Source organism: Haemorhous mexicanus, chromosome 1, assembly GCF_027477595.1.
Source record: "Haemorhous mexicanus isolate bHaeMex1 chromosome 1, bHaeMex1.pri, whole genome shotgun sequence".
Lineage (NCBI taxonomy): Eukaryota > Metazoa > Chordata > Aves > Passeriformes > Fringillidae > Haemorhous > Haemorhous mexicanus.
In genome coordinates this window covers 71,154,390-71,442,747 of record NC_082341.1, presented here as the reverse complement: position 1 = coordinate 71,442,747, position 288,358 = coordinate 71,154,390, and the positions used below count along the sequence as shown (strand labels likewise).

Genomic DNA, 288,358 nt, shown 5'->3' with positions numbered 1-288,358 from the left:
ATAGCTGTTTCCTTTTTTTCATGTTTCACCTCTTCAACCCCCCAAAAAAGAAAACAAACCCACAAAACCCAAAACCCCAATGGCCTGACTGCCAGCTTCTACCTCTCTTTAATGAATTACTTTGTTCAGTGATAAATTTAAAAAAAAATCACTCAATACCCAATCAAGATGAGCAGGTAAGAGAAGATTTCAGAGCTATAAAGGAGAATTATCATAAACTAAACCAATGTATGAAAATGGTAAATACTGGATGGCAGAGAAATCAACTGTCTGGAGCTACTGTCTGAATGATATTGACGATATTGATTAGCCAAAGTGATGTATGGATAACTTCTGTGAGATTTGTACACAAGAAGCATTGAGACCTTTATGTTGGGCTGTACTTTTCCCCTGTGCCAAATCAGTGTTAAATAAATGAGCCCAGCTCAATTGACATCATATGTGTTTGTGGAAGTATTATCTTACTGTTTCTGTATGTTTTACATCGTCACAATCTAAAAGCCCAGTTTTTTTGGAAAAGCATCTAAGAAACGGGATCCAGATACTTTTGTTATGAGGCTTGTAAAAAACATGTGAGTTCCCATTTCTGAGGAGGATGCTTCAGGGTGATGGAAGAGATTACTGCTGGCTTCCATCTTGTTGTTTGCACATGCTAGTTAGAGTGAAAAAACAAAAGAAACAACATTGAAATTTCTGTCATCTTAACCCCATTCAAAACTTCTCCCTTGTGTGTGCTTTTCCTGTGATGGGATCTGCAATACAGACACAGAGAAGAAGGAGGTCATGTACAGCTTTAGCTGCATTATTTTGTGGCAGCTAGGGTAGCACTTCCCAAAAACATGGATGAAAAGGAGGAGTCCATGAGGCCCTGATGAAAAGCTGGGTGACCCTTCTTTTTTCCAGAGGAATAGAAAATAAAACCCCTGCAGTGTTCATAAGCAGTAAATACAGGTTTTCAGGGAATGGGATTGGCTCTTCGATTATCCTGGTGCTCATACAAAGTTACTCTATCATGCTCGGTGGGTTTGTCTCAGAGTGAAGGAAGCAAGGAGGGCAGCCCAGCTTGGGCCCATGTCAGTGTATCACTGGTGCTTTCACGAATCACTTTCAAACTTGGTGTTACATTTGGATCCACTCAGATAACTTACAAAGCAGCCCTCTACTTGACCATGGACTTTGAGCTGGTAATAAAAATACATATTTAGTAATTTCTAGTTTATCACACTATTTTCCTTTCTAAATTTAAAGCAGTTAGTGTAAAAAACCAAACAAACAAATGAAAAGCTAGTCCAAACACCCCTTCGCCCTGTACAGCTACAGAACTTGTGTGGTTTTGGTAAGGATGTGTTTTGCTAGAAGCATAATCCAAAGGTACTTTCCAGAAATGTCGGCAGCTGTTTGACGCATTGCTTTAATTTGTTGTGGCCATTATGGTTGCTGTGATTTTCTTGAAGCTCCCAAGGGATGACCCTGACCTCTGTTTGAGCATGGCCAGTTCAGGCATCTTTTTGGTAGGTCTGGCAGAATTAAACTTTCTGGCCCAAGGGAAAAGAGCTAATGCCTGTCTGCTCCTGCCACCAAGCTGGGGAAGTGCCCTGAAGAAAATTCAGGCTGGCTGCCTCTCCTTCTTTTGTATGATGAGAATCTGGGGAAAGTAACAAAGGTCTCTGGGAGGCTGCTCTTTCCTCCATCACCCCTTCATGGTGATAATTCTGCACCCCCACATCCTGCCCACAGCAGCAACCTTGGCTTTCCCAGACTGCAGCATAGGCAGGAGCTGCCTTAAGCATCTTCCTTTATTACCTGGGCTGAGACAAAATGCTCACCAATCCTCACCACACCACAGATGTCTTGAAATTATTTAGACAGGTTGTTTTGCTTAACGTGATTGTATCCTGCCCCAGAAGCTTTGGTACCCCCATGTCTTCTCTCTCACCTTGCTAGGGGAGCAAAAAGAATACTCGTGTAGTGACTTTACTGTGGAAGGAGATAAATACAGGTATTTGTATTCAATTTTCCAACTCTTGAGTTGCCCCAAAACATCATTGCACCTTGGATGTCTGGGGAAGAGGGGAAGAAAACTAAGACACAGGTTTCCTGCCAGTAATTATTTTACATAGTCTAAGCAGAGAAAAACTGAAAGGAGGGGAAGGCAGTACAGAGAATGATCTCACTGAAGCAAAAACAAAATGCAGAAGCTAGAGCTTTGCTTGGAGCCAGCTGGCCCCTTAGTTGGCCTGATGTAGGGTTGTCTCCAGATGAAAAGCAGTCTGTTGCTCTTCTCATATTTTATTTGAGAAAAAGCAAGTGGCTGAATATTGGCTGGCATGGCAAGGGACTCATTTCCACTTTACAGATTAAAGAGTCCTGCCTGAGTCAATCCAAGAACAGAAAATGTATACCTTCTTCATCTCACATTGGCTGTGAAGGTTTGATTCTCTGGGGGCCTGTCTTCCAGGGAATTTCCAGCAAAAAATAAAATTATGAAACAGAGCTGAACTTATTGGTTCTAAATTGAGCAGATCTCCCCTGGAATGAGTGGGTTGTTTACTGCTTTGTAGCCTGCAGAATTTGATCCAGCATTTGGACTCAGTTTGAAGAAAAAACGGAAAGAGAATAAAAACAAACATGAATTGTAGAACCAATTTGAGCTGAATTCTGCTCCCTAATGTTTTTTTTGCTTCAAGTGGATTGCAAACAAACAAGGAAATTTTCCTCACGCAAGAAGTTCTCACCCAGCATAGCATCTGCCTACCTGACTCCTCTCTTCTTCTGTCTCTGCAGCATCTCTTGTGTAGGATAGGAAAGAAGAAGTGGAACTGATGCATGGTGTGCTGAATACCAACGGAGCTTGACTGCCAGGAAGATCTTTCAGAGGCAGTTCCACCCATCATCAGCTCCTAGATGGACAGATGATCTTGGGACACATGGAGATCACGATTTCATAGTTTGGAAGTGGGATTGGATCTTTATTGCACCTACGTATTTGAATTTGTTGAGGATGATAAAGAAATGGCAAGTGAATAGAACAGAACTGGGGAAAACAAAATTTGCATGATCAAGCTGACACTAAGATTTGCACAGAAAAGCTCTTTGCACTGAAAATACAGATGAATGTGAGTCTGCCTGAAGCAGCTTGGTTTTGCGCTCATGACCACGAGAGTTAAAGCTCCCCGTTAAGCCAAGCAATCAAGAAAGTAGGAAGCAGATAATGGAACATTTCTGTCACCACTAAGGAGGGCTCCCATTAAATTGCTTGTAGGTCTTTGAAAAGGTCAGTCAAAGCTTAAGCAACCCCCTGTTGTTTGACAACATCAGAGCTCAAACGCTGTGATTCTGGAGAACTCTGCTCTTTGAAAGAGGGGGATGTTTAATTACCTTTTGAAAGCTGGCAGCAAGACAGGATGCAAGGATGTTTTCTTTCCTTTGTGTCAGTTGAACAACTTGCTATTTTGGGACATGAGAGCAACTAACCTACTGCACTAGAGGAGACTGTCCCTTCCTCTGGCCTGCTGTTGGGAGAAAAGCAAAGGCAAGAGGATATTAGTGAAGGTGAGCCTGCTGCAGGAAGGAAGCCTTGACACAAGAATGTTTGTGGAAGGGGCGGCAAAAGGTCCTGATGCCTTTCTTAATGTTGTATCAACGTGTCAATTCTGTTTGCCTTTAAATATATACTTATTTATTGGTCTTGTCTTGTAGGATGACATTGGTGCAGTTGCAGGAAATCAACTGCTGTCACTTTAATAAAATTTGCTTTCATCATCAAAGGCACTGGCAAACTGTTTGCAGGAGTTTTAATTTTCAAAATTGCATTGCATCTGCTCCCTCCCAGGGGCACTCTTTCACAGTGCTGGTTTTATGTTCTTCTACTATATGTATAGTTTTTTTCTTTCCAATGGTTTGGATTTGTGGCGTCTAAACAAGCTAAACAGAAACTGTGCCTCAGGGAGAAACATCCTCTTAAGTAACTGAAAATAAACTTGGATGGCATGCCTTGTGTAATATACAAATTCAGCTGTGCACATGGTGGGAACAGAGCATTAGACATGGTACCTGCCACTGTAAAAAGAACACAAAAGTATGTGTAACATATGCTTGTGGTAAGCATAAAAGGGATGTAAGAGGAAAAGGGCATTTGGTTTGTGTATCTCCAGCTAAACCTGCCCAAGAGGCCAAGTATCCATAATTTTAATTTTATGTACAGTACATGGAGTAAAAACAAGAGCTTACTGTGTTAATTCTTCCTTCCAACAGCGTTCACAGGGATTTGATGTTGTTTGGTGGAAAGGACTCGTTCACCAGTGCTAAGGGGTTACGGCTAAATACAAATTCCAAACCAGATTTGTCTCACCCAGGACATGCTGCCTGCTCAGCAGGCACACCAGCTCAGTGAACAGGCAAGAATTTGTGCCCTTGCCCTACTGCCCCTTGGTAGCTGCTCAAATGCAGCCTTGTGCAGACTCCATGTTCTTAGGGAATGAAGGCCTGCCTGGGAATAAATGTTGATGCTGGAGATGTACGAGATCTTTATCCTTGGTGGGATATAAACAACACCAGTATGGAAGAGTCACATCTAGGTTTAATGGAGGCATGGGTTTATCTCTTTATAATGGGCAAAATATATGGTTTTCCTTTACTCTCTTCTTCAGCTATGTACTGGTTTTGTCAGGGAAAGAGTTCCTTTTGTTCATAGTAGCTTGTGCAGGGTTCTGTTTTGGATTTGAGGTGAAAGGGGTTGAAAACACAGGGGTGTTTTAGTTATTGCTGAACCACGCTTGCCCAGCATCAGGGATTTTTCTGCCCTGCCATCTGCCCCAGCAATGAGGAAGCTGGGAAAAGACACAGCCAGGACTGCTGACCCCACCTGGCCAAAGGGAGATCCCAGTACCACACAGCACCATGCCCAACAAGAAGGACTTGCAGAAAAGGAAGATGGTGGGGGAAACATTCTGAGCTACAGCATTTGCTTTCCTGTGTAATTGTTATGTGTGACAGAGCCCTGCTCTTCTGGAGATGGCCGATGGGAAGTAGCGAATTAACTTCTTATTTAGCTTGGCTTGTAGACACAGCTTTTGCTTTCCCTAGTAAACTGTTTTTATCTCAGCCTGTGAGGTTTTGCCCTTTTACCCTTCCACTGCACTTCCCCATTCCACAGTGGCTGTGTGGGGCTGAGCTGGGTTTAAACCACAAGATGCTGGTAGACCACAATGGTCACTGGCCTTTGCTAACCTTCTGGAGATCTATTTACACAGGTAGCCCAGAGCTCTTGTGCCTTCAGTAGCCATTGTCTCTGGTGCTAATGGTTAGCTTTGCTGTGGGCAGGCAAAGCAAGTGATTAAGGATTTAAGCAATAACAGGAGAGGTCAGCCATGCATCAGCTGTTCGTCATCCTTCGCTGTACTGTACGCGTGCAATGACCAGTCTCAGGAGCCCCAGGCATGATAGGTCTTGGCAGGCTGGACACAGCCACACCTGAGCTTGCTCAGCTGAGCTCCAAGGGCAGCCTGGAAACCCCTGCCCAAACAGCTGCTCATTAGGCTTGGAGGCGCTGGGTGTTCTTACTGAAAGCTGTTCTGCTGACGGTCATGTTGGCTGGTATGAAGGGCTGGGTGGCTGGGCACTGCGTGTCCCTGAACTGGAAATGTGGCATTTGCAATACTCGGGTGATTAGTTTTAATGCCACATATTAGGCAGAGGAATATTGGCTAAGACAGGTGAGCAGTGCTAATTACATGCTGAAAGAATGCTGCAATCCTAATAGGCGGAAGCAGGCATGTGTTATATCTCAAATCTGTTGTTGCTGCTCAGTGCTAGTGCACACTGATCCTTTCTGGTACTGTGCAACTTTGGCTTCACTCACCTGTGACAATGCAGCTCTCTTCATGTCCTCTGCAAATGTCACTGACAACAAAAAGAAAAATCTCAGCATCTGACTGTATGTATTGGAATCCGTATCAGGAGGTGGTGTAATTATGTAAGAGGTGTTGTCCTGTAGTATTTAAAACATTCTGGGTGTTACACACGAGTCTTCTATAAATCCTCACCCATTTTCCTCATCAGCTCAAGCCTAGCTGAACAGGAAGATTTTCATGTTGATTACCCTGTGAACAAGGATATAACCCTCACTCCATCCTTGCTGGGAATCCTTGCATTATAACTTGTTTCTGACAAAGTGAACGTGTAACAAAAGTTTTTTTTTGCTTTGCCATGCACACCAGCAATTTTGTGATGACCATGTTTGACAACTAATTGGCTCCTTACCAAAAGTGAAAACAATAGGCACCTATTTTCAGCTGGGAAAGCCACACTCAGTATGTTCCCTGGCCAAGATAAAGCACTGAAGCAGCGTGACACAAAGTGCTCCAAGCTCCCTCCAAGGCTTTTCTTTTTTTAACAGATCTGCTGATGAACTTGCTTTTTTTCTCCCAGGTCTCCTCTGTTCTAGGGTACTGACTATTGATTGAAAGTTTGTTTTCCTACAGTTAGGTTTTTCTTTTGCACTAGAACAAGTATCTAAGTGCATGTTGCTTCTTGTAACGTGTTACTAAAGGAGGTGTGCTCGCAGACTTGGTGAGAGGTTGGAGAGTCTTGGCATGATGAAAAAATGTTGTTAGCTAGACTGAAAATGAAACCTTAGAAAGAAAAATGTTTGACATGGCTCTAGTTATTGTTTCCTTGGTGCATACTATTGCTGTGTTTAATATGTGGAAACTGGTGAGAATAAATCAGATTGCTAGACAGATTACTGATACTTGAAGTGCTAGCTGCTCTAACTGACAGAGGAATGGTAACATATCTTCACATATGCCAGTGGCTAAAAGAGAACAGTCACTCAACCTTTGAACATTTGCAGAGATGTTTTCAAAATATACTTCTCAGACATGACTAAAGTTGGAAAAGATTTTTCAAAATCTCCATTTGTAGAATAAAAATGTGTATTTTTTTCTAAGGTAGAATACTTTACAGTCTTCCATTTTACCTATTCTTTGTAAATGTGGCAATTTCTATTAAACTCAGTCCAGGTAGGATGTTTAAGTACAGAAACCAAAAATAAAATCAAAGCAGTTCCTGCTATAAAGCATCTTTTGCAACACCTGTATGTTCTTGAAGTTGAGTTTCTTTCTCAGTACAACAGTCCTGATAGGTCATTTTTTCCCCTTTGCCCTTTCTTTTGCTTCGTCTGCCCCAGTGGTAACAGCACATGAAGCAGATACTTCAAAATCTTCAAGCTCACAAGGTTCTAAGGGTATTCATAGCCGTGAGCCTCTTGGGGATACACCAGCATCTTTATTAGGAAGGAGGCATAGCAGAGGAGAAGGAGCTGTGTAAGGAGCTGGATGGATCCCACTGCTGCTGGCTCCCTGGCAGGTGGGGAGAGCATGCACTGTCCCTGCATCCAGCTGTTTAGGATTGTTTATCTTGTGCTCCTGGTGTTTTGTTTAGTCAGTGATGATGCATAAGATACAGATGGTTTTGACTTCCAGGTAGACAAAGTCCATGAAGCAACCAGGAGTCCCAAACATTTGTTGCTGGCAGAATGCTAAGTAAACAGTAGCAACACCTACCTGTGTAGGTGGCAATTAATCACATCAATCAACCAGATCAGCTAGCAGAGCTTTTTTTTACCTTTTCTTTCCTTTTGTTCCTTGTCTCCTCCCACCTTCTTGTTTCCTGGTTGTTGCTCCTGCTGGCAGTAGAGCTGGGTTACGTAAACACCATGTCACCTCTTCTCTGCTGGCCTGACCATTGAATGCTCTTAGCCCAGCTTATCAGGGGACTCTCAGCTTACCTTTGAGCATGGATTTCTTTTCTTCCTGTATTTCTTAAAGAACTGAGACAAAACTACTGCCTGTGGGCCTGTAGACTTATATGTGCTGTGCCCATTTGAACAACCCTCCTGGAAATTTTTGAACTCATTGTTTTAGCTGAATTTGATGGAACCAATAGAATTTTCAAAGTTTCTATGACTTTTCTAAAATAAATGTGCAGAGAAAAAAGTAAGTTAGTCATAGGGAAAAGTACCATAGCAAACTCTTTTTATTAGGCATCTGTAATGAACATGGAAGAAAGACTTTCTGAGACATGGGAAAACCATCCTTCAAAGCCTGGATAAGCACAGTGGTAACTGCTTGACACAAGCAAGTCTTCAGTTTTGTTAGTTTTGTTTTGCAGGCTTTTTTTCCTTTTTTTTTTTTTTTTTAATAGAAATGAAATGGCAATTTTTTACCAAAGCTAAAAACCATTTTTTTCTTAAAATTGGATGACTATTTTCCTAGTCCTCCAACTTTCCTTTTCTTTTTCAGACTAGGTTTTAGGGAAAGACTTACCACTGTGAAGTGTTAGAGACTGCAGGGACTGGTGCTTGAAGAATCCAAACCAGTAGGTGAAGTGACTGTGGCAGCTGATAGAGAAGAAAAGATGACCCACTGGAGAAACTTTAAATGTCTTTAAACTCCATACTATGGTTTTCCCAGAAGGTGAAAATATTGAATAAAAAGAATCCTTATTTCTTGGGGTATTGTTATTATAAAATGCCTGAAAATTTTATGTGGAGGGAATAATTAAATATAAAAAAAAAAAAATCTCAAGACCAGGACAGTGCCCAGTTTTCCTTTCCACACATGCATTTCAGGTTCCTTCATTTTTTACCTCATAGTGGAATCCTAGGGCTCTTTTTTTTTTTGTCATGATATCTATGCTGCCATTTTTCCTGGAGCTGAATTCAACCCATTACTGGAATCAAGAATTTGGCTGTGTATGATCTGGTGGGACCAACCTTTCCTCTAGCCCTGAATCCACTTGCATGTTTTACACCTCATTGAAGAGCAATGTAACAGGACTGACCTCTGAAGAAAAGAAACTAAATAGTGTAAAAATGTCCTCCTGAAATTGTGCTCTCTTACACCAAGGAATGGCTGTGCCATGCCAGACTAAGTTTTCTTCTATCCCTGAACCCTGTCTCCAAAGGTTTTAAATGTGGATGTCTAAGGAAATAGGGTATGGAGAGGGCAAGTAGCAGTGATGCCCTTCCAGCCTCCTGTGATTTGTGGTTGTGAGATTTCTGAACCAAAGATTGTCATTGTACAATTATATGATGCTATGAAAAATTCCAGCTGTAAAGGAATATCTATTTGCCTAATAAAACATTAATTAATTATCCCTGCAATTCTCCTGTACTTGCCAGGGAAGAGCTGTTTTATCTCCCTGGTGGTGGTAATCAATGACCACATAATAGGCCAAGACTTATGAGAACAAGAAAATAAAAAAAAACATGCAGGAAATGTGCAGGTGGAAAATTTTTGCCACTGTCTGTAGCAGGGCAGATAAAAATTTATTTCCATGCAGACTACAAGTTTTGAGCAGTAGTATCTTGCATCTTTTGCATAAGCTGAGGCCAGTTTAAGAGCCAGCCTGATTTGTGGGTACTCAGAGCATGTAAAATTGTGGCTTAATGTGGTCTTTGTGTGAAGCTGAGGGAAGCGTAGAGCTTCACTTGGTGGTTCAAGCACGTAAGAGCCTCATCTTTAGGGGATACAGAAAGAGCTTCACTTGGTGGTTCAAGCACATAAGAGCCTCATCTTTAGGCTAGAAGGCTTGAGGTGCTTGTTCCCACCCAGTGTGCAACCAAGGGAGGGTTTCAGGCTACCTTGATCTTCATGTAGCTGGTAATACCCAGGTTGTCTTGAGGGGAAGCAGAAATTGTTTCTCAGTAGCTCACAGGTTATTTTTGAAACTTAATCCATTTAATTTCTTTAATGGCTTATGCAGAAATTGACATTGTGGGACACTGTGGACTTGCAACACAGTGTGCACTAGCTTTTAGTATATTAAATAGCTCATTTTAATTCTGTCCTAAAATGGGATCCTTTGCATCTTTCATGTTCATTACATAAGAAACAATCATAAACCATGACCTTAGTCCTTGACACTGGAAAGGATGTTGAATAAATATCTCTCTTCGTTGTGGTCCTTGGAAATAACAGGTTTAATTTAGAGAATTTAGAGTTTAAGTTTATTCCTGTATAAGTTATAACAAAGGCTGCATGGTTCTCAAAGCTTAAAACTTCACTACAAAAAAAGAAAATTTCCTAGATTAGAATAGCTGATCCAAAGCATAGGAACCTCTTGGTCTATTGTATAGATTTTGTAGTAGATCCAGTTAATGCTCCAGAGACAGATAACATGGTCAGGTGAAGAGTGATGAAGTAATAAATACTAAAAGTATGACATTCCAGATTTTCATTTCTTCAATGCTTGGTTAAAGTGTCAGTGGTTTTTCCAGTGATTTTTAAAATTTCAGTAATTTATTGCTCCATATCAAATCTCTAGCTCCACTTGGATGGCAGTGGCTTAAGAATTCATCATATTTTAGACTCATTTTGCTAACCAGAGTATAAATAAAAAAAAATCCAAACCAACCAACCAAAATTAAAAAAAACAAAACAATAAACACTCAAAAAAAACCTCCCCAAAACCCCTAAAAACCCAAAATAAAAAACACTTGTAGAAGTCTCTATCTTATGAATGACTTCAATCACACAAGGGCACAGCTGCTGTTTTGAAGGAGTATTGCATCCATGTTTGGTAAAACACTTGTTGTCTAGGAATTCATTTTCAGCAAAATTTATAAAAGGACAATGCTTTAGCAGGTTTTGTCCAGCAGCTCTGCAGTCTCCTCCTTACTTTGAAATGGAGGGCTACCAGAGGCAGACAGTGGTGAAGCTGGCCAGGTCAGCGTGCCTACTACCAAGTCCTTGACTTGCAGTTTCTTTCAAATACTTTGGGCTGTTGTCTCCCTTTGTTATTCACATCTATGTACTTTTTAAGGTCATTTGTAAACTGAAGAATTCAGAATCTCATGTCTGGAACACAGCACAAGGGGCTGCCATACTGCTGAACTAGCTTTTTTGGTACCCTTTTTTCTCTCTCCAGATTAGATGACGCTGCTTCCACTAAAAGGTTGATTCACTTCAGTGATTGACAGGAAGGTGAACAAGAGATTTGAAAGCTTCAGAACAGAAATCCCTTTACTAAATCAGGCATGTTCTGCTTTTTACAAAATTAGGTCCTCCAGTTCTATCAGGGATTAACATTTTTGTAACTCAGAAAATGATGTCCAAAAAAAGAATTTTTTTATGGTGCTGTTAACAGCTAGCAGTGCCAAAGTAGATTACGCCCTTATTTGCTTAGAAGAAAAACACCAACTGAAATCTGATCTTAGTGAAGTATTTTTACTGTGCTCAACTGTTGAAACATAAGATCAGAACATAACTATATAAGTGGTAAAATGGATAACATTTATATCTTCTACGAGTTAATTACTGCTTGTGAATTTTGTAATAATTTTTTCTCCCTTAAATTCCAATAATTCAGTGCATTTCCATGTCAGAGTTTTGTCCACTGATATAGCAGCAGTATTTCTATAGGAATTTAAATGTGTTTTACTGATGCCCACAAAGAAAGGGTAAGAGGGTGCCGCTTGGTCTGAATTACCTGTGAGAAATGTGCTGCTTTTTTATTCTCTCCTCTCTCTCACCTTGTCCTCCAGCACATCCCAGCAGAAGTAGCACTTCTTATAACTTCTCCACTTCTTGCCAAGATGTAGGACAGAAGTCTAATGCATATCCAAAATCCCTTTAGGACAAATAATTTTTAAGTGATAAAACTCTACCAACCACAGAGCCGAGGAGCAGGGATCTCTCCAATCTATCCATCACTTCCTTTGCAGACTCACAGAGAATCCTTAAGTCCATTCAGAGACCAAAGGGAGCACGCCGTTGCTGGAAAAAGAGAGGAGGTTCAAAGACAAGGGGCTTCATGATGCTGTGATTCTGCATGAACATGAAGGTAAGCATCGTCTTGGATTACCCTTGAGTTTTGTGTCCCCTGCTACATCCTTTTGTTTTCTACAATAGAGAAGGAGGAATATGCCCTCAAACAGCATAAAGCATATCTCCCTAAACTCCTTGTCCCCTGCCCACCATTTACTTCTTTCCTGCTTAAAATGCCCACACTTCTCTTCCTAGTGGATATTTATGTTTAGAGGGTGGCCTTTTATTGTGTCTTATGTTAAATAATTTTGTCACTAAATGGATGCAAGATAATTTGTATAGGAACACACCTGTTTCTGTTGTTTTGCATATTTTTCATTTACATAAACAAATCTGGGAATCATTTTCTTTGAAAAGATTATTTTCAAAGTGTCCTTCTCAAGATATTTCAGGCCTTAATTTTAAAAATGCTCCTGTGGACTTGCCTTCAGAATTTTTATTGCTCTCTCCCCCGTGTGACACCACTCATGTGGACAAGCTTTCTGTATGTTTCCAAGTTCCCTTGATCTTCGAGAAAGATGGAACAAGTAGTGGAGTAACAAGGAGTTAGTTTATGACATTTGCAGATGAGAAGTACATGACGAATTTCTGGTACCTGATGTTTGAGAAGGAACTGTGAGAATGCATAAAGCAATGAATCCTCTGATAGAAAGGTACTCTGGTTAGGTTTTGCAATGGGCACAAACTACAAGCCTCAGTTTTATTATCTGCAATGGTTTTGATCTAATTGCTGAGAAAATACAGGTAGGATTTCTAATGACACAAACCCAAGGAAATATATCACTGAAATGAGAACGTCAAAATTTCCGTTTAGTCTAAAATGCCACCCAAAGATGCTTTTCCAAAGACTTTCTGGTTCTCTCTTGGAAATCTTACAAGCTTTTGTTTCCCCTCGGGGCTTCTAGAATTTCCCTGTTTAGACTGGAGGGTCTCTGAAGCAGAGGCTGTTTTGATAAACTGTGTGTACAGCACCTTACACAATGGACCTCTGATCACAGCCTGCATCTCCACGTTATGGCAATGCAAATAAATATATGAACAACTGTCCCTTGAACAGGAAGGAAAATAAAAATCAGATTCCCCAGAGAGTTGATGTATATATGGTAACCAGTCTCCTATGATAATAATGTTGTATTTGTTGAAATCCAAGATTTAGTAGATGTTCAGCTTTCTTAGCATGGTAGAAGTACTCTCCCATTTTGTCTTATATCCTTGTGCAGAAGTTTTTTCTTGTTTGCTTTTTATCTTGTTTTGCCTGACAGTAGGGGAGACTTTGTTTTAGTAACATTTGTAGCCATCACTTTGATCTGCAGCAGGAAAGCTCAAGATCAGCTTCTTTGCCCATAGGGAAACAGACAAAATCAGAATATGCCAGTTTTAAAAACCTCACTAGACTGGCTCTAGAAGAAATAGTTCTTGTTCCTCAGTTAATTGCAAATTGCATCTTTATTTTAACAAAAATGCTACATTTTCTACACATGATTATTCATTTGTGAAAGCTGGAGGCTGATTTCCATTTATTCCTAACACACATGAGGTTCTTTGTTCCTTGCAAATAAAAGAAATATTGTAGTTTCCAAAGTCTCATTTACTGCAGGTTTTTGTGCTTGCTTGTTTTCTAATGTTCCTCTGTCACAGTGTTTGTTAGCAAAATTGTCACTCTTGACAAGTACTTCCAAAAATGTATTGTTATAGGCCAGTGTAGTGTAATATCAGATTGGGTGTGGGTAGAAAAAGTTTCTTTGTTTCAGCAAGCTCTGTGGAACTGCATCAGTGATTGTGACTAAGCTGATTTCAGACCAGCTTCCCTCCTTCCTAACGAGGGAGGAAGCGGGATTTATTCGAGGGAGAATCAGGGGGAGGAACACCAGAGGAGCAGACGAAGGCCATGCCAATTCTATTGTTGTCTCTTGCCACAGCGCTTGTGGCAGAGAAGCAGAGGGCAGAGAAGCACTGACAGCTGTGCTTTGCCCTCAGTGTTCGCCTTTGGAGCAAGGCGTGCTCCATCCTCAGTCACAGGAAGGGCTCCAGTAAGGGTGTTTCTGGTACTTATTGAGTCTTCAGAAATTCTGGATGTAAGTCTGCATGTGCTAAACCACCAGGCTCTTTGGTGGTAGCTGCAAGTGACTGGGTATTGCAGCACACCTTAAGGAAAAGGTGACTGTGTGGCTTGCTGTAAAAACTGAATGTGCAAAACAGAGTGTGGTGGCTCAACCATATCCTCTGTGCACCCATCTGTGCTTGGCTGGGCCTGCAAGGCGTTTCCACCTTTCTAATTGTTTGCTCTGGAAATGGGGGGAAAAGTCTGTCCACATTCCTTCTCTGCTACACTTTGAATATTCAAGGCAGACTGGAGTTTCACATGATAGACACAAATGGCTGGAGAAGGATCCTCCTCAGTGCCAGCTTTCCCCTTCCAGATATTTCCTCCTTGCCTCTGCATGTGAAATGAGCATTTTGCATGAGTACAGAAAATTATTTGGGCTATATGGATTCAGCAGATGCTGAGAAGAGTTTTACAGAAATACCTTTTTAAAGTTGAAAACAAATTTTCTTTGACCTTTTTTAATGCCCTGTTTGTGCTTGTTTGCCACTGGTGTTCATGTTGGTGCAATTTGGGGCTGGGGGGTATAGGAGTGGTCATAGAATAATAATTAAATTGGAGTATTTGCAGCGAGGCTTTTCATTAGCACCAGAGAAGTGACTGACTATAAGAGAGAACCTTAAGGCATCACGAAAGCAAAAACAAAACAGTTATGTCCAGTCAGAACAGCTCCAGTTGTGAATTTAGATTTTAACAATCCTTACAAAGTGTTCAGTCATTATTAACAAAATGATGTAGTAGTAGTAATAATAATAATAATAATAATAATTTTGCTTGAATAAATATGAGAACTCTGGAGTAGGTGGCTGCCAACAATACTATCATTGCTTTCATATTATTCTTTCATCAAATGCTATCATATTGTGTATTAGCTGGTTACCAAGACAATCTATGATTATAAACAGAAGAGTTTCTTTGTCCCATCATAGGAAAAAAAGGAAGTTATCCATAATTGTCTTCACAGTTTATGGACTGTGAAGTAGTTATATAATGTGAAGCAGTTGAAGCCCTCTAAGATAGTACTTTTTCAGTCTTCTTGGCCCCAAAAACCTGTGCCAAACATTTAGATTTTTGTCATGCTGGGAAACTACAGAACATGCCCACATGAGTTGTTCAGAAGAAGAAATACATCACTTTTCTTTGAAAGAACATTTGTATTTGCTGGCAAACCTTGTCTTGAACAAACATTGTGAAACTTTGGTGTGGGCAGCCATTCAAGAATACCCCAAAACGCTGTTCCCTGGGAAAAATTCCTGTATTTGTGCAGCAGTTTCTAGACCGATACAGTCTCTCTCAAGAATGAGGGTATTTATGAAGGTAGCTTTAAAAAAAATCTGTCTCAAAACTCAAACTATTCTAGTTCTAAAATCCAGAAAACAAATAAGCCAGCTCTGAAGGAGTGTGCCTGGCAGGTACCAGCGAGTTAGATGGTAGCGTGACTTTCACATGAACTTCCTGTAGATAATTCAGCCTTACAGCAAATCCTATAATTCTCTCCTCTTATCCATCTCAAATATTGCAATAATTGCAAATATGACTTGGGCATTTCATGAGGCATTAATCATCTTTATCAGATATTTGGCTTCAGAAATTATTTTGTAATGCTGTTTACTTTGTTACTCAGAAATGAGTTATTACATAGCAGTAGTGTTGGCCATGGGAAAAGGCTGAAAGGAGGTGAAAGGCTTTATCCTTTGCATTAAGAAGCAATTTTAGAATGATTATGTGGCTAGGTGTGCACTTTCCAAGGAAGCTATGCCTATTCCTTGCCACCAGACAGTGAATAACGGTTCCATGGTTTGTTGCTACATTTGGTTTTCCATCCAATTCTGCTTTCCACCAAAGTCAGGACACTTGCAAGGTGTAAATTCATTGGGAAAAGTAGCATCCATCAGCAATGAGATGAACTAAAAAAAAAAAGGAATACAACTTATAACTTGGACTCTTGCATCCTGTGGTGTGTACATATGCTGCTCAGAAAAGGTGCTGAATCCAAATCCTGGCCTTGACTGGAGGCAGATGCAGTACAAATCCCAATTGTTCAAATCCCAGCCTGGGTGTCTGCCCTGCTGCAAATGCAAGGTTGCTTAATTGAATTTAATGAGGTTGTCCGCATGCAGCACAGTTGGCAGATAGTTGCCAGAAGCATCTGGTGAGCTCTCCTGAAATTCTGCTCCATAGGGGCTGAGTTTCTGCCACCAGCAGTGGGTCAGGCTACCGCAGAGCTTCTGTGTAGGAGGGTGTCACAAAGCATTGTTTCCCAGGGGGGAACCAACCTAACCCTCTGCTCTTGAAACAAACTAGTTAGCCAATTTGGAAGAGCTGTCCAGACTTCTCCCCAGATATCTGGATTTAAACTTGCAGTTCAGCATGTTATGCAGAGTTAATATCTCCTGCAACATGTGGGTGGAGTGTCCTCTGATTTTTTTGCTGTAATTGCGTAGATGGGCCTATTGCAGCCCAGTTGTGTTTAGTATTACTTTTTACACAGAACTTATGGCTGACATTTCCAGCAGTGAATTGACCTCTAGGAGAGTGTGGTTTATCCTCCATAGCCACATAATCCTCCAGCAGTGTATGGAAGCCATGGACTAGACAGTGAAGCTGAATCAGCTTCTTCTTCAGCCTGCACTCCTTCCCTGCCCCTGCCCTGCTCTGGATGAGTCTCTGAAAAAATAATTCCCCAGCAGTTCCCCCTCAGATGAAACTGGTACTAAAACATGTTAAAAATAAAAGGAGCCATTGTTCCAATCGTCTGGAGATTAGTTATTAACATATGTGATAGGTACAGGCTAGAAAACATGAGTGTTTTAACATTGATGTGTGATTAAACTGTGAATCTGAAGTGGGGTGGTTTGGTTTTGCATTTTTTTTTTTTATAAATTTATCTAATCTTATTTCAGAGTTTAAGAGCAGGGAAATGAGAAGCATATAATCTGCAGTCCTGAATATTTTATCACCTTAAAATAGAGATGGCTGGTTTCTACAGAATTTTTTGGTTTCAGATTCAGGTGTCTTCAGACAAAGGATTTCTCATATTCTCATTCCCTTTCTTTCTTGGTTTGTTATTAAAATAAAGTAAAAGACATATATTCAGCTTTTTCACTGCTCTAACAGTTCTTTCTTGTTAAGAAAATGAAAACAACCTTGATGAATGAGCTTGGGAAATTGACAGGCAGGGAAAAGCAAAGGTTGGTTTTGCTTGTGGGCCATGAGCTGGCCCTGCAAATCTGAGACAAACTTGCAGCGCTTTTCTTGCAGTGGGGCTTGTAAAGCTTGGCTGATTCTTAGAAAAAATTTCTTGCTCAGGGTTCATGGAAAATAAAGTTTGAAGAGAAGGTTCTTTATTTAAAAAGTGTAATATTAAAGCATGAAACATTTGCAGTATCAAGAAGGCTCCTTCAGAATGATGGAATGGGGTCTGAGGCTGGGGGAAATTCCCCAGTCTCATCTTTGGGACCATCTTCTGTTGCTTAAGCTTGGGGAGTGTGTCTTTCAGGATAATTCCTATCAGAGGGGAACTACTGGGAATCACTAATATTTTAATATATTGGCTGCACAAGTCTTTGTTGCAGAGGACCATGAGGCTGAGTTAGCAGCCTGGGAACACTTTCCTGTGAGAAACAGCATAGCTCTCATACCTACATGTGCCTAGTGTCCTGCATTTGGGGATGATGAAGTATTTTCTGCCTCTGAGAAAAGACAAATGAATACCAAGCCCAGAGGGGAAGAAGCATTCCAGAACTTGACTATGAGGGATAGCTGCAGAAAAAGCATGGAAAAGTGTTTCCATAGTTAGGAGAGCTTCTAAAGGAAGAAAGACATGGTTGTGCAAGAAACCTGCATATTGGAGAAAAGTAGATCACACAGAAAAAGTTCAAAGAAGCAGATATGGAAAAAGAGCACATGGATTCTGCTAGCAAAATGGGAAAAACCTTTGGTTTTTCCCTCTGCATTTATGTATATATTAAAATATTTAGGACTATGACAAAGTCTGTTACAGAAGATGATGGGGTGGTGTTTGCTTGTTTATAGGAGCAGAGTGAAAGGCTGGAAGAAAGCAGGGAGAAAACAAGTGGGTGTAGTGGTGCCTCTCATTATTAGAGAAAAGGAGTTTTTCATTCCCTTTCTTGCTGCTCCTCCATTTATGAATCATGCTGCATTTCTAGGCTGTCTTGTATCCTTTGGCTTCTTCTTACCACGTCTTGCCAGCCTACCAAAATTTGTATAAGTTTTCAGTGCAATATTGCTGAAATTTCAATCCCCTAATAAACTTGTGCCAGTGATGATCACAAGCCAATTATCAAAACTAGAACCTTGCAAGACAGGTAATCATTCCAACATTAAAAAAAAAAAAAAAGAAATCTAGTTTTAAATTAAAAATCACTACCCTACAGTATTCAGCCAAGAAAGGGCTTCATACCTGTAGATTTCATTGGTAGTATGGTGTTTAAACAGAATTTAGGATTCTATTTACCATTATCACAAGGTTCATCACTTTGTGACAATTCATGTTGTAATCATATGCTAAGTTTTTATCCCTTATTTTATAAGTGAAATTGGGAATTACTGATAAATAAGTATTTCCATAAAATATTTTTTCCTTTGAAGTTTTCCAGTTGGAAAGTTGAAATTGATATGTAAAATGGAACAAACATGGGTTTTTCTAACAAAAATGGTCATCAATTTAAGCCAGTTTTGGTGAGGTTTATTTGCTCAGTGTTTAAGCTGGAAACTTCTACACTCTCCATCTGGCTTCTTTCAAGTTATGTGTTGTAGTAATCAAGTATTTTGACAGCTGAAATTCTATGAAAATCCTCTCCATTCCCAACTGGAGGAATAATACCAGCTATTTCATAAGGCTTGAAAGGGTGATGTTTCCTTACAACAGCAGGATATTAGGGAGAGAACCAAAAGAGGAAAAATAAAGGAAATTTCTGCCCCCTCTTTGATGGAAAGTTCCACATGTTCGTCTCTAGAAGAAGCAGAGCACAAGTAAACTGGCCAGATTCTTATGTAATCTTGGAACATTTCTTGTTGCCATTCTCTGCTTTCAGAATTTGAAATTGTTCAGACCCACTATTCTCAAATGAGCAGAAAAGTTATTTTAATATGTGTTTATTATAAACTATGATTCTTTAATTTTTATTTTTGCTGTTTCTTGCTTTTTTAAATTCATTGTTCCTCAGTGTTCTGATCCTTCCTTCTCAGAAACGTTTGGTGTTGGGGCACTCAATTAATTATAGAGAGGCAGCACTGGCCAAGAAGAGTCAGGTATTGCCCAAAGGTGGTAGTACTGATTCAGAAAATGGCTCTCCCTTGTGAGTCAGGATGCAAAAAGTCATTTTGTTGTTCGTCCTTTGGATGAAAAAGAAGTTTCAATGTTTAAGTGCAGCTAGATACAATTAACATCATAGTGCCCTTGAGGTGCAAGTGACTAATCTCTGTTTCAAAGGACTCCAGACATCTTGCATGGTGTGAAGGTGAAATAGGCATTACAGCACTAACAGTGGGGTTAACACAGATGATTACCACAAAAAGGCACATGAAAGTTACTGCTTCTCTTCCCCCTCCCTCCAGCCTCCTCCTACATTGCAAATAGCACATAGCACACGAAGGTCACCTGCAGAACATTGTGGCTGGGTTTGGGTTTGTTTATTTGTTTAGGATTTTAAATTATTATTTGTTTATTTGCTTTTCTGGATAGAAAAATTAAACAAAGAAGGAACATTGAGGGCAAAGGAGTTGAAATTCTTGGTTTCTGCCTGTTGCTGCTTTTGGTTTTCGAATCCCACTGGCAAAATTCCGAGGTCTGGCTCCTACTTCTAAGCTCATGGTGAGCCCAAGTGTCCTTTCCAATATATTCTGCTTAGTAAAAGCTAAATGTCAAAGAACAAAGCTTTAGTGGAACTAGTTGTTTCCTATAAATGTTTTTTTTTGGTTTTTTTTTTAGTGTTGAGTGGCCATTACTAGCCACCGTTAGTTTTTTGCTTGATGTTTCTGATAATTTCTAAGATCCACCTTGGCTGGTTAGTTGAATTGTTTTACCCTGATTGCTGGTTACTCATGACTGGAGGTTATGGAATCATTTTCCCAACAGAACTTCAAATGTGCAGTCACTGCTGGCTTTTGAAAGCCATCTTTTTGTCTAAAAGACATCTATTCATTGAAAAAGATTGAATAAATTAAAATGCCTTCTCCGGTTGTTAACTGAATGCTGTCCTTAATTACAGAAATATTTTTATAAAACTATTTTCCAAAAAAAAGGAAGATCTTGCTCTCCAGAACAGCTTTACTAAGAAGCAGCCACACAGAGAGCCAGATACAGAGGGAGGGCTGATAGACTGGACTGGAGTGAAGATATTTTGTCAGCCCTTGTTACCACCACATTGCATGCTTGTTCAGTCCACATACACTTAAATACAGGACATAATAGCATTCTGTATTGGCCAGAGCTAGCAAGACAGCTATGAATGTGGCTAGAATATTTGGCACATCCATCCTCTACCTTATTCATTATGGAGCTCTGATTGACAAAACCAGGAGAATTTCCACTGAAGCCCCACATGATAAAAGATGAATATGTGCTTTCCTCTGTGGAGTGGTCCTGAGCACGTGCAAATATTTCCAAAGGAAGTCCCATGGACTGCTTGGTCATCATTCCTAATCCTCTGTACAAACACCAACTTCACTCTTGCCTTGAGTGTTGGCATTTGTTGGCTTTCTACACATGGATGCATGGACTGGAGATGGGCACTCTTCCAGGCAAAGCATGGTCAGTTGTTTGGTGGTTTCTCTGGCCTGCAAACCCTTCTTTTCCTGCAGGATATATGTAAACAGGTTTGTGTCCTGCTGTCAAAATGCAACAGCTTCCATGAGTAGCAGAGGCCCCCTTGCTTGTCCGCAGCAGCCAGCACCCGTGCTGCAGAGGGGAGGGATGCACAACTGTGAGCTGGACCTGCATCGTGTCCTTTGGAACATTTATGTTGTTCTGGGCTGCTAAAGAGCCAGTTGTAGCAATTTTTTCTTTCTAACAGATCTGTCTGACTTGTACATTTATGCTGTCCTTTTAGCTTAAAGCATGTTCTCAAGGGCAGGGTTCCTTAACTCTTAGCCTTTGCCAGACACAGTAGAGTTAACCAAGTAGGCATTTTACATTCCTGCTGGATATGGCATGCACAAGGTGACTACAAAACCAGCATTGGCCCAGGCTATTTACAATCTTTTCTACAGTATGATATTTGCAATAGTTTGTATCAAATACAGGTGCAGTGTGGTTTCCTACTCCTGCTGTTAAAGGGATGAAAGCTCTCAGGTATCAGCATATATGGTGAAGTCAGCATGAAGCACACTCGAAAAGCACCTTTGCTTTTGTCTGATTTCCATTGCTGTGTGATTCTCTGTTCTGTACTAACAAAAGGCACCATAAGCACGATGCCCAAAACTCCAAATATTTGGGTCTAGTAGAACAGCACAAGAAGCAGCAGCCAGCACAGGGTTAGCTAAAAATTGTGGAAGATGTGAAAAATGAGAGAAGCTTGTTGTAGCACTGCTAAAGGAGCTTCTTCAAATGGAGAAAAAAATACCCAGCACTGGTTAGAAAAGGCCGCAAATAGTAGAAAGAAATAAAACTCACAAGAATTGCAGATTAATAACTCCTAATTCAATCAAGAGTACTAGTCTGGCTCACAATATTTAACGGTTCACTATTTATTTAAGGACCCATAATTCAAAAGTTTCAGTGTATGTATTGATGGGAATGGATGTGAGATGCTGCTTTCTAGGAACTGAAGATAAAAACATATTAAAGTTGCCAAATATGAGTGGCAGAAGTGGTTCAGGGCTGTGTTTTTGGCTCCTAAAGAGGATTAAAATTCCATCACTTGATTCTGGTGAAGATAAAATATCCCAATCCAGACTGGCTTTGGTCTTCCGCTATATGTTCCTTAACATGATATAAATCCCTCCACTGCAGTTTAACCTAAACTCCTGGATCAAAGATCCTTTTGCAAGCTGCTGTTTAATTGTACTCAGTGATGCTGAAGACTGACTTTGTGTCTGTGCCGGAAAACTTTTGTATTTCTAGCTTCAGTCCATCAGGCAGTAAATTTAAGAGGAGAGGCAATCCCAGCCTATCACAGATAATTGGAAAGTATTCAAAAGCAATGAGTATCATTGGTCAGTGTATAATTTAAGTGAACTCCTGACCTGGGGTTTTTGCTGAGAACATCACTTTATAGCCAGCTGTCATGAGGTGAAGAACCTGGTTCATGTAAATTAATAATTTTCACCATGCAATCTAACTCCTTCTGCTTTTTATCAGAAAATGATGCTAAGTAGCCACAAGAAAATACAATTAATTAATACTAAGAGGATGTAGAGTTCTCAGTCTTCAGAGCAGTAGCCTGCTAATGAAGCTTCAAGTGCTGCCCAATCACAATTTCATTAAATTTTTATTCTCCAGGGTTCATAAATAACCAGAATTGTTAATTTTCTTAAAGAAAAAAAAATGGCAAAGGGAGTGGAAAGAACAAACAAAAAGAGAGGGTCTATCTAGGAATTCAGGTCAGAGAACAGTACACGTTAGGCCAATATCTAGGAAGGAGCAGGAGACTGAAAGAAATTGAAGGACATAAGAGAAAGGAGTGCAGAAAAAAAAGGCTGAAATGGAAAAATAAGGAGAAGGCCATGGGCACCCAGAAGTACTTTTGTAGTTCTGACTTTTGAAAAATAATTTCTGTTGCTGACAGCTAGATTTTTTGACACATCTGTTTTCTGAGGGAAGTGTTTTATTCTAATTGCAGTCCTACTAGCAATTGTTTCTGGCATGCCTGGCTCACCTTTCCTTTGCACTTTGGTTGGAATTATTAGCTACCCTTGTGCCACTGAGGGTAAGTTCAGTACATCAGTAATAAAGTCTAACATGCTTTCACATAGCCAAAGGATTAGATTAGATCCACAGATTCTTCTGTCTGTTTCTCTGAATAGTTTTACCCTAACAAATATCTAAATCTTCTTTTCATATCAACAGTAGTCAAGAAACAGTAACCCTAGTAACTTCTGCTAGCTCAATTTTTTTTTTTCCAGTTTAAAAAAGTTCTCAGCAAGTTGAAACACAGAAGAGGTGACTGTACAACAGAGCCCAAGGCCAACCTTTGTAGGCATGTGTTAGCTTAGTCATGGAGAGACAGATTAGGAGTGAAAAAAAATGTAATGGGATGTGTTTTATTCTGTAATTTAATTTCGTTTTTAGAAGAAGGTTTCAGGCAAAATTATAATGACAGCAATTTATTAAATTTATCCAATGAAATATTTCAGATTGTATTAATAGACTGAAGTGATGTTTACATGTGTAGTTTTAGGTATAGCTTCCTACAGAGACAAGCTCTTTAGGTCAATAGTTAATTTCCACCTAGATGCAGTCTGCTGAGATGGACATTGCAAAAGCACAGGACTTGCATAATTGATAATTTGGACTGGAATTTCTTCAAGAAACTGTCTTTTCCTTGGGGTGACAAACTGGGACAGCCTCTTCTGTGGGGGACAGACAAGCTCTTTGTCGAAACTAGTGTAACTTTTACACTTCTTACTCAAGGAATGTTTTGGGAAGATTTTTATCTGGTTAAAATGAGTCATTAGAATATTTTCAGGAAAAAATATAATTGTGAATTTAAATTGATCTCCTCTTCTACCTAAACCAACAACAAAACAAAAAAAAAAATGAAACTGACTGAGGAAATACAAGTATTTTGAACTTGGGGCAATGATCATACGCTTTTTTCCCCGTCTTCCCTCTGGCTTACTAATTCAGAAACTTGCTGAGGTGTTTTGTTCCCCACATTATGAAAGAGGATACCTTTTCTTGAGTTTTATGATCCTTTAAGAAAAAGAAAGTGTTGTTTTCTGGACTCTAGCAGTCTGGGCATGAAACTTGTTTTCTGTATGTAGCAATGCAATGTATGTAAAGTATGCATGTCTTTCACAACATAGCCCATTCTGGCTTGTGGCCGATGTGTAGATACCTATCAGAGATGAGCTTGGGAAGAAACAGATTAGGAAATTTTATGCAGACTCACATTTTTTATTAGTTTATATGGGCTTTTTTTCTTGTTGTGTTTAGTTATATCAAGTGAAGACATAGGTGCTCCATCAGTGCTTGGAAAGGAATAGCCCTGTTCCAACCACCTGTACAGCTTTTCTAGGGCTGGACAGACTGTTAGAGCTGTCTGTGTTTAGATGAACCCCACAGAGTGTCTACATTTGCATAGGCAAATACCCATGCCAGTGGTACCTGCCCAACATCTCCCAGCTGTATGCACAGGTGCCCTGCCTGGCAGCTCCAGTGATCTCTTTGCTCGTGCAACAGCTGCTTGCTTGCATAGAGAATCCTGAGCAATGAGGTTCAGTGTCAGAGCTGGTCCATAAAAGTCCATGGAAATGCATGTGAACCCCAAAAAGCAGTTGGCAGGGAGCCAGACTGAAACCCTGCAGAGTCTCCCTGGGGTGTGGTGCCCTGTTGGATTGCTGGAGCAGCTCTTTGGAACCTGTACTAACCTTACATAAATCTGCCACATTTCCAAGCAAATCAGTTCAGAGAGAAAGATAAAAAGCCATGGCCCCATTTTAACCAACCCAAGCTGTATTTTATGCTATTTTCTATCTGCTTTCATGTGTTTGCATACAACAGCAGTCAGACTTACAGGTCTGTAGGGGCCATCATGTTCCACCTTTCACTTCTTGCTGTTTTCCTCTGATATGGTTTTGTTTTGTTTCCTACATAGACACAGAGTATGGTCAAGGTATTTAAAAGAGGGAAAATCAGTAAGAGCTCAAATCCTACAGGAGTTCTCTATGTGAACTTCCAAACTATTCAGGAGGAGTTTGTTACAGAAACCCTTTATGAGATCAAGTTTGACATCAAGACTACCAAACTAGCAATTGCACCAAACTGTTCCTCAGTGCAATAATAATTCACTATACAATGGCAACAAGAGTTTGTCTGTCCAAGTTTATTCTAAAAGCATACAGTGTGGAGGGACTTAAAAGTTGGGGAATGTTTTTAGTTCTGATCTTGGTATCTTTAGGTTGCATTCTACATGTATCAACAAATTGGAAATAACATACCTTTAATAGTTTAATAGCTTACTATGCCAATTTTATTAGAGAGCATAAAAAAAAGTTAAAAAAAAAAGTTAAGCAGGAGTTACTATAATTAATTATCATCACTCAAGAGACTTATATGGGACTTAGTACAGAAACGTGTGTGAGAATGCTAATAACAAAAATTTGTGGGCACTGTGGTGCCCCAGCCAGCAGACATGGCAAGAGCTGAGGTGACAATCTGGACCCTGTGGTCACAGCCCTGGCCTTGGACATGGGAATACACACAACTTTGGCTTGAAGCAAAGTGCATGAGGATCTCTGTGTAACTTCAGTTCATTGCAGTTGTTGATGCTGCGGCTCAAATCAGCATTTATTTGACTAAAGGATGTTTAAGATGATGAAATGATCGCTAATTATAATGTGCTGAAAGAGCTCCTGAAAAATTGTCTCCTTTCTGCTTTTAATTTAGCCGGAGGCATTGGAAAAGAAATCCAGGCCGTGGAAAAATTTTCTTAAGTCACAGTAAAGGATTCATATGTATTCTTCAGGAAACTTCCATGTCTTTTTTGGTGTCTCAGGCCCTGTCCTAGTACAGCACAGCAATGTGCATTTGACCTCAAGGATATGATATATCTTGGTGAAATCAGAGGAGCACGCGCACATCACATCAGTTTTTGGAGCCAGGCGGATCCAAGTGTTAGGCTTTTGATTCAGTTATTTTAACTCGTGTATCAAACAAACCCATAAAAGTTTGTCTTCTTTTAACTTCTCCTTGTTTGCCCACAAGGTAGCAATTCCTAGATAAATGCTATAATCAAGTTCCTTTTGCCCATACTATTTTGTGTCTGTTCTGAGCAGTAGTATTTCAGTATGCACACCATAAAACTGTACTGGATTATTTGCTCTGAGCCACTGCACATCACAAATGCACATGTAGTTTGTTGTCCTCTCTCACTTCAAGCTTGCTACTACTGTTGGTGCTTGCCATTTTTCTTTTGGCTTTTGTAGCTTCCAGTGCTCTCACTGTCCTGTTCACTGAGTCTTCTCTGTTTCATACTCTTCACAGACTAGTGCCAACAATGCACTGATTATTTCCTCTGCTAGGTCATAAATTGCTTTCACTCTCTTAGGATCCAGTCCTGCAGTGTCCTCAACAGTGTTCAGGCATGCAAGAGCATGCTGTGAGGAAAAAGTCACATTGGTTTGTACAGGGCTTTTTTAAATGGTGAAACCAAACACCTGCATGGGTCCCTTGCCATCTGATCCATTAGGAATGGCCTTGAATGGTCAGCCATCACAGAGCTTGAGGGATGGGAGCAAGGTGCCAACTCCTCGCTGTTCCCACCCAGAAGACAATTTTCCCCTTCAGTGCAGAACTCAAGGAGCCCTGGTAGTGCTGAGCATGGCAGTCACTCCCCAAAAAGTCACTCCTGAGCTGCTTTCTCCACGGCTCAGCACCGAGCCTTTGAGAGCACAGCCAAAACGCTGCCGCAGGAGGCTCTGAAGTTGTGTTGGCACAGGCAGTATTGTGGAGGGAGCACTGGGGAGAAAGTGGTTTGCTGAGCCAGAGGGTAGGAAGAGAGAAGGGGTTGGAGATGCAGGCTAATCCAGAAAAATGTGGGTACTTTCCACCTGAGAACTGGCATCTCACCAAAGGATCCTTGGGTCTGCTTGAGAGGATATTACCCTTTCTTGCTGCAGGGTTCTTTGGCTCCTAGGTCATTTCCAAAGTTTTTATTGCAAAGTAATATTCACAAGAACTGATCTGGGAGGTAAAAAAAAACCTCTTTTCATCTGGGTGTGTGACCCATGTTGAAGTTTAATCAGCTGTGTAAGTTATCTTCTGTATCCTGCTGTTTCAAATAAATAAAGCTTCAGATAAAAATTAGGCATTTAAAGAGACCTTCTCAGCAGGTTTAGTAGTTTTTTCTTATATATTCCTTCTATTTATAGCTTTTTGTGATAAATGACGACTGTTTTGCCAAGCATTCAGCATAAGTAGTATGCATTCACTCAGAATGCACAATATGGCAAATATGCATACTAGCATTTTATGTAACTTTTTGGTTAATTATTAGCAGGCATTTCTGATATTTTCAGAGGGCTGACTTCAGGGATTGCTGACTTACTGCAACTGGGCTTCGTGTCTGTGAGTGTGTATTGTGACATCCCATTTTACTTGCTTTTCTTTAGGAGAGTAGGACAAAAATCAAACCAAATAAAAGAATATTGAGAACATTTTGAGCAAGCTTGGATCCAGAGAGAGAATGTGGTGCTTGGGCTGTTATTCTAAACATGGGTCAAATGATCTTTTTCTAAGTTTTGTTGAGTTCTTTTTACATAAAAAATACATCAAATACAACTATTCATGTTATATAAAAAATTAATTGGAACACATTACTTATTTTAAGCATAGAGGCGTATACCATTCAAGAGAATAAGCCCATAAAATTCATATTTGCATCTGCTCTAGACGTCTGAATGATATTTTCTGCTCTGTGTGGTCTCTCGAGCTGCTGTGCTCCACACCTCTCCTGTGCAGGTTGTGTGATTTTAGTGAGCTCTTTCTGTTTGCCAAGACTGCAAAAGCTGATTAGAGAGGGAGGGGTCTGCCCTGCAAGGACACCATCAGGGATCTGATCCTGACAATTCTGTGCCATCTAATGTGTAACTCTGGCCATTTTCTAGCAAAATAGATTTTGTCTGTAAGTTTGGTAGTATACTTTTCATTTATGGTCACTTAGTGTCTCTCACTTTACCTAGGGGTATAATCTGTTGAGTTCTCATGTTATTTTATTCTTATATATTTGCAGCAACTCTTAACCACTAATACTTTCTGAAAATAATTTGCAGTTTGCCAGTTAGGTGCTGAACTTCAACCACTTTTGTGCTCCATGTATGAAGTATATCATTATAAGATGCTTTCTTAAAATGTCTTCTCTGAAATTTCAGACCATGTTTAATCTTGCTCACATGTCCAGCACTGTAATTTCAAGTTCAACTTGCAGTTTATAACTCTGCAATCCTTTTTTTGAAGAGCTGCTAACCAATTATTCTCCAGCCTATGAGAGAAGAGTTGCATATTTGTGCCAAAACCATAATACTTTGTTCTTCTGTCTACTAAATAAAATGCTGGTTTTGCAAAGCATTTCTCCAATTTTCCTACAGGCGTGCATATTAATAATAATAAAGTTGTGCCCCTAAATCAGCCTTAACCAAGTAATTTAACAAAGGTCAGGGCTGTTTAAAATGTAGTCACAGGAGTCCAAAGAAGTGAATAGGTGCCGATGGTAAGGAGGAGAGCTGTAATACAATAGCTAAAATCATGTTAGTTCAAGCTGTGAAAACATTAATCCTGAGAATAATTAATCCCTGGAATAATGTTTGTACTATTGTTGTACAGTTCTACAAGCAAGTATAAGAAATTATTATGTATTATTATGCCAATAAGCACAATAATGATTCCTCTTTTGCTAATGATCTGAATACCCAGAATTAAATAGTTTTGCAAATTAAGTGGTTTCACAAAATGACCAGCATGCATAATTATATTTTTATAGAGGTGCATAAATATATACACTTTCTTTAAGAATTATGGACCTTTATTCCCAGTAAACTTTTAATTAGGCTTGTTCCATAATTTCTGCTCTTCTTTGTATATATGTGTGATGTATACAATCAGTGACTGGAAAAAAATTAGAAATCCCACTCGGTCTTATATTCATGTCACTTCTCATTACATGAAGTGACAGTGAATGTGTTTAAAAGGGCTGATGAGATCGCTGGAGTGACTGCTACAAGGCAGCCTAATTCAGCTTTTCTAAGAAACCTGCATAAAATCTGGATGTTAGTCCTACGTGTGACAGTTTAAATCAGTACAAATAATTTTGGAACCATAAGAATTCTTCAGGCACAAGCTCAGGGAAGCTTTGCACATTTTCTTTGAGTGTATTTTCATCTACAGTAGGCCAGCTGTTAAAAAAAAATACAGTGCACAGAGAATACAAACACTAATGAGGAATATTAGACCAACTTGGCATGCTAATGTAATTCTTGCGGAAATTCCTCGCTTTCCTCTCCCCTCTTAATTTTTCAAGTACATCTTCTCATAATCTACCCTGATTACTTGACTGCTGAGATACGATTAATTTCTTTTCTTTCCACAAGACTCCAAGATATTAAGGGTAGATAAAGATAATATTTTTCCATAGAACAAACCATAAAACCACGTGATGTGATTTCTGCATCAAGCCCAGTGTGACTGTTTGAACTGTGCCATCTTCTCAGAAAGTAAATCAACCTCAACTTTAATCTGCAAGTGATGGCAAATCTACTGCATCTATATTCAAGCTGACCCAGAAGTTAGATTCTGATATCAATTTCTTTATTCTCAGCTTCAAAATGTTATTTTCTACAGCCTCTAATGTTAAAAAAAAAAATGTTTGCTAGTGGAAATTTTTTAAAGTTTTCTTTAAGAGCTTGCTTTATTAATTTTAGCATTGTCAAGATGTTTCCACACATTTTTTTAACTCATCAGAATAATATGGCTAGTAAATACATGTAAATCCATTAGTTTGCTTCATTTAAAAGGAAGGAAAAAAAGAATCAAAATACTGAGTCATCTTCTCTGCCCCATGCAGCCCAGTGTCAATGATCAGTCACAGTTCTGACCCCAAATTTTACTCCTCTCTTCTCAAGTAGAAACCCCTTAAAAATAGTTATTACTTAATTTTGAAGCTCAGAGAATGTCTCATAACAGCATCTGGGGTGAGCTCAAATTATGCTCTGTGCTCTGATCCTTACTTATACATTTGTGTATTGCAAGATCACTGCAAGATTCGTTTGTGTTCGTGAAGATAAGCCAAAACAGAGGCTATTAAAGCAGAAAGTTTTATTAATTAGTAATTAGATCAGTAAATTAAATAAGTAGGAAGAATTCTTTAATTCTGCATGGAACCTTTCTTTTAAAATACTGGATGGTTTCCTCACAGCAAAACCATAAGAAAAAAGTTTCAAAATAAATATGTGTTAATTATCCTCCTAGACATGCTTACATGTCAAAACCATTTTTTTTCAGTGTTGCTTCATTGTTGAGGGTTAGTGTACTTCACCAGCAAGTGGCAGAACATGTCCTAAGCAGGGATTTTCCATTGCATGCCACAATTACAGACAATTGACATTTGATTATAATAACCAGAAAACTTTCATGAAATAAATGACACCTGAGTAAGCTTCATAACCATTTGCCTCACCCTCCCTTGGAATGCATCTGAGCTGTGTAAAGGCTAGGAACAGTTCTGATGGTTGCAAGCAGAATTATTGGAAGCCAGGGGAGCACAGAACATTTCCTGAGATAGGTTGCACTGGAGAGCTTGCACACTGCTTGTAGTGGGTTTTAGAGCTCCTTCCTTGTGTGTAGCTCTGAGTGTGCTCCCAGGAACAAAATGGCAGTCTGTGCTGGGGATTATACACTTGCATCCTAAAGTTTCCATGTTTCCTGAGCTTGGTTCAACCCTATCTTGCATTTTGGCCAGCTCTCTGCTCATGTCATTGAACACTAAGTAGGAGTGATGCTGCCAAATCCAAATCGTTTTGTAGAGAAGTGCAGTGATTGTGCCACTTGTTTTTGGTGCCTGTGGTTTGAGCAGCAGCTGCAGCAGGCAAAGCTGCTGGCCTGTGTGAACTCGTCACTTTGTTATGTAACTCTGTCCTGTAACTTTTCTTGTTTCATGACCACATCGAGCTAAACTGTGAGAGCCCACAAACAGTGTGCCAAGAGTGTGTGGGTTGCAGATGTCCCTGGCTGTGAGTAGTGATTTGTAAAACTGCAGTGCTGGAAAGATCTGTAAAGGTACAACTCAGCAAGTGTGATGGAGCTCTATTCCTGTAGACTGAGAGAAGTTTCTGCTTGAAAAGCCCATCAGCAAACACACTTCTGTCACCTACATGGTGAGTAATGTGGAAGAAAAGTTTTCTTCATTCAAAGACCAAAAAGTGATGACTGAAAAAACAGATTTTTTTCCATCTTGATGCTAGCTGGAATGGGATATGCCACTGTCATGCATATTAAGACTTGTCACCTACATCATCGCCCCTCAGGACCCTCAAAACTATTCTACCTGTCCATCCCTCCTTCACATTCACCTGCTTATCATTGGGATCCTACTCAGACTCAGGAGTACTTCTGGAGTTGAGAAACCATCCTTCAACCCCTCTTGCTCTTCTTCCATTCTGAGGGGGAGGAACAAACCCTGGCAACTGCAGCAGTCCTCTTGCATATTGGGATCACAGAGGAAGCATGGGCAGTGTCAGTAAGATGTTTCACATCTTACTTCATTGTTGCACAGTGTTGAGAGCACTTTTGCAGTGTAAATGGATGGTATTTATTGTGTTCCTAGGAATCCCATGGTTTTTGGGCCATTCTCAGTTTTGCAATTTTTAAACAAATGTTATTAGACCGTGGAGTTTTTTTCATTTTAAAAGTAGAGACCAACTTAACAGTTCTGACATCTGAGCTTTAGAGAAGCCTTAAGAACTCTTAATTGCTTAGCTTAAAACCAAGCCAAGGCCCAGCACAGAACAGATGTATAGTAATAAACTTATCTCATAATGTCAAATGATTAAACAGTGGATTCTTTTTTACATTTAAATATACAAGGCTTTCCATTAAGGGACTTTGTTGACTCTGATAACAGTTTCACAACCATTAAGTTTATTTCTACAGCTATTTGTTAAAAGCCAATAGGGAAAATAATAGAAACTAATTGAAAAGCAAAGCAAACAAAGCAGAGCCTAGAATGTTTCAGTTAATAAGCAATAGAGATTGTATTGATTTCATTTTATAAACAACATTAATCCTCAATAACAATTAAAGTGTAGACAGGTTGCTTGTTTAAGTTATCAGATAAGATGGCCTACTCAGGTGGATATCTCGGGTAGTAATTTGAAAAGGATATGAGGATTCAAGAATCTATTGATCTATCCATCATAAGCCTGTGTCATGAGAAATGTTCTTGGCAAGGTGCATTAGCTCCTAAAACCTCAAAGACTGGCAGTGCAAAATTCCTGCTGCTGGAAAACATTGCAAGCCCAAATGAAAATGGTCCAGTTTCAAAAGTAGCTTTACCTATTTTCCCCAAATTATAGAGATGAATGAAGTGAAGCATCAGATCTTGTGTGCTCTTTGTTCAAAGAAAGCAGAAGTGAATATGTGTAGCCTCAAAGCAGGATCTGCATTCAAAACTCTGGGAAATTTGGGTCCTGGGTATCCTCTGCTGGCAGAAAATTGCAAAAGCTATTCCGGAGACACTTCAACTCCCAAATCAGGAGCAGAACATAACCCCTTCCAGACAGTGGCTTAGAACTCTAAGGAAGGCTGGAAAAGAATTATGTGAGTGCAAATCTCTAAAAATACAGAAGAAAGCCTCTGGCATTTCACACAAAGCGATGCAATATTCACAGCTCAGGTGTTGACAGCTATTTATTTGCAGTGGCTCTGTGACTCTCTGTGCTTGGTGGTGAATGAACACCTCTCAAGGTATGTTGGTGTAGCTGGCTCTGGAGGTGCTCCTTTTGTTTACCTGATGGTGTGGCAGCAGCTGGGAAGAGCAGCAGGGCAGACTCCCTCTTTTAGTGTGGTGGGAAGTCCAGAGGGTTACTTTGATTGCTGGTCCCTGCTAAAGATCTGGCTTTGGCCAAGGGCCTCCTGCACAGTCAGAATAACCAGCAAATTTCTTCTTGTCTTGTGCTTAAACCACTTGTGTGTTCATGAATAAGCTGCTCTCTTCAGCTCATGGTGGGCAGGACCTGATCCAGTGGCCTGCTATCCAAGTCTGAGCAGAAAGGTTGCTTAACAGGTTTGTGTTCAGTGCAGGGATCCACGGTCCTCCTCTGCCACAGGGAACTTCAGTGCTGTGCCTCATTATACGTGATATTGGAGGTTGCTCAAAGCCCCATCTGACCTGCTCTGGAACATTTCCAGGGAAGGGGCATCCACAGCTCTTCTCTGGGTGACCCCTTGCAGTGTGTCTCCTCATCCTCACAACTGTTCTGCTGAAATTGGGCTGAATTTTATGGACTAGTTAAAAATCCATTCGATTAAAAAGGAAGGAAATTAAAATAAAGGAGATTGAATGTGATTCTATGATCTCATGTTGACAGCACACATGGGAGAGAAGGTACTTTGATGTCAGTGCCTGTTTTATTAGACATACAGCACAGAAGTGTGAAATAGGCAGAACAGGGACTGGCCTGCTGGTTTCCTCTATCCAGCTGAATGTCCAAGAGCACTCTCTCTGGCCAAGATAATATCTGGTTGTTCCAAGTAGTGTGGAATAGCTTTCATAGGAAAGTACATTGTTCCCAAACTGCCTTATGGGTTCTTCAGGGAATAAATTCAAATTCTTTTATGGTGAGAAGGAGAATGAAGCCAATGAAGCCCATTCCTCTGTGGATATGGGTGAGGTCACTGGTTCTGAGCCAGGAGTAACCTTCTCTGGCTGTCTATTTTGAAAAACAGACTGTGCTCCTACCACAAACTGCATCAGGGTCCTACTTTACCACCAGGTTTTGAAATTCCTGCAGGGTGTCCTGTGTCCTAGGAAAAAAGTAAGGTTTAAGACAAGGTCTTCTCAACAGCAGTTTCTCCTATCTGAGCTGAAATGTTGTTTTTGGGATCAGGTTTATGACTCTGGAGAAGTAAAATCAAATAAGATCATGCTAGAAGCTTGTACTTTAGTGTTCTTTGGTCAAGACAAGATGCATTGTACTATATACAAATCACATTTCACAGTGGAGCAGTGCACTGCAGATACTGGCATTCCTGGTTTTTTAATATAATAGAATGGGTTGGGTTGGGAGGAACACTGAAAATTGCCTTGTTTCAACCTCCCTGCAACATACAGGAACACCTTCCACTAGAACAGGCCTCTCAAAGTCCCATCCAGCCTGACCTTGAACACTTCCAGGGAAGGGCATTCACAGTTTCTGTGGACAACCTGTTCTGGTGTCTCACCACCCTATTATCTAATCTAAACGCACCCCCTTCCAGTTTAAACCCAGTACCTCTTGTCCCATCTCTACAAGCCCTTGAAAAACATCCCATCTCTCCTGTAGGTCTTCTTTAGGTACTGCACCACGCAGCTTGGCATGACTGGCAAACTTGCCGAGGGCGCCCTTGATCCCACTGTCCATGTCACTGACAAAGACCTTGAACAGCACCCGTCCCAGGACCAACCCCAAGGAACTCCAGTTGTCACAGGTCTCTGCTTGGACCAGGGAGCCCTTGAAAACAACTCCTTGAGCCAGTTCCTGATCCACCGAAAGATCCACCTCACAAATCCATGTCTCTCCAGTTTAGGGACAAGGCCATCATGTGGGACAGTGTCAAATGCTTTGCTCAGGTCCAGGTAGATAACGTCTGTCACTCTTCCTTTATCCACCAGCACTGTAACCCCATCTTAGAAGGCCACCAAGTTTGTCAGGCTTGGTCTGCTCTTAGCAAAGCTGGCTGTCGCCACCATCTTCTTATTTTCCTAATGCCTCAGCATGGTTTCCAGGCAGATCTGCTCCATAATCTTGCCCAGCCCAGAGGTGAGACTGACCAGCCTGTGGTTCCCTGGGACTTTCATTTTTCTCTTTTGAAAAATAACGACAATGTTTCCCCTTTTCCTGTCAGTGGGAACTTCACTGTATTGCCATGACATCTCAAATATGAAGAGTAGTGGCTTAGGAACTTCCTTGGCCAGTTCCTTCAAGAACTGCAGATGTACCTTGTCACAAGTCCCATGGACTTGTGCACCTTAAGGTTTATTAGATGCCCTCAAATCCGATTTTTCAAGGTGGACAGTAATTCCCTCTCCCAGTCCCTACCTCTGGGTTCTACAGTTTGGGCAGGGTGGCTGGATGACTTGCTCATCAAGACTGAGGCCATCTCTGTATCCCGATCTTCTGTTTCCCTCTGGAGAGGGACTATATTTTCCCAAATCTTCCTTTCATGTACCTTTAGAAGCTTTTCTTATTGACCTTAAGGTCACTGGCTGAATTTAATTTTATCTGAGCTTTAGCTTTCCTTACATGATCCTGTACAATATCTCTGTATTGCTTCCAGGCTACCTGTGCTTGCATCCACCCTTTATAGGTGGAAGCATGTATTTATATAATTAAATAAAAATTTATATTCTCATAATGAAATCATATTGAAATATAAGAAGAAGAATGGGTATAATTAATTTAAGAAATCAGTAGACTGTTGGAAATAAGAGATAACTGAGAGATAAACTAAAAAAAAAAGGCATAAATGAAAACATTTACTCCAAGCACATTTCTGTTTATGCTAAAAAACTTTGGATATAGCAGAGGAGACTAAAAAAGATGGTAACAAAGAGGAACAAAAAAAAAACCCTGACTGTCTTAAGGCAGAAGCTTGCAGTTGCTTCAGGTAGAAATTTCCTGTTAACTTTTGCAGTCCTTGGAGAGCAGCCGACTGTCATCAATTCCTGGTCAATATTTGAGTAATGCTCTTTGGCAAGTCACACCATTTGCTGTTTGCTCGATCAATGTATAATAGCCCAATGACTCAATATTATAAAACTCAATGACCCGTGAAACTTCAACATTTACATTTCTGTTAAAATCTCAAATAGTTCTTTATTAGTAGGAACTCAAGCTAAAATGCCAAAGAGATAAGCATGATGACAATTATTAGCTACTTTTCTTAGTCATACTGAGACAAATTCTAGTGCTTTTACTAAAACTAAACACTATGAAATGAATGAAACTGCTCACAGGGAAAGATAAAACTCATCACACATTTGAGGAATTAGAAGATGCAGAGGTCAGAATCTGTCCCAGGCAACCCACATGAATTTTCTTGGTTTACTCATCCTACTCACTATGACATGTTGTAACTGTACCCAAATGGGCATAAAATATTTACTGACTTGTAGTGGGAGTCCAGTGTTTCACAGGAACTCTCTGCATGAAACACCATCAGTTATCTGGTTATCAAACGTCTGTGCAGTTTAGCAGGTTTTAGAGTGGTAAGTACAGTATCAGATAAAATCCTGACCCAGTCAAAAACAAAGTAAATCTCCCAAGGGACCATACCTCAGACCTGGTGGGGAACCTTCCATTTACAGCCTCCTAAACTCCTGCAGTTGCAGCCCATTTCCCACATCCTCCCTGGCTCCTGGCAGCAGAGGAGCAGAGCAGAGGCAGAGAGGGCCGGGGCTGTTGCTGCCAGGCTGGGTGCTCCCGCAGACACCGTGTCTCCGTGCAGGGCTGCCAGCCTCTGCAAACACATTTCTGCTGACCGGGCACTCCCTGCATGTCCCCGTGCAAAGTCAAACCTGGAAGCTTGAACTGCACTGTGGATGACTTACCTTGTTTAAAGCTGTATGTTTGACTGTCCTGAAAGCATCAAAAACACCGAGGTGGGCCATGGAAGCATATCAGGATCTTGTCCTTGTGTGGTTACAGCTCCAGTTAACACTCAGAGGTGAGTGAGGTCAGCACTTCAGTTCGTCTCAGTGCAAGATCAAATGGGCGAAGCTAAACTATTTACTGTCAAACAGAATTTGTAGACACCAAAGAGCAGGTAAAACAGAGATGCAAGCAAATGTCTGCCTCTCATCTGTTGTAATTCACAATCTCTAAGCTCAGGTGCCGTGATGTTGTGAAGGTTCTGCATCAAACATGAGTGCTGATTTGACGCCCTGGCTTGAGGTAGAAAGTTCATATACTTTAATATTTTAGTGTACCAGAGTTACATCTAGAGTGGTGATTCTGTGTTGAAAAAGCAGACTTACATGCATTAGGACATTGCCACAAACTGAATTGCCTCTTTTTTATTTTTTTCCTTTCCACTTTCCTTCAAATACAGTGGATTAAAGAATTGTCAACCAGCTAGCTCTCGGACATATTTGCCAGAATAACCATTTGGGCAAACATTCTTATTTATTTTTTCCTATTAAGAAAATGTCCATCAAGCTATCAGGACTAGGTTCAGTTGTGAAGTGAAATCACTAATAAAGAAAGAAGAAGCTCTTAGTAATAATCTGACCAAATTAGTGGTGAGAACTGGTATAGGAAGAGCTCTGCAGACCTTTGAGGCACAGCGCCTGGGATATTTAAGGAAAGGTGAAGCCAGCAGATGTGAGATAGGGTGAGAGAAACTCTCTGCTGACCAAGGCTGTTTCCAAGGCAAGTAAATGGAGCACGTGGAGGTACCCAAGTGTGCAGTGGTCACATCATGTAAAGTCCAGATTGGTAAGCCTCCACGTTTGCTCCCATACCTTGCACCCCAAACCCTTGTGGAACAGGAACAGTTGATATAGGAAGCATTTTAAATAACACACATGAGAGAAAAATATTTTCTGGCTGCAGAAAGGAGAAGAAATATAAGATGTATGACTGTCCCAATATCTCTGAAGAGATTTTCTGACAGTTTTGGCTGATTCTGACAGTGTTGGCTGTGGTATGGCACCTCTGTTCCAGCAGCCCGATGTGTCCCTGCCCTGGCACAGTGGGCTCTGTGTACCTTGCACTGTATGAATGCTCCGTAAACATACAGAGTGTCTGTAAGTGCAGGTTGTTACACGCACTTACTACTTGAAGCAACTCAGAGCTGCTCTTGGGTCACTATTTGCATGAAGAATGTGTGTGGGTTTATCATTATGCAAAAGGTATCAGACACACCTGCTAGAACAAATGAAACATTTCTAGAAAAAACAATCCTGCCTTTTGCTGTATTGAATATCTGCAGTGTGTTCTCTTGCATACTACACTGTTTCACCACACTGGAACGTCAATACTGCCTTGGGAAAGCGTGTGCCGCCCCATTTCATTCAGCTCCTTAAACAAATGTTCGGGAAGCAAATTAAATCTGAAGCAACATGAAACAGGATAAAGAGGGAAGAGAGAACACATCTAGCTAGGTAAAACCTAAGGTCGTGTCAACATAGTACAGCGCTGCACAGAGCCAACACATTAGTATTCCTAAGAAGTACTGTACATTTGGATGTAACAACATGAGGTAACTTCTTAAACTACCTCCATACGACAGGTGTTTTCTTGTCAGAGCCTGGTGGCAATGCAGCTTGGCATCATCACAGCAGTTCTCTGCCTCACGTGGAGCTTGCACTATGTTTGTCCTGCCACATCTTTCTTTTAGATGTTTCAAGAGTTCAGAGTTGTTTTTGGTGGGAAGTAACATCTTTGGGCTGCCTGTGAACCCAGGCTGTCTTGTCCAGGAGAAGTGAGTGCCCCTGGCTCCCTGCTCGCTCTGAGGGCAGCCCTCAGCAGGAGTCCCCACTGAGCTCTGGAGCACTCTGACCTCATTCTGCACTGAGGAACATTCCATGCTTTCCTTTCCCCTTTTCACATGCGTGAAAGGGGATTGTCCCATTCTAGGAGTAAAAACATGCTTTGGAGGCTAAAGTTCAGTTTACACTGCCTACCTTTTTTACCCTTTTATTTATTCTGTTTGCTCTTTAATAAATGCAGTCTCACCCACAGAATGTGGGTCTGTGAAGCTGTTGAGGCTTCTACAAAAGCTCTGTTAATTGTGCTATGTTGAATAAAAAAAAAAAAAGTTATCTATAGATCATATATGCATAAAAAGAATGAACAGGGTTCCCCTCTTTAATGTAAGCAATGAAAAAGCCAAGTCATATGGGAGGCAAACCACAAATGTTGTTAATTATCCTAATTATTTGAAACATGTGAATAAGAAACTGCTTTAACATTGAACAAGTAACAGTGACTATGAAATAAAAGGAATAGTGAAGCCGTGAATGCCAGTTTACAGCAAGGTGCAGTAAGTAGCAATGTGTTAAATGTATTAATACAAGAGCTATAAAGTCCTGGCTTTCCTTATTATACAGTGTGTTGTTGGGCACGACATTTGTGGTGCATGGATGAAAGAGGGTCTAATAATGGACATTAATATAATAGATAATTTACTTGAAGTGTTTCCGTTGCCAAGGTAGAATTAGCTCTGTATAACATTTGTGCATAAGAGGGCTGAAATCTGTTTTCAGTGTTGTGAGAGAAATACACCTGCAGAGTCCTGAACCCACCAGAACAATCTCGTGTCTCTCAGTCAGTGCAACAGTGATGTGCCAGGTTGTCTTGGTTTACTCACCTGCATCACTTGCTATCTATTTAGGCACACTTTGGCTTGGTTTAGTTTTGCTTCCTTGTGCCCCTGCCCCATCTATCTTAGACTGGATTAGTGCCCAGACCTTTGGTGGAGAGAGAAAGACTTGAGTATAGCTTCTCAGTTTTTCCCTGGATTTTGTCGTCATTGTGGACATGGTTAACCTGTGCTGTCAAAAAACAAGGCTTTTTGCCCATGTCAGGGAAGAAGAGTGAAGTATTTTATTCTCTTGTCAGGCTGATAAAATGTAACAGAAAGGGAGGGTGACGCTGCCAAGGCAAAGGAAAGAGTGCAGGCGAACTGCATGCATATATCCCCTTACACCTGCACACAAACCATGACATGTATTTAGTGAAATCATGCTTCAGTTTCCCAGGGGCATGAATGAATGAATGAATAGGCAGAGAAGCCAATAAGCCAAATGAATCTTTCAAGTCACTCCATTAAGGTCACCAATTTTGGAATTTTTGGCCAGCACAGTCATCTCTCAAATGAATTTGTGCTTCTATTTTATTTATAGAAACCAAGACGAGATCTTTCACCTGCTTTAGAGCATTTAAGTAATCCTAAAGAATTGAGCATGATTCTTTGCATGTTTTGTACCATTAATCTTGGCAACCCCCATCGCTGCCAATATGTATCTACATATGAAAATAATTAGTTGAATATCCATCCCCTTGTCTGACAGAAAGTGTCATCTGCTCAGGAACTGGTTGGAAATACTATTGAAAGATGGTGATATTAGCAGAAATAAAGAACAAGAAGAAATATGCAGTGCTACAAAAAGAAATACAAGAGATGAACATAAGGAGAGACATTCAAGTGATACTGACAAATCATCAGTTCTTCTCATCCTCTTTATATATTACAAAAGAAGGCTACACAGTAAAATTCAAAGTATACACTTTGAACCCACAGAGTATGTCTTCTTTTCTTATTGTGCTTTTGTGGCCTGGCAGATATCTCTTCTACAGAAGCATCTAGCTAGGAGAGCAAATTAACTGTTCTTTTCTGCTTCTTGCCCCTCAAAGCAAGAGATAAGAGGAGCAGGTGCACACAGCTTAGCTAGTTGGTGGTGGTGTTAGTGCAGTGTGTTTGTCCCTGACATTCCTGAAACTGCACTCTCCACAAAACCCTTCGATGAATGGTGTTCTGGAGTGTCCAGGAAAGTCTGAAAGAATCACTTTGACTTTGTGAGATTGTTTAATAATGACTACACCAGCCTACATTTCTCTGTAGAAATCAAAAATATGGGTGGAAAGACAGAAAAAGGGAACCTTCCATTCTTCTTCCCTTGACTTTCCAGCAGATGATACAAATAATGAAAAATAGCTGAGGTCTTCCTTGCTTTTACTCAACACCATTAACTACTTTCTAACAGCTAAGATAACTAACTCCATTATAAAGTTTATATTTCATTTATCTAGCATAGATTTTTATGTACAGAGCCCTCAATGTCTAAATGTCTCTCAGCATCCATTTTCTTAAAATTAAATGTATGATTGCTGCAGGTTCACTCTGCACTTAGGAAGGTAGTAATGGGGCTGGCAAGTTCTGATGCAGTCATAGCCTCTGTTCAGATTACAAATAGTATTTTAGCTTTGCTTATAAATGAAGTGAAGGATTATACTGGGGCATCTTTGTGGATGCAGCACTAATTTGATGAGGGGTTGTTACATTTTTAACTACTCTGCTTCTCCTGTTACACAACTTACCACCAGCTCCCCCTTAACAAATGTGAGACATTTTCCACTTGGCCATTTTGGTTTTAGCACAAGCAGTCTCGTTTACTAGCTGTGGTTTCTTGTCTATGAATCCAAGGGACAAACCAACGTGGTCACCTTTTTTCATCACATGATAGAAGGATTTCTTTCTTTGACTCTTTCCATCTTCTCTCCAAATGATGCCCTCCTACTTGCTCTTGATGGGAAGTTCTGCATCACTGTCTGGGGAAAGGGAAAATCCCAAGACGTGTGCACACACACAAGTGCCAGAAGTACCTTCTCAACAATGCTCTCAGGCACCTATTCTTAATGCAGAGCACACAGGCTGAAATCATCCTCTCTTTTAGGCTTAATTACATCCCGTATTTAAGTGGAGCCAGCTGGGTTTTTTTTTTTCCCCCAGCTTCTGCAATTCCTAGAAGGTTACTCTAGCACAGGGACTATCAGGTTACTGTTGCCAAGGAGTTTACAGCTGTACTGAGAGGATAGTATGCTATCAGTCATCTCATCTGTATCGTCACATTCAAACTTGGTTTCTTTTAAAATTTTTTTTATTTTTATTCATTTCTGATGTGTCCATCATCTGGGTGCTCTTGAAAGGAGAAACTTACTGGAAGTTGCCAAGTTCTTATACTCAAAAAAATTCCCTAATGGCTTAACTTTGGCATGGGGGAGGGATGGGGGAGGAGAGTAGGGGTGAGGGGGCTTTTCTTCTGGCTGTGAGCCATCACCCACGTAAAAAACATCCTCATGGTGTAGGGTGTTTACAGGAAAGAAATGCATCTCAAATTCCAGTTCTTTATTATGCCAGTCGTGTTAGAGGACTTCTTTTGAGCTGTGGTAGGAAACCTCTCTTTTTCTATTCACCAGAGAGTGTTTAGACAATTTGAAGAACTCTTGTCTCCCTTCCTCTATTTGAGCTCAAGTCTTCAATTAGATGTAATTGAAAAAGGTAGAGTAAATGGCAGGTGCCTGCCTCTTTGGAAGGCATAATTATGACTAGCTTGCAGACTTGGAATTTTGATGACTGAATAAATAAAGAAGACAGATGTGTTTGTGTACACACTGACATCAGTATTGACAGGATGACACAGGGACATTTGTAGCTCTGTAGGATGAGGAGGAAAATGAGGGGTTTGGGCTGCTTTCCCACCCTCTTATTTAGAAAATGAGCATTTGTTCTGTCTTCATATCTGTGGATGAGGTGTGCTATTGTGAAGCAATAGCTATTTGTGCCTGTGAAAGATAATAACAGTTGAGTTAGGACTTAGGCAGTGATTTGTGCTAGCTAGGGATTCCCATTCAACATATTCAATAAGAGATCTTACTTTGTTTCTCCTTCCACTTTTACTCTTGTTTATCTTCTCTATCTTCTCAGCATTCTACAGGTAAGAAACTGCCTTGAGTCTGAATAGAAATTGTAATGTGTTGCCATGTAATCCTCTCTGCTAAACTCAAAGGTATTCTGGGAAAAAAAAAAAAAAAAGCTGTGCAAAGAGCTTCAATCTCCTTCAAAAGCACTATCATAGCCATGTTGCTGTGTGGTAATCATTAAAAAAAAAAGACAAAAAAAAAAAAAGACAAAAAAAAAAAAGACAACCCAGGCAAGTACTGCTGGGAGGGGAGCAATAGAATATTTGGGTAACCAAGCTCTTCACGAGGTCGTCATGCTCCCTCTGCCATTGCTTGCAGGTGGTGATACTGGTACAAACAAGCCAGTTGTTGTCTAATCTATAACTTAATAAAATATTTGTGCTTCTAGGACATTAACTATCTTTTCATCATACGTTGTTAATCTGCCTATCATTATTGTGTCTGATATCAAAAAATGTTCTCAAAACACTGTTTAGTCAGCAGTCCTCTGGTTTTTCCCCATTGTCTTCTATGTTACAGATTCACGTAGTCATCTGTTATGTCATTGTATTCTTTGCACACAATCAGAGCATGGTCACTGCTGAAAATGACTCACCATTTTTGAGTTTGCAGAGGCTCAAAGTGAAAACTGTTGGGTATTTTCTTAACACACACCTTGAGCTAAGTTCAAGAATGATGTGTCGGTTTAGGATGATTTCTTTTACATTTGTTACAAAGACTTCAGAAATGGTCTGATTTTGCTAGACCCACTCTGATGCCATGTGGAAGGAGTTCTACTTTGTTGTGTCCCACAACTCTCTTCTCTTTCACTGATATGTTTACTTAAATAGCCACTATGTTAATTAAAATAGTGTGATGATTATAGAAGCTTGGGTGGTGCAGGGCTGAGAAATCTCAACATAAGGACTGATGACACTAAGTGTCTTTATTTGCTCATCAGTTGAGACTTTTTCTCTCTTGTAAATACAATTTCTCTTGAATAGTGTCTGAAAAAGACCAAACAAAGGGTGGTTAGGATTGCATAAGGAAATGGCTTTGCTCGTCTGTTTATCCTGCAAAAAACTCAATTGCCAGGAATATGCTTTTATTGCTCTCCAGGGAATAATGAAAGAAAATAAAATAACTGAACTGAGTGTAAAATATCTAAGTGAATAAGATATAGAAGCATCTTCGAACAGCGTCTCTTCTTACATTAGGCTATTACCAGGTTTTTTAGATTGTGGGTTTCTCCAATTCAGCTATTCCCCATTAGCTCACATTTCTTTTATGTTTCCCTCCTCTGTTCTGCTTACTGAAATAAATAACTTTGGTATCTGAGTATCTATGATGTTGTGTAGTCAGATCCTTCAAGTTTAAAATACTTTCATAGTTCTCTTTCTTTCAATCGAAACAAAGGCTCTCATCAGTGAGACATCTGGGTTCTAATCTCTGTACCCACTAGTGTGGGCTACTTTGTTGTGTTTTATAGACCTGCAAAGTCTCATCTGCCTTTACACACTTTCACAATTTGCCTTGTTTGCTCCCACAAAGCTATTTTGGCATGTGTCCTGTTACTAGCACAGATCTGTCATTATTCATCAAACAGCTTCCTCATGCCCTCTGCCAGCTTTACACCAAGTGTAGAAAGTCCTGGAGTGCACCAACATCCTGAGGTTTATTGTTGTGGAATTAAGCTCACTTCTGCTTCTATTGCTTTGGTCTTGCACCTCATGGGTGTTTTCTGTCTGTGTTCATTTTAACAAGTGTTGTGCTGGTGCTGTCTGCTCGGTGGGTACCACGCAGGTCATTGCTGTGAGAGCTTGGTTCTGCTCTTCACATGATAAAGCAGCCACTTGTCCCATGTGCTGTGGAATAAAAACCTAGAAGATGGGAGCACGTGCTTACAAAATTTCTGGTACTAATTCTTACTGGAAGCAGTCCTCCTACTGCAAGCACCCCAGCTAATATATACCTTTAATTTTTTACATAGGAAATGAGGAACGGCTGCATTTAATATAAATAAATTAATTTGCTCTCTGAGGTTATCTTCCTGCTTTTACTGGTGTGAAGTAACCCTGGGAAGTTCATTGCTAGAGGAGCTTTTCCTTATGATACTTCTACATACATAGTAGCAACATAACATTTTTATTTGTATAATTTATTCTTTCTCCTGGTTCCTTTCATAAATTAAAAGAAAGCAACTCTTCCAATTTGCAAATAAAGCTGCCTCTGTGTCACAAACACAATAGCACAGTTCTCTTTGCCAATGGTTGTACCTCTTCACAGCTCTTGCTGCTACCAGGACATCAGCTAAGCTTGTGATACAACAGTCTGAACCAAGAAAAATTGCAGTCTGATGACAAAAAGGACTGCAAGGAAGGAAGAAAAGGGCAAGCTATTATTCAATTCTTCTATTTAATTTTAAAATAATTTTTCCTAAGATTAAGAAAAATTCGACATTGGTTTTTTCCCTCCATTTCGTCTGGTTAGGAAGAGAAAAAATGAGAAAATAGTTGCAAAAATAAAATTAGAAGTATTTAAAATATAAAGAATTGGGATACAGCAGGCAATGCACATTCATCTCTTGGGTGGAAGTTACAAATGTAGACTGCTGTAGAGTTTAGCCATGTTGTACAATTTGTAGAGCTGGGGGCTGTGAGAGGGAGCTGCAGGGGAGAGTTCACATAAGAAAGGAAACAAAACCAAGGTCTCATGCCATGGTATGCATTCCAGCTGTTGTCCTGGATCTGAGAGTTAGAAGTCACTCCCTTTCATGAACAATTCTGTATTTTTATGAAATATTATGTGATATTTTGAAGAAAAATATTCCTATGTCAAAAAATATTTTAAAAGCTAAAAAGAAATAGAAGTCACTCTTTGGATAGCAAGGAAGTTTGAATCTTCTGGAGTTTGAACAACTGTGAAGACCCAGGTTTATGAGCCACAGCTTAGGAAAGGGAGCAAAACTTTGGTAAAAAGATTACAGTTGGGCTAAAAGATACATTCCTCTGGCCCTTAAATGTGGCATGTCCATTTTGGGCTGATGATGTGGACTGTTGTGTAAGAGTGGAGTGCACGTGAGTACTGCTAGCTTCCCCAACAGACCTTGTCTGTATGCACTGATAACACACATCTGTCCACAGACTCTGTGCCCAGAAATTGAGTTTCTGCCAGCAAAATCCCTCTTCTAGAGTGCTCATATAAAACACACCTCAAATGCACAGAAAATTTTCTTCAAAGTTAGAAGCATATATACAGAAACTATTTAGCAATACCTCATCCGGAAGAAGTTAGGAAGTATTAAAAAATGAAAACTCATTGTACAATACATTAGAATGAGGAACATTTAGAATTGTGCAACATGCACTGCAGTGAATGAGAATATTACAAACTGAATGTGACTGATATGACACAAATGATCATCAGTTTGAATGCAGTTTGGAACCTTGCCAGTTACACTTTTGATTAAACACTTGATTCTGATGATGTTCTTATGCTGTACAAATATATACCCTATTATGTGATATAAACTATGCATTGGTGTAGCTCATGTTACAAGAATGTGTCTCATGCTCCAATAATAACTTTAAATTGTCATGGGAATTCAATGTTTCCGCTAGAAGCTGGTATTACAGTAGCTATTCTCTCACACGCAATTATAAAATTTTTCACCTGAAATATTTTTGTCTGTGTGGTGTTAGAACTACTGCAAAAAGTAAGCATTTTCAGTGGGAAAAGTATATTAATCTTCTGATTAAAACAAACAAACAGCAAGCAAATCAACAGACAGGAAAAGAGTGAGAGAAATGTTTTGATTGAATTACAAGTGAGTGGGAAAGGAAATGGTCAGTACCTTCTCCCAAAATCCTGAACTGATGTGTCCATCACATGTTTACAAGCAGAATGCCTCTAGACACATTCAGGCACAAAGTTTTTGTACACAGACATGTCATGTTTCTGGGCCATTCCTCACTTCACTGACTAACTACCCACTGCTGCATAATGGTCTGACTTAAAGTAATGAATAGTTTTTTCTTCAAGCACAGTTTTTAAATACCTGAAAATGTCATTGATGTCTGATGTAGAGAGCATCTTTTATGTCCTTTGATTCACAGTGATGTTCTGCTTTTCATACTTCTGGCATAAGCCTCCTACCTTTAAGGGTTAGTTTCTCATGTTTAGACAACAAACATGTAATTAATAATCCATGAAAGATTCCTGTTCTGTTTCATGGGATCTGTTGAGTACACACACATATGCTTCAGTTGGTCGTAATTCCGCAGAATGGGAAAATCTCTTTTTGGATGTCTAATAAAGCTGTTACATCCTGAACCCAGTTTCTGTATTAAGATGTTTTGTGGAGTTCTTGTTCCCTCAGGTACTCTGCTGTGTTGCTACTCTTAGTCCTTGACAACCTCTGTCGAGATGCTTTCCTTCCCTTGCAAAGGGCAGCACCTGGCACCTCATTGGCAGCTCCCATGCAGTACTAGTTTCCTTTCAATATAGTTTCCCATCTCTTTGTTTCCTCTCAAGCTCACAGAAATTTCAGCTCTGGCATTTTCATTGTGCACTCTATTTTATTTCTGGGTTTGTTTTTTATTTTGTTTTATTTTATTTCCTGGTGTATTTTAACAAATTCTTAAGGGTTTTCTCTGCTCCAGCCATTGGCATAGCACAGCCCTGCCCTGACAATGTGTCCACAGTCATTTCCTGTTCCAAGGACTGCTGTATCTCATATTATATCGCTATGCATAACTCTTGCCAGGAAAAAGGGGTCTCAAATTGATTTTTCACAGAAAAACACGGATATATTTATTTGGTTTGCTACTACAAATATTCTTTCTCTAGGTTGTGACCGGGTGAATTCCAGGCTCATTGAGGCCAATGGAAATCCGTCACTTGACTTCAGTGGAGACAGGATTTCCACCCAAATTTTTGCCTGTTTGGAGAATTAGAACTGACAGTGATTGCTGAAAAAACCCTGGAACAACACAGCAATGTAAAAAAATAATAATAACAAGATTCTGTCGCTTCTGGTAGTATAGAATAATGACTTTTCAGCACTGTGTGAAAGCAATTCAAACAACTAAGCTTTATATTTTTACTTGGCTTTTTGTTTTAAACCATTTGCTGTTGTTATTTGTGTGTTGATAGGATCAAGGAGACTAAGCCACAGATAAGAACCTCAGTGTTGTATAAACAGAGAAAGAAAACAGAGCCTCCTTCAGGCTTGCCAAATAAGTGCTTACCAAGAGGTGAGGGAACACGGGGAAGCAGAACATATACGCTGATGGTTGTTGTATGTTGGGCTGTGGAGCAGCACCCTGGGAGCCTCTTCCCAGGTTTTCCTAGGTGTGATGGCAGAGGAGAGCTTTAGGAGGTGTTTTGAAGGGCACAGAGTAGCTCTCTGCTGAGAATTACAGATTTCATTTTCAAAACGTGAAGAAAAGAGAAAGATGTATGAAACATGAAGAAAAGCTGGTAGGGGGTTAGGAGCTGCTGCCTTTGAGAAGAAAAGTGAGAGAAAAACAAGGCTGGGAAGTGAAGGAAAAGCATCTGTGAAGTAGTAAGGGCAGTAACAGCAGGACTGGAGAGGCTGGGTGGCCTTTCCTCAGGAGAGGAAGCTGTCTCAATTCACCTCTCCCTTCTGTTATTGTCCTTAACACATCTCTCTGGTGTTTCTGGAGTTGTTTGTATTCACAATCAAAAATTCAGGGTCTAAAATAACATAACTGTCCATATCCAGATACTTTTCTCCCACCATCAGCAGTACTTTTGGAACTGGATGCAGCCCAGCTGGAAATAAGATGAGGACAGATTTTCTTGAAAGATTTCTCATACGGACAGCTTTTAGCTGGGTTGGAAACATTTCAAAAGAAGTAATTTTTCATTCTATTCCAGCATTTCTTCATCCAGTTAAACCCAGGGAGTGTAGAGATAATTTTAAAAGAGAAAGTGGCTGAAGCCTAATTCCAAAGCTACAGTAACTGACACAATAGAAATATGATTAGATATTTTTTTAAAAGAGTAATGGAGTTTTCATAAAATCTATGACCTGCATGTAGACTCAAGCAGGCCACTCATTTGCAAGCTGTGGCTCATCTCTATTTAATATACATGGCTCCAAAACAGATCCCAGCCCCTAAGTATTTTTAAAATTTTAGGCTCTTTGGAACCTGCATCTACACTGTTTTTTCCGTATATTGAGAGTATACAGCTCATTTAAAGTCAATACTCACTAAATGTAGACCACAGTTTTGAAGCACAGAAGTAGCTGAGAGAGGCAGCTCTGGAGACCATCCTCTTGGTGAAACCAGGACCTGGGGACTGCCTGTACTTAGATACAGATGTGCTGCCCTCAGACACCATGCACACAGCCCAGCCCCTACCTTTATAAATGCTGAGTGGAGCCTGTAGTTTAATATAGCTGTCTGGAACAACATGGATTCGAATGCTGAGGCTTGTACCCCTCTGTGTTTGACTGACATGAGGCAGATCTCTGTTTTTCATCTTAAGTTCACTTTCTTCTCTTGAATCATGGTACACATCTGCCTCTGCTCCTTCAGGTTTTGATGTGCTGCGAAACTTATCCTAAACCCTTCCTATATGGTAGTGCAGACATTATTTATTGGACCCCATATTTTTTTGACAGTGGTGGGAAGAGGAGATAAATTTTGTTCTTGTGTGTGAACTTGGGTGTTATCGTGTATGTTCCTTTGACTGCTAACCATATTTCCTGCTGGCTTTGTTACCCACAGCAGTATGTAACTTTCCTTCCTTTGTCCCATTCAAACTCTTTAAAAAAGGAATCAGTTCAGAAAGCAGTTATGGGTTCACATTTTCCAAATTTTTCTCTTTTCCTCCTTTTTCCTTACCTCACTAGTAGATTCTTGCACTTTATGAGAATAAATTACTTACCTGTGCCATTCCATAAATGTTCAATGTGTCTTCAATTTCCCAGCATGAGTATTCCTGCTCTTTCTGATTGTAGCACATTAAGTATGTAAAAGAGGTGGTTCTGTGCTTGTGCAGCCGCTTGCTTGACTTTACCATGGCTGGTATTTGACCCAGAACTGCTTTCCTGTCCCCCAAATTGATTTTGTAACCATGGCTTTCACCCCAATTGTAATCAGTTGGAAATTTTCGCCTTGGGCTGTGGGCTTACTTTGTGACTAGAACTACCAGGCAGATTTTTCAAACAGTAAGTTTTAACTGAAATTACCATCTGAGCTTTTTTTAAAAACAAAATATTTTGTTCTCTGGAAGCATTTTTGTTAATATTCTCTACATTTTGAAATTTATCTAAAGTGACTGTTTCCTGGGAAAAAAAAAAAAAAACAACACCAGCAAAAAACCAAATCAATAAGTGTTTATTTTTTTTTTTTTCAAGTTGGTGTTTTCTGACTGGCGAAGTTGTGTGAAGAAATTCCCATGTGGCCTCTTTACAAGTTTATCAGTTTAGAACAGAGACTCATTAGCTGCTTAAAGAAATTTAATTTTGCTACTGAGTCCGAAGTAATCCAGGTTTTATTTAAAGCATGATCCAAAACTTACTGTAGCTAGCCACTCTCTGCATTAAGTGGACTTCATACCCAGAAAAATCAGAACCATTGACAGCTATCAGTAGTTTCATGTGGCATCTCTGTGGAACTCAAAGAATTTTCTCAGTTTTCCAGCTGTTGAACCTGAAGCCTGCTGAAGGTGGAGGCTCTTGCCCAAGGAGATGCTGTATGTCAGTGGTGAGATCCTGAACAGCAGCAGCATCTCAACACTAGACTTTGGTTTTCAGACTATAGGCTCTGAAGGCATTTACAAAAGAACTTTCTCCCATATGCATTTTCAACTTGCTGTGCCTAATGTTGACAGCCTCAGAGTCCCAACCCAGACCTGGAGTCTCTGCCTGAGTAGCTTAAGCCTTTAAAGCACAGTTCTCAGTCCCATGATTTCTTTCCAATGGAGCAATAGCCCTTAAAACCCCAGCAACCCTATAGCTGTAACACAACCCACAGGCTGTTACACTCTCTCCTTGGGGTCACATCCTGAGCAGTTGTTCAAGCAAGAACTCATTTCATGGTCTGCATTTCATCTAGACAAGGCTTTTAAACTTAGATTGGCTCCCACCAAATTTAGTTTGTTACCCCAGACTTTCCTTGAAGGCTGAAATGCATATGCCTGCACTATCAGCCTCACTTAAATTTGCCTTGCAGATCATGTGTTTGCTAGCTGGGAAAAAATAAATATAGTTGTGCTTTTTTCAAAATGTGTGTCTGGCAAAGATGGTAAAGAGTTTACAGTCAAATTGAAGTTCATAAGGCTCCTATCAGTAGAAAAATATCAAATATTTTCAATTTGTGTCTTAAAATTGCAGCAGCCTTCTTTCCATCTGAGAGCTCCTGATGTCCAAACCATCAGTTGTCACTTGTGACTGTATTTTGCTGTCAGAACTTGAAATAATAACTTCCTTGAACAATTTAAATGTTATGCTTTCTGATATATAAGCAGTTCTGGGACATCTTCAATTCTTCCAGTACTTCAGCTTTTTTACACTGTCACTGCTCCATCAGGCCATGAGCAACCAATGAGCAACAAACTTCCCAATACATATTTCATTATTCTGAGCAATATTTTTATGTCTCCTTTGTCTGTCAGAGGTAGAACTCAATTGAAGTATCCCCCACACCCTTACACAGACTCTCTCTTGTTATTGTCAACCTAGCACACCTTTTCTTTTCTGATTGTGTTCTTCTACTGGTTTTCCAGTAGTCAAAATTGCAGTATATCTTGAACTTGGTGCCTGCTGTAGATCCAGGCAATCAAAATCCTTGCATGTTCAGATATAATTCTTGTGTCCTGAAATTAACCCAAGTGCAGCTTGAGGAAATCCTGTCGTAGGAAGTGCTGCATATGCCCAGAGTTGTTGGGCAGGGTCATGGTAAGCAAAGTGTTCCAAGTTACAGGGACCATCTCTTGCTGGGCTCCAGCTTAAACAGCCTTGCTGCCTTCTGCTCCCACTCTTTTGTCATCTCTCAGTTTTCTCACACAGGTCCACTGGGTTCTCATATTTGGGTAAATCTGAGCAATTTTCAAGGTTTGTTTATGTGTCCTCTAGTGTTCTGCCACAGGATACCCACAAACTGTGTTCAGTTGCAGACAGTCGGGGTTTTTTTTTTTTTCCCCTTCTATTTGTATTCTCTGTTCAAGAGTTGCCATCTCTGAAATCTAATTTTTCTGCTGGAATAGAGCCAGCTTCATATTTTTGCCATATGATCTCACTTCTTGCTGTCTGGATTAATTGAAATCTAAAAATCTACCAGCTGCTTCAGAACCCACTGTTGTCAAAATTAAGAAGAGATTCTGATTACTTCTTTTTCTTCTCAGATTCAAATACATTTTTATACCTTTTCCAGTTCAGAAAAATCTCAGAGAGGCTCAGCCCCAGTGAAGCCTCTGGTGGTCATTTTCCTACCAGCAAATTGTCTTCTCTCTTTCATAGGTATAGGACTCAAAGTCCAGTGAACATTAGGTGCTTAAATTAGAACATGGAACGTATGAGCCCCTTATTCTATGTCTGCTTCTGTCTGCTGGCTGTAACAGGAGTTTGACAGAAACTTCAAGAGACCCTCCTGGAAAACTAAAAGCACAAAGACAAAAGCCCCAGTAGGAAAAAGAATGGTTTAAGTGCCATTCAGTAAAGGCATGGAAATCAGTCCAACCATTGGTGGCACCTGTGGAGTAAAAGTGGTTTGGAGATGCCATAAAAACCCCTGCAGTGGTGAGCCAGGAGGATGTGCAGTTAGCTGGGATGTACCATGTCTCAGTTAAAATGGAGCCACACTTTAGGAAAATGTATTTAAATTAACTTCATTGGGAAACAGTGATCATCCTGGAGTGCTGCTGGGCCTTACCTAGTCCAGGATATTGCCTGTCTCATTCCCATGGGGACACTCTCTGTAAAAAGCATCTTTAAAACTTACTGCAGAGGCTTAAGCCACAGAAGAACAGGAAGGACTGACTTGTTACAGCCCGTGGACAGCCCAGTGTCAATGTGACCCAGCACTGGGTTCTCTTTGCTGCATCTTGGGACCAGGTTACCCCTTTGACCCAATCCACAAAAAGACCTGCCCTGTAAATCGTGTATCCTGCATAATCCTTAGGCTCTGAGGAGAGGAAAGGGGCTTTCTTTGCCTCTTTCTACCTCTGTACTTCTGTTGCCATGGGGGTTTAACAATAACCTGTGAGTTGCTGCTTTGCATCCCACCTCCTGAATTTCAGATGGAGCCAGCTGCAGCCAGGAGTGCAACATGGAAGAGAGGGAAGGCAGACTGGCATAAGAGGGCAAAAAAGCTCTGTGGCTCAGCCCATTGTGTGTGAAAGGGAGGTCTCATACCCCTGAAGGGAATTACTCTTTTGAACTCTCTCTGGGGTAAGAGCAGCAACATGCTAGCCATCTGATAAGAGATGGAGCAGCCAGATATCTGCTCCTGCACCAGCATCAGTCTCCCAGCAGTCACGTGAAATCTGCTGGAATTTTCACACATTTGCCCAGAAGAAACTGAAGATGATGTGCACAAGCTCTGTTAATTGCCACCACCAAAAAAGCTGTGGCAGCAAGCAAAACCTACTAACAGGCAGTTCATACTGAGTCTCCCCAGTTTGGAAGACCGAGGCACTGTGAGGATAACAGCTTGGGGAAAGCATCTTCCAAGAGTAACTCTTTATGTTTGACACACCACACACAGCTCATTTCTTCACATACATTCACTCTGACATTACCTTTATTGTCAAGTGCATAGTTACATACCTGTCTTGCAGCTGTCCTACCCTTGCCTAATTTCTCGTACCAAAAGATCTCTGGGACATAGTTGAACCCACATCACAGTGTACAGGCAATCATATCCTTCCTGGGGCAGAAAAAATGAATTTCTAACCAGTATTCTCTCATTTTTTTGCTCTATGCATATTGCAAAAATCCTACCAATTATGTCTCCTGGGACAGATGCTTGTCTTTGGCTTGCATTGATGTGTTGCTAAAAGCCCAGTGTTGTTAACAATATGGCAGGGACAGGATTCATGAGATTCAGGTGTGCCCACTGTCTCCCTGCATTTCTTGCCATCCCAGGTCTGAAGAGGAAAAGGCTGTGACAAGTAGAAAGGCCAGATCTCAAAGAAATGATAAATGAAGATATGATAAATGATAAATGAAGGCTGTGACTAGTAGAAAGGCCAGATCTCAAAGAAATGATAAATGACAAAATCCCAAGAATGAACATTTGGGAAAGTGATTAATTCATAACTGTATAAATGCTCTAGGATTTACTCCTGAGTTTATGTAACTATTTTTACACCATCTCTTAAATAGTCTGTAATTGGCCAGTTAAAATCAAGAGAATCCTGAAGTTGACTGCCTGCATGACTCTGGAATATGGGCAGCTTTGGAGTCCAAGAGAGGAGTAGGCATTGGTTTTACAGGATTTTAAATTTATTGTGCCATGGGCCTTCCTGACCTGCAGAGTAAAATATGAAGTTTTGATCAAGTTAATGGAGAACCAACATTATTAAGAGCTTGCTTACTTGTTTATTTCATTACTGAGCTTCATTCCTACTTCTCTTTTAATTTGTTGATGTGTTTTGGTGGAGGATGCGCCGTACGTGCTTTTCTGGCAGTAGGCACCTCACAGGCGCTCCAGCAAGCACATAGCTGTCATCCACATGGGGTGTTGGAGACTGAGAGCAGAGTGCCGTGGGGCACAGGACAAAGCTTTTCCCCCAGGTTGATGAAAGGCCCACCCTTGGCTTCTGCTGGAATGCTGTAACGCTTCTGGAAAGAAGAGCAGTGAAGATCAAAGGCAAAATAGTGCCAAAGAATGAAATTTAACAAAGATTCCTCACCCTGCCTAATTATCACATCACACTTTGAGTCAACATGCAAGGCTGCTGGTGCCAGCTGTGAAAAAGGCAATTAATAACTTTAAACCAAGAGAACTTCAAACTCAAGAGGAGAAGATGTGAAGAGCTATGTGCAAGTGGTAGACCCACTGTTTTCATCCCTCGACGAGATGCTGGTGAAGCACCTACAGTGGAAAATGCCTTTGAGAGACTTTGAGAAACTTGATAAAGTCTAGATGGATTTTAGGATTTCTCTGTTGGTCCTAAAATGATAAGGATGGCATTTCAAGGGGATTAGGCATGTACTGCTCATCATCCAGGCTGGTGCACTGCACTGCAAGGGCTGTGGGGTGAGTAGCAAGCAGTTTGTGTTCTGCTGTCCTCAGGTGAACTTCCCAAAGAGAATGTGTTGTTTACTAACACTCCAAAAAGAATTTAAGTTGTTTGCAACTAGTCTGAAGCTGGTGTTTGTCTGGGTTCAAAATCCCATCTCTGAGCCCGTGCTGGAGTTGTCACAAGAGGGCACTTTCTTGGCACTGGGTGGCTCTGATTCAGAGAGGAAGACTATGGCTGGGGGAAGTCTGGGAGTCAGGGGTCTTCGTCTTGGTGCCAATCCTTGTAACAAGATCTCTATTTCATGTTTTTAGGACGGGAATACCCTGTTCCAGACACCTTGTTATACCTCCTCGCACCACACAGCAAGATTTTGCTATCAGTGGCAGGTCTGGGAGACAGAAGGGCATTCCCCAATACCTGAGGTATGGTTTGTGGAAAGCAGAATTTCATGATCAATTTTACTACACATTAAGGACAGAAAATAAATGCCCAAGCATGTTTTATATATACATCTAGGAAGAAATCTATGGTATTTCTGAAGTTGTTTCAAAGCCACCTTGTTTCAATTTGAGATTTTGCTATAAAATAAACCTTATTAAAAGCTGCATGTCATTATGTTTTGACTTAAAATTAAAGGAACATCGTAACTCCTTTTATTTTGCTAATATTCCAAAAATAAACATTTTTACTTATAAAGCTTTTAGGAAAATTCATTCCTGTTTACAGTCCCAGCACATGCAGCGAGTTGGTTCCAATTCTGTCAGCCAAGCAGCTGTCCTGCCATTAAGGCTCTTTAGCAGCTGCGCTCTTTCCACTACCTGGGGACCTGTCAGAAAGCATTTACAGAGTTTCGTGTGGACAGGTGTCCCTGAAAAAGCCATGCTGCCTGCAAAGGAATGCAATAAGAGCGACCTCTCTCCCAGCATCCTCAGATATTTCAGATATTTTATTTCAGTAATAAAAGAGAAAAGCAAATTATGAAGGTGCTCCACCCACCTACCACTTAGATAATTAAAACGAGGAAGTTGTTGTATAAGTTGTACCCTTGCAAAAGTGTCCCCTGGCACGTCAGCTTCCCTTTGTTTCTACAGCCCTTTCAGCAGTGAGCTGAGAAGGTTGTAATGAACGAACCAGTGCAGCAGTGAAACTGTGCATCCCTGGCAACTGCCTTTTGGTGTAGGCTAAAGCAACTGAAGTGTCTGCTTTCACACTCAGGTGCTTTGAAGGCAGACACCACAGAGCATTCCCTCTCAACTTTGGAGGCATAAACTGTCCTTTTTTTGGACAAAGGTATACACACTATTCTCTGTCATATCTAAACACGAAAATATTTTCACTTATGTTAAAATCAATTCAGTTGCAGAACTGGGTGTGATTGTGGTCTTGAGAAAAAAACTCAGGTCATACCTCACTGGTAACTGTGAACTAAATGTCAGCATTCATGAACGTGCTAGTCAGGCCAGCTCACCAAATTTTCAAATGTGCAGGATTTCCAGAAACAGCATAAAAAGAAGCTACCTGCCAACATTTTCATTTATCAAAGATCAAAGTTAGGTACCTCAACAAAAGTCAGACACAGGCAATGCAGAACTGAGCTTGTTTGCTCACAGTCAGCGTGGCTTGCTGCTGTGCTATCGGCAAATTCTCCCTTTGATATTGGGAAATGAAGCGGTGGGTTTTTCTGTTTGTTCCTTGGTATTACTGTAAATCTTTCAGAGCCCAGTGACGTCTGCAAGGGTTCCTTGAGAGTGTGATGGACAGAAGTAAATCCATTTTGTAACACCTCTGTTAACACTCAAGTGCATTGTGCATTATGACTTGTACCTTTTGTGGTTGAAGGGTGCTGTTGTGAGAGGTCTGGCAGAGGCTGCCAGGTACAAGCAAACTGGCAGAAAGCCTTCCAGTCACGTTTGGCTGCCTGTAGCTGAGCTGATAATGTTTTGCTGTGTCTGAGATAAGGAACAGTCTCTGAGGAAAGGTTTTGTGCCTACATGGTCCAAGTGCCTCGTGGAAGTCCTTAGCCTGTGCAGGGATCTCTCCCAAACCTGAGGGTGTCCCATTGTGCCTGAGGAGCAGGAGAGCAGATGTGCACATTGCCAGAGCCTTTCTGTAGAGGGGGATGTAGGGCATATTGCTGACGTCTGCACAAAAACAGGCACCTGGGTGAGCTCCAAGACTGCTGATTTAGCAACCTCAGACCCCAGATGCAGCACTGCACTCTCAGACTCCTCAGCCATGAGGAGCACTTGTGTGGGAAAAAGGGACTTTTGTTCCAGGCACCTGTCCTGGACCTGAGAGAGGTAAAATCCAGAAAACATATGTGACATTACTGGAAACAGTCCCTGGTTTCTGGTCTGTTAGCTTATCTGGCTAGTCCACCTCATATTTTTAATTTCTGGTATTTGAAATAAAAATCATAAGTAACTATAGATCTAGCTGTCTAGCCCTCTCTGCTGGGAAAAAAAGAAACCAATGGAGAAGGACAACTTTGGCAGTCATCCAGGAATGGGAACTCTCTTCTTACCTGCATAAGACATAGACCACAGAAATCTTGGTTGACAGCAGCCTCTGGACTTCAGACCTGTGCTCTGACTTCACCACCAAAATCCTAACTTTATCTTATGGTTTAAGGAAGTAGTGTTATACTTTTGCTGGTGCTGTACAATCTCCTCACTTCTAGTTTTCTGCCTGACAGCCCCTCGGAAGAGTTACTCTCTTCTTGTCAGGCCTGTCCTGTTCCCATCAGCTTTACAATTTTTCTGGTTGGCTTTCATCTCTGGAGTTGGCACATGGCAATGCCAATCTTCCTTTGTAGATGGTGGGTACAACAAATGGAACACAGAAATTCAGGTAGGAAGGCAAAAATAATCACTTCACTTGCTCAGTGAGGCATCTGCCACTGGAAAACAACTCACACCGGCATGAAGCCCCTTGGACTAATTTTTTCTCCTTAAATTTACTTTTAGGGTTAAAAATTTTCAGTTAAAGAGAAATAAACAAAAGTGGCCAGCATTGCTCTCACAGACGTGGCCAAAGGGGTTTAACCAGTAAAGGAAATAAGGCCAAGAGATTATCTTAAACTTCTTTCCTATTAAAACAATTCATTTCATATATTGCCACAATGCAACAACTTTATTTGAACTTCCTTTCAACCTCTATAAACATGTCCTTAAAATGAAAGCTGTGAATTAATATTTGAAAAATACAGTCTCTGTGTGACATTGGGCAACAATTTTTGAGTAGTAGTCGTAGTAGAACTTGCTTCAAAATGAAGCATTGCATTATCAGATCAAAGAGAATTTAGCTGGAAAATATGCCTGGTGTGTAAACCAGCTCTAAAACTAATGTAATTTTTTCTGTCCTTTAGTGGGCTTTGTTGCATAAAACTGTGGTTTGGAACTAACACTTACTCTGGGGCAAAGAATCCATTGAAAGAGTTTGAAAAACTCTATTCAGTAAGATAGCTAAGAAAAACTATATTTTTAAATCTATGGTATACCAAAGCGAACTGTAAAATGTTCTGCTCAGGAGTATCCCTTTTTGGTACTTAGTCTCATTCTTTGGAAGGTGCAGTGTTTTTTCAGAGAGTGACGAGAAAATAATGAATTGAGAGGCAAAGTGCCTGTTTTAGGTACCCACTCAGCAGAGTGACAAGAATGGTAATGTCATTCAGCGAGGACAGCATTGTTTTGTTACTGCTGGGATATCTGCAGGAGGGCTCTGTGGGAGACTGTGACAGAAGTTAGAGAAGAGGAAGTTTCATACATGCATGACCCCAAAATGAATGAAGATAAATGAGATTGTGTATCTAGCCTTTTTTTTTTTTTTTTTGCATTAACATTTAAAGCTCTTAAATATGGATTCTCATAGGATTCCTGCTACTACAATGTGAGCATGGGTAATGAGCATGAGTATACCTGCTGCATTAGCTGGAGAAAAGCATTCTGGGGAAACCACAGATACAACAGAAAATTTAAGACTTGAGATCAAGGGAAGGACTATCAGGCCCCAGACCTTTCCCATGGCTTTTGCTCTCCATCTCTCGGCTCGCTGCCCCTGTGTGGCTTCCTTCCCTTTCAAAGCTGTTTCATCACACTCCAAGCAGATTTGACTGCATGGGGATAGGAAGGGTGTTTGAAGATTTTAAAATTGCTGCCTCATGGTCTGTAGTCCAGTTTCTTGTACCATAAATAGGTATCAGCAAATCAGTGTGGGTGAGAAAGCACTTCAGTGTGTGTTGGGTTGGGAACAAGGGGCAGACCCAGGAAAGGCTTCCCAAGCCACCGAGGTGTTTGCAGAAGGGCTGTACTCCTAAGCAGTCACTTGTGTTCCCAGGCAGTGAAGTGGTTTGGATGCCCTCCTTGATGTGCCATTAGGCAACAATTTGCCAGGAAGCAGGGCAAGAGTCGCTGCTTTTGAAAGACTTTCACAAGGAGGCCTCACACCTAAGGCTCAGAGGGCAAGGAAGAGCCCTCAGTGTGTGTCAGACATCCTCACAGAGGGATGCTCAGGTGCACACAGGAGGATCTTGGCCAAACTTGCAACAGCAAGCTCATCTTATTTCCAAGAGAGGGCTGAGTCCCATGGGGGACCCCACGCCTCCCACTCCCCCTTTTCTACCTGTGTGTTCTTTTCTATCCTGAGGGGATTTTATTTCTTCCTTCCCCTGGCAACAGCTCCATGGCAGTTTTACCCTGCCAACAGCAGCAGGCAGCAGATGCTTTGTACACTTTGAAACAATTTCTTTTGCTGGCCACGCTGTGGAATGAATCTGGGCAGCTGAGCTGCTGCATGCTGCAGGGTCATGGACCTGCCTAAATCCCACCGACCTCAGCAGGAGATGGTTAAAAAAACCTGGTTAGGGTTTTGGAGAAAGCTGTGAAGGGTGCACAAGAGAATAGAGACCTAAAGAGTGGGGATCTGGTGGTGAATTCTGAACTCCTCTGTTTTTGAAGTTTAAAAAAATCACTTAAAATGCCAAGGTGAAAGTTGTTAGGGGTTTTTTGTTTTGTTTTGTCTTTTTGGGGTTTGGGTTTTTGCTTTTTTTCATTCAATTGTACTTATTTTGAACACATCCTGATTTAGGAAAGACAGCTTGTGCCTTAGGAAAGCCAGGTATCCGGAGGAGTAGTGAGATCCCCAGAGTCAGCTTGGGCAGCTCAGATGGCTCTTCTGAATGTCACCCCTCACTCAAAGGACAATTTAGTTAGTGAAAACAATCTGGACCAACTGTAAGACCCAAATTTTTCTGTGCAGTGAAGTTTGAATTTGAACCTGAACAAACATAAAGAATGGAAACCAGGAACCAAGTTGTAGTAATCCATGCTTTTTGCCTGTGTTATTGCACAGGACTGTGGCATGCAGTCATAGCGAGAGAGGAGGAAGAGGCTACCAGCATGATGGAAAAATCCTACAAACCGTAGGAAAATCTGCAGGATATAGGACTTGAACTGAAACATGAAGTTTCAAATCTAAAAATACTTGAATATAAGCTATATAGAACAAGGTAGGGATAATTTCATCTTCAGTTGCTTATGTACAATATTTGAAAGTGCTCTCACAATATTTGTCCCAAATTCCCCATAGAAGGAAGCACCACAGCCTTGCCTGGCAGAAGCACTGAAAGAGTGTTGTTACTGTGCTGTTACACAGCTCTTTTTTCTGTGTCCCCATCATAACTGATCTCCAAACCTGCCTGCCTGCATGCCTGCCTGCCAGGCATTCCCCCCTGGAAGATGACGGTATCCTCATGCTGGTGCTTACCTGGAGAAGCTCATTCTAATTTTCTGCTTATCTGCCAGAGCAGTGTGATCAGACACGCCATTTGAAAGGTGTATTGGGGTTTCTAAGCCTCATGAAACAAGGCAGAGGTTAACCCAGGCAACCACCAGGCTGTAGTTGAAAATTGGCCTGCCTTCAGAGGATAAAAGAGCAGTGGGAGGGTCTCTTTAGGCAAACAGCTATCTAGTGAATTGCTAAAAAAAAAAAAAACAACAAAAAACCCTTGATCTTCAGGATGCAGAAAGAAGGAGCTTTCTGAACTTGGAGAAGGTTGGTAAACAGGAGGTTGACAGCCAAATGCTGGTGCCCCCCCACATTGAAGGAATGGGGACTGTGTTGGGTGGATGCGTTCCAGTTGGAGGAGAGCTTTGCTATGCGGAGATGCTCTTGGGTCAGGTGAAGACAGCAGGATTCTTGCAAACCAGATGGGTAAGTCAGCTCCTCAGAGCTGGATTTCAAATGAAATCTGGGCCGGTTCATTATTGCAGGGTGGAACCAGGAATTTCCATGGCTTTGATCAAAATCCTACAAAAGTTATGGTTGCGGAGATGGCTTGCTTTGAAGTTTTGAATTTGAATTTTGAGAGAATCCAAAATGGAGGCTAGAATAGGCTGAAATTTGTTTCAATAAAAACATTTGGGGGAAAAAAAAATAAAAACCCAAACTATGAACTCTCATGGAAATGAAGGTGTTTCTTTAATACTCTTTCAAACTTGATGGAAAATGTACATCACATTTGCAATCATCTTGGTGAAAAGATGGTAACAGTCTTAAAATGAAAAAACTGTAATATTTTCACTGAAGAGTAGACTGAGTTTTGCACATTATGTTTTCCCTCTTTTTAAAAAAATTTAATTTCAGCAGAAAAAATACAATACAGACTCTCTTGTGATAATGCAGTGTTTTGAGGAGCAAGGTTGGGAATTTTTTCCCTATTTTCCAGCTTGCAAAAGTCTTGAAAAAGATAAATAAGCTCTCATTTATTCCCTGAACCTTCCTTTGGGAAAATCTTTCAACCTTCCGAACGTTTTTTTCTTCCATAAAAGTTCTTTTGAGCCAGAATTCTAACTTGATATCAATCTCTAGTGCAAATGAAACATAAAATCACTTTGTACAAACACTGGTGATCAGAGACGGCTGACCTTAGCCCTACTCTGTTCCTTCTAGGGATTACTGTAACTGTGGTTATTGAGGAGGTAGGAGAAATATTTTAATGGAACTCCAGATGTGGTTTGCATCCATGTGTGTGTGTGTGTGTGTGTACATGAAAATATTATATTTATATGTGTGTGTGTATAATATAGGTGCTATATATGTGTGTGTGTGTGTGTGTGTGTGCGTGTGTGTGTGCACGCATATATAAATTACGGGGATTTGTGTTTTCCACATTACTGGGAACACATATTGAGACAGTGACATTTGATTGCATCCTGTGAGATGAATAGTTTACACATAGCTGAAGAACAGAGTCACTATTTAAGCTGTAAAATATTCTGGTTTGCACCACTTTCATCTTGATAGACGTTAATGTAACTTTCTTTTGCCAAACCGAAGATAAACTGTTTGTCTTGCAGTCTCATTCCAAAATAGAGAAATTACTTAAGTGCCTCACCCCTAAAAGGAACAGTATGTGATGAAACAGAATATGCCTGAACTTATATTTAATTTTGCTGACAAATGTCTTTTGAGTGACTGACTGTTCCTGAGCTTCTTTTCCAGTCCTTTATTTTTATGAGTTTTTTTAAAACACTGATCTTTCCACAAACTGGTGACACAATGACATTTCAAGATTGGAATTCGTCAGAACACGTTTGATGAAATATTTTTAACTAAAATATGCTGCTTCTGGGATGCCAAAACATTTTGCAGAGGTGCTGGTGTTGATGAACGGGGAGTTTTATGTATCCCAGATTGAGGTCTCTGGTTATGTCTGATCTGAAAACTCGATCTCTCTAACTCAGAAATAGATGTTTCAACACAATTCCACACCCTTCCATTTTAAAAATTTTGTTTTCATTTCAAGACCACGCAAAAAAAAAAAAAAATTGGAAAACCTGCACAGTTTTGGAATGGACTTATTCCACTATCACCCAGCCAGCTCTGCTCGATACCTTCTCTCCCACAAATGACTTGTGCCAGGTTTCCAGAAATGGGTGTGGGGCTACAGCTATAGGGTTTTTTTCTCCCCAGAAGTCACCTGTCATCTCACTGTAGCTTGAGCTTCCACAGACTTCTTTTTTTCCACTGAGTCAGGCTGTGAGAGCAGACCACAAGCTCACATGCAGCCAGGGCTGTGACTCGGCTGGTTGGCTCCGGGCTGCTGTTCCAGCTGTCCGGGCTGGTCTCAGCAGGGCGACCACTGAGGGTGCATTTTTTAAACACAAACAAACAAACCAAAAAAAGTTTACAAATGTTTGTCTTCAAATTCCTGCACAAGGGCAACTTAATTGAAACCCACACCTGGTCGAACAGGGTTAGGCTGTGCCAAAGAAAGCCTCCGTGCCTGTTTCATTTGAAACCAATGGAGGGGAAGATAGTTCGTTAAGTCTGTGGTTTCCAGAAATGTCTCTGATGTGGAGTTAAACTTCTTATGTTTTGAACTCTTGTTTTGTTAAATGAGTGCAATGTTAGTTGTACAGCCTGAATTTTTAATGACTTGTTTCTTGGTTTAGAAGATGGAGTCACATTTTCAACCTTTGAGGCTGTGGTTGGAGATTAGGTAGATAAGTTAAAAGCCTGACCAACTACCCTAATTAGGTTTTGGTTCTTGCCGTATATGCTGAACTTTACAGGTCATGTTTCCACACACTGAACTCTCTGTCCATTTCCCAACACACCTTGAACTTAGAGTCAAACTTGAGATTTCTTATCAGAAGTATTTTTTCTTTGGATTTCATGGAAGTCTTGGACTTGACTCACAGAAAAATACTTTTTTATTCATTTTTCCTTTTCTTTTTTCCTAAAATTAATGCATCCTTTGAAATGGTGAATAGTTTTGAAAAGTATCTCCCGTGTGAATCAAAGTAGCAACAGCAAATACTATGTTCTTCCTTGAAAAACAGCAGACGCTTCTATCACACTTCTTCCATAGAGGGCCATGTGTTGCCATTCTCAGAAATACACAAGGGGCAAATTTTCCAAGAGGTCATAACCCACCAACCATATCAGGAATCAAGAGTAAGTAGTGCTTGGAGAGATGGCCTTTGGAGAATGGAAAATTGGTACCTGTCTGGCAGGCTGTGAGCTCCTGATACCCCAGGCCATTTGTGAAAGTGGGGCTTCAGGTGACCAAAGAGCCATAGAAAAATGACCTGCAGACCACTGGGAGAGGCATCCTTGGGGATGGTCTGTGCAGATGGTTTGACACTGGTAGCTGTAAAATTTAGTCTGGTAGATTGTATGGGTTTTAGCAAGTTTAAACTACCTCACATGCGTGCTCCACAGCTGGTGGGCAGGAATCAAAGAGGAGCTTATAGGGGATGTCACTGAGATGAATGCAGAACATTAAGGCAAAAACATCCAACTCCACTTTCTCCAAGTAGGAATTTATCATTGTGCCTAGCTGTTACAGTGGGTGGTCTCTGGGCTACTAACATGATGTAGCTGTTAGAAAGGTATTTCCATCTCTCATAATTTTTCTAGTGTTTACTTACCCTTGCTGTGACACTGCTATTGACTCTGAAGTTGTAATTATAACTAATAATTCAGTAATCCTGATGATATATTGCAACAAATTGACCAACAATTACATAGGAAACAGTATTGTGGCCGTCACCAGGGACTGCCTGGCATAAAACAACTTTAATTAGAGGTGACTTATACCTTATCCTGCCTCCAGGGTGCAGAGGATGTTGAGTGCTAGATGCTAACCTTTCTATTAATTTATATGATCTTAGGAAATGTCAGTTTGCTAATTGTTCAAATAAAGGAATCTCCTTTTGCAGAAATAGCGTAGTTTACAGAACATGGAGGAAAATAATTTCAGTGGCTATTAGCTGTAGCTGAAACCATCAGCATCCAGAGTTGCCGAGATCAATCAGTTCTGTAGGGAGGAGAGGAAGTGCTTGCAGAAGTGTCTGGCTCCCCTACATGCACTAAGTTGAAATTTCTTCTTCCTGTATTCAGAAAATATTTTGAAATTCAGAATATGCGTGTAGCAATTTAAATTGGTTACCCAAAGAAGAACTATGCACATAGACTGGAAAGGAAAACTACCCTTCTCCACTCCAGCCTCTGCAAGAATGATGTTTCTATTTTGGTGAAACCTGTGGCATATGTCGTTCCTTTTTTCAATATATTAGTGAGATGCAACATGACAGGCTCTTGAGATTTATAGGCTACTTGTAAGGGATCTTTAAACCACAAATTAAGAAAAGACAGTCCTTATATTCTGTGTCCAACCTCAAAATACATATACATTTGCTTTAAAAAATGTGCAGTTTCCACAAGGGGAAATCACAGTTTGGAACAACCACCACAGGAGAGATCATCAGATACCTACCTGTCTGTCATGTGGAGGGCTGCCATTCCAGGTATCCCTGTGCTTTCCTCTGCAGCACCTCTAATATAGGCACTACCATAATCCCTGTCTTCCTCTTGAACTGCATTCCCAAATGTAGCTCTGCTACAAAACCAGCCCCTCTCTGGTGGCTTCAGGGCAGTGGAAGAAATGCATTCAATTACATACACAAACATAACCATGGAAAGTGAAATGGGCTCAGCTTCTCCCATACCTTTCTTATCTTGCTTTTTTCCTAAGCCTTGGAATGGGAGCCTTGTTTAAACATAAGTTAGCATAACACCCTAATTTTAAATATGGACCTGTAGGCAGCAGTATAACATAAGTGTTAATGCAATAACTTTGAATGCAGACCTGAGCTGAACCCTAGAGCCCTGGTGGTTCTGCAGTACAAATACAGTCATTCAGGGGTGATCCTTTGCTTGGATAAAATGCTTCCATTCAAAAGTAACGATAGTGTTTGAATTAATTAAGTTATAACTGAAGTTTTTCCATGATGCTATCTTAAAACAATAACCTAGCAGTGGTACCCACAGCCTAATCAAAATCAGGCTTTGTGGTTTTAGGTGATACACAAACACTTCTGTAGACCTGAGGTGAAAAATGTGGAGCATTTCTACGGGAATTAAGAACCTCAAACTCACCTTCTGAAGTAATCTTTCTACGTAGGAGCAGCTTTTTCAAAGTGTTTATTGTCCCTTTCAACAGTAGCAAAGGGTAAATGATAAATAGAAAGCTGCAAATCATGGGTAGGGATTTCAGCAAGCCTGAGATACCAGTGCACACTTCTGCAGCTTTTCACACCTATGGACTTCCAGAAACCTGAGCCTGGATACCTCCCTATCTTAAAAAAAAAAAAAAAAAAAAAAAAAAAAAAAAAAAAAAAAAAAAGGGAATTAATATCACAAAGTCTAATCATGAACAGAGAAATGTGAGCCAGAATACCTTTAGAAAACAATTTTCAAAGGTATATTTTCCCCTCAAATTGTAAATAGGCTGCCTGGGAGAGTTTATTATATGAGGTTAGTTACAGCATTAACTTGACTCTAACAGGTATCTGTCTGTCTGCTTAGCTCTGTGTTTATCAAACCCATAGTTAAGCTCCCAAGCCACTGTTGAAAATTATCTTTAGAGTTGCCCTGAAGCACCTGTACTGTACCTGGGAAAGGAATGCACAAAGGAATAAAGCTGTTAAAAGCAAATACTTATAACAAAATAGGTCCTTTCATGTTAAAATAAATCATACCCCTTGTGTATGTAGTATGCCTTCAAAATGTTGGAAGCATTTCTGTCTGAAGCATCCTGTGAAGTGAACAGAAGGCAGAAGGAGAGCTCCTTAAAGGCTCAGGCTCGCTTTGAGCGTTCACTGGTAGAATTGGGTTTCACTGCTGTCTTGTATAAACTAATTTAATGTCATTTGTTCTGGAAGGACGCGTTGTCTCTTGATCTTATTTCTCACAGACACTTTTCTTTGTGTACCAGAGAGACAAGAAATCACACCATTTAAAAGAAAGAGGCAGCAAGGATTCTCCCTCTTGCAACAGCTCTTCAGCCGCAGGAGTTTCTGTAAGTGCTGTTTCCCTTCTCCCCTCAGCTTCCCAGCATTGTCCTACAGTTCAGACTGTCATTAGCACAACCAGGTTGAGGTGAGATTTTAATTAATCTGGTGGAATCAGGAAGAGGGCTTGAGCACGGCTACAGTGTAAGGTACACTTAAAAGAATTTTTTACTGTGTCTGAACCAAGCTTGAGTTAATCCTGAAGCTAATTTGAGATCAAAAGCACAGAGACTGTTTGAAATCTTATCTGAATCAGATTGCCAGATCATTTAAGGCAAACATTAAATAAGATTGCTTCAATTACGCCAATCAGTCAATCTTGGTAACTGAGACTGAGTTCTTCAGTTCAGAGGCTGATCAACTACTGTTAGATTCAGGTAATAAATGGGGTAAATTAACTGGCATGTATTCCTTAGTGCTGTAGTTGGGCTTCTGGAAAGAGCTCCTCCACATTGGACTACACCACGGCACAGGCACCTCTTAGGTTCACAAGTCTGGGGCTATTTTCTCCAGCATACAAAGGGCTCAGAGTCAGCATTTGAGTTTTGACCTACTGTCAGTTTAGGCACAAAGAAATTTTCACCTTTCCAGGGGCACTGCCTTTCTTAATAGACTTAGACCACTAGATAAAGCAATACTGTACCACTCTGTGAAAATTGGGTGGCCATAGGAGATGATCCCTACAATATGAGATAATTATTTAAAATGTTTTAACTGAACCTATAGTACACTAAAGTTCTGGCTGAAATCCAGACAAAATCTGCCCATTTAAAAATGTACCTGTGTGTGAGGAGATTGGCTGTTTCATCTGCAGTGGTTTGTGTTAGAAGGTAGATAGCTCAGATATCAGATATCAGGTTATATGCACAGAATTTTGCAGATCTTTTTCCTAGCAGAGCTTTTTTTTTTTTCTTTTCTCTTTTCATGATTGGTTTTGGCTTGCAGTTCCCATGGTTTAGAGTTCAGGTTGGGCAGCTGGAACTCAAAACTGGAAATGTAGGGCCAAGTTTCTGGCTTCTGCTTTCCGGTGCCCACCACAAGTAAGGTCCCTGGGTACATCCCAGCCTCTCTTCCCACACTGTAAAATGACTGCCAAAAGGTTTGCCTGCCTCAAAAGTGAGTTGAAGCCTCTGATCAACTGTACAGAGAAAAGGGCTTTTACTTTTCTCTTTGGTTTTAAGCTGTTTGGGACTTGTAACTCATACATTTATCTTTCATTTTGGTCATTCCCTTTCTTATTTGGAGTAGGAAGGAAAGTACAAAGTTGTTAAAAAAATTGTTTATTTCATTAAAAAAACCTGTTGCTCTGAGTTACAGATTACCAGCTCCCAAAAATAAAAATTTGTGATTCAAACTAGAACCAGGCATAGGTATCTTCCTTTTCTTGCTATAAATGCAGCTATTTCTGTACCCAAAATGAGACTCAGAGTAAGGCCAACAGATTCCTGGGGCAGGGTCTGAATTCAGATAAAAGGCTGAGGCCCCGAGCCACCAAGTCACCTCCCATGTAAAAGAGGCCAGAGGAATCAATAACACATGTACTTTACAGCATGGCAGTAACAGTGGAATGTTATAGTGGCTTTCAGTTATAGCCTTGAAATTGATTTCTTTACCTTCTGTGTATTAAATATGCATAACACTTGCTGGGAGCAAACCAAGTGATGTGCATTAGAGCCCAGTACATCAAACAAGCCCCAGTGTAATGTAGCCACCCATTGGGGTGCCTATGGTATATGGTAAGCTACACAGCTCAAATATGCTTGCCTCTCTTTCCACATATACTTCACAAGTTCACAAGACATAGCTTTCATATTATTAGCATATTGTTATTTAAGAAAAAAAAAGTCAAAGTCTTTGGTAAATATAATAAACATCTGGTTGTGATTGGGGAAGAGATTGTTATTTGAAGTCATTCTGAGAGGTTGATAATGCTTCTCCTGAAACTGTCTACAAAATCCCCTCCCTCTTATGCCCCAAGGCCTAAAAATATGTATTTCTTTTCCCCTTTGATATCCTGACACTTTCTCTCAGGAAAGGTCTATTAGGAAACAGTGCTTAAGATCCAAGGGAAAAGTTCTTATCTATTGCCTCAAACTACAGCTTTTACCTGCTTAACACCTGTAGTTTGATTGATAACACTTTACAAGATGAGATAAAGACCCTTAATGCCATTAGCAATATTCACACCCTGGCAATCTTTGCTCAGAGAAATGTCTATTAATGTGTAGTATTGCCATTAACATATTCACACCCTGGCAGTCTTTGCTCAGGGAAATGTACATTAATGTTCTGTTATTACAGAAGTAGTTTCTATTTTCAACTTCAAGCCAATTTATCGGGGTGTGCAAACTTTGCTGAGGACATGCAGCCCCAGCACAAATATGACCAAGCACATTCTTGTTTCAGGATTAGATCTGCATGAAAATGAGGAGGCAGTGCCTGCAGTTGCTCTGTGTTGTGAAGCAGCTGTAGACAAACCTGTTGCTGTGACAATGTGGGACAGCAGTTGGGAGATTTGTCGTACAAGCTCAGCTTGAAAATCTTCTCATTCCTGTCTGTGAGTTCTCAGATGTGAGGTACAGCCTGGTGAGATCCCACACGGGTTTTCACACCAACCTTCAGACACCTTTGGGAAATGACAGATATTTTAGCAAAAGCACAACCCTGTACTTTGTTCTGCAGTTTTCTTAGTTCACAGCCCCAAATTCTGGAATGTCATACTGGCTCAGAGATCCTGGTTTTCTCTGATCTAGCTTCTTGTGTTGTTACTGTTTGTTTTCACAAAAGGAGTGTATGCTGCTCTGTAGTGGTGGAAATGAGTTCTCCCAGGTGCCAGGTAGAACATCAGAGGTTCAAACTAATAAAAAGAAGCGAAGGAAAAAAAGGAAGGAAAATCAGAAAGCAGGATCATCTGATTGTCCCTTGGGGCAGCAGTGGGAACAGTAAATTTCATCAGGGTGGATCTGGGAGAGAGGGATAGTCCAACACTATGGGACATCCAGAAGTTGAGGGCTGTCACTTGGACTGCTGGCATTTAAGGGCAGACCTGCCAGATGAGGCTTAACAGCATTTACATCTACCAGTCTACAGGACAAGACAAGGAAGGGTCAGTTCCAGGTCCCCTGAGCATGCCGGGTTTGGTTTTGGTCTTTTTCCAAGGCAGTGCTGCTCTCTGTGCCTCCACAGTGTCAAATCCCACCCTCACAAAAATCTTTTCAACCACTGGGGTATTCTGTAGAAGGACAAATCACTCTGATCAGCTCTTGCATTTAGGTTATTAAATAAACAAGTATTCCTACTCATTCCAGGTAAAATAGCAGGTGCCATCTGGCTGGAGTCCTGTCCATGGAAGAAGGCAGAGGTCTCCTTCCTATCACTCTTTTGCATCACAAAAAATAAAACTTTCAGAGGACACAAAGACAGAGAATGTTTGTAAAGTTCTTCCTGATCACTGGTTCTGTAGGGAAGTGTTTTTAGACTTTTTTTAGCGTGTGATATTTTTAAATAATAACATCAATGATCTTTGTAAATGACAGAAAGTGATGCCTTAAATACCTGTTCAAAAAGCAACTGTATTATGATCTCATCAGCAGGATAGTTGTGCTTTCTAACTGTTCACTTCCATTGCAGAGAGTTGCTAATTAAAGATGTCATGTAGACCCACACAGGAAGGAAAGAATTTCACAAAATATCCTGTTTCCCACCCATCGGATGGGAATAGAGTGGGGGGTGAGAGAATGAATCAAAGGATGAGCACAAGAATATAAAGCTAAAGCTGCAATAGTGACAATAAGGGTTTGTTCTTTTCCACAGGAGCCTGTCCCAAGAAAGGATTCCTGATGGGACATTTCCTGTTCGCATTGCTGTCTTTCTCATGAGAATCCACTCTCAGACCCCATGCCTCCTTGTGGACTCTGACAGATGGTGGCATCCAACGGGACCCTGACTGAGCAGAGTAAGGAAGAGTCAGTGACATGAGACAATACTGGTGCTGCTGGAGTGTGGGGCATAATCCACAGCCAACACTCATGTTACAAGAACTGCAGCAAGAATAAAAAAATACCTATGTGATTGCTTGTGGCCACTCCAAATGAAAACAATGCAACAGATCTCAGGAATGAAAAGATGCTTCAAGAGATTTGTTCCAATTTGCTTAATGCATGATAAATTATTCCTATGGGGTCCTGTTCCTGTGAAAAGATTTATTGGGAAGTGTTAAGCATATCTGATGCTTATCAAGAATGCTTAGGAATAATCAAATATATTTGATACTCTGTATAATTGCCCTTGGAATAGATGTTCTGCCAGTGGCACTTTTGGTCTAAATTCCTACTCCCATCTGTCTTGAGGGTTTGAGAAAGCAATATTTGCTAAGTAAATATGCTAAGGATGCTGTTCAGCTGTGAAGTGGCATGCTGCTGTGTCATGGCACTCTGCATCTCTTACTGAGAAACTGGACCCTTCCTTTGATGTAAATTACATTACATTTAATGTAATTCATGGATTCTGGGCCTAGAAACCTCTGTCATTAACTTGGTACCTCTTGTAGATGCCAGAAGAAACCTACCCAGACAACACCTGACCTATGGAAAACATTGAAAATTATTTTTTTTAACTGTTGGGTGGCCTTTGGGAAAGGGAATAAAAAACAAACAAAACAAAAACAACCCAAACTTATTAAACTTATTAACCAGGTATCTAACTCCAAGTTTCAGGAGTTCAATAGACACCAATATGTGGGGAATATAACTGAGGCATAAAACCACTACAGAAAGCATGTGAGGCAGAGATAACAGAGAAATTTGATAGGTCTGATATAAAATCTAAGATGAATTTCCCTATTCAACAGGACTCTGATAGTTCTATAGAAATAATCTAAAAGCCACTGAGAGAAGGCATTACTTTTTCCCCTAAAACAAAATTTCCACTTTTTGAAAGTACTTCTATTCCTTGTAAGTTGGCAGAAACTTTAGGAAGAATTGATAAGAGAATGGCAGTGCTGTCCTTTGGGCTGAGGAGTCTGGTACTCTTGTCCAGCCATGGAGATGTCTGCCCGGCTGAGTGCAGCCACTGAACGCTGTGAGTGCCACATGAATAATAAATGCAAAGCCAGAGTCCTGTCCTGACAGGGAGCACAGTCAATGTTGCTCTGGTAAAAGCCTGAGACACAACCTTGGAATATTTATTGTGCAATTTAATGTATGTTTGAATTCCTGCTTCTGTTAAATTGATACTCTGTTCTTCCATATTTTATCAAGGGGTTTATGAATTACTACTCTTAGTTTATACCATTATTGTATAATTGATGCAGATGGTGGAAAATTGTGAGAGGGTGGATTTTTGAAAATAACATCACGTGCTCAAGTTTCCAGTTTTGTCTCTAGTGACACTGTCCAGAAAGCTGTGGCCTTCACAGGAGCAAATTACAAATTGCTCTCTATTACATCTGAAAGAACAATCCCAGAAGAGCTAAAATGGAGAAAGCTTTCTCAGTAATTCACTTCCAGAATAACTCTCCTACCACTGTTGTTCAGGAATATCTAGCTGTACACCCTATCTGTGATAGCACCCACTGGAGACAAACCTGCATTGCCTGACACCAAAGGGAATATCATACATTTCCTTATCATATCTCTGAATTGCTCATCAAGATCATCTCAAAAGGGAAGAGAAATTGCTAGGGGTTGTGAGAGGTGACAGCAAGCATTACTGAAGGCAAGTCCAAGGGATTATGTGCCTCACTGAAAAAATTCACACTTATAGTCTTGTATTTGAGTATTTTCAGTACCAGATCCTACTCAGGAAGGGTGGTTTAATTTGTGATTTGTTTTTTTCTTTTTTATTTTCCTTTTCCTTTTGACTAATTGTTACGTTTTACCTGAAATCATTGTTTATATCATTCAGTAGTTTATCACCAAGAACACCTGTGTGTGGGAACTGGAGGTGATAAGGAAATTTTCAATATATCACTGTTTTCTATTAGCAAGGTGTGAGCATGTATAGAAGTTGCTATCTGTCTCCTATTTAAGTAAGATAAGAGAATTATGAAGTGGGGTGTGTCCTACCCATGGTTAATTTGTAAAATCCCACCTGAAGAGATAAACACTAGGAAGCTGTAAATTAATGCAAAAACAATGTCTCAAAAATGTTCACGAAGGGATTTTATCATTCAGTTTTGTTCCAGAGCAAATCTGTATTATTTTCTTATTTCTATAAAACTTGTCAACAGACATGCCACAAAGAGATATTCACTTATATCACACTTGGGAATTGTGTTTGGGCAGCTTCTGGGTGTTATACTGGATTAGTACTTGCAAGGATGTATGGTTGAATACAAATATAGGGGGAATCCTTAATATAAGAGTTAATCCTTAATATAGAATTGCTTGAGGCAAACAAATTTTGAGGGGTGGTGCTGAGCAAATATGAGGCTTCATCTCTGTAACTTCACTGGAAGTAGAGAGGAAAGAGGATTTGTCCTTTGAAAATACTTATTTGAAAACATCCTGAGCTGAGAATGACACAAAGAATGAAGGATAGACTTTGTGGACAGCACTGGCCTGGGAATCAGGATACCTGTCATGTGTTTGCAGATCTTTTCCTTTCCCTCACAGATGAGAAGTGCCTAAATAGTTCTGGATTCAGAAGCCTCAATTCTTTTGTGGGTCTGGTAATTTCCTTCTTGTTTTTGAGTTCCCTGATAGAATACCAAATGCCACTAAGCTTCTCACTTCCTTTAGACTGAAAGCTTCTAAATTGCTCTTGCCCAGTGCATATTCCCGTGCCAGTGTAAGATTGATCTGCCTCACTCAGACAGAGGTAGTTGAGTGCCTCTAGTCAATCCTTCACACACAGAGCTGAAAAGCACAGAAACACTGCTGTCTAACCTGAGGCATTCTCCTACCTCCATGTTTAGTATGCAAATATGGACTCTGACTTTTCGATCTGTTGAGTGCCTAAAGCATCTTACCTCTCTTTGAAGAGTTGATTTTGCTTATCTTACTTTTTCAAAACTTCTCAAATATCTGCTTTTCTCCAGCACACGAGACAAGAATTCTCAATGGCATGATTCAGACCTCCTAGAGTGCTAGCCCATCACTAGCTGGGCTTGGAAAACCTTGCCAGTCTTGCTCTGCATTGGTCAAGATTTATCACTGTACCTACACAGAAGCTAGACAGAAGTCATGTTTCCTTTTTGTCTAGCCCAGAGACCTTGACTCTGCTTCACTGATCAGCTCTATGTTGAAAAAGCCATCCTGCTGCTTTTTAAGGTTCTTCCCACCGCCCCCTTTGTTTCCAGTGTGACTCCCTGTCTTCTGGTACCAGGACTGATGAGTCTCCCTGGGTGAGCTTAGCTCTCCCTGCCCATGCCAGGCAGGCTCCATTGCTAGCAGCTGCTTTGCTACATGAAGGGACTTTAGGATTGCTGCCATTGAGCTGAAAAGACTGGACTTGGCAAGCTCCTTGGCTTAATGAGGTCTGCAAAGTGTCTTTGAATCCAAGACTCCCATGATGGTAATTGTTAGCACTTTTCAACACAGCAGTCTTTATATGGAGTAAAATATTCAAAAGTGCTTAAGTGAAGGTCAATAAGACCTAGCTATTAAAATAAATAAATAAATAAACCCCAGACCCATAATTAACAGATGTTTGTGGTCCTGCAATAAGTGAAAATATTTTAACAGCCCTTTGGTAGAAACCAAATGCTGAAGTAACCCTTTGGTTAAAAAGCAGCATAACTGTGTAGCCTGGTGGGAAGGGCTCCCTCACTGAGAATAAAGGAGCCTCTGGGTTTGGGGAACAGCTTACTACACAGACAGACCAAAACAGAGCCAAAAGGAGGGTGCTTGGAAGAGCTTCCACCTGCAGAGCTGTACCTTGGGGGAGCATCTTGTCTGCAGCAGGACAACCTGCTGCTTTTGAGGCAGCTGGTTCAGGCAGTGACACCTCACCTCATTTCCCTGGGAGAGGCTTCCATGTCTGGGGCACGACAAAATGGGCAGCACAGAGAAAAGCTGCACAGCAGACTGGCTGCAGGGAAAGGCACAGCCTGGTGGTCCCCCTTAAGCCGAGGGATGATAAGTGGCATCTCCAGGGAATGGAGATGGCAGCTTCAAAGACTGCAGGAAACCAAAGAATTTGTCTCTTGCATATTGGTTACTGAATCAGAGTGGGGAGAACACTGTTTCTTCCTTTATGAAATTTAGCCTTTTAATTTCCTTTGCTTTTACTATGTGCGTCCAAAAAACAAAGTGTTTCATTTTGGGGGTCAGAAGGAGTTTTTCAGTGCACATGAGGCTCTCCTCTTTACATTTCATGGAAAAAAATTAAGAACAGGGGGAGAAAGGGAAGTGGCATCTGTTTAATGCAAGCATCCAAAATATTTTGAATTTAGCAGTCACAGTGAAAATAAATGCAATTATTCACACAGCTCTACTCACTTTGCACACAGAGGCAGTGAGATGATTCACAGCTAAAGTTCCTTTTTTTTTTTTTTAAACATTCATTTACACAGTGAAGTAGCAATATTGAGCATAGGAATGTGTGTTTTGGATTCAGGACCTGTGTTTGTGAGCATATGTGATGGAAATCGAGTAAAAATCCCACTTAGATTTGAGTTCCTCCTCCTGGTAAAGCCTGCAGCTTGTGCAGTCTATCTGCTTGTTGCTTGCTTTAGTAGTAATAACCTGGTGTAGGCTGGAATATAAGCTTTTCACAATAAACCTCAGCTCTACTAATCTGGCTAGCTTTGACCCAAGTATTAGACTGCTTTCTCCTGCAGACTGTGGAGGTATGGTGCAAAATGAAAGAATCATTTGCCTTTAGGTTGAGCAAATGAGACCAAATTTATGGCAACAAAAACTTTGGAGGCTAACTTGCTGTCTCATTTATCCTTCTAAATGTAAATGAAAATCACATGTAAAATTTTATTAATAAAACAGCTGTCACTTTTGGTTATTTTAAGCCTGAACTCTGCCAAATGCAAATAAAATAAATAATTTTAGAGAGAAAACTGGGTAAGCCAGCCCAAAATCTGCTTTTGTGTTTTTTTTTTATAGAGATGCCAAGACTGTTTGATCAGCATGGGAGAGCAATTTGTTGACTCATGAACCTAGCTCTCTCTGATTACTGCTTACATAGCACTTTGGAAAGGTTGGCCAAATACCTTCAAGTCAAGTACCTTGTTATTATGAACATGAGTGCCAGTAACAAAGAAAAAATAGCCTACATGTCATTGAATAATAAATCATGGAGGCAAATAAATGGCTTTTCTAAGAAATGCTCTATTTACATTTTGTCACGTGACGTGGCTTTGCTTATGCTCGTGGACGCGATAACACTTAAAAGAATACTTCCTTTTCACTGCAGCATCTTGGCATCAATCATCTCAGGGCAACTGCAAATTCTGGGGTCTGTTTGCAATCAGGCAAACGAAGCAACAAGGGGGATTTAGTGGTAAGAGCAACTGTGAGTGCTGGAGCTGGGTGGGTAAACGTAGCTGGCCTTACTCAGCGGTCACAAACTGCCTCCCTCACACGAGCCTTTGGCATAATTACTCATGCAGAACAGGTATTCATCCTCTCCAAGCACCACATAAATGAGGCCATGGTAAAGTTATGCAAAGGAAATGTGTATCCAATCTGATAAGAAGTCCCTAATAATTGCTGGTATTTTCCATAATATTAGTTTAGGGCTAGAGCCACAAAAAAGGTTTAGGCATGTAAGCTCTGCCTAACTGCCTCGTAGGCATTTGTGGCCAACATTTAGATCCTCAAAACCCCTGTTCAGCTACTGCCTAACCCTAGAGGCGTCTGAAGTCTGTAAGTGCCTATGTTCCTGCCAGTAAAATTCCTGAGGTGCCCAAAGGTCTGCTCCTGGGCATGCCTGGGACTGCCTCTGTTTTTTCTTTCTTCTTTTTTTTTTTTTTTCTTCTCTTCCCTTCCTGAGCTCAGTAAGGAGATACTCAGCTCATGTTTAACCCCTGATGGCTTCCACCAATGGGAATTCTGACAAATACCCTTTGAGAAGCTCCAATAGTCCCTTGACCCTCTCCAAAAAAAAACCACAACCCCAAAAGTAGTACAGCTGCTGGAAATAGTAGTTTAACCTCAGTCTAAGCTCTCGACAGTGACAGGACACCTGACATCAGGTCCTTTCTCTGCCAGAGAGGGGACACTCCCCCTTACTGCTGTGCTCCAAGTTAAGGCAAGGATTTTTATCTGTCTAGGGCATCATGAGGTTTTCCCCAGATGATGGTCTTTTGCAGGGTGTAGACCTGCCTCTCTTGGCTGTGTGAGGGACATCCCTGGAGCTCTGCCCCAGCTGGCAAGTGTCTCTGTGCCCTGCTGTCCAGCCAGCAGTTCTGTTTCCCTGTCCCAGTTAACACCCTGGGGTGCCAGGCACAGTGCCAGCTTCAGCAGGGAGGGCCTGGGAGCCCTGCAGCTTTCTGCCTCCAGCCTGGTGATCCAGGCATTTGGCAGCAGTCTCAGGCTGTGCTTCTGGATGGCCAAACCAGCCATCCCTGCTGCCAAGAAGGGGGGGGCCCTCCCTCTCACCCCACATGAGCCCTGCCCTCTGTTGTGGCAGTTCAGGCATTACTGGCCTCTGCTGAGGCAATTCAACTTCCTAAAATGCCAGAAAGGTTCCCCCCCACACCCCTGGCAGGTGTAGCCTTCTGCAGGTTTAGTGAGTTATGTCATCCCGTGAAAGGATCCAGCCACCCCCAGAGCTGGCTGGGAGAAAGCCTTGTGAGCAGCCCTGCTGGTGGGGATGAGCTGGTGCCAGCTCCAGGAAAGGCTTTCTTCAGGCAACCCAGAAAACTAGCTAAGAAGCCTATTCTTTTTTCTTTCTTTTTCAGAGAAGAAGTTCAGTGTCCGGTCTGCAAAATCAGCCTGTGACCATCTTTCACGGGAGATGATGTTCTCAAGAAGTGGCTAATGTGGGTACCCTACACCAAAAGAAGGTGGAAACCAACATGAGACAGCTACTTTTTTGCCAGCAAGATACTTCTTCTAGTGTCTTTTTAACTGCTTTCTGGTTAATCATATGAAAGCAGGTGTGGAAATGTGCTCCAGAGTAAAATGAGTCAGGTGAATGGGATGGAGGTGTTTACCCCTTCCTGCTTTTCACCGTATCAAATGAGATCTTGCAGTTCAACAATGAAGCAAATGCCACATGGAGCAGGTAAGAGAGTCAGCAGAAGGAAGGTGAGATAAAAAATCAGAATATAGCTGGGGTTAGGAGAGAGAAGGATGAGCTCATGGCTTTCCTGGATTTAGCGTCTCACTGCTTCACAGTAAGTGGCCACCTCCACTTCTTCAGTTAAAAAAAAAGCTAGAGAATCTTACAGAAATTTTATTTGTGTCCTTCCTGTTGGGCTTTTAGGAAGGAGACCTCAGCCTGGGTATAGCTGGGCCCCAGCATTTAAGAGGCCCAGATGGAGTGCAAATGACTCAGGTGTGGAGCTGCAATTTGCCTTTCTCAAAGCGCTAGGACTCTTTTGGATTCAAGTTCTTGTGCACAGGTAGGTGGCTACATAATTTCAAACCTGTCACTGATCCATCTTTTATTTTCGTGAAGAAGCAGCAGAAGAAATTTTTTCTGTGGCCATCCAGACTTGGATGAATTGTGCACACACAAACACACACACAAACACACACACAAACACACACACACACACACACACACACACACACACACACACACACACACACATGCCTGTACAGTTTCCAGTTCCTGGATGGATTCTTTGACCAGGCTTGTACTGGTAGCAGTAGGAGGTGAATCCACCACTTTCCAACAGACAGTCCAATGTTAAGTATGTAGCAGAGGTTATGTTTGGACCAGGGGGTGAGTGGGCGCTGGAACAGGGTTCCCAGGGCAGTGGTCGCAGTACCAGCCTGACAGTTCAAGATGGACAATGCTCTCAGGCACACACTGTGACTCTTGGGGTGTCCTGTGCAGGGCCAGGAGCTGGACTTCAATGATCCTCATGGGTGCCTTCCAGCTGAGGCTGTGGTAGGATTCTAAGGAACTGGGGCAGTTGGCTGGAATGGCTGGTGAGGTTGGACTTTGAGAGCAGTGTCAAATGCACGTGATGCAAGTGTAAGAAGGACAAGACTTGCATTTCACACCTGCTGGTAGCTCCTTTGTTTAGTGCTAGTTCAACTATGTGGCATCTCTTATTTGGTCTCAAAAATAAACACTTGAATTCTTTGACTTTTCAAGACGTGGTCACTTCATCTAAATATCACACCTTGGTAGATAGGCTACAGAACAGCAGGATAATGCCCCCAACTTATTTTCTGCCACATGTATGTTTATCGTTTCTGTCAGTGTTGAGTACTGTACATATTAAGAATTCTGCATATCTCTGAATTCTTACAGCACCAAAGGCAGAGTCCTAACCACCTGGAAGGCTTCCTGGTGATACAGAATTGCAAAGCATTATTTACAAGCAGTGCGTTATATCCAGTGAGAAAACAAAAAAAAAAAAAAATGATTTGCTGTTCAAGTGTCTGCTCCTTCCAGCTTCTACTATGTGGCAGGCTTAAAATGCCTGGGATGCTTTTGCTCTGCTTTCTCCATATCTCACTCAGTTCCAAGCATGGTGTAAACCATGTTTTTTTCTCAATTAAAGAATTAAATGAAGATTAAATAAATAGTGTTGTCAGTTTCTGCTGTCTTACAACAGCTTGAATTTGAGACGTATTATAGGAGGTCTCTGGTATCCCTGCTCTCTCCTCTGCTACTTGGTCTGTGAGAAAATGTGTCCTCCTGGTAGTGCCATATTAGAAAGGAGGGGTGAGTGTTTCCTGTCTAGTGGAGCTATCATCAAGTTTCAGTCCAAATAAAGCTGAAAGAGTCTGCAGATTGGGAGGCTTTTCTGGTGAGATTTGCTCTGTACATTTGTTTTTATAGTACTATAGTTGCCAATCAAAGAAGCAAGCAAGTCACTGCTTAATCCAATGCAGACTAAACAGCAAGGGGACTGGTTATGGGAATTTGCTTACAAAGAGATTTCCTGTTCTGTTTGGAGGTCAGTCCCAGTAAAAATAAGATAGTAGATGTATTTACTTGGTCCCTCAATATAAAAGTGTACAAGTAATAATCCCAGGTTAGCATGTGAAGAACATGGTCAGGAATCTGAAAAGTACCTTCAGAGAGAGGCTTTTTCTTGATCGTATTGAGGGAGGACCCTTTCAAACTGACAAATGCCTTAGTTTTGTCTTGGTTACCTTAGTTTTCAGACCATAACAAGGGTGTAGATCCTTGAAAGACAAATTATGGCAGGTTATTCTTTTGCAATCATACTGGCAAGTTTGTCTCTTAGGGATGAACTAAACTGTTAGCATGTTTTACAACCTCATTTTCTTTTGGTTATCCTGAATTTTCATGTAAATGAGGGAGCAGTCACTCAAAAATCCAGTCTTCAGGCATAATTTTAGAAATTAGTTAGAATATCAAATTGCTTCATCTGATGCAAGCTCACTCTTCCAGATGGGAAGACTAGAGTAGGTTTGTCATTTGTGTTGCCTTGGGGAACCCCGGGATATGTTTTATGTAATCACACTGCCCTATTATGGTGAAGTAAGAAAAATGCTGAGGTCTGTGGGAATCCTAAAAATCAGAGGGTTTTGGGAAAGCTGCAAAAGGCAGGCCTCAGAGACAACAGAACTGTGATTAGAGCTGAGCAGTAGCCATGGGATAGGTCAGCAGAAAAATTATGTAAGAAGTAGAAAAGCAAGGACAAATAGAACAATGGTCTGTGTATTAATGCTTGTCTAGAATAATTCCCTAAGCTGCAGAAAAATATATCTAGCGAGATGTTAGGAAGTTTTAAGCTTAATAATGAAACTCTGTGCATTGTGTTTTAAGGCTTACAAGCAGGTATTGTATTTGAAATAAGCAAGCATTGTTTTAATCAAAGGTATGTGTGCTTATAGTGGTTGGATGGAACCACTGTCAATGTGCTTCTGCTTTGTGTGATTAGTCAAAAAACTTATAAAGGAAGTTGTAACATTAAGTTCTTTGTCTGCTGCCTGGGACATGAGCTGATGGCATCTTCCCATTGTCATAACCATGTAATGAGACTGATGCTGGAAAATAAAACAGCTCAAGGCACGTTCCTCAGCAGTCCCATCCTGTATGTGATTTGCACATGGCCCCCGGCCGGTTATAAGTTCAAATTCACAGATTTAGGACACCCCTGGGCAGCAGTGCCCAGTTCATAAAGAAGCACAGCCTAGAAACTCTTTCCATGAGGCAGTGAAAGTTTGTTCCTTCTATTTACCCTCAGAAGAAGTAGAACTGAAGCTGCTTTTCCAAAGGGGCTTTAAATGAATATCTTCATTCTTCCCATACTGCATAATACAAGTTATGCAATAACAGTCTCAAGGATGGCCAGATTGCATTCTTGCTTGGAAAATTCCTCATTGGAAAATTAACCAGTGACAATTTCTGTGCAAGTTAGCTGGTGCACTGGGAGGGGCTATGGCTATCCAGCAGTGTGGTTCATGAGTGATACAGTTGTTTGGCTTACTCACTCATAGGCCTTCCCAGTTCTTCTGAGGAAGGGAGCAAAGATGAGTTTTTCCACCACCTACTCCTGGTCTGTGGGTATGATAATCTAGATGGGAACAGCACAGGCAAGAGCTACATATAAAGGGCTGGGCAAAGCAGAGAGCTGCAGTTCTTGGTGACTGGAGGTGCTGGTACCTGCAGGTAATCCTGGCTATGAATTAACATAGAGGAAGGAGTTCACAGCACTGGTCAGTAACAATTACAGCCACTTCCCTATCAAAGCCCTTTTCCTCTCATTTAGAAACAAATGTACCAGCATTCAGTTTTGAATTACGGGAGTCCTGTCAGAGTTCATCTAAGCCTACATCACAGGTGAACCTTTCTTTTTAGATGTGCTACAGGCATGAGCATGGCCCCTGCCAGTCCAGTCTGTTTCTGGCTGCTCTCTGTCCTTTTTGTTATGAAGCCCCATGAATTTTCCTTGTGTTGAGTAATGGTTTTTGGCCCTGCTCCCCTGTATATCCATCTCCTAACAGATGTTCTATATTCATTTTTCATGTATATCCTATAAATTTCCTCCTACTCTTCTGACTAACTTTTGGTTGTTAAGCCAACAGAATCATCCTTATGTTTGCCATGGTTTTGTTCCCTTAAATGTCTATTTGCTTTCAGAAGTGTACAGACACATGTTTTTATCTCTGATGCGTTTCCAGCCTTCACCTCCACATATCCAAATGGAAATGCTGGTTGAAAATCTGTAGTTTAGTTCTTAAGATACAGACTTTTGATGAACAAATGCAGTTTACTCCAGTAAATGTAGTTGTTGCCTGTTGTGACACTAAAATTCCTTTCATATTTTGAGATCCCTTCAATATTTCAAGATTCATGCATTTAGGCTTAAGCTGGTGTTGAGGTCTGTGAGGATTCTTCTTTAAGGGTGAGGTGTGTGATGCTTGTAGCAGATAATTTCTTTTCCAAATATATGTTTGATTCTTTTTTTTGCAACCTTGGCCAAAATCTTCATCTGTACTTGTGTGTACACCAAATTGTCAAGCACACAAGCTATATGTTATTATACTCACTGTTTCTGTGAGTCTCCCAACGTTATGTCAAATCATGTTGAGCTCATCTGCACTTTGTCTTAATAGTGACATGGATAGTAAAGCCAAACAAGAGCATTAAGAGAAGGTGTCCTAGTTTGACAATGAGGTCTGTGCTGCATTTCTTTAACTGGCAGATTGAATCTTATTATCAAATTTTGCTCATATCAATTATCTTTGCTTGTATATGTTAACTCGGTCAGTGAGTGTCAATTTCTCCAGTTATTTGCTTTACTAAAACTTCCATTTCTTTATTTGGATATAAAATTTAGTGCTTCATCATTCTGGGTGTTAATCTTGCTGTCTAAATCAATCCCTCCTTATGACATTGATCCATTTGGCATCTCTTGAAAGCATTCTGCAGATTGCATAATCTCATTCATCCTTACTTTGAGTTCTGTCATATGAGAACAATTACAGTTTTAGCCAAACACACAACGCTGTCAGGGGAAAGACCTGTGACATATCAATACTGATTGCTGGTGGTGACTCTAACTGTACTAACTCCAATTTGTTAGTGTTTTCTGTTTGGAATTGCTGCACTTCTGTTTTGTGAACCAGCTTGTTGCTATTAGCTTCCTTGGTGCTTCTTGGGTTGCCTGGCATTTTTTTGAAGTGAGAGCTTCAATTTTTCCACATGTCAATTAGAGTAATTTCCCATTTCCTCTATAAACTTAGATCCTGGGAAGATGATTCAGATTTCCCTCTACAGCAAAGGTTGGCTAATCTGGTTGGTAGCAATTCTGGCCAGGGAGTTCCATGCATGGGTGCTATTGTTTGGCAGCATTTGTCTTCCAGTTAGGAAACACAGCACCTGCCCCACTTCCACCAGTTTTCCTAAATTCTGAGTCCACCCAGAGCAGGTTGAAGCCCAAGAGGAGGTTAAAAATGCTAACTGCCCAGAGACATGGCCAGGACCTGCACCTATCTCTGAGCTGAGGAAATAGAGACACCACCCCTTCTGCCCCTTCCACAAGTGGGGAAGGCAAACACAAGGGGCATGGGAGGCACCTGCCCCACCTTGAAGGGACAGGGGAGGTTTCTGAGGGGACATTTGAGGGCTCTTAGCAGAGCCCAGTCCTAGACATCTCTTTGAAACAAGAGCTGGCAGAGGTGTCATTCCCTCCACAGGAACAGTGCAGGCTCCCCAAGTGCTACACATTTTGCAGAGTGCTCTTTCCTTTAGTCCTCAATCTTTCCCCTTCTCTTCTATGGACTCTGTTAGTGTGCACATTAAATGGGCTCCTTTTGTTTAGCTCTCCCTCACTGCACAAAGTTGAATTTTGTCCTAAGTAAAATACAGCTCTATACAAATTAACAATAAAACTGCAACCCCTGTACTCATTCTTTCCTCAAGTGGCACAGTCTCTAGGGCTTTACAGAATTTATTGCACTTTATTCCATAAAGAACATTTTTACTTTCAATTCTTTGTGTGCCTAAAGTAGGAAAATATTTCATGTGATGTTTGGAAGCAAGAGTAGCTATGCAGTCTTTCATAAAAAAATGTTGTTTGACAATCTCCCTAAGCTTTCTAATATATTTACTTTAAAATTATTTTTGATTAATTATATGTTTGCTAAAAATTAAAGCTGATACAGATCATGTGTTGTATTAAGTACTTGATCTCCCCAGAAATTCAGTTACTTTTTACTCACTGGCCTGTTCAAACAATGAATTAGTTTCTTTGTTATCTGCATAAAAATGGCCAGCCAGAATGTATTTTATTTTATTCTTTTGATGTACTTTCTAAAAAGCTTACATTTCATTCTGAGGAGCTTTTTGTAGACTGGTAAAAATCTGAATGCAATTAGGGAATTTTAAAAGATTTTAGTATTATCACTTTTGTAGATTTTGTAACGCACAGTACCAGAAACCTCAGTAAAACTCTGAAATTAGGGGCATGCTAAAAACCAACATGTTCTTTTGCATGTAATTTTGCATTGCTCCCTGAAATAAATCGCACTAAAAAGTATCAAAAATGATGGCTTTAGCTACTAAAGAATGTTAGTGAATTTTCTTATTAAAAATTTGGTTCTCTTGATCAGAGTTTGAGTTATACAGGGAAACATGCAGAAATAAATAAAATGAACATTGTTGCTTAAAACATGGTTATAGAAAGTCAGACTTGTGAACATGAATTCTCTGGTAATTTTTAGTCTTCTGGAGTGGGAAGATTCAATAACAGCAAAATAGATGTTTTAAATATTACCTAAGTATTGAAAAAAGGTGTCATGAAATGTGCCACACTGTTATTATCATAATGCCATAAAATGAGCTGCCTCTCAACAAAGAAATATTTTTTTGATGTACTATGTATCCTAATGTGGAGACCATGCAAATGACAAATAGGAGTTAATGAAATATGGATGTTGTCCTAGAACAAAACAGGATGCTAAAGTGCAACAGATTTTGGAGCAGCTGTCCTGGGACACAGAGTTGTGAAATGAGATTGAGGGGTTTTTCTGGTTTAGCTCAACAAAGCTTCAAAAATTTCTCACTGTATTGTCCAAATATGTTCTGCTATGAATCTCTTGGTGAATTTTGTACATGTATGACCCCTGATCCTGCCAAGGTGTTCTGAGACCTGCATTATCTTCAACCTGAAAAGGGACAGTAAAAACCTTGTTTCTCAACTTTAAAAGGGGAGAAATTAAAGGTATGTAAAATAACAAGAGTTACAAAGAATTTAAATCTAGTTCTCCTGTTTGTTCATTCATCACAGGAGGATTAGAGAATGCAGCCATGAAAGGCAACAAGTTTGAACAGCTAGAAGACTTTGTGTTGTTCTTTTAAAGAAAATACCAAAGCTACATTTTGAAAATACAGCCCTCTTAGGTTGTCTTACCATTGCACTGTGAGACAGAGCAGTCAGTGTACTCTTAGAGATGGTCACACCACTTTAAAGCAAAAATTAATGGGTTGGATATGTTATGAGTCAGACATTATCTGATGAGCTGTTTGGATGGTGGAAAGGGCTTTGGCAACAATTTCTTTGAAGAAAGCCCCTGATCGTTATGGATAAACCTGCTGGAGGGAGGTAGCTTGGAAGAAAGTGATGTGTGAGGCTCACCTCAACAGCCCATCATCAGCTGGGGCAGTCTGGGATGAGAAATGGGCTAAAGCTGGGCATATCCTATCAGTTGCTGTGTGTGTCTGCCTCCACCTGCTTGTAAGATGGCCAAATATGCTGGAGGTCCATCAGGGGGCAACCCCAGTGTTCAGGCTCCCAGAAACTCTTACCCAGCATGGCAGTGACACTGCCCAAAGAGCCCTGTGAGGTTTATGTTTCAGCTTGTGGGGTGGTAGGAAGTTTCTCTGAGAAATTACAGATCACTGAGGTAGAAAAAGGAACAACTTTGCCTGCAGCAGCTTGTTCTGACTTCACAAGTATTCGGGTCCTCTTTCCTCCCACTCGACCATCAGAAGTGGTGTGTCTGATACCCTCTAACTGCATTGTGGTGGAAGCTCCCAGAAGGTGCATTTTGCAACATTTATGGTTCCTCCATAGACCTTAGTCCTTCTGTGGAAAGAGCTCAGGCAGTCCAGCATTTGGAGTGCCATTTGGAGAATATATCACAGTCAAATCACTTCAGAGAGACAGAGAAGAAGGGAATTACGCAGAAGATGCTACCTAATCCACATTCAGGAGAAAATTGTTGTACCTCTTACAAGCTCCCTTCAGTTTAGGGGGATAAAACTGCTGAACCATGCCTCAGACTTCTTGGAAAACATCCTAAAAACGTGACAGGACAAACTTATTTATAAATGATTGGAACAAAATATATCACTAAACTAAAAGATATAATAGTAGCCAAATACATACTTTTAGCCAGTCCATCTGTAGGCTGTTTTCTGACCACAGTGAAAATGTATCACATCTGCTTTAAGCATTACATTTTTTCAATATCACTGTTCTTTCATTATTCATTTTTAAGCTGAAAAGATATATTATGAATGGAACAAAGGACTCCTACCACTGTGCTTTAACAGTACTCCATACACTTCACCTCTGACTTATTTTAAGAAGCTTCTGCCTTGCTATTACTTTATAGGTGTTATTTATTGTGAGGAATTACCCCTAATTTTAGGGAATAACTGTGGATGTAACCACAACATACAGAACTTTTTTGTGAAAATCTTCCTTTGTTTACAGTAGCATAACTCATACTAACCTAAGTTAATATGGAAAAAAGATCAGGACATTTTAGAACTCATGTTTGGATTTAAGATCTACGTTTAGTTCAGTGAAAGTCCTAACTTTTTCCTGTTTTAGGAATTTATTTTGAAGTTACTGCTTTTGATTGGAGCCATCAGTTTAAATACTTTTCAAAACTGTTAACCAATATGATATGCTTTAAGTCACACAGTCAGAATCAGCACTGAGGATGGCCCTGAATCATTTTCTCCTGCTGATCTTTCTTCCTACCTGAGCTTTTAAACCTTTCTCCTGATGTTTAAACACTAATTGGTGATGATGCAGGCATTTTCACACTAAAGAAGTCTAAGAAAAAAGCAAAGAATTCCTTTTTAGGTTAGGCATTACTGGCTGACCTGGTACTCAAAAAAGACCCAAAGTGTGAATGTTATATGATAGATACAGATATATGCATATAAAAATAGAAAATGCACCTTCTTGCCCCTTCCTCAAGAGATGAAATGTTGCTCCATACATGAACACGAAAACAAAGAGAATCCTAATTACAGCTCTTGCAGAAAGCAAATTACAATCTGTTTTAATTTTATCACTGAAAACAAATACCATTTTAATATTCAGAACTGCTAGTGCCTCCTTTTTTATCATGTTATTCTTTGCATCATGAAACAGTCCCAACCCCTTCTCCAATCCCTTAGAAAGGATCAGCACCTGCATTTACAGGTGGAGAAGTTGTGGCAGAAGCTGTGTGGGAGCAGAGCAGGACCGTGACAGGAAGGTGTCCTGGCTGGGTGCCCCTTTCCTTCTCCTCAGCCCAGAGCACATGGGCTTCCTTCACACACAACTGGTTGTGTGCTCCTTAGGGCTGGGCTGTAACTCTGACAAGACTGCTGAAAAAGCCAAGTGTGCTTCCATAAATGGTATTTTGACCTTTATCACAACCCACAGTTCTTGTGGGTGTGGTAAAACTCCTTTAAACACTTGGGCTTTGTTTCTGTTGGTAAATAAAATTTATCCAGGGAGTGTGTTTGGGCACTGACTTCTGAGCATCTGTGCTGCCTAACTTTGAGTATGGTCCCTGGTTGTTTTATATGGTGCTCTCCAAGGCAATACCTACTCCTGGCACTGGGAAAGCAGGGAGCAGAAATCATTTTCAATAGGGAATACAGAAAAGCCTGAGCCACGTTTAAATGCCTCTTTCCAGGACAGACCTCTGAGGCTGAGCAGACTCTGCACCCTCCAACATCTCTGTGTGCTCATGAAACATGTGCCATATGCATCAGGCTCACATGGTCAAGGCACCATTTTGGTGGGCCTGCACATTATTTCAGGCATACTGGATGGAAAAAAAACAAACCTAAAATTGTGGCTATGTCTTAGGGACACCATTGCACCGTGCAAAGGTGGGGTGGTAGAAAGGACCAAGGCCAAACACTGCAGATGCAGTCAGACTGGCCTTCAGGAAAGAAATATCCCTCGATCTGATTTATTTAGCAGTCTTGACATAGCATTAGAAATAAGTTCCTCCTACTTTAAAGTTTTACTGTAGCAATTGCTAATCCTTTTTTCTTTTTCTAATTTCTTTAGACTTAAAATGCCTCTGCATCATGCCAGCAGACCTGCATGGAAATCTGGGGGAAAATTACCCAGATTTAACGTAAAACACCAGTTAGAGTTTCATTACTAAGTTATTGCAATTCATCATTATATTCAAACATTAAATATTTAATTAACACTTTTCAAATATTTAAGTAATAACAAAGAGTCAAATTTAATTTCTCTTGAGCTAGGATGATAAAATTTTCAAAATATTTTCTAATTTTTCTCTTTTTAATTTTTTCTGGCATTGCCAGTGCCTTGAAGATCACAGTCCAGAAATATATTCAAACCTCAGGAAAGCATACAGCACTTTCACGCTCTTAACAAGTAATTTTGAAATAACAACCTTCATTCATAATTCAGGCAAAACAAAGCTGTTCTGCCATTGATTTAAAGGTTGCAATGGGTGCATATTGTCTGACAGAAAACTAGGAGTGTCGCAGATCTGAGGTTTCCTCCTATTAGCCAGAATGCACCTTGAGAAAAGCTGTTCCTGTGCTTGTGGAATAGCTGCTGTTTCCAAAGTGGGAGGTGCTCATCTTCCTTCACCTTCTACCAAAAAGCAGAACTGCATCCAGCATGTAAATCTGCCAGCATCTTAGCCTGGTACATTCATAAATGCTCAAAAAGCACATGCACAGGCTTGGTACTTATTGGAACCAATGAGTTACTCATGTGCATCTGAAGGTAATTGAGGTTCTTTACTGAGGGTTTGTTCTTAGGAGCCAAAAAGTTTTCTAAGTGATCTAATGGGACTTTGTAAAATAGGCTGGTGTTAAAGAATTTTCTTGTCCTTTTGCCCAAAATAGCCCTGTAACTTCCTGAAACAAGTTTTCACAATTTGGGGTTTAAACCATGCCTTCCATTCCACTGCTGTACCAGAAATATGGGCTTGACTATTCAGTCTTGTGGTGCCCACAACATCTGGTTAATGGGGCCTTAGAGCAAGCTGCAGATAAGTGCTGGGGACTTCATAGACCTGGACCCAAAGAAATGTTAAAAGCTGCCTGAACCAGCTGATTCAGGATATACATTGAGGTTTGGCATTCTCATAAAGAACATTTCATGAACACAAAGAAACTTTAATGGAAATGTTTGGGAAGCCTGAAATATACTTTAATCAACTGTAGAAATTTATAAGAGAATAGAAGTAAGTGAAAGTCTGGGTCATACCACCAAAGATTCCAATTCTACACAGTTCAATCTTGAAATCCATCTGAAATAATGAAAAGCTGGTTATCTCTGAGGTAAACATCCTGACATGAATCAGTGTGTGAACTTCAGCTCTTTTGGTTACTTTTAGTTGTTCTGGTGAGGTGTCTGTTTGATTTTTTTTAGCTTGTTTTTGTTGTTGCTATTTCTATTAATTATTGTTTCAAAAGGAAACAAAAAATCACCCAGACACATCAGTTCAAAAAAGCATAACACTGGACCTTTTTACTCTAAATCAGTTCAATGCTAATGTATTTCACAGAAAGGAGCATGCTTAGGTCAAGACTGTTAAATCACATTAAGTATTAAAAGCAGTCTGTAACTCTACAGTGAACAATACTAGCAATCACAGTTTAACATCTGCAGAATATGAATCAGAAATATTTTACTTTTCTGCCAAAGAAAATGTGCAGGAAAATTAATTTCTCTTATGGAGGCAAGAATTTTGAAATGGGAAGTTAAATGGCAAACTCTTTCTTATTTTGTATTTTTTTCTTTTAAATATGAACATTAAATAAGAGCAGGTAGAAAACAGTTTGAACGTGTTTCAAAAACCTCTTAGTATGTCATCTGGTACAGCAGGTGTGTTCTTTGTTGATTGACTTTTTGAATGGGTCAACACCAAGTATCTTAAAGGTGGCAAGTCGAAAAAAGAAGACAGTATTGAGACTCTTTCCAATCTGTAATGCTGAAATTCTTTGCTTTGTAGCTTAATTTCAAGACAAATATAAACATTTTTATAACAGTGTGAATACCTACTGCAAAGCCCTAAACTCCCTATTTCCACCACAAGTTATTATGTTTCTTACAAAAATTGTGAAGTAAAATCTTAGGGTTGCTGCTTTGCAGAAAAGCACAGTTGCACATCATACTGTTGTCTTCTGGCCACAAATTTTCAAAGGTTTGAAAAGTTCCAGCTTGACAAACCCACCCTAGGACATTTACACTCTTTTCTCTGACCTAGCCTTTTTGTAAATGGCAAATTTATTTATGCACAGGAAAGGTGCTAGGGTAGATTAGGGGCTGTTTTCTGATTTCAATGTTTTTGTCTGCTATGATGTACTTCTACATTAAGCCCAGATGTTATGTAGTAGATTTAATATAAATAAAACAAATGTGTTTTAGTTTGCCCAGTATTGGATTCCCTAAGCACTGTGCAGATGCCTTGGCATAGAGAGCAAAATCCTTTTTGTGAAATGTGGTCACAATGGATGTGATTTGCAGAGGTAAAATTATATATAGTTATGTTTCTGGTGACTCTGAAGTGAATCAGAGGCTTCCATCAATTTCAGTGGAGGTAGAATAATTAGGTCACCACAGATGGTTTCTGATGGAGTGATCTTAAAGCAGGGACTGTTTTCTGTAACAGGTCTAACCTTTCTGCCTTTGGTCAGCACTGGCTGTCATACTCCAAGTCGCCTGTCAGTAGTCTAAAGAATGCTTATTTTGAGGCATATTCTAGGATACTTATGAACAAAAAGTGCTGTACCCACTGCATTGCTTTGCTTATATAATTTGTTAAAAAGAACCTGTGAGGTCGTGGCTACTGCTCATAGGAACAAAACTTTCCTGAAGCCATTGCCCAATTATATGGGGTTTGTTAGACCCTGTGCACTCATACATTCATCTTCACTCCTGCACAGTTCTGTTGTGTGTCTAGACGTCTTGGAAGTGTTTAAAAATGAGAACAAAAGTAATATTTCTTTGTGTTGTCTTCAAACATATCCCCAGTCAATGGAAGGCATAAGTGAGCACCAAGGCCAGCTGCTTGATTGCTATGTATGCCCAGAGTTTCCTGTGAATGAGTATGGGTCAAAAATTAGGCCTGTTCTGGAATTTAATATCATGAGGTTCAGATGCAAGTATCACCCCTGAATAGCAGGAGTGCTATTCCCCCCATTTAACAAGAATCAGACTTCAGTGCTCATTCTCCATCCAGCAAGCCAAAACTACATGTACTACCTTCCATCCTCTTCAAAAAGGTTCTCAAAATCAGGGCTGCATTGTGAGTAAAGTTTCAATGCTTATTATTTTTTTTTTTAGCTGTGCTTTTGCTGTCCATAAACTGGAAAGTACCAAAACTATTCCTGAGTGTTAGGTTCCCTCCACACAAGCAGGGCAGCTCCTTTCACTCCCTTAGCAGGGGTTAGTGTTTTGAAAGCTGAAGACTATTAGGAGTTCTGGTTGTACATGACTGCTTGTGTGATGCCTGTTTGTACAACACGTGGCTATAGAGTCAGCCAACTCCATCTTGCCCAGAATGTTTTCCAGGCACAGATTATGGAGGCCGAAACAATTTCAGGTTAAGAAAAAATAGGCTAACCTACTTTGTAGAGCCTTTTACACACCATGCTTTAGATTTGCTCTCAATCCAGGTTCTAATAATTTGAAACTTTGAAAAACGTTGTGTGAAAATCATGTGAGGGACTTAAATGCATCAAGGTCTAGAGACACAACTTAGAAAACCCTCCATCCTTTTTATTTTTTCCATTTCAAAGGTATTTTAATGTCTCTGAAGGGGACTATTTTAAAATTCTTTTTCTTGCTATTCAAGATTTCCTTGAAACTTATGAGTCAGAAGAGCAATTTTTGGAGAGTCTGGAAATGTAATCATAAATATGTAAATGTAATCTAGAAGAATGGGCACATAAGACATGTTGCTAGCTTAAATAAGTCACGAGGCAGAAATTTTCACTGTGCCAGTGTGAGAAAAATGTTGAAATAATGAATGGAAACTATTATTAATTTTTAAATTATTGTTTAGCATTTTGATCAGTGTGTTTACCTCTCTAGTTGCAGTCACTAAGGAGGATCCATTGAAGGTGTCTACTGTGTCAAGGGCTGTGCAGGTGAAATATGCATCCTATATGGTAGCCTCTAGTCTTACTATATGATTTAAGACATCTCTTCACATTATCCTAGAATACCTCTTAAAACCCATAGAGCTTCATAAAAACCTAACACTTCAGGAGCTATAACGCCAAATTTTGAGCTTGACAGGTCTCAGTGCTCTGTTTCTGCCAATAAAAATTTCTACCTACTGATGGTTTGTGAGCTGCTGACTGTCAATGTGGTTATAGAAAATAACTTATTCAGTGCTACTTACCTGTTTCCATTTAAGATCTAACCCCATTTAAGTTTGTAACCCCCTGTAATTATTCTTAGGCTTATGTTCATTTTAATTTAAAAGCTCTCAAATAATTAAGATCTAGGCAATTTGAATTAATACAAACTGACTTTTTTTTCTGTCTCTGTTTCTCTATTTACTTATACATAGGCCCCTAGTTTGTTTAAGTTAACACCAAATCAGATCGTTGCAGGGCAGACAACTTGCTGCCCAGTTCTTCTGCTGCAGAACTCCACGCAGTGACCCTTGCAAGCTCAGGTTTCCCATGTTAAGAGGGGCTGGATGGGCAATTGCATTGCACGGTGTAAGCTTTGCTCTGGCTGACTCCACCTGAAGAGGGCAGGGGCTCTTTCCTTCTGCCCCTTCCCCTCTCCATGGTAAATCTGTGCCTGTCAGTTGTTGATATAAAGGGCTGCAGGCTGTGCCATAGTGCCCCACATGTAAGAAACCTTATCAGAAATGCCAGAGTAGTTCTCTCCTGTTGCTGTTAATAATGCTGCTCACCTGTTCAGCAGTGCTGCAGAGAGCTATTCAAAGTGCAAATCAGAGGAGCAGATGGCATTTGGGTATTGTTTTAGTTTTTCAGGGTTCATATGGTTCCAGTGGTCTTTGCGAGATCATTCAGGGGCTGAGGCTGGGACACGAGGTGTGGTGCCATGCCCCCCTTGGAGACGGGGGCTCTGCCTTCTGGGAGCTCAGCTTCAGCATCCACCACCAGAGCACTGTGAGATGTACTTGGCACTAGACACATCCAATTCCCAGCAAAGCACTTCAGCATGTGCTGAGGCGTTGGGTGAACAGGGAGAGAATATTAAGATTTCAGATGGGGTTGTGGGCTTTTTTCTGAATCAGGTTGTTGTTTTCTGCACACTTTGTTCAGCTCAAGCCTGAGAGATTTTTAGAGATGCTGAGCACTTTCTGCTGGAAAATGGAATAGGAGCAGCAAATGCAGGATGCTTTCAAAAATCAGGCCTTTCCCAGAAAACAGAAAAAAAGGAACTGGCAGTTATAGATGCTTGTGTCCTTAATGAATAAAACAGAAACTGGAAAAAAGAAATGTAGCAAACTCTAGTCCTAGTGTACCAACTGGGTATCTCTGGTTTTCAGCCAGACACAAATAAGCATAAGAGGATACAAATTTCCTTGAAGCTGACCTAGGAGAGCAAGTGGTTTATGATCATATTGAGGAAAAGTGGGTTTGAATGAGCTTCCATGAGCTGAGTCAGCCTTTGGACTTTACTCAGGCCCTGCTGAGCTCAGAGGAAGTCTGACTGACTCTCGCCAGGTCAGATTCTCCTCCTGTAGATGCTAATGGCAGTTTTGCCTGGATGTAACTGGGAGCAGGCTCAGAGTTATCACCTACAGGAAAACTCCCCCCCTCCCACATATACATCATAGTATAAATATAATATCCAGTGGTTTAATTTCAGTATATATTTCCCAGGTCTCAAACAATGCTCTTATAATAAAAAGCTCTAATAAGAGACATATGTTTTTGTAAATATATAAATAAATTGCTGAAGTTACTCTTCAGTTGTGTTTCATGGCTTGTCCTTTCTAGCACCCCACATTTCCAAGAATTTCTCCCAATTAATTGAAAAGAAGGGTGAGGTACATAAAGCCCCAAAAGCCTTTTGTCCATAATAGCACAGTGCTTTCCTACCTTTCAGTGGCAAGCAAGGGTCCCAGAGGTCGAGCTGTACTGGATACATTTCCCAAACAGCATCTGGTTGCCTGGCAGAACCTCCCAACTTGTTGCACTGACAGCTGTTCAGTCCCTTGGAGTTGCTTCATGCTCCAGCAGCAGCGTGGCTTTGCTGGCTCTCTCAATAACCATGCTCACATGGATGCTGCATGCCTTTGGCCCTCGTAGTTTAGCTCTTGGTTGTCTTCTCCTTGGCTGTAGAAGTATAGATTGGTCTCCTGCTGGGATTCTCAGGCAGCAGTTTTAATGTATGAAACATTCCAGCAGTCACCATGTACATGCTGGAGTGCCCTCTTTGTTAGGGACCTTTGCTTCAGCCCTATGAGCAGCATCTCTAAACACTAGTGCCAGCTTGCTTTCCTAACATCCAAATTGCCTGGAGAGAGGCACAACTCCTTAGCCCAGCCCTGAGCAGCCACCAGGCAGGGTTTCTTTGTCAGGATGCTGGGAAGCAGAAGTCAGTCTGAAACAGGGCTTTTCTAGGAACACAGCTAGGAGCACTGACAGCAGAAAAGGAAAGGAGGAAAGCAAGGCAGCAGCTTTTTAAAAAAATATCCACACACACAGGTGTGTATATATATTTGTATTTGTGTGTGCAGGCATTGCTGTGAACTTCTGCTTCATAAAAGCTTTGGGTCAGCTGAGCTGTTGCCTTGAGCAAAAAGGAAAGTAGAATTGGCTGTTCAATTCTACTTCAGACCTCGACTGTTTTTTTATCTTTGAAAGCTTCAGAGGTGTGTTTGCAATTCCTCTTTCCTAACCAGCTCTTTTTCACAATGAGCTATAAGGAGAAGGTATTACTACCAGGAACAGAAGCCCTTCTGGGTGTGGAAGGAAGGGTTAAGAGAGCTGGGGTCTGAGAGGGAAGGTGTAAGGGAGTTGGAAGCAGAGCAGTGTGGAGAAGAGCCAACAGAATTCTCCAGCAGAAGAAAAAACTCATAAATTTTGCCAGTAGCAACTGATGTGTTTTGTGCTGTGTTTGGGAGGAGAGGCACAGCACAGGCAGAAGATAGGACATGTTCCTCCCCAGCAGTGCTGCTGTGACCAAGCAGTTAAAATTAAAAAAAACTAACTTCCTTCTTCAACCATTCAGCTGCCCCTGAACCCTGTTACAAGCCCTGTGCACAGCAGTTTTGTTGAAATCTTGCTCTGGCACAAGTTTCTACACTGTCTTAAGTCCTCCAAAACTCCTAAAGTCTGCCTAATTTTATTTTAAAAGCTCCTCAATTTTGAGCCACTTCTTAGGCAAACAGTGTTTCCCAAAAAAGTTTTGAAGCTTCCCATGAAACATAGCCTTCTAAAAGTATTGTGAATGTGTCCCTTGCCTTTGTTGGAAAAAGGCAGCGTCTGTATGAAAAACAGCACTCTGATTTGGAACATATTTGAGAGAGCCCACCTGCTGGTATTAATTGGCACAACCCCATTGAATTGGCTCAGTCACTTAAAGGAAAATGCCACCTAGACCTTGGTTTCTCAACATTGCTACTACAGTCAAAGATTTATGGCAGTGCTCCAAAGATGTTAGAGAGATTGTCTTGTCTGCTAGAACATGAGATGCCCACACTTTCTGCCAGGCTCAAGAAACCTGAAGTTCATATTCTCCTCCTGGAAATTCACTGCCTTTATTTCTACAGCTGTGTAGCACAAAAACATCTCCCCACATACGTATGTGTCAAATGGGGAATGGCTACTGGAAGAAATCTGAATTTGCAATATTACATTCAGTCCACTGTAACTTTAACACATAGTGTCAACCCACTCTTTAATCTACTTAGTGTGATTAGCTTTTTATGTCCAGTCTTGGCAGGTAAATGCCTCGTCTATCTAATCCTACCTGTAGGTTGGCCACTGCTACTTTGATAGAATTATGGCTGTGATTTTTTTTCCCAGTCTTCTGTAGACAAATTCTGGATATAGAATGGTGTGACTCAAATTTAGATCACAACCATTGCTCCTGAGGAAATGTTTCTGAATTGCATCATTTTATGAGCACTTGCAGAGACAGAACTTTATAATCTGGAGGTCATCTTTTGTGGTCTCCAACACTGACACAAGCAGTTCTAAAATAATTATTTGACTGGTTTTTTTAGTTAAGACAGAATAAAGCTAAAACTGTGTTTTAGATAAATATGATATTATCCTGTACAAACAAACTGCATAGCAAACAATGTTTTATTCAGACTAAGTAGTCATTATAACTGAGAGCAGGAAAAAAGGTTGAATGTTGAAAAGTTCATTATACTACAAGTACATTATTATATTTCCAGAGCAATTGCATTTAATAAGAAGAACAGTTTGTATCCCAGGAGGAGGGAATATGTAAGTGTTCTAAATTGTGGTCAAAATGTGCAAGTAAATTGTTTTTTCCAAGTACAAGCAATTCTACAGTCAGTCAGAAAATTATCCAAAAAATTAATTTTTTGCATTTAATTCCTTTTTTTCAATTTGTTTGAATATCAGGGACATTGTTTGTCTTATTTTATTATTTGTTCTGATAAAAAAATTTTTAGGAAAGAAATCCTTCTTCAAAAAACCCAATTATTTATGTAAGGCAAAAAAATGTTTATGTTGGGGTATGTTTACAAGCCTATATTTTCTTTCCATGAAAAATAAAACCATCTGAATATTAATTAAAGTAGCTTGATCATTAAAGTCCTCTAATCATTACCACAGACACTGGCCATGGTTCAGGAAAGTGTTTAAATATATGCTGGTTTGTATTTTTCTGTCTCAGGGACTTTCCTAGGTTCTAGTATGTGTGCAGAAGCATTCTTCCCAATTTCAGATCCTCTCCTTGAATTGGCATGGCCAAACCCTTGTCTCCCTCCACGTGCAGACAAACCCAGGATTTGTAATGCAGGTTCAGCTACAGCACACAACTCTCATGTCCTGATTCTGCAGCTCTTAACTCGTGGAATATAAGACTGGGATATTTTCCTCTTATGCAAAGCTGCACGTTTAACTGGCTGTTGTTTTAACCCCCCTGGAAGCTTGAGACTGAAGTCTGTTTCCTTGCTGCTGCAGAAGCTTTGCTCTTCTATTGTGTGTGTGTCCCGGGTTGTTTTTGTAGGGCTGTGATCTCGGGCTGTTTGGCTAGCTGTGTTTCTTTTTTAGTTTTAGTTCAGTGAAGCATTTGATCTGGAAAAAAATGAGCTACATGTGAACTGAATTTTTTAAAAAGCACAAATTTGGCACCTGGTAAGACTATATCCATAATTTCTGGAATTTTTTTTTTTTTTTTTGTCTTGCTATATGCCTCACTTCTGAATAAGTTTCTGGATAATAGAGACACGTTCCCCACACAATCAATTTACTGGCTGGTGGGATTGCTTTGTTCCCGAAGTACCAGCCTGAAATACATCTCTCATGGGGGTATGAAAAAAACCCCAAAAAAGTAAAAAACAAACCTTGCCGTGCTGTATCAGCACGAACTGAAACCCCTGTGAGTAGATACTGCAAAGTAACCCTTGCTAGCGGAATCGCTTCATAAATGCAAAGGGAATAAAAAGGATGCGTCAGTGCGCCGTGCAGGCGGCAGCCTGCGAAATAGCTGCAGAACAGGGTACCGAATCCCCGGGTCTGGGGATGGGCTGTCCCGGCCGCTCCCCCTGGGGCACCGAGAGCGGTTTGGGGAGGTCTCGGCTGACCCCTGGTGGCTGCCGGGCCGCTCCCGACCCTCCTGCCCTCCCCTGCATCCCTGCGCCTGCTCTGGGAATCCGCTTCCACTTCCCCGCTCCATCATCTTCAGCAGGTTTAGATCTCAGCCTACCCCTGCAAGAAACGCGACTTAGAATCCTTGTGCAGCTTTTTCTTGTCCTGATAGAATCTTTGCTCGTTTAGTTTTTTTAATTTTTTAGTACTTAAAAAAAAAGGGTTTCTATATACACACACACAAAAAAAATTGCCGTTTAAAGAAACTCGTGACTCCAAACTGTCACAGAAAAGGTAGCAATGCAACTACATGTCGCCTCTTAAGAATCCCTATTGCATAAAATACATCTGCACCTTCATTCAGGTTTTCTTGGAAAAAATAGAGCAGAAATGCATATTTATACCCTTTGAGCACACCTAACCTTTTTGACTTTTCATATATAATTTTCAGATTTTCAACGGGTATTGAGCTTGGTTTTTTTTTTTTTTTTTAAGAGCACAAAAGAAAGTCAGTCAATGTAAATTCCTCAAAAGAAACTGATTTTTGAGAAGTAGAAATCAATGCAGGTTCATTGAATCAGACAGATACTTGGAAAAGAAGCCAGAGCAGCTGTTACAGCAAGGAAGAACAAATGAAAACAGAAGAGAGGAAATGTAGAAACAAAGTAAGATTACCAATACATCTTAATACCAAGGTTTGTTCTATGGATGTATTCTGTGCAATCATAAAGAAAGGATCTTATTCTGGTTTTTGGAGGGTTTTCTTCTGAGTAAGTCAGGAATTAATAGATGTTATACAGAGTTGATATTATACAAATACTTCCAGATCCAGTCCTGACTTTGTACACAGGACACATCTTTTGTGCGTGTAACACTTGGTTTCAGTCTCACAAACACTAGCTTCAGTGGATTTGCCTTATGATTTACATGATGTGTGTATAAATGAAAGAAGAATTAGGTCTTTTGTTTGGGTTTGATTTTAATAGAGAAAATCTGTAGAACTAAACTAAACCCAATGGAATGGCAGACTTGCATTTATGTGTTCTGCAAAAAGCATCTCCCCATTCTATTTTTTTTTTAAATTTCCATTCAGGTTTGCCAAGATACATACAGTACGTGTAAGGAAGCCTTCTTCATCTGAATTAGCAGCATCAATTTTTTATGTCACACTCTCCTATTTTTGAAGGGACTTGCTAAAAAGGAAATCCCACAATCTTGTCACACGTGTAAAGATAAGTAACATTCCTACTGGATTCATTATCAAAGAGATCAGTGCAGTTGTATTCTCACATTCTCATTTCTTCTTTCAATGTATTCCAAGCTATTTTCCTTTTTTTTTTCCATCTGAAAGTGTTGTATATTTTTCATGAGACCTTTCTGACCAATTCCCACTAAATCAGAAGGGTGAAGTGAATGTATCTGGCTATGTTGCAACCTCCTCCTTGTGGGCCCTTTGCAGAATGTTTGCAGCCTTTGAAAAGAGGACTCTGTACTTGTCCCCATGGAGGTGTAAAACTGTTCATGAGAAGCAGCCAAAGCACAAAGCAGAGGTTAGAGGGTTTCATACAGTTTGTTTTGCCTTTTTGTTCATTCTTCATGCCCTCTTGACACTTCTCTTTATACCAAGTGCCTCTGCAGTAACAAACTCAACCAGTCATGTCACCTATATGTAACCCAGAATTTGGAACAAAACTAAAATACTGAATTAGAAAGCATTTTTATTGGCAGTTTTACCCTTATTGGTTTTTTTAATTGTTTTCTTAAGAGATGGAGGAAGGCTCTCTGTCCCTGCAAATGATAGAGTTTCATTGCCTTCTTGAGAAATAATTCTTATGGAATAAGGATGAAACTGAGACCTTTTGGGTTCACCTCTGCAGGTGTTTCAGCTGCTGGGTTCCAGCTTTGTCCCTGTAAAGTGGACAGGCTGTTATGTCAGGAATCTCATGGAATGCCATACTCGCATTGCAGATAAGTGAAGGATATCTTTGGGCACTAAAAATCCCAGTTTTATGCCATCTGCCTATCTGATTAGTTTTGAAGAATGATGTTCTTTGGTTTGTACTGCTATGAATTGATTTTGCTTCATAAGGCAAGCTGAAGTCCATGACTCATGCCTTCCATTAGGCTGCAGCCTGGGTGACACGGCTGTGAGCACCAGGCTATTTCACACCTGATGTAGACAAGGCTCTTTGCCTCAAGCAAGTCCAAAGCTGTATTAGCAGGTTAGTTGAGGAATAGATGATTTGGCTGCACATAAGATGACCTCCAGATCCTTGCTGGGTTTTACCAAAAGTCTGATGCAGCTGTGGAGTGATAGACAGAATCAAAGATGACGCGGATCTTTAATTTAAATAAGTCTTCAAACAAAGTCTTCAAATAGCTGAACTATTTTCTTGTTTGCTCTTGTAAGCAGCAAAATGTCTTGGATCTTTAAAACCATTCCAATTCAGCCATTATTAGGTGAGGATCTATGTAGAAGAGTATGAGGAAGTTCAGCTTTGGCTGACCAAAGGGTTTACCTTCTGGCCTTAAAAAGTGTGAGAATTTGTGTGCTCCCTGATGGTGTGTTGATGAACAAAGTTAATAGAATTTTTAATATAAGATGCAACCAGCGGTTTCAAATCTACTACTGCTTTAAAATATGAAATAGATACTTGTCTCATAAAGCTAGAAAGCTTTTTGTTGGTAGCCATGGCAATTTACAGGTGTTAAATTAGCCACAATGGAACTGCCTAGTTCCCTGATGCAACAGAAATACTTTGAGACTTACCACAAAAAAATTGTTAAAGCCCTGCAATATAGAGAGTATAAAGTTCAAAAAAGAATGGAGAGTGCAAATTTATATCTGCATTTCCATGAAATTTCATAAAATGGGATTTTACACTGTGTAATACAACCTACAGCTTCAACCAAAATAAGGAGTGTAGTTTGATATTTTCATTAAATGCAAAGTATTTGTAGATACTGGTGGCAATTAGGTGTTGCAAATGTAGTCATCAGTTTGAAACTGAGCATATAAAATGGTATTTTAATAAAAAATACAGTCACCTTGGTACCTGGGTCTACCCTTATTGTATTGCATGGCAGACACTCTGCACTCGACTGCAACCACAGGTTAACAAGAAGGGAAATTTCAAGGCATAGAATTAGCTACAGGAAAGTTCTCCCATTATTGAATGAATGCAATAAAGACACAGCAAAATTTACAAGGAAAAATTTAATAAAATATTGACTATAAAGGCTACAACATTCTATGTCTGCTCCACAGCTTATATCCGAAACTGTGAGTGTTCAAAAGTCCATGCAAATTGGACTTAATTTACTTTGCTTCTATTCCCTTCTTCAGGAATATGAAGTGAGCACAATAATTTTCCTTTATTTTATCTATAAATGGTTTCCTATATAGGAGCTTATTAAAAAGGAGGCAGGGTTAGGCTGTCCAGGATGTTAGAGCGATTATGTCTTGGCAGCTCAAGAGGAGCCTGAGTCCAAGGCCCTGACTGAATGCTAGAGCCTTGCCAACACCGTGGATTCCCCTGATCAGAAATGTATGGACAGTGACAAGCGGACTCTTTCCCAGCTCTATTTTTGTCATTGCTGCCAACTGACAGCTTTTGCTATGATATTAATCTTTGGCTGTGTCAAGGGCAATTGGAATTTCCATGCCTAACTCTGCCATGGATCCCCAAGTTCCTCTGTTAATTTTCCACAAAAAAAAAAGTTACTTTCACTGCAAATATTTCTATTGTAAAACAAGAGAGAAAAAAAAGAGGGTTTCTAGGGAGGCTGTCCCTTCTGTCTTTTTCCCCAGGAAAAGCTCATAAGGTGTAGGAGACACAAATGGCTGCTCTCCAGATGGTTTATAAGAACATAAAGGTCCAATCCACAGACACAAGAATTAAGCTAATTTCTGTCACGTCTCTTGGACCCATATTAAATTTATCCAGATGTAGTTTACTAGTTGGTAGGGTATTGAATTTTCTATTGCATTGCATGGCTGTTTAGGGAACTGGACTGGAAATGGTGGTGAAGAACCACATTTGCCAGCTCCTGTCTGAGCATAGAAATTCTCTCAGTGTGCAGCTGTGGTGGGGTCTCCTCCCCAGGCTCTCCGAGCAGGGAGTATATTAGCACACCATACACCCCTTGAGCATCTGAAAGGATACATGTAAAGAGCTAAAGATCCATCCAAGTTGTCCCAGAGAGGTCTGGACAATGTTCCTACTGAAGGTTTACTCTGAGTTGCAGGTTTTCCCACGATCACAGTTTTCTGGAGAAATGGCCTATCAAGGCACCTGCACCTAGTTAATAGCATCACAGGAAGAAACCTGCCAGCTCGAGATGGATAATGTGTAGGAATAGTGGTAACCCTTTTTCTGCCATGGGCCTAGATTTCAATGCCTTTTTCCAAAAATAACCCCAAAAAACCTTGGAAGTCAAAGGAAAGTTCTGGCCCAAGGGAGGTGCTCTGTATGAAGTGTTTTGCACAGTTTTACTTCTGCAATAGTTTATAGATGAATGGGGGAACGACAGGGGCCAAGTATATTATTTATGTGTAGTATGGTCCAACTGCTTCTCAACCTTATCTGCCATTTCCCTGCATCCTAGTTATCTTACTACCCATGGTGGTCCACGGTGAGTTCTCCTGTATCCTCAGCCAGTAGACAAAGTGACTTTTAGTTACTTTAAAACCTGTGGTGTTGGTGTGCCAGCATTGTCAGTGACTCCAGGCAGTGATTGAACACAGAAGTATTTTTCCCTACATTTATGAAACATAAAGATATTTGTTTTGATTCCATCACTGTCACCTCATTAGGCACCAGGAAAGTTAGGTTATACATTGAATCAGTTTTGCACTTGGTTTTGTTTACTTTTCATAAATTAACATGGTAATTCACTGTAATAAAATTCTTCGTTTACACAAAGATATCAAAAGGCATCGTCCATTATTCTCCTTAATGTTACAGCTTTAGAATGTGCCGTGAAAAGCTCTGTTTATATTGCAGCTGGATGGAGCACTTACCACAGAGCGTCACATCCCAGATATGCTCTGCTGCTCTGCAGCAGAGAAATGCCAAATCATGAAGGAAAGAAAAAAGGATCTCACACAACTATCACCACCCCAAAAAAATCACCTTCTCCATTAAAATGTCTTTCATCTCACTGAATTAATTATCCGAAACTCTGCCTATTTCTATTTGCTTTCCTGTTTCTCTGCCTAGCAGGTAGCAATGAGGTGCACTCCTAAAGGCATGAGAAGGCTGAGTCCTATTATCTGCAGTGGTCACAAAGAGCCATCTGCAGTGAAGGCAGAGTTTGGACAAACTGTGCACTTTTACCATTGCAAACAACTGATCCTCTCCCATGAAAGGCACAAAATGCTCTTCAGTCACTCTGTGCCTTAACAGATTTTGAATTCAGGGTGCCCTTCCCTACTGATCCAAAGTGGGTTTGTTCTCTGAAGAGAAAATGGTTTGTACAGCCTCTAATTTCTGATGCTGCTTGGTGTTTGCAAACATGTTATTTCTTTCTGCTATGTAGCTTTGCTTTGGGGTTTAAGGCTATAGAAGAAAATATTGTTCACTTCTCACATGTGGAAGTGAGTTACTGAGTGCAAAACAAAGCCTAGCTTAAGCTTCTGTTCCTTCTTTTTTCTCTCTTTCCTTTTTAAGGACTGTTTATGTTTGCATGACCTTCAGGGGAACTGGAAGTGCACTAGATGAACTAGCAAAGCACAAAACCTCCACAAGTATGTGTTCTTTATTTTTGCCTCCTCTGAACTTTTTTTTAGGAAAAAAATAAGCAGGCAGAAAAAGGAAAGGATCTGATGGGTTAAAAATTCACTATTGTGCTTTGCATCAGATAACATTCTGGCCTATATTTGCACCAGGCTCAGCTGATGTCACTGAATGGACAACACAAGGCAAATGAGATCCAGCCATGCTTTGCCACAGCACACAACAAAAGCGCCCACAAGAAGAGATTTTCTTCTGGGCTTTCAACTTTGATACTTTAAAAAAAACAGGAGGCATATTTTAAAAGACCATTTTTATGGAAAAAACTTTTCCAGAAGTTTTATGAGCATGTATGGAACTTATACATTGAAAAATCATGCAGGTTTAATTTTTGGGATTAAAAAATAAAAATTATGGCACTTAGAAATAGGCCTAATAATTAAACCTTTCATCTAAAACATAAAAAAATCTTGTATCTTTAATTGATGGCATGATGACAAAGAGTAATTTTTACTAACTTCTGCATTATCATGCATTCAAAATAAGGGGCAATAAATTAGGTGTGTTCTGGAAATCCACAGCTTAGAGAAAGGCTTCTCACACTGTTTCCAGCATGTGGTCTGTGGAGCTCTGGATGCAGGTCAGTTATTTGCTGGTGCTCTTCTCCCAACACACAGGAGAGGCTGTAATGCAGGATGGATCCACCCACCAAGGTAGACAGAAGTGGGCACAGCAGATGTGGTGGGCTGACCTAGGTCCTGCAGAGGAGGTGTCACTGCAGCCACTGCAGTTGTGGTGCAGGCAAGTGTTGAGCTGCAGCAGGAGGGTAATCGCCAAAAACTCGTCCAAGATCTCCAGGTGAGGAAAAACATGGAACAAGAAGTATTGGGAGATGAGGGAGTAACAGTACCCAGGGAAAGCTCTCAGCACTGGAAAGTGTTAATTGGTTTGGCAACATCCTCATGCGGAAGAAGCCTTACCACTCCATGGGTTGTGTCCCCAGGCTGCCCAGAAGCACATTAGCAGGTGCCTGGGGCCGTCCTCCTCCATGGAGATGGTCCCTTGCCTCTCTCCCTCTTCCTGAGAGACTCTTGCCATGACAGCTTCTCATTGGACTTGATCCCAAATCCACACAGTTTATGGAAAGGTTTCTACAAAGGTCAACAGCTTTGGTTTGAGTCAGTGCACAGAGGCACTCTTGAATTTTGGGAGTTCAGAGTGGGTTGCTGAGGCTCCATCACATGTTGAGAGAGGCCAGGAGGATGGGGACAGGCGTGGCAATGCCTGTGAAGGGCCAGAGTGGTTTGAACTCGTTCTCTACCTTCCCCCTCCTGCGTTTTAGGGATTTTTATGGAAAACACATTTTGTAATGTATTCAATTGCATCTATGCAGTGGAGAATTAGATTGGCATAAAGGTAAACAACTGGCAAATTATTCATAACTCAAAATCTGCCAATGTCTCTTTGTTCCAAAACTTTAGAAATTAGAGACTGCTCACCAGATGTTATAAAAGAAATTACTAATTTAACTGCTAAACTGCTAAAAGGCTCACTCTAGTAATATTTTCTTGCAGAAAATGTCTGTGTCTTGTTAAATGTTTATTGAATACTGTAATTATATTACATTTGCTGTTAAACGATATTGACATTTTTGAATGAAAAGGGGTTTTTTTGTGTGTGTGGGTTTTTTTTTTTTTTAATCCAAGCAGGATCTATAATATGAACATCTGGTTGCAACCTAATGTGTGGCATTGAAACAAAAAAAAAACCTCCCCACCCTCAAAGAAAAAAGCCTTCTGCCAATGTTTTTCTCTGTGTATTATTTTTTCAAAGTGGCTCCGGCTTTTGTAGCACCAGCTATGATTAAGTACCAGGACTTTCTCACTATCAGCAAATGTTTAAAGGCAAGTAACCAGAAAAGCTTCAGCAAGCTGATGGCTGGTGGAATAAGGATATATTTAGCAATGAAACAGCTGTTTCTTGAGCAATAACCCAGCTGTTTGGCTTTGAAAATACCTGTTAGAGTTATTAATCATATTAAAAAGCAGAAAAAAATGCCCTGACTCTGGAAGGCATGAAACAGACATTTTAAATACCTTTTATTCCCTTAATAAAAAAGGTGGCTTTGTCACTCTAGTGAGTGTAAAGGAAAAACAAAAGGGTGAGTGTGGTTTGGAATATTTTAGAAGTACACAGGTATTAAAAGAGATGCACTTAATATTCCTTCCAGCTGCCAATCAAGTTTCCTATCATCACTTTATCGACTCTGCTCTGGTAAAATTCTTGCAAAATGTTTTGTAGCACAGTAATTTCCCTATTTTTTCCCTCCCCTAATTCTGTTGAATTACTGGGGAGGGTTCAGAGGTGATGCTGACTAACAGCACCATTCTGTGTACATTTAATTTTCCCCATTTCCTATTGGGTAATGGAGGACAGAAATTTGGCTCCCTTAGGCCTTGGGACCTATCCATAACTCAAAGAATGTGATTTCTACTGAAGGCTAAGAGTAAGGAATATGTATAAAATTCTACCATCTAACTGGAATGTTAGAGAGAGACTCTCTTTCATAGGGTTTCCCTGTCATGCAGTAGATTTAATCAAGAGAACCAATTGCAGTGCACTGGACCCAGACAGATGTGAGACACAACTCAAGTATTTAAATTGCAATACTTTTGCTATTCATAGAGGTGTTTCTGGCTGGGAACATCTTCAAAAGCAAAAGTTTTCTTGTATGTAGCCAGGACCCAATCCTGGCTGCTGTATATGCATAAAAAGTAATTCTAGTGTCTCCATTGTTATTCCAGGTGGTCCTACACTGCACAGCTGGAACCGCTGCAAGAAAGACCTATGTATGTACAAAGCACATGTTCTTTGGACAATGCATTAATTCACTAAAAAGTGGACAGATACATTTCTTTTGGCTAGGTTTTTGGTTTTTCTGACTTAGGGTATTTGTGTTTTCTTTTGCTTTCTGTCTTTTTAAAGAAGAAGTAAATTGAATAGAACTCATATATGTTAAACGTCATAGACCTGAGCTACTTTTTTCAGCAAGAACAGAATATATCAGTTTTAAAGCAGAATGCTGCATTTTGACCTGTTAAAATCACATGTTGCATTTACAGGAATCTGAATTGGACAAGATATACGTTTTATTTATATAATCACTTTTTATAAAATCACTCATATGAACAGAAATGTATCTGTCAATGACGCAAATAGCTCAGACTTCCATCAAAGAATTAACTCATGCATTGAAGTCTACATGCACTATCATAGCTAAAATCTGCTCCCATTTATAGTGGCTTACATTTTTTGTATTAAGAGTAATCTGCCTGCTGTACAGCAGAATGACTGGAGGGTCTGGCACCGTTCCCTCCCAAATTCACATGATACAGGATGAATGTGCACACTTTTGCCCTGGGGCTGGACATTCCCTTGCCTCACTGGATATAAGCTTACCTTTCTCCTTTCAACCCAGTGATTTCACCAGGCTTGAGAAAGTTTTGGGAAGGAGGGAAATAATTAGGACACACATCATGACACCTTTTTTGGCCACCACCAGCATTAACCTGCTAATGACACCATGACATCCAGAAAATAAATCACCTCAGCAGCTAAGCAGATGATAAAAATGTGTTTGGACTTAGTAAATATTATGCCAAGGTATCGTGTCCACATACACCCAAACAGCTCACAAACCGACAAACTAGCACTTAGAGAATTTTATATATAAATAGAACCATTCCTAGCTTGCAAAAGGTATTTTGTTTTCAGATTCTCCATCTGAATCCTTGAGAAAAAAAATCATTGTTTGTTGTTTCTGAGCATTTTCAACACTCTGGAGCAAATGTAGATGTCCATTTTTTTTGTGGAGATTATATGGTGTGAATTTTTAAAAGTTCTCAAGAACACTTTAACGAGCCTAGTCATCGCTGAACAGCTATCCAATGGGCCAAAGGAGAATTCAGACACTTGCCAAGATCTGAAACTAATCTAACAGCCTGCCAGAGTTCCCAAAGGAGCCCTTCCCAAGGGCTGTTAACTCTTTCTCATTCATTGTATGGAAAACCACAGGTGTATATTGTCATTTTGATTGCTCCTCATGAGATGGGTCCCAGAACCAGACGGGAGTGTCTGTGCTCATCTCCCATCCTAAAGCTGGATACTCTGCAATTGTCTCTCCACATGCCAGTCTAAGATAAAAATGCTAAAAAATTAAAAGGTAATGACATAATCAATATTTTTTATCATCTGCAAAATGCCAGCTTTTCTGATGGTAGGCATTCCAGAAAATAAACACTATAGAAATACATGAAAAAACATTGAAATTATCAGTTTCTCTATAGTTTTAGCCATTTTTGTCCACACATTTCCAGGCTGATCACAACTGGCATTGTAATAATAATAAAATTAATTTTGCAGAACTTCAGTATTTGTGCATTGATTTCTAATGCACAGCATTTGCCATTACCTTCTTTTTCAGTCGTTGTTGGCTCACTGAGAGCACTGCTTCTACTGCCTAGCCTGGATTAGTGTTCTTGTGAAATATTTGTGATCACATCTCTGTTAATGACACTAGAATGGGAACAGAGTAGTCTCCAAACAGTAAGCATTTATTTTTAAGACTGTTCTTATGTACCATTTATTAAATCCCTGCTTCTTCATCCAAATTCTAACATTTTATTAGTGTTCCTATTTATTTATTGACTTTTACAGAGCAAGGATACAAAGTTAGCTTTCAGGACACAAAGCTTTGTTTTATTTACAGTTACTAAGTGTAGCTGAATCCAAGAAAAAATATACGAGAAAGTAGAAGACGCCAACTGTTAGGAGCTTTTTTTTTTGCTTGGATAGTTTTTATTCCGACCTGTTTCTCTTTTCATGCAGAATTCAAACATGCTTGCTTGAGCAATGCCATCTGCAGGATTTATAAAGACAGTGGTTCTGTTCTTCCAGGTCTCCTTTTTTTTGAAGACTTAAATCCATCCTGAATGCGTGCATCAACCAGCAAGATGTCTGTCTCCCTCCTAACTTCCCACTGCAGGTATAAAAGTACTGTTTAAAGCAGCCAGTCATGCATGAGACTCAGAAAAGAGGAAAAACAGTCCTGTCCCTCACAGTGTCGGGGGACAGCAATCCCCAAATTCGTCACGATCAGGAATCATAAAGGTGCTCCTCTTGAACAGTGCGAATGATAGACAGGTTGCATGCCTCTTTCTCCCAGTAAGCCTGAACAAGGCCATTGACTGTCACCTTGTATTCATCTCTTTCCACAGTTTAGCTTGATGCATTTTTAGGATGTTTTACTCCTTTTACCTGAAGAGTGATGGCATGTTCTAAATCTTGTCTATTTTTTCAACTATTTTAGTTTAATAAAAGACAATACCTCTCTCTACACATCTGGCCTTTGTTTTACCCTTGGACCATCATTGCTACAACACTATTTATAAAAAGCAATGCATCTAAAAATAATGTCCTTTTTAAAAAAAAGTCTTATCAAGTATAAGTGAAATGTCAACATTTTCATAATCTATGAGTACCATGAGCAAAAGCAGGATGTAGAAATGCTGGTGGTCTGCTCCCTAATTGATTTAAAAGGCAATAAAGATAGTTTGTTTCTTTTAAGACTCTGCACTTGCTTTTCCTATCTCGTAATCCCTGCTCTGCTCTGCTCAGTGCTAATCTCTCTCACTGATAGTTCTGCATAGATCTCACGCTTTAAAAGGTCCTTATAAGGCTTTGTATCTCCAAAACAGCTTTTTCTTAATGCCTACCTGTTCTCGGAAGAATCTTTTTGTCATGTCATGCAAAGCAGAAAATTAAAGTCAATTCCTCTTTCTCAGCCATTATTTCTGTGAGCTAGAAGGATCCAGGCACGGATGATATATCATTAACTGTATGAGCATGTAGTGTTAGAAAGTGTAAATGACACACAATCCTGGAAGTCAGTGGAAGGACCACCGGGAGTCCAAAGGGGGCTAAGCTGTTAATCCATTTTCAGTTGTTTTATATATGCTGTAGTTGAAGTACTGACAGATTAAGGATAGAATTAAAATAAATCTGTGTTCTCTGGTTTAGGAACTTCAGGCATGGACACTAAATCTGACCTAACATTAGCCCTGCCTCTGAAGGTCTAAATCATTCTATGACTCTAAGTATCATCTTTTTACACTGACATGTCTTTTTTGCTGGTCAGTTATAAAAATTTCTACCACAAGGGAAATCTACATTGCAAGGATTAGTTTTGTACAGAAGTCTATAGGACGGAGACCTGTGCATTAGCTTGATCAAGTCTTACTTTGCTATTTTATTGTGCACACTCTTTATTGTAGAGCAGCTTTTTTACATCTTGCAACCTTGCCAATTTCTTTCTGTAGCTTTTTTTTCACGTCTTTTCTCTTGTTCCTTTTACTTCATGATCCTATGCATACACTAAATGAGCACCACTTACAATTCTTCTTTACTAACATTGTCTACACATAGAGATCTATCCATCAGTTATGTTCCTTCTTTATAAAAACACAACTACAGTCTTTAGGAAGCTAATGCTAAACCTCATTTCTTTCTTTCAAGGCTTGGAAGGACGCATTGGGAGCTAGGAAAGACAACTTTAAGTCAGGATCAACCTGATGTGCATATTTCATGAAGAGCTATCAGCTCTCAAACCATTATGCTTACTGCTTGTTCTCTAGTATGGCAAAGCTATGTTGACTAAAATACATAAAGCTACAGAAGCTATAAAAGAAGTGCCTCTCACCTGATATGGCGATGTCTTCAGGCTCTTGCGTAGGAGGGTGATCTCATGGATACAGCATAGAGCAGGAAGACCTTTCTTCATTGCCTGCCCCCACACAAATTTTCTGCATGGCTTCAAATAAGTCATCAGAGCAGGTGGAGCAGAATGGATGGTGTAGATTGTTGATCGGAGGTCAGCATGTACAAACCTGCAAGGGTAAGAAATAAGTGAGGTAAAATTTTCTCTGCTTTGGGCACCTGCTCTCCTTGCCTTAAAGTAATGGGATGTACTTTTTGTTTCTAACTTAAATATTTCATGGTTATATAACTATAGTAAATGAATATTTTCTAGATTGCACTGCATAGGGATCTTTCTATGAACTTCTATAGATAAACACATATGCCTTTTCCTTGTCTTTTCTCCTCCTCTCCTTCTTTTCAAGTTATGCAGGAAGTTCTCAAGAATCAAACCAAATCAGTGTTTCACCATTGATAAAATGAGCCATGTTGTTATCAGATATTTACATAATTATTCATTGCTATTGCTTACATAAATATATACATGATATTTTTTTTTGCAATGCTTTCATAAATCTCCAGATGAGGTTGATTCCTTCTGCTGAGAGATTTAATTGTTCGTATATGTTTTCCATGGGAATGATGAAAGCCAGCTAGAATTACTGCTGAGTGAACCAGAGCAATCCTGGATTATGATGAATGGAAGTAGTGAGTGAAGTAAGCAAAACATTACTGAGTTTGAAGCACCTATAATTAGAGGGTCATGATATTTCAATTGAAAGTTGCCATGTCAAACATGGGACAAATACAATACTTGTCTTTTACTCCTGAAAGCTTTTGAGCAAGAAATTAGTTAATCACAAAATGGTATGTGGGTATTACACAGCAAGCTTGCACAACTTCGTCAGAACAGGTCTCATTTACATCAGGAACTAATTAAACAAGTGAGAGCTAAAACATCGGGAAATGTTCCTTTGGATCTTGAGCTGATCCTGGATACACAAAGTGCTGAAATCACATTAAAAAAATTTAGTCTTGTCACTTATGAAGAGCTAAGCTTTTTTCTTCAGCTTCTCATACCTGCTAGGCTCCTGTCTTAAATAAATCAGGAAACATTAATCTGGGTTCAAGTTGCTGCCTGGAAATTCCTTGTTTGACTCGTTTAATTTGAATCAATAGCTCATTTTTTTATTTGTTTGCCCCATAGAAGATTTGGCTCACAGACTACAGGGTGGTTACGTCAGGACATGTCAGGAGGCAGCTGGAAAGCTTACCTCTAAGGATAGTATTTACAGAGATGATGACTGTACTTAAAAGGATGTGACCCACATACAGGAAGTCATGGAGATAAAGTAGCCCCGTTTTTCTAGTAAAACTCATTTCTAATGAAATCTAAGAGTTTCTGAGACGTAACTCAAAACTGAGTGTGAGCAAGAGGAGGTTGTAAAAGAACATTTAGACCTGCTTGGCTTCTTCTGGACAAGAAGCCAAGCAGGTCAAAATAATGGGCTTTAATTAGAAGAGACAGAAAGTGGACAGAACACTGGATTTTGGAGGCAAGACATCAGGGGTGCAGATCATTGCCTCCTGTACAAAGCAGTGTGTATAATCAGACTCCTGGTGGCACACAGTGGACCTTAAGTTCACCTCAGTCCTCATTTCCTGAGGTTCTTTTGACACCATTGAAGTCTATTAAAGACAATCTTCTCTGGCAGTATTTCAAGAGAGAAGGGATATTATGAAATGCAGCAAGAGCAGAGAAAAATAAATTATCATCTCTAATGTCCTTTTAACATTGTGTATGTAAAGGGGGAGTGTGAGCATGTGCACACATGTAAGTAATCTGGATTTAAACTGATTTTTAAATAAAAATTCTGTCAGATGTGCAAAATTAACAGAAAAAAAAGTTTCTATTCTGCATTGTCTGCATTTGGGCAAGCTTGACTGATAATAGCTGTGAGCAAAGAGAAATAAGAAAAAAGCAATTCAGAGTGGTGCTGCTGCTTTAGGAGAAAAAACTGGTAAGCAGTTGTGGTGCTTCACACAGGCTTTGTTACATCTCTTTTCCTTTGCCTCTCTAAAGGGAAATAGATCAGGGCCAGCACACTGTATATATTAGCAGGTTAACATACTGGGCTATACTTGCACTTTATTGTAAATGTTTTTGGTACTTCTTCTAAGTCTGTGTTTACCTTGGGTATTTTCTTAGTTCACACATGTGAAATAACAGCTGGGACTTGCCAAAATATAGCAGTCAAGTGCTGTACATGTAGTAGCTTTAAAACTAACACAGGTGTCCTAGATCCCTTACACAGAATAAACAGAAGCACACGATCAAGAGTGTGTCTAACTCCTCTCTTCTGGAAATGACGTGTCTTGAAATGCTTGATCTGACAGTCGCAGCCTCTCAAGAAAGAAGTATCACAGAGGTGAAATGCTGTTGATTTCTACAAACAAGTCCACTGTCTTTATTTTTTTTCATATAAATGCATTATTGTCATAACTTGGATCTATCTATTTCCACCCTTTTCTTTTTCAAAGGAAAGGCAAGTACATTTAATGAGCTCAGTTCACTGCTGGGTCACCCCAGAGCAGAAGGACAAGACCTCCATTGCTTGAAAGACCACCCAGAGAGGAGGAAGCTGTGCTTGCCTAGGAGGGCGGTAAGACAAAAAGGTCCCAGCAATTTTCTTCCAGAGCCCAAGGCATGAGGACCAGCAGCCTCACGAGCAGAATCCCTGGGGCCCTGGTCATACAGAAGGGGTCTGTTTCTTTTCAGTGTGAGCCCACCTCACTTCCTTTGTGCTGGCAAGGCTGTCTGTGAACAAAACTATATCATGGCATTGAGCTGCTCAGGGTTTTTATGACTTCTGTTGGTTTTGCCTCCTTGATTTTACACTTCCCTCCTCTTTCTAAATCTGAAAGAGAAATAAAATAGGATAGAGTTACAGCAATGGTAGCTAATATACACAGAGGAGGAACTTGCCATGGGCTTGTCCAGCTGTAGGCAACTACAATTGCGTAAATAATCAAGAATCCCGCTGATAATGCACAGGAGTTGTGGAAATTTGGGACAAAATTCAGGGAGGATGACATACACAAGTATCATATTCCCATGGGAACACTTATGCCATCTTGTTGCCTACATAAAGGACTGAAGTAGATAAACAAGCTCAGGCACATACAAGAAAGAATAGCAGCAGGTTGCTCCTCCTCCCAAAGAGGTTCTGCTTTGCAAAGATACCCTTAGAGTAGCATTCAAAATACTATAAGTGAAGACATTCACTTGGAAAGTTCAGTCAAAAGGAAGTTGCATTTTCCATAGTAATTCCATTGACCTACACTTTCTTATGAAAGAATGTCATTCATACTGCCTGTAAGAATAGAAATTAAGTCATTGGAGAAGGACCATCGACCCTCTGGAATCAAAGTACTCAGTTTAAAAATATGTGAGACTGGACAGAGGCTTCCAATACTACAAATATAACTAATTTTGCATCTGCAAAATGCATCTGCATTATTAGTTCTAGCATCTAAATTCCTATGGGTTGCTCTAAAAAAAAAAAAAAGCTGAAAATTTATTTATAATTACAGCATGAAAATGTTTTTCATGAAGAGTATTAAAAAATTATCTTAGTAAGGGTTATTTGTGTAAATTTCCAGCACTAAAGGACTTTTTTTTCACTGTGGGGCTAATCTAAACTAAATTCTGATGCTGCCCATAGTTGCACTGGGTCTCTGTGCCTGAAATGTCTGCTTTTTCCAGCTGGATCAGTTGATCTGATGAAAGATATTGCTTCTCCTTAGAGCTTACCTTGCTGTTTTTGTAGATATCATCAATCTTATAGAGTGCTTCATCCTGACCTTTCTGTAGAGGTAAAAGTGTCTTGGATTCAGATCTAGATTCCTGAATACTTTTCTTGTAGATAATGTGATACATTTAGTTTTCCACATTGTGCATGGCCAGCACAGGATTAGCATGGCATTAATTGATTGCAGGAGGATCAAGTAAGTGGATTAGAGCTGCCTCACAATGAAGAAAGTTGATGATCCTGAATGTAAACTCCCTCAACTGGGGACATGAGATGAAGAAAAGAAAATTTAATGAACTGTTCTGAGAAATGGGAAAAGCCAGACTACGTCCTTTTTTCCCAGTATATTTCAGTTATCTCTTGGGATAACTATATTTTAATAGAATGCCAACTTTCTTTTTAGCATGATCCTTGAAATTTCTTTTAAGCCACCTAAAATGTCATGGCTTTTTCCTTCATCAATCAAAACATATTTTTTTTTAACTGTGGGATGTTTGTTCAGTAGAGCTCGCTGTTTTTCTTTCATTGATTTTCTTTTTAACATGCAGTTGTTGAAAACTTAATTTTGAGTTTAGTCAGCTTTGTTCAAGATGCATGGCTATTCCAAGTAGAATTTGTGGTATGTTTTCTGCAGTCCGGTGCAAGGGATGTAAGGCATGATGGATGATGTTTGGAATGGAAAGATGAATGAATACAGCCATTACCAAAGCTGCTCTCTTGATCTGGAAAGAGAAATCCATTTCTTTGTTACTTCTTGATAAGGAATTTACAGCAACACTGTGCTGGAAAAAACTTGCATCGGAAAAAAATTATTATTTAGACTTTGGACTACGATGAGTTTCATGGGTTTTGTCTTTTTCAAAACCTTGTGAATATTAAAACATTTTAGAAGTGTTGGTGAAGGGAGCATGTTCCTAGTTCAACTTTTTGGTAATTTATTAATCTTTCTATGCAAATTTGGCACATCTTCCCCAGAAAATTTTTCTCCTATCTGTATTAGTGTTGCCCACCCAATGTTAGTAAAAGCAGTGGTTATTCCTGCTTTTTTATTCCTGCCTAGAAAAGTCCATTAAGTTCTCAATCACGGTGTCAAGTTGGGGCAGACATGGCAGACAGGCCAGGGTTCAAAACCCCCTGACCAGAAGTGATGCAGCTCTGTAACACCAGAATGGCAACACATGGGAACCTATACACACACTTTATTTTCTTCACATTCCCTCTCAGTTTTGTGGGTGTATTTGGCCATGAAAAGCAGCATAATATTTGAGAATGGAAGATACTAATGAAACAGTATCTTTCAACACCACATCCATTTGCATGCTTAATTTAAATACTGCAATTGTCTGCCCAGTGACTTAATTAGCATGGCATAAAATCAGCATGAAAACTGCAAGTCTGCTGTAAAACAACTCAAACACAGGATCTCTTCCACAGCAAATACTTGTTATAAATTAGCTTGAATTGTCAGCCAGCATGAACCTGCATAGCCCCCTATTCCAGATGTGGCTTTACACCAGCTGAGAATCTGACCCAAATGACTTTATGCTTCCTGTCCTAATGGTAAATGGTTCTTTATCACATGGCAAAGAAGCAATAACTGCCTTACAGGTAGGCAAAACAACAGACCTCAGAGGTCCTGGAGCAAAAAAACCCCATCTTTTCAAATAATTTGAAGGCTAAAGCAGTCAAAGGACCCTCATTCAACAGTATAATTCTGAAAATACAGTGACAAATAGGATAGTAAACGAACAGCTTCATTCTCAATTTCTGAGTGCAAGCAGATTTGGCCTCTATACCTGCAGGTTAAGTTGTTAGCCAATAAGATTTCCTTGCTGATAACACAGAAATCTCTGAGGGAAAAAGTTGTTTGCTCCAAGGGAACCACCACACAAACCCTGACAGGCTCTGCCCCACACACACCTCTCCTCTCACATCCACACTCTCCTCTCCCTTTAACTTTCCTGGTGCTCATTGCCTGTGAGGGGTAGGAACACATAAGCTCTGCAACTCACACAAGGGGGTATCACAAAGACCGGGGAGCTTCCCAGAGTGTGGCACTACCAGCTTGCTAGAGAAGCTTCTGACACAGTCACTGATTTTAGGAGGGTTCACTGCTGCTCTCCAAGAAACAGATCTCTAACCTTCATAGCTGTAGACAAAAACATTAAGTCTGAATTCCCAACAGATAAAAAAAAAGAAGGATAAAAGAAAGGAACTCAATTTTTTATGTTAAGGGTTTTTTTGTTTTACTTTCTTGTTTTCTGTCCAGCTGTGACTGAACCCAAGGGCTGCTGCTCTGTGAGCAAGAGGCAGCAGCTGGTGCCAGCAAGGGAAACAGGGATGAGCCTCTCCTTTCTTTCCTCTTCCCTCTGTCTATCCACACCTGCAGGCAGGGTATGGGGCAAGAAGCCCCCTTCCAGCCCCCCGCAGCTGAAGTGTGCCAGGGCAGAGAACTGGAGAGGTCAGTGTGGAGCTGTGCATGGCAGCACCATGGGGACCACAGGAATGTGACTGTAAGGTCCTGCCTGTGTGTCCTCAGACAGGAGAACATGCTGCTTCCCAGAAGTGCTTTTGTCCATGGTAAGCTCAGTGCCCTCTTTCAGAAAAGGCTTTCAGACACATGCCCCCAAAAAGGAAAAAGGAAGTTTTGAAAGGTGGGATCTGAGGAGAGGAAGTGACTCATGGGCTCAAAGAGAGATGGCCAGGCAGTGACAGCCGGCCGAGGCAGCAGAAGCGATCCCCAACTGTGCCGAGTCGTGGGAATGGGGGTGAGGAAGGAGCCTAAGGCTGGGGAAGCCGAGTTTCAGGAACAGCTACAGTCCTACACTTGCCCCCTGGCCATAGGATTTTTAATGCATCCCACCAGAGCTGGCTCTCAGGCTCACCAGTGTGCCTGGCTGCACTGTGCCTGTGCCTTGGAGGTGACTCCAGCTGCTGTCCCAGACAGCAGAGCCCTGTTGGGCCCCACGAGGTGCCAACAACTGTGCCTGTAGCCCCTGGCATGCCCACCCTGGGGTGGCCACCCTGCCGTCCCCACCTGCATGGGCACATCACCACCTCTCATGGCACTCCAGCCCTTCTGGGGATGGTCCAAGGGGAGGAAGGGTGTCTGCAGTTTGCATGAAGAGCATGAGAATTTCGCCCTCTTTTTCCATCGTACAAAATTTTTGTCACATCAAAACAGTAAGAGCAGATGTAGATTGAGTTTTATGGGGTTTCCTCAGAGATGTGATACAAGAGTCATGTTTGGGGGTTTTGCACTTGTCCCTTGCAGAAAGCTTTGTGGCCTTAGTCTCCACTGATGCGCTTTTTTACCTGATGCAGGCATGAGCATTTTCCTTTATCCTCTTCTGCACCTTGTAATCTGTGTGCCCTCTGGTAGAGTAAGTTTTCTCTCCTAATGAGGAAGCTCTAGCAGTCAGGTCTTTGTGAACACTAAACAAGGAATTTCCTGGCTTTCAAACAATTTCCCCCCTTAATGATGAAGTTCTAATAATATCCTCTTTTTTTTTAATTAACTGATCTCTACTTGATCCCTCATCTGCAGAGTACTCAAATAATAAACTGGCTGCAATTCTGTCCTGTGTCTCCTAAAAGGAAGTGAATCAGAGATAACATGATGTTACCTTTTGTTCCTTTTATTTATTTTTTACTTAAGTATCTTTAATGAGTTATCCTATGGACCAAGTAGGGTAGACCAGATAGAGTGCTCATTTTACTGTTGAATTAGACCCTTTTTTCGTTGAGATCAGTAGTGTTACAGAACTCACTGGTGTAGTCAAGATGTGCACTGCAGGAATATTACAAATCCAAGTTTTACTGGCTTTTGCTTTGTGGCATTGACCAGTCTATTTGTGATATGCATGTAAACAGAACTGCATATTAGTCAAGCACTTCAGGCATTGCTTAAAGCAACTTCTTCCCCAGAGCACTACAGAGCTAAAACTGGGAAAGAACTATTTCCTCCATTGCTGAGGTCACAGCAGTGAAACAAGTGGTAAGATTTGCTGTGAAAGATGAAAATTATGCTCTGTAGTTACATGTGTAAAAGCTGTGGGTGATTGTATTCATGTGCAGCTCCAGAACCAGGGCCGAAGTTTGGTTTGAAAAATGTTGTAATTAAAACCTGTGACAATTCATCAAGTGAAAGATGTATACAGGATCACAGAATCACAGCATGGTTTGACTTGGAAAGGACCTTAAAGTCTCAACACCGCTGTCATGGGCAGGGACACCTTCCATTAGACCAGGGTGCTCAAAGATGTTTTTCCTTCTATGCCCAAAGTAAAAGGGAGTGTGTTGTAGAGCCTTTCCTGAGAGCTAATAAAGGTAAAGAATCAGTCCTTGGCTACAGCAAATGGAGCTCATCTAATCTTCATTAATTTCACTTAGCTGTTCAAAGAAATAGTGTTTTCATGTGTCAGGTTCTGCTATCAGATCTTATCCTATTTCCATCTTCCTCTTAGGCTTTTCTGCAAATTGAACTTTTAAATTTTTCCCATATCTATAAAACTAGGACATGAATCCTGAAAATAGTGACCTGGAAAGGGGAAACTAATTATATGCCATTTCCTGTATCATCATGCCAAATTTCCTGGGCTTTTCCTTGTTTTAGTCAGATGCTTTTGAACCTTCTGGAAGAACCTTCATATAAGGTAATTGCAGCAAAAAGTCATGACTTATACTGGACATTTTTAGCTTTCTCTGGTAACAGTGGTCCAGTAAGTCCACTTGTACCATCCACAGAGTTCCTTATTTATTTTGTTTTCTAGTCAAGGTAATGCTTAGCTGGATCAGTCAGTGACCAGCTGATGAAAAGCCAAATCAGTAGGAAGTCATACAGTATGTCAGTCTAGGTTTTAAAGTGCTTCTCTGTGATCATCATGCAATCATGACACTGTGCTCCTCACCCCCTTACCCAAAGAATCAGCTTTTCCTCAGTGATTACCTTAGCCATCAGCACTTATAAGGGAGTAAACAGTGGCAGTCATGAGAAGCAGCCCTGAGGCCATCTCATAAATAACTTCACTTACAGTTTATGCACCTGATAGTGTTAAACAGATGCAGCAGTGGAGCTCAAAAGTATATTCCTAAATGATTATGTATTGTATGGTATATGGCTGCCTACATAATTTCATCCTCAGCTCTAATGTGTGTCTTTTGGCATGCTCAGACTATTCTGGGTTGTATTCTTAATTGTCAGGACTAAATTTAAAATACTCTTGTAATATAGTTTTATGTGATTCATCCATCACTGTCCAGAACTTTTGCATCTACGTGGATTTGGTGAACGAGCAATTTGTGTATTCCTTTGAAACCCAAAGACAGCTTAATTCTTACTTCATTTTTTTCATGGCTGACTCCAACACTCCCTTACTCATACTTACGAGAGGTTTTGGGCTCCCTCTGGTGGTTTTTGAAAACCAGAAAGCTTAAACAGAATGTAAATCAAATAAACAATAGTTATGTGCATGAGAAGTTCTTATAATTTGCAGAAGAAAGCTTGTCTAATTCTTCCTCTGCCTTTTACCACACTTATTTTTGTAGAGGTCTTTTGCTATGGTGATTCATCTTGAGAGAGGAGAAAGGAATAGTGATATATCAGAGAGCAACAAAAATAGGTAATTCAGCTAAGGGGCTCTGCTTTCATTAATGGCTTCACAAACAAAAACTGCATGTGTCTGTTAGTTTTTCACCTATTTCTCCTATTAGTTCTTCAGCTCCTGCACTGGACTTGAAATTAGTCCACAGCTATTTAATGTGGGAAAATATAGTTAAATTATTCATTTTGATGGGTACTGTGAAAATTAGGTATACCATAAATGGAAACTCAGACCCCACTCTCAAATTTTCATTTTCTCAATTTAGCATTTATACCTGGAGGCTGAAAGGAAAGCAAAAATAATAAAACATTCACCTCAACAGCAGGTTTCTCTTTCTCCCCAGGCTCAAATACATGGGTATGCCTCTTACTGATTAAAAGAGAACTTGTCTAGAAATTTTCCATGTTAATGCACAGTTAATTACAAACATACAGAATACACAAGGTGAAAACTGCTTCTGATTATTCTCTGCTTCTGCTGAAGTCAGTGCTGGTTTGCAAGCAGCCTGGCAGTGGGCTAGGATTTCAGTGCAGGTGTATGCATGGGGACTGTGGCCTAAAATCTGCAGCTGAGATGCTCAGGCGCTGGTTGTGCACCTGCTGCATTAGTGCTGCAGAAGTGTGTGGGCAGCCAGGTGACAGCCAGAGCACAGGAATGTCTCCAGGACATTCCCCACACCTTTTATTATCTAACTTTTTTTATTACTATTATTTTTTTTCTTTTTTTCTTTTTTTTTTCCCCAGAGCAATTGTACGATGGTCTGGACAAGAAAGCAGGAAAGAACCTTTGATACCCAGGAGTCCAGAGGTATTATGGTTATACTTCCTTTAGATTTTCCTGCCTAAATAGAAGAGCTCTTCTTCCCTCTTTTTTTCTTTTTCCCCAAATACTTGTAGGACAGGAAAGAAGGGACAAAGACATAGAATTAAGAAAGTTCTACTTGGGCAAAGGTGTGTGGTTTTGTTAGAAATACCTCTAAATTGGTGTAAATTTTTGGATGACTGACTTGATCCTTCTGTCACATTTGTTTGAAATTCAGGGAACAAATCAGTTGTATTAAAATAACACGACTTCCACCTTTTTTATTTTGATCCTATTAAGCAGATCTTATTGGATAATTTGGTCACTGGTCATAGGAAATTGCCATTTAACTTAATATTAGAGTCAAATTCAGAGTCAGAAGAAGGCTCCAAATCAGCCTGTGTCATGTAAAAGGGATGCACAAAATGCTGACCCCATGTCAAAAATGGAAATTTATCCCATTTTGTTCCATGGAACCAGGTTTTTTACCCAAATGATTTAACTAAAAGTCTTGTTCAACTTTATGTATGTAATTATATTTCTAAAATCAGCTGGTAGATTCCATCAGGGTTACAGGTGTTACTTACCTATTGCCATTAGGAAATGTGTTTTTTGGGTTTTTGTGCTGTTTTTTGGGGATTTTTAAAATGTCTTTCTGTTAATAATAACTTGTTCCACATGAGCAATTTGTTCAGAGTTGAAAGTCTCTGTCCTGAGTGCCAGCAAAGGGCTCAGTCTTGCAACTTCCCATCCAGCAAGGCACTTAGGCATATCCTTAATCTCAAACACAGGTCTCATCCCCAGGACTTCACCAAATAGAGGCTAAAGCCCCTGCAGATGTAACCCCCAAGCCTCCTCTCCATTGGTCTTCTGCTGAGCTTCCATAGATTTGTTATAGTAATATGGTAAGAATTAAGCCAATGGCATTTAAGGTATTGTTATAAAAATACTGCACAAAGATAACACATGCTGTATTGTGCAGTGTATCAGTTTTCAAACCAGGCAATGGAGTTTTCTGCAAGCTTGAGTTCCTTTGTGTTTTTGTACAAAAGGGAACACTTTTGTAGCATCTTACGTGGTTTTGATTATAGCATTTGTGATTCTTTAAATATTTATTCTTCAGCAGTTAGGAAACTTGGTGAAGGGGAACTTTATAAACATTTATCGTGGATTGAGTGTTCATGTAGGAAAAAAAAAAAGAGGCGCTTTCTCCTATAGGGAAGACGTACCTTTTCATAAAAGCTGTGTCCTCTGTTCACCAGAGCATCTTGTTCAGGACAATTATTGAGAATATATCCAGCCTTACACAGATATCCAAGTTTCTGCGAAAGTTGTTCAGACTCCCCAAAATGCATAGATTCTGCCCTTAATTGATGTCCATTCCACATGGCTGCCCACGGCTCACTTCAGCAGTGTTAGATGTGCCGTTCGGCATTCCCAGCATGCGGCTCTCCAGAAGACAGGCGAGTAAAGGCTCCCTTCAGCACCTGAAAGATTTATTTGCTTTGGGGTGATTGGCAGCATTGTCTTGTAAAGCACCACAGGGCAAATTCCATTTGATTAAATAATTATCACATATGACCAAACAATGTATCATTATGTGCGAACACAAATGCAAACTCCCAAAATTCCCTCCACTTCCTCCCTTGCTCCGTTAATTTCTCTTTTACAGGCAACTGACACAATTACTGACTTTAAACTAAAAAGGTTCCAGGGTAGGGATGGTACTCAGAACTTAAAATACTATGTGCTGATTAAAATTTTTATACAACTTATTTAAAACAGCTTCCCTGAGAAGAAGTGGAAAGTACATCACTCATTGGACCCCAAGCAGTTTTCAGCAAATTCAATCCCACAGAACATTTTCTAGGGAGAGGCATGGACTGGAAAGGGATTGTTTCTGCCTCCTACTGCAAATAATTATAACGGGTCTCTTTCTGTGGCCCAGTTTTTCCAGGCTCTATCTGGGCAGATTTCCCAGTGACTTCGGTGCCATTAAAACTGTTAAAAACACTTGCAGCATGGGCTTCCAGTTCTTTGAGCAGTGCAAGACAATGAAGATGGTGTGCACCTCATAAATAAATACGATCAACCACTGGAGGCACAGCCTGTAATTGAAGTGGGTGCAGGGCAGCACAGCTGGGCACCACTGGCTGCTTGCTGTGACATGGGATCATGCTTGCACTAGTGTAATGGTAGCAACATACCTGCTGATATTAAGATGGATAAACAGAAAAATCTAGGCCCCACAGATGCCAGTGAAAAACCTGCTATCTCTTCCCCACTTCCACTGGTGTTTTTTTGTGCTCCTGTGCCAGCCACGCTCTGTAAAGACAGCAGAGGTAGAACATGGGTCTGGCTGAGGGGATGAGGGTCTCCTGTGATGCTGCAGTGCCACCCTCAGCTGACACTCGCAACATCAGTTGGCTAGAGTGACATAGGAGGAGGACACTTGTAGGGAAAGGTTGGCTGGATTCTTTAGCTGGACTGGTTAAGTTTCTCTTTAAGTTTCTCTGCTTTATTAATTTTAGTTTTGTTTTAGACACTGACTTTCAGGATCAAGGCCTGGCACAGCATCTTCTGTCATCAATGGGAGCCCTTCCTCTGACTTGCAGAAAGAGAGGTAGTGTCTTTATTTGTGATTTTCAGTTCTTTGTTTTCTGAAGCGCTTTGTCCAACTCAGCCTTCAGATATCTTCCAAATACCACTTTGTCTACAAAGGCTCTGTTATAGGAAAAGTGTTTGGTTCCTGATACTGTGTGTATCTGCTTGATTGGGCAGTATTTCTGGATTCCAAGCAGATTTATTCTAAAAGTGGCATCAGTCCACCTTGGTCAGTATCTTTTGCTGGGATTACTCCAAACAAACTTGACCTGTTTAAATGTAATTTTTCTCACACTAGTTTCCCAAACTAGTGAGGCTGTTGCTATTTCAGGTGGCTTAAAAATATGTGCACAGTTTGTACTTTGAATGTTTAATAAGCTTAAAACATGAAATATATAATGCAGTTTGAACTTTCTAGTGTTATTTCATCACCGAAAAAGCAAAGTCTTGAGGCTCAGCAATTGCCTTTGTCAGAATGTAAATTCCAGCGAGTAATACCCAGGCTGTATGTTTCAGGAAATCAGTATTAACCTATTAGTATGCAGTTTTCCTTGGAGAAGAGCCATCTTCACACTGAGCCTGTATTCCTGCTTCAAACCTTCCTGTCACTGTTCCGTATCCACGACCCAGCCTAAGGCTGCCTTTGACGGTTCTCCAGCCATTTCCTGCATACTGCACTAGCACTAATTGAAAATTTGGGTGGCCTTGCTTATTTATTTTCCTGGAATGTAGTGGGTTATATTTTCATGGCACTTTCTCAGCAGTGCAACGTTTCAATTTCAAAACCACTGCAATATGAGGAAAAGTAACCCCCAAAATTAAAAAAATAACAATAAAAAGCAGCATATCTTTGATTAATTTTTACAGTAGTTCTTTTGTAAAAATATATAATGGAAAAAGAATTCAATGTTGCTTTTGTCTCTCAAGATCAGAGGCAAGAGAAGCATTTTAAATACATGTACAAGATGATCACATGCAGACACAATGAGGCATGAAGCCTTAAATGTACAGATGCCATGGAAATGAAAAGATAATATAAAGTGTGTTCTTTGCAAGTCTTGCAGAGTTCAATAGCTGCATAATGTGTATGGAGGGAAAGAGAAACAGCCCCCCTGCACTCTCTAGGAAAATTCCAACTATGTCTGGTTGTGCCATTGGCACTAGCATTGTGCTTTGCCTCCCTGGATTTCTGCAGGAATGTAATTCCACAGCAGACAGGGTTAGTATGTCACTCTTACCTCCCTGCTTGGAAATGAACATGTTCATACTGTTGCAAATTTCAAGTTTTGATCAAAAAAATTCACTGATCCCTTGACAATATTTCAAGTCTACGGAATTCTTTTCTCTTCATGCCTAATTGTTTTGTTTGATGGTGATTTTTTATTGAAAAATTAAAGGTGCAAAAATTAAAGGTTGGCATGATCCTGTTTGTTTTTTTCCTGATACACCAGGTGCAATATTGAAGTCTTTTGGGAATTATGTTTTGTTCCCAGAAGTCAGGCATAAGGAAATGTTTAACAATAAATATACAATTAAGGTGCTGATCTATATCTCAGAAATTATTTGGAGGAAGAGTGAATTGAAGATGGAGTCTGTTTTTGCCTACAGGCACACATCTTTAGGATTACCGAACTATTTAAATTTATAAATGTGCCAGAATGGAGATAAAACTGGATGCTGAAAGGAAAAGAAATTTGAAAAAACTAAATGTCTTTCCTATTTCTGAGTTTTCAGGATGCTATTTTGGAGTTTTATCTATAACTCTGGCATTTGGAGACCTTTTAGTCAATCACCAAACATTTCTTGCAATTTAGTGAAGTAACAAAATAAGCAGGGTGGGATTTTTCGTTTGGTTGGTTTGGTGTGGGGTCTTATTTTGGGGTTTTGTTGTTTGTTCTTTTTTGTTGTTGTTGGGGGTTTGGGGGGATGGGGATTTGGTTTTATAACAGAAGCAATCTCAAATCAAAATGTCAGCCCAAGCATTCCTCCATATTACCATTTCCTCCTTTAAAAAGTCAAGATCTCCCCACTAGGGAAGTTCAGATTTTAACTGGGCCTTTCCAGCCGGTTCTGAATCCTATTTTCAAACTCCCTCTTGATACATTTCCCAGTGAGAAAGTTGATTTTGGCAGTTAAAAAGTGCCCCGAGCTAAGGGTTGTGTAGCAATTGATCAAAGTGTATCTCACATGCACATATTGTGCCTCGTTACAATTACCAGTGAGTTTTGTTTCACCTGGATATTACAAATTCCCTGAGGTGAATGGCTGAGAGAACTGGGATTGTTCTGCCTGGAAAAAAGAAAGCTTCAGGGTGACTTAATTTCAGCCTTCCAGTACCTGAAGAGAACTTACAGGAAAGATGTGGCAACGCTCTTTACAAGAGCATGTAGTTACAAGACAACAGCGAATGGGTTCAAATTAAAAGCTTTAGATTAGATATTAGGAAAAAATTCTTTACAGTGGGATTGGTGAGGTACTGGAAGCAGTTGCCCAGAGAAGCTGTGGATGCCCCATCCCTGGAAGTGTTCAAGGCCAGATTGGATGGGGCTCTGTGCAGCCCAGTCTAGTGGAAGATGTTCCTGGCCTTGGAGGAGAGTTGAACCTAGGTGATATTTAAGATCCCTTCCAACCCTAATCATTCCATGATTCTATGAAGGGCAAGAAAAGCGAGTAATTGAGGACTTCACTTTTTTATTTATAGCTGGTTAATTTTGTCTTGAAAATTAGAGCAGTAATCAATTGGGAAAAATGGGTTGAAATGGAAGAAGACAGTGCTCCTCCAGCCCTGTCTCTCCTCCATGAAGGTTTCTCTACCTTGTTGAGGATACAGTTACACCATCAGCTTGGCATTTGGCACAACTGAGACATAGCACAGAACAGGAGGGAACTCGCGGTGGGCATATGGGCACTTTTAGCAGTGAGTTTGCTGCACATACAGCATGTATCTGTTACAGCACTGCACAATAACCAGTGATTGCCACATTCACAAATGACCACTACTAACTCCTCTAATTCTGACTTTGTAATTTTTTTTCTGCAAATGCCTTTAGAGAAAACACAAGGATCCCTGTCAGATCACAACCAACGTTGTCTTTCACTGCAGCTGATAGCTTTGTGAAATGGACAAATAGAATGGAAACTGCTCTAGCCAGTTTTCACATACCCTCCTTTTTTTCTGTGGCTAGAAATACTTATACAATCCAAAAAAAAAAAAAAAAAAAGCTTATTCCTGCTGCTTGCTCACAACTTAATAATGACACAGGTCCTTATTGGGCAAATGTAGCGATATCATACTAAAAGCTAACCAGTACATAGCAAGGAAGATAACCAGTACATAGCAAGAGCAAACACAAGCCTGATGTCCAAACTTAAAAGATGTACAAAGCTAAAAGGCACCTCATGAATGTGCCTAGTACATACATGTGCCTCTTAAGGAAAGACTGACTATAGCTCCAGGAATAGAATTGTTCCTGGAAGTTCTTTAGCCTCTTCTTAAAGGCTTCCAATGAACAAGGTTCCAGGGATTCCCTAAACAATCTATACCAGTATTTCCTTGTCTTCAGTGTTACAGTTTTTCTGAATGCCTTTGCTATAGTGTTTCCTATTCATCCTCCCTCCCAGACATGGAAAAACTCTTAACCACTGCAGTGCAACTTTGATACAGCTTTCAGAAGTGGATGATTATTTCCCGTATGCAGGATTTGGGCATCCAAAACACTATTGCTATTATTTTTATCATTATTGTTGCTTTTATCATTATACAATAGTGACATTGAAACAGGACAGAATGTTAATTAAAAATTTATTTAGATATTGACCACATTTTGAAACGTGTGTCTTAAAGAATAAAGTGAGTCAGGGTCTCAGGTATGAGCTGACCTGAACTGGGGACTGTATAAGGCTAAGTCAAACAGGCTACTTAATGTGCATGCATAATTTTAAGTATTTGAGTTCAGTTCTTTTGGTAAAGTGAATAATAGACCTGAAAGTGTTTTCAAGTTAATGGGAACTCATAAGTGCTTTCTTGGATCACAGCCCAAGAGCTCAGCACATTGCAAGGCTAAATACAGATTTAACAGTCTAAATTTAGGCCTCTGTGTTTTAAAACATTGGCTAACATTCTTCTCAGAAATTTCTGTGGAAATTGCTGAAGATCTAAAGTCAAGGCCAAACACCCCTTAGTCTTCTGTGTCTAAGAGTAAATGTCACTAAGAAACACTAAAGACAAGAACTGTAGTTCATTAAAATTAAATATTGTCATGTGTTTAACAGGTTTCAAATGATCTAGTACCTTTGATCATACATTTAAGGCACAGACCAAGATTCACATTTTAATGTTAATTGCTTGTCTGAGATACTAAAATATTTTTTTTCACTGAAGAGAACTTTATAATATATCTAACTGATGTAAAATGCAACCTGTTGCTAACAGCATAGTTGTGATACTAATCTGAATATAAATTGTCTAAAAAGTTAGGTTTTGAAAAATTAATTATACTTCTCCCAGTTGCATAGTTTATCTATCTACTTTTTGCCATTCTCATCACCTTTTTCTGAACCCTATTTTGTAATTTTCTTTTTTCTTTTTGACTCTAAGAGACTCAGAGATCAGTTGGTTAGGAGAAACAAAAGCAGAAAGAAGGAGAGATACATAGGGAGAATAATGAAGAAAGGAAAAAAAAGTAAACAAGAAGGTGTTTAATGTAATTAATGGAACCTTTATTTGTAATATTAAACACAAGAATTCCTGTATCATTTCCTTTAAAATAAATACAGGTTTGCAGAGACACTGAATGGGGCAAATTAGAGATCAACTTGGTTCCATCAAAAGGAGTCTAACTGATAATTAAATAATAGTTTTTTGTTACTCAAGTTGATTTTCACTAGGACACATTAGGAAGTGTTGGCTGCTACTGGAGCAGAGATGTGCTCCCTTCCAGTGGAGTGGACCTGGGGTGCTCAGGCAGCAATGAATGGTCCCATGAGTACAGTTCAGTTCACAACTGAGATCTGATCTCTGTGCTCACTCAACATGATTTCAGAAGTCTGAAAAAATATCTGATGAATAGCTTATTCCCAAAGTATGGAAATTAAAGCAATTGTGCCAGAGTTTGTTCTTGTGGAAAAGAGAAACAGAATCCCACCTGGAATTTGAAGGACAAAACCTGCCAAACAGCCTTTGAAGTGGGATATTTTTTTCCCTTTGAGAAAGAAAAGGGGCAAAATTTCAAGCTGGTTTCAATTTCAACTTCTCCCCATCCACTTTTTTTACAATAACCACAGTACATAAAGGCTGGTCCCAAGAAGTATTTAAACTGATGCAACTTACTAGTGACACCCTTGACAGAGCTGTGGTGTACAGCATTCAGTATTTTTAGCTCCACAAAGTAATTTAGTAATTTGTTTCATTGGTGCTGTTTAGAGAAACAATGCCTCTGGGTCAGTAGTGCACAGATTCCTTGGATGAGTCTTGAAAGGGAAGAATTATGGTGGTGTTAGCCAAGAAAGTAAAAGAGTGAGAGAATTTTGTGTACTGTTGGAAATGGTTGAAAGTGCAAAGACTATATTTTTTGTTTGATGTGGAAAAAGTGATTGTGCGTGTTCTGGAAGAAAACTCAAAATATTGTGTGCATTAATTTATACGTTGTTTCTCTTGAAGCATACCAGAAATCATCTGGGAGAAAACACTGATCAGTAAGTTGTTTCTTTCTCTCTCGCCTTTCAGCGAAGATAAATATATTTAACTTCATAATGAAAGTTTCTGGCTTAAGCTCGCGGATAATAGCCAAATGCTGCCATGGTCAAAAAATTTATTTCTGTACCTATGTATTAAAAAAAGAAATAGAGCCATAAGATTTAAGTAAATCAGTTCCTGGATGCTGGTTTGACAACACAGATCCAGGTGATTTTCAGTTTAGGAGGAAACAGAAAGCAGCTGTCTTGGGAGCAGAATATAATGCAGGAAATCTGCTTGGAAATTGAAATATCTATATGAATTTTTTATAAAATCTATGGGAACTTCTAGAAACCAACATCCACAGGGATGTTACATTGATGGTTCAAGAAAATAAAGGGAAATGGAACCAGTGAGGTGAAGAAAGGTTGTGCAGTGATTATAGATTTGTTAGAGAAGTCTAGGATGTGTTTGCCTTCTTGGCTCTGCTCCTGGTTCTACTGCCATGGCTTTGGCGGGTTACTGATCTCCAGTTCAGAAGACATGACATGGTCATGGAAACAGCCCTCTTAATTTCAAGTAGGCTATAGGTTATGTACACACAGGAAAATAGGAGGAGTTGGTGAGTTATAAATCAGATAGGTTCAGTTTGTGGCAATAATGAAGCATTTGAATTATCTGTATGCATTACAAGATGGACAAATAATGGTGACCATGGATTTGTCAAGAACAAATCCTATTAAACCATTAAGACCTCCTTTTAAAATAAGGTAAGAGGTGCTACACAAAGAAAAGAAGTATTGAAAAGTCATATATCTTCATTTTAGTAAAGCTTAAGACAATGTTTCTTGTGAATAAGCAAAGACAATATGGTCCAAATTGAAAACCTCGGGGTGTCAGAATAGGCAGGACCATTTCTGAGGAAGAGTTAGCAAAATGGGGCCATTATCAAAGGCAGAGATTTATTGAAAGAGGTTTCTCAAGGATCTATCCTGTATCTGATACTCTTTATAAAACACTCAAAGAACGGAGTAGAGACTAAGCTTGATATATTTGAAGAGGACATGAAGAAGAGAGCAGATAAAAGAGTGTTAGAGAACAGAATTAGAATTCAGAGACAATTTTTCAAACTGGTTATGAGGGATTCTTTTAAGAAAAACACAAAAGATGGTATTCAATAGGTGCAATAGACATAGCATCATCAGTTCCCCAGATACAGGATGGGGAAAAGTAAACAGGATTACAGTTGCCTGGAAAAAATGTAGAGTGAATCACAGGCTAAGCACGAGTCACCACTGTTGCACTGTTGTAAAAACGAAAATGCCATACAAATGGGATAGAAACAGGAAAACAGCTTGCAAAATAGGCAAAGTAATTATTTTGCTCTGCTACCCCATGGTACAGCCTAAATTTTAGTGTTTTGTTGTTTTCGTTTTTTCAAGTTTTTCACCTGAATCATGCTTGGCTTGGGGAATTGTGTTTCCAGAATGACATTTAGTGTCTGCAGAAGAGTGCAGGGGAGTTCAAGCTTGATTACCAGTCAGACAACATTATATATCAGGATATTAATGTGACTGTTTGGAAAATTGAAGCAAAGAAGATTACAGGGCCTTTAAATTGGAAAAGACTGCTATAGAGAGGAAGCAAAGAGTCTGTTCTCCAGGCCAGCAAAGACAGACCTTTCACTAATGGACTGAAAGTGCAGTAAAGGACATATTTAGAGCATACATTAGAAAAAAAGACCTCTAGTGATAAGGGTAGAGAAACACTAGGAAAAATTGCCTGAGGAGACGGCAAAAGAACCATACTGGGAAGGCTCTAAGAACAAGATTGAAAAAACAGCTATGTTACAACAAAAGAGTAGTTGATCCTGTCTTGGGACATGGAAAATAACTGGAAAGGGTGATTTCTTAAGGTCATTTTCATCCTTATGCTTCTTAGCATTTCTCTGTTCCTCAGACTTCCCTGGTTATAATATTCACCTCACAAATTTAAACAGGAGCAGGAGAAGGTCTGTTTTGGAAGTCCACATGTCAAAAAATAATTTAGGCAATAGCTCAAAGCTTGAAGGCATTCAGAAAACAGTTCTGGAAAGGCACTTATACAGTGCCGAATCAAAGTTAATCACAGTTTGTCAAGAGAAAATGAAGGAGTAAATTTGCTGTATTTCACAAACATCTTCAAAAGGAAGATATTTCTGTTAACAAGAAGCAGGCTTGCAATGGACAGATGCTGCAGCTAGATGAATTTACCTTTTCAAACAACATTTATATTTCTATCAGGTTTTTTTTACACATTAAGGTAGTGTGGTACATGTTAGCATAACCAGAGAAATCTTCAAAAGTACAATGATGGATTTGCCATTTCTCAAAAATAAATAAATAACAAATTTTATTCTTTGAAATAAAATGAAGATGCCTTTTTTAAAAACAGCTACAGAAAGACCTCGGTGTGGGAATGCCTGGAGGAAATTCTACAGCTTTCAATATTCAGGTTAGACAAGATGATCATAATAATCTCTCTGGCTTTCAAATCTGTTTACCCAACTTTGTAGAGAGATGTAATGTTTACAGATCACTGTCAAATCTGCATAAATGGATTAGAAAAAGGCATGAATGAGCAATTACTCTTGTGACCTTTATGAGGTATAACACTTACTATTTACCAGGTCATTACATTACAAATTGTCACTTCTTTCCTCAGTTTTAACTGCATAGATTAATCTCTTTAACAGCATCTGGAGTTCCATAGAGTAATATATTTATATTAGCAGCATTATATATGACAGCAAATTTATACTATATATTATGGTATATACATCATAAGTTTATATATATATATATATTTTTTAACCACACTAGTTTTCTTCTTTTTGTTCCAAAGAGATATGCAGGGTGGTATTTCTTCTCTCCAGAGGGTCACATCTGCAGTCAGTCACTGTCAGCTTTGTTCTGGAGTCACTGAAGGGGTAGGTGATGGTCACTAAACATCAGCTGGGGAAACCACCCACAGCAGATTCAACAAAGTGCACCACACAGGAAGTTCTGCGTTGACAGTATTATCCAGGGCCCTGTAGATCGTAAGATTCCTGGATGTTGCTTGTTGAAATAGGAGGATTTGCCTGTGTGGATGCCAGTGAAGAAAGTACACATGCCTTTTATAAGGCTTCTGTTCTTGCAGAAGATTCTGTTCTTGCAGAAGATTAGCCTGGTTGTGCTGTTCTGACAAATTCTCAAGGAATTGTGTGCATAAAAATACTGCAGAGCAGCCTTTTAGAAACAGCAGCTTAAAATCTCTAAAGGCTAGGTGGCATTTCCACAAGAAAAACATCTGTCAGCTTGTCCTCACTTGGGAGGTTAACACTGGGGAGGTTGACTCTTTTCAAGTTCAGGTTCCCTCTTAATAATTCACCTATTTAGGGTCTTTTACAACAGAGGTGAACATTCAATCAAATCCGCAACCAAACTGCAGTTTGGCACTGAAATTTGTCACTGGAACCAAATCTAAACTCATGGTTGCTCATTACAAAACCTTCTGGGTACACAGTTCCCTTTATGGACTCCCAGAAAAGTCAATGGGCTTTTTGGGCACAGGTCTCCCCTCTCAGAGGGCACTGGGCTGGGACCCAGGTGCACTGGGTAGGGCCTTCCGAACCCACCAACCTCTCAAGGAGCAGTTTTCTTTGGCACAGCTGATGACAGGCGTTCAATGAGAAAATTCAAACAAGCTGTCATGGAGGAAAAATATAATTTGGAAATGGGTGGCAAATGGTTGCACTTTTTTTTTTAATCTGATGCCAACTTTACTTTTCTTGGAGAACCAAGGAGCTCATTTTATGAATTGGATCTCAGCAGAAAACTGCAGTTACTAGTTACAACTTTTGAAACAATTATAGAAAAGATGGGTATCATCTGCTTTTTTTTTTCCCCAGAAAGATTTACTGTGTAATGTTTTACAGAGCAGAGGGAAGAGTCAGAATAGTATTGCTTATTCATGGTATGACATATTCCAGTCTACTAATTTAACCTGAGCAGCTTTAACCTACAAAAAAAAAGTTTAGGAAATTTGTGGGGTTTGGCCATAATGCTTTTTATGGTGCTTTAAGCTTTTATGCAAGGTAATTTGCTTTCCCGTTAATAATTTGCTTTCCCATTAAGTCCTGCTTTGGGCTAGGTTGACATAACTGAGGAATGGACTCTTCTTTTTTGGGTTTTTTTTGTTTTGGTTTTTTGTTTTTTTTTTTGTTTTTTTGTCTCATTCCTTTTCCTCTCCTTCCCAGTAAGATTTTGTCTGAATTTGGTTTTTGCAACCAAATATCGAACAATACCAGCAAAAAATGTAAAAGGAGATCTCCTGATTCTTTCCATAAGGAAAAGACCTTGTATTTAGAATCCCCCCAGGCAGCCAATGGGTTTGGAAAGAAACATTTTTACTGGATTATCACGAAAGGAGGATGGATTTATGTCACCTGAGGCTGACAGCACTGCTTGAGGATTTGTGCCTGGGCTTTTGCCTCTCATCCGTCCTTCTGCACCTCCCCTCGCAGAATCACCGAATGGCTGGGGTTGGAAGGGACCTCTGGAGACTGTCCGGTCCAACCTCCCTGCCAAGGCAAGGTCACCTGGAGCAGGTGACACGGGAACATGCCCAGTTAGGTTTGGAATGTCTCCAGAGAGGGGGACTCCACAGCCTCCCTGGGCAGCCTCCCTCGCACCTCAGGCTGGAGTCCCAACACTACTGCTGGGTGAGTTTCTGCCTGTAGGGACAGTGCCTGGGAGCAGTTCTATTATCATTTATTACTGCGGTTCACAGAATCGGCTGAGCTGGAAGGGACCCACAAGGATCACCGAGTCCAACCCCTGGCCCTGCACAGGACCGTCCCCAGACTCTCACCATGTGCCTGAGAGCATTGTCCAAACGCTTCCTGAGCTCTGCCAGGCTTGGTGCTGTGCCCACGTCCCTGGGGATCCTGCTCCAGCGCCCAAACACCCTCTGGGTGAAGAACCTTTCCCTGATACCCAACCTAAACCTCCCCTGGCACGACTTCAGGCCGCTCCCTCGGGCCCTGTCATTGTTTTCCTTGCCGTAGTCAAGACTGTGATAATTAAGTTTGTATTTTTTCTTTTGCTCTTCACCTACGGCAGAACCAACTCCCCGAAGGCCTTCAGGTCCCCCCTTAGCGTCGGGAGGGAGGCAGGGAGGCGGGCAAGGGGCGGGGTCCCCTGAGGGGCGGGGTCTCTCTGTGGGGGCGTGGCTCCCGAAGGGGCGCGGCTCGGGACGCGGCTGCCCCTCCCGCCCGCATCGGTGGCTCGGCGCTCGCTCGATGTGCTCGGCTGGCGGCGCCTGGCGGCGGCGGGCGCGGGGCGCTGCCGGGAGTGGTGCGGCCGCAGGTGCCGGATGCGAGCGGCGGCGGGCGGTGAGTGACCGGCCCCGGCCCCCGCCCCGGCCCCCTCGGGCGCTGCGGGGCTGCTCCGGCCCCTTCCCTTCCCCCCCGTCCGCCTCCCCGGGGCGGAGGCCGTCCCCCTCCCTTCGGCCTCCCCCCCGCCTTCCGCTCACCGGGCGGGGTCGAGCGTCGCGTCCCCGCCCCGGCCCCGTGGGGACGGAGCTGTCGGCGATGGCTCTCGGGGCGCAGGGGGCGTCGCTGGGCTGCGGCCGTCTCCCCCCCGGTGACTTCCCGGCTGCAGCGGCTCTTCCTCCTCGGCAGCCCCCCGCCAGGACGCCGGGCGCTGCCGGCAGGGCGGGGGATTCCTGCCACCATCGGCTTCCCCCGGGGACACACGGTGTCCTGCTGGGTGACGCTCCCAGGTCGGGCGAGGTCGGGCCCGGGCCGGGCAGCCCTTCCCAGCGCTGGTGGCGCCGTCCCTGCGAGCCAGGGCCCGGCAGCAGCGGCTCCGTGGCCTTTGCCTGTGTCTCACATGTCTGACAGCGGCCTGGGGGAGCGCCGGTGCCCGCCGGGCTGCGCGGGCTGGGCCAGAGCTGTGCGAAGCCCCAGAGTCAAATAGGTTGGCAAAGACTTCCGACATCATCCAGTCCGACCCGTGTGAAATGATGGGGTCGTTCGGTTCAGTGAAGTGTGGGTGTGCTGGGTGGGGGATGGAGGAAATAAGCAGGGTAGAGAGGTGAGTCAAAGCTGGTTACTTGTAGGACTTGCTGAAAAGCTGGTTATTTGCAGGACTGATTTTATTTTTTGTTTTAGTTTTCTTTTCTTCTTTTTTGTCTTCGCATTTAGTTGTGCCATCAAGTTTCAGACACAGCTCCTCATAATGACTGAGTACCTAGGCAAGTGCAATAGGAAAATAACAGGGTACGGAATGTGGGAGGAATTGAAACAACATGCTGGTTGAGAGATGGTTGCTTTCATCCATATCTCTCTGGAAATATTACACTTCTCTGAGACTTGGATTTTTTTTTTTTTTTCTTAAACTTCCTACCCAGTGCTACATTTCTGCCTCATTTGGACTGCCTTGCAGTCCAGGAATGTCCATGAGCTGCATGACCAAACATCTTTCCTCCTTGCCTCTTAAAAATCCTAATTAGGAACCTGAAAATGTTCTCTTAGCAAGGCATCGACGTCTGAAATTTGGGATGATCTTGTTTCCAGAAGAGTTTCCCATTCTGTCTAGTTTTACTGGTTTTTTAAATAGTCTTCCTCCTGCAATTTCCTCACTTGTTGTGGGTTAACAGCTTCTAGCCATAGACTCAAAAGCTCTGAGTCAAAAGCCACTGGAATATTAAGCCATCCTAGCTCTGACAGAACATGAGATTAAACCTAAATCCAAATATTCATTGTTTAAAATGTAGTTAAAATCATAATCTCACTTCAGTTTTTCCAGGTTTTCTGATCATTCCTATAACAAGTAAACAGCCTCCTTTCTCTGTTAGTGATTTCTCTGTGTTTCATTGCTGTAAGCTTTTTTTTTGTTTGTTTGTTTTTGCTTTTGGTGATTTGATTTTGCTTATGATAAAGTTGTCAGATCAGTTAAAGGACTGTAAATTAAACAAATCTGTGGCTTAGAAAAACAGGTCCCTTTTCTTCCTTTACGTTTTGCTCACCTGAAGAAGGAATGCTCTATAATTCTTACTTCCCTATTTTTATTGTATCTTATCCCAGCTTGCACTGACCCAGCAATAAGCAGCAAGAGGCATGTCTTGTTGTTGATTTCTTTCCTATGGATAGCTTAGTTTACAGTTCTTGTGGTTTATGCCCACTCCTTGGACAGCAGTGTTTTTATTTAGATGGAATTTCTGTTGTCTGCAACATCATTTAAAACAGATGCAGTTATTTTCATTATACTGGTTGGACTTATCTCAGTGAAAATTATTTTAAGTTGTAATGGTAAGGGTGGTTTTCTTTGTGGAAAACATATTTTAGAATGTGTCAGAGGTGGAGCAATTTAATTAAAAGATTGTTATCCATCAAACTTATGCTGGCTTTAAAAAATAAAAAAGGATAAAGTTGTCTTGTATTTTTCTGGTCTTCATTCAATAAATGAAAATGTTTTTACAGACTTGATGGTTTGGGGTTGTTTTTAATGCTCTAATTGCTTCTTAGTATTTTAGAGCTAAGTAGAAGTCAAGGTTAATGAAATTCCAAATTAATTTTAAAAAAGTGAAGTTCTAAGTCATGAACAGTAAAAGAAATCTAAAATTGTAGGATTTCTTGTGAGAGTGAGCAAGGGTTTTATGCTAGCTGTTGAGAGCATTTGAGGCAAAACTGAACAGTAAAGACATTAAAATCTGAAATCACCAATTGTTTTCCTGAGGTCCTATTAGAATGAAACTGTATCCACTGATGTAGTCCATTCTTTATTATGCTGCTCTTCCCAGAGAAGGTGGACTAAAGCAAAATAACTAGGTTGACTAGAAAGGCAGAGGCCACTGACCTCACTTATTAATTAAAACTTTCAGATATGTTGTGTTGAACCATACTTAATCAGTTTCTTTCAATGAAGTGATATGTTTAGCTGTAAATTCGGTAAGCCCTAATCACCGTACTTGAAATGAAACATCAGTTTTGAGTTATTTTAATTCTGTTTATTCTGCGCTTTTCGGCTTTCCGACTTCACTTAAAAAGAAAAAAAACAACAAAGAATGAAAAGAAAAAAGTATTTATCTTGATAGGATGGTGACAGAAGACAGTAGAAAAGGTGTTCTTAAAACATAGATTCTGACAACTATGGAAAATATCGATGAAATAATACAGTTAGAGTTTTGTACACCAGGACAAAAGCCTGTGAAGCACATACAGACACTACCTGCATGTATTTTGAATGCCTGTAGGTCACTATTTATTTATACAAACAGGCAAAGAAAACCTTCTGCAGGAGAAGTCAGAAGTACTTCATTTTACGGTCAGGGACTGGAAAATAGCACTGAGAGAAATGTAGATTTTTCAGTGAATTTAGTTTCTATGTGAGTTTTTCAGACAGAGTGGAACCTACTGCTATACTTGAAGCCAGCTGAATGTTCAAAATCCAAAAACAGCTGAATTAGTATCTTTTAGCAGAAGTCAGATGTTAGCTCTTCAGCTTAACTTTGACCTTCTGTCTTGGACCACCTACATTCTGTAAATCTGGGCTGTGCAACATTGTCTTTCAAATTACTTTTCCCAGGGGAGAAATATGGTGTTTGGTAATGGAGGGAATCTTGTTTGTAAAGGTGCTTGGAGGATGAGGGATGATGAGACAGCACATGCACAGCGCAGTCACGTCAGATTTATTTTTCATCTTTTGTGTGAACATGAAAGCCAAGGTCTGTGTTTACAGCTCACAAAGTGTGAGTTCAAAAATCTGGCTGATAAAAAATTTTGTGCTTTACCCTGAAAATTATTTTAGGGAATTTCAATCAGTATTTCTGTTCAAAAGCATGTGGATTATTCTCCCAGTGTCAAAAGTTGTAATGAGAAGGGAAGGGCAGCAGGGACAAAAAAATAATTTTTGTGATATCCTGAAGCAAAAAAGAACCCCTCCAAACCCCCCTGAAGCAACTTCCCTAGAAACCAAGTTATGACAGAAATGCTTGCAAATAATTATTTATCATGTGATTGCCGTTACGGGCTTTGCATAGGGAAAGCTAAGATACGTATTTACAAATTAGAACTATACCAGGTCATACACTTCACTCCTCTGGAGAAATTCTTTGTAATTGTACTTTTTATATTATTTTGGAAGTATTTAGTGATTTTTCTCCAAAAAGAACTTGGTCTGTGTAGCCTTTTCTTGGCTACTGACGTTACTAATCTGCAGAAAGAATGTTCAGCATTTTCATTAGAAAATACTGTGATTACGTCTGGTGATGAGTGTGAAAGCCCACGTTTCCTTTCTAATTTGCTTGCTTTGTTTTTAAGGAAAACAAAGTTTCTGAGACACCAAGTCCTTAAGGGGTCTGATTTTCCCTTGATCTTAACAGAACTGCAGATTCCCAGATTTTCTGTTTTATTCTCAAAGACTTAGTGCTTAGCCTATATTGTGCAGAAACCAGTGGGGTCTCTGGCAGTGTAAAAGTGTCTGTGGATCAGATTACAGTATAAATCAAGGATTTTTAGGTATATTTAGACTTGTATTATTTTTCCCTTTGACGCTATTGATAACCCAGAAGCGATGTACCCCATGTCTGGAAGTTCATCAAAAAGCCTGCATTAGGTAAAGATTAAGACTATTCTAAGTAAATGTTCCTTTTTAAATAGCCACTTTTGCGTTGAGGACAAACTAAACTAATTTTTTTGAGATACTCGTGAAATGTCTCAATTAAAAAAGCAATTACTTTCAGTTTTCTGTTTGGAAATTCTCTGAGTCTTTGACATTTCAAATCTCACAGTGGTTTTAACAGGTATACCTTGGCTCTTGCTGGAAAACTACCCATTGGATTTTTGGCCAAAAATTAAGAAGCTATGTATATAGCAGATGGGTTCTTTGCATGTTTCCTTAGTGGAGAAGGCTGAGGAGATTGTCGTTCTCACAAGACAACCTCACTACTCTGTGTGATTGCTCCGTATGGGAGATGGGATTTTAGGCGGAAGAGTGGGAATGAAGACTTATAAGGCAAAGAGAGGCTTTTGTTAGAAAAACACCTGTGCACACAGTCTGTCAGGGAAGTACTTGATAGTGTGTTGGACCGTGTGAATTGAGAAAAATGCTCTAGCGTGTGGCTTGAGTACATCCCTGAGCAAAGGCCCGAAAGAGGTGTTGGGGAGAGAACGCAAAAAGTACTAGAATCTCAGTAACACAAGTGTATGTCTTATCTTTTAAATACTTTTGAAACAAAAGGAACTGCTAAAGTAGTCACACGGTAAGTGTAAGTGTTGCAGTCTTACATAGAGGCATCCAAGTTAAAACTTCAACCATGTGAACTGTGTAATTACAGTGGTTATATAGTGTTTTTATAAAGAATATTGTATATAGTTACAGGGCTTAGAAAAAAAAATCTGTGGTGTCTTGTTTCTTTTTTCTAGAAAAAAAATTCATCCCTTTGGGATTCATTTAGTTTATTTTTCTGAACTTCTGGATCTTTCTGAATGCATTTGCATAAACATATTTGAAAAATTTTGAAGCTTGACGTATTGTTTTCAAATTTCTGCCTGTGAATAACATAAGATCGAAGGATAATGAGATATTAAAATTTTTTACCATTTTCCTATTAATTAAATGATGTACAAAAAATTAATCATAACTTTGGAACAAAAGAGGGATGAATGGCTTAACTGGAAGAGAGTCGGATAATGACTTCTGGATGAAGCAAACATTGCGGAATGTTGGAGGGGGAAGCAGATGTAGGAAGATGTGCTTTGTGAGAATTTAGAAATTAATGGGAGATTTATGGCCATCTGTGATATGGTTTTGTATAAAGCTGAGTTGACTTTTTTATATATATGTTTATATGTAGAGGTTTAGGACTTTACAATGTTGCTAGATTATAGTGATGTGTCACATAGTAAATACGGAAGCTTTTAACAAGTAGATGAATTAATTTCTGGGGAGTTGCAATGTAATTTATAAGGAAAGTAGCGGAAATTTTGGGGAAAAACATCTGTGTTCAAACTTTCTTTAATTATATTTTCTTCTATGCTATTGACCTTTTCTAGGCAAGCCGGTATGACCAAATAGATATTCAGAACACTTAAATTGGTTTGACTTGAGTCTTGGTAATGAATAGGTACTGTTACATTGAATACATCAGCAAAACTGTTCATTCAAGAACTGGTATAAACCAGCATATTGACCCAATTAATGAATTGGGGGAATAAATTATTTTCAGTGTGAAGTTACAGAACTTTGTATGTATTTGTATGTACCAAAATGTATTTGGTAAGGTGAATTTTTTTTTTTTTTTTTTTTTTCTGAAGGTTTTCACTATCACAGATATATTCATCCAGGTTCATAAGGCTGTTACTGACATTTGGATTATTGCAGTTTTGATGGTTTTGTTTAGTAGTGGTACTTGGAGATTGTCATTGACACTTAAGTAAAAAGATTTTGAACTGAGGTGAAAATGTGACTGTGGTTCTGGGCTGTCCAGATGTGTATGTATGAAATTAAATTTGTGTGCTGGTGAGCTTGATGGGGGAGGTATGTGTGTTCATGGTAGCAGAGCAGGGGGAAGGAAATATTTTTTTAAAGTCAACTCAGTGAAATAGATTTTATGAGTCCTCAAACATTTTATTCCGCTTTCTCTGTTTGAACAGGTGACATAATTGGCAGATCAAATGATTTCTGAGCTAAAAGAAGCAAAGAACTCCCCCCCTTTTTAAAAGTCTCTGTTCATCTGTATTATAGTCTATTGTTGGTTTTAATCTATTTTTAGTGTTTTGCTATTTTTACTTCTTGCTGCTGATGAGTTACAAGCTCAGTGTTATATGTTGGCTCATTAACTTCCTTCAGGTTGTTTATAGTACACAATGCTAACGAACAAAACTTCATTTTACAATGGAATGTTTTTGGAGAAAATTCAGCGTTTTGATGTCATAATGTCATCTGTGTGGTTGATCTTTGTGGGGAATATCTCTCCCCTCTCCAAATAAATAGCATCTCAGAACTCCCAATGTAAAAATAGATCAATATATATAGGTATTTTCACATTGTAACTGACAGGATGCTGTAATTTAAAATGTACAAGGAAGTGGATTTATACTAGTCTAGATTTTTTTTGTCTTTGACATATGATAGATAGAGGGTTAATTGATGTTAAATGGATGCTTTGTTAGCCCTTCATCAGCTGCTAAACTAGTACAGGAGGAGTACCGATCATTGCTACAAAAGGCCAAGGCCAGTATGTTTTCTTAGTGAGCTTTATAGGTCTTTTTTCTTATCCCTTCCTTCTTTCCCTCCTTCCCAACCACACAAAACATAACCAGCTGTAATGATAGGAGGAGAGAGCAAGCAGCTTTTCTAAACACACACACACACACACACACACACACACACACACACACACACACTCGCACTCCGGCCCCCTCTCCCCTCCTCATACCTCAGCAGAGTGACAGCCTCTAGATGTTGCGTGCGAGTGAGTTCAGCTGGTGCTGTGTGGTCTGGGTGTGTGGTCTCCAGCTCAACCGAGAGGCTGCTAACAGGGTGGATGAGAGAGAGCAACACTGTTTACTTTAATTTATTTCGGATGCCGGAACTGTGCCCGGAGTTTCTCCCGAGCCGGGTTCCACCGTCAGCGGTGTCAATCCCTCGCAGCTGCAGCCCAGGCTGCGGCGGGCGGTGAACTGCTCTGCCGAGGGCTCTCCCAGCATCTGCCCCGGGTCCAAGCCTTTTAATCCCTTGTGACTGAGAAATGTTAATGGCATCGCTGAGTGCTGTGATTATTTTGCTTTCATTCCGTCAAGATACATGGCCATGAAGATGTACCTTGCTGGGTTAAGGCAAGCGGGACCTCTGAGATACTGAAGGGAATCTGTGGAGATGGTTGTGGTGAAAGCAAAACTGCTGCACTAGGTCCTTGTCCACCCTAAAACTAAAAGGTCTAGTGTACCCTTTGTGGCTGATTGGAATATTCAGGAGCCTTTTGAAAAAGCAGAGAGTATCATATGTCATTTAATACTGCAAGTTTTCTTTTTTGTGACCCTCTCTGTCACAAAACTTGCACATCTTCCCAAATTGGAACTGATTTTTGGCACGTAATGTTGTAGGTTAACATGTTTGTCAGTGTTAATATTGGCTTGAATCAACACGCCGGATATGACAGGGCAATACAAATGAGGCTTTGTTTTCTCTGTGTGACAGTGAAATTACCCACTTTTTTATGTTTGTTCATCTTTTCATTATAAGTAGCTTAGTGGTGTTATGAAGAGTTTCTTTCCCCCTAAATGTAAGATTCGTGAGCACTTCTTGTTTAAATTGACAAGTCTTCTTTTATTATTTAAATAAACATGCATAGATTCTTAATATCACTTGGAATTTCAGCATTGTTTAGCTTATTCACTTCCCAGTCTTTTCTGGCAGGCTTGCAGGAATGGACTTTATATTATTAATGCAGTGTTGAAGGCTGTGGCAATTCTAGGGCACTGAAGATCTCCAGAGGGGTTAATAAATGTCAGTTATTTTCACAGTGCTGCTTTTTGGATGCTTTTAATTCTTGGTTTATGTAGATTGTCTGTCTGAATTTATATTGTTGGGAAGATAAAGCACAGAAAAGGTTGTAGTAGTGTTTTTCATCATTTTGTAATGGTTTTGAGTACAAACATCCAGGAAACATTTTGCTTTGTCGTTCTTCTTGGGGTCATTTGCCATGTCCCTTCACTGACTTTGTCATAGTGTGTAGTACTCAGGAGACTCTCTGGGTTTTCTAGTGAAAACAAATTATTAGATTTATGTACTAGAAGCACAAGTTTGTGTAGTTTAAGGTTAAAAGGCCATCACCTACATTCTGGAATCTGAGTATTTATTGCTTGTTTAAAAAGGCATGTCATAAATCTTTTCATTTGAGAATTATTTAATGATGTGATGTTAGTGTAACTCACTTATTGTTTTCAGGTTGGTTTTCTTGTGGTTTTTTGTTTTTGTTTGAAGTAAACAACATCTGAAGCATACTGTGATTTGCACATGGGTGATGCTTTGCTGTTCCTGCCTCACCATTTTTTAAATTGTATTCTATCACATATATATGATTAAGGACAAATAAATACTTGATACCTGAAGGTTTAAACACTTTCTAGTAATTTAGACTTTCTCAATTATGACAAATTGGGTTTTTCTTCCCTACCTTCTTGACAGCTTTGATTGCATTTGCTAGATGACCATGAAATTTGCATTGACCTTGAGTCTGCCTTCCTCCAAAAGAATCTTTTAAGTTCAGTGTCTCTGACAAAGTATCACTGAAAACTTTATTTAAACTGAATTTTGAGTCACTGGAACCATCTTGCTATTTTGTTTTAGAAGTCAGAAACTCTGTGTTAAATACTTCAACTGCTAATTTTTCCCACTTGTGAAATTAATAAGGTGGCAGCATATTGTCATCTTCCAAAGTTCCATGCCTTCAAGATGTTTGTAGTTTCCCTTTGGGATTTGAAATTACCAGCCAATTTAATATCCCTCAATCCTGAACTTTGGTTGTACATGTATTTCTTATTTTGGTGGTACTTGCAGAGTGTAATAAAATGTAGAAAGTAGTTTGCTTTACAGAACAGGTATAGTAGCTCTTGGCATTTTATTTTTGGTTCCTTCTGTGTTTGCCATTGAAAGTTGAATGAGGAAACCTATATAAGAACTCTCATTTCATAACAACATAAAACCAAAGGCTTAAAAAACTAAAAAAAAAAACCAAAACCAAATAGACTTGTGATTTCCCTTATGCTGGGGCATATTTCATTGCTTCATTATTTATTTTAAACTGGGTTTTCTTAGGATAAAGATGGAAGATGTCCTCTCTTTAGCAAGATTTTAATGCTCAGAATTGCCTGGATTTTTTTTTAACCAAACCTTTGTGAGAGGACAGTTTATTTGAGAAACTGGTGCAAAGACAAAGACGTTGTTTATGAAAGGCATTTTTCAAGAGGACTTTGTAGTAGGTGGTCTTTGCAGAGGTTTTCTACCTCCTTGTGCTTTTATAACAAGAATTATGAGAGAATAATAGAATAGTATGGGCAAGATCGTGGGAGCAGTCAATCAGATATCCACATTAAATTGTAAGGGAGATACTGTGAGGAAATTAGGTTAAAAAAAAGGGTGGAGAAAAATAAAGAGAGAAAGAGCACTCTGCTAATGTAGAAGATTGTCTATTGTAAAAAACAGTCTTGTTGAAACCTCTTCAGTGAGCCTGGCTCCTGAGAAGAAAGATCTTGTATAGAAACTGTCTTTCTGCACTCTCCTTGTCTGCCTGAGAATCAGTCTTTCAGGAAGAGAGCTGTTTTAATAAAAATACTATTTTATGTGTAATACATATTTTGTAAAGAGTAGATTTTATCTTTAGGGAAGCATACAGAATTGCAACAAAAGCTTGGAATTAGGTGGTTGTCATGTTTTGTGAAATAAAAAAGTAATTTTTTGTCAGATTTGCCTTAAATATTTTTTAAGAAATTTAGGAACTTGCCACAGCATTATGGTGGCTAGGCTTCCCAGTAAGCACCTCAGTCATGTTAGCTATGGACATCTGTCCTAAGAAGGAGAGGAAATATTATAAATTAATTGAAGGCTCCCAAGCATTTGCTTGATATTTATAATAATGGCATATTACAAATAGTTCCACTCTTTGAAATAAATCAAAGCAATTGCTGTTTAAAAATAATAATCATAGAGCATCTCAGTGTTGTAGTGCTTTGAAATGCGTTGAGATTTACTGTGGTATTCTCATTCCAGTGAGGTATTTTAAAGCAATTCTGCAGTAAGTATGGAAATACTTTAGAAGAAATACTAGATCTCAGGAGGCTCAGCGTTTTTATTACATTTATTTAGCTCATCATGAAGGGGGATCTAGTGCTGATTTCTGAAATCCAGAAAAAGATGTTGTAATATTACTTTTGAGTTTTGGTATTGAGACAAGCCAATTACCTGTGTGCTTGGGTATTTTGAAAGCAACAATAGCTGCAATGCAAAGGAACTATAACATTTGGGAGGGGGTGAACCAAACAATACCACACAAATAATACCACTGTAGCTTCTATTTTACTTGTTTTTCTCAAGGATTTTTCCTCTCCGTATTACCTGATGTTCCTGAAGATGGCTTTTTTACGTCAGTGTTACTGATTAATATTCCACATAAATATTTACAAAAAATGGCTCCAAAATAAAGGAAGTGTTTTATATTGATTAACTGGTATCTAGATACATGTTGCTTCCTGCAGAAGGTGGTTGTGTGCATGGAAGGACCTAACACCGTCCTTGAGCTCTGCTGAGGATCTGTGAGGAAAGCTGCAAAGACTACATAGATGAGATTGTGAGGAAGCCTCCAGCTTATTCTCCTCCTTCTTGGTAAAATTAGGGACCTTATTTTTCTCTAGGATCATATTTTTATTGTGCTGCCCACTGTTTTGTTGGGAAGTGGTGTGGTGGTGTTTTGAATGCAGCACAGATGAGAGGAAATCTGGGCAAGCCTTATGACTCAAAGATTAGGGATGTTGACTATAGACGAGGTCTGTCTTTTTCACCTGTGGTGAGTTAGTGGATCAATAGTTCTGCAGATGATGTGTCTAGACAGGAAGACTTGGAGTAGGCCATGTGAGGTAAGAGGAATTACCAAGATGTCTGGATTTGAAAGGAGGATAAAATAGTAACATCCTTCTCCCTCCCTGCTTGAACTTATGGGTAAAAAGTCAGAGGGACAAGCGACAGGATAGGGGCAGAAACAGTTTGTATGCAATATGAGGACCTGGCCTCAGTTTTGGGGTGAAGCAGGAACTATCTCTGTGCGAGAGAGGAGGAGGAGGAGAAGCTGGTTCAGTGAAAGAAATAGGAGCAGGCCACTAGAACAGAGTACAGCCTTCTCTTCCATAGCTGGAGATGACTGTCAGCTGATTTCTTTGTAATCTGGTGATACAGTTCTTTTCTTCAGTGCTGTTCTTCCCTTATAGCATGCATCTACTACTACCTACTTGACTACTTGCTTCTCCAGCCTCATGTTGGGTTCATGTAAAATGTTCTGATAGTTTACATGTAAGACTATTAAGAGCACCTCTATAACTTAATTCCTTTTTTATAAGTTGGTTGTTTGCAAAAAACCAGAGAAACCAATGATTTATTAAACACATTATGTAATTTTTAATGTCAAGAAGTATTATGAGGTTTGCCACAGAAAGATACAAAGCCAAACTAGGTATGCATTGTGTGTGTTATCATGGGCCCTTACTAGCCTTCCTTCGTACACTGGACATGGCTCACATACTGCAACTTAATATGTTCTTGCTTGTTCAACATGAATTTGAATCTCTTATTAATTGCACACTGTTCAGTGTGAAAAGCTCTCTGAAGATATTAATACTTCTGTTGTGTTCAGGGTATCTATATGCCTTTTCTATGTCAATGAATTTGTTTTCAAAAGTAGCTTTTGAAATGAGTGATGGCATTCCTATTTTAAATATGTAAAACTGAGAAACAGACGTTTGAAAACAGACATATTTATAGAATTGAGATGGTTCAGGACCTCAGTATTTCAGAACATTGTGCAGTATTCCATTTATTCAGGATGCATTTCACACTGACTTCACATGTGGCTGTGGGCTCCAAAGTTGGATCAGAATTCAAAGTTTTGTTATAGGTGACCTGCTATGCATCTATGGTATGGACAGGCAGAGACAGGAGATCCTGTAGGGTAGTATTTGATTACTTTTAGCATGAGATCTTCCTTCCAGTTCCTGCCTTGTCTATTTCCATCTTAATTTTCAGTGTGTGTTCCAACTTTGGAATGTGAAGAATGAAATCAGCTGGTGGGAGCTTCTTTGATTCTTGTGTCAGATCTAGATACTACCAGTGAAAAATGTGGGGGGGCTGTGTAGAAGCATGGGGTATCTTGGTACAATGAAAGTATTTTGCATATGCAGAAGCAGCTGAAACAAGTGTGTCTTAATTATAGTATGTCTTAACTGCAGGTACTTGGAAACTGCAGTTTTGCTGCTATTTATTGTTAGAGATGATTTAGAGAGTTTCTGGGTTTCATGGACTTGACATTTGCAAATAAAAGTAGAAAATACATTTTGGTTAAAAAAACCAGTAGCTAAGAGGAGCCTTATGAAGCTTGACTTATATTCCACATATTTTTTACCAACTTGAACTTCCAAAATTGTTTACACTAAACTGTTGTGTGTGTAACTGATGTTTTGGAATGGTGATGGTATTTAATAAGAGTTGTAATTCAGATTATACTGATCATATATATATACTCAGTTTCTTATAGGTGTTTATAGCTGCAGTGCTACACAAAGGAAACTGCTAATAAAAAATAGACATTTGTGATCAGTTGCGTAGTAAACTAAATGTAGACCATACATTGGTACCATATTTGTTTGAGCTACAGAGCTCATTAGTGACAGAGCTAATTAAACTGGTCTGAGTTGACTAAATTTAAGGTGCAAAGGAACACTCTTCTGGAAATGGTTCTTCAATAATTTTATGTATATTTTTGTGGATATGTTGGGGTGTTGTTTGTTTTGTTGATGATCTCTGCTAGTGTAGTATTTGCAAGTCATGTTCTAATTTTCTCAGTGCATGTTAGCATTGATGCTTTATAGAAATAAGTGCCAAGTGCTTCCTCACATGGGACTGTCTATGTCTGTAGGTCTTATTTTGATGGAGAAGTTGTCCAAATATGTAATCATATTTGGACAACTAATAAGTCTATTACTTATTTTAGATTATCAGTTCTGAACTTTCTAATGGAGATGGAGAAGTTGTCCAAATATGTAATCATATTTGGACAACTAATAAGTCTATTACTTATTTTAGATTATCAGTTCTGAACTTTCTAATGAATACAATAATAATTTTCAAATAGAAGTGGTAATAGACTCTTTGAATTCTGACGTAAGTAATTTGAAGTCTGTGTATACATCTTCATTAAGCATTCAGAAGGTTTAATATTTTTCTGAATATACTTTTTCTTTCAAAAAGCTATATTTAACTTTTTTAAAAGTGCAAAGAAGGTATAATTTTTCTTTATTGTTTTATGACTGTTAAAAAAGACTTTGAGTGGTGCTCCATATTTACATTTGTATTTCTCTACCATTTTAGAAGAACGGGTTGAAATTATTTTAATAATTTTTATATAATTAATGGGGTTTTAATTTCTTATTTCTCGATGAACAGATAAAAACAGCTCATATTGGTGAATAGTCATCATGTCTCGAGCACGGCAGCCCCCACTTGTAACCGGTATCTCTCCCAATGAAGGCATTGCATGGACAAAAGTGACAATTAGAGGAGAAAATTTGGGTACTGGACCTACAGATCTTCTAGGTAAGTTGAAAAATCACCCTTTTGGTATGGCAGAAGGTAACATTTTGGATATGATTAGAGATAAATTTTTTGCATGATAGAATCTGTGTTGAATGTAATGAAGAATGCCCTTTACACTAATATGTACTTGAATCCATAAATTCAGAGACGCTACCTGATGTGTAACCAACCAGACTGACTCTACCTTTTTAGATGAACCTTTAATCTGACCCAGCATCCTGTGCTGAACATGAAATGCTTTTTGCAGTGTACTAGAAGAGGGTAGATGTAATGAGATGCTCCTTTGTTACTTTCTCAGGAAGTGAGAATTTCCTCTTTGAAATTTTCATGTCAGAAGTGTTTTCATTGTATTCAGAAAGTGACTGGGGATTTTCTCTCCCAGATTTGCCCTAAACCAGGACATTGCTATGCCTTGAATTAAAGTTAGTTTGTATATCTGTAGCAGTTATGATAAAGCAGGTTCAGTGATTTAGCTACACAATATGTGAAGAACCCTTTTCATTACTGTTTTGATTTTTAACATGGTAATTTCATTAGAATCGTCGTAGCTCCTATGCTGAAGGAGGGACAAGATCTTTTCCTCCTGGTCACAGACCTTGTTCATTACTGCTTTGCTGCTTCCTTTTCAGGCTGAAATGTCTTAGCTTATTTAATTTTTCTGCATGTATCCTTGGCCTTTCTTCTTGCTCTTCAGTGAATCTCTTTTACTTTCATTACCAATTGTGGGTGACACATCTTGGTTATGCACACTGTTCAGGATGTGAATGCCCTGTGGCATAACACTGTACTTTCACTTTTGTTTTGTGTTTCAGTCATAGAGTTCTGTTTTCTGTGTAAGTCCTACTGAGAATCAAACTAATGTTTTTGTTGTTCTGCCTACTATAGTTCCATGATTAAATGCATGAGGATTAGTAGTCAGTTTGAGTGTGCCATCTATGAATTTAAGGTTTTGCATGCGTGCATCTTGTCTTTGTTCAGTGAATTTCAGCCGTTATAGTGCATCGCTCAGTCTAATAAGTTCTGGCTTGCATTTTTCTGGGATTTATGGTCTTCACGCTCTCAATAAAAGAAAATCATCAGCAAACTTTATAACCTCTTTATCTTGTCACATATAAGTGTCCTGAACACAAGTGATCTTGGCATATACCATGTGGAAACTTTCCTCAGTCAAATCACATCATGTACTGTAACCCTGTTTCTGTGTGGTTGAGCTATTTATCCATTAGAGGGTAGTATCCTATAGCTGCATCATTTTCTTAAGCCTTTCAAGAAAGACTCAGTATAGGCTCCTGGAAATCCAAATTAACTATAACTACTGGAATTTCCCTTTTTTTTTTTTTTTTTTGTAAGTTATGCATATGTGTACTTCAGTAGTCACGTTAGAGACAATTTGTCTAATTTGTTGTGGAATCATGACTCCTCTGAAGGCCATTGGAATTTTGTTTGGCTTTTCTAGAAAAAATATTTCACTTCATGGCTGTAAACCAAAGTTCACAAATTCCATTCATGGCCACCACAATGAGCTTTATGGCCAAGCATAAGCTACTACAGTTTTCCACTCCTCTTCAGTTTGCTGTCTCTCAAAAGGAGAAATAGTGTTTTCCCGAGCTGCTAGGTGAGGTTGCGGTACACTATAAAATTCATATTGAGAAGTCTTCAAATAACTGATGATGTTAGGGGTGAGTATATTTCTGTGTATTTGTGTGGCTGATGTACTTCAATAGCCTCATTAGTTCATCGGTATGATCCTCTTAGAAATGATCAGTGCTATGTTCTTGGAAGGAAGACATGTCTTGAGCTGTACCTCAGTATTACAGCTGACCAGCTGCTGATACTTCTTATATTTCTTTCGTAGTAATATTTGTAACACACAGCTGCTAATAATTTTATGCTTTGAGGTAAAAATAAATAATGCATTGCCTTATTTTCTCCTTAGCTCAGTTGTCAGCTTTCTCCAGGAAGTGACCAAGGCCCCAGATAGCCAAAGATTTCTTTTAATGATTAAATTAGTCATGTAAATATTCCCTGTTACTTGAATGGAAATGCTTGGAAAAGTAAGGCTTTGTAGGCATGAGAGTTAAGCAAGTTTGAGTGAGGTCTTTATAAAGTTTAAAAAGTTTGAGGTGCATTAGTGTAAAATCAAAAGCAAGAAACTTTTTTCTGTATATAAACACAGTATCACATAATAGAAGAACATTCTTTTGGTTTCATTTAAGAGAGAGCCTTCTAGTAATCTCTTTGTATCTTTGAAACAAAATGAACTTTTTATTTGTAACTCTATAGCTAATGGTAAAAAAATGTCAAATCCAGGAAGTACCTGTAAAATATGTGTTTTCATGGTTTAGATTGTCTTTTAAGACATTTGTAGCTGTATTTTTAGACATTGTAAAATTGTCCGTATATGAGCTTAACCAAAATCGGAAAGTCTCTGTAAGAGTGTTACTTACACCTATTTATAGAAAGGCACATAAAAACTAGAAGCTGAGAATGATGTTCTCAGAGATCTTTATAAGATGCAAAGGATTCCAATTAAGTTTTACTTAAAGGGAAGTTTCCTATTTCTGGAGAAAAATGTGGTAACTGTGCTGTCAAAACTTCTCCCCCAACATGCTTTTATTTGTTTTAGAAATTGTGTTGTGCCATTATTGTTTCATGTGGTATATAAAATCTTGATAGAGACTTAAGTTCCTTTTGCATTTTTAAGATACAGGCAAAGGCCATTTCCTGCCATTTGAAAAGTATTGGACCTTGTATCTTGATGTCTTGAGAGCTTTTGGAACCTCTGATGAGTAGACAATAACTGATACAAGGATCTTCATACAATTACTGTAGCTTAGTTCTGGATTTTAAAGTATTGCTCAATTGAACCATAAATTCAGAAAATACAGGGTGAAAACACTTTATAAATTGTTTGGGCAAAGTATTTCAGTTAGTCTTAGTTCCTATCACTAAGGAAAAGGAATTCTCAAAAAAAAATCACAATTTTTTTCCTTTAGAGAAGATGCAAACATAAAACTGTAAGAGATGTAATAATATAGCAATATAACATAAGGTTATATTATTGCATATATGTAATATACATCCTAATATATGGGTTTTTTCTTTCCTTCATGAAACTAAAACCTGACCTGATTAAAATTTTATGAGTAAATAAGCAAAATATTTTTTTATGTCTTTCTCTCTGTATATCCTATTCCATCCCCCCTTTTACTCAGAAAGAATATTTAAGAAACAAAGCTACTGTCCTTTCTCAAGTAAAATTAATTTCAGTTGTAATAAGATTCAGTGCATTTTTTTAATTTTGGGATTTCATTTTCCAGATAGTTTTTGGCAGGGAGTAATGCATTTTTATGTCTGACAGCCGTGAAAACTGCCAAATTTCTCTGCTGTGTCATGTCAGAGACTTAAATTGTGGGAGAAAATAAGTGTGAAGCTTTGGTACTAAGCCACATATGCTGACCCTTTTCTGTCTCTAAGTATTTTCTAAATTGGTCAGAGCTTTCTAGAAATTAAAAACAAAAGTCAAGCCAACAGGGAAGGAACTGCTATGCCTGACTAATTTATTCTGCAGTACAGCCAACACACTAGTACAGCCTTGTTCTTTTGGACATAAGGCAAAATGTCTCTGGCTAAGGGTGTTATTCAAGAAGAACCTAATGAAGTTTTTCTCCAAATTGATACTAGAGCTGTTAGGATCTTGCCTGTTTTCCAGGACAGCAGAACTCCAGCTACAAATATGGAAATTGTTCTTCTAGATCTGAGAAAATAATCCATCTATTCCAGCATCCAGAATCCTGATCTGACCAGAACCAATCAGTTGGTTGTGATTGGTTGATGATTGGTTTGATTGATCAGACCAATTTGACATGAAATCTCAGGAAGCCTTGGACATTACATTAAGGTGCACTTTGACTCCTAAGTCATGAAAGGTGTTCTTGAGCACTGAAGCTTGTAAGTCTCTTCCTATGAGAAAAGACCTTCTTGTATTTCATAGTTTGTTGTCCTTCTTGTGAGAAAGTGTAGAATAGGGGATAAATGAGCATTACATGATTATTCTTTTATATAACAAGGGCAGTTTATTCATCAGAGTCAATCTTGCATTGTGGATTTTTTATAGAAGAGGTTGGGATGGAATATTTGTTAATTAATGCTACTTCAGCCAAAACAGCCTTCTGTGTCCACTGAAGTACTGCTAAACAAATAAGGTTGAAGAAACTTTGTTCATTGTAAATATTTTACGGAGAGTCTTCTTTTTATTCTGTGAACGTCATAATAGACTGAACTTGTGAAAAATTTGCTGTGTGCAGCTTTTAAGGGAAGTTTCACAGAAATGCAATACTGAACAGCAGTTCTCCAGTGTCTTGCAGACAGAAAATCTATTGTTCTGTGTGAAGTAAAAGTTGCAGTAGCCCAAAAGTGGTGGAAGAGATTAAAAAAGTTTCAAACTGCACTGCTTGTATCTCATGAATTGTCACTGGGACAAAAGACCTGAAGTCACCTAGCAAGCATCTGAAAAACATATTTGTGATTCCTTGACTGTAATTGGCTGTAGGGGACTGATGAAGGGTTATATATTTATGTAAAACATGTTTAGCATCATAAATGAATTTGCATTGCAGAATTTCAAAAGATACTTCTATTAACAGAATTATATTTCTTTTTTTTTTCTTTTTCCCAGGTTTAACAATCTGTGGGCACAACTGTCTCCTCACTGCAGAATGGATGTCTGCCAGTAAAATTGTGTGTCGAGTTGGACAGGCTAAAAATGACAAGGGAGACATTATTGTTACTACAAAGTCTGGTGGCAAAGGAACTTCAACTGTTTCCTTCAAACTGCTTAAACCTGAAAAAATAGGTATATTTCTTGTTCAAATCCACATCTATTTTCTTTGCTAAGAAAATGTATGACTGAATGCCTCTTTGTATAAAATGTATGTTTGAAATGGATCCACCTCCGGACAATTTTCAGTTGTTTAGAAAAATGCAGAGCATATCAGTAAAATATCCATAGATATATATATAGAGAGAGATAGAAACTCAGGGTATAGGTAAAATTATTCCTTTCTCAATATCCTGATAAAATCCTCAGCGATGAATGAAAAGTAGCCCTTTATTTTTCTTTATGGAATAGCTCTAAACTTCTGAAATTTTAGAAAACTTAATAACAGATCTAGTAATTACTCTTAAATGTAGTAGATAAATACAAAGTCTGGACCAGCTCATGAGCTTTACACCTAAATCCTGAGCTGACTGTTAACCCTTTAAAGAAAGTTGAGTCCTCAGTGCCATTTCTTATTTGTAATTCAAACCATCCTGCAAGACAAAGTCTTAAGTATTTGTCATGAGATGCTTAACCATTGAAATTATTTTGCCAAGCAGTCTAGGACCTCTGCTTAACCTAGAATCCAGTCTAAATACCCAGTGGATTGAAAATGTTTCTCTCAGAACCCCTCATTGATTAGCTGGATAGTTATCTTTTCTAACACAAGAGTTCCCACAAGAACTGTTTTAGGCTTTTATTCTCAGCCCTTCAGTGACAGTTAAATAGCGTGTGATTTCTCCCAAGCTGCACTAATATCTTAATAATAGAAAGGTGAAATGTGTAAGTGCAAATGTTATAGAGTGGAGCTTTTGGTGATGAGAGAGGAGAATTCATATTTGAGAATATGGGAAAGTGTGGGGATGAAGTAATTTCTGGTGTTGTATCTGATGGGTTTGTTAAAGGAGGGCAAGGCCAAGGGTATGGCTGGCTCCATTTTCAGCTGAAATTCCAGGACATATTGTGCCTCACCTTTATGCATTGTCTGTGCTAAGGCACTGGAAGCAAAGTCAGTTCTGTGTCCTTGAAGTCATTTATCTTGGCATGAGGCCAAAGTTCAGTTACCTTTTGGATAGCAAATGGGAGAGAAAAGGAATCTTCCCTAAAATATGCAAATAAGAAGACTTTCAGTTAATTGCTCTTTTGAAAGTAGCAAATAACAAGGTTTGGACAGAAACCAAAATACTTGCAGGAATGAAAATACTAATACTTGGTGGTCAGGAAAAAGCTTCTAATGTACGTGAAACTGTGCACTCTGCAAAAGGATAATGTTTGATGCCCAGCCATGAATACCTTTTCAGCAGCTATAATAAAATAATTTAGCATAATTGCATCCAGGCTGTTTTGCCATGTATCTTTCAATATATTACCTAGGCATGCATTTTATATTTATAGGATTTTTCACATTAATTCAGTATGTTAGAAGTTGATGGTGCTGGACTACCCTTGTTGTTTTAAGGATCTGTGCTTTGTTTTTTCTAGGTATCTTGGATCAGTCTGCTGTCTGGGTGGATGAAATGAACTATTATGACATGCGCACTGACAGGAACAAAGGGATTCCCCCCTTGTCCTTACGTCCGGCTAATCCGCTTGGTATTGAGATAGACAAGTGAGTACCAAATGCCTTTAATCCACTTTTTTAGTGCTTTTCTCTATGTGTGTCTTTGTGAATTCCAGGGAAGTTTAATGGTTTGCAGGTCAGGGAAAGATTTAAAAACACGTACAGCTCCTAGTATTCTGTTTGATACTCTGAGTTGTTAGTGGACACTGTATCCTGCTTCATAATCCTCTATTTTGGATCATCAATTAGAACTGTAGATAATATAAAAGCCTGATAGATTGAACCCCAGTGATGTTTAGATTTTGAGGATTGGTAAATAACCTGAGGCTTCAGATTTATACATTGTAGTTACGGAATACCTACTGTTGCATTTGAGTTTCATGGGGCTTTTAAGGATATTAGATTGCTATCTGTTGCTAAAATTGCACTGTAAAATGTGATTTATTATGCCACATCAGCTAGTTTATTTTATTGAAATACTGTTTTCCAGCACACAGTCTTCTTTACTTTAGTTCTTAAGTATGGTGGAATTTATGACATTTTTGTCTGAAGTAGTAACTTTGTAGTGAATGATAAATGGAATTAGGGGTCTTTAAATGGTACACTCTTCAAACCTGCCCAACTCTTAGAAATAGCATCAGGAATACTTCTCTCAATCAAGATGCCGGCTCTACCAGACAAAAGGCTATTTAAAATTAAACTATTACGAAGGTCTCATCTGCTGAATACTCTTGTTTGTGAGGAGGAGTGCATTGGAAAAAAATCTGCAGTGTCCATTGTTACCTTGTTCTAGTGAGAAAGCTGCACTTTCCCAAAATCCATGTGGGATTTCTAGCAGATCCACACCCCCTTCCAGCCTCTGGCTGTGCATTTCTTTCCTAGTTTGAATATATATTTTTCTTTCTTTTCAAAGTACTAACCCAATTTTTTTTAATAAGCTGGAGATTTTATCTCTTAAAGTATTTTTCTTTAGCCTTTGGTGTAACTTCTGACAGGTAATTCTTTCATGTTCCTCAGTTTTCCAGACCCTGAAAAAATGTAGACCTTCATACTATGGACAGTATTCCAATGTGTTACTGGGAGACTTTCTGTCACTCTTCCACTCTCCCTCACCTTTTTGTAAATTAAAAACCCCATAACAATCCTTTTTACTACTGTGCTACACAGCAACTACCAGTGAGGTGCTTTGTTAAGTGATTCTCTTGAGTCGCTACTTATAGTTAAGACATTGTCCATACGATAGATAAGAATTATCATATAGAAACTTAAACTGCATTAGTTTAGGATTTGCTTAATTTAGAGTTGTCTATTTGGATGGTTGTTCAATAGAAAACCAATCATGTTCTATTTTAAATTATTTTTCCTGAAAACATTAGAATATGTGTTATTGAAACCTAAAGTTTCATTTGAAAATAAATAAATCAGAAGCATGTAGATACAGATAGGAAATAATCTTTTGTGGAGGGAGGGAATTAGGAACTCTTTGGGCAAGCATATCAAGCCTAGTTCATTGTTCTTGATCTCCCAGGTTCATTGCAGGAGAAGCAGGAAGTTTATGGCACGCACCAGTCTGAGAGACCTATCACTGAGCAGTAAAACAAGTAGTTGTGTGGAGGAATTGAGGGGTTACATTGTGCTTAAGAGGGGAAAGAGAGGAAAAGCCTGGTCTGCCCTCGTGCTATGGTTGACAGCACAGTTCTGACTATAGATGAACATTCTGGGTTTAATTAAAGAATGCCTTCTCAATGGAAAATCTTCCATAATTTTTTTGATCAATTGGACCATTATGAGGTTTATTTCTATAAAATAAACTTTAATGCCATATAGTTTAGCTTACCTCATGTTTGCAGATACTTTACATATGGAATGGGTAAGTATTGAGAAGTTGTACAAGGTAGTGAAAAAAGGCAATTGTAAACTAAGAAAGAGAGTGAATAAGCAAAAAATTAGCAGTAGCCATTGCTAGATACAGGAATATTTGTCACTGGAAGTGATAAAAGCTGTTAGGATGCTTTAAAATAAAAGCCATCCTAATATGATCCTAATAATACTGTTGTGTATGCAGAAAGGCTCTGCAGCATTATGAATCTCTCTTTTATTCATACCTTTGATTTCTCTAAATGTTTTCTTTAAACATGTGCAAATTGGGATCTGCTTTAATTTTGAAGCTGAAGCATTTGGCATTGGTCTGACTTGTTGGGATTTACAACCCTTGCAGCCTTATGGCTGAGAAGGAAGGGAAAGGAGTGCCTTGTGTTGATTATGCAAATAGTGATAAACAAAAGAAACATTAATTGAGAAGCTCAGGGAGAAAAGCAGTGAAAAACAGATGTGATAAAATGGAATAGGAATGAAGTATATTGGAGCATACTGAAGAGAAGGCAGAGGAAGGTGATTAGACTACAGACTGCAAGAGAAAGAAGCCCTCCCTGTAGAAAGTGATTCTCAGGCATTAGCAAATGATACAGAAAAGACAATCTGCAGCGTGGGAATGATTTAGGGGGTTTTTTGAGGGATTTGTTGTTTTGGTTTATTTTTTTATATGGGTTATGCTTGGCTTTAAAAGTTCCTTTTGTGGCTTTTTAAAACATTTTTAATAGTACTTTGTTCAATTAAAATCTGTTTTAAAATTAATTGTAGCTTTTGAACCATTCAGGTGGACACTTTCAAGGTGCTGCAAATGAGACCTTGAAATAAGAGAAAAAACACCTTGTACATAATGAAAAGAAGAGCTTCAGTACAGCAGTTTGCTAAATTATTAGGCATGGACAGGGACAAAAAAGAAATATTCAGACTCAGCAGATAGAAGATTGTAGTTTAATTGGGAGTGATTGAGATTTAGGTGAACAAAAAGTTTGAATTATGAATTAAGGGAAATATGTAATAGTGGGTCTGGCATTCTATTAATAATTAGAATACTGCCTATAGACGTATTGTAGGGGTAACATAGATATACTCAGATATGCACTGGATTTGTCCTTTCATATTCAAATGTTGCAAGGATGCGAAAAAGACAACTATCTTTATACAGTCATCCTCCTGGCTATTCTTTTACATAATCAAGGTATTTTGAATGTTGCATATGCAGTCAAGATATTTTAACTACATGTGTATGCATAATGTTCAGGCTATCATCTTTCAGCCTGCAGGTTTAGCAAGTAGTAAGTATACGTAATTGCTGGCTGAAAAGTTCTTCACATTTTCTAAGTATTAATTGCAGTTCCTTTGTCATGTAACTAAGAATCTCACTTGCTAATAAAAAAAATCAATTACTTTGTAATGAAACTTGAACTTGCTTGTCCATGTGTTTTGGTAGTGGTGACCCTTGAAGTCACAAATGTTTTTGGAGAAGAGCGTTTACACACGTTTCCTCTCCTCCTTTCCTAAAAGCTTTTCATTCATCTTCTAAAACACAGAGCTGATCCAGTCAGATAAGGGGTTTTTGGCATTGATGTAATTTAGTGCCTATTGTGTGTATGCTGTGAGTTAGTCAATTCCCACCAGAAAATAGGTATTTAAAATACTTAATCTTTGAATTATGGTTTTTAATATTTAGTATGGTGTTTATTGTCCTATCACTACCTTTACACTCACTTTCAGTTCAGAGCAGGTCTGGGCCACCTTCTTCCTCAGGAAGTATTTCTGGCTGTGGTGTTATGCAGATGTAGCCAGGAATCTTTACAGAAACATTGAATCATAGAATAGAACCACAGAATTGTTACAGTTGAAGAAGATTTTTAAAGTCATTGAGTCTAAATTTTGACCAATCCCCATCTTGTCAACTGAACCATATCCCCAAGTGCCATGTCCAGCCATTTCTTGAACACCTCCAGGGGCAGTGACTTTACCACCTCCCCTGGGCAGCCCATTCCAATGCCTGATGATCCTTTCAGTGAAGAAATTCTTCCTGATGTCCCACCTGAACCTCACTTGGCACAGCCTGAGGCTGTATCCTTTTGTCTTGTTGCTGGTTGCTTGGGTGAAGAGGCTGTCCCCCACCTGGCCACACACCCTCCATCCAGGCAGCTGTAGAGTCATAAGGTCACCCCTGAGCCTCCTTTTCTCCAGGATAAACACCCCCAGCTCACCCAACTGCATCTCACAAAAGTTACTCTCTAGACCCTTCACCAGCTCCCTTGCCCTTCTTTGGATGTGCTCCCCCACCTCAATCTTCTTGAGTTGAGGGGCCCAGAACTGGGCTCAGCACTCAAGGTGTGGGCTCACCAGTGCCAAGTACAGGGGGACAGTCACTGCCCTCGTCCTGCTGGCCACACTAATGCTGACACAGGCCAGGATGCCCTTGGCCTTCTTGCCCATGTGGGCACACACTGACTCATGTTCAGCTGCTATCAGCCAGCACCCCCAGGTTCTTTTCTGCCAAGCTGCTTTGCAGCCACTCTGCCCCCAGCCTGTAGCTGCCTGGGGTTGTTGTGACACAAGCAAGATTCAGCCTTGTTGAACCTCATACAGCTGGCTTCAGCCCCTCAATCCAGCCTGTCCAGATCCCTCTGCAGAGTCTCCCTACCCTCCAGCAGATCAATACTCCTACTCAACCTGTTGTCATCTGCAAACTATTTAGAGTACACTCGATACCATTGTCCAGATAATTGATAAAGATACTGAACCAGACTGGCCCCAGTAATGACCCTTGGGGAATCCCAGTAGTGACCATCCAACAGCTGGAGGTAACTCCATTCACCACCACTCTCTAGGCATGGCCATCAAGTTTTTAATCCTGCAAAGAGTACACCTGTCCAAGCATTGGGTTGCCAGCTTCTCCAGGAGAAGTCTTAAACAGGTTGCAGGAAGAAGAACAAGTGTGCAGAGTAGTTGTCTCAGTATGAGAAATGTGGAACTTGGTGTGGAAATTCTGACCTTAGCAGCAGTACTTTGATTGGGTTTAGCAGATTAGAGCTGTTAAAAAAGCAGGTTGGTAACACAAGATCATTCAGAATTTTGTATAGTTCTGGGAGAGAACCATATGTCTTGTAGACACTGGTTAAATATGTTGATGGAAAATTTAGATCTACGTGATATTTGTGAATGAATTGCTTGTTCCGATGTACCACATTCTTCCTCCTCCTGCATGACAAGTCCTTCTTTAACCAAGACTCCTCTAACTACTCGGTCAGGCTAAGAAAATTCATTCTCTGCAAAACAGCAACATCAGTCAGACCTAGTGGTGGTTAGAAAATTTTTGAATAGTGTTTGTTGTTTTGCATGTAGCAGAGGTCACTCTGGTGGATCCATCTTGTACATGAAAGCAAAGGCTGACATGCTAAGTACATTCCACATACTTCTATATCCACCCACTCAATACAGATGCTTCCCTCTTCCCACGCCAGCTTCCAAAACAGTTCATTTGGGAAAAGGAAACAGATGATCTTACGCTGCCACCTAATGGTGTACGTCAGCTTGCTACCACGAGATAGGAAAAAACTTTCTGGAGGTTGAGATGTTTATTTTTTAATGGCTTGTATAGAAATGCAGTAAATTTCATCACTGGATGTGATGGGCGTGTGGAAACTTGATCACAGAGATGCATGCAAAAAAATTCTGAAAGCTGCAAAAGAGAGTTGCAGTATAGTCCTAGCTTTATGATATTAAAAAATGAAGTAGTACTTACTGCTTGTTAGGTTGATGCATCAGCTGCAGCTACCAGCCTATAATCTCTTAGTAGATTTCTCTTACCACATTCTGCCAGTTCTACAATACAGTTGCCACTTTGTTTTCATATTTGTAATGAACCCAATGCTACTAGGAAGGAATTGCCAGAGTTCACCCTTGCCTTGTTGCTATTGGAGAGACCTTTCTTAACACCTTCTGATTTGTCGTGTTTAGTCTACACCAGTGTCCCTTACGCTGATCTTTTTGCGCACATTATCAACACAGTGCAGCTGGTACAAAGCCAGCTTCAAGGAGTCTGACTGGTACCAGACAGAGGGGGGAGTGTACAGCAGCTCTAGCTAGCGCTTGTTTATGCTGGTTGCTATTCAGGATCTGTGTTTATTTAAAGTTGCTCCTTTTGACCTTTTAGAAACTCCTGTGGAACTGAGCTTCATGTTACCTTTTGGTGTCTGTGTCTTGCTTTGGGATGCACCTTTAATCTGCAAATATTTTCATATATGCTGAAATTCTGACTATAAGATTCTGAAGTTCTGGGAGCAAAACAATTTTTGCAGAAAAATTACTTCTTGCTAAACTGCATTCATTGTCAGGCTTTGTTACTTAGTATCTGTTGCATCCTGTTGCTCATATTTGATTGTGACTGCTTCGAGGCTGTGATTACCCATGGAGATTTCCAGCTAATCTCTGGAGAATATAAATGCTGTGTATGGATACAAGTTCTGTAGTAGAATTTGTAAGAGCCCATGTATCCTGTACTGTTAAATTTGGTTTATTGCTATTAGTCTGTACAGAACCTGAAGTTTGGAGTTGTGCAAGGAGGGACTTCTCTTGATGGGCACTTGTGGTACAAGTAAATTGAACACCTGTTTTGTATCCAAAGTAAATGTGCATGACCTTTACGTGGAAGCAAGGACCACTACATCTAACGTTATATGACTCTATTAACTGTACTCAACATGTGTTTGAGGGATGTGAAAGTGTATCGTGGCTTGTAACCAAATGTATTTTTATTATACTTCTTATTAATATAACCACTATGCGAAATCACAATTTCTTTTGTATTTAAAATTGTTGCTGAGGCATTAATAAGACTATTTTAAAATGTTAACTGTAGGTGTAGTATCAGATCTAGTTCTATTCTAGGTAAAATAGTGTGCCAAGCAGAAAATACTAGTATACAAATCCAGTATGTGTACCTTTGCTGAAATTGTAAAGGTAGTGTAATACTTAGGGTTGTACAGGGTGGTAAGCTTCACTCTTCCTTTTCTGAGTTTTTCTGGATTCAATTTGTGGTTCCCAGTATCTTTTACAATGATTACTTCTTCATGAAGTGATTCTTGTATAATGAGCAAATCAACAGAGAAGTGATTTACAGTTTAATTGCATTCCATCGAGATCTAAGCTTTTGCTACTGGTTCATCTTCACCCTGTAATGTTGAAAAGAATAAACCAGAAATACTTTCTCAAATCTCAAATGGGCTTGTTTATAAGTAAACGGTAAGCAAGTTTTCATGAGAAAAACTTCCAAAACCTGACTTATTTAATTTACTAATGGAATTTAATGAAACAAACTTGTGTGTATGTGCAGTCAGTCTCTTTTTAGATGCATCTGGCCAGACGTTCTACAAATACAGTTGCTTTCAGTTTGAGCATTTTAGTGTGCACTTCATTTTGAAGACAGCTGTAGCAAGTCTGTATGCAGCAAGCTGTAGCATATCTGTTAGTGGGAAAACTACTGGTAAAATGTACGATAAAAATAAGGGTACTGAACCATACAGTATAACATATTGTTAACATACCTCACACATTCCCATTCATGTTTCTAGTCTGTTGTGACTATGTCTAAAATACGTCTGCACAGATAAAAACATTGTTAATTTATGGTTCTACACAAGTACATCTGCTGGAAAAAAAATCCTCCTAATAACTTTTCAAGGTAGCCAAACATCAAATTGAAAAAAAAATTCCTTCATTTGTGTCCCTCTGTCTGTAGACAAGATTCATTTGCAGTAATTCATTACACTCTATCTTGGTCTCTCTATATATATATATTAAAAAACAGTTTCATTTTTCCCCCTAGGAATTGTATAGCTCATGCATAAGCTTAAATTGTCATGCAGTTATGAGTAGCATTTGGTATTGGTATATTTGAGTGTGTGTGCTTTCTGTCTCTTTTGGGTTTGAAGAACATACTTGGAAATTCTGAAAATATGAGCAAAATTCTGCTTCTGTATTGATTGCATTCACTTAAATAGTGCTTGCACAGAATGGCCAAGTCTCTCCCAAAAACTCAATTTTTTTTTTCTGTTTAGCATTAAAAATGCAGCTGTCTACAAAGATGTCATCATGTGTGGATTGAATATAAATCTTTTTTTGTACAGTTGTACTGTTTATCGCATGTGCAGTACTATCCTTCAATTCATGTTCCTACAGAATCATGTTCTTGACTCATTTGAGGGTAAAATAAAGTATCTTAAATTGTCGTTAAATGAAGAATAAATTGAAACTTTCTTCTCACATCTATGAGCATTTTCTGCTTACTGTCATTCATGAAATTTACGGTCATTGAAAATCCTGAATCTCACTACTCATGTCTTAAAGTTTTAATGTAACATCATCACTTTTTCATTGAACATAGGCAAATGTTGGGTCCCTCATTTTTTTCTTGCTGCAGTTGTTTCTCACACTATTTTCTCTGTATCTCTACTTTTCATATCTGTCATCACTTTTCCTTGAATCTCATTTGATTTTTTTTTTTTTTGGTTTTTAAAAAGTATTGTTTCATGCCCCTGCTGTAATCAGGTGCTACTGATGAAAGACTTCTGTACCATGTCATTATGTACGTAGGTCCTTTGTACCTGCTTGTGCTAATGGCCATTTGGATATGAAAAAAAACTTCCTGGAAACAACTCCTCTCTATATAATTGTACTTTTTAATGTGCCTGCCTTTAGATTTGTTTCACTTAATCTGCTGTTTGCTTTTTATAATAAAAACAGCTTAAACTATCTTGAAACATGTTTAGATTACAGAAAAAACTAAAACTAACTATTCACTGCTTTTGTGTCCATTTAAATGGCTTTCCCTGTGTGTTAAATGTAATTCTTATAACTGACTCTGGATTGCTACTCCCGCCCAAGTTTGCTTTCAAATGCAAAGAATGGCAGACTGATTTTCATTTGCTTACAGTTTACTTTGTATAGCAAAGCTCACCTAACTTGTGAGCATCAGAGAGGGACTTCATTGTCTTTTGAGTTGGATGTTGTTATCCAAAAATGAAATAGTAATTTTTGGAATAGATGAGAATATTTCACTTGAAAAGGACCTAAGTCCATGTAGTCCAACTGACGGACCCATTTAGGGCTGACCACAAATGAATTTGTTTTCCACAATTAGTCTCTGAAGATGGGATGCAGCTGGTGGTAAAGATGAGAGGAGGGAGTGCACCTGGTGATGTATTGAGTGCATGGTGGAATGAATATGGCCAAGTGTTGAGTGTGTGTCCAGACTGAGGGATGAAGGTTGTCGTGTTTTCATCAAAAAGTGCTTTAAATATTTTTGTTACGCAGACTTAAAGTAAATGGAATAAATTTTCTGGATGAGTATCTTAGAAACTACTTATAGTTTTAAAAATGTTGTAGAGAATCTGTTTTCACAAGAAATTCACTCTCATGGTTTCTTCATGCATTTGCAAGACTCAATAAAAATTTACAGAACCTGCTGGTTGCCTCTTCAGATAAGTCTATTTTTCCTTTGTTTTGTGTATGGTAAACAGATAGATCAGTGTGTTCTGTTTTGCAAGAGAATTATTTTAACTCAGTATTATACTTTTTCCAGTGTTTGTATATAATAGAAGTATATTCTGTATATCTCCCTTTCATGTTTCTGTGACTTCTGCTGCTCAGGAATCAATAGACAATAATTGTGTGAGATCATTTACAAGCTGCCAAACTTCTCATGTGTTGCCATCTTAAAGTTAAATAGAAGCATTTTGTACAGACAAAATTTCTGTCTTATGTGTAATAGTGAAATCAAAATGGTAAAATTAATTTTGCTTAGAATAGATTTTAGTCTCTCCCAGTCATGTTACATGTGTCTGTAATAGCAGATTTAATTTCAAGGTGAGTTATAAGTTAATGTTCCCATCTTATAGGGAAATTATTTGGTGTTTTTTGTTAGTTTGGGGTTTTTTATGAATGTTTTAATTGTAAGCTGTTTACAAGTCTATGTTTCACTGAAAAAAAGGAATATTCATTTTTCAGGGGCAGATTTCCTCAAAAAGATTTAGAGTCACTGTTTCCTGGGATGAGCGCTGATTTCACAAGTGAAAACTTTTCTGCTGCCTGGTACCTGATTGAGAATCATTCAACAACAAGGTTTGTTGCTGTCATAGAATTAATCGTTTCAAATGCAAGTCACTGATGGTATTTCATTATGCAGTAGATGTGTCAGTGGTGGTTTGCATTTACATCAAATAGTCACAGTTGTTTCTGGTGTGTCTGCTTGGCCTGAAACTTAAATCAACCAGTTTGCTTAATCTGCTTCTCAGAAAGACCTTGTTTTTAACCAGACCTAATTTATGATGGGGTTTTTTATTTATCCCCAGCCCCCAATATCAGATAAAATCTGTCTTTCTTCAAACTTTAGGAATCAAGTTAGCACAGTCTTGAGTGGAAACTCCAGATGTTAAGTCATGAATAGAGACACAGGTTATGGGCACTGAACAGATTACTAAAATTGTTCGTATCAATTAGCTTGTAGTTAACACTTTTGGAAAATGCTCAAGTAGGATCTTGAGGTAAATTCCCTAAAATCTTGACAATTAAGATCTTAATTTAGAAATACCGTTCATAGTATGTACTTACATTAATGTATTATATAAATGTATTTTTGCACGTATCACTGAATTCCAAAACTTTTATCTGCTGTGTGTTCACATAATACTGGAAGTAATTTTTAATGGAGAAGATGAGCTTCTCTTCTTGTTTTTAGCTAGATAGTCCAGTGGGTAATTTAAAGGGAAATATGACTTTACAAATTGTTTTAGTTTTGTTTCCTACTAGTAGAAAAAGATATGTGTTGCTTCTTGGTTTTGGGGGTGAGAGGATATTTGGTTTTTAAAGCTCCAGAAACAACCATTACTCTGCTTGGGAAATACTTAAATTTCCTCTCAGAATGGTGGTACTTTAAAGGGCCAGAACAGCAAGAGAACATGATTGCCTAATACACATATAATGACAGCATCTTTTGAAATCAAGTAACTAACAGGAGTTATTCCAAATTAATTATGTCTGTCAGAATCTGATAACTTTGGGGATCATCAGGTTTTTTAAAAAAAATTAGGAGATAGTAAATTGATAAAGAGTACATAGCTTTTGATGTAGGTCTTTGTAAAAAATTTTCTCTATGTTTGGCTCTTGGTCTGTTTCCACTTTGTTGCTCATCCACATGGGCACCAGTGACACTGCCCAGGGAGATGCAGAACAGATCACAAGTGATTGCAGACTGGGGACAACAGTCAAGAATGTGGGAGCCTAGGTAATTTCCCTTTATATGTGAAGAGGAAAGCTTCAGGTAATAGGGATGCATCCTGTGGATTCACAGATGGCAATACCCCTGGTTTCAAAAGCAGCACTTTTTTGTTCTGTGGCTGGGTCCATGACTAAAGAAAAAAGACTGCTAATGAGAAAAGAAATTAATTTGAAAAAGTGGGGTGGGAGAATGGGAGCGTCTTTGCCAGCAGGTTTGTACTTTGGTGTCGAAAACTTCAAATTCAGAATATCAGGGGATGGTGATAACAGCCTGCAGTTTAATGAAGGGAGCAGGGTGCTACCTCTGGGTTCAGTGATGGCATTAAGACTGCTGTAGGTAATTACAAAACTAGCTGGAAGTGTCTAACCTTAAGTCCCTTTACATACTTAGGTGCTGTCTGAGAAGCAAGTAAGAGACGTGTAGAGTTAGACAAACATACTGCTAGAATAAAGTGGGATAGCTCATGTACCTCGTATTTTGGGATGGATAGCAAGAGGCCACCTGAAGAAGATATCTAGGAAAGAAGAGAGGGACTTGACCTTCCTGTGAAGAACAGCTGGAATAAATATATGGGCCCTGTTATGGAGGAGGATGGTTGAGATCTTGTTCAGGAGTCTGGAATGGGTGACATTGCAGTGGCATGAGGAAGTGAACAAAATCTTCCTTAAGCAACTTGGCAAAGTTTCCAGAGAGCAGACACTGGATTTTGTACAAGATTTTAATGTCCTTCATATTTACAGGAGGGGCAGCAGTCCCAGGAGGCTTGTGAGGAGTTCTGGGAATGACTTCTAACGTAGCTGCAGTGTGGGCCTTCAGGGGTGCTACTCTTCTGAGTAGGATTCTTGCAGACGAGGCAGGGGATGTGATAATCAGTGGCAGCCATGGCTGTAGCAATTGTGAAATAGTTGAATTCATGACTCAAAGGGGTGTGGGGAAGGCAAGCAGGAGAGGACACACCTGGGATTGGAAAGCAGTCATACAGAAGATAATCCAGTGTTTGTAAAAGTTGACTGTCTAGTGCAAATCATCTTCTGGGGCATATCAGCAGCAATGTGTTAGTTAAGATATGGAGATTATTCTGCTTGGCATTGTTAAAGGTGCAGTTGGAGTGCTCTGCCACCTATGGCCATTGCTATAAGAAAGATGTGAGAGCTGAAGCACAAGCTCGGGAGAGGATAAATATTGGTGGCTGTACAGCTTGAATGAGTTAGGTGCTTTTAGAAAAGAAAAAACATTTTTAGCACTTTGTCTAGTATCAGCTTAAGTATTTTATCCTTCTGCTGAAAAAATTCCATCGATTTGTGTCTTTGCATGTCAGCAGTTTCAAGTAATGATCTCCTCCATCCAGTGGCATAAAAAGTGTTAATTTGTACTTTTAAATGAAATCTGGAGTTTTTTGCATATTAACTCCACTTATATTGGTTTATAAAATCCAGATCTTAGTGTTGAAGGTTCAAGAGCACTGTAAAACTCAACAGGAATAAATGCTCAAAGGGTAGGGTGAATCCAGTTATGTTTTGAATCTAACTATAGATGTCTCTTGAAATAAAGAAGCAGCAAAACTGTTTTGGTTGCTTTTCTTTTTTTGCCAATTCAACATGTGTAGTCTTAGAAATATTCTGGAATTGTATAAATATCATCCCATATAATTCATGCTGTTTTTCTGGAAACACAGCAGTGGTTTAGTTTTTGTCCTCTACATAACCTTAGCTATTGGAAGTGGTAAATGTGTGGTGCACTGACATTTTGGTTAGCTTATGTCTGTTTTTTCCTTGAAGGATATTCTTTTTAAGAAATCAGTATAACATCATTTTTACTAATTCTTTTAATCCTGGCAATATCCAGTTAAATAAAAATAAACTATTTTGACATGCTGTGAGATCCTCAGGTAACATAAAACAGTGCTTAAAAGGAGAACTGTACAAATTTTCATTATTTGGAAAATGCTGCTGGTAAATTCTTCACATATGCCCAAGTGGACCAATCCAGGTAATGAGTAATGTTATTTCTGTCCAGCAGATGGAAACAGAAAATTAGGCAAAATTTTGCGACATCATCAGTATAAAAAGAAAACTGCTTTAAAGTGCACCACTGTGCTTTGCCTCCCAGCAGGTGGTGATAGCCTTCTTATTGCCTGGGCTAAAATTGGCTTTGTTCTCTTAATGTGTCTTTTTCTACCAGCTCTTTTTAAAATGGGCACAATACTGATGGAATTGTCTTATGTCTTAGTTTTCTACTTCCTTGATCCCTCTCCTCACAGGGGTATGATGCAGTTTTTTTGTTTCATTTTTTTTTGTATTAGGGAGACAGCTTTGGCCAGCAGCTAAGAAGAAAGACTTGAAGGATGAAAATCATGTGCTATATTTGTATTTCTGAGCTTGTTTTTGGTGGTGTTTCTATAGTTAGTCAAGTTATATAACTCCTGAGGTCATATTAATCATCATTAAAAAAAATATATAATTAATGAAGATTTATTCACAACATAAGACTTCTCAATTAATTGAAGGTGCTTGCAAAAAATAAAGATGTAAATCAAATATAAACTGGCAAAAATTAAGAAATATTAGGAAAATCAGATAAAAAAGAAAGCTCCCATACCAACAACAGTGACGAGTTGTCAATTAATATTGCCCTATGAAGGGTCTTTAAAAAATATTTCAGCAGATTGTATATAAAAACCATACCTTCATAAAGCAGGAACCTGTTTAGCTTTTTTTTTTATTTTTGAACTAATATTGTATTCATTTCTGAACTGTATGTCCAAACCAACATAAAAGTATTTAATTAATTCAGAAACAAAAGTGAGAAAGGATTATCAGTAAAGCTGCAGAATTAAACAAATGTAATTATTAAAGAGACTTGTAACATCTCAGTTGTTAATCTACTGTGTACTCTGTGTAGTGAATTCTACTGTCACCTATTTAATATAGTACGGATAGTTAGAAGAAACATCTTGACCAGGTTGTATTATGAAGAAATCACTTCCATCACAAGTGATAGGCGCCTTCTTCCTATTTAGGGTTGAAACTAACATACTGAGATCTTTGGACTAAGAATCAACTCTCATTATTGAAACACACTCATTAGCAATTACTTTGCCCTTACTAGTTGTTCTGAAAGTAAGTGGCTTTATTTTCCAAGTAGTTTGTTCTGTTTATTTAGTAGCTGACCTTATTGTTTTAATGTCTCTGAGGTTTTCTTGTTTGTTTTCAGTTTTGATCAGCTAAAAACAGCTGTTGTGAATTTGAAGAAACAAGCCAATAAGAAAAATGAAGGGAGTCTAGCTTATGTCAAAGGAGGTCTCAGCACATTTTTTGAAGCACAAGATGCTCTGTCAGGTAAAGATGCTTTGCGCTCACTAAGTACAGTATAAATGAAAATATGTGCATATATGGTTGAATTTAATACCAAAAATGCTGTTTCTCTTCATGGTCTGTACTAAAACTGTATAATGAGCCCAAAATCTGTGCTGTGTTGTTCACAAGCTAGAATTGGCTACCTCATTGATGTGGTTTATTTGCAAAAGATGTCACCAACTGTATCTTATAGGAATTAAAGGCATTTGATCAAATGGCTTAGACCACAAGTGCAAGAAAGAGAAGTGTTAAACTGGAGTTAAGATGGCTTGCAAACTGTAGCAACAGAAAAGATTGATTTTATGATGCCTTATTCAACAGTCAAATGGTAATATTTATATGAATATCCAGACACTTACTGCTTTGGGAGATCAGAGTCTTTCTGTTCTGTTTGCCATTGGCAGAATGCAGCATACTAGTGAGATTATCACAGTTGCCATTTATATGGATGTATGTTTACTGTACATAGACACACACAGACACACTCTTAAAGCATCAGATGTCTCACAGGACAAACCTCATTGTGGGCTACTGTAGTCCTGTCTAGCGAGGCTCTGGTCTGGGTGAGACAGCAACAGTGCCCAGGAAACCATCCCCAGTAGGTTTGTCATTTACCACTTTGCTGGTTGTCCATTCTGGTCATTGACCCCTTTGGCCAAAATCCAACAAGCTTCAATAACAAAAGAATTAAAGAATTTAGCAGAAAATCTGAAGAATGGGGTGGTAGTCACAGGAAGGGACTCTAAGAACCATGACTTGGCATTGTTTCACCTTTTAAAGCTGAGTTTTCATTAAATGCTAGGAAAAAATAATAGGCTTTCCTTGTAATTCTTACACATCTTGAAAATACTGAAATTCTATTTTTTTCCTTAATTGTCTCAAACGTAATCCCAAATAAATAATGAAATGTGGCTTGTTTTTCACAACCAAATCTGCTTTGCATATGGAATATCGCATATTCTAAAAGACTGAGAGCTCTGTTTTCAAGAAGTTGCTGCTATGGAGAAAAAGTAGTGCTAACAGTATTACCTTGTAAGATTAGTTCTTGGATCAGCAAATACTAGTAGGATTTGAAGAAAGATAAGGCAAACCATAAATGTTGTGAGGTTTTAGAAAAGCTGAGCACAACTGAGTAATTTTCTTTTGTTCCACCTCTTAGTAGTATTTTGCCTTGGGAGACTGATTATCTGATAAATGAGGAGGTCAACAAGCAAGTTGTAATGTGAGAAATACTAATAAAATAATGGTAGGGAAAGCAACCTCATTTTATTTTACTAAAACTATAGTCTCATTTTTTAAAAAATTATAAGCTGTAATATTGCTTTGTGTCTTTTACCTTTATCGGTGTTACTTTTACTTAAAATCAGGGTTAATCAGTGCAGTCCTTTAGCAAAATTATGACCTTAAACTTGGGATGACTCGAGTGGTTTTCAATGTCACTTTTTGTCTGTAACCAAAATGGCTTGGCTTTGTCTTGCCCTCAGTAATCTCCCCTTAGCTGAAAGTCTGCTTCAAAAGGAAGCAGGCTTTCAGCTTGTACAGTGAATTAAAGTGGTATAATGGAAGAATGGTCTTGATGCTGTTGATGAATTCTTGATGAGGATGCAGTACGGGTCCCAGCTGCCTTCTGTAGCATTTTCGTACACATTTCTCTGTTGAAATGTCATCCTAAGTGCATGTGCAGAAGATTTTTTGCTTCTTTTCAGTCACTAAATCCACTCTTATTGCATATGAATTTTAGTTTTGAATGCAGAATTACGTATTTGCCTGTTCTTCCTCCTTATGCAGGATATTTTTGAGAGAGTATAGCTGGGAAAATTGCATAACTTTTTTAAGACTTGAACTTGTGATAAGAGCAATCAACTGTTAAGTTGGATGTTGCTTCCAGTGGCAAGAAGAAACAAAGGACTTCTTTGGTGCCAACATCCAGCCCTACTGCCAGATGTCAAAACTTTTTCCAGAACATTTGATGACTACAGTTTTCTCAAATGAAAGATGCTGAGAATTAAGAGTAAGCATTATTAGCATTGTTCTAGAGAACCAGCACAGATGCAGATTTTAAAAAAACAACAGCAAGAACCAAACAAAAACCCCCAAACCAACAAACCCCTATTAATTCTTCTGCATGCAGTTATGAAATTCAAGCTTTTTAACAGAAGAACATTAAATTAAAAATACTATCTGGCTTGACAGTGATTGTGCAAGATGATGTTATGGCACTTTTCTGCCCTTACACACCTAAGGGTGAATTTTAATGTCTTATTTTCTCCTTTAAAGAAGTGCAACTAGAATTTTTATGCATTTCAACAAAGCTACATGAGTAGTAGTTTATATTTGAAAGCTGAAAAATTGTTTCAGCACAAACTCTTAGGGACATAGCCATTGTTCTGCAAACTATTATTATTTGATGCTGAGCATACAACTGTCATGGATGAAAAGTGACTTAAGGGAAAACCCTTACTGAATACATTTTATCTGCCTTCCAATATGATTTAAATTTTCTGAGTTGGCTCATTTTGGTTTAGATATTTTTTAACTCCCGTGCTTTGGAAAGATTTCTAAAATCTAATTTATTTTCTAAAGATATGGGGTTTTGAGGGCAAAAATTTAGACTCTCATTGTTCCCCTTCAGATATCTTAGAGCACATCTTCTAAGCCCAGTGGTTATGCTTCATAAACTGCAGGTCTGTTGCCCTGTAGTTACAGAACGGGGCTACTTGTGAGCAGTTACTTCTGTTGTCTCCCTACATTAGTACACGATAACTTTTCATAGGAGGATCACACTAGGAGGTGTAACACTTGCTTCTCCAGTTACTTCATACTTCGCTACACCTTTTATACATACTTTTTAAAACTCATATACATTTAACAACGCTTGTTTCAAATATGTTACCTTGATTAAGGAAACCCTTAATTAGTGATTATTGTACAGCTTTTTTCATTAGTTAGGACCAGTAAGTTCTGTCTGATCTTAAATGTACTATCAGACTCTATTACACATTTAAATGACTATTAATATTTTCATAAATAAGAAATGGAAAGCATAAAAAGCAGTCCTTAGATGTTTATTGTATTTTGTGATTTAGAGGCTGTTTGCTAAGAAAATAAGAGCTCAAATAGACCAGAACCCATCCTTGTTTGGTTTAATTTCCAGAATAGCCTTATCAGATCCTCATGTCTCTCTGCCTGTTAGCTTGGCTGACAGTTTGACAGTGACTCTGCAGAGATGTTCAACAGGAAGTTTGTTTCGTCAGCTGAAGGGAGCCGTAAACTGAGCTGAGGGGAGCACGGTTTATCTCAACTTGACCTACTTGTCAGTGTCAGGGAGTTCAGCTGGTTCATTTCCTGTAATTCTAATTGCAGCCTAGAAAGTAGCATTCCTAAAAGGGTGTCTGTTTATGTGTTTGTAGTTAAGACATATTTTACCGTCACGAGCAAATCAGGTCCCACACAGAAGTTGTTAGGAAAGTTAGCAAATTTATTTTCTTTCAGTATGTTTTTTTTCCGAAATGCTCTTTGTAATGAACCTAAGGCTGCAGTTTCTTCTTATTTAAATGACAGGGAAAAAATAGGGAAATGACTACTTCAGTCACTCAATCACACAAAAACATGTAAGTACGACATCTCTGTTGGCAGGTAAAAAAGGTGCTGTAATGTCTTTAAAACACAGATATCGTGAGCAAATTTGAGGTTTAGATTTGGTTCTCTAGTTTGCCATGGCAACAGTTTTTTTGCAGTTACAACTACAAACAATTTTTTGTGATTTTCAGGAAGAAGTCCATACAAAAGAAGCACTGCTGGCTTTTACAACACTGTTCCTTTTTTCCCTCTCCCCCTCCTGTTCAATTACATCGCCTGTGGGAATACCTGCATAATAGGGACCTTGGATTATAGTTGGCCTTTTGTCTACTACCTTTCTTAATACATAAGCTAGGATGGTGTAGCTGAAATTACCTGGCTGAAATTATCCTAATCTGGCCAATGCCTGTTTTTTTCATTTGGTTTTGGTTTTTTTCTTCCTGTAGACTATTTTTACAGTTCATTCCCTAAGGCTCATTCTAGAACGAGCATGTTAGTGATCCAGGATTGGATTCAGGCTGAATAAATCTGTGCTGCTGGCATGATGTCTGTTAAATTCATTTTCTTCTAAAGGAAAACAAAAAATATCACCTGAGCTATATTCAATTCTGAGTCAGACTGGGAAGTTGAGAAGCTAAAAACTGATGCTAGTCTGTCATAAATGAGTCCCTTTGCTTCAGACTTTTGAGGAATTTTGTTATATTTTAATTTAAAGAGATCATATAGACCCAACCCAATTTTTCATTAATGATTCTGTTTGCGAACTAGATTGATAATTAATTTTGAAATGTTTTTCTTTTTTCCAGTTAAGTGTGCTAGCGTGTGACTGGTTTTGCTTGGTAACATGGGATTTGGATGGTTTACCAGGTTTTGCTGTTGTCACGTTGCTGCTTTGTAACAAATCTAATTCACACTTTTGCTTTACTTTACTCTCATGCATGTTTTTTCAAATAATATGGATTTTTGTTAAACCTATGAATTTGAGTAAATCAAATTCAAATATATGATTGCTACCTAAATGTTGTACAGGTGACTTTAAATGTCTGGAATAGCACTGTTTCTAATTCTCTGTGTGATGTGTGTCTATTAATTTTATCCTCCTACTTCAAGTGATAGAATATTGTCTTTGCAGGGTAAGAACAGTCTGCTGTTACAGCTAGTGATTTTAAAGGTGATAATTTTTAGAGCATAAGAAAGAATAGGGCCATGGAAACAAGCTGGCAAAAACTGATGCTGCATGTATCAGATAAATATCTGAGAGCATATCAGTTACTTCAGAGTAGCAGTTCCCCTGCATGTGTGTGCCCCATAGCAGGTGCAAGTTACATTATTTCAAGTTAGGAATTATGATCATGCCTCCATGTAGTCATCATGAAACAATAGCCGATGTGCTCTCTGCTCACTGTCTAGCTTTCCAAGTGGGTCCTCCTGTCTGAATACTTCAATCATCTTTGTGCTACCCTTATAGGCAGAAACTGAATGAGAAGGATAAGTACTATCATTGCTTCATATTTTTCCTTACATTTATAGGCCTTCTCAGCATCGGAAATGAAAAAATAGATGTGCTAAATTAGGCATTCTAAAAATAGCCATGTTAAATTAAACTTAATTTAATTTAGCTTGTTGAAAACTTGTGTTTTGATCTTTCAGTACTAGATAACAAGAGGGACATTAAAATGAGAAATGTATTCTGAGAGAAAGATGACCTGATAAATGGGTGCCATAAAGTATGTAAGTGGTGGTAGGCAGTTTAGTCTCGGGTGCATGCTTCCTCTTCATGCAGTTCTTACGGTCAATTTTTGTAGCGGACCAATTGTTACCTTAATGCAGTTTTATAAAAGCAAAAATTATCACAATTGATAAAAGGCTCAACTTTCCTTTGGTGCAGATCCTAGCATGGTATTGTGTAGGGAGTTAGGGTTTTTTGTCTCAAGCAAGAGAAAATTTGATTACAAAACATGAGAAACAGCAGCAATTGTCACAGGTCGTAGTAAAAATTCTCTGCCCAAGCTCTGCTTTTATGCTGGCTGCTCATGTATCTTCTTCATCAGTTACTGTTTTAGAGATGTGAGCTAATACTGGCAGAATTTCTCCAAAGGGATGTAATTTTGGCAGCTTATAGTTACTGTGTGGCTGTCATATTTTATGAACTTGGTTTTTTTTCAGATAGGTTAACTCTTTTGTTTGAATTTGAAAAATAGTAAAGCATGTAGGAAGAGAAATACCTTTTGCAATTGCAATTTTCAAACAGCTAATTCTGCAATTGATTGGAAGTGTGCAAAAAAGTTACCTATGATTAAATTTGATCCAGACTTATCCTGCAAGCCATAAACCACCTTAATTTCATGCTACATTTTTCCGTTTTGATTTCCATGCCACCTTTTAAATGCAACATTTAAGACCTTCTTTTATTTTTACTATTTTTACCTTTCACAGAGTCAGAAAGTTAGCGCCAGTAAAGAGAGGAGAGCATTTTCTGTACTGTTCAATTCTGATGTGTTCTGGCAAAGGCCTGGATCCAGTCCCGGAATTTTTAGTGGCTTCATAGGCAGAGTAATAAGCCACATTTTCCTGTCTATTTCCAAGATATTTGCCCAGAGATATCAGACTTGCTGTAATATAAGTCCATCTGAAAACAAGTTGTCTGGTCTCAATTTTTAGAATAAAATTTTTTGGGTTTATATATCAATAAGGCCTCCCTTCCTAGCACTGTGCTTCATTTACCTTAAAATATCCTGTTAATTCTGTCTATTTTCTTTGATTTTTTCCACTGTGTTGGGTAAACAAGCTTGAGGAAGTAAATGCTAGAGAAACAAAACACAAAAAGGCAACTTAAGACAATACTGCATTTAGTTCAATAGTTTGTCATTTTTGCTAGGATTAATAATATTAACCAAAACAAAGCTGAGTTTGCTATGCCAATCCAAAAATATCTAGAATTCTCAAGGGGCACTGCAGGAATGACCAAACCAAACTAGATTTAGCACTATTAACCTATGGCCAAAGGAAAAACAAAGACTTCTTTTTTTTTAAAAAAAGATTTTGGTAGAGTAATGTATTAGGAGCTCTGTTCATGGCATGCTGTCTTTATTGCTTTCCTCTTTATATGCAGCCCTGCAGTCCTGTTAAATCCATTCAGAACAGTTTTTACCTTACATAGGGATGCTCTCCTCATCAATGGCCTTCTTATATTTTGCTAAAATTACAAAAAATTGCTAATCTTTCAATCAAAGAAATCAAAAGCATTTTTATTCATGCATCAGGCATGAATCCTGGCTATGTTCTGATGTGTTCTGCATTCCTCTATTACTGTTCTCTGGTGCCTGGTTCTTAGTTAGGGCATCAAATCTTCTTAAATACTTTTCTGTGTTGTCCTTGCACATCTTGTATTTTTCCCCTCCTGATTTCTGCATCTGACTAAAAAGGATGTGATTTATTTCAAGTACTTTTTTCTTTAACTGCGATTCTATGAAAATGACTAAGATTTTCAGATATACCAAATGCATTTCTAGCCATCCTTAAGTCAGAAAATGGTAGAAAATGTTCATCTGTGTTGCTTTGAACTTAGAGGCTGAGGAACTTTTGAGAATGCCACGCCTGGTGCCAGTCTCAAAATACATTTTAAAAATATCTAATGAGGAAATCAAGTATGAAATTTGTAAATCAAAAGCTGCATGATCCTGGCAAGATCCTGGTTTAATTTATTAGATTCATGATTACCATAAATCTAACAAAAAAGCCCATTGCCTTGCTTAGATTAAATAAGATTGTTTTCATCAAAAGTAGCAATGAATTAATTGCAGTTTATTTTAATACAAGGCCTGAATATTGGCTTATTTTCCAGATTAAACTTTGCATATGTTCTGGTGTATTTAGTTGCAGTTAGAGGTTATGAGTTTTGAACTTAGTTTCTTCACTATTATTAATCAGTATCTGCCTGCAGCTGTGAAGTTTGCAAACCTTTAAATATCGTGACTTAGCTGGGAAACGTGAACACTTACTGGCAAAGATGATACAAAATACAGTTAATTATCTGGCCTTAGTTGAAGCATCCAGATGTAGCCTTTGCTCATTTTTATTTATTGTATGCTTCATACAGTAAAGCCTCTAAAAATAAGGAACAGATTCTGCTAGGTTTCCAACTGCTTTTCTAACTTGTGTAGCTTGTGTCAGGTAAATCCAGGGTAACTGGCAGTTCAAGAAAAATCCCATCTTTCCTTTATTTCTAGCCTTCTAAGATCTAAAATTTTCTCCTTACTCTTCTTATTGCAGACAGTGGTGAGTTCAGAGTAAGAAGTTGCAGTTGAAGGTAATCTTCAGTACTGGTAGTGTGGAAAGAATCGGGAGTCTTTCCACCTTCCCTTGTCTATATGCACCTTTCCTTATACTGCAGTGCTGCCACTGAGGCAAGGTTTAGGCAAGCTCACTGATCAGTAAAGCAACATTTCTTCTTTATTTAGTTTTGCACCAAATTATCTCACTGCAGCTGCCCTGCAGCTGTGTGATTGCTAGATCCAGCAAAAGGAAGCACTTTGGGTACAGGAAAACAGGGGTTGTCCCAAACAGTATCATCCCACTATTAGATGGATTTAGTGCTTTAAGAGAAAAAAATAACTTGAGTATCTCTAGATTCTTTTCAAAGATGAGGTCTACAGATAGTTTTGCTTGTCTAAACTTCTAAATCAACGACTTTTTGTCTGGTCTCCACGGAAGGAACATGCACTTTCACAATCATTTGATGCAGATGGAGTAAGCTCAGACTTCATTAGAAAGCCTTTTTCACTTTGGAAACTTAAGACTTTTTTTTCTTTTGTAACTCAGCCTTGGGACACTATGAATGTGCTCTCTATTGCTAAATTGGAATATGATGTGTAAAAATAACTACAGTAAACAAAGTAGCTTAAACATGTAGAAGGAAATATAACAAATTTATTGTGTGAACACAGAGTAGTTTAAGTAGGTTTAGACTTTACAGAATGTCCTAAAATACCTTATTTCAGACAATGGTTCAAAAATGCCTTTTTTTTACATTCCTAGTTACATATGCTTAATATACCTTTATCTGTACTCTGCAGTGCTTTCCATGCTTCTGAAACTCAACACCTTGGTTTATTTTATTTTTTTTTCCCCCACTGACATACTTTTCTCTGTCTGAAAGTGTGTTTTGAATCAATTTAATAGGACCATTCTTCCTGGGTTTCTAACATCAAAATTTTCAAACTAAGATTCTTGAATACTGTTTTCCAGGTTGCTATGCACAATAGCTACCAATGTGAAAAGAAATTACTTTCTGCTTTCTAAAAGGAAGAGGAGGGAATAGTATATTGCTATTGTATGTTCTTTTCTGAACAAGATGAGAAAGAAAATTGCTTTGGGAAGATGTATTTTAACTTTCAGCAACTGGGTAAAGATCATGATATTTTAATTTTAGTATCATCATAATTTCTAAGTAAGCTGCCTTCATAATAAGAAGCTACATATTAAAACTTTTTGAAGGTTCTAACATGGTAGATAGTGCTCTTCCAAAACTTATGTACGAGAAAAAAGTCCTCATCTTGTTTTACCTTTTGTTGCCAGTATGTATGCTTTGGTAGAGGTTTCAGTATTACAGTTCACTTTTGGAAATGCTGAGGTGTGCCCCCTTCAGAAACTACCTGATATTGCATTGGTCAGCAATTAATGGTATGTAATTAATGGTTCCAAAATGCTAAATTTTAAAAACCTCTGAGACAGTATGTAACTTAGATTTTTATCCACATCTATTTTTAAAGTTTCTTTCAAAAGTATGTTTCATAGAATGACTTCAAAATATGTAAATTAAAATCATTACAGTTTGATGTGATTCCAATAGTACTTGCAACATTTGGCTTTAAAATGTCTGTTTATGTTGTGGTTGCTGTTCTGCTGAACTTGCTTTTCAGTATGTAAAGTTAATTGCGCTACAATAATTGGCTGCCTCTGACTGAAAATGATATATAGAATTACAATCACGTCAGTAGAGCCACTAATGCTTTTGTTATAAAATTGTAGAAGTACGCTTGTTGGGAAGTGCTGTCCCCATTGTACACAAAATATGTGCAGCAGCTAACAACACGCCATCTTCTAAGGCAGATAGATAAATCTCAGTCCTTAAAATGTGCAATAATCTTTCAGTTTCATTTCAGGGTTGATTATCTTAATAAATAGGATGTCCTAATTAGATTTTTTCCCCCTCTGATGACTTTAAGAATGAAAATAGAATTGCTCCTGTATTTTCATGAGAGCAAGACTTCCTATAATTCTTTGTGTAGGATCAAGGGATTGAAGGGTCAAATTTGGATGTTTGAGAATAATGTAATTTTCCTTCTTTTTTCTCTTTTCTTTTGTTTTTAATTGCACACTGGCATTACACACCTGTCTCCTCTATCTCCCCCCAATGAAAATTCCTCATTTGAAAGAGGCTGGAGACTATAAAGGACCATCATGTTTCAGAATAGCCACCCTTGCTCACCCCTTGCAGTAGGACTGATGCCCCAGGGTTCCTGTCCATGTTGACTTGTTAGCTTGTATCTACATGGCATGAGCAAATAGGGATGGCACTGGAGAGGAAACCAGTTTATGGCAATATTTCAGACCTAGTTCAATTTTCACCCTGGGCTGGATTCCAGGTATCTCTTTCAGCACATCAAATGTAGTCTTGGAGTGCTTCTTCTAATGTTGTTTCACCTTAAAAGAATCCAGCTGAGGAGCTTAGGTTGTTCTGCCATGCAAACTGGAGCAAGATAAACTGAATAATTGAGTGGCTGCTTTCAGAACTGTATCTGTGTTTTGAACTAATATATATCAGTACTTGCTTCTTTCAAAGTGCTGGGTATCACTTTTTAAGATTAGCTTAGCTTCACTCCATTTTACTGAGAACCAGCGGAAAGCAGTAGGAGGTTTTTTTAAGCCTTAAATAGATCTAAAGCAATAGGAACTGATGGCTGTTTGATAGAGCAGATTTTACACATTATCAGATTAAAAAACTTGAAAGTGAAATAATATTTTATATGTGCTGCATATATACAGGAATAATACTTTAAAAGAGAAAAATACTGGTTTGTGCTGGTCGTGCACAACAGTAGAAGAGGGAAGGAACAGTAGAAGAGGAAAGGAGGGCTGTGTGATAGAGGGGAAGTAGAAAAAAGGACTACCTGCACTACATTCACTGTTCATATTTTCAGTGTAAGATAGTGTCATTAGGCTGTGCTGGTAAGTCTCCCCCTCCCTGTGAAAGATATTAGAGTAAATTATAGTAAAATAATAAATTAGTGCTGGCACTGTGCATTTCCACCTCCATTAGGAATACCACACAGAAATAAGAGTTCAAGATTTTGGCATTTTAGGACAGGAGAAAAATAGCATCTTAAAGAAAAATAACCTTCCCCTCTGTTTTCCTGTTGTTTTGAGCAAAATTACACAGAAACATTGTGATAATGGTAAATGCTTCAAGAAGTTCTTAAATTGTATTTTAGGAGTGCCTTTCTATAGATGAAAAGAAGTGATGGGGGAATGTTCTATCACTTGATTTTGGGATCATCCAGATTCCCAGTGACTCCCTTTCTACCCTTAAATTAGTGGTAATTTCTTTTTTTCGACATCAGTGACTTACAAAGCAGAAGTATAATGTGTTTAAATGGTACTTTTCAAAAGACAAATTTTAATTCATACCTGTACAAGATGGCTAATTTAGATAATAATAACTAACAGATTATTCTGTCCATATGTTTGTGGGTTTTTTTCCTTAAGCATTACTGCCTTGCTCAAGAAGATACAGGAAGTGTATGTCAAAGTAATGGTTAAAATTCTGCAGTGTCTGGCTCTAAGCCCTGTCTTCCACTAGGCTCTGCTGTCGTGAAGCGTGTTTGTATTTTTTTGTGTCTAAAGAGAAAGATAACACTTTAATTTTAAAAATGTTTAAAAGTGTCACTTTGATGTAATGTGTTCCCACCTATTAAAATGTTCTGCATTTTAACTGGACTCTTTATTCTAGCAATCCATCAAAAACTGGAAGCGGATGGAACGGAAAAAGTAGAAGGATCCATGACGCAAAAACTGGAGAATGTACTGAACAGTAAGTTTTGTCCTTCCAGCAGCAACTATTTATGGACTTTGGACTTTCTAACAGGCTTTAATATTTTCCTAGGAATATTGTAGAAAGCAGAAAACAGTCTCTCGTCCCTTCCCTGTTCGGTGATAGTGGTTCCAAGGTGTGATAATGCATCTTTTGAAATAAGTAGCAGTGGTTGCCACGACTTTTGGCAGTATTGGTGATAACAAAGCAAATAAATATCAAAATAAAGATGTTCTAAAATGTTTTCTTTAGATTCGTTTTGGTTGGCTTGCGATTTTGAGTGGATGAAGGAAACAGAGGAACTACATGGATAGACAGAAGTGTAGAAGGATGAGCTGAGCTAAATACCAGGATTGTGAGATGTTCAAATAAAGGCAGAAAAAACCCCAGTTATAAGATATTTGCAGTCACAAGGTCTATTGACAGGATATTTTTCACTTAATGTGCTGGCATCTAGACTATTTGGCATGAGCATTCTTTCTAGAAACCATGAAAAGCTGTCAGTACTTTGTTTTTCTCTTTCTCTGTATTAGCTGTAAGGTTGCATTGAGAGAGATGGCTTGAATTTGCTGCAGCTTGGTATGTGTTTCATCAGATCAAAAAAGTTCCTTTTTTTTTTTTTTTCTTTAATTCTGGGACTTCTGCCAAGATAATTTTACTTTGTTTCATTGTGATTTTTTTCACAGAGGAAGGGATGTTTCCCTTAGTGCTGTATCAATAAGCAGGAATGACATGCAGATAGCTGACTCAGTGTTGGAAAATCTGACTGTGTTTTATGAAATCAAGAAAGTGACATGGAAGTTCACTGTTTTTCTTCTCTTGTATGAAGAAAGCAGTGACTGTATGTATGTTTGTGTGGGGAGCACAAAGAAAGCAGGGGGTTTTGTGAAAGCTCTAGCCCTTTTCAGTCAGAATTCCTTGATGCTCACAATAAAGGTGTAGTTTGAACGTTGTTTTTCCTTCATCTTGATGCCTGAAATGAAAAAAAACAAACTGCCAAAAAATTTAAAAATCACCAAAAAACACCACATAAAGCCTCACACCTCCATATAAAGACTATAGAATGTGTCTGTGTGCAGAATATTTGGTACATCTAGGTAGGAGAAAAGAAGCATTTGTTGAAATTTTCCAATGCAATCCTCAGTGCTCGGTATTTAGGCTGTGTCATATTCCAAGCACAAATTCCTTGGAGAGCGCTTTCCCTTGTATTAAATTGTGTAACAGAATTTAAATAAAAAAGCAAAAACTTAGGTCTGTGTTATTTTCCTCTATACACTAATATAAGACAAATTTACCTATATTATATAATTACTGTTTCAGTTGATAAATGGTGGCTGAACTCTCTATGTAGACAATGCAAGCTGTCTTTTTCAAGCTGGAATGGTAGAGGAACTCGTGCCAGACACTTCAGAGTGGTTTGAAGTTTGGCTCTGCTGTGAATAGAATTGGCTGCTTTTCCTCACGATGCTTTGCAAGTCATGATGGGTGGGAGGCAGGGAAGTAGGAATACAAGGATTTAAAAAGAGTAAATAATATTATGCAAAGTGGTTTAGGATCAAAGCTTTGTTTCTTGCCTGACCATTGAAAAGCTTCCCTAATCCATGAGTAGCAGGGACTGCTTTCAAAGATGACTTTAATTCTTTAGTTGAATTGTGCATTTTATGGGCTGTAGGTGCATGTTTTGAGAGATGACTGCTGTTATGTGAACTTGGTTACAAACCCTTAAAAATGAGCATATTTTCCACAGCATCTGAATGTATGTTAAGAGGGTTCCAAATTCTTGAATTGAAATGGCTTGGGATAGTAAAAGAACAGTTTGGTGTTTTAGCTGGAATTATAGATGTTTGGAATCTTTGCTCAATTTAATTACTAAAAAAGCTAAAAAAAATTATTTTGTTAAAAACATACAGTGCCTTGCAATTAATTTAATGAAGAGTTGTATATTAAAGGAGGTAAATCAAATTCCTTTCTGTAAGGTTTATGTCAGGCTCTGAGACAGACAACTGTTGAATAACTAGAGATTTATTTTGAATTTTAAAAAAAGCACTGTAGATGAATCATCGATTTTGAAAACATAAATAGTCAATATAAGAACTGGAACGTTATCCATGGATGATTCATCAGTAATCAAGAGATAAAGATTGTTATTGTAGAAAGAATTTGGAAGGATGAGGAGGGAAGAAATATTACAATATTTTAATTATAGAAACTATACCTGTTTTTCATGAAGTATTGAATTTCATTAATACATTATTAAATACTTTGATATATTTCAATTTCTTATAAAACAGAAAAAGTACTCTTAAAAAAAAGTAGAATATTTTACCTGAATTGAGGATTTCATAAAGAGATGAAAATAGAATTCACTGTGGTCTTCCTGCAGTTGTCAATTAACTTTTAAAAAACATTTGCATTAAATAAAAAAAAAAGCCAACAAAACTTTGTGAATATAGCTTCAATTTCCAGGTGCAGTACGTTGCTTCTAGGCTGTTAAAAGAATGGACAAGAAACATATGAATTCAAACAAACAAAATGGTATTTACTAGAAGGATTTACAAAACAGTAATTTCTTATAACCCTGAGAAAAATCATACTTTAACAGTGATCTGTATTTAAATGTGCAGCTAACTGTTTTCATTGTGCATTTCTCCTTAATGGATTAAAGTATTCTATGCTGAATAGTATGTGGTGGAAATAGATGTCCTGACAAAACTTTTTTTACATCAAGGCTTCAAAATTTCAACAAAGTTTAAACATTATTTAGATATAACAATTATTTTACAAAGACTACTTTTAACATGAGCAGGCCACCCACAGTGTTGACTAGAGAAAATGGCATGCAAGCCACCCAGCGAGACTGATGTAATTTTTTTCATCTTTGCTTAAAGTATAGTCACTAGACCAGATAATGTAGAAACTTCTACACACAATGATCAAAAAGGCTAAAGCAGTTCCCCTATTTTTTTTTTGTTTTGTTTTGGTTAATTAAAAGTAAGTCATAAGTTGAAAATGCAAATGTTCATATGCAGTGTAAGTCTTCTCTACTATAAATGAAATTTTATTATTCTGTGTTACAAAACAATCTTTATTAGAAAATAGTAGGCTTTTTAGTTTGGATAGAAAAGGTTTTAGGGCGATATTTAATGTATTCATTGAAGAGTATTTGTAAATAGTATAGAGACTTAAATACATGAAATTGTTGACTAAGGCTTCATCCTCTGTGTGATGAAGCGAGGAAGAGTTTTAATGGAATGTGAAGATAATTTCTATTCATTCTGTTAGAGTGACCAGCTAGTTAGACTTTTTTAGTCATGACATTGTCTTTGTCTTGACCATCAGTACTTTTAAGTGGCTCAAATATTGTTAATAATTTTTAAGACTTGACTTAAAAACATTAAAAAATTGTTTGCAAAAGCCAGTGATAACTTTAGAAGCTCTGACATTAATTACCAAAAATGTAATTATACTTATTTTGAACGTAAAGCTTTCTATGACTTTTTCTATATCCTGAGATGCATAATTTGGTTGTAAAATGTACATCTGGAGCCAAAGCAAACTATAAAATATCTGCAGCAAAGCTAAGCATTTGAAATAGGAAAGAGCGATTGTTTTTAATCGCACAGGGGTCTTACCACATTAAAATGCTAAGTGGTTCACTTTGAAATAGAATTTCAGCAGTTGTAAAATGTTATCACAGTTGAACAAAAAATATGAAAATCAGCAATAATTACTCATTTGCTCTAAAAGCACCTTGAATAACTCATTAAAAGGAAGAAAATCTGTTTGTGATTTCAACTGATTACTTACTCTACTTTTTCTTACTGTCACCCTTTTTTGAAATAGGAGCCAGTAACACAGCAGATACCTTATTTCAAGAAGTGCTGGGTCGCAAGGACAAAGCTGATTCAACAAGAAACGCGCTTAATGTTCTTCAGCGCTTTAAATTTCTTTTCAATCTTCCCTTAAATATTGAAAGAAATATCCAGAAGGTATAATACTTTTAAAATCATTTTCTGTTTGCTGAAAGTAGCCTTTTGACATTTATCTTTTTCTTGACAAATGTAAATGCTTTGTTTTGTTTTTAAGGGCGATTATGATGTGGTTATTAATGACTATGAAAAAGCCAAGTCCCTCTTCGGAAAGACAGAGGTTCAAGTGTTCAAAAAATGTAAGATATGGATTCTGTTATTTAATGGTTTCGGGTTTTTTTAGCTTAAAGGCTAAAAAGCACATAGGAGACCAAAGAGCTTTATGTGGTTTTGATACAGATTTTCATCCATACAAATTATGGATTTATAGGCGCCAATTACTCTGGGCAATATATCTGGCAAGTTTTCTGAGTGAGGTATATACTAAAAAATGTGGAATCATGGCCAATTTTATTTATTTATTTAGGCTTGGTATTACTGGACATAAAAAAAGATTATAGCCATTAAAATGTGGCTTTGAGTATCTTTCTCACATATTGTTGAAAAGACTTGAAAGTCTAATTCTCTGGTTTTGTAAAACTGTCATGTATAATATGTTCAGATGTGGCTTGTTAAACAATGATTTATATTGATTTCCACATTAACTCCAGAAGTGTCTGATACCCTAGGAAAATAATGTAATTTTCAGTTAATGACACTGCTTAAGGACGCACTGGATTTATTCCTGCTCCCTATTCCTAGATTATGCTGAAGTTGAAACCAGAATTGAAGCTTTACGAGAACTTTTGTTGGATAAGCTGCTTGAAACTCCGTCAACGTTGCATGATCAGAAACGTTATATAAGGTAATCATTTGCCTAGTGCCTTCATCAGACATATGATGTTAAATGTATATTTATATGTTTCCTAAATAGGGCTGTGGCTAGTTTTACTATGGTTTAAATACTGATTTTAAAGCTGTGAGTATTTTGAGACTTCATGATTATATAAATAATGGCAATGGAATGGTACTGGATTGTTTATTGAAGTACTGAAAAACAGTTCTTGAATGAGAACAATTTAATGTAGCATAATTGAGATTTGAATTTAATTTTTTAAATCTTTAAGGCATGTTGAGATTTTGTTGCATTCTCTAAACCCACATATTGCAAGCTGTATTTGAAATGACCAGTCCTAGTCTGAATACCTCCAGATAGATTCCTTATTAACTTGTCTTACACTTCAGCTTGACTTGACATTAAAATGGAATCTTCCTGAGTCAGATGACAGGGAGGCTTTAATCCAGACTGTTCTGTCGTTTGAAAGTGGTATTGGCTCTTTTACTGCTCAGGTAGCAATGAAGTTCCTTTGTATTTCATGAACATGAACCAGTTGCCCAGTTTTCATTAACATTTACAGACTATCTGTTTTTCACAAAACCGATGTCTGTTGTAGGACTGCTGAGATGAGCTGATGTAGACTTCAACCTGTCAGTCCTTGGTAGCAAACTTTAGAGTGCTCTAGAACATTTGATGTCTTTATTTAGAAAGCTTTTGAGATTTGGATGCTAGCAGGACTCCTAGTGTGTCTTGACAATCTCAGTGTTTTTATCATTTATCGTAAGAGAAGCAGACCAAACATGCTGTGCAGGAAGCATTTGTAAAATTCAGACACCTGCACAAGGTCTTGAGTGTTTTGTGTGTGCACCGGACCCAAGAGCGGTGTGGGTGTCTTAGGTCCCTTTGCATGGTGTGAGTTTATGACTGCAGTGACCTCTGTGCATTTGTGCAGGGTGCTTCTCATTCTTCTGGATGCTCCGTAAATATTGCCTGTTCATTGGAATTGGTTTTTAAGATGAATAATTCAGCCTTTTATGTCTGTGAAGATAGCACCGGCTATTCCTTTTCCCTGTGACACTTGAAAACTTTAAAGAGCAGCTGCTTAACCTAAGCCTGGTCTTAGGACCTTTTCTAAGGGTTCTTTGAAAGACTTATATATGTGCTTGATTCTGGTTTTTTGTTTGGGGTTTCTTGTGGGGTTTTTTTGGGGGTTGGTTGTGTTTTATTGATTCTTGCTTGAGTTTTTGAGGTTGGTTGTTTGGTTGATTGTTTTTAAGGTGTTTTGTTTTTCGTGGTCACTTACCTTGAACTATTGAATCTTTAAAAATACCCCAGCCTATGTTAAAGCAGACTGTGTTAGTGTAACCAAATGTATTCCACATGTAGAAGTATAATAAAAAAGAGCAGGGAGTGGATGAACGTGGAATAATTTAGTTATAATGAATCAAAAGAATCCCAGCTACAAAATTGTTAAATTAGTTTCACTACTCTAAATATACACGGATATATTCGTGTAAATTTTCTGAAGGCAAGGTATGAAGTAAATTTTTCTTCAGGGGACTTCAGCAAAAATGAAACTAGCAAAATCCAAATTGTAAAATAGTTTGCAGTTTTAAATCCTGCTGGTTTTATGAGGGCTTTTTTCTTCCTTGATACTCTTGTTTTGTATGTCTCTGAAGTTGAAGACTGACCAGGACTGACCAAGACCTAAAATACTGTCATTTTCTCCCTCAGATATTTAATGTTTATAATTAGGCTTCAATTAATATTTTCCTCTCATTGTATTAGGATATTCCCACTGTTAATTTTTTTATACTGTTCAGAAATAGTTCACCATAGCACTTAGCATCCAAGTAGATGTATGTATTTCAAGACCAGTGGTAATTCTTTTTTTGTTTTGAACCTAAGATGAAAGTCCCCCATAACATTGAAAAGGACTTGAGCTCATAATTTATAAATGTCACCCTGTCAAAATGGTTAGTTGTGTAATTTTCTCATCCATCCAACCAGTCCTGCTTTGACAGTTTATTTTTTCTTCAAGTGCTGCAGACGTTTGTCAAAGAAGACAGAATCCAACACAGTCCTAATTAACATTAGGTATTACTGTAGTAAAACAGTTTTTGTGAGGGAGTTAACATTCCCTGTGCTGCTTAAGATAATTTATCAGTATCGGTCACTTTAAGCATCTTGACTTCTTTTAATCTATACCGAGTCTCATTAATGCAAAATATAAGAGTGCCTCAAACAGCAGAGCAGCTACCACTTTTTGAAAATACTCTTTTAGAAGTCCTGTTGTCAGATAGTCTTGAATGCCATATATGAGACTACATTCCTTTTGTGTTCTCTTTGAAATCACAACAGCTGGCTTCTAATACTCCTCTCTCCCTAAAGACAGTCAGTATTTTGCTTCTGCATTTTAGAAACCACAATCCTTTTTGTTATCTCTCCCCCTTCTTTTGTTTCACATTGTGCATGGACTAAAAACCACCAGACCAAAATAAACAAAGAGACCAGGAGCTTGATTTACATATGTTTGTGCATGCATGTGCTAGAATTAATGAGCTGCCAGAAATTAATTCCTTCTGCAATTACTTGTAAAATTACATGATACTACAATCATATAATATCAGTAGGAAGAAAAATACTATATTTTATATGCTTGAGATGCCATCACTGGTTTCCCTCAAATCAGAAGCACTAAACTGCAACCTTGCAGATAAAGAGTTTGTTTTCCTGCATACTTTACTAGTGACATAACTGCAAATACATATTAATATGATATTAAAGGGGTTTTTATCTATAAAATTTTTGGTGGAATTTTGCCTCACTAATTGAAGAAGGGCAAATGCAAAACTTCAGTTTGCAGTGGCTGTGAGTGTGTGTTAATGCCTATTCTTGAATTTTTAAAATTATGTGAAAAAAGTAAAAGTATTTCTTAGTACGTGCTTGGTCTGTTTTAATGAGGCCTTCAGTGTGCCAAGTCAGAACTGTAATTTTTGGACTGGATTTTACAGATATCTTTCTGATCTTCATGCGCCTGGGGACCCAGCTTGGCAGTGCATTGGTGCTCAACATCAGTGGATTCTGCAGCTCATGCACAACTGTAAGGAGAGCTATGTTAAAGAGCAAAAAGGCAAGGATACATTTTTATTTTACCTTTATTTATATATATATATATATATATGTATATATACACATTGACATTTAGGCATTTGTCATTGCCTTTTATTTGATTCTAGTGTACGGAGGATATTTTAGGTTTTTCCTATCGATTTAGATAGCTTTTTACAAAGCTGAATACTGACTTACTTTTTTCTTTATTCTGTTATAAACACAAAACAACAGTTGGAGTTTTCTTTTTGCTTAATTTATAACTTTTAAGCTCTTTACATGGGAAAAGCATCAAATTTCAATCATTTATCCATGGTTTACTGTTCTCGTGAAACATTTCTTGAGGTCATATCAAGTTTGGATTGTTCTATGAATCTGTTGGTTGGATTATTTTGTCACAAGATATTCTGTTAGTATATGGATACGTGGGACATTGGGGCACAGTGGAATAATGCATAATTCCTTGACATGTAGTGAAGGATATTATGGAGTCCTCTTCTTTGTTTGTGTGCAGTTTCCAAACTCAGATTGCACTGAATCTGCACAGACCTGTGAGCTGGACAAACGGGATATTTAGGCAAAGTTATTATTAAGACCAATATGAATACATAGTTATATTCTGTCTTTGACAACGTTGCTCCTCAAAAAAAAAAGTGTAGGTATTGCTTTCAGGTGTGGCTGCAACTTAGCTACAAATTAACAAGATCTATCACATTGGCCTACATATAAAAAGCCTTCCAGCAGGTGGAAGGCTGCTGGCCTGACATTTCTAGTAGTAAAATCTGAAAACTGGATTTTCAAATTAGGAAATAAAAGCAGTGCCTCGTTTCTTAAGAAGTCTTACAGAGTTTGCTGCCAGTTCTGAAATGAATAGGCATATTGGAATCTGGCATCCCTTGGTTTATAGGTAACTCCCTTGTTTACTGTTAGTGCATGCATATCCCAAGCCAAATAAGGTATTTTTTTCTTAGAAACCACAACAGTTTTACTGAGTTGGAGCTGCTGTAGAAATGTGCTGTAAATTTTCTGCAGAGGCTTTAACTCTCTGTTGCACAGGTTGTGACATGAGGTGTGGAGTTCACGGGGTGCATCACTTGTGACAGCAGTGTCAGTAAGTTTTAGCTTAAAAGTGTGCACAGACCATCATTGTTCTACTACACAGTGTGAAGTGCTGTGGAACCAGCTGGAATGCCACGCTGTTTTCCAGCCATCTTGGTCAAAATTTCGAATGTTTCCAAACCCACTATCTTCTTTCCTTGTCAAAAGCCCTCATGAGGCACTGTCACCAGCCTCACAACATTAAGTTATCAGGAGCAAAACTCACTTGTGAAAACAGCCATGGTTAATAATTCTAAGCTTCCTTCTTCTCTCACTTAAAAAAATTTGTATGGCCATTTTCCAGCTTTTTAGTGAGACAGAGACATGATGATACTTAGTGCTTGATACTTTTTCTTTTAGTAGTCTATATAATTTCGATATGCAGGCTCCCGTGAATGAGTGGAAAAAGTGTCAAAATTCCTATATTTGTTTTGAAAAATCTCAAAATGTTTGGTGTTTTTCTTGCAACAAAACTGCTTACCTCAGCCTAATGTCTGAGGGGCTGTTATGAGCTTTGTTTGACTCTCAGAAGAGGGAAGTTAAATAACTTGAATGCCCAGCGAATACAAGTATCAATAGTTTATATTTTGTGCATCTATGAAAGAAATGTTTACAGCTCATCAAAATCCAGTCATTTTCTTCCAGCCTTCTGTGTGGTGTTCCACACAGAAGTGATAATACAGATTTTAAAATACTCAAGAATCAATCCTAGCTGATTGAATTTCTCTCTTAGTGTCTAGTAGGACAAAAGAAAATCACTGAGCATGATTTTTACTTTCCACAGATGTTTAATTTTGGCATACACCAGGTGGGAGTTGGAAAAAAGAGAACTCAGGAGGATTGATTTTAACTGCCAAGTAGAACAATTCTGGTTGTGATCAGAGGCATGACATGCATTTTAATCTACTTTAATAGGTGTATGCTTTTCAAACAGGGAAGGTGTGGAGATTTGCTCAGTTTGGTTATGCAAGACTGTGGGATCTAATCAACTCAAGTTAGAAACGTTATTTATATGTTCATAAATTCATAGGCCCTTTTTAAGATAAAATGATAATAAATTTTCAAACATTTAAGTCATCCACTTAACATGTGCTTCAAAAAAAGATTTACTTTTTTGTTTATCGAGCATTTGGAGGAAGAGATAAGACTGGTATTCTAATGAAAAGAATAGGTTTCCATTGTTTCTAGCAGATGGCAGTTTTCATATTATGAATGCTGAAACAAACAGACAGCAAGTGTAGTTCCATCTTGGGCATACCTGCTATTTCTGGCTGTTCTTACCTTCGTTCTTTTGCCAACTGAATCTGATTGAGTCAAAACTTTTCAGCATAGTAAACTTAAACCTCAGTAGCAGATTGTATCTATTTTTACATTTCTGCAAAATTTTTCACCTTTCAGCTGAGCTTTTGCCAAACTATTTTGCTACTATTTTATTAGTTTTGAAAGGAGAACTGTGCTCTGAGTCATTACACATGACTTTTACTATTTTAAATAGGTTTGGAATTAGACAAAGTCTCTGCTTTTCTTACGTGGATATGGTTGGGGTTTTTTAAACCATTAGACATTTTGGACAGGATTTTTGCAGATGATTGTCAAACTGCAAATATTCTCAAAGAATTTACTTGCTGGCTATGATGTATTCAGGAAGGGAAGGCTTACGCTGCAATTATTTGTTAAACAAGCTAAAACACAATCCTAAGCAAATTCAAGAACTTACCCAAATTTAGTCACTAGTGTAAGTCAACACTGTATTATATGGGACAAAATTGTTCCAGTTGTCTCCACAGAAGAAGGCTGACCCATTAGTCATTACAACTGAAATAATTTCATTTTCTTATATAGAAATAGCATCTTCTCCTGTTGTCTGTAAGAGATTTTGTCTTATCCAGTACAATAGTAATGGCAGTCAGGAGAAATCCCCAATACTGACAAGAAGTCTAGTTTTCTACATCCTCTCTAGGGTCCTCACCTGATGATTCACCTCTTGTTAATAACTTCCAAGGGTCTCCAAATTGAAGGACAAGAGCGAGCTAATTTAGATGCCAAGGTATTGAAATGTGCTATCAGAACTTTGTGTATTAAAGATATATTTATATACATGTTTGTTTTAGGTTGATACCTTAGTATGTATTGTTAATCTAAGTGTGAATCCTTCACTACTATCACAAGAATTTTTTTAAAAAAACCTCTAGGCTTGTATATTACCAGAGATTAACTCCATTTTGTAAGAAATACTCAGCAACTGGAATTATGTCCTAGATGTGCAAAGTATCATTTAATATCATATGATATCATTTAATATCATATCATATCATATGATGCAGTCTCTGACACAACCTGAAAGAAGAAACCGTGGCAAGTTTACATGACTTTAATGATCCTGGAGTTCTTTCTCATATTTTATTTCAGGGCTCAGCAGAAATCCTGTGTGTTTCCAATACTGTCTGTTTCCAGTTAATCCAACTTGTGTTAATATTATTTCCAAAAACTGAAAGAGCATATCCAGCTGTGCTAAGCTTTGTCAAATAATTGGCATTGTGACTTAAAAAGCTGACAACTGCCAACAGCAAATTGTTTAATTGAATCTTTCCTTTGATTTTAATAGACATTGATCATCTATTATAATCTGATCATTAGTTAATTGGTTGCATTTATTTCAGTGGATACAAGTAGGACAGGGAATTCTCTTAAGTCCTGTATATGAAGTACTTCACAGCAGCATTTTGGAGTGTATTATTTCCCTTGAGGAATAACTCTGTATGTGTATAGATGTAGTGTTTCCCCTCAGTCTAAACAACCCTGTTGGTTTACTGATTAATCTTGCATTATGTAGATTAATGTTTCATTATGTCCTAAAATATGGCTGTTGTTACTCACCCATCATTGCCTTTAGCCTATCTGTTTCTTGCTATTGCAGACCTTCCTCATTATGAGGCAAAAAAAGTGCAGGCATGGGATATTTGTATAGTGAGAAACTGCTTGACTCCAAGCCCAAGTGTTTTAAGGAGTGAGTGAAAGTGCAGATAAGAGAGCAGATCACAATTCCTGCTGTGCAGAAGTAGCCAGGACAAAGAGACCAAACAGCATTGCCAAAGGCATAGTGAGGCAGGACAGGGGATGCCTAAATTATTAGGCTCCCATGCTGCTGTCCTTGTATTAAGGCATTGTCCTGCTTCTCTGATGGTCAGATTCTTTTGTTAAAGGTGCAGCTGTAGATGTGGGACCCATGTGCAATTGGCTAGAGCTCTGGCTCTACTTATGTAGTAGTGCTTCTAAATGTATGGATTTATTGCATTAAATAGAAAACTTAAAATGCTATCTGCCTTACTCATGGAATAGGCAGTTGTGCTCCTTTGTTGTTTTTGAAACTTTTTTTATGGTTATGAAGTTTTCCTGAAGCATAGCTGAATTAATGTTATCTATCTAGTCATATCCCACTGTCCACTGGGAGGACTTCAAGTAGGTCAAGCCAGTTTGCTGCTGTTACTTAGTATGTAAATATCTTAAGGAGATGCACGAGACAGAAAAAAATGGAAAACGTGTTTTTTCAAGCCATTGATATAAAGGTTATGCTCACCCAAAAGTCTATTTGTTAGATTTCTAGTAAGAAATATTTGAATGGTAAACTGATTTGTGCTGGTATTTTATGCCTTGTATTGGCTAAAGCACAAATTACTGCTTTTGACCTGTCATCTTATGATTTGTAGACATCTAGGGACTTTCAGATCTGGTACCTGGATACTAAACGGTTTACTTCAGTTAAGATTTTACATATTTTAAATTGCAACTATACTTGTCAATTTATTATTAAAGAATAATTGTAGTTTTTCACTATGGTTTATGCTTCCCAGATTTGTTGAAGTGCAGGAAACATGGAGAACATAATGACATAAAATGACATGAAAATAAATGTAAATAAATGAGGTTTAGTTTAAAATTTTCCTGAGGCACTGGGCAGATAGCCAAAAGGAGTTAAGCAATGGGATTCTTAATGCAAGTATAAGGGATAGAAGCTGTCTAGGTTAAGACTATTTTCTGTGTGGCCAGTGGTTATTTGCTTAGACTTTAATAGTGGCTTAGTAGGTTTCATGATCCTTTGAACTAAAATGGGTATGGATTGCCGTCCAGTTATCATTAAACTGGCTGAGAAGTCTTTAATTTCTTAATAGGTTGTTGCAAACTTTGTCAAGTCTCACTGTTAGAAATTCTTATTAAAACCGCTTTTGCCAATACCTTTGATGGTGATTCTTTAAGTGACCTAAATCACTCATCTGTGATGCAAATCTTTGAGATTTCACGTATTATTATTGAAAATAGGCTATCAGGTTAAGAGCTAACCTGGTTAGAAACTAAAGCTGTAAATGGAAACACTGACATGGTTGTAGTGTGATCTTTCTGCTGCCCTTTGATTTGCAATATATATAATACACAACCTATTAAAGTTCCCAGTGTAGAGCTAGCTCTCCAAACACGAATATGATAGTACGGTCTCTGTGATTTTTTAAAAAATTATTAGACTTTTTTTTAGTTCTTATTGCTGAAAAAACTATAATTTTTGCAGCACTGAGTATAATGCTCAGCTCTCCAAATATTGTAAAAAATTCTGCAGGGTTTTTCTGTGCCAGAGTAACAGCAGCTGTGCTTGGTGTGAAAGAGAGAAATGGATGCTTAGACCGTGTTGCTCTTTTTTTCTGTGCCACACTGAGATTCTATTCACCTTGCAATGAATGATCCATCTTTGTTAGATCAGACAGGCCGGCAAGGCTTGTGTCAAAAGGGCCTTTTCAATTTGTTATCCTAGCAGCTGGTTCTCTTCCATTGCCTTTGCTTACTGTACATCTGGAAGAAGAATTCTTGCAGCTGGGAGCCATTTCATGTCTAAACCACATCCCCTGTCCATAGCAGAAATACCCTTTTGACAGCAGATGTCAAGCAAACCTATAATGGGTTATTAATTAAAAGAAAAAAAAAAAGTGAGAGAGAATAAAAATTGATCAGTACAAAAATGGATAGCAGACTCATTTTCCTCCTTTACTACCTGTGTTTGTAAGTTTGCTGTAATTTAGAAATTCTAGAAAAATCCAGCATGTTCAGAAGTTCAGGGGGCATTCTTATTTTATGTAATACTTTAAATACTATTAAAGTACTATAAAGAGAGTAACTATTGGGATTAAGAAGCAACACAAGTAGCTCAAAACGAAAATTTTAAAGATTATTATGAATGAAGATAGATTGAAACTCTTCAGTGGCCAGAATTTTACCTTTGTGTCCGCTCCAGTCTTCAGTACTTTTTCAGGAGGAAAAGTGAGTTTTTCCAAAAGTATTGATAACCTAATGTCTGCTGGAACTAGTAAAATGAAGTAATCTTTATTTATCTGCTGAACTTAAATACTTGGCTCTTGTTTCTGAATTTTTTGGTCTGAAGGGCTGACAATAAGGCATATCCTTAGGCTATGAAATACTTAGAACGCCACTAGAATAGGCCCAGTTACCCTTTTTGTAGTAAACTGAAAAACAGTTTCATTATAAATGAATTTACAGTAATGAAGACTAGCATTCAGATTTAAAAAAGCATTCTTTTCTAAATATCTCCCCAAACCATTTTTTTCTATCAATTTTATCTTCCATGCTCATCTCTTTTCTAGAAAAACAATCTGTTTTCTTCTTGATTGCTATAAAATGTAAGGTGAGAAAGAAAAAGTACTTAAGAAAAAGAATAAATTGCTATTCATCTGCTGAATAATAATAATAAATGTTATTAATCTGCTGAGCAGGTTAATTTTTCAGTAATTTCTCCTGCTCGCCTAATTTCTTGCCTAGACAAATGGAAATTCTCACCGTGGTGTTCTTGAAAGGAATCTTATCCTGGTTGTGTCGGTGCGGGCTCCAGGCGCTGTGTGTTTGGTCAACAAGCAACAGTGGGTGGTCAGGCTGTAGCACAGGACAAGGGCCTGCTGTGCACAGGAAAAAGTGTTCAAAGGTGTTTGAGGCTGGTGAGGAAGTCTGCCGCCCTTCAGAGAGTCAGGAGGCTGTAGATCAGCCTTTCCTCACTATTGTAGCCTGTGAGAAACTTCACTGTAAGATACATAATGGGTGGGAAAACAAAGTAGCTGTATTCACCTGGTTGCACATCTTGTAGGGTCTTTTTTTTTTTTTTTTTATTAATCTTGCTCACATACATCATGTATGTGTTGTATGTACATGTACGTGTTGTATAGGAGCAAGTCTGTCTAATGACTGACATTTGACTTAGCATGGAAAATCTCACTGAAAAATTACTTAACCTAAGGTTGGCCACTTGTTAACAATTTTCCTTGTCCCTGAAGGAAGTACTGGCACAATATTAATCCCCTGATCACCAGTAGCTTTTGTAAAGATTTTTACAAAAGGAAGTCATGTAATTGATGCACTGGGCTGGCAGAATTGCGGAGTGGCTGAGGCTGGACTATTGAGGGAGGCAAGAGATGTGTGACTCCTTCAAGAAACCTCTGCCTGCCAGACCTCGGCGGTAGGGGGGGGGGAAATCCAGGCAGTTGTGGAGCAATTGATATTGCAGAACAATTTTTACACTCAGTTTGGTAAATAGTTTAGGAATACGAAAGTAAAGCAGCTTTTAAAATTTTAAATCATTGACTAGATTGCGTATCATGGAAAAATTTATTTTAGGCAAATTTCATGTCCATTGTCTTTTTAATGGAGGTTGGAACGCGCTGCTTGCCAAGAGCTTGCATGTAACAATCCAAAAAAGGGGGTTGACGTTTGTACTGTACTGTTTGTTTGGTACTGTAGGAACCTATAGTATGATAAACCTTCAGTTAGGGGTCAGTGCAGGTGGCTTTTGATTTACAGAAAGTTAGAGAAATAATATCAAAAATAATTGTACTTTTACTTTGTTCTTTAGATTCTTATTTTGGTGAGATCTTACTGCACTAGAACAGAAGAGCCGTGAACAAAACCACTGAAATATTTTTATTTCACATAGCTTCTGAATCTGCACCTTCAAAATATCTGGGCACAAAAAGTTGACACCCACTAAAATCCTTTAAAAAATAAAATTAAAGCAGTATGAGATCCTTAAAACTTCATATTTGATCTTCTCATGATTATATAGTTGTAAATGTAATAAGCCGTTTATTATACTTCTGTTTTGTCATTTTTGCTGGGTTGGAGAAGATAATGTACTTTTTTTTCCTATGTTTCCTTGGTTAAATATACTCTTGGCACTGGAGTCTCTCACAGATAATGCTCCATGTAGATGGTGTATTTTGGAAAAAAGTACTTTTGTAGCTTCAAAGATGCAGTGTATTTTTTAAAAGTAAAAATCTACAGGGAATATTTTTTTCATGTTGTTTATGCTTCTTGAAACCTGTTAGCGCAGTAAAAAGTTAATTTCTCAAAACTTTGAATTGTTGCTGTCCTACATTCAGGATCTAGGAATGTAAAAATAGTACACAAATCAAATACTGAGTGGGCAGTAAATTAGTATTTGGTTAGTTTATTTAGTTTTATAAATATTATTGTCTGCAGTCCATACTACTATTAATTCATTGTATTGCATTACGCTGCTAAATTTAAGCTGCTGGCTCCAGAGAGGGAACAAGTTGGGATAGAAGAAAAATTGTTTGTAAGTTAGCTCTCACTGTTTTTTACAAGATTTATGTGTTAGTGTGCAGTCTTCATGCGCTATCTTCTGGTAGGGTGAGAGCAAGATCAGCTTTGCTAATGTAGTCCAGATGTTTATTAGTCCTGAGGGTATATGTGCTGTTGTAGTTCCCTGCTGCTGTGTTATACTTGCTTGTAATGCTAGACAACCAATTAAGAAATTAGTTCATGTTAAACTTTCTTTTCCTGGTATGCCAGCAAACTGATGATGTGGTTTTTCTGGTGGAACAAGACAGTATTCTTTACATGTTTTCTGTTACATGGTGAATATATAAACCATTCAGGCTGCATGGGCTTAGTGCATCAGCAGCAATACAGTTACCTCGAGCAAGTGGTTTTAATTGAGCTAATTCACATTAAGGTGTTTTGGTGAGTGCCTGTTTTTCTTAATTCTGAGCTTTAATTGGCACTGTCATATTTAGAGACCATCTGTTTACAAGACATTCCTTATATTAACACACTGTCTGAAATCTGAGAACTTAAATTGTATGCGGAGAGATCAGAGGAATTTTTTTGTTGTATTTTTTGTGAAAATAATGCTGCTACACTCTTGCCAATGTTTTTTTTATTTTTTAAAAAAATATGTTTTAAATAGCAATGCCTGTGACAATTTTGACTTAGCCTTCTTGACATACTTTTTTTTTTTCCCAAATAAAATGCAAATATGTTCAATCTCACTTAAATGTTCCTGAAATCTCAGGAATTATGTGAGACACTTAAATTTTCTCAGGGTCTTCTACAATTTTCTTTTCAGTCAGTGTAGAATTTCTGTAAGAAATGAAGTTTTTTGGTTTTTTTTAATCTGAAGAGGAATTAATTTGTTTCGATTTTACTTAATTCTGTAAGATGGCTGGATTGTTTTCCTGGATACTGATTACTGCAGAGCTTTGGGTTTTTGCTTTCCCATTATTGTGCATTTTTAGTTCTTTCAAAAGGAAGAATCTTTCCACAAATTTTGTTCAAACTCTTGAGCAAGATCTACAGACTGTAGATCTTGTCTGTGGTGATAGTGGATAATACGCTTAAATCACTGCAGCAGATTCAATATTGCTGAAAACTCATCAGTTTTAAAGCTCTCATAAAGATGAGTTGTGTTTCATAAGTGCTGTAGGAATTATGTACTGAACAGAATCATACCACAGCCTGAAGACAGGGAGGCTGAGTTCACTGAGTCGGTTAATACAGTGTGTCAATCACAATTGTGCATGGTGTAGCAAATTTACTTATGTGTCTTATACTATGAACAGTAAGATGATGAGTGGAAGAACTGACAGTTATTTTGGTAATGATAATGCTGCTGTGAAAAGCCATAGGAAATTTCCTTAAAAGCCTTTAAAGAATTATAAGAGAACTTTCAAAATGAACTAAAACCCAATACTGTCACCTATTGGAAGTTTGTGATAAGTTTCACAATACTTTATATTGCTCTTTAAGCCCCAGCTGTTGAAGTAAAAGGATTAGGTGTATCTTTTCTGCCATGCTGCTCTGACACCTGAATAAGTGTGCTTTGAATAGTTTTTGCTTTGTGTTACTCCTGAATCTGAGTATTTCAATGTTACAGCTGGTGGTCGTCCTCTGTGACCTTCCTGTTATTTTAAGTGAATGTAGGTATCAATGGAAAAGAGCAACAGTATAAACTCAAATGCTGGGATTCTCACTACTAAATTCAGGATTAATTACCATGGATGGTTTCATCTCAGTATAAGAAAATATTTTTTTGCATTGAGAGCAATCAATCACTGAAGTAAGCTCCCCAGTGACATTGTAAAGCTGCCATCACTGGAGGTTTTCAACAGTGAACTGGACAGAGTGCTAGATAATCTCATCCTGACTCCCTTTCCCATGAAAGGTTGGACTAAATGGTCTTCTGAGATCCTTTCCAACCTGGGATGTTCTATAATTCTGGGAATTTTGATTGATTTAAGTTTACTTGTTACAGCTCAGTTGAGCAATGCTGAAGTAGTTTTTGATGACTACTTTCAGAAATGTCTCTATAGGGTGAAATGCATGAAGCAGCAATTTAGACTTTTAAAAAGTTATTGACAGTGTCACAGTGCACTAAAAAATTATCATAATCCTCTTATTCTTCTTATATGGTTGTTTTTCAAAATGCATGTTAGACTCCAAATATCTACCTCCATCATATTAGATCCTCGCTTAGACTTGTGAATAGTGAGCTACATGTGGACAGGTACCCAAAGTAAAAAATAATTTGTGGAAAATATTTTGTGGGTTTGTAGTTATGTATAAATAAAGACATTTACAAAGGAAACATGCCATTAGTTCTTCTGATTCCTGATGGATGGATTCTCTCTACCTGAACTTCACAGAGGCAAAACAGCTAAGTAATAGTTGAACACTCTGCCTTTAACTGCTTCAGCTAGACACAAAAGAAACTTTTGCTGTTGAAAAGTGTATTTAGGATATATACCAGAAAAAAAAAGCATGGGCAATGTCACTAATGACATAAATACATTTTTATCCATAGCTTTCAAGCAACTTGTTAATTTACTTTTTAATTGTAGGGCATTAGTTATTAACAGAGAAAGTTGCAGTCCAAAGAATGGCATTTTCACCATGGTACTTGTGGTTTTGACTTTGCTACAGGAGTCAGTAGTGGTGGTTTTGAATAACATTGATACAGATGAACAAGGAGTCTAAATAAAGCAAGATTAAGAATGGTTTTGTAAGATAACATTTGTATCACTGAGTTAAATTAGAATTCCACATGCAGCATGTACTTCCACGTCAACTGATGTGCAAAATTGTTCTAACTTTTGGGTTTTTTCCCCTCTCCCCAGGCAGTGCATTGCTCCACAGCCCCATGCTGGACCTGGACAATGATGTGCGTCCATCGCCCATCGGCCATCTCAGTCAAACTGCTTCACTGAAAAGGGGAAGCAGCTTTCAGTCTGGCCGTGATGATGGTAGGCATCTGCTCTATTTCAAAAAAAAGTTGCTGCAGGCCCCACTGTCCACTGTGTGGTGTAGTCAAAAAGCCCAAACAAAAACCCATATACTGTGTGTTTGTTTTGGATTGTTATGAAATACAATTCTTTCTTCTTATACACCATTGTTGCTTACTGAAGAAGTCCTCCATGTTTTCTGCAAGCAAAGAGCAGTTCATAAAATTGAAATTCAAGTTCAAAGTCTGCTTCTTAGAATGCAGATAAAGTAGTAAAAGTATTTTTTTCTACAACATCTTTTCTCTTACATGCATGGCCACCTACTGTCTATTACATTTTACTTGTTATACCTTTTGTGTGTGTTTGCTAAGATGGTTCTCCTTGCAATTGCACTTTCTGTGACTTTCCGTATCTGGCTGTCTGATTCTTAAAACCCAAAAAGGGAAACAAAATGTTTGACGAAGCTCAAGCAGTCTGTGTGTCCACAACCTGCTGAGGCCTTCTGTGTTGTGTCATCAATAGCCTAGTCCAAACAACTTCTTCTCAGGAATCTTTCAGTGGTGACATCACAGGAGACAGAAACCATGCTTTTCACAGAATAGATAATTCCTTACTGAAATAACTGTCTTATTGTTACCCTTGTCATTTCTCAGCCTAAAGCCTTGCATGGAGGTGGTTAACAACTGTTAAAAAGCAAAAAACTAAATTGCTGGCTGTTTTTGAATGCCATCCAATAATATGAATGCCACACTTACTGTAGCAAGCAACACCCAAAACCCAGTTTATTTTTAAGTTGTTTGAATTCTTTTGCATGAGCAGGGACTTAATTGCATATATGGCTGACAATTCCACTTCAGTTATTTTGCTTTTAAAGTCTTAGTTATGGATCTGTTACCTTTTACAAACTGAAAAAAGTAAAATTTCAGTAAGTTTTGCATATCCTGCAGACACCAATTTAAACCAAGATTCAAAGGGAAACTGGAGAATTGGAGCGCTTTAATGATCCATCGCAATAACAGGTGTCTCTGAGTTGAGTTCCTTGGTGCTTAGGTGCACATGACCACTGATAACTCTGCCATCCTTGTTCTTCTCTGAGAAGAGACAAAGCAAACCTACAGTTTAGGATGCCTGTGCAAGAGCTGCCATTCCAAATGTGCTGTGTTGTGTCTTCGGTTTATTTGTGGATCTTTCTAGTTTTTGGTAAATTTAAGGAATTGTATCTCTGGGCTTTTTTTGTGATTGGGTGTGTTTGGAGGGTTTTATTCCTCCAATATGTTTGACAGTGATTGTCCAAGATATTGATTAAATAAATTACTATGAATTCAAAACTGCAGTGTTCAAGTAACACTCAGCTCTTGCTTGAGCATATGTTCATGAGAATCTGTAAAGAATAGACAATAGCTCTAGTTTCCTCTTTAGAATAGTATAGCAGAGATTATAATAAAATCAATGGAATAAAATATAGATTAGAGCTTTCTCTAGTAACAGAGTAAAAATATCCTGAATTTATGGCCATAACCTTATGTAATGATGTGCAGTAGCTTATTTGAAGAGCTGTGTGCAGGCTTGGGACTAAGCCTGAAATATGCTTCCTCGAGGGGAAAAGAATTTCATACATGAAATAAAACTTGCCAGTATGTTTCCAGTTACCAGCAGACATCCCTGGTTATAACCTTGCATTGGTGCTAGAGCTTTTGGCAAAGGTGAAGTGTTTTCTCAAAGGAACTGAATTTTTTCATTAGAAGTTGGGGTTTGTAGAAGTTCCAGAGCCTCTGCTGTTGTAGCTCTGTTGGCACAGCTTCCTGACGTAGTCACAGCTTGTTAATGAAAGTTTTTCTGCCACTGAGTCTAGACCAGTTACCTGGCAGTCATGAACCAAGCTGGTGAAAGTATCTTATCTGTGCCCACACTAGGAGCTTTTCTAGTAGAACTTTGATGTTTTCATGACTCCTGAACAGATATATCACTCTCAGCACAGTTGCACTTGAGTTATGTCAGACCCTCTTTCCAAATTTTGGGCTTCCATTATGATTTTATTTTCAAATACTAATTCAAAATACCGAAACTTTTTGGCCATGAGAAGAAATGGGTAGGGTATCTGTTCTATTCTCCAGTAAAGAAGTGGAGCAATAAGTGATCCACACCTCAACAAAAGGAAGCTGCTGAAGGCACGCTGGACTTAAGGAAATTCAACACTGTCTACCAGCACAATAAAATAGTGAGGCTCTGGTGAAGCCTACTAGTATGTAATGTGTTATTGGGCAGCTATTTTTGCCTAACTCATGAATTCCTGTTGTGTGTAGGCAACATTCTGTAGCAGAGTAGATAAAGTGCTATTTCATGCAACATTTTTCTGCATTTCCACAGTGTAACATAGGCTGATATCATACTCTTAAATGTATCACTTATACAAGACCTGAGTTTGTACATAAAAAAACTCCAACTCAACAAACATGTCATTTTAAAGTGTTTTGGGGGCTTTGGTGATTTGTTTTGGGGTTTTTTCAAAAAATATATGATTTCTTTGTCCAAGTGTTCCAAAGCAGACTGTAGTTCCTGAAGTGAAATACAAGTCTCTTATCACTGTTGTGCTGATACCCTGTTTTGTTAAACCACTGTAATCATGATGGTTTCAATGGAGAACATAGATAATTATGGAAGAGTATTTCACAAGGTTTTCTTTATTTTCTGGGTTAATGACTACATCTGCCTCTGTTCAGCTTTCTCTTTACCCCCTTTCACCCACTGCAGAGCAAAAGTTATCTGTTACCAAGATTTCATTTGAAACTTTTCTAATGTCTTGGTTACTTTCACGTTACCTTACATTTTAGAGTGGTTTGAAGACAGAAGACTGTCTGAATGGATTTTGAAGTGCCTTAGATACCCCCACAAAGGGAACTATTCTGTAGATACTGTCATAGTGCTGGCACCTTCTAAGCATATAAGAGAAGAAAGAGCTTTTATGTGTACAGATTGTGTACACATATTTGGACTAGGGCTTACATTTTTTTATTTTTACACAATAGGTTTTATATATATTGTGTAGTCACTTGTATAATACAGTGCAGCAGCAAACTGGTAGTACGTTCTTGTTATTTTTAAAATGGTTAATGTTGCTTTTTCCATCCCCTCTCCCCCTTTTAGCTTGGCGAAACAAAGCTCCTCAGCAAGTTGTATTTGTTGAAAAGTTGACAAAACTTGTTGTAAGTCAGCTGCCCAACTTCTGGAAGCTCTGGGTTTCCTATGTGAATGGAAGCTTATTCAGTGAGGTATGGATTCTTCTATATAAAGAACTTATAAGTAACAAAGGTCTGTAATGATTATATTTGAAGTATTGTATTTCACTGGTAGAAGTAACAACTTAATTTTAGTAAGAGATTTTTCTTTTTAAAAGAATGTAAGCATACAGTAGAATTACCTTAAATTCTGATTGTGTGTGTGGCTGTGGCTGTGTTCCAGTTGCTGGACTCAATAATATCTGAGTACTTTCACCTCTTACTCATAGCTGGCCCTTCACTGGTGATCTGAAAAAATAACACATTTCATGAAGGGTAGAGATATGTAAAAGGCAGAGTCATACAGAAAAAATATTGCTTCCTTTCTTTGGAAAAGGAGTACTCATTTCTTGAGTTTTAAGCATTTGGAAGTGAGGTTAGGTTCAAGAGCAGAGTTGCAAAATAACCAAGGCACTGAGCAGAATTCACAGACACATTATAGGGAGTCTAGTCTGGAAGATTAGTCAGCTGCAACTACCTGTGCTAGTACTCCTTCTTGCTCAGAGGATCTGATTTTTCCAAATCATCCTGATAATGCAAGAAGAAGGGGAAAAGCAAAAGTAATGATTTATGACACATGCTGTTTTTATATGCACACTCTTAACAGATTTTGAAAGGGTACCTTTCAAAATTAATTTTTTATAAATTAATTAATTAGCGGTATACTATGTTCTGCTGTGTTTAAGTTCTGAAGTCATAACATCTATCTACTATTCATTGCTGCTTTAGTAGGAAAAACAAAAGCCTTTGAAAAAGAACATTAGGAAGCTTATGTTCTTATTTTCCAAAGAATTAATTTATCTATCTATTGCTACTGTTTATAAATCAATATACTATTTTCATGTGATGATGCTAATAGATGCTATAGCCCTTTACATATTGAACACAATGTAGAGAGCATTATAGCTTCAGTGAAATAGATGCTACGTGTGATCCTCATTTTACATGATAAAAAGCAAAAGAAAGAAATTACATTTACACCTAATGTTCAGTGAAGGAAGTAAAACCAAGAATAAACCTTAGTACTGTTGACTTTCACAAAAATAATTTATTTCATAAGGGAAATGACAACCTTTCTTCTTGACACCAGTACTGCTGAAAATTAAACTTTACAAATTCACCTGTTAAGTTTACTGTGGTTTTTTTTTCTGTGTACAATGAAATATAAAGCAGTTTCTAGAGAAACATAGACTTGAACTGTAAGCAAGGTTAAGAAATCCTGCTCATGAACATGACTGCAAGTGGAAAATGTAGTGATCTTCTGTCTTGCCTGAACAAAACATTTTTTCAATGTATTAAAGAAACAGAAGAGGTAGTTTTGTTGTTAGTCTGTAAGGTACATATGCTCTTCTATGTCTGGGCCTAATTCTGAACCTCTGAGAAATTAACCCCCCATGCATTTGATTTCTTCCACTCCTTTGATCCTTACAGAAGCCCCACAAGTTCTTGGGGAGATAGGGAGGAATCCATTCCTCCTGTGTGCTCTGCATGCCACAGTCAATTGAGCATGAGTGCGAGGAGGGGGTAGGATAAGCTGGAAGACTTCTAGAGCACCTTAGAATATCTGTCATCACAGTACATTCAAGACTGAAAGTTTGTGTTTTGCTGTCAGAAACAGTACAAATTTTAATTGTCCACAAAGAAAATTCTTTTACCATGTTGCATGGTATATATCATCATTCAGGAAGCAAGGCAATTGCTAATATTTTTTTAAGATCCTATAAAAAATTGTATACAGGGTTATTTCAGTTAGCTTATTTAAGTCTTCAAGACATTTAAAAAATGTGGAAAGACAATCTCCACATATGTATTTCAAGATGTATTTTATGTTGTTCAGTTTGTAGGATTTTGGCAGGGAGGGGTTTCTTTTTAGCTCTGAAAGATTAGCTGTATGCCTTAAAATATTGTCAGTTAAGATGTGTGTGGTATTTCAACAGTTTGAAAAGTTGAGTTCTTTGAATCACTCTAGGTGAAGTCACAAATGTGAGTAGTAACCGTTGATCTTACCACAAGATAGTTTTGGTCTGTCTGTGCAGGAAAGGTTTAAGATTGGTCTTCAGCAAAACCACTGAAAAAAAAAAAATTTGTATCAAGGATCTATGAATTACTCTGTTTTATCCACCTGTAAACCAGTGTGAATTTAAAGTTGCTATCTGAAGTTTCAAGGAATACAACTTTTTTTCTTTTTAATGCTTTAGAAGAGAGAAGTAGGAGTTAAATGCAGCAATAATTTGAAGGTTGTTCTCCTTGTCTGAAATGGTATAATTCAGAGCTCTGGCATACAAGAGTTTTATAGCTATGTATTTTCCAAAACTAAGCAGTTTGATTTTTCTCTAATTTTTGCTCACTTCGAATTATTTATTTCATTTTAAAAAATCTTAAATGCTTTAACTAAAGAAGGATTTTGAAAAACACAGCATTTCAAACAAATCATTTGAAAGCAAACTGATTGTCTTTGAGGACACTTCTGTCATGTTATTGCACTTCTTGTCCAGTAGATGTTGCTGTACAAACATAAAATAGGAGATTTTCTAAGTATCAAATTCGACGTCTGCACTTCACCCAGGATTTGAAATAACTTTTTCAATGTAATTTACTGTACTGAGATGTCGGTACTCTTCACAGAAGGGTAGAACTACAAACAGGAAGACTATTAGTCAAATCATGTTTTTCTGCAACTGTAACTGTCTCATGCAAAGTGTACTCATGTTCCTCTGTTCTCAAAGAACTGACAATAAAGGTGCTGCTTATTCTGCAGTCTCTTTTACAATTAGTTGAACTGTTTAAAGAGCATTGTAACAAAATACTGTTCCTAAACCAAACAAAAACCCTGCAAACCCCCCCCTTACATCATGAATTTCCAAATTGCCTTCCTTCCAAAATTTGTCTCCCACTTCACATTGATGTCTTTCTCTGGTCAGCTTCCATGCTAAAAAAATACAGTTTCTTCATGTAAACTTGTTGGACAAATTGACTATATATGTTTTAGGTCTCACTAACACTGCAGTGAGAAAACTTTAACCTCAGGAAGTTTGTACTGTTTGAGCTACTCTTATTCTTGTCTCTGACTGTCTTAAGCACATATTTTTCCTCAGAGTTAAACATAAGGGTACTTATCTACAGTAAGTTGAGTTTATTGAGAGATATATATATGTAGTCTTTGCTTACTGAAATACCCTGAGTTCATTTTTATAATTACATCATAAACTCATCGTTTTCACTTCTTCACTTTGAAACCCCCTTTTTCAGAATTATTTTAACAGTGGTTATAAGATACTTACACTTTTCAATTTTCTCATTTTCACAAGACTGCTGAAAAATCTGGCCAAATGGAAAGATCGAAGAAAAATGCTAGGCAAAGACAAAATGATTTCAAGGTAAGTAGTTGGGGGAGATGTGGTAGGGAGAACCCTGATTTCTTTTATTTGTTCTTCATGGCAAGATACTTTAGTGTCACCTTGAAAAATAAGATTTCCAAAATAATTTGTGTACCCTCATACCTCCTTTTCCTCCCTTCTCTACTATATGGAGGCCCTGTAAATCTAACATTTCTACCTGTTGTATATAGCAGGTACGTGGCTGCTTAAGCATCTTAGTAGAGATTTTTCATTGATTTTTCTTCCTCTTCTTCTGATGCAGAAAATGATTCAGGAAGTTATGCACTCTCTGGTAAAACTTATACGTGGAGCCTTGCTTCCATTCAGCCTCAGAGAAGGAGAATTAAGACAGTATGGTGGCTGGGAGATGAAATCTGAACTTTCTGGCCAGTGGCTAACACATGTTATCCAGACTGTAAGGTAAATGCATCTCTGGACCCATAAAATCATTCTATTAATGGAATATGTGTGCTTTAAGACAAAATGTTTTGTTCATAGTGTTAAATATCCTGAATTTTGAGAATGTTAACATTTTCAAAAATGGGATTGCAAAAGAAATTGCTTATGTCAGATTTAGGATTCTATGTGCATAATTATCAATGTCTCATGGTATAGTGTTATTACATAATAATATATTCATTTTTTCCCTTAGCATCTTATGAAAAAGGTTGAACAAAATATTTGCCTGACACAGCATAGAGCATAGGCACTCACTGAATGAAACATGATTTAATTATTTAGGGTATAAAGCAATTATTTGCTGCATTTTCTACAAGTCTTCCTATCTTTGCCAAAATGGCTGAAAATATCATGTTTTTAACTGTAGTTATTCTTAGATCACAATTTACTATTACAGTTGTTTAATGGAAGGTGATATTCCTGCTTATAATGTCATTCAGCTTATATTTTTTTTATAAAATATATTTTTTTATAAAACTAAAATGATGTAATTAATTGCAAAATGACTCACTAATTTACAAAATTTGCTTGCATTTGTCTGTGGGGCCTACAAGAATTGTCATTACCTTTTGAAAAGTAACTGCTCCTTTTGAGTAATACCTGGGTATGATACTGTACTTTTTATCTTGAGTTTTCAAAGCAGGTAACAGGCAAAGCACAGATGAAGAAAAGAAAGGGGTATAATCATGTATAGATATTATTAGCGCAGATGGGGTGATACACACCTGTTGTCAAGTCTGTTTGACACTTTCTGTCACTCTGTTGTCACTTAAATTATCTGTACTCTAACCACTTAGAAAAATATTTCCATGTGAAGTTTATTATTCTGGCTGACTTTTATGGAATGTTTTCAATTTAAGAAGGAACTGACTTGATGAAAAGATATAAAGGGGCACCAGTGTTGCCCTTTTATCAGAAGCAAGCCATGAGTTTCCCTCAAATTATAAAATTCTAGACTTTAGCACTTGGACATCTGTAATACTGGCTTGGAAATGTAAGCAATGATTCTCTAAAGTTTAGCTGTGCTCCTGCCATCTGAGATAAGATCCAGGCTGAGGCTACAGACTACATGAAGACTCTTTTTCAGAGAATCTCCTTTTGCTTTCCGGGCACTACACTTGTAATGAACAACTGAACTGAGAGCTGGGGAAATCCTCTCTCCCTCCTACTCCTTTTCCCACCTTGTTTTCTTAGTGATGGCACTTGAGCAAAGTGGGCTAGACTTTACTGCAAAGTGATCAAATGTAGAGAATAAAAGGGGCATCTGGAGAAGAGGAATGGAACATGTCATCATAGAGTATGGATCGGTTGTGACCAGGTCAGAAGCTTATGCAAGTGCTGCAAGTAGGTTAATTTTCAAGCCCCCACACTTTGACAGTCTGACGAAATTCTTGTGACTCACTAGTGATGAAGGTGGGCTGTTCCCAAGAGGAGTCTACACATTGCCTAAGACCTTTATTTGTTGCAAAGTTATGTAATAGCTTAAGCCTTATTTTCACAGTTCATAACTAAAAGTCATTTTGAAGCACGTGATAGAATTTTACTCTTTTCTGTCATCTCACAAATGATTTACTGTTTTCTGCTTGTATTTAAGAGTGATAGAACTCACAGCATTAGATAACAAGGAGTTGTCGTTACATCTGTGTGATCTTAATTTTTCTACTCCTTTGTATGTCTCCCACAGCTGATACCACACATACATATTTGTGTGTATCACACAGGTGGTAGCACAGTCTTTCTCTTGTACCCCATCCTGTCATTATATGGTGGCATGTTGCTGTGATGACATTATTGTCATCTTAGAGAAAAATAAATCTTCATTTACAATCTTCTTATTTAAATAAATAATTAATCTTCTCAGAATGGGATCATTCATTTTCAAAGATAGACTGAGAATGGAGCTGTTGTATCTATATATGTGCAGAAAATGTCTGAAAAATTCAATGTAGTCATATCAGCTTAAAAAACCTTCAGATTTACACTTCCACCTAACTTTATTTATTTTCTAGGCTTAGTTCTGAGTCTCTTACTGCACTTGAGATACCCAATGACATGCTTCAGATCATCCAGGATCTTATTCTGGACCTTCGTGTACGTTGCATTATCGTGACCTTACAACACACAGCTGAAGGTAATAGAAGGCTGCAGGTCCCCTTGCTTGCTGTCATTCTTTGTGCCCCTAATGAGGCCACACCATGGTTCGATAGACAACTGTGTTTGTTACAGGTGTTGCAGTGCCAGTTCATTCATCTGATTCTGTAATCTCTCGCAAGGGTTACTCAAATACTTCATTTTTCTGCCAGAAATAAGTAATGAGTATTTTCTTCCCTCAGTGTAATAAATAAGAGAAGGTTAGCCTTGTTTCTTTTGGGTTGAGACAGTTCTACAATGCAAATGATTTATTTCACGATGCAGCTTTTCCGTGTTGGAAATAGAGTTTATTTTCTTTCTTGAGGTTTTCTGTAACATGAAGAATTAAATAAGCAGTGTCCCACCCCCAAGGACAAAAAGAAAACTCAAAAAAACAATCCACAGCCATTTTTATTAGTTATGTGGTTTCCAGGGCTTTTTACTAACATTGTAATCCCCAGGGTTTCTTGCTGTATACACAACTTTTGCCGTAAATGTCTGGATTGTGAAGACCAGTACCATTCTCTAAATCTAATGTGACTCTGTACCATCAGAGGCCATTCTTCTTGCTGTCTTGTATTCAACTCTGAAACTTAAGTTTCAGTTAAGTAGATCTCCTAGAAATAAATGTCTCTCCTAAAATTGGGGCAGATTGATCTACTATTCTCTTAGCAGGGTCATGGGATTTTTTTCCAAAAGACTACTTACCCTAAATGTTAAAAAAAAAAAATGATGGCTTTTTAATATTGCAATTTAGTCACTTTTAATCTTTGGCATATGATTCTATGTAGGCTAAGAGTTTTACTCTAGGCTTAAGTATGCCAAGCAAAGGTGGCTATATCAAGCAAGTTTGTAAAACTTTGGTGACAAAAAATCATTAGTTATTTATGGTTTATTTGTTACAATATTGATATGAATTGCATTCTTGGCTCTTGTTTTAGTAAATCCCATTTCACAATTAACTTTTTTTTTCTGCATTAATATCAAGTGAGCTGGCTGAACAAGTTTATACATTGTCTTGTGTCCTTAAAACTCTGTCTAGTATTGTCACTATTTCAGATTTCACATAAAGTATGAGAAAGTCTTTTTTGCTTTTCAGCCCTTAGCACAATTGAGTTCAATTGTTTTTCCTTAATGGTGTAAGAGATTTTTTTCCTTTTAATTGTGACATGAGGATGATCTTATTGGACAGACTTCTTCTGTCTGGGAACTGTGAGGGAGTCCTCAGATGTCCTGCTGTTTCAAAGGAAGGAAGTATTTCGCTCTCAGCCATTTTCTTGACAGTCCTCAGCTTATCCAATCTCTGAGCTACCTACCTAGCTTCTCCAGCACAGTGCAGAGAGCTCAAATATGTGGCCAATGATGAAAAAAGATCTGTTGTTTTACTGCTTTTACCTACTTGTTGCACCAAGGCAATAGCCCAGTTCTTTGTTCGCATGCAGAGTTTCTGCTCCGCATGTTCTGGTAATTGGCCACATATTCTGTGTAGGAAAAATTCTTGTGGTAATCTGCACCTTAGTTATTAATACAAGCAGTTCATACTTTTCTTTCTTGAATTAAAAGAAAGCAGACCCCTAGGGATGGTGGTATGTGTTATTGGCAGGATAATGTAACTCTCTTTTGTCTAGCCATAACAGCAGCCTTCCTCAGCCGCTGCTTCCATCCCCTATCGGTGAAGCAGTTCTGTGTGCTAGCTGTAGCATCAAGCAGGAGGAAAGATGCCTTCTTGTATCATAACTCTCTTTCTGTACTGTTGCATTGCATACCTTATCTGTGGGCCCCTTCTTTTTATTCTTTGCTTACTAAAGAAAATTGTACTTCTGGAATGTATTTAAGATAGTGGGGATTTTTTTCTGCATATGACCAGGTTAATTGGGCCCTTGAAAAAACTCTTATTATTGGGGAACAAGTGAAAGTACAGGTAATGGATATTCTTATGGAGCTGTGTAGATGTATCTCAGAAGGAGCAATATGTAAGTCAAAAAGGCTCCTCCTCGACTGCAATTTCACCTCTCTAATAACTCTGAAATATGACTAAAGTGCTGATACAAACTTCAGTCTCATCTCTTACTGCATGTTGTAAGTTGGTAAAGGCATTCAGATGTAGTTAAAATATTCAGATATAGTTAAAATATTCATTAGAGCACTTTAGCTTTTCAAATACGATAAACCTGCCCACACACAGGAGCTTTTTTGTTGTCTTCTGATAAACACCATGTACACACACTGGCCCTGAGAGGCAGTCTGTGTTCTTTCCCTTCTGTATGTGGTCACTGGTCATAAAGGTCATGAAAGACAAATTATGTGAATGCCAGACTAGACAGGGAGTTTACATGAATGTATTTGACTGGAATTTGATGAGCAGTGAAATATGAGAAAAAAATTTGGTGGGTTTTATATTTGTTTTAGCTAAGAACAGAATGCAAAAGTGAGCAGCCACAAAAACATGTAAAGGCTGACCAGTGCAATCTAAACCCTTAGTAGAATATCAATTGAATTAAGTAGTAAAGTGGACAGAGTCATTATTCTACACAATCCCTTAATGCCTTTTATCCTCATTGAGCCTATACTTGTGTGAGAGTTGCAGAGTATGACACTATAACTAAACTTCTTCATTTAGCTACAGAAAGCAGTAAGATTTTGAAGATAACTTTTAGCATGCATTGGTTATCCTCTTTTCTTGGATTTTTAGAAGAGATGGTAATTCACTGAAATTATGTTCATTTAAAAGGGAGTTTCATGATATGCAGGCACTTCTGATGAGCAATTTCTGTGTGGGAAAACTGTATGTCAAAGCCCCGCAAACTGCACACAGGTCATCTTTGTTCTGTTTGCACTTCAATTAAGCCCAAAACACAGTGATGATGCATGATGCACGCCATCCATAGAAGAATTGTGATTTTATAGTGCATAAGTTTTGGATTCACATCCCAATAAATAGTTAGATAGTAAGCCTGTATAAGTTAACACTTTCTGGGTAGTGTGAGAGAGTGCTTTTTGCATATTTGTTCATGTACTTTTGAGGAAAATCTAGCACCATGGATCCTTGACCCTGAGTGGGGACCCTGTGCTTCTTTTCTGAATATTAATTATATGCTGTCCTTTCTGTCCTTGCTACAGTGTTAGGCAGTTTTTCTTTCATTTTAAATTAAGAGCTGGAGTGTTACAGGCTTAGATTCTTAGTTGGAGTATTTTATACTGTGATTAAAAATTTACAAAACAAAAGCAAACCCAAAGCCTTTGCAATATTCCTTTAATTCTAAGCTTTCCAGTAAACGATGTGCTTCATACAATTCCTGCCATGTATCATAGATGTGCTTCTGTGTGTGGTGTCAGCAGCACACCATGTGTGAGTTCCATTCTTAGTCATTTGAGAGTACTGAAGGCTTTGAAGCTTGTAGTGCTATTTGCTTGTATGCCTAGTCATTGCAGTTCCAGTGTCTGTGGTTTCTTTTCAAGTTCAAGGAGTTTTTAATAATTAAAATTTATACCTTCTCTCCCCACCCGCCCATCCCGTGTTTCCCCTATTATTCTGTCCTACAGATATAAAGAGATTAGCTGAAAAGGAGGACTGGGTTGTTGACAATGAAGGTTTGACATCGTTGGTGGGTATACTTGGTGTCTTGTAGGCACTTCTGTTGCTGTTTTTTTTTCTTTCTTCTGCATGTGTAATGAAACTGATTTCTGCATTCTCCAAAATTTAAATTACTTTGGACTTTATCTGTGTGTGCATAGTTGTGTCTGTAGTTGTATTAAAATAAGAAAATATGTGACACTAATTTTTTTTTTAATTGTTTGAATGGTTACCTCTTTGAATGGTTTACTGGAGTAAAAAGTCATACTTGAGGTCACAAGTTCAGTTCACATCAAAATGCTTCATAACTTAGTAGGCACACTACCATGGAATTGGTTTGTAGCTGAATAAATAGGTCACTTATATGTTATAATGAGAAATTGAACTGAAAAGCAACTAATTTAGGATATTGCCTACATGCAAACAACCAATGACTTGAAACCAAATTCAGATAAATTAGTGAGATGCTTTCTGGAAATAAACAGTAATGAGTAATGCCTAAAACACAGCAAGCGTGTTGTAGGTGTGACTTAAATACAATCTGTGAAAGCAGAAAAGGCCTGTGGGAGGGACAGTTCCTTTGTGTATGTTATCTGAGGGAATGCTCCACAGACTTTTTTAGTTCTTCTTATTTGCTTCTATAAATATGTGTTTGAAGTTGAGTAGGAGGACATCAAGCAGTCACAATATGCATACCGTAGGAAGGAGTGTTGTTATCAATTGTAGTACTATAACCAGATTTACGGCTTCTGGTCTTGATTTCAATTGCTGCTGCTATGGGCAAGTCCCTTAACTTTTCTGTTTTTCACTGTGTTTATCTGCTGAATGAAGGCAGGGGGAAGGTTCTTTCACAGAAGTGTTGTTTCTTTATGCTTGTGCTGTAGCCTAACCCATCTTTATTAAAGAACTGCTCAAGTAATTTTTGTGCTTTGAAATCACCCATTCATTCCTTGTATACTGTACTTCACTAGATACCTTTTGAGGCCATGGTTGAAACATGCCAAATTTTAATGGTGGAAGCTGACTGTGTTTTGTCATAGAGAGACTGTGTACCTACTAAAGTATAGTTCATTGGAGTAATATTAGAGCAAAGGTTAACCAGTGTAAAAAAGGACCAGGCAGTCTCTTTGGGGACATTTTAGGCTTGAGGTAGAAACTGTATTTTAAGTTTGTAGGAAAGGTTGAAGAACTCTCTAGCATTTATATTCCAGGTAAAAGATACAGTGAGATACAGAACGCAGTTGTTGGGTTTTTTTTTTTTTCAGCTTCCTAATATCCAAAGAATCATATATCTAAACAACTTTCCTCTCCTGAGATGTGATATTTTATAATGTGGAAGTGAAAACCCAAGAGCAGCACTTTACTGCTGGCCTTCTTTTAAGGGATCTAAAAATACTAAATACAGATTTTCTTAGTGGCTTTTTCATGATTTTCATTTTGCCTTGTGAGCATCAGTTTTCCTATCCACCTCCATCATTTACAGAAATAAAAGTTACTCCTAAGCCTAAAGTAAATAATATAAAAGTTATTCCTAAGCCTATGGCATGGTGGCATGCCATAAACTATCCACTGAATGAAAAGCAGCTTTACAGGACTTGAAAATATTTTTGTCCACTTCTTTACCCAAATCCAGTAAGATGATGTTTCGCTTTTATGGAGCAGTGACTGCTTCATTTTGCCCTGCACAATAGGTTCCTGCCCAATACCAGCAGACAGATGCATAAAAAAAATTAAGTGTGGCTTATCAGAGAAGAAAGACAAGGAAAAGGTGACTAATTACTCTGCTGTGAACTTGCTTGCACTTTCAGGATGAAATTGATGCATGTTATGCAGACACTCAAATTTCAGGTTTGGAAACCTGAAGGTAACAACAGCCCCTCAAACTATTTTTTGTTCCATTTGAAACAAACTTCGGTCTGGTTTTTTTAGAAACCTTTTGCTGAAATACAGTGCAGAAATATTGGACGTCCCAGGTGAAATTCTATTCCATCTTGGATCAAGGAGTAGAGGAGGGAGTGTGTCAGCAGGCATCTGCAATGCTACCACGAAAAGCTCTAAATATCTTTACTAAGCCTTTTATACGAGGCTCTTTGGTATAAAAGTCTCTCGTTCAGAGGAAAAAATGTACATTGATCTATGGTAATAATTCTGTAGATAATTTACATACAAAAGCACATCATTATGAAAGGATCCTCTGGTAACACATGAAGTCTGATTTTTTTTTCCCCCCTTCCACCCTTTATTTGGGATAATTTGGAAATAAAGAGCTTACCATACACCTTGTAAGTTTTTATCTGTTTGTGTAGTGTATATTTAATGTGCTTATCTACAGCTAACAACTCATTTGACTTTCAGCCATCCCAGTTTGAACAGTGCATTATTCGTTCCTTGCAATCTCTTAAAACTGTGTTGGACTGCAAACCTGGAGAAGCCAGTGTAAGTTTTGATTTATGTTTTCATTTTTATTCTTCTTCTGAAACCCAATAGTTATTTACATGAGAAGAACTTTCAGAGAATACTCCAAGGGTGTAACTTTCCTCTGTATTTGTTTCCCATGTACACCTTTTCACTTGTGCTAGCTTTTAGACTTCTGATTGTGCTTCCTTTTTTAAGGGTAATTTGTGTTTATGGGGCGGGTGGAACCTGTATTTAAATCCTTGAAGCTGTTCCTCTGGGAAAAAAAAATGCTACTCATGCACTATTCAGATAGCAGTAGACATTACATCTAAAATAAAAAAGGGAGAGGCCATTCCTAGGAGTTACTCTTCACTCAGTGTTAGATCCAAATTACTTGATGAACTTAGTTTTTTTTTCCCAATCTACTCAGTACCTTGAGGCCCTGATTGATTGAAACATTGATGTTCCTTTCTAGGGGAGTTTAACACTTTTCCAAACTCCCTTGGGGCCCTATGTATAGATTCTCTCCTCATTTATATTAATCTTTCTGACTAGCTGGTCTGTTTTCTTAATAAAAATTATTCAAAAGAATCTGCACTGAATTCACCTGCATGATGAATCCTTCTTTTTAGAATGTGAAGACCTTGAAATATCATGGAAGCTTTTGCTGCCATTCCATTAACCAACAATGACTCATACCACATGTGCTAGGATTTCCTTCCTTTTACTGTGTTACCTCCTCATACTTATCAAACTGTTTACTGGGACTTGTATTGTCTCTCCAAAATTCGGGATGGAGAAAAATTGGAATTGATCCATAAGAAAACAGTGTCCCAGCAGCCATTCCTTTAATTGTGTCATCTCTTTAGGGATAAGTTACTCAGGTCTTCCTTGAAAATAAGGCCATGTGAGGTTGTTCTGCTGAAATAATATGCTTGCATCCTCAGGTTTTCCAGCAGCAGAAAACACAGGAGGATGTGTGCCAGCTAAGCATTGGGATCATGCAGGTATCTTGATCACTTTGAAGTATGAAATTGTCAACACAAGTGACAATCAAAAATGCGTGCGTTGTACCTTACCCTCCTCCCAAAAGGTAGCTTAAGTTTGATGACTCTGTTATTTTTGTGGTACACTCAGGGATTCTGAGAAATGTTTGGCTTTAAAAGTAGGAAACGCTGACTAGCTCAATCCAATGATGGCAAATCCTGAGAGAGTAAATGACATATTCAAGTATTTTACTGAATGTGATTGTTCATGATTTTACTGACAATGTTGCTTCCTGAGCTGATGCCATCTAACATCTATATACTGCAGTCAGAGGAGAAATGCTGGTTTTCATCAGCTGAGGATCTGGCTTTTAATTTCTAGCAGAAAACTGTGTTCTTTGTAACAATATCTGATTTTTTTTTAATTTATTTGAATTTTGGTAATAGCATTCTTTAGGTTTTTGAACCATTTTAAAAGTCTCCTCAAATAAGAAATGGTGAGCCAAAGAAACAAAAGGACTATAGTGAGGCTTCTGCAATTTGTACTTGGAATCCACTGTTCAGATTGAGCACATAAAAAGTGTTAACCATGCTAATCAGCAGATTATCACTGCATAATTTTAAACATGCATCATGAAAATTACTTACCAGGGTTAAAAATTACTATGTTTTCCTACTAGTACACTATGATGCATGCAAAATATAAAATATGCATTCAAAAGCTGTAGCTAAATGTTACTGTATTTTTGTAGGTTTAAGACAAAACCAGGTGACAATAATTGCTCTGCTTCTATTGAGTGTAGTAAAAGTTAATTTGAAAACGTTTTTTGGTTCTGGCAGAAAATTAAGATCTTGCTTTATTATTTCTTAGGGCTTTATAGATTGTTTGGAACAACTGAGCACCAAACCTGATGGTGACATAGATACATCACAGTAAGTAAAAAGAAATTAGATTTATGTGTAGTATTCTGCAATTGTGTGTGCAAGTCTTACATTTCACCAGGGCTGTGGTTTTATCCCTTCTGTATTTCATATTTCTTGTGAATACTTTTGCCTCTGAATAGTGATGCTTTGAAGTAAGAGCAGGTACTTTTTATGTCAAAATTTTGTGTGACATCATGTAATAAAGTTCATACAAGATTATTAATATTACATTATTTATACTGTTTTTTCAGTGACACAAGTTGTGTGCTGCTGTTGAAGCAGATGTGTTGGTTTTGACATGACTTTACATAGAATCAGTTGTACTTGTCACCAAGGAATGTCCAGTCATGGTGAAACATCCCCTGCCTTTCTTTTCTTCCCTCCCATTTTTTTAATGATTATATTGGTACTTCTGCTAAATTCATGAAAGTTGTTTGTTCAGTAAATTCTTATGAGCCCTTTATTTTTGAGACCAAATCAAGTCAGAGTAGCCTGAGCTTCCAGGAGTTACAAACATTTGTGAAAAGCCAGAGACTTGTCAGATATAACAATACGCATTGGAAAGGGCAAATTAACTCTGGTTTTAATGAAATTTCTTTTTCTTCCTATTCAGATGACCATTGGCTAGATAGGTGTAAAAACAGAATCTTTGGCAAAACAGAGAAATTATATTAAAGATAAATGCTTTAGGAAGGAAAGGAAAGGTCTGGAACTAGAATACTACTATCAGACTACCAAGCTCCTCCTGCAGGCTTTGTGGGCATCTTGGAAAAACTGAACAACGTGGACTGCTTTGTTATCTGGTGTAAGGGGGGGTTTGAAACAGGATTGCATTTCATTCCTTTTGATTGAATCCACCATGTATCACATAATCAAAAGCACTATACTTTTGTATATACTTACTTTTTAAACAATATTCCCAGTCTTTCAGTTGATGTTTCATCTCCAGATTTGTTTGGAAGCATTCATGAAGAATCAAGTCTTTCTTCAGTAAGTTTGGCTTCTATATCTAAAAGTTGATGTGAAAATATTTCTCAAAGATGCAGGAATGTGACTCTTTTTTATTGTTGCAATATTGTAAATATTGTTTATTTTGTTTTATTTTTCTATAGAGAATAATTTTGTATTTTGTAGGCATTTCTCTTGTTGAAAGCACTGGTTTTATGGTATCTTAGTGTATCATGTTAAGGTAACTCATGAAAGTGGTTTTTGAAAACAGGTCCTCAGAAACTAAAATGCCCTGACAGAAATCAGTGAAAATAGCACTGGTGTTAAGTCAACTGAGGATCTGACTTTTGATTTATCACCTTGTTTTAGATTAGAATCAGTCTGATTATTAGTTACTTTTTGAAACCCACAAAGATACAGATATTCAGTAATACTTCCTTCCCACAGAAAATTTACTGAGAATAAGTATTTGTTATTGGTTTGGCTTGTTTGATTTTGGATTTTTAGGAACTTGGAAAATTTTTTTTAATATTCTTGACACTTTGGTTAATGTACTTTCTTCCATTTAAGCAGCTGATGAAAAAATGTAGGTTTTACCTGCAAGAAACCTACTGAGAACCTCTTGTGAAATTAATATTCCTTAGTACAGGTTTTAAATGTTGTCAGAAGCCCAGCTTTGCCTAATTTTCAAGAGTAATAAGCATTTCTGCTTCAATAAAGAACCACAGATTGCCAAACTGGGGCAAGTTTCTGAATTGTAGACTATAATAACTAGTTCTTTATATCATTTTATTCTTGCAACACACAGATTTGGTATTAATTGTTCACTTGTGGCTTCCTCCTATATGTCATAGGTATAAACGCTTAAGGAAAAGGAAATCCATCATTTTAGGCAATGTATGGCTTCTCTTGTTCCATGGTATTATTTTCTTATGTAAATCACAAGACATTTTGTCTTCTCTTTCTTGAATGAGAACATTCTTTCTCATTTTTCAAATAGATTGCATACTGCCTGATTATAACTTAAAGTAGAAGGCAACTCTCAGTCCTAGTCATTGTATTACTGAAATACAAAACTGTCAGGAGTTCTGGGTCTGAAAACCAATACCATTTTTAATCAGATCAGTGCTGTTATGGTGACATTACTGTCAAATAATTTTGTTTTCAAAATATTTTTTCATTTGATTTTTAACTTTAATCTGAGATAGAAAAATAGTTTGAAATGAAAAGGAGAAGGAGAAAAAGGGAAGACCCAATCTATTTAAATAGTAGTTCTGTCTTGTTTGGTTCTTTGTTTGGAAGCTATATCTTATATAAAGATCAAGGAAAGGCAATTGTAGTATCTCAACTCCAGAATGTATTTGCCTCTCTTGTAGTTAAAAAAATCATTGAAGAACAGACATAAGTTATAACCACCTAGAATTTCTTCAAACTGCTGAAATTATATAATGCAGTTCAGAACCTTCTAGTATTTTAGAGTTGGTGAGTGCATTTGTTCAGTACCTGCTTCCCTCGTTTTAGCCAGCATCATGGGAAAGTGAAGATGATCTTCAGTTGATTTTATGATGGTCATAATTCTTAGTATATTTCTTGAAGCAAAGTAAAATCCAGAAACAGCTTCCTGGAAAGCTGTCCAAACCTAATTTTTGTAAAGAAGGCTTAACCACAGTTCTGTATTAGTCATAACTATTCCAATGAATGCTCTGGATCATATAAGAGGACCTATAAGAGGAAGCATCATGTTCAATCATCATACCTGATATTCATTCATTTCTCAGTAGTTTGTTGACAAAAGTATTTGTAAACCCTACTTTATTTATGGGAATGTTTATTATGCACAGAGAGTCAGTCAAATACTCCATATACATTTACAGTGTTGGTTATGATGATACTTCTTTTTTCAACTGTTATGCTCTTTCATCTCTTAATTTTTAGGAGCAGAGACTTTTAATTGCACTCAGTAACTGCCGTTACCTGGAGCGTCATACCTTCCTAAATATAGCTGAACACTTTGAGAAACATGGCTTCCAAGGTGTTGATAAAATAACTCAAGTAAGTGAGAGCACTGGAATGAAGCATCATTGCTTGAAGATTTTTATTTGTTTTACCCTCTGTGAAAAGTAGGTGCAAGTGTCCAAATATCCAGAATGACTCCGGAGTGAGCCTTCCACGAATAGGTGGGGCTCCAGGCATTGGCTGGACATAACAGCAACAAGGATATGGTTCTGTGTGTTCATACAGGGCTTAAGCAGCTGGAATAGAAAATGTGAGCTCTTGTTCAGGACTTGTGTATTCAATGGCAGAGCTTATCTGATTTCTTAGTAACGCTCTTTAATGTCACTGTGTTCTCTCAATGCAGAGAGTAAAAGATTGTTATCTCAGGAATATACTTGATAAATTATTTCATCTGGAAATCTGCATTACTGATAGCTCTTGTTCGTAAACTAGTTCATGGTTTTTTTGTTGTGTTTGGGGGGGGGTTTTTTGTTGTTTTTTCTTTTTCAAAGAACGAAAATGTCAAAGTGGGTGGCAGTAGCTGTCTCATTTTCCTGCCTTTTTGTAAAGATTAATCACTTCTTATGAGAAATGTTGTGACTTAATCCTTAGGACCATAAAGCTAGTTTATTTACAGAAATATTTGTTGGTTGGAAGTAAAATGTTATCTTTTCCAGTACAGAGTACAGTATTTCACTCAAACTGATTGTTCAACTCTGTAGTACATCCTTAGTCCCATTATGCCTGAATGTTGCTTGAATTTTTACAGCCTAAGTAATCTTGAATAACATTTGAAAGGGATTGCTATGATTTGTGGGATTAGTACAATATAGAAAATTACACTGGATATTGCCATTTTTTTGCTACTGAGAGTTGAGCTCAGTAAAGTTAGAAGCACCTAAGACATCAGTTATGTATGTGTTCAACACTCTGCCTTGCACAGCCACATCAAAGTATTGCTGCTAAAAGTTTGATACATTTATAAATTACCAAATTCAGATGTTGAAGGGGCAGATTCATTTCCAATCTGCATTAACCCTTTAAAAACTCTGACTGGTGCACTGCTGCATGCATTGGGCACGTCAATGGGTCATGCCAGCTGGGGGGATTTGGATAATTAGATAGTCATCATAAGAGGGCAATTTTTGAGCCCTTTATTAATTTTAAATGAGGATGGAAGCTTACAGATGTTTAGAGGGGTAGGTTGATTGTTTCAGTTTATTGTTCTGTCACCTAAACTTCTGAAAGTTTTAAATTTATTTAAATATTAGACTAGAAAGTTTCAGTAAAGAATTGGCAATTTTTTAAAATATTATTTTTTATCTGAAAAGACTGAAACTAAATCATACTTTTAAATTTTGTCAGCTTTAGAAATCTAATTTTAAAGTGAGTTTGGTAGTGTGTTTTAGTAAAAAACTATCTGTTCTTACCCTGGACTGGTTTTTTTAAAGTTGCCTTTGTTAGTAGGGAAATCAATATTATCTAATATTCTGAAGTACTGAAATTATAAATGGTAGCCAAGAACATTTCTTTACATTCTATATGAAAATTATTTCAATATTTTTTTCTTAGTGTGCCAAATACAAAATTGCATGAAGCGACCAAACATTTCACTGTGCTTTTAGCACATGCTACCTTGGCACATACTCATGACTCTTCTACTTCTCTGTGGAGATTCTTTAATTCAACTTATTATCAGTTTAGTCATTTAGGAAGTAGAAAAAAAGAATGTATCCCATAAAATTCATAAAGCTTATTGATTAGGCTTCTGAATAATGTTGTTCCCACAGTTCTGATAATGAGATAACCTTAAAAGATAGAAGCTCAAAATGGTTTTATGCAAGAATTGAAAACTGTAGTCACAGGGATGTTCATAGCAGAAAGACAACAATGTGAGAATTGTCTATTTTTGTAAGCATTTAGCCCTCTTGAGGATCAGGGACATGGGTATACACAGGGGATGTTAAGGACTTCTGCCCAATCCTGGGCTCAAAATTACTTTCAGATTAATTGTTCATTCTTTCTTGCAATCTTTCCACCAACTGAAAAACCAGGTTACCGCAATCTTAATTGTGTATTGAACTTGAAACAGGGCTGAGAGAACTTGTATGAAACAAAAAAACCTGTATTGAATGTTCAGATGATCTTTTGTGTGAAAGTGGAAGGTCAAATTACTTAATTCTAAAACGCTCTGCTGAGGAGCACTGAAGCAATTGTTTCACAGATTCTTTGAATGGATGTGTATTTGCAGGGACTTTGCTCTCAAACTTACTTTTCCCTCTAGTTCCAAGCTAAACAGGAATGATATAAGGGTTGTTATTCTCCCTAATCATAAGAAATTGAAGTGAAAAATGTCTTGAAGCATGTGTAAGAGGAAAAAAATGTGATAAATCTGTACCTTTTAAAATACGTTCTATTTTAAAATAGGCAGTCAGGTAGAAGGAGAAGAGGAAGAAAATAGCCTTGATCATCTTATGCCTTATAGAGAGCTTCCCTTTGGGATAGAGATCCTCTTGTGACAAATCAAAGAAGGTTCATCACCTAGAAAAGCAGCAAAGTCGTGGTGTGTCTTCTTTCTGAGCACCAGCTTCACCATCCCAACTTTTCTAACATCAGCTTTGGCCTCAATAACAACTGTTTTCCCTTAGACTTGTGATCTCCTTCCTGAAAGCTTCTCTGTTTCTGTTCCTGACTCAAATATTGCAGTTCCTTTTTCTCTTTTTTTAACCATGTAGACATACCAGAGTAGAGCACAATTTAGAGACATCCCTCTAGTGAATAAGGTTCAACCCTTATTCTACAGTTTGCAGTATTTAATCCTCAGAAAGGGATGATAAGGAGTCCTTTCTTTCTTTTTCTGAAATCCCAGTCTGATCTAGAGACCTGCCTTTAAAGCAGAAATAATTTTTAAAGCCCTTTACTTCTGGAAATTATTATTCATACATACATATGTGTGTGTGTGCCTTTTCCCCTAATTGTTGAGGAAAATTAACACTAGTTTAAAAGCTTTATTTTTGTGTCACTTAAGCTCTTATTTATAAAGGTAAATACATTTCAGCAGAAGTCACATGAGATTTTGATCTTAATTTTAATTTCATTTTATTTGCATTTAGCATCCATTGCCATGTTTAGATACTAGTGTTCTGCTTCAACATTTTGTGATATGCATTGTGTTATAGAATCATTGTAGGAGCTATAATTACAGGGGGTATCTTTGTTTAATAAAAAGCCTTCTATAAAATTTAAAGTTGTTCAGATACAGTGAACAAACTGTCCCTATCCCCTTAGCTTTCAGCGTGGCTAAGTTGTGTGAATTACAAAGAAGTGCATGGAGAGCTGTTAAAGAGAAGAGTTCTACAGATGCTAATGAGCTGCAGCTTTTGCTTCTGTTATACAAACACTCGTTGGAGTAGAGAGGGAAAGTCCATATGTTCATTTCAGAAGACAGAGACTTCTAAATAAATAATGGGTTTTTTAGAATACAGTGAGAAATTGTAAAATTAAAATTGATACATCTAAAGTATTATACAAAAATCTTCATGTTTAAGGATTGACATTTTTATGGGTATATTTTAAAGCATTCCCTAAATTCAGTTGTTTACTTTGCAAGATAAAGACCTAGTGACATGCAGGGAAAAAAATCATGTCAGTAGACAGTTCCTGAATGATCTGCCTGCTTAGGCATTCCTTGTATTTTTCATGAAAATGTCTACTGCTGAATACAATCAGGAAAAAAAATTATACTGGGTGGGATGGACAGATAATATGGAAGTTTTGAAGTTTTTCTATACATAATTATGAATTGAAATATGTCAGTAATTGCTGCTTTTTGCTGAAATTAAAGATGATGTTATTTTTTGGGTAGGTGATTAATTTTTTTTAGTTAATGATTATTTACTATGTTCTTTCTCTTTCCTTTTTTTTTTTGTTTAATTTTTAGGTTAGTATGGAATCCTTGAAAGAGCTGGATCAAAGACTGTTTGAAATGTACATTGAATTCAAGGCAGATCCAATAGTTGGGTCATTAGAACCTGGCATTTATGCAGGATATTTTGATTGGAAAGATTGTCTCATTCCAACAGGTAAATATCTGCTTATTAAATTCAAATGAATTTTACAGTGATTGATAGGAGCTAAAATATACTGTACAATTAAAAACTTTTTTCTAGTCCGTGTTTTTAACTTTTGACATGTTCTCATTATGAGTTCTTTCTCACAGACTTTACTTAATTCCTAAATCATTTTTCAAATACCCCCAAATGATTAAAGCTGCTTTCATTATTGATTATCTCTTTAATACTTGTTTTTTGTGATTATTTTGCTTCATTGCTTGTATATAATAGAAGGAATTATAAAAGCCATCTTTGCTATTTTCTTATGAAATTCACTGAGGTAGTTTGGGATATTTTCCAATAGAATCTGGCTACTTTGATAATAGATGTAATTACAGTTCTCAAACGGTAAAATTATGAGAAAATGCATATTATAACAGTAGTTCAGCAAAGAATGGTAAACCATCGAAGGGCAGGTATAAGGTGTTTAAAATGACTGAGATGTTAGTCATTATTTAAATGCTTTAATGTCCTCTCTTTTGAGGGAGCATAATATATAAATGAGTTTGCCTTTTTCTTTTTTTGCAGTAGTGAATACTGTGCACACTTAGGTCCTTTGAACATCTAATTTGTCCTGTGCAAAATTGATATGTTTGAATTCCTTATCACATAAATGCCTGATTAAAACCAAGTAGAAATTAGTTACAGTGACATAGTACATGGCATTTTGAAGGTGATCTTGACCTAATCAATTTGTACATTCTTGTTTTGATTTTTTCATGGAGTTGTATGTGGCAGACTTAGTAAAAATTCAGTGGTACTTAAAAGCTGGATATGGAGGTAATTACACTGGTAATCTGTAAATCAAGAGCTGCAGGTGCTTGTTTGCACAAAAATAAAAGGATTTTAGAGTTTATCACTTTAGATAAAAGTGTGTTTTCCATCTCTTGTTAATACTTTTGTGCTCAGAATATAAACTGTGATACAACGTACTGCAGAAATAACTTACATACTCATCTTGCACATTCAAAAACGTTTCTGAATAATACATCACTTGTCATCATATTTGAAGTGTGTTTTCACTTGGCACATTTGGATTACCACCAGCTAACCAAGACATTGTGTCCGCTTTTTATATGCTCATTTCTTTATCTAGTGCATTGGCATCTACTTTCTAGGCTCACATTGCTTTTAGGATAATTCTACTGTCTTTTCTATGTTTAAAGGGATTATTTCATTTCTAGTACAGGTAGGCCTCAGCCTTCTTGTTGTCTGATTTATTTTTGGTTTAATGTACTTTCTCTGTAACTGTGGCAAAAATTGAAGGGAAGACAGTGAATATTAGAGACACCTCTTCAGGTTGCATATCATAGTGTTGGCCGATTCAAAATAGTAGAAAAGTTGTTAGGGTTTTTTTTTATTAATCCCCTAGCTAGACATGTTAAAAAGAATATATAGACACTACTTCTGTGCTTCTCACCTTGATGATTAATTACCTTTCCAATTAATTAACCTCTGTTAAATGTTAACTCTGTTGACTACTGGTATAGAAGTATCATGATTTGATATAAGCCAGCAACTAAGCATCATACAGGAGCAGGAGAGGAGCTGCTCTCCTGCTCCTCTCCTGCCCTGGTGGAATGAGGGAAAAAATCAGAAGGGTAAAAGTGAAAAAACAGATGTGTTGAGATAAGGACAGTTTAATAATTGAAATAAAATAATAATAATAATAAATTTTAATGAAAAGGAAAATAACAAAGAGATAAATAAACCACAAGGAAGAAGAAAGAAAAAAAAGTGATGCAAATGAAAAATAGTCACTCACCACCAACTGACCGATGCCCAGCCTGCCCCCAGCCAGCTTTTCCCCTAGTTTACATACTGAGCATGATGTCTTATGGTATGGAATATCCTTTGGCCAGCCAGGGAAAGCTGCCCAGCTGTGTCTCTTCCCAGATTCTCATGGATTCCCCACCCACTCATTGGCAGGGCAGCATGAGAAACTGAAGTCCTTGACTTAGTGTAAGCATTGCTCAGCAGCACCTGAGTCATGGATATGTTATCAACATTATTCTCTTAGTAAATACTATAGAAGCTACTAGGAAGAATGTTGAACCTATCCCAGCCAAAACCCAGACAAAGAGTAGCTTTGAGGTCCTTCAGTTTGTTTGATTATAGCAATAGTTAATTGACCCTGGAAATATTTGGTGCTCTGAAGATAAAATTAGTAAGTGATTAATAGGTGACCTCTTCATGAAGGTAGAGGAACTTTGTAATTGAAAAGGACTGGATGAAAAAAAGCCAAGCCTCTTTGTGGAGCAAATGAGAATCAGATTTTTTCCAGTATTCGATCAAAAAAAGAAAAAAGATCACTCAAGAGCCATATAATTGATTTTTTTTCAATAAACTGGTATTCACGAACAACTTTAAATTGTACTGTAAGATTTTGATTGAGAAAATATACTCATATATAATCTAAACAATGCAGTTAATACTGCAGTAGACATGCTATCTTTTTTATTTTCCTTCTAGGAAAACCCAAAACAAACAAAGCTCTATGTTACACTTAATCTTCAATAGCATTGAAAATACCCACTTTATTAAACTGAAATACCATGCATATGACGAGGAGTAGGTTTAACTTGAGTCAAACACATTGTTCACTCAAGGCTTTGTTAAACAATGACATTGATTTGCTAAGAAAAAATTGTATATTGGAAATTATTATCTGTTTTCAGTAATCTTTATGTCTGCAAATTGTAAAGATTTGCATTGTTTCATTTTTCTGGCTTAGATTTTGACTTTCAAAGTCTTAATTTTTTAAAAAAAAAGAAGAAAAAAGCATGGCAAGGCAAACTGTTTAGGCCTCAGTTGTGTGATGTTATCAGTGATGTGTAGTGTTGTATCCTTACTGGATGATTGCCAGGACATCAGTTTTTGGCATGAAGTTTTTTTATGTGCTGTTTCTGCATCAGCTTTCAAATAGGACTAATGATGATAGTAAAAAGGTGAATTTTGACAAGAACAGGTTTTTTTCTGAAGGGAAAGAAGAGGTCAAAACATCAATTTTCCCGTATGTAAAAGAAAAAGAAAAAGTAAATTACTTCCCTGATTCAGTCTGAAACTTTCAAACCATCTGGCCATTGAAAATCTGACCAGAACTGGGGGCATGTTGATGCCATGACACATCTTTTGCAAAGGACGTTTTTGAAAATGTGCGTATGAAAATACTCCTGATTTGGTTAGGAACAAGATGAAGAATTTTATGGTGGTGAATTTCCTGTCCAGTTGAGAGCTTCAACACTACAGCTGTTTCTGAACAGTTCTCTGCAGTGGCCACCTGATCTGGACTATTGGAAGTAATGCTTTTGGGTAGATGGAATTATTCAGGAGGAGGATGCTAATGCTGAGATAGGAAATAATCTAACTGCAAGAGAGGGAGAGACTGGAACAAAAAACTTGTGATGAAGACTGGTATCAAGCAAGGAATGGAGGTGGAGCAAGGTAGGAAACTAGGACTGGATAAGCAAGTTAAAAACATAAATTAGGGTAGAATTTAGAAATTAAATTAAATAGAATTAATCCATTTTTATTTAGAAAAATAAATGGATTGCACAGGATTATTCAAACAAGAGACAGGCCTGAAATGCAAATAAAAGGACAGAAATCTGATACTCACTAGACATGTGAGTTTACCAGAGGCTACTGTGTAATTTAAGAAATCCCCTCAATCTTGCAGTTTCATCCTGTAGGGATAACAGCCTATTAATATTACTGATTACTTTCCTTGCACAGCTAACAGAAGTTCTGTATGAATTCCTGTATAGTTGGAGTACACTACAGGCAATGCTATATATAGGCAATCCCACTGGGTAGCACAGCAATTACCTAAATGTTTTGCCTTGATAGTATTGTCAACATTGTTTCTTTCTGAGAATTAGGACTTCAAAAGTCAAGGTCTATATCATCTGGATATAGGATGAATCAAATCCACGTGAATTTCCTGTACAGAAATTTCATGTATTTATTGCCAATATTGTTGCTGAGCCATGCAGACCAATGCAGTAAGAGAATATTCTGTTTTCCAGTCTGGTTTTTTGTTTGTTTCCTTTTCCATATCAGTAAAAATCATGCACAAAGAAAAACTACACAAATGCAATAATTTATAATTCCATCTTTAAATAATATTTTTTTCCCGCATGAGTGTACTTGACTTGCTTCATAAAATGACAGCTGATTTGGAAATACAACTGGTTTTTAAATTAAGTGGAACTGATACAGACAAAGACCTATCCTGAGCTGTTTAGAATTTGAGAAGTGAGTGAAGCATAATCTGGGTGGGGGAAAAAAGGTACAGGTAGGTTTATGTCCACGGAGTTTGCTATGTCATGTAAATAACTCACTTAAACATTTTTCTCTTTATATTTAAACCACCTTCTTTGAATCCTGTCTGTTTGAACATTCATGGTTAATTTGACTAGCTAAAGTCTTGTAAATTATTCACAAAAATCTTATCCAAAAACATTGACACTATTTATCATTGGCAGCTCTGCAGGCATCTGGCTGTAAGTACTGGGGACAACAATTTCTTGCATCATAAAATTCATAGGAAAATACAAATATGAGAAGAACTGTATTAAATGAACGGTTCTGAAGAAGAATTTTGAAAAAAATTAAGAAGCTTGCCTTTTGAGCTAGCTTTGAAAAATATATACTATTTAAGCATGGTACCCTGCTTCTGTCAGTGTGGAAGAAGCTTATGCTTTGCTCATTTAAGCAATTGTCCTATAATTATTTAATATTTCCTAATACATGTGCTTTTTGTTACAGTTTTAAATATAAAAAATGAGTGAATTGTTTGCATGGGGCAAACTTTCATTTAGCCTATGTACTAAAATATTTACTGTTTAGTTTTTCAACATGCATGTGCTTTTCAGTAAGAAAGATCTGAATGTCAGAACTTGTGCACAAAGTGATTTTATATTTGGCTCTTTATTTTGATCTAAGGTGTGACTGCTGGTGTTAGAAGGCAGTTTTATTAACTTAATTAGATTTATTGTTAATAAATAACTCATTCAAGTTTTCACTTTAATTTCAATGTAGACTTCTGAGTCTTTACAAGACAGACTTCAATTTTAACATGCAGCAGCAGTGAAACCTAGTTTAGTTCTTTTCTCTTGTATGAAACATTGTTCTGATTTATTCTACATTATTAACATAATTAAAAGAGATGAAAGGAACAATAGGAAACATAGTGTTAATCAGTTGCCAAGTATGTATTTAGATTGTTTTTTGTGTATACTGGTCAATCTGATAGTTTAACATTCAAGGGGTTGTTTTGTTCCTGTTCATACATCTCTTTTGGTAGTAAATTGTGTTTTGTTGGGGGTTTTTTATTTCTAATATAAAATACATAAGTTATGTCTTAGTTGTGTAACAAAATTAGGCACCTTTTTTATTTATATTTTTGCATGATTTTTTAATATTAAAAAATTGATCTTTTTGACTTGCAAGGCTATAGACTTTTGGAGAGTGAATAAGGTGCTTGCTCTGAATTTGGATGGAAAATATTTCTGTGTATTAATGTTTGTGTAATACAAGCAAAGGTAGTTGTAGTATGTGAGCATTTAGTCTTTTAGAATATTAATGTGAGCTTTTGCATGCAAATGGCAAATTACTTTTCATAATATGGTAAGTTTGATTATATTTAATTTGTTTACATATTGCAACCACTGTATTAATTTCTGTAAGACAGTAGTATGTGAGGATTTGTTTACCTCAAAAAAGGTCGATGTTCATTTATTTTTCTGAACAATTCAGGTAATGGTGATATCTCTTTATAAATTGTTTTTGAAATGCAGGCTGCTGTGCAATCTCTAGCCAGCATTCACTCAGCGTTCAGAAGCATACAGATTTTCAGCTGCTATTCTAACAGTCTTTTTTAAATATGTGTCTTCTGTGTTTCACTTGTCTTGTCAGATATTTTGGGGGGGTTGAGGTATTTAAAATTTCACATTGCTTTGAAAGTTTTAGGTGATTTTGCACTTTCAACTGAAAGGTGATTGTGGTTTTTTGATATTCATTCTGTACTTGGCATAAATTGAATATAGTCAAGTTATATCTGAATTTCTCCCTCTTTGGTGTGTTAAGAGATCATTGTTTGAAACATTTCAAATATATGAAATGCCACTATCACAGTAAAAGATTAAGTGCGTCACATCTGCTAAATCAGGTTTTTTATACTTGTCACATCTTTTGTCTGTTATTTGTCTAATTTAATAATCTAATAAAAAACTTCTAATGCCAATAGCCTGATGAAAAGGTACTCAGCAGTTAAAAATTAAATATCAAAAGGCATATTTAATTTGTAGTTACGTAGCGACATACTTGTCAACCCTAACTTTTCTTCTTTTGTTTAATTTAGGGCACTAGCACCCTGCTTACGTGAAAGATGACAAGTGCATTTACATCTTAAAAACATTTGGATATAGTACAAATCATTTTCTTTTTCTTTCTTTCCTTTTTTTTTTTTGTTAGAAATAAGCAATTACTTTTTGACTGAAATGTGCAAAATAGTTTTGTTTGAAATCTTTATAACCCTTTAGATTTCTCCTAACTGTTTAAAAGGATGGCTTCAGAATTATCTTACTTACATCCGTTAGATGATTTTAAACTCCAACAGTCCTCAAATTATTGATGTCCTGCCTTTAGGAATTAATCTGAATTTTTATGCTTTACTAAGGCCAAATTCTGATTCCTGCATTTTGATGCAGGGGTATGATGTGCCATGTATGTGAACAGGAAGAAAACTATGTTTTGTGGGTCCGTTGCATATAATGGTGAGGGAAAAAAGTCTTCTGTACTGGCAAATGAAGTTGCTAAAGGACTTGTCAGTTTGGGGGTTTTTGTTACAAAATGCTAGTAGTTGGTTTATGACACAAGTGGGTTCTTATACACAGCAGTCTTTAAATAGTCCAGTTAAAATGTGCTGGTTTTCATTCAAGCTAACTGCTCTTACAACATACATTAGTAAATTGATGGTTTGTGCTTCTAGTAAGGAAATACCAACTGTATAACAATCAAATTTGTATTAGGATGAGTTGAATTCATTCATCCTTAAATTACCCATTTGATGAGCAAGTGTGACAATCCATGCATTGAATGACTACAGTCCTTGCATTTGTTGTACTACACATAATTCTTCGCAGAGTAGAATCATGTACCAAAATTGTTATGTCAGGGGCCCTCATATTGTAGCCTTGCCATTTTTGTAAAAAATTAATTTGCTGCTTGAAACATAAGCACATAAAGTTCAATGTGTGTTTCAAAATACTTTCATTTGTGTAATTTCATTTTAACCTGAAATTTTAACCTGAAATTTTTCTTCAATTTCACTTTGAGGCATTTAGGTTTCATTCTATTTCTCACTTCTCACAAAATTGTATTGTCATAATATATTCGTGTCTGAATTTAAAATTTTAAGGATTATTGTTGCTAATGAAATTGAATGCACTGTCCTTGCAAAAGATGGCAACAGAAGAAGGCAGTGGCCCTTCAGCTTCCTGTAGTTTCTGCCAACATCTTACCTTTAATTTCTGACTATTATAGAAATCCCATTAGAAACCATCCTGGAGAGACATAACATTTTTCAGTTCCTACTTACTACACACTGAGTTGCACTTGTATGTTGACTTTATTAGGTATCTTCTTGTGCTTCTCCAGCTTCTTGCATGCAAGATTTTTTTGCTGCTAATTGTGATTCAAGTTTTTGTTGGCTGGTCTCATCAGCCTCTAGACTCCACAGGTATAAGCATTCAGTAGAGTTTATCTGTATCTTATCTGGTTTATACCTTATGCTTCCTCTTGCTTTTCACATTTTCTCCCTCACTCACAGTTCTGATTTATGGCATTTTCTGCTATTAAGCCTATCAGTAGTTGTTTACTAGACTGCTATCCATCACTCTTCCAGCTTCTCTTTGGCTTTACCTGTCAAACTTCTTGCTAGGATACCTTGTGGCATTTCTGTCTATGTGTCTGTGCCTTGCTAAAGACTAAAGACTTCTAAAATGAAGTCTTGCTGTGATTCCTTGGTCAGACAGCAGCTTAGTCTTGTAGCTTGAGAATTGTCTGCTTAAGTACCTGTTCTAACTGATGGCATGACAAGTCACTCTTATACCTGCATGAGTTTACAGTTACTGCAACTTCAGAGGATTTACTTATCAGGCATGTCTGACAAGTCAGAAGTCTCTTCTGACTTGTCTTTTGTTGACTAGCCAGTTGTAGGAAGTCGTATGATACTTGTCATCAGTTCAGCATTTTCTTGTTTATACATTCAGCCTCTGTCATGTGAGGACATGTCTTAATGTCAATTACCTTTGTTTTGTGTTGGTTTTGTTTTTGTTACAAGGACACCTAAATTTTTTAGCCCCTCAAGCATACTGTTTGAGAAACACTTAAAATCTTCTAATATCATTTCATATTTTTGACTGTCTTTGGTAATAGGCTCTAATCCCTGCATTGCTCAAAGCAGAAAGCTAATTGGAGATTGGAATCAATGATAATGCATAGAGGAGAAAGGGCAAGCATTCTTTCCCCTCTTTTCCAGCATTCCTTATTTACAAGCACGAATGAGGGTATATCCACACAAGTTTTGTACTGTCTCAGCCCTTTCAATAAAACAAAAGTAGTAATAAATTGTGTCATCAACAAAACAATACTCCATGGTCTAGCTTGTTGGCATAGTGAATGCTTTCATGTTTATGTTGCATTTGACAGGCACAAATGGCATCTTTATGTTTCCTGTCTGATTTACTAAATTCTGTGGGTGCCCCAATGTTAAGGAATGATGCAGTTTTGGAGCACAGGCAGGTTGGGTTTGCAGGTTAGGTAACTGAGCAGAAATGAATGAATGGAAGTGTGTGAGAGGAAGAACTCAATGGGGATGGTTCAGGTGGATTTGGAAGCCGGAACTGAAGACTAAGGAGGTGAGGGAGGTATGAGAAGATCGCAGGCAAAAAAGCTTAGAATTACAAGTCAATAGTCACTATTACTTGGTTTTTATTTCATTACTAGTTGGATTATAAGCCAAAATAAATTCAAAGCTTGGCTGTGAATGAGGTGTTTGAGTGAGCTGTGTTAGACTGCTCCTTCATTTGTTACTCTTAGAAACCAGATTTTTTATTTGCTTGGTAATGCTCAAGGTAGTTTCTGTGGCAATGTTTAACAAACTGATGTGTAATGAAACTACTGGAGTGGCAAAAGTCAGTCACATGAAAAGTAAAATTACCTGTTGTCCCAAACTATGGTATCAGATCCCTTCTGGAGTTCTAGTTAGGCTTTTTTGCTTGGAGTTATTCTCTTCCTTCAGAGATTTATTTCCACAGATGTGCTAATTGTAGGCACTTTTCTCTTTCTCAGAATATGCAGCTGGGTAGTGTTAGCTGCTGAAAGGTCTTGTGACTGCTCTCTTCTTCTACCCAGAACTGTTTCCAAGTCCCTCTGGCAATCTTTACTCAGATGTTACTGGGGTCATCATCACGGTTTCAGAAGGCAGTGTGCATGGGAACACTGTGAGATCAAGAAGCAATTACAGGTCATGATTAATATTTGTGAAACTTAATTGTGTTGTTGTTACATATTCATAGGTGAATGTGCCTCCCATTTAAGGTTGATCTGTAGGAGAGGTTGGTTTGCTGGTGTTTGTAGCTAAGTCATAGTCCTCTAGTTATAAAGGATTAGGGATTTGTGTGTGATATTTAGATAGAAAGTCCCAAGTTAAAACTTGGGTATTGGTCCAAATAAACTCAGCTCTGTTAAAATTACCCGAGTTTTCTGTGCATGGAGCTGCCTGTGTAGTTCCTATAATTCACATTGCCCTGCTTAGAGAATGGTTTTGTCTTGTTAACCTTTAGCATGTAGGTGCTCTTTAGAAACATTCTATAACAGGCAGTGATCTCTCCTGATAAAGGTGCTTAGTGTCTTGTGGTGGAGATTCCTCAAGGACCATATAAAATACAGCATTATACTACCTTCTGTGCAGATGCAGACAATCATCTTAAAACGTCTTGAATTTGCCTCAGACAGCACAGCAGAGGAGGTTCAATAACCTTGATGCCCTTATTGAGCCCACTGTCAGTCACATTGTCAGTTATGGTTTGAAGTTTTGTGTCAGGGGTCTATGGTCAAGCATAAAATAATATTGATTTTATGATAAAGGAAGAATAATAAAAAACTATAATTTTCTAAACCCTGAATGTATGCAGTAGTTAAGGATGCTGTTGTTTTTAACATTTTAAAAACACTGATGAAAATAGTCTCCAAAATGAACATTGCAACTGGCCAGACTTGCAGAGTCCTACTAGGACAGTGAGGAAAAGCTGTCTCCTCAGTACTACGTAACACTTTCTGCCCAAGGGTGTGTGCGTTTTTTTAACTTAACAATTTTAGTGTAAAAAAATGCCTCAGCTTTCTCTATACAAAACTTCTATACAAAGTACAGCCTGGAGCATATTCTCTCAGTAGCCAAGTTATCAAACCCCTGAACTCTTGCTTTTTAAGTGGGAAAATATGATTGGCTCCTAACAGTACCGCAGATCCATTGTAATAAAAAACATTTCATTAGCTTAAAATTTCTTTACACAGCGAATAGCAATTTAAACTTAATGAAACACTTAAAATTTATTGATGTGTGGATGAAATTAGTGTTGGGCTTGTTCAGCAGTTGAAGTAATTCAAAAATATTAAAAGCCTTTACTTTGAACTGTGAAAAGTCTTAAGCTTTCCAATTATTGTGGGTCACTCCTGAGTCAAGATAGCTTCCAAATGTTGATTTTGGATTAAATAATTTTTACAAATCTATTGTTCAGGTCATGCAGAAACATTCTTCATTTCAAATCCATGCCCTTTTCAAAATGCTGTAGGGATTCAGTGAAGCTTGGAAGTGAAAAACAGTGAAATAGTAACACTGGAAGTCACTGCAAGTTCTCACCTTCACATTAATAAATAGGATTAAAATGTGATCTCATCAAATACTGTATGTTTCCTACAACAATTTTCTCTCATTTTCTCCTTTTTCATAGCAGACTAGAAGATAGTAAAGTGTGGTGGGGTTTTTTGTTTTGAATGTTGGGGTTTGGCTGAGTGCTTTTGTTGTTGGGGTTTTGGTTGATTTTCTTTTTCTGCAGTAACATCTCTAAAAAGCTGCCATTGTCTGGTTCCAACTCACTGGTTATTTGAGCAGACAGATAAGTAAAACTGTGCATAAAATTCAACTTAGGACATTTTTTGCCATAAATTTAAGGTATACTCTTGTGAGTGCTGATATGCTGATCTCTGTGCATTTGACTGCAGTACATGTTAGAGGTTTTAAATATGTACATTGGTAAAAGTAAGAGCTGGCTGAAAGGCAAAATGGTGATGATCCCTTCAAGGTCATCCCAAATTACCAAGTCTATGGAAAAAAACAAACAAACAACAATTAGATTTTGCCATAGAAATAAAATTTGAAAATTTGGTGAAAGGAAGCAGAGCACAACCTCCTACCACATTTTCCTAAGAATCCACTGAATCTGTAATCAAAGTCCCTTTGTTCAGTCAGCTTTTTCCCATGACTCGATACTTCCATCCTGCCTACTAAATACTGCTCCCAATTAGTGTTTGTTAATATAGTGGCTTTGATTTGGTTGCCAATTTGCTGAATTTAGTTACTAAAGACAAATTAAAATTTCATGTACTTGCATGCATTTCACGTACAATTGGTACACAAAGCAATTTGGAAGAAAATACATAAAAATATTAAGAACTGGTTCTGTGCTTTTTTTCAGTGTGGTGACTGCTTGCATTTTTTGAGTTAAGAACACTCACAGACCTTTGCAGAATCAGGTTCCAGAACCATTGGGGCTTTTATATTATGCATTGCCACCTGCTTGTTATCATTATACGTTTGTGTAATTCAATAGAAATAGCAACTTTCAAAAAAATCATCAACTTTAATAACAAAACGTACTGTAAAACCATGAAGATTGTGCATCTTAGTGCTGCTCATAAGCTTTTTCTCAAAGCACCACTTTTGAAGTTGCTTACTTTAAAAAAAAGAGTTTTAAAAGGTCTATACTTTCTCTTGCCAATTTTTGCCTTTTCTTTTACTTACCCAAGTATATCTGTTGTAAGTCACTCTAATAAATGCAGGACATGTTTCATGGGTAATTAAAATTTTTTCAGTAACTTGAAGGTTAGAGACATGCAGAGCAAAACTGGGCACTAAAATTATTAGTGTCTGTATTGTTCCAAACACTTTATTTGTGAAATTAGTCTCTTTTGGATCAGTTGACTTCAGTTTTCTCATTTCTTATGATAATAATATTTGAGTGACAACCAAAGTAAATTCATAAACATAGTATATCTCTAAGCCCATTCTTCATTTATGAAATTGCTGTCATTTTGCATTTGACAGGCTATTATTACAGTACCAGTGACTTAAGGAATTATGAGAAGAACACACAGTTTCCTGAGTGAGTCTGTGTTTTGAAAGGTTTTAATAATTCTAGGTTTTATAAAATCATGAAAGGACACCTTCAGGGTGCCTTAAAATTGATGTGTTTGAAAGAAATAAATGAATATTCTTGCCGACTATGCTTGGTTTGTGTTAATGAAAGAAAATACTGCTTGAGATTTTTGGATTCAACTATTCTCAGTTTTGATAGAGATGTTTTTTTTTAGTCTACCTTACAATTAAAGAAGTGACTGGCTTTTCCTGTTGAATTGGTCATCCTGTATCTTTATGGGGTGAATACAGCTACACTCTTTAATCTGTGGAACACCTTTTTAAATTGGCATTCTTGTCATTTCATAAGTCTTCCTGTGTGGGGACCTCTGGGGGCAGTCTGAAGGGATTTGTCTATGTTGCTGGCTTTGATCCCCACTGACACCACAGTATGTGTGACTTCTTTTCTGTAAAGTGAGACAGGTCTGGGAGTGGCAAGGACCCCCAAGTGTGATGAGTTACTACACTCAGACTTTTGGAAGCTTATGTCAAAGTTGTCAAGGGGTACAACTGTTCAGGGTTTTTCCTTAAGAGGCTCACTTGTGAATAATTAGCAAAATAAATGGCAAACAGGTTACAGTACTGGAAATGATGTGAGTGCCAGGCTTCAGAGGTATGTAGGCACTAGTTTTACAAGATGATGATACCCTTCATTTGTCTACCACCCACCAGCTGGTCTGTTTCACAGTTTCTCAATTATTCTTAAATCTGAAAAAAAAAACATTAGGAAGACAGCTTTTAAGCAGCAGAGCAGTTTATTGGTCAGCATAATCTAACTTTATTTCATGAAAAAACTGTTGATGCACACAGCTATTTGAAAATATGTCCAATACATAGCAAATATTTATATACACTTTGTAGTCTGTTCCCTCTTATGGGCAATATTGTGTTTTACCTCAGTGTTCCTTTTGCCTACAAACTTTGGAAACTTAAGAACGTTCTGTGACCAGGAAAGAGCCATTAAGTTTCCACTCTGCTATGTTTCCTGGACACACAGAGAAGGATCACAGCCCTGTCTTAAAAATTGCTAAAATCAGTAGGAACCTAGTCATACCAGGGACATGTAACCTGTTTTCAGCACGCTGTTTTTACCTGTTGGCTATAAGTAGTCTCTGCTTTATTGAAAGAAAATCATTTAGCATTAAAATTATTCTTATAGTTAAAATATAGTGATAGATACATACTTAGATACATATGACCTTTATATGCTGAAAATCAAGGGGGGAAGAGGGAAGAAATTGGTTAACAATTTTTCTTCTGGAAAATGAAGCAGCATTCTACAGCAAATGGATTGCTGGTAGATAAAGTTCAGGTAATACTGAGTCATCCTTAGATGTATTCATTTTCATGTCAAGAAGGAGTGTTTGTTATATCTGAGTGTCTCACGCATAAATTTCATTCTTCAGAACCTGGCTTTTTTTAACATTCAGGAAGAAAAATGGATTTGGTTTAGATGTTATGTTTTTGTTGAGTGAAATGTCTTTTCTTGTAGTGCAAATTTTTTTTTCATCTTCTTCAAACCACCTACTTTAATATCTAATAGTTGTAATTAATTTCTACTGTTGGGTTTTCCCTTCAGTCAAACATATACCCACTTTAATTCAACAACAACAAAAAAAAGACTCAACATCCCCAAAGCTGTTAATGCTGAAGTAGAAGTGGTAAGGTATTTTTTAAGTAATGCTGAATCTATAGAGCAGCACACTGTTGGCTGTGGAGTGTTTATATTCTTGTTCTGACACCAGGTTGCTTTTATATGTTACAGCCACACATTGGTCCTTGCACTTGTAGAGCACTGTAAAGGCTGTAACTCTGCCAGACCATGTTGTTCTTATTTAAATGACAACAACAAAAAGACAAATGTCTGTGGGTAATGTATCTCAAGTACTGGGTTCATCTAATGATCATCAATGCGTTTCTTTACCAGTGGGGAGTGAGCTGAAACTGGTGTATGCTTAGATGGAGAGGTATGAATGGCTATAATCTCTGAAGTTTTTTGTTCTTTTTTTTACATTAGTGCATTGGAATTCTTGGTTTATGGGGTTTGGGGCTTTTTTGTTTGTTGTTCTTTCACCATTTATATTCTTTGTTACCTGATTAGTAGATTGAAATTTGGCTGATTGTGCAATAAGTTGGGTAATTTGAGAGTCTTCTTGGTTCAGTTCTAAGTATGACATGCAACATCTTTTGCTCAAGACCTCCATGTCTGCATTTATAAAATGCCCTTTGGGCTTTGTTCCTGTGTTTGGAGGAAGAAGTGAACATAAATCCATCTCTGAGCAAAATCCTTGCAAGAACATGCATACATATAAAATTGGCCTTCAGCTATCTGCTCGTCTTTTAAATATTTGATGCTAGCAAACACCTCTCCTTCCCAAGTGAAGCACTGTTGGGTTTTGCATTTTCTCTTGTAATCTTTGACATTTACAGATTTTGCTCCTTCTTAATAATAAAGGAAACTGTATTCTATCCTATCCCAGAAGCAGTGGAGTTTAATATCTGTAAGGAAAGCAGCAGTATTGGCTAGTCCTGTTCAACAGTCTCTCAGATCATTCTGTGGTTTTTGAATGGGGTAGCAGAAAGTTCAGAAGAGCCTCAGCAGCTTCAGTTTTAAAGATATCTCAATTTGGTTTATGCAGGAAGGCATAGAACCAGTATTATTCTCTTGGTGTTTTCCTCTTGCAGACTGAAGTTAATGCATAGACAAATGTATTAATCAAAATATTGGCAATCTTTAGAGCTTCTGCTACTCCAAGGCAACTGAAGCACAGAAACTTTCAGGTTCTTTGAATGTCATGACATAATTTCAATTGATTGAATTAAAGTAGTTCAAAAATTACAGGTAACAGAAGTCTGAAAAGCCTTCACATTTTAATATTTTAGAAATAAGTTTTGTGGCTACTTGTGTCAGGTCCTTCAAATGACATTCACTGTGTTAGGTCAACACACTACCATGGCTGAAACTAAGTGCAAGGTGACTAATTCAATGATGTAGCATTTGGGCCTTCAGATCTCAGACTGTTTAGAAAGGTTGTGGCTTTGGGTGATCAGCCTCTTCCCTTGCTTCAGAACTGCTATTTGTAAAAGCACTTTGCCACATAGGTTACCAGTAATTTCTTCATTAAATTTCAATTATTGATCGCTATTTTTTAGGTCACTATTAGTTCTCGGGACTTTTTCTCAAATTCCTAAGGCACTCTATATTTATAATTACCATGAGCTATGCAGACAAGAATTTCAAGAAAACATTAATCTGATTCACAGTTTAATTAGTATGGAGCTAGTAAGAACAATAGATTAATCAAAACATTTTCAGTTTTACTGAGAAAAACCTGCTAATGAACTATTTATAGCATACTTGTATCTATTTTTGTCAGTAGTCTAAGGACTGAATTAGGACAAATGGGTTAAAAAACAGGAAATGTGGTTAAATAAGTGGGTAATCTCTCCAGAGAGTTTCCAGTTTGCCTACACGTTCACATTTTCTTCTTAATGTACTTTCAAAACAACATTCAGTACAGTACCTTGAAATCCATCTCTGTTTAAAGGAGGGAATGTTTCCAGCAATAGCAGGAAGTGGCCTGGTGAGAAATTTCACATTCTTGTTTAAATTGAAATGAGATTCTGGAGTCCCTGTTTTTAAGTGGGTTTTTCTTCCTTAATGACAATGGAGCAGTTGTGTGACATTTAACTTGGCTCAGGTGTATCATATGGATCCATAAAATTCTGTGAATGCTGTAATTATGTCTTTCATTCTAGACTGGTTTTAGATAATTACTTTCCTCTAACTTACCTTTTTCTTATATATGGTATTTATTTTTATTGGTATTTATGGTATTGTCTATATTTGTTTGTTAATATACTATGCACATATTTTAAAAAATATTTAGTCATGTTCAAAGGTTGTAAAAACCTTTGAGCGTGATTATAAAAATTGTGTAAAATTATTGTAAAAATAGTGTTATTAATCAGACTGCATAAATCTTACTGTGAAGTAAGGAATTTACTGAATGTGATAATATCCATTTAATTTTCTAGAATTAAGAGGTGGTGTCTGTATTTCTTTGGGCAAAACAGAAGCAATAAGTGAATGAAAGCCATTATTTGCCCTGTTTGTTATTTGGTTTTTGACAGCTACTAATTATTAACTTTTTTTAAATCAACTTGAAAAATACTAGTGAGTCAAAACAAGGGAGGAATATAATAAACAAATAAGGCCACTTAGGTGGTGGTAAAGGTTGTGACCTGGTGGATCTCCTGTATTTTGAGAGCTGCTGCCAGATATGTGTTCTCCTCTTAGCATCCTGCAAGCAGTTTTCTGGAAATGTTTTTATCCAGGACAAACAACAAAGCATGATAGCAAATGTATTTTTAGTAATTAGGAAGAAACAAGCAGGCTTGTCTAGCTGCCTTAAATTAGAAAACAGGCCACTGGTAGTACAGTTAGCTGAAGCTAATTTCCTACCAACTGTCTTTTAAGGGAGAAACCTTTGTGCTGCTGTAGAGTATAAAGGTGAGCTGCTTTGTTATGTCCATGGGGAAATTCCAAGTCGCGTCTCTACTTTTTTTTGATATATATATTTTTTTTAGCATCTGAGGGGTGTCAAGTTAGATGATATCACTGTGTGGGTGGGGGCACTTCAGTAAAATAGCATGAAATACTCATGTACCAGTGCTGTAGTTCATGGAAGGTTTATGCATGCAAACAAGTTAGGTTTCTGTCTATTCCTGTAGGTTAGGGAACTATCTTGCAAGGTGCAGGCTGCTTGGAAATTAAAAGACTACTTTTCTAAATGGGGTATTGCATTTACTGTAGTAATTGCAAATAGTTGGTAGCTTTCAAATTAATTTTCCAGAAACATTAAATAATTTAGGGCATTTTCTAATGAGGCCAATAGAGTTTGTTGTTCTGGGAACATCCAAGGTTAAACAGCCTATCAGTCACATTAAACTTTCCCTGGTTATAAATATTAGATTTCTGAATAGTTTTGAGGGCCAACACCTTTCTTCAAATGTATTTAATGCAGCCTCAGGCATACTGTGCTGTTTGTTCTCGTAGATAGATGTCAGTCATTTTCATGTCATCCTGGGCATTTCATTCTAAATCCAAATTGGTCTATTTTTTTTCAAATGAAGTTAAGTGCTCTGAAAAATTCAAGTAATAAGTTTATTCCTTCATATAAGGAATATTCCTTCATAAATACCTTCCCAATAATAACATAATGTAAACTGGTTTTTGCTATATGTACTTCACAGTCCAGTACCCTGAGTCTCTGAAATGTTTTATGTGTAAGGTGCATTATAAGTCATGTTTATTTGGAATTCTGCAGCCTAAAAATAAAAATATTTTGGTGTTCATTTGAATTTTCACTTTTAGTCTGTGCTATTTCCTGTTCATTTCTTGGGATAAGGTAGTTGATAGATCTTTGCACGCACTGGAGGTGTCAGGCAGTGATCTGTATGTATGGGAAGCCTGGAGTTATCTCTAGATCTTGTCAATTAAAATTTTTCTACCATGACACACCTGCACTGTTAGCCTTTTTTAAAAAATGTTCCAGCAGCTTTTGCATGGAGGCAGTGCTGACTGCCCTGCTGACCTGCTGTGACCTCAGATAGTGTTTTACTCTGTAGAGCCTCTTCCCCCTCCCACCCATTCTGCCTTACCTGTGTAAATGTTTGGGGTTTGGAAAGAGATTACTTGATTTTAGTGGAAGTTATTGTTTAGGTTAGATTGAAAAGTGAAATTCTGTGGGGTGTGTGTGGGGCAGCTTGGTTTTTCAGGAGGCATCCATCTAGGCTTGAAATTCCCACATGGACTGCACTAGCAGGACAGGGCTCACTTGGTGTGTTGTAGAGCACAGATTGCCTTTTCAAGAGCTGGAGAAATACAAATTACTGTCTGCCATCCCAAAAGGAATCCTCCTAGCCCCTAGAACTGCTTCTGCAACAGGAGTTGCACTGGGGAAGAATGTGAAATTGTGCCAGGATAATTTTAGTTAAAGCAGGTGTCAAATACTGCTATTGCAGCTGCAATGCAGCCAGACCCTAGAGGAAGCTTAACAGTTAAAATCAGACTGTTTTAAGAAGTTACATCCACATGGCTTTGGATACCATTCATTAGTTTCTTTTTTAATGTGCACTACGCAGCACTGATTAACGACTTGCAGGAGATGTGTGCAGCTTTTTTTTTTCCCAACAGTTTCACATAGATTAAAAACTTACAGAAGAGCTGCAGGAGCTTAACTGACATACAGTTCAGAACACTTTGAGTGTGACTTGCTGTAAAGTTTGGCATGATATATCTGAAGCTTAGAAATTAACATTGCCAATACCATTTTGTTTAAATTTAGCAGTAGAATGTAATGTAACTAAGAAGAATATATAAAAAAAAATTGAAAAGCCAGTTCCTTCATTAGAAGAGAGCAGATAAAACAATTTTTTTCATTCACCCTCCTCTAGCAAATGAAATGTCCAGGAACAGGCAGTTATTGTTGTTCTGCAGCTAGGTATGAAAAATATTAATCTCTTTGGATCACCAAATTCTGTACATTTTTTTTTAAAGTTTTCATTAAAAACTAATCAGGAAAAAGGTTTCAGACTGATTGACTGTTACTGGCATAACCCACCAAAAAGAACAATAAATTGTAAAAACTATTGCGTACAATTGGATGTGTCTTAAAATGCAAAATTTCAGACTCCCAGGCATCAGTTTTCCTATCTCTACCAAGTCATGCTCAAGCCTCAAGGCCAACAAATTTAGTGCTCTCTTTTCAGAAGCACTAAGAAACATTGCTACCACCAGCAGTGGTTGCTTGCCCAGTTAAATATTGGCCTCCTACAGAATGGTCTCAGAATGTTCTCTGTTGTTCCCTAAGTTGGTGGCTCTGTGCCTACCCAACACTCATTTCTGAGCTTAGGTTTCTAATAAGTCAGTCAACTCAGTCGTGAAACAGGACTGGTAGCTTAGTCAACATATTAAGAGCTGTTCAGTCTTCTCTGCTTTATTTAAAAAAAAAAAAAAAAAAGTGGCAGCTGTCAAACTGTAGAATTGCCTATGGATGGCTTTTCTAGCTCTTCCAGAAAGGAACAGTAGCTTTCAGTATTCCTGCATGATTTCTCTTTAACTAAATTTTCCCTTTTTTTTTTTTTTTTTTTTTTTTTTTTTTTTTTTTTTGATCATTCATAGCCTCTCATCCTCATGTCTGGTTTACTGCTAATAAGCAGAGGTACCTGCCGAAATCATCTGCTTTTTTCTAAGTAGTTACATGCATTTATCCTTTCCTTATCCATTTTGCACAAGAAGCAAGCTAAAAGGCTGGTTTCATGAGAGGCAGCAGCAAGGTTGGATTCCCAGCTGTCCATCTCAAATGAGGTTCCAATCTCACAAAAGTTAAAAGTGTGTCAAACCCCATCTGCCTTGGTTAATATTTCCTGTGTGTTTCAGTTGTCCTCAGTGAACTTGAGCTCATTCTTTGAACTCAAGTCTGCAGAAGGCTTAAAAAATGTTTGAAGCTCATAGCATCCTTCACACTATCAATTTGCTGTAGAAGGACTGGGAACATTTGAAGACCCAAGTTAGCTTCTGTCACAGAAGAAGCAGCCAGATGAGTTCCATTTTACCATGTGTGCAACCTTTGCTCTTTTCTTGCATGCAAGTTTTTGTAGCCTCTCTGTGTTTTAGAATTACACATGTGGTATTGGAGTCCCAGCTCTTTCATGCTTATTCAGTCACTCTGGGGGTTTCGTAGTATAACGATGTCATCTAAGTACTTGGGGGAAACATATCTCTGAGAACAAGTGGGACAACTGGTAGCTCTACACCATCTCCTGAATGACTCCTATATTGGCAAGCTAAAAGTTTGGTTTCTGTTACTCCTCAGAACCACAAACCTTTTTCCCTTCTGCTTTTCCCATCATTCACACAGTCATCCATGCTACAGCTTTACAGTGTTGCTAAAATTGCTTTGAAATGTAGAGTGACACATTTAAGTTGTAAACAAAAAAAAAAGAATAAAATTAATGGGTGGTGTAAACTGGAGATTAATGGATAACTTTTTATATGTTTCTCTGGTAAAAACTGCAGTGGAGAGTCCAAAATTGGAAGATGCTATTTTAAAGTTTCTGTCAGCCATTGTGATAGTTGATGGCTGAAATTGTCCTTCATTTTTATTTCTTAAATCTTCCCATTCATTTTTCTTTAGAGCAATGCTGGGGCTTTGTTAGTGGCAGCTAGAATTCCAGCAAGTTAGTCTTTGGTATTAAGAATAGAGTGGGAGTGGAATGCATTTATGTTGTAACAGAATAATAACATTTTCCTCAGAAAAATTGCAAGGGCTTGTTGAGACTTTCTGTAACACATTTCTGTCAGAAGCAGTGGAAAGGCATTGTATTTGTCCTTCAATATGCTAAATAAGAGGTATTTTAGACTTAAGAATGTTATGTTTCACTTGATTAGCCTAATAGTTGCAATCTACGGTTACATGGTGCATTAGCTTTCAGTGCTGTATAATAGGACTGGCAGCATGGTGTCCCAAAAACTGTAATTGCGTGGGCTGCTGAACAGTTGTAGAGAAAGCTGCACAAAAATTCTATTCTAGACAGAATTTTTTCATTTTGAAATGAATTTCACAACAAATTCACCGTTGGATGCCACTGCTTGTATTTCTAGTGAATCATATTCCAGAAAAGTAATACTTTGCTTCAGCAAAGCCTGCCACAAACAGTACCGTGATATAAATCAGAAATGGGATATTTTTTTATTGTAACTTTTCAAAATATAACACAGTTATTAACTATGCCTGCAGGTTCTGACATTCTGATATGTTTGGCTTTGTCTCCACATCCAAAAATTAAATCCTTTACAAATAAGACAAAAGGGAAGGCTGGGGGGAGATGCTCCTTTTACTTATGTTCTTTTTGTGGTAGGAAAATGACCCTCCCAACAGCAATGATTGTCATAAAACCACATCTTCCATAGCTTAGTTAGAGCAAACCTTTACACAGTGACCTTTAATTTCCAGCCTAAGTTCACTGATGGCCAGTTCATTTATACCTTCTTTCTTTCTTTCTTGTGCCTCTGTTATTCTTCACCTTGCACAGTTCTCCCTTCTTTCCCTGTCTGGTTCCACTAACTAGCATTTTTAGAGTGCAATTACATGCTCTTTCTGTCTTTGGCTTGTTTAGCTTACCAAGACAAGGTCTTCCAGGGTATTAAATGCTGCAGTTAAGGCAATGGCAGTTCCATATACATAGACTGTCTCTAAACTGCATAGCTATGCACAGTTTGTGCTGAATTATTTGCTCTTAAATTGTAAAACCTGTTGAAGAAACTGAGGAAATATATGTGCTGGTATTGAGCTCCCTGATCCTGCAGTCATTGCAGGACTGAGCCTGCTATGAAAGGTCAGGAACACCTGATTATTTCTTGCAATCCCAGTAGCCTTTACCTCCTTTAAGTTCTTAGCTCGCCCATTCGTCCTTGTGCATGGTACAAGGATGCAAGATAAAATATGTCTGCTTATGCCCTTTCACTGAAGTTTAAGTTAACAATTTTATCATGCAGCTGGGATAGGCTAACAATATGCAATACTAAACTACTCTCACTTCATTTTTACCATAGCTTCCATTTCCATTCCATTTACTGAATTGATTCTGAGCTCTGACATAAATAACCATTTTACCTTAGCTGAGAACCATCAGGCAATGGTGTTCAACATCTGGCACTAATGTTGCTGATATTAGTATTTCATGCTTTTAGAAATTAACAGTACTTAGGTAGTTATAGCAGTGATAGCAACTTGGTAACTAACTCTTCATGAAATATGTTATGGAAAGTTTCTGCAGATACAGTGATAGGCAGCTTTTACTAGCACAATCAAAAGCTGTTTGAGTGCTTGCAGCAGCAGACAGAATTAGCAGCTCCTACCCTGAGCCAAGTTGCACAAATGTGTGAGAAGAGTTTCGCTACCTCGGGGGCTTAGGTGAGATAGGTGGGAAACCAGGATTCTTCCTTGGAACCACATCACCCTCTTACACAACCCATTTCAGTCTCTATCCACTCCAGCTTTTCACTCACCTCCTTGATAACACTTCTTCCCAGCTCAGCCTGCTGGCCACCTCTGCAGGAGACACACGTGCTCTCTCTGACATGGCAGCCCCTTCTCTGTACTTTCCTTACTGCTCCCGAGCAGTAGCAGGGTTTGAGTGAGATACTTCATTAGGGAACACTCAGTTGGGCCAAAGAAATGCTGCTTAGGTCACAACTGAAATTTTGATTGACTAAGGAACGTGCCATGGCAGTGCTCAGGTGTCCCTAGAGAAGGGAGACTGTCTAAGTCTTAATCTTGTGCAGCATTTGTGCAAAAGTAAAATCAAAGTTTCCACGTGAAAGATCCTACTGTCACAAGATGAGGCTGGGAGGCAGCCAAAAGCTAAATACCACATAGGTTTGCAGACCAAAAGCAACACTTTGCACCCTGAGGTTAACTGCAAACCAGCTCCCAAATTCACCCTGTACCTCTTGATGTGATATGCATACCATTGTTCAGTGTCTGGTCAAGTTGTATTTGTTTCTGGGGTGTGATAGAAGTTTTGACCTCTCTGATATGAAGTATGCAGAGGATTTAAACAGGGGCAGGGTGAAGTAAAAGAAGGAAAACAGTACAAGAGGAAAAAGGAAGGGGGTGTTGCATTTCCACATATACCTGTGATCTTTTGGTGTGGTTCAAGTATTGGTGTGTAACATTCTTGCTTTGTTTTGCAAGGTTACAGGGCAGGAGAAAAAAAGTCAGTTTCATAAAATTTCTGGTGTTACTTTATTCCTCCCTCACTTCCTTGCTAAGATGAAAGAAATTTTAGGTTTGCAAGCTGGTATATGATACTGTTTGACTTGTCTTTGGGTTAATTTAAACGGAAAAAAAAACTACTGAGATTTTCAAGGGGAAGAATAAAGGTAAAGAGAAAAGGCACTAGAGATGTTTTGGAATGTCTAGAGAAAGACTTGTATTTTTCTGACATTCAGGCTGCATCCCACTGCACATCTTGTTCCTCATGCAAGACAGTCCTTTGCTGTCAAGGACAGGTCTTCCTTGTGTCCTGCTTTTATAAAATTTTTATCCCTAATTGTCTAACAAAGAAAAAGTTTCACCTTCTTAGATCTTGAAGCAAGTTCTGGGATCAGTGGTTCAAGATATGAGCATGACTGAGGTGGCAATAGTGAGATGCTACTCTTCTCACAGAATAGCTCATTTTTATGATCTCAGGTAACCCCTTTTAAAGCTGCTTTTTTAGTAGGACTAAGCTTCTGCATTGGTGTTATCTGAGGAAAGGTGGAGCAAGTAAGATGAACTGATTTAAAGTTCACTTTGTAATTTTTATAGCATTAGCCTTAATCACTCTGTGATCTCTGAGCTGTGTGGTCTCACTAGTCTTTGTCCATGATTCTTGTATTTTACTGTCAATTGACTGTATTGAAGGGAGGGATGGGGTCATTGCACTTTCTCTGACTCGTGGTAGACTAATCAAAATCAGAAGTTGAGGTCATGTGGATCACTAACCCTCTCTCGTTACTTTGTTTGTACTTAGAGCATTTGTACATACTTTATTGAGTTGAATGCTTTCTAATTTTCCTTTGCCTACAGAGTGAATTGGCCATAAAAACGAGTGAGGCAATTTTAGATTTTTGCCTATTTTAAATCTTAGATTACTGGAGTACAGGCTAGGAAAGTTACAGAATTACAGCAGCAGAGAGTACTAAGAGCCTGTCCTAACTAAAGCACATGCTGCATGCTGCTGGATATTCTGTTTAGAATTCACTTCTTAGTGTAAATTGACAAGTGTTTCATAAGCTTGGCAAGAAAATGCTTATGTGACTTCTCCACCTTCCCCAAAAGGAAATTTCTACTAAGGCATGACATCTCCTATAAACTGCTGTGAGTAATATATTCTGAACCGCTTTCAGATAAACAAGAGACCTTGCTATTCCTCTCTGTAATAATTCACAGATAGAGAAGCTGATAAAGTAGTAAGATCTTGAAGACTGTTATACAAACAAAACCTCTTGACTTTGTTCTTTAGAACTTATCAAACTGTGGTGCATGTTCTGTGCCATGGTGTATGTATTCTAGCAATGCATCCAGAGTGTATTTTTTAATAATGCTATTTTTTTATTAAATTGCAAAGTTGGTGAAATTATCTTGCTGGAGAAGAATACTAAAACAGGAACCTACTGGCTTTTTTAACCTTCTGCTGTAAGGAAATGTGCCTTTCTCCATTTGATTTGAAAAAGGAAATAGTCTAGTGGTGTGGCTATGGGACTTTCTCTTTCTGCCTCTGATTGCAAAAGTAGTAGTAAAAAATGAAAATAAAAAGTACAGTATTGAACAGCAGAATATTATGGTGGTGTTGAGACAACAGAATGAAAGTAATTATTTTGTTTCTCTTGTTTCAGGTGTCAGAAACTACTTGAAAGAAGCATTAGTGAATATCATTGCTGTGCATGCAGAGGTGAGGAGAAACTTCAGATCATTTCATGCTTATATTCATATGATTTCAGTGTACTTTCGCTGGTAAATCCCAGATTTTTTTTTTTTTGAAGTGTCTTTGTTATAGATGTGTTTTAGATTAGGTTTAGCCAACCTGTTATGCGACTGATAACTTTTTTTTAATGGGCAGAAGGAGATGAGTAGTTCCTGTTTATCCTCTCTAACACTCCATTACACCTTTTTATCTCCGTTATCTGATAAAGAGGAAAGCCAAATGCTGAAGTTAAATTCTCCCTTTCCATGCAGATAATGTATAGATATATACCTAGTTATGATGCTCTCTTTCTCTGATTACCTTTATTTTCCAAAACATCTGTAAATTAACTTCTGTTTCACCTTGAAGGAAATGTTCAACACATACCACTCAGAGTGAAAAGCCAATATATGTCAGTCTTCTGCATACAATGGGAATAGGAAAGCTAAACACAGAAAGTTTTATAGTCTTTGTAAACACAAATACTGCTTGAAATACCTAAGTAGGTAATGGCAACCTAGGCTAGGAAGTGCATGTTAAAACTTTGCTTATAACATAATAAACTCACAGGGGCTGCAATTATTTAGCCTTTTGGGATTGTATGCAGGAATTTTCTATGGTTCTTTAATTTAGAGCCCATGTTTTACATAATCACTCCTTCTAATCATCAAGAGTGTTAACAGATTACTATTGCTCCTGGCAGAAGCATTGCTAGTAATATTACTCTTAGCTTCCAAAATACCACAAGTATGGCTGCTCTACCTTTTCCCTGTATTTAAAATATAATGACATTCACTTGAGCCTTTTACTTATCTTATTCCTTCCTAAATTACAAGGATTCATATAAATTAAAATATTTTCAGGAACTTCAAATTTGACTTGCAATATTTTCTATACTATCTCACTGTTAAATTATAGCAGAAGCATTTCCACAGAAGCATTGTGATTTTACCAAATGCTTCCAAATGAGGAAATGAGAAACACTAAAAACATATGCCAACACAATACCAATTTTTAATAACATTTTTCAGTGTAGTGGAAATTGATTAAAATGGAAATTAGAGGTTTTGCTTTAAAAAATTCAAAGTAATTTGTGACTTATTGAGCTAGGCTTGTAAACATGCATACTTGTTAAAATGCTGCAGCAGTAAGGTGCATTGCTGTGCTCTCTTCATTGAGACCGATACTTATTCTGGCCTAAATAGCATTGCCTCATAAATTTCTAGATGTGAAATATACAGAAACTTGAGAACGTGTGTCAAGACGAAACTCCCATTTCCACTGGTGAAATTCTGTTAAGCTGGGTCAGGTTTAAGTTTAGTTAGCCAGGCAGCAAGTTTCTGTATTTTGAAACAGCAAAAATTAACTATCAGATGAACAGCAAGGATAGACTGAAATGGAAAGAAAATTGTTTCTCTACCTTTGAATTCAAATTTAGCTGAAATCAAAATAAGGGCTTCTTACTGCAAATTTGTGATGATTCACTCTTACTGACAGTTATTTTTCCTGGATTCTGTAAAGTAACTTCAAGAGTGCTCATTGCAGGCAGAAATATTCTCTTCTCAGTAGAAGAACTTTGGGCATGTTCCTGGTATGTTTGTGTTGAGTTGAACAGCAGTGATTGGTGCTGAATAAGATGACCTCTTTCCAGCTCTGGTAACAGCTGGTAGCTGGCATTTATGGGGTCAGTGTGCTTGGCCTGTGGTGCAGACCTGCCTTTTGGAATGATCAGCCTTATGGAATGCCTGCTACACAATTCTTTATTTAAATCACTGGAAACTCTGTAGGAATCTTTCTTTCCTTGTTTTTTTTTTCCTTGTTGATTATTACACATATGTATTAATATCTTCTGTCAGTTACTAAATTTCTCTGTCAGACATGGGAGCTAAACTTTGTGTAAAAGCAAAGTTATTCCAGCAGAACAATCCACTACTTAATTCTTCAGAATTTTTCAAAGCAGAAAGTGGGGAAATGTTTCAAAATTTTATATATTTCATTTTCCTTCTTGTACCACTCCAGTCACACACTTAAGCTTACATAAACCACTCCAGCTTCATGTGTCATCTTCTCTCCCAGCCCTGTGCAATTTAATGCAGCTCTATCATCACCTTTAAGCTTTGACACAAGTTTGGTGTGTCTAACCTATAATTTCACTTCCTCCTAGATTCCAACCTCTTAGCCTGCATTTTCCCTAATTCATTATTAAAAATTCATGCTTTCTTTTTTTTAATCCACAACAATTTCTCACTTCTGTAAAACTCCCTTTAAGGAAGATTGGTCTCTTCATACTTTGCTTCAAGCATAGGTTTAATAACCTTGTGTTGCAGTTATTATTCTGAATATGCAACTTTTAAAAGTTATACGAATAAGTGGTTAAAAAGATGGTTTTGATGCATGGGAAACCAGTAAGATTTAAAATTTTTTGCCAGGGAACTAATAAATGGCAGCAGTGGCAGAGTCTAAGTGAAAATCCATTGACATCCTCATACTCGCACAGGCTGTCAAACGTTTACCTGTGCCACAGAGTATAACAACACTAGCCATTCAACAGTGGTCAAATATAAAGGAGTCTAGAAGAAACAGCAAAATATATGGGTAAAAAGTGGCTGAATGTGTAAGTGTCAGTCAGACACACCACTCTGAATTATAGCTGCTATCTACAAGACGGCAATCTGTCTACAGCCACTTGACTTTCTGCATCCATCAGCCAAAAGCACATATTTTGAAGTTTAGCTGCTTTTTGGTATAGCAAGAAGGTTATCACAAATCACACAGCCAAATTTGCTGTTAACAGAAGGGATTGGTCGAAGTGCAGGGCAAGCATCAAAAGACATCCTTCATATTCTAGTTTCTTTTGGATTTTTGGTATGTTGATAACAATGAAGAAGACCTTTCAGTCAAAGATGTTTATGTTTTTTATTGAAATGTTAGTATTGAAAATACCTCTGTTAATGTGGGTGTTGTGCTTATGGTTCTTCTTTCATTAAACTTAGGTGTTTACCATTTCCAAAGACTTAGTTCCTCGGGTAATGTCAAGGGTTGTAGAAGCAGTCTCTGAAGAACTAAGTCGACTGATGCAGTGTGTTTCATCCTTCAGCAAAAATGGAGCTTTACAGGTACCTGAATACTTTGTAGTGTCAAACATCTGAATCTAGAAAACTGAGAATAACAGAGGTATAATCTGGGTATTCAATTTATTGTAGCAGTGAAAGCAAGGAGATAAAAAGGATTCGTTTACAACCTATTTCAGATTTATGGATGAATATCCTTTGGGATGCTGGTTCTTGGGTTTATTATATTTTAGGGTTATCTTTGTGTTAGCATTAAAAGGCTACCTGTATTCTGAGATAAAAAGCATCATAATGGTAGCTCTTTGAAATGTTGTCAAATATTCTCTTTGGCCTGACATAAAAAAATCACTTTAAAAGAAAAAAAACCAATGTAAACAGTGTGGTGATATTTTGAGATTTAAAAATCCCTAAAACAGGATGCAGTAGGATCTTGTAAGACTTTGCAGGACTAGTCACTTGTTTGTTTTACTCTCTCTACAATACCATGGTGTTGTAACATGGGCAGAATAGCTTTGCTGTCTTTATTTACAGCTGGATTGGTAGTTGTACTTGGTATTGGGTAAGCTTTAAAGGACTCTTAGAAAAACACTTTTTTATAAAAAATCCCTTTGAGTCAGATTGCTATGGCTGTAATAGAAAAAGAGCAAACTCCCTATTTTCATTGTACATGACAGCATTCTTGCATTATGATGGGAAAATACTATACAGTGGTAAGCCTTGTTTTCCAGTTGCTGCTAGTAATGGCATTGGACAGAGAATTAGTATAGGAAGATCACAGCCAAGTGATTGACTCCATATTTAAACCAAATCCATGAATAACAACAAAGCTACCCCTATATCCCTTTTGTCTGGTTAAACAACCCATTGTTGGGACTTGCTGCCTAAGCCTGTAATTGAAAGGCTTTTCTCTCCTTACTGTAAGTTTGTCTCTCATGGTCATTTTCTGTTCCTCTGAACATGGAAAATCCTGTCTGACAGACAGCAGCAGTGTGAGCATCATCCAAGCCTTGCTGGGCTGAACAAAAAATTCTCATTCAAGCCTCACTCTGTATTCCCACATCCCATGACCCACAGGCTCGCCCTTCCAACGGGTTTACTCAGGCTGTGGTACTTGAGAAGGGGGTACTGGTTCCTCCTAAAATGTAGAAAAGACTCCAGAATCTTAGGCGTAGGACTTCAAAAAGTCCACAACTCCTGAGCTTGGAGCACTATACAAAAAGAGGTAAAATATTGTGTGTTGAGAAAAGTATTTCTGATGAGTATAAAATTTGGGGTGGCTATGTTATATTTTGTGCCAGAAAGTTCTGGCTCTAAAAAAAGCATAAATTTTACTGGTCTTCCTACCTGGGGGACGGATGAGGGAGATACCTAAAAGCCAAAGGCATTCATTAGAAGTAGAATTAGTTGTCTGTGTTGTATTGGTAAACGTTCTGTTTTGGAAGATTATTGTTGTGTGTAAATATAAATCAGTTACTGTAATGTCTAACTCGATTAAATTTCATATTTATGCTTTAAAGAAGAGAATGGTATTTTTTATGAAGATCACTTTTTATTTTTAAATGAAATTATTTCATGGTCTCTTGCAGAATGTTTCTATTTCATATAAAAGTTGTGATTATAATGCTTGCTTTTCAAAGACCAATGGATGATCTATGAAGTTTGTTTAATCTGTGAGTTCAGTCTCCTCCACAGTTTGCCTAAGTGAAAATTAATACTTGGGCACACGGTACAGTGCAGGAATAAAATCCCCAAGCTCTTGTGCCCGCCAGGTGACACAAAAGAAACAAAGTACAATCATTCTGCTTCCTCATCTGATGGAAAAAAATTGATTCACCAGAAAAACCAAGCACAAAATGTGCATTGACAAATTTTTGTACTTCTGTGTTTTCTTTCTCCCTGGCTAAGCAGTGCTGTGACAACTTAAGCTCACTGTATTTAATTTTTTATAAAAAGAAAAAAAAAAGTTGGATCTGTCTTTCTATCACAATACAGAAAAGGTGAAACAGAATTAAAGATTTGTTTCTGTTACTGAGAGACAAACAGTGTTTTTTGACTACTACACAGTGACCATGAAAACAGTTTGACTTGAATCAAAAGTATGAAGCTGTTCCTTTGAGCAGTCTCCTGACAGAGTAGCATGGCAACAAAGAATACAGGAAATAAACTGTTAAAAGCCAAGGCTGCTTACGAGGGCAGCGTGCAATAGTATTTGCCTCTCAAGAAGGTGAAGCTTTGGGATACTTCTATACAGTTGGTGAAAGGATATTGTGTCATTAATTCAATATTTGTATTTCTGTCTTTAGGCAAAACTTGAAATCTGTGCATTGAGGGATACTGTGGCCATATACCTAACACCTGAAAGCAAGTAAGATGTGCTGTAATGTCACTTTTTACAGTGTAATGGAATCCTTGGTAAACATGCAAAAACACATACTGTAAATTTAGAACAAAGGAATTTTGCTTCAAATAGCATATGCAATCTATTGTGTAAATATACAAAAATCAGATGCCTAGCAAGATTTTATCAGTTGAAATAAAATAGTTACTTTTTTGTTGTTTTTTTTACTTGGACTTTTAGACACAAACTAATATTTGCCACCAAAAACAAATTGTAAAACTTCTTAACTGCAGTACTGCTGGTGAGGATAATTGTGCTAAAGCCAGACACAAGCAGATCTTGATGAGTTTTATCCAGTTTTTCACAGCAATTTCATAAAACATAAATAACCTGCCACATTCATCAGAGGGTCTACAGATCCAGATACTGGCAGGGTCTCCTTACAGGGATATGAAGAATTAGGGCTCTCCATAGGCTTATGTAATACCCTGCTTCTTCTCCACACATCTAATCAGGGAAGGGGAATTCAGCTTCACACTGTCTCCTAGAGTCAACGCCTTCAAAAGGCTTTCAGCAATTTATCGTTTCTCACTGAGGCAAGACCAAAGATAAATCGTGGGATACTCACACACATTAATATAAAGGGACAAGGAAAAGCATTAGCACCATCAATGGTTGGTGCAGCCAAGGCATGTAAAAACAGGCTATAATAGCTCTCAGCAGTTTTGAGTAAAGCTGATTGATTGAAATTTCTAGGTGATTATGGTGAGGATTGGATACAGGCAGATTCATTCATTATTTTAATTACCTTAACTTCTTTTGAGATCGGCATTATATGTCCCTGCAGGTGGTAATTTGATCATCTTACCTAATCAGCAGTTTTGTAGAAGACATTGCAGTCTTAATGTGTCTTCATAGAGTCACACATAGTATCCCCTGGTGTCACTGCATTCCAAATCAGAGTACTCACTTCGCTATTCTGATAGTGACAAAGGCCTCTAAAAGAAAAACTACTAAAAGAAAACTATTTGGCACTGGCTCAGGTTGGATAAAATTGAAATTATATTGTCTGTAATAGGGCAAAGTACAGTAAACCCTGAAAGCCAGAGCTTCATAGAAGTTTTTTTATTGCTGGACTTGTAACTAGTAGTAGTTGCCATAAGTTACCATATTAATCTTTTGCTGACAAGATTCTACCTATCTGTGCAGGTCCTGCATTGTTCCCTCACTTCTGTTCCACTCCTGTTGCCCAGAGTGGGGTGGGAACCCCATCTTTGGAATTACTCAACACTTGAGTGGATAATGGCCCAAAGAAACCACCTCTAACCTTGAAATGGGACCTGCTTTGAGATCAGGGTTGGACCTTAAGTCCCTTCCAACCTAAAATATTCTATGACTCTATGTTACCTCAATGCAAACCCACTGGAATACTCTTTGTAGGCACCCTTGTGTAAGGCAGAATGCAGTGGTCTGTCTACTAAGCACAGAGAGACAAAATCAATGTTTTATCTGTTCTTCCACCACTGATGGTCACTTAGTTTTAGGCAGAAGGCAGGCTGGCCTCTACCTGTTAATTTTTGAACAGTCTAAGATGTGACAGTCTTCAGTGAGCTGCTGATTTAACATTTCCTGTTGATGTACGATGTACATCACATTAGGAATATCAAGATACATGCTTGACCCCATGACTATTTTATGTTCAATTTGCATATGGATGCTAGGTCTCAGGTAAATATTTTGTCAATTTATTGACAAAAAGGATGGAAAAAATATAGCATCTTTCCATAGTATATTTAGAGAGAGACTGTAAATGCTGAGTCTTATACTAGCAGAATATGAGTATTTTTGTTTTTCTTGCAGATCAAGCTTTAAGCAAGCTTTGGAAGCCTTGCCTCAGCTCTCAAGTGGAACTGACAGAAAGTGAGTACAATGCACCCTCTTGTTTCTTTTATGGTCTTTGGAGCCATTGCTTTGTACTCTTGTAAGAAAACTTTGTTATAAAAGGGTTAACTTTCACCATATTTGACCCTTCTGCATTACAGAGCAGAAGCCTTTTTGGACAGACTCAAGAATAAGCTCAGTCCTTGCTTTGTTCACAGCCTATTAAATTACCCAGAGGAGCCAATGGCTTTGTGACATATCCTGCTTGCCTGTCCTCATCTTATAAGTTCAGTGTAGCTTCGTATTTGTCTTGTAGTATCTACTTTAGCCTTCCTTGTTAATCTTAAGGTTTCTGTGAGTTCCATTGTATTGTTTTAGTGAATTTAGTAGCAATTAAAAAAATGGTCAAGAACAAGTTCAGGCTTTTGCAAGCTGATGTATGGGGAACTCATAAAACCAGCATGTTTCCTTTCAAAAACAAATAAAAAGGGTCTGTGGCTCTTTCTTAACATCAGGAGGAGGAATTTTGGGTTCTTCTTTTTCCACCACAACGACCTTTGACAAACAGGTTGCTTTGCTGTGTCCGGCCTGGTATTTGGTAGTCTATTTTGCAACCACAGCATAATAAAGAGTAAAACTAGGACAGATTTGTAATGAGTAGAGTAGTGTAAGTATAGATGGTTTGAACTAGAGATTCATTGTACTTTCCTGCATCAAATCAGTTTGCACGTAGCGGTCAGAATTAAGACTATTTTGTAGACACATAAAGAGTCTGGGCAGCTCATGGTCTGTAGTCTGTGCCTTCTTCCAGATGTCCTTTGTCTGTGTAGTCAAACCTGCTCTTCTCTAGTCACAACAAGTCTCAAGATACCTCCTTATTTTACTTACCTCTATGCTTCATTAAAGTTAGAAATCAGTTTTGAGTTAGGAGAGATCTTTTAACTCAAATTTTCCAAAACACCTGTAGAATTTTTTTTCACTTAGTCACAAGCATCTGAGCATCATGAGACAAGTGAGAATGAAGAACTGCATCATTATTACATCTGCCTTGGTGTTTTGAGCCTCAGACAGTGCAGAACTTGTTCTGTTTCCCAGGTCACTGCCTGGCAATTGTCATTGTTCCAGGCAGATCCTTGTAATCTGCATGTATTTGTGTAAAATAACACATTTGTGCTCTGACTGAGAGCTGTTTGTGTGGGTTCATTCACAATCACTGCTAATGATGCTAAATTACTACAGTGGACATTATCCTTTTCCAGAGGACCCGCTGAGGAAGCAGATGCTGATTGTTTGGTTAAGTTGCTATTCTTGGGCTAGTTTGGTTTTTTTGAACACATAGTATATTTTTTTGTTGTTGTTGTTACTGGCTGTTCAGTAATGCAGCATGCCAAAAAGTTCAGGCGATAAATATCTGCCCTATATGGCTTGCTTTTGAAAAAGGGCAGAAAGTTCAGAGATCACATTATTCCCTAGATTAAGGAGAAAATAAAGCACCCAGCCAAGACTGTAAAACAACTTAATGCATCTCCAGTGTTACAATCAATATTTTATACAACAGGCCCATCAACACCATTGCTCCTAGACCTGTAGTTTATGGATTATAATAAATACTATCCACTGCACCAGGTACTTTCTTGACAGGTGGGTAGATGTAAATTAACTATTGTTATGCCCCCAAATTAACTCATACACAGTTTATCTGTTAGGGACAAAACAACATGATTGTGTTGAGTTAATGTTTCTCCTAGAACAGTCATAATATCTCTGATCTTTCAGTCCTAATACTTAAGAGAAATCTACAAATACATTCCAAAGACTAGGCTGAGAACCAAAATTTGCAATTCAGCTACACAAGAAAAGCAGACAGCATACCTGAAGTCACAGACAGAATAATCAAAACTTGCAGTAATCGTTCCCTGTTCAGAATCTTCTAAAGTTGTAACTGTTTCCCTTTACAGGTTACTAGAAGAGCTGCTAAACAAATTCAAAAGCAGCATGCACTTGCAGCTGACCTGTTTCCAAGCTTCTTCATCAGCCATGATGAAAACATAGACACAACACAATGCAGACAAATGTGCTTAAGCATTGTACATTTTTTCTGCACTGCTTCAATTCCTTTGAACACCCTAAAAAAACTAAAAAGAATTCCACTGGAAAATAAATTGAGATACAACTTTCTCAGTAATGTTATGGGGTGTCCTGCTGAGTGAGACTGATGTTCCTGTTTACTTTGATAAAATGGTTTTCTGTCTACTGTATTTCACTCTGTGGAGGGAATTAAGTCAGTTTTGTTTACATACATTTGTTCATGAAGAAATATTCATTACTGTTCTGCAGTCTCAGTTTCACTTGTTAAAAATACATTGAAATGTATTTTTAGCAAATGTCAGCTTAAATTTGAGTATTGCTCATGTTGTTCAGTGTATCTATCTTAAATTTCTAGGTTTAGAGTGATACTGAAGTGACTGGAAGACACAAATTCTATAAACTATTGAAAAGTATGTAATAAGCATTGCCCCCTAGAGCTGACTAAATAATGTCCAGATACCATATTAAGTACACTGCTTCTTTTACATTTAAAAATAGTAATTTTTTTGTTTTGTTTTGTTTTCATCTACAGTTTTGGTGTTTGTAAGTCTGATTTCTTGGGGGCTTTTATTCTCTTACCTATTTTTAATTAAACATGTCGCTGCCTTTCATGTTTCTCCCTTCTATTTAAATATTGATGGTAACCTTCACATCTGAAATCTACTTTCATTGGACATTACCAGAAAAGCACTCCAGGTTTATAAGATTAGTAGAAAAAATGTCCAGGTAAAATATTCTTTGGTGTTAAGGAGTGGAATAGTTACTAGCTACTCACATAGTAAGGAGGAGCGCAATTCATCATTCATTTTGCTTCTTCCTTCCTACTCTTCTTGTCTTTCCTTGCTCTTACAGGCTTAGTAGTACTGTCTTCCCCTTGTTAGTCAGTCCTCTTTTCCTCTTTCCTCCACTAGTTATTGAATTTGTTTGGGGGGAAATAGGGATTCAGTAGAGAACAGTTTTGGTGCCATTGTTTTGGGGGGTAACAAACAGGTTTAATTTTATAATTGATATCATGGCTTGGAATTAAATAATACAGTAATATTAAATTCTTTCTGTAATTACAGACATTTTGAGTAAATCATTTCAGGAATAGTACATAGTTTTCAAACAATTTCTTAATGTCAGCTCATTTATTCTGCCAGTTCACTTACGTGCTTTAAAAATGCAGCATACAATTCCTATAAAATGTAATTTTGGAGAAAGTTTGATGCACACATAGTTACTTGTTAAAAAGTTTTGTGTAAGTAGTAGCAGCATGTTAAATGGAAGTGTGAGACTTCAAATATATGTTATTATCATTAAGCAACTGGAGCAATGTTGTTTTGTTAAGTGTTGTCCATTCTGGGGTGGTCATAGTCTCAACTGCTGATACTAACTGAAATAGTCATCCAGTTCTGTAAAATATTTCACTTCAGAATAATAAAATATTAAGAAAGATGGTCAAAAGCTCTTCTTGAATTCCTCACTTTCCAAGAAATAATATTTCTTTGAATTTTGCCAGTCTACAATTTCTGTATTCGTATTGGACATGTTCTAAGTATTGAAAACCTATTCTGTTGTCTGTACTGTCTTAATATACATTCAGACATCTCTTCATTGTAGGATCATTCTCTTACTCATCTTTTACTGCAGCAGCCTGTTGCTTGTCTTTAAAACCTGAAGTCAGACTTTTGTGTAGGTGCTTCTCTGAAGTAACTTATGCTTCAGAACATCTCGTTGACGGCAACGAGAATAATGTGGAATCAAAACATTCCTTGAATCCCATGTGATAAGAATAAATGTTCACAGTCAAGTCAGAGCACTGCTTTTGAATAAATCCACTTTGTGGATTAAGGAAGTCAGTGAGCATCATGCTGCAACAGGAGGTATTGGAATCCCTTTGCATGGAAGGGATGTTGGGACTGCTGAGGCTTCATAGCTAATGTTCAGCAGGCTGCAGTTCCTCTGAAAAGAACATTAAAGAAACAAGAAGTGGTCAGTGTGGGTTTTGCAATAAAAAACTGTTAGAAGGTACAATTGAGTTTAAAAAGGGTTGTTGAATATGGGAAAAGACAGGGAGACCACACCAGAATACGCCATCAGTTACAGCTTGCAGAGAAGAGACACAGCAAGGAAATCAAAGTAACAGAAGTGAAAGGCTCTGACATTTAAAGCAAGGTAAATGCTGAAAACAGTACAAGGGAAAATAAAGTGAATTATTACATGAACTTTGAACCTCTAGAAAGATCTAAAATTGATACAAACTGGAAAAAAATTGTCACTGAAATAAAAGCCTAGAATGCTTTATTTCTTACATAAGTGAAAAATATAGAAAGTGATAAGGCTGTAAAATATATCTGCCTTAAAATAAAGACTTACAGGAAAATTCAACCATAATATGCTGTGTTGAGATATTCAACCTCTGGAGATGTTGAGGCATTCTTCTATTACTGTATTTTGACATTTATTTTGAATAGTCATGAGTAGTTCAAGAGGTAGGCAAAGAGGAAATAAAAAACAAATGCACCAATATAAGGTAATTAGGGAACAACACAGGAAAAAAAGTTTTAATCCCCCTATAAAGTGAAGGGAAAAAAATATGTAAATATAGGGAAATTTATTACATATCTGGGGGTTAAATTAATGGAATAACTCAAATAAGTAGCATGAAAGAATGAAGAAATCCTGTTCCTTCTCACTCACAAAAGCTTTTTTTAGTTGACATTCTTTAGAAATCATTTATGAAATGTGCTCATAGTATGTCATTGTCCAAGTTTAACATCTTCCTATATCCTATAGCTTTTTAAAAGCCACTTGGTTTATTAATATAGAAAGAACCACAGTCCTTCTACTTTCATGCCTATGCTGAATTTTAAAGATAAGAATAGGCATGAGATGACTGAGGATCAGGCAGGATGAATTCTGTGTGCTAAACCCCTTGCATCTTCCCAGGACTCTGAGCAGTTTAATTTCACTGTATGGCAACAGAGAAGGAAATAAGAAGCAGTTGTGCTTTGCAGGGGGCTTTTGGCTGCTCCGTAACGTGTGGCTGTTGGCCTTGTAAAACAGGTCCAGTCTCTCTCAACCTTTGCCAAAGCTATTGCATCTCCCTGAAGAGAGAGTACTTTATGATGAAGGTGAGATTTTTTGGGGGGTTTTTTTGTTTTCTACCCAGGCAGCCTTTCTCCATCCAGAACCAAAAAAAAAAAAAACATTTCTGATGCACTAGCAAGTTTCCCTGCTCTATTGGCAAGTAGTGAAATGCAGATAGATAGGCCTATGTATGTTCAGGGGGGAAAAAAAGAATTTATTGTTGTTATAAGGCATAGGTAGTGGCAATATCCTAAAAAAATCATGATAGAAGAATTTCATGGAGTTCTTTCACTGCTGAGCTCAAGAAGCAAAAAATCCCTCACCTGCAAAAGTCTAATACTTAGCTAAGCAATGCCCTAAGAAATTTACCTTAAAAGTATTCAGAAACTCAACTGCTTTCTAACATTGAATGTGTTAAAATCCAACTTCTTTTTAATGTTTAAGGTACTGATAGGCATTTTCTGTTTCTAATCTAAGAGAAAGTAGAAGATTGCAGTTTCCTAGATACAGTTTTGGCCCCATGAAGAAGGAAGCTTCAAGAATCTTTTGCCATGGTTACCATGATCATCAGAGACAGTCCTGCACAGGGGATTTATACTTCTAAACCTACTGCCAGACCACATTTAAGTCAACTCCAGACCACAGCTTTGGATGTGTCTAACTAAAATACTCTGAGGTGTGTTTTTCCTGAGGATATTAAATATTGATTGTATCAATGGATGCAAATACTGATCTTTGTATCCAAACAGATTTCTGGACTCACTAGAAATGAGGGGGTTTACATGTTTTACACACTATAAACATAACTGCTATTTTGCTCTTATCATTGCATAATATCTATAAAAATTAGATGGAAAAGATCTTTAACCTCATCAGAACACACTGAAACTGAAAATTGAATGCAGTGCCCCTGCTGAAGCCTGAGATTCAGAATTCACATCTGGATCTTTAACCTTGTAAAGCTTTGGCTCTCTGGATCTGATTGATGAGGTGCATCTTATGCAGGGATAGAAGGAGAGACCCCTGAGGATATCTAGCATCTGCAATCTGCTTCTGGTTCTTAGGAACTGTACTTCCTGTACAGCACTTAAAACTTTAGTATTAGTCAGGAGTTAGTAATAGACTGACTACTGTCAAAACAAGCCCCAGCACATGCATTATTTAAGTAGTAAGATGCAAATATGATTTGAATTAGTCACCCTTCCAGATAGGTTGAACTATTTGGGAATTTGTTTAACGTGATGATAGACTTCAACTAGGACTTCAGTCCTTTGGCATTTCTGGTTTAGCTGTGTAACTGGGGGAGTTCTGGATGACTATGCTTATCTGAAAATAAACATAATTGTAACTTGTAAATTCCTTTAAAAGATTTTTAGGAGAGAATTTGGTGTGTTTACCATTCAAAGATAAAAACATCCTTTGTTACATTCCAGCCTGTCCATGTAGCGATAAAGAGATGGTCCAATTTACCTGCCATGGCCTCATTAGCAGCTCTCCTGTGTTTCTGTATCAAACATTAGTACAGTGTGTGCACACATGAGGTTGGCCATAGCTAGAAATGCCTCTGCAGTGCTAACACAGGACACTTGGCTTTTTTCAATATTCTTAAAGAGAGCCGTAAAAAAGGGAGCTGGATGGTTCATTATAGGCAAAAATAATTTTGCACAAGCTGTGTTACGTGTTAAGAGTATTTTGGCTTCATGTGGTTGAGAGGCTGTTTTCTGACTTAGCATCACTTACTAGAGTTCTTTTGGCATGAAATGAAAGGCAAAACGGGGAGTAACAGAGAGCACAGTTTCATAAGGGAACACAACAGCCATTTCTGTCTTCACCTTTTTTAAGTTCTGGTTTTATATAGTGCTGCCAAGGGTTAAAGAGGAGATATGTGCAATTCAGTTCCATTTCTCTTGTGCTGTTTTGAGCTGCAGAGATCTAAAAGCTTATCTTTAACAAAGGTATTAAGAGAGTGGGTCCAAAATGATATATTTCTTTCAGAACAAGGTGTTTATCATGTAAATTACGTATTCCTTTCAGTATTACATGACAACCCAAGGGGGCTTTCCTTTGGAGAATCACCAGTGCAACCTTGAACCTTTTAAAACAATGTGCCTTGGTGAGTAACTTAAATGCCACAGTTTATGGCATTTATCACTGCATAGAAAAGCTTTTGGAGCAGCTGCATTGACAGATCTGCTGCAGGATTTTTTGGGGAGCAAAAGAGGGGACAGGGTGGGCTTCTTTGTTGTACCTAACCACTCTAGTCTGAACATCCCAGAAGAGAAACTGTATTCCTTTCGTCTCACAACCCCACTATTTAAAGGCTTGTAGTAGGTTTTGTACGGCTCTTCTGCAAGCAGCCCTCCTTGAGCTCAAGACCAAGTAAGGGAAATCTTCAGCCAAATTCCTTTTGAATTGGAAAATTTAAACAACTTGAGGAAAAATGAGTAAGACAATGGAAAGTGGAATCCAGCCTTATTTGTAACAGATGCTATTAACACATGCTTAGTTTTACAGCCTATTCTGGCAGCCTTTCACCTCTTTCTTGTGAAAAAACTTTTAATATTAAAGTTCATTGCCAGTCCCAGGCAAAAGTGCATAAGTAAAATGGGCTGATGGTCTCAATATAGCTCATGAAAAATGCATTAAATACCAGTTAAGGATTAAGAATTATCTTTTCACTAATTGTATCTTTTCCTTTATTCCTGAAATGGGGGGCAGGTAGGTGAAAAGAAAGCTTTGCTGCATGCTTCTATGCTTTGATAACACCTGTGTGGTGAGATTGCTGCAGTTCTGATGTACATGCAGATAACCAGGGTGCTCAGCATAAACTCAAACCTGGAGCCTGGTCTACCCAGTTATTTCTAAATACACAGCGATCCAAAAACAACCATGAGAGTCTTCATTTTGGTGGCCCAGGGTTTCGTGCTGCAGTACTAATGCAGCAACATTTTTGCAGCCACAGATTCTGTTTTGACCAAGTGGAGCACATGCCTTGCTTTTCTTGGTTCATAAGCAGATTTATAGCACAGAATGTCAAATCAGATAATTTATAAAGTAAAATTAGCGAAATGAGACAGTTTTTCTCACTGCTCATTACTCATTTTTTCTGATAAATTTCACTCATTTTAACTAGCTTGTACTTCTGCTCACAGAGGGGCTTCCCGTTCCAGCTTATCTTTTTAGATATTCAGCAGATAATTCAAATTCAAAATGTGAACAGTGCTACTTATTTTTAGAACCTGACATAAATACAGGCAGACATAGGTTTGAAAATAAGTTAGGAGAGACCAGAGAACTCTGAACCATTTGGGTAAAAAATGTTGGTAGACACCTGTTCAGCTCTCTTTGGTACAGCCTGCACAGGAAAGGGAATCTCCGTCGCCGTCTCTTCAGACATCTCCACCTACTCGTGCTGGAGAACAGGAGAATGTGATATCATGGTACAGAAGGTGAGATGATTCTTTGTAGTAACTAAAAGTGCTACAAAACTGAATAGAATTAACTCATGGACAAAATAAACGATTTTTCTTAGGGTCCTGTATGTGTGAATGTTGAAACTCTTTGTAAATTTGATAAACTCCACTCTCTGGGGACCCTGCGTGCCCGTGCAAATATGTTCTCTGTGCATGTGTGTGGTTTTCTGCTCCTGAGAGTACTCATTGCACAGACCCACCTGAGTTGTGTTAATCCATACTTCAGTCCTGCCTCCTGAATGTACATCCCATAGCAAATCAGGACTTGTGTGTCAACTTTTCCAGCACCAATCCCATTGTTTTTTGCACCCAGCTTCACAAGCAGATATTGACACCTAAGATGAGATGTAGGTTGCACTATGGCAAGGAGTCCCAATTCCCATGGTTTAAGCTGTGCAGGAAAGAAGTGGTGGACAAGAAGCTCCAGCAATGTCCACTCACAGCCCAGAAAGCCAACCGTGTTCTGGGCTGCATCCAAAGCAGCGTGGCCAGCAGAGCAAGGGAGGGAATTCTGCCCCTCTGCTCTGCTCTGCTGAGATCCCACCTGCAGTGCTGCATCCAGCTCTGGGGCCTTCAACACAAGAAAGGTATGGACCTGTTAGAGCAAATCCAGAGGAGGACCACCAAGATGATCAGAGGACTCCCCTGAGAGCACCTCTCCTATGAAGACATGCTCAGATAGTTGGGGTTGTCCAGCCTGGAGGAAAGAAGGCTCTGGGGACACCATCTACCACCTTGCAGTACCTAAAGGTACTGTACTAAAGCACTAAAGTACTAAAGTACTAAAGCAAGAGAGCTGAACATTTTACAAGGATGTATAGTGGTAGGACAAGGGGGAATAGCTTAAAAATGAATGAGGATAGGTTTAGATTAGATATTAGGAAGAAAGTCTTTACTGTGAGGGTGGTTAGACACTGGAAGAGGTTGCCCAGAGAGGTTTTGGATGCTCCATTCCTGGAAGTGTTCAAGGCCAGGTTGGATTGGGCTTTGACCAATCTGGTCTAGTGAAAACTGTCCCATGTCAGGGGGGCTGGAACTAGATGAGACCTAAGGTCTCTTCCAGCCTAAACATTCTATGATTGAGTCCATGAATTCAAGATTTCTTTGGTCACAAAAAGGAGCCAAGTGGTCTTTTGTTGCTGAAAGTGAGAATTGAGGACAGGTGAAGATCAACGTCTCAGTTTCAAAGACTGATTAAGTGATTCAACTAAAGACTGTTTAAATATGAACTTCTGACTTCTAACAACTTGTGTAGGTGCTTCTTCATGCAGCTGATGTGCTCTTGAGGCACACTTGTGCTTTGCTCACGATGTTCAGAGTGGATTCTGCTGTGGGACTAAGGAACTGCAAAGCTGGAAACTGCTGGCTCTGAGGAGTGTGAGGCTGTTGCATCGCTCCCCTGGCCAAGCACTCCACCTTTGCCTCGAATTCATCATCTGTGGCATCAGACCACTGAGCAGATGGTTGCCAAACACAAGGGCTGGAACAAGGAAGAGTGTAGGAACAAAGAATGCATGGTCTAGGGCTGGAAGGGTCAGAAGCAGCCCTGCTTGAGGTGGGACAAAGTGCCCAAGGTTCCACTCCTGACATGAGATCAACCTGTGTGGCTCCCCTGTGGACACATGCATTGATGCAAGAGCAGAGACATGAACATGCAATCCTCCTTGAGCAGAGTTATGGTACATCTGGGTGGTTCATATGTGACAAGCTATTCTTGATGCTACAGTGAAGGCAGAAGTGCTCTCATTCCTCTGCCACCCTCACACACAATCTATGAACATACTGAAAACTCAAATTACAAATCCAGCATAGCCTCTTGTGACTGTCTCTGACACCTTAGATTTCTGACACCAAGTGCAATTTGCAGGGATGAACACCAGAACTTGTGAAAGCCAACAGACACCACCCATTGGCTTTGACAGCCCCCAAGCCATGTGCCTGGCACTGGCTGTCTTTAATATCAGAGCTGTCCCACCAGATGTGCCATCCTCAGGAGCTGTGAAGCCAGGAGGTGACTCACCCCCAGCAGCCAGCGAGTCGGTGCCAGTCAAGGGATGGAAGTGAGAGAGTCAAAGTCCTGGGCCTCTGCTCTACCCAGCAGACCGCACCCTCCAGGGTTTCCTGCCTGTGGTGAATTGTGTCGGGTTTTATCTGTAAGACAGGTTTAAAAGCAAAAAACAAAAGAAAGAAACAATAAAAGCCCCCAAAAACAAGCAAACAAATAAACAAACAGTAAAACCAACTCAGTTCTCATGAATGAAAAACTACTCAGTCTTCAAAAGCTTCCTCAGCCTTTCGGGGAGCAGCACATCACTCAAATAACTGAAGAAATGTTGTGGGTTTCCTCTAAGGACCTTCAGTCTGACTAGCGAGCTTTTACCAGTGATACTGAGTGATAAACACTCACTGATAAAAATGGTTCCACCTTTCTGGGGAGCCTTTTTATCAGGTTGACCACTTTGGGTGGTCAAAGCTGACTACTCCATTGTGCTACAGAAATGAAGGGTGAGTCAAACACACATCCCCTCCCACCTATACACACCTATATTTAAGAAAAGTAAAATTGATATACCAGGGCTGTAATAATCAGACTCGTACATGACATGGTCAGCCACAACTGACCACATGGTGGTAAACACTCATCTAGAAATAGGTGTCTGAGGCTTGCTGGGCAGTGTTATTTGTATTCATAGTGTCACATTCTCTCTAACAGAGTGTTTTTCCCATCAGCCAGATCCAAAATGAAGTGTGCTTGCAAGATCAGTCTGGTTGCTTTACACATGTTGTTCATTTTTTTTTGTTTCAGCTTATACAAATATGAGTGAATCTCACTAAATGACTCTCCTTTGAAAGTGGCCAATGGCCAATTTGCCATCAAACATCCTTCCTGTGCTTTTATCATGCTGCAGAGAGCCGGGAGGAGAACAAAGACACAGTGGCTGGTGGAGCATCATCTGAAGTGACTCATACCACAAAGTGTGGGCTCTTTGGAACGATGCCCCGAGTGTTTATTTCCTTCTATTCTTCATCTTGTTGGGGTGTTTTTGTGTTTTCTTCCCACTTCCCAATATCTGCATTTTGTTTGGGTTTACATCTATTCAGTTCCTTATATTCCAGTAAAACCCAGTTGCTGCCATTTTGTCAGAGTCTTGAGGCTGGTTGGTCCTTTTGGTGTTTTGCTTGGTCTTTTATTGGGAAGAGGTTTTTTATATATTTGATTTATTGGAAGGGGGTGTTACCTGAGGGGGGTTTTGCAGTGGCAATGTATTTTCTTTCTTAAAAAAATTTACACTTTTCACCAATATAATATTTCAGCTTAACTTCAATGTAACAAAGGTTTTTTCTGTGGCAAAACAGAATCTGTTTGACACATCCTGTTATATCACATTTGAAATTGTGCCATTTTGGCCCTGGGAAAGAAGAGGATGTGTGGTAGGAGCAACACCAGCAGGAGTTAGGGGTGAGCAAAGGTTCAGTCTCCTCAGACCTGTCCATTAGCAGATCTACCCCTGCTCACAGACACAAATACACATCCTTTTGCTTTTATGTTGGTCCCACTGGATGAAAACTGAAGCTAGGACTGCTCTAAAAAGCACAATGCCTTTCTGAGTTTGAGGAGTAAGCGCTCCAGCTTCACAAGACATCGTCTGCCCTTCCTGCATACCTGGTGGAAGATTCCATTGAAGCATCCCTGCAGCTCTTTCTACCTGCACAAGACTGCACCAAGACAGTTTTCATCTGCTGTACTGCTCTACTCTTCCCAACAGCCATATAAATGAGGGGCAAGGGGCTGACTTACCAGGCTTTTAATTTTTCTGTGGAGCTTTTGCCTCAGCCATGCTTTGTGGCAGTGAGTCCACAGGTTAGAGAGAGTGAGCAAGTTTGGGGGATTTTTACAAGTTTTAGCTCCTGTGCTCATGTGCCATTCAGACTATTATCCTAACCCATGCAACTGTTTATCATTCACAGTTGCATTGCTTTTTCCTTGTTGGGGAGAGTTTTGCTGCTCATTGAGTTATTGAGTACCCCTAAGTGTACTGAGGTGCCTCCATTCCCATAAGGAGCCTTTCCTCACAAGTATCAGCTGTTCCCAGGCACAGCCACAGTGGCCTTGGCTCACACTCTCCAACACATGCCCATGGTCTCCTCACTCTCACTTACCCAGAGGGCCATGCAGGTCAGGCTGCATTTCTGGAGACACTGGTGTATGGAATACCAGGGACTGGGACTCCTTAGCCCTTCCCACCCTTCCTGGTGGCACTCTAGGGCAGTAGGGGAAAGAGGGGCTAGGACACAAAGAAGGGCTGTCTACACAGCCCCTCTTCTGTCAGTGAAGCGACAGAGAGAGTGAAGACTCAGAGACAAGTGATGGAGATGAGTCAGAAAGCCTAAGGAAGAGTGAGCTAGCCAGCAGCATTCAGGATAAGTGCAGGTCATACCTGTGAGCAATCCAGGGACACCTTCCCCTGCTCTGGTCTGGGGAACCAGAACCCTTTGGTGTCCCAGTGGGGTGATGACACCTGGGCAGCCAAGCCTTTCCCCAGAGGGATGGGGGATGTCATGAGGATGGTGCAGTGGCTGGGATTGTAGCCCCGTGGTGTGACAGGGGACACTTCCCTCCTGCAACCTCTGCCTCCCCAGATGTCCAACAGGCCCTAAGGAGAAGCAGAGGTAGGCAAGGTTTAAATCTGAGTCTGGGGACAGGCAACAAAGACAGTGACAAGCCTTTTCCTGAGGCTGCCCAGAACCTCCTCAAATGCCCCGCTGGTCTCTGCCTGGCCAGGCTGACCAGGACAGTATGGTCCCTTGTCACCCCACAGCAAGTTCAGAGATAATGACAAAAGGCTCACAAATATATTTCATGGAAGCCAGCTCAGAGTAAAAAGCAACCCATCATTTCAGGAAACCTCATTTTTCATTTGTAAAACACTTTCATTCAGAAAAAAGGCAGGTGGGGAGAAGCAAAGCAGGGTGCTGCTTCTTCCCAACCATAGCAAATACGCTGCACAGAAATTTCAGTCTTTGAAAAATGCAAAAATGGGACACAAGGAAATCCAGCAGTTGCCTCTTGCTTCTCAGTTACAGTTGCTTGTAATTTTGGTCTAAAATATCCCAGGGTGGAGTCTGCCCCAGTCTATTTTCTTTGCCTGGAAATTTTAAGTAGTTGCTGATCATTTAGCTGGAAGAGAATATACTCTTTCTCCCCCACTCTATACTTCAAGAAACTTGGTGACCTTTTCCTCATGTCCCCAGGCTTTGGAAAAAGGACTTGAAATGTGGCAGGACTTTGGCTTGGGTGTCAGGAATGTGCTGCTTGCCTGCAAAAAAACTCCATCCAAATTTTGCCAAGTTATAAACCTCTGAAGAAATAAATCATCCTGCTCACAGCATTCCCTAGAGCTGGACTAGAGCTAAAAAAATCCTCCCTAGCTTTATTCCACACCCAGGGTTCCCCATGAGCCCCCCCTGGGGTCTGCACCTGCATTGAAGTTGGTGCTGCAGCCCCAGGGAGTGGGTCTGGGAGTGGGTCTCCCCCAGGAGGAAGCTCCCACCACCACAGGCGCTGACAGTGCTTGCAGCAGCAGCCGGAGCCCCGGAGCTGCTGGGGACAAGGCAGAAGCTGGGGGTGGAGGGGAGGGCAGACATGGCTTGGGGTGGGATGAGGGATGAGAGAGGGAGAGAGAAGCTGTGCCTTAGAGATGGTGGTGGTGGGAAAGGGAAGTGCCTGGAGCATAACGGGACATGCTGGGTGAGGACCAATCTTAAGGATGGCAATTCAGAGCACCTCTGGGAGGTGTAGCATCAGGCTACAGCCAAAAGGGGTCCAATTAAATGGACTCCTATTTTGCTGCTCAAGTTTTCTGTCCCTTCCATTTCTGTCTCCTTAAGCTAAGGAAACTGTGTACCCAGGCACAGACAAGTCAAATGCTGGCATCTTTTAAATTTGCCCGTATGGCCTCCATAATATTCTCCTGCGTCTGCATAATACTGTAAATGAAGTGCAAAATAGGAATAAAAGAAAAACCAACCCAAAGCAAAAAAGCAATGTGAGACTTCTGTGATTAAAGAGATTTCTTTTGAGAGTTCAAGGCAAGGTACTTTCATCAACAGCCTTTGTAAACAAGCAGGCTTGTAAGTGATGAGTGGGTTTGTAAATAAAGGGTTGACTTTCTGAGAAGCTGAACACCCACCACTTCAGACAGCGCTACAGCGGTGACCAGCACCTCTGAATCATGGGCCATGAGGCTTTTCTGTATTCTGAAACCTGTGCCAAAAACATCCCTTAGCTCTGCTCTTTTCCCCAACTTGCCAAAGAGACCTTTCATGTGCTGTGCTTCCATTCTTCAACTCTTTTAGGCTCCTTTTGCACCCACAGAGGTACCCGGTCCTGGGAGGACATGGTGGGTAATCACTCCAGTCAGTCCCAATCCTTAGTCAGAATACTGGCATTTCCTTCTTACTTGGGATAATGGATGCAATTACTCACAAAAACAGGTGGCTGGGACTTGGGTTTGCTTGGTTTTACTTCTGATAGGTATTGATGGCCGCTGTGTCCAGTCGAAAGCAAGGTGGAGGCCTGGAAGGTGCAGGCCCACAAAGGGGCAGGCCCACAAAGGGGCAGGCCCACAAAGGGGCAGGCCCACAAAGGGGCAGGCCCACAAAGGTGCAGGCCCACAAAGGTGCAGGCCCACAAAGGGGCAGGCCCAGGGCCCACGCCAGCCCCTCACTGGGCACCGTCCCACCATTGCTCCGCCAGCTCCTTGGAGCCCTTGGCAAAGTGACGGGTTGTGAATTGATGCCACAAGCTCCCCACCAACACCTCGTCTTGTACACTGCATTGAGACCTTGACTGTCAACACAGGGCTGGAAAAGCCTCCTGCCAGCCCCATCTGCAGCTGTGCTGATCCTTCATTTCTCATCTGCCTGTGAGCAAGGACAAACAGGAGCAGTCTCAACTCCTGGAAATGCTCCTTTCACCACCAGCTAGGACAGCACTATCTGGGCAAGGGCAAAATCTGAGATATGATCTCATGAGGGAGTTATGGAGCCTTCCTGGAGCTGGGCACCCCAAAGGCTCCTTGCAGCAGCGCTGAGTACCCAGGGCAGGGGCCAATCTCATGCCTAAGACTGTAAAGGGCTCCTTGGTGTGATTTCTAGGTCTTGTAAGCATATGACTCCATTCAAAAAATGCTTTCCTTATTTTTAATTTTTTTTTCAACTATCAAAACCGTAATATTTTTCTTATCAACCCTCTCATGATATCACTTTTTCAAAGGTGGTGGGGGATGGATCTAGTTAGTAATGTTTCCATTCTTCTGCCACTTGCCCCATTGACTTAGACAGGAAACTTTTGAGGGCAAGAAATGTCATTTATTAGAAGCTACTGCAGCTGCCAACCTCATTTTGGTTTGGTGTCTAGACAGTAAAGCAGAAGAGAGCATTAATAAAAATTGAGCAACCAAATGCCTGAAAGTTCTTGTTTGATGGTCTCAAGCTCACCTTCACATGAGGTGAAATCAAACCTGTAAGTTTTTTGAGGGTTTTTGTTGGGTTTGGGTTTTTTGGTTCTGTTTTGATTTTGACTCCAACATGAAGATGACCTGATTTGTGTATGTGTCTTCTGCATACACGTGTGCTGATTGTGCCTGCTTCTAGTAATGGAAGTAGGAAACTTCATACAGATGTGCTGCATTTTCAGAAGTCACACTGTTACTGCTGGAAAAAGGAAAATCAGGTGGATTCTTTAAGTGACCAGCATAGAAAGATGTCCCTTGCTTTTAAGTTTCCTAACTCCAAGTAGGGTAGCCTCAGTGTTTAAAAAGAGATAAACATTTCTGTTTATCTCTGCTTATAATCACGTGGGCCAAGTACTCATGTCTGTGTGAATCTTTTCTAGGAAAATACTCCAGACTGCTCCACTGAGCTCTCTTCTGGCTGTTACAAATCCCTGTTTATGTTGCCATAGCTTTATAAAAATGACAGGAGAAGAAGAAACCAGCCCCCCATTTATGTGTGTTCTGAATTGCTGTCATAAACAGAGGCCTGGATTCATCAGTTTGGGAATCCTTGAAGTGAAAGCAGCACCAGATCCCATCACCATGCTGTGTGCTGGGAAAGGGCAGCAGGAACACTGCAGCTCCTCCAGACATTTGGTAGGTGGATTTGGGGATCTTCTGAGTTTCAGATAAACTGGGAGGCCTATTGCTGCCTCCAGCACCAGCGTTCCTGGAGGTAAGGTCAAACCACCACTGCTCTCTTTCCCTCCCTCTGAGCACAGGTTTTAAGCAAATGTGCTTCCTGGCATCGGACACCTCCCCCTTATTCAGAAATAATCCATGCTCTGCATCATCTTGCATTGCAGGGAAACAAACCTCTTAGTTTTGCAGCTTGGCTATGTTTCTTTTAAAAACTGGGGGGCTGGGGAGGAGGGAAAAAAAAAAATCAAAAAAACAGCAATGGTAAGGGAAACAATAATAAAAATGCTCTTGGTCTATCCCAGGGGAAAAAGAAGAGCCCCCACTTTCATTTAAGGTGACATAAGCTCCAGACAACCCTGCCCAACAACCATCTGGAGGATGAAGTCTGCTCTCCAGCATGGCCTTTGCAGAGGGAACCCCACATCCAGGAGCAAAGTAGCAGCTCCAGCTTGGCCAGCAGCACTCAGTTGTCCCTGCACCCCCTGCACACACTTCAGAGCTGCAATTCATACAGCGACTGCTGAAGTAAAAACAGGAGAAATGGGGACTATATATAAAAGAGCTGGAGTAAAGGCAAGTACTGGATTCTTCTTCTGAGTAAGTCTCCTGTTTTTAGAAGAAACCAAGCTTTGCACACCCAGCCCCTGAGCGACTCAGCCCCACTGTGCTGCCATGAGCGCCTGCAGTGGGGCCCCAGCCTGCAAGGAGCAGCTTTCCCTCCAGGCCCTGCCTCACTGCCACCCAAAACCACACTCCAGCTGCATCACACAGACAAACCCTGGCTCCTGGAGTGCCATCTCCTCTGCTGGGCTTTCTCTGAGCACCTATGGAGCACAGCTCTGGAGAGCCAGGAGTCCTCCCAGCAGGCTCAGGGCTGAGCCTTGAAGTCACTGATTTTGGCAGAGGTGAAGAGGTATGTTCCTCACCAGTGAGCTTCTTCTCCACTGAGTTCAATCCTCCTTTGCTCATCCCTGGCTGCTGCTTCCAGGGACAGCAGTGGGCATCTCAGTATCTCTGCTGAGTCACCTGCACCCATGCATGGCACAGGTGTCAACACCAGAGCAGGCAGGTGACTGGGGAGACTGGACTGGGCCAGTCTCCCACTCCTGATTTCAAACTTTCTTACTGGTGTGAAGTACTTTTGAATGGCTTCCCTTTGCTATTATTTCCTTTTATTTTATTTTATTTTATTTTATTTTATTTTATTTTATTTTATTTTATTTTATTTTATTTTATTTTAATTGTTTCTTGGAGACTTTTTCCCCAAGAAAAATCGTAATGAAATCTTGCGTTCCCCCCATCCCTTGCTGAATTAAAAAAAAAAACCAAACTAGACAACAAACAAAAGCCCAAATTCCAAATGTCACAAAACTCCCTGTTTCTTCTGCACAACAGAATTCTTATTGTCCCACAGCCCCAACTTACTGACAGGCAGAGGCAAAGCAGACAGACCTGGGGCAGCAGTGGGAAAGGAAAAAAAGCAAACAAGAAGGAAAAAAAACACAAACACTTCCACTTGGGATACAGCTCAATTCCCGAGGAGCTGCTGCTATGAGCATTGCCCAGCTGTTGAGTGTGGGGTCAGAGACCTCCCTGTCACCCAGGACAAGGGCTTTCCACATGCCATGGGGCTGGAGAGGGGTCTAACGTGGGGCAGGGCCACGCAAACACCAAGGAGTTTGTTTTGCTGTCTGTCAAAGCCAAACCAGCACAGGCAACGACAATGGAGCTGTTGCAAAAAAATGAACACCAGGGAGCCACCTTGCCTCCCTCCTCAGCCAGTGCTTCTGAATTACAGGGAGGCAGAAGTACTAAGTGAGAATAAACAAGCAATGGGGAAGGAAGAGTAGGAGGCAACTCCATTCAAACTGGGTAAGAGAAAAAAAACAACTTAAAAAAAAAAAAAATCACTGATGTGAAGTCCCTGATGCCAACCACAGAACAAAAGGAACTACCCTTTGGTCTAAGTAAATGTGGTCAAGTAGCTGCTCTCTCTTCCAGCAGGCTCCCAACAGTAATGAGGGTTTCACCTGCAGGTGAAGCATCCTGGTGCCTCCCAGCAGTTCCCAGCCCATGCAATCCCCATTACTGAGCAGCAGGAGCTGCCCTCCTCAGGTGCAGTTGGAAATGAAAACTATTTCAGACAGACAAAGCATCCAGTACCATCAGCTGTGGACATGGTTTGAAAACACAGGGCTACAAAGCCCTGGAATGGAAGGAGCTGTGTGGGTGGACATGTGCATCACACAGCCATGCTCTTGTTAGCTTTGCTTGGGCACATTCTTGGGTTATGCTGTTGTGAGGGTTTTTAATATCCTGGAGAGATTTTGGGCACACATCTAGTGGCATTAAGGCATCTCTGATTGCACAGGAGACCCTCTGCCTCTCACCATTTTCCTGGGGATGCCCCTGTGGCTGGTGGTAGAGGATGTTGCAGGACACTCTTGCAGGCTGTGTCTTCCAAGGCATCCAGCATGGCCAGGATGGTTGTACTCTACAGGATGCCAGCAAAAATGTGCTGGTGCTTTGTGTGTTGCAGGATGAACTGTAGCAATGCTGCTTCTTGGCTGCATTTGTTATATTCACACTGCCACCTTCTCCCAGACTTTGTAGTGTGGCACCACACAGAGCTCCCAGCTGGAGCCACCAGTGCTTAGTGACAGAGAAATGTCCACGCACTGTGCCAGAGAGCTTGTAGTCTGATTTGAACCAAGACAAGACACAGACTAAAAACTCACCAAAGCCAGCATGTGAACATCCAGAGAGACCAGAGGTAATGCCAGTCCAAGACTGAGCTTTTCCAGATTTATGCTGTTCTGTACATCTTTGAAGTGACAGAGCTAAGTCCAGAGCGTATCCCCTCTATTTCCATTGACAAAATATATTAGCTGGTGTGGGAGGGGGAGAATCTTCATACTTACTTTATTTTTGCTGTGATGTATTTGAGGAGAAACAAGACCTATTAGAAGGCTGAGCTTGAATTAGAACGAGGAGTTTGGTGCCAGCCAGGGCTGGCAGACTTCAAATCAGAGTAAGAGCTGTGAATAGGAGAGAGCAGCATTGCAGAGGAATCCCTGCTCCAGTACGAGAGGCATCACATACTTGGGAGCCCAGAAACTGTCCCTCTCTGTGTTGCCCCTCAGTTCTGGCTCTCTTGCAAGACACTGACTGAAAGATTAAGCCATCAAAAAGCTGGAATTAGTTATTTATGGGCAAGTTTCTTTTTAAGTGAGTTTTGATACAGAAATATTTTCTCCTCATGCAAAGTCATCTGAGGTGGTCAGGAGAGAATGAACATCCTGTAGGCTGTCCTGTAGGATGGAGCACCCAGAATCAGTACAGGTGGCCTCTTTGTCATTGTAATGATGGAAAGATGAACTCAGACAGGCAGAGACAGAGGAAGGGCTATTAGACACTTTTGGGTTATCATGCCTGATACAGCCATCTGGCAAAGTCTGATTCACTTCTGGAAAAATTCGACACTGCAGCCTTGACTGCTGAGTCCTTGGCTGCAAAGTGGGCCTGCAACTGCTGCAAGTACAAAGTGAATCAGCCACGCCACAGGCAGACTTTTTTAGGTACAAGCCTCCAGCTGACAGCAGGCAGTGGGAGCCTGGCCGCCAGAGAGAGAGAGCAAAAGCAGCTCAGCAGTCCCGGCAGTCAGACCTCCATCTCCTACCTGCCCTGTGCACAGTCCTGGTGTCTTTTGCTCTGTTTCACCCACAGCAATTTTGGGTACCTGCCCCTCACACTCACAGGCACTCTGCAGCGAGCTCAGGGCTGCCTGGGCGCCGCGGCGACACGGCACCGTTCCCATGGAGGCCCCCTATCTATTCTTGTAAAGGAATCAATTCAAGTAAACTCTGACTCTATATTCCCACCTTTGCTTGACAAACAGAACAGGGAAATGCCATTAACACGCAAGCCTTCCTCAAACCACCTTGTTTTCGCTAGTCGCTCGCTGCCAGTCACAGTGGAAACAACACCACTTCCTCCCACATGCTGTCAGTGCCTAGACTGTATTATTTGCTTTTAATTGAATTAGCCAGCCCATTGCTTTTTTGTTATCCTATACAAAGCGCTAAGTTCTGCAAACACCTTGCCGGAGTGACTAAATCAGATGGTGAGATAAGTATTTCCACCACATCAGTTGCTTCAGTTCCAAATTGGCCATCAAAACACAGGCAGGTGGCTGTGAGGTTCATGGAATGTCCTCAGCAGTTAGGTAACACCACAGACCCACTCCCAAATAACTGAAGTCATCTCTGGGTTTTTAAAACTTCGACTTTTCTCTCAGGGGTGTCATCTCAGCCCACAAAGTCAGTGGAGTCAGGACTTTGAGCCTCCACCCCAGCCCTGTCCTTCTCCAGCTTCTTAGACTGTGTTTCACCAACACCTCAGTTTCCACTAAAATAATAATTATTCTATTGTTGTTTCTGCTGTCATTAACACTCAGTTCACAATATTCCCTGCAGAGAAAAGAAAACCTTTGCTTTGATCATCAGCATAAGAAGTGATAAACGGCACATTTGCTTTGTGTTCTTCTCTTAAAACTCACCTCCTTCCAGTGCATTTAAAAGAAAACCTGAATGATTTCTCACAAATAAGCACAGGACTATTTTAGGGGTGGAAGAATGGCTTTGAGTAGCCTTTAATCATGGCTTTACTCTGGACCTACCCCAGACTTTTATTCGCCCCTTAGCAAACCTCCCCAGGTGTTTCCCCAATCACTCAGGGAGCAGGTTAACTTTCCCTCTTGCCAGGCAGAAGACCTTGTCCTGGGAATCCATCTCAAGCATCAGGTAGGTGACCTTTGCCAGCTGCATTTAGCCTCTTCCCTTCACTCATGGGATGGGGGGAAGGAGCAGTGGTTCCCCCAGCCCAGCCCACAGAGAGGCTGCAAGGATCGGGGGGGAAGACGGAGACAATCGATGTGCAAGGCTTGGCTGCATGCTCATGGAAAGGGAGGGACATGTCTGCTGGACTGTGTGATCCAGAGCAATCCCATGCATTCTGGGAACACAGCACTTCCTTGCACCTGTGCAGCCCACAGCAACACCTTCTTGCTGGGAGCATGGTCATGGCAATGGCAGTCCAAGGAGCTGGGCTTTCCAGAAAATGAGTGTTGACTGGTAGTGGCAGCCTGTGCTTTTGCATAATTGGCAATAAAATCAATGATTAATTGAACTATTCACTACTTAAAATCAGCATTCTTGGCCCATTAAACCCATGGCAGTCTTGACAAGATTCCCTGGTGGACTGCACAGGAACTGCTGTCTTTGTTCCAAAACTAACACCCTTCACTTTCTACTTCTAAACATGGAGCTGGAGATGGCTGGGCAGGAGCAGGAGCAGGAGCATGTGGGTGTCTGTGGGGAGATACTTACCTGAAGCCAAGGAAGCTTAGCTTGACTTTGTTGAGGAACCGAGGAAATATTCAACATCCCACTTTCACTAAGGCTTCACCACATCAGGACCACTTGCTAACTTTCACTCCTCTTAAAAACGTTCTTCAGGGTGTGCTCTGCTCCTTATCTGATCTCTGGGCTCTCAGTTCCTTCTCTATGGCCACCTTTGTCTCTCCCTCAGCATCATCTTCTTGTCTCTCCACCTGGCCTTGCCGTGACCTTGGCTGTATCACTGGCTGTGGCTTTGCTGCTTTTTTCTGCCTCTCCTTGTCCCTCTACACAGAGATCCTCCAGGTTCTCTCCAACAGTTCTGAGTCTCCTGATTTTATCTCTCTGTAGCACTGGGTTTACTCTGGCTCACTCTATCCCAGCTCATGAGCTACTTTTATCCCATTCTCCAAGTGTGGATGAAAGCCTTCTGGCAAGGCCTTCCAATAACCCTTCTCCTCCAGCTCCTCTGGACCCAGCCACCTAACACTGACTCCTCTAAACATAACCAGATCCTTACTTCTGATCCTATCATCATCCTCCATCCTCTTCTTTCCTGGCCCCCCTTCCTCCTGCTTGCCAGAGCACCTGTGGCTGCAGCATCCCTCTTGCTGCACTGCCTTCTACTCCTTTTCTCCCTCCAAGCTCTTCCTCAAGCTTCCCCCCCTATTCCACCCACAACTCACTACTCTGTATTCCTCAAACTCCCCCTTGCCCTTCACTTACCCCACACTTAGCAGCCCCACTATCACCTTCCCTCATGGCCAAGGCCCACTGCTGCCCCTTGAGGAGGCCTTTTCACTCCATTTTTCCTCCTCCATCCTCCCCTAGGATGGTCTCCAGGCTTGCTTCTGGCCCACTCTCTTATGGTACCCCTCTCTTAACTCTCACTGAGCTCTTCCAGACCTGCCCTCGTAACAGCTCCCATTCCCCCCACATCCCCCCATAACCGACTCTGTGTGGCCACAAGCAGCAGCTCATACCTCTATACCTGTTATACCTGTTCACCTCTTTTCCCAGCCAAATTTAGCTTGTCCTTCTTCTTTTTTAGCTTCTTTTTTTTTTTTTTTTTTTTTTTGAGCGGAAGACCTGTCTTTATACACAGATTTTTATTTTTACATTTTTTTATGCCTTTCCTGCTCCCCATGTCTGCACGTGCTGCCTTATTTCTGAGAACTAGCTGACTTCTCCTCCTGGCCAAAACCCACTTCTCTACTTCAGACTCTTGCAAAAGGCAGAACGCACTAAATGGCCCTAATGAGCCCCAGCTATACCTGCAACTGAACTGTCCTCAACCTGCTGTCCTTCTCCACAGTCTGTCCTTCCATTCACTGGGTTCAAGCCTGCAGCCACTGTCCTCTGCCTCCTCTGTCTAAAGATGCAGAGCTTTTCCTGGGAAATACACATTTTGGCTGGAATGGTAGAGACAGTGCTGATGATCCTTACATTCTGCTAGACTAACTTCAGTACTATCCCATCCACAGGGGTGTGCCAGAGGGGCTGGAAGAAGAGGCTGCACATGGGCATTCACCTTCCCCTGCCCATAGTCACTTACCACACAAGCTGGTGGCCGGGGAAAGGGTTGTTGGTGCCAAGAGGTACAGCCTTCATCCTGGGAACACCTGGCACGTGGAAGGAGGAGAAATGGATTTATTTGGCCCTTGGGGTATGTGCTCGGTTTTCCACAAGACCTTCCAGGTAAGGTGGAGTTCTGGAGCAGCAGAATTAGCCTGCGGTGCAGTGTTGGGGGATTAATAAGGCACAAGGCATCAGTGAACACTCCTCCCCTGGTGGAGTCCAAAAAATTAGGTGCCTAATATGTGTTGAGAGCCTGCAGCAGATGCTGATTTGCACCTGATCTTGTTTCCTCTCCCCAGCCCAATATTTTCACAAAAATTTTAGGGTGTCATTAGCACCTTCTTCACACGGGAATAAACCCTGCCAATTGCGTTAAAGATTATTGAAGAAGGGTGAGGGTGGCTTGCTAGCTGCACACACACACACACACACACACACACACACTGTATGCCATATCTTCATTTTTTACCTAATGACTCTGGCTTTGATATAAATTTTGCAATCAAAAAGAGTAATCAACCGTCACAATATAAAAATGAAGCCAGGCCAAAAAACTGCCAGATATCTGCAGCTAGCAGGCTGCAGGATGGTAAGCAGCACAGAAATCATGCTTCAACTTCCTGCATTCATCCTCCCTGCGCTCCCCTGGTGCTGGAGCACCCCCCACCACTGCCTCCCAGAAATGAACTCATTCATTTCCAGAAAACGCCGCACCGTCCCCCTCCCTGCGGCTGGGACCCCGGGTGCCCGGGGTGCCTTTGGCTTTTGCGGGGGTGCAGGTGCCCCCAGGGCACAGATCCAGCCCACTCCACGTGGGCCAGCTCCCGGGAGAGCGGCAGCAGGGCGGTGTGCGTGCCGGGGAGCCGGGACGGGCTGGCCTGTCCGGCAGCGGTGTCACCTCTGGAGCAGATGGTGCAGGCTGGACCGGGTCCCTCGGCACACGCAGCCTATCATAGCTCCAGGCTTTCAACTTCCTTCTTGCGGTTCGCGTCGCCTCGATTTATTCATTTCCTTGTAATTCGCAGATAGACATCAATGCTATATTTAAACGGTGCCTGTAACTGTGTGGGGATTGCAGGTAAGCCATTTTATTTGTAGAGTGGTGGTTTTAAAGGAAAATGAGACTTCAGAGTCATCTTCCAGGCTGGCGCTGTCTGCGGTACGGGTGACCTGCATCCACGCCCAGTGACACCAGGCAAACCTCCTCCCTGGCCCGCGGCACCAGGCACAGAGAGCTCCCAGCTCCTCCAGCTTCCTGCCACCACCACCGAAAGGGCCTTTCTGCCTCTGTCCCACACAGACAGCTGTACAAAGCTCAGCAACCAAACCAGATAATTAGTTCAAATAATAAAATGTTTACGATGGTGCAATTAAAACTTCCAGGATTCCGTTTACATTGGGGGTGGAAGAAGCTCAAGAAGAAAACACAGTGTTTAGTTTTAAAGGGTGAAAAGGATTCACAATATTCCCATGCAAACATCTGTCATTCATTTCACCACTTTCCTGTGGAAAGTCCATGTTAAGCAATGGAACATGGGATGGTAATCTACATTAAAAAAGACAGAGCGGCCAGTTCTCTGGATGGAGGGTCACCAACCAGTTTGGGGAAAGATGAGATAAAGGGTGAGGGCACCAAGAACTCTTCAGACACAGTCTGGGTTTTTTAGCTGAGTTGTGAAAACCCCATTGCTCTAAACAGCTCTGACCTTTCCTATTTCTTGGAGACTGACGTCTCCACAGTAGATGAAGTCACTCACCCTGTTTTTGAAGTCTCTCTCTCACTACTCCTTGCATGGGTTTTTTTCTGTGGGAGGGGGCAGTCATGAGGAGGGCTAAACCTCCTGATCATGTGTGAAAAAAGGAAATGAAAATGAGCTATTGAAGATGTATCACGGCCTGACCCATAACTTTAGTTTCTGAAGATATAAAATCATGAAACCCAAAAGTCTGAAAGGAAAAAAGTAGGATAACTAGCTCTAAAAGCAATTTTATTGGAGGCTATATACTCTGTGCTAGAAATTAGAAATGCTCAGCCTTTGCTTTTATGAGACACTTATGAATGGCTCTTATGAGAGGAGCATGAGAAACCATTGATTCAATCACCTTGAGAAACTGCAATTTGAATGTGGTGCCTTGTGTGGAGAGAAGCTGCACACCAGCTTCCTACAGGAAAGCCTAGTTTAAATGATCACCATGATTATATTCTGCTGATCAGTTCATGGGCTTGAGGGTCAGAATCACAACTGGGAAGAAACAAGAACCTCCTACTCACAATTACAGGAATTGTGGTGCTGTCTAGAGACTAACCTTCAAAGATTGTGCCCTGTCCTGCTTGGCATGCTCAACTAAAAGGCACTGTCTGCCTTTAGGTCTTGCTGCCAGTGTAGAGGAAAACTGATAGAGGACCCAAGAGAGTCAAAAGGATTAGCTAGACCACAAAAGGTACCTAACAATGAACATTACTAGATGGCTGCAACCACCAGGAAAAAAGGGAATTTCTTGATGACCATTTGCTGAGGCATATTAGTCCAGGAAGAGAAGGCATAAGACTGTATGAGATAAATAGTCCCTGATATATGAGTAGGACTTATCCATGAACAATGACAGGCTAATGCATTTTGGAGACACACAGAAGAAGTGCTTGAACCTGAAAGCATCTGACCACTGCCTGTGCTGCACTGGCCATTCCCAGGTCAGAGAGAATCTGCATCTTGCAGACCTGAGGAAATCAGGGCTCTCTATCTGCCTGATCCAGATTGAAACATCTTCATGAAGGAAGTGAAAAGGAGCAAGATGAACAATATGGTGAAGATGGGATGAAATGTGCTTCATGCACACACTGCACTTGCACTGACATAGCCAGGAGAGCTTGAAAAGCATATTTCAGGTAGGATGCAAGTGTCTGCTCTAACCTCACCATGTTCACATGGACATTCACAGAACTTCCTCTGGGAGGTGGTTTCATTGATACTACATGGACGTAATTTCTGCCTGGCTAGGAAAGGTAAGGAGGACAACCAGAGCCCGTAAGTTTTTGGATTTCAGACATTCCTAGAGCAGGATTTCAGAAGCTGGTCTCAAATCAAAACACAGAAAGCCTAAGGGTCAAAGATGAAAACACTTCCCAGAAATACAGAGGGAATGCATTAGCTGTGGTTTATGAAAAGTCACCTGGATCTGTCTATTCTCTTAGCTTAAAAGACAGAATTTTTGCATAATTCATGACCTGTCTTTTGTAGGGAGCAGGAAATGATAGCTGAAGCCTGGAAGACTGATCTGAGAGAAGTACCCAGCACAACAGGTCTGGCCTCAGCTGGCAGCACTGTAGCTGGAGTGGCAGGAGGCTGCCAGCTGCCTGCAGACATGCAAGGCAGCCGTGCTGTGCAGAAACAATAAAAATGCATTTGCAAAATGAAGTCCTGTGTTTCATTGCCATTGTTTACCAGACACTACTCCAGTCTAAGAGATGAAACCTGGACTGGGCTCTTCACACTCTTGATAATTGCCTTTTTGTGGAACATCACCCTGGGCAGAACCACTCAGACATCAGCTGTCCAGTCAGCCTCTGCTAGGGCCAAGCAGAAAAACAAGTCCAAACCCTGAACCAAGGCATCTGGCCTGTTTTTCAGTATCCACTTGGGCACAGGTGATTGCCTTTTCCTATTGCCAGCTGGCAAAAGGACAACGACAACCCATCCAATCAGTGTGTTCATAAGTCATTTAACATCTATTGCTGCAAGAGTCTTATTCTGAGACACCTAGGTCAGCTCCTCCTTCACTGTCATTTCAGCACAGCCAGGGCATGGAGCATACTACAGGCATTGGGCCAGCTGGCTCCTGAAGCTCAGCAGTGGAGCTGGTTGTGGGTCACAGTGGATGAGACCACTCCTCCGGGATGCAACAAGGATGTCCTCACCTGACTACACACTTGAAAGTTAAGTGCTGGAATGGCTGCACACAGCTACCTTGCAACTACTCCAACTCACAGGGACCTGTTGATATCTCTTCAGAGCCAACCAAACTCATAAGCATTAAATCAAAAATCAGTAGCTCTCAGCCTACTACCAGCCAGATCAGAGTTCAGATAAAAACCACCCTGGCAATCTTTATTATCTTTCCATCCAAGTTCATCTAAATTTGACACACAGTTCTGCCTGGGAAAGGAGATACGATTGTTTCAATCTGCTTGGCCTTTCTGGTGAGTGCTCTTTCTCTTTCTCTCTTCCCTCCTCCTTCCTCCCCCCTGCCTCTCTACAAGTATACACAGACAGCGATCTGAGAGCGTGCAAGAGAAAATGCTTTACTTTTTCCTGAAAGCCCTGTGCCGAGGGTGGTGTTTCCCCACCTCCACGCTGCTGACAAAGGCTGATGTAAACACCATGAATGTGCCCGTCTAAAAGGCCACAGGGGTTTTCACGTGAATCCTGCGTTTTTTCCACAAAACCCATTACACTGTACTTCAGCTTAAAATATATCTCCTTGTTTCTGGTTAACCTACAACCCCTCTAAGGCTAATACAGTTTCAAGACAAACTACTCAGCAGAACCAAATTTGGAATATAGGTGCTTCTCTGCTACAAAATCCTTTCAAGAAACGGTTGCAACTGTGGCTGTATTAAAATCAGAAAAACCAATACTGACAGAAAAAACGTTTGAGAAAAAAAAAACAGCTATGCCTTCAGTGTTGACAGGAGTAAAACGTCATTTACAACGCCACCGAAAACATAACAGGAAGGAAGCAGACCTCAGAAACTATAAACAGAATTTAACAGAGGTAGGAAGTACCTCAAATGCTTTCACGTAGTGACTGTAAAAAAGATACTAAAAGGAGAAAATGTTTCCAGGTTTTTTGTTCTTGTTTGCTTTTTGTTTTTTCTCCACTTTAGGGATTCATAGTTATTTTGAACAGCAAGAAATGGTCACAAAAGTAGATGCAGCTTAAAGTTGCAAAACGATTTATGGTACAAATAACAGCTTGATTTTCCTTCCACTCACCCCCCTGCGCCATTCCTCCATGCAAGTTGTGTTTGGGCAGAAATTAGATGGTGCTCTTCTCGCTCTTCTCCCTCCCTCCCTCCCTGCCTCCTTCTCCACAGCTGCTGGCTTTAAATTATGCTACTCCAAGGACAATAATTAAAAGCACATTCCAAAGCCAAAAATTATAATGCACCTTGATAGTCAATAGGAGTCTGCACAAAAAGAGAAAATACTCTGCCCCCGTCTTCAGACGCTTTACAGATCTTGTGACTATTATTTCACACCTTGGTTGCTCTGTAAGTTCCTGCACCCAAAACCCCTCAGGACCCTGATTTCCAGCAAAGAGGGGCTACCTGGTAAACTCCCTCTTCTTTGCAACTTCACTACTTTGGTTCACTTTACCATTGTCCTTTACACCCTTTCCTAGCTTTACTCACTTTAAAGTGCACAGGAAACTCTAACAACCAGGAACTAAGTGGCAGTCAAAGGTTCCGCACATGCTGGGCTGGGCAGGAGAGTACCAGCCTGGTGCCCAGCCCCAGAAGCCCTGGAGGGGCAGAGGCAGAACATGACAACACCAGATCCCCAGCTGCAGGGGCTCTGCTGTACTGTCCATGGACCTGGAAACCAACAGCCGAAGGGGAACCTCCCTATTTTCCCTTTTTCTGCTACCTGTGGCTAATATTGCAGACATTTCCGTAAACAAAAATCCTTACCTTTTGACCTTTCTCTGCACTTTTGGCTCAGAACAGAGTTCCCCATAGACAGCCAGCAGCGCTGCCCAGGTTCACAGTGCAGAACCACACGCGTCAGGTTTGTCCCACTACTGAAAACAACACATACGCACCGAGTTGGTAGGGAAATAGAACTTTATTCCAAGAGGTGAGCTGAAGCAATGAGCATATGAAGCAACAACCACTAGAAAAAAAGTGAAAAACACATCAAATATTTGTATTGTACCAGTTAAGTCTGAACACAGAAATCCCTTTCAGTAAAATGTACACGCCGGACAAAAGCACATGCGAATCTCAGATGGTCACCTAGAGCATTGCTTTTAATGTCTAAGAAAGAGGCCTCCCCTACAAAAATCTTTAAGCCAGGCAAAAAAACCCTTCAAGTAACAAAGTAGAAATGATCTGTTCATTCTGCTTGGCACTGTGGAGAAGGAGGGGGATAATATATCCCAAAAGTGTATGCATCTTTAAGATGTATAAATTCAAAGTCCCTAACACAAGTCTGCTGCCAGACCAAGTACCGTTTTTTCTTCCTCATTTAGGAAGTCAAGTGAAGTATGTCTGCTAAGCACAGGGGGATCGTGTTCTGGAGTGAAAGCTGCTAAGACCACATGGTCTGCCTGCCAGCAAGGAAACTTCATTGACACACACACCCAACAGACTTCTTTGTCTTTCTAACAGCTCCCTACCACAGAAAGCTGCGAACTGCATCAAATTCTGCAAACATTCAAACAAGTATTTCCTTGACTGCCTCAGTACAGAAGGCTAAATGCTGCTCTCCTTGAGCTCTCCTTTCACATTCATTTCAGTACCACTGGAAGAAAGCTGCAAGTGCACACAAACAGCAGAGTTGGCTCTGTCTAAGTCATGGGTGGTGATTATTTTAACCTGGCTTATGTATGTGACATCAAAAAGGGGTAGCTGGACTATTTCTGTGCTATTTGCAAGGTCTGTCAACTTAATTCTAATGCATACATACATACATACAAATGTACATACATATGTACATATATATGTGTATGTATAATGCATGCATGGTAGCTTACAATTGTAAGGAAAAAACAATTTATTTATAAACCTGCTCTTTGGGACTCTAGAATTTTAGTGGTTAATCCACTACATTCACAGGTAATAGGAGATGAACGGTCACTCTTCTTAACACAGTACCATAAATGCATTACTTTAGAAACTGCTATCATGGAGGCTAATCCAATAACAACAACGGCAGCAACAAAATTCGTTGTCAGGACAAGTGTCAGTCAGGCATTAAAAAAATATGTCTCTGAAGAATTGCATTGTTTTCAAAAAATACACTGAAATATTCTATACAAGAAAATAGGCATCACACTTATGAATCTAAATTTATAACCACGTACATGTATTAGCTATTCTCAATAAACCATCTACATTTGCTACCCACCTACAGTAGCTACAGTTTCAAACTGGGAACACTGCGAATTTATGTACTTTCCCTGAGATCAGTAATCCAAAATAAATAGCCCTGCAAAGGTAACAGTGTAAACTCTGGATTTAAGTCTTCGGTAAGGATCGGTCCTCAAAAGCCAAGAAGAACATTAAGCAAACGTAAACACAGCAATCATTTTGTCAGTTTCGAGTTAATTCTCAGCAACAGTGGAACCCCATGTGAGACGTAGCATCCAAATGTTGAAGACCCGTCAATTTTATTGTACAATACAGTTGTCCTAGTTGCTCACTTTCCTATCATTGTACCCCTGAACGCATCCAGCTGGGATAGTGGATGTCCAAATCGTGACCCAGATCTGCTCTTCCACTCTGCACAATCTTTACAGTGCCTTTAAAACCACTCCTTCTGAGGTTCTTACTCCTGAATAGAGGAATGGCGAATAGATGTGTGATAATCCTCTGGACTAGTCACAAGTTCTGGTAAATCATAGCCTCTCAGCAGATGTCCACTGTTTTGTTGAGCAAAGTAATACAGCTGCCTGGCAAACATTGGTTCAACCTTAAGAACAGACAAAATGTTAATCAGACATGTGACAAAACTTCACGCTCCTCATCTTAGTTATTCAGGGGGGTTTTAAGCTAAAAACAAGTTGGGGCAGGACAGTTCTGCTTACCAGAATGGGAATACAATTTCAGTGGTTTCACTAATCTCTGTTTTAAACTAGGTCTTGCCTAGCCTAGGCTAACTCTGCTGCCAAGTGTCTCACTACCTGCACACACTCCTTACCTTCACCACCTTCATTATAAGGGACTGCAGCAGTGACACAAATGATGAATCAACAATTGCAGTCCCTTAGCCAGCCCCAGGCTGTGAGCAATGCCCACAGGACACACATGCCCATGGCCACTCCAAGTGTTTAAATACATGTTGAACGTGCCAAAAGTCTTGTCTGCACTGCAAAGTACTTTGAGGACTTAACTTGAAATGTTGGAGCCCTCAGGTAGGCTGAGATAGGTCACCAAATGACTGTGTCTGGAGATAGATTTCAACCTAACATTTTAGATTACTTTTGTT

The 288,358-nt window shown here is 38.9% G+C and overlaps 3 protein-coding genes and 1 long non-coding RNA gene across 5 annotated transcripts in view; 2 read left to right on the top strand and 2 right to left on the bottom strand.

Moving 5' to 3' along the window:
• Window positions 1-66,297: 66,297 nt before the first annotated feature.
• Window positions 66,298-75,386, top strand: LOC132330832 (uncharacterized). The gene is made up of 2 exons (XR_009487448.1): window positions 66,298-66,361; window positions 70,167-75,386. It is a non-coding gene; the product is annotated as an uncharacterized LOC132330832 (long non-coding RNA).
• A 58,299-nt stretch (window positions 75,387-133,685) lies between these two features.
• Window positions 133,686-259,877, top strand: EXOC2 (exocyst complex component 2). Its single transcript, XM_059853528.1, has 28 exons — window positions 133,686-133,822; window positions 147,642-147,791; window positions 152,470-152,646; window positions 154,093-154,219; window positions 164,060-164,173; window positions 168,543-168,667; window positions 180,276-180,356; window positions 184,200-184,345; window positions 184,443-184,524; window positions 185,027-185,129; window positions 188,117-188,235; window positions 199,775-199,900; window positions 203,024-203,148; window positions 206,463-206,531; window positions 206,794-206,951; window positions 209,000-209,121; window positions 212,664-212,725; window positions 215,050-215,130; window positions 216,039-216,098; window positions 216,949-217,010; window positions 217,925-217,991; window positions 219,885-220,001; window positions 223,885-224,026; window positions 248,986-249,041; window positions 252,047-252,169; window positions 254,428-254,489; window positions 256,323-256,382; window positions 258,302-259,877. Exons 2-28 carry the CDS (start codon window positions 147,674-147,676, stop codon window positions 258,393-258,395), a joined length of 2,778 nt encoding a protein of 925 aa, XP_059709511.1. The 5' UTR covers window positions 133,686-133,822; window positions 147,642-147,673; the 3' UTR covers window positions 258,396-259,877.
• LOC132330824 (ataxin-2-like) lies at window positions 133,861-140,997 on the bottom strand. The gene is made up of 2 exons (XM_059853539.1): window positions 140,872-140,997; window positions 133,861-134,681 (listed from the first exon to the last, which is right to left on the bottom strand). Exon 2 carries the CDS (start codon window positions 134,430-134,432, stop codon window positions 133,959-133,961), a length of 474 nt encoding a protein of 157 aa, XP_059709522.1. The 5' UTR covers window positions 134,433-134,681; window positions 140,872-140,997; the 3' UTR covers window positions 133,861-133,958.
• A 26,098-nt stretch (window positions 259,878-285,975) lies between the features above and the next one.
• The window catches only part of IRF4 (interferon regulatory factor 4), a 15,606-nt gene continuing 13,223 nt past the window's right edge, over window positions 285,976-288,358 (bottom strand). For both annotated transcript variants that reach the window (XM_059853511.1, XM_059853515.1), the window contains exon 9: window positions 285,976-287,842. In XM_059853511.1, coding sequence (XP_059709494.1) covers window positions 287,699-287,842 — 144 coding nt within the window. In that variant the 3' untranslated portion in view covers window positions 285,976-287,698. The remainder of the gene's footprint in view (window positions 287,843-288,358) is intronic.

What these genes read in the sequence shown, in the direction of transcription:
- EXOC2 (XM_059853528.1), top strand. Translation starts at nt 147,674, where the DNA reads ATGTCTCGAGCACGGCAGCCCCCACTTGTAACCGGTATCTCTCCCAAT. An exon ending in TAAGCATTGGGATCATGCAG is followed by an intron (nt 216,099 to 216,948) that starts GTATCTTGATCA and finishes ATTATTTCTTAG; the next exon opens with GGCTTTATAGATTGTTTGGA. An exon ending in AAGAATCAAGTCTTTCTTCA is followed by an intron (nt 217,992 to 219,884) that starts GTAAGTTTGGCT and finishes CTTAATTTTTAG; the next exon opens with GAGCAGAGACTTTTAATTGC.
- LOC132330824 (XM_059853539.1), bottom strand. Translation starts at nt 134,432, where the DNA reads ATGATGTCGGAAGTCTTTGCCAACCTATTTGACTCTGGGGCTTCGCAC.